Source organism: Epinephelus lanceolatus, chromosome 5 (genome assembly GCF_041903045.1).
Source record: "Epinephelus lanceolatus isolate andai-2023 chromosome 5, ASM4190304v1, whole genome shotgun sequence".
NCBI lineage: Eukaryota > Metazoa > Chordata > Actinopteri > Perciformes > Serranidae > Epinephelus > Epinephelus lanceolatus.
Window position 1 is genome coordinate 13,939,078 of NC_135738.1, and position 242,108 is coordinate 14,181,185.

At 41.1% G+C, this 242,108-nt stretch overlaps 10 protein-coding genes across 16 annotated transcripts; 2 read left to right on the forward strand and 8 right to left on the reverse strand.

The window, feature by feature from the left end:
• Positions 1 to 3,223: 3,223 nt before the first annotated feature.
• acanb (aggrecan b) lies at positions 3,224 to 24,125 on the forward strand. Its single transcript, XM_033634021.2, has 19 exons — positions 3,224 to 3,283; positions 10,248 to 10,332; positions 11,885 to 12,268; positions 12,703 to 12,877; positions 13,859 to 13,986; positions 14,112 to 14,405; positions 14,558 to 14,758; positions 15,390 to 15,564; positions 15,666 to 15,793; positions 15,874 to 16,167; positions 17,113 to 17,223; positions 17,454 to 17,561; positions 17,694 to 18,794; positions 18,904 to 19,008; positions 19,123 to 19,281; positions 19,958 to 20,040; positions 20,120 to 20,264; positions 20,451 to 20,633; positions 21,485 to 24,125. The coding sequence occupies exons 2-19, from the start codon at positions 10,254 to 10,256 to the stop codon at positions 21,574 to 21,576; spliced, it is 3,945 nt and encodes a 1,314-aa protein (XP_033489912.2). The 5' UTR covers positions 3,224 to 3,283; positions 10,248 to 10,253; the 3' UTR covers positions 21,577 to 24,125.
• Positions 24,126 to 28,386: 4,261 nt separating this feature from the next.
• hapln3 (hyaluronan and proteoglycan link protein 3) lies at positions 28,387 to 38,984 on the reverse strand. The gene is made up of 5 exons (XM_033634469.2): positions 38,724 to 38,984; positions 37,751 to 37,894; positions 34,755 to 35,153; positions 31,753 to 32,055; positions 28,387 to 31,649 (listed from the first exon to the last, which is right to left on the reverse strand). Exons 2-5 carry the CDS (start codon positions 37,881 to 37,883, stop codon positions 31,372 to 31,374), a joined length of 1,113 nt encoding a protein of 370 aa, XP_033490360.1. The 5' UTR covers positions 37,884 to 37,894; positions 38,724 to 38,984; the 3' UTR covers positions 28,387 to 31,371.
• Positions 38,985 to 51,412: 12,428 nt separating this feature from the next.
• Positions 51,413 to 85,328, reverse strand: mfge8b (milk fat globule EGF and factor V/VIII domain containing b). Of its 4 annotated transcripts, none has more exons than XM_033635212.2 (11): positions 85,133 to 85,328; positions 74,729 to 74,851; positions 73,393 to 73,524; positions 72,343 to 72,375; positions 63,752 to 63,865; positions 62,127 to 62,308; positions 61,650 to 61,805; positions 61,027 to 61,171; positions 58,245 to 58,429; positions 58,004 to 58,159; positions 51,413 to 55,478 (listed from the first exon to the last, which is right to left on the reverse strand). In XM_033635212.2, the coding sequence occupies exons 1-11, from the start codon at positions 85,200 to 85,202 to the stop codon at positions 55,335 to 55,337; spliced, it is 1,440 nt and encodes a 479-aa protein (XP_033491103.2). In that variant the 5' UTR covers positions 85,203 to 85,328; the 3' UTR covers positions 51,413 to 55,334. The 4 variants fall into 4 exon arrangements, with proteins under 4 accessions (XP_033491103.2, XP_033491102.2, XP_033491105.2 ...); XM_033635211.2 differs by having other exon boundaries at positions 58,245 to 58,447; XM_033635214.2 differs by lacking the exon at positions 72,343 to 72,375.
• Positions 85,329 to 95,328: 10,000 nt separating this feature from the next.
• On the forward strand, positions 95,329 to 109,580 carry LOC117262626 (monoacylglycerol lipase ABHD2). 3 transcript variants are annotated; one of them, XM_033635672.2, is made up of 11 exons: positions 95,329 to 95,479; positions 95,889 to 95,964; positions 97,594 to 97,824; positions 100,198 to 100,373; positions 100,780 to 100,947; positions 101,173 to 101,356; positions 101,476 to 101,568; positions 101,952 to 102,053; positions 102,159 to 102,228; positions 102,806 to 102,890; positions 107,860 to 109,580. In XM_033635672.2, the coding sequence occupies exons 1-11, from the start codon at positions 95,344 to 95,346 to the stop codon at positions 108,087 to 108,089; spliced, it is 1,551 nt and encodes a 516-aa protein (XP_033491563.2). In that variant the 5' UTR covers positions 95,329 to 95,343; the 3' UTR covers positions 108,090 to 109,580. The 3 variants fall into 3 exon arrangements, with proteins under 3 accessions (XP_033491563.2, XP_033491564.2, XP_033491562.2); XM_033635671.2 differs by having other exon boundaries at positions 95,408 to 95,479; positions 95,889 to 95,960; XM_033635673.2 differs by lacking the exon at positions 95,889 to 95,964 and having other exon boundaries at positions 95,397 to 95,479.
• A 5,362-nt stretch (positions 109,581 to 114,942) lies between these two features.
• On the reverse strand, positions 114,943 to 121,974 carry rlbp1b (retinaldehyde binding protein 1b). The gene is made up of 8 exons (XM_033634376.2): positions 121,885 to 121,974; positions 120,597 to 120,634; positions 118,370 to 118,498; positions 117,587 to 117,791; positions 116,761 to 116,939; positions 116,445 to 116,603; positions 115,669 to 115,779; positions 114,943 to 115,077 (listed from the first exon to the last, which is right to left on the reverse strand). Exons 2-8 carry the CDS (start codon positions 120,606 to 120,608, stop codon positions 114,949 to 114,951), a joined length of 924 nt encoding a protein of 307 aa, XP_033490267.2. The 5' UTR covers positions 120,609 to 120,634; positions 121,885 to 121,974; the 3' UTR covers positions 114,943 to 114,948.
• An 8,028-nt stretch (positions 121,975 to 130,002) lies between these two features.
• On the reverse strand, positions 130,003 to 134,797 carry isg20 (interferon stimulated exonuclease gene). The gene is made up of 4 exons (XM_033634057.2): positions 134,711 to 134,797; positions 132,874 to 133,555; positions 131,531 to 131,731; positions 130,003 to 131,006 (listed from the first exon to the last, which is right to left on the reverse strand). The coding sequence occupies exons 2-4, from the start codon at positions 133,522 to 133,524 to the stop codon at positions 130,806 to 130,808; spliced, it is 1,053 nt and encodes a 350-aa protein (XP_033489948.1). The 5' UTR covers positions 133,525 to 133,555; positions 134,711 to 134,797; the 3' UTR covers positions 130,003 to 130,805.
• Positions 134,798 to 136,038: 1,241 nt separating this feature from the next.
• pdia3 (protein disulfide isomerase family A, member 3) lies at positions 136,039 to 146,008 on the reverse strand. Its single transcript, XM_033635927.2, has 13 exons — positions 145,673 to 146,008; positions 144,437 to 144,515; positions 144,204 to 144,321; positions 143,928 to 144,035; positions 143,695 to 143,824; positions 143,414 to 143,530; positions 141,510 to 141,635; positions 141,044 to 141,226; positions 139,477 to 139,585; positions 139,166 to 139,294; positions 138,818 to 138,897; positions 136,753 to 136,810; positions 136,039 to 136,666 (listed from the first exon to the last, which is right to left on the reverse strand). Exons 1-13 carry the CDS (start codon positions 145,804 to 145,806, stop codon positions 136,544 to 136,546), a joined length of 1,494 nt encoding a protein of 497 aa, XP_033491818.1. The 5' UTR covers positions 145,807 to 146,008; the 3' UTR covers positions 136,039 to 136,543.
• A 6,965-nt stretch (positions 146,009 to 152,973) lies between these two features.
• Positions 152,974 to 178,686, reverse strand: LOC117262606 (creatine kinase U-type, mitochondrial-like). Its single transcript, XM_033635630.2, has 9 exons — positions 178,413 to 178,686; positions 171,621 to 171,819; positions 170,016 to 170,111; positions 169,710 to 169,931; positions 168,650 to 168,735; positions 164,695 to 164,818; positions 161,081 to 161,215; positions 158,375 to 158,500; positions 152,974 to 153,862 (listed from the first exon to the last, which is right to left on the reverse strand). The coding sequence occupies exons 1-9, from the start codon at positions 178,556 to 178,558 to the stop codon at positions 153,749 to 153,751; spliced, it is 1,248 nt and encodes a 415-aa protein (XP_033491521.1). The 5' UTR covers positions 178,559 to 178,686; the 3' UTR covers positions 152,974 to 153,748.
• Positions 178,687 to 184,210: 5,524 nt separating this feature from the next.
• Positions 184,211 to 199,317, reverse strand: ticrr (TopBP1-interacting, checkpoint, and replication regulator). Of its 2 annotated transcripts, none has more exons than XM_033635973.2 (21): positions 198,224 to 199,317; positions 197,408 to 197,645; positions 196,640 to 196,872; positions 195,312 to 195,546; positions 195,034 to 195,172; positions 194,736 to 194,863; positions 194,358 to 194,561; positions 194,085 to 194,230; positions 193,486 to 193,586; positions 193,162 to 193,255; positions 192,885 to 192,967; positions 192,341 to 192,571; positions 192,138 to 192,225; positions 191,826 to 191,910; positions 191,281 to 191,412; positions 191,088 to 191,178; positions 190,876 to 190,934; positions 190,416 to 190,687; positions 187,913 to 190,127; positions 187,376 to 187,501; positions 184,211 to 185,676 (listed from the first exon to the last, which is right to left on the reverse strand). In XM_033635973.2, the coding sequence occupies exons 1-21, from the start codon at positions 198,896 to 198,898 to the stop codon at positions 185,558 to 185,560; spliced, it is 5,694 nt and encodes a 1,897-aa protein (XP_033491864.2). In that variant the 5' UTR covers positions 198,899 to 199,317; the 3' UTR covers positions 184,211 to 185,557. The 2 variants fall into 2 exon arrangements, with proteins under 2 accessions (XP_033491864.2, XP_033491862.2); XM_033635971.2 differs by having other exon boundaries at positions 187,376 to 187,504.
• A 14,980-nt stretch (positions 199,318 to 214,297) lies between these two features.
• Positions 214,298 to 215,919, reverse strand: c5h11orf96 (chromosome 5 C11orf96 homolog). The gene has a single exon (XM_033634546.2). The coding sequence runs from the start codon at positions 215,507 to 215,509 to the stop codon at positions 215,129 to 215,131; it is 381 nt and encodes a 126-aa protein (XP_033490437.1). The 5' UTR covers positions 215,510 to 215,919; the 3' UTR covers positions 214,298 to 215,128.
• Between the last annotated feature and the right edge of the window lie 26,189 nt (positions 215,920 to 242,108).

Genomic DNA, 242,108 nt, shown 5'->3' on the forward strand with positions numbered 1-242,108 from the left:
TCACTATGCAAGCTTTTCTCTTTAAAGAAATAGATGTTTGGAGATGGTGTGGTGTAAAAATGATCTGGTGCCCAACTTTGTGTGCTGCTCTTTCAGATATGTTACCATGCAACAGCTGATTGACATGAATGATGGTGAGTAAACCTGATGTTTCTATTTCATCTGTGTCCAGCTGCTGGATAAACATTGAGTCTGCAAATAAGCACAAAATTAGAGCAAATCGGCTGCTAATACTTTTTGCTTTGAAGATGTAGACGGTAAGTGTGCGTCAGTGAGTGCAGGGAGCACACAGCCTGTATTTACACCTCTGAATAGAGTTTGGTGGGAGACGAACAGGAGACACGCCTTCCCTCAACCTCAGGCCAACATTAGCATGTTTAACTTTAAACTGAATGCACACAGACACCAGCAGCAGACACATGTGGCAGTATACAGCATGGGCACGCTGAAACGTGAGAGCACATGCACGTCAACACGTGCTCACACAAGCAGTCACACAAACATACCTCATGATTTTTGCCTCTAATCAGCTACTTTGCAAACACACAAGTACGGAAGGTGAGAACTCCCATCCTTGCATTATATAAATATTAGGGCTGTCAATCGATTAAAATATTTAACTGTGATTAATCACAGGGCCAGTCTTGACTTCCATACGCAATTACTCAAACAACTGCATTAACCTCTTGATATTTTTTTTAGCACAAACACTTAACACATATTTAGCATTCTCTAACATTATTAGACAGATTTGCACTTGTTTTCTTGGTTGTTCATTTTTGTTTGTTTGTTTTTAGTGCACTTGGCATTTAATTGCCTTTCTAGACAGCACCTCATCCCTGATTGGCTGGAATGAGTTTGTTAAAATCATGGATGCACTGTCAGAACTCTTCTTTAACACATCCATGATAACAATACATATCACATAATTTAACATAATTAAAGTCAAGGAGTAACCCCCATTAAAATTCAGGGTACAAGGAATGTAAATTGTAAGTAACCACAGCAATGGTCATCTTCCCTTAGAAGATGGATGTCATGACAGCTCCCCAGAAGTGAAGCCAAAACACCTCAATTGCCCCCTGGTGATTGGCTGCAGTACAAGTCATTATCCCCGCCTCCCTCAGTGGATGGGACATGGGCCGAACTAAAAGATACAAGTTCACATCAAAGACATTTTTCCCAAAGACTCAAGTTTCTGTCATTTTAAGCCCAGTATACACTGTGCGATTTTGGGCTGTCCCAGACGAAAGATGAGCAAAGTAACCAACCAGAGAAACGTGGTTATATCTTTGGTTGTTGGGCTAAAACAGTGGTGCTATAACGCACACTTAGAGAGGTTCAAGGATGGCTGTTGTCACGGTCTTGCGATCAGAGACAGCCTGGGATAAAATTCTGACAGTGTCAGAAATTTGGGATGATCATCTCCCTGTATGACTGCTGTTACAACCTACGTCTACTAACCAACCAATAGAAATGCAGCAAACGGCCGGACGGTGGGAACTCGATATCATGGAGATTGCTACTGTGCAGACTCTGGCTCCAAATCATATCAGCGGAAGGTGGCAGTGGCCGTACTTGAGATATCTTGACTTTATTTTTGTAGAGTGCTAAGAAGTGAAGTGTTGTCCAATTCAGTGGTTCCCAACTGGTGGGACCTGGTCCAAAAGTGGGTCCCAGTCCGTTCTGAACAGACCAGAAGTGTTTTGCAAATGTGTCAAGTTATTTTTAAGTGCAGTAAATTTTCCAGAACAGAGCTTTTATTTTGAAGTGGCGTTTCTTGCTGTAGAGTGAGTAATTAATGGACAGCTACTTGACAGAAACAGCAAACTAGCTTGACTACTTGGCCAAATGCAAGTATGATGCTGAATGTAGTAAACTGTGTGGACCGACTGAACAGTACTGATGACTAAGGAGAAATCTGGACCCAGTGGCTGGACCAGTTGGGAACCACTGATTTAACTGACTACAAACAAACTAAATGGCTGTATTTTTTTCATATATATATATATATATATATGTATATATGACATGACATGACATGAAGCAAAGGGCCACAGGCTGGACTGGAACCTGGGCCGCTGCGGCAGCAGCCTTGTACATGGGGCGCCTGCTCTATCCACTAATCCACCGACACCCCAGTGGCTGAATATTTGAGAATATAGTTATGTTTGTCAGTAGTAAGCGGCCATGGTATAGGATTTATGATTTATTAGTATGGTAGATTTCCATAACCCTTGCATACTGAGACTTATTTATCATACACAGTACAGAGACAAAGCTAGACAATGACAAACAGTGGACCAAGTACTGCAAGTCATGGTCTATTTCATTTACTGTTGTGTTTTCAGGCAGCATTAACTACAGAATCGAATAAGGTACACTTGTATTGATCCCAAGCAAGGAAATTGAAAACTTGCAAACTGACACACTGTCAATCAATGAAAATGCTGTAGCATTAGCCTCTATTAGAATGTGAAGATCTACAACCACCGCCACAGGCTGTTAAGTGCTGAAGTAGCTACAGGCATGCCATAGATAGACAGATTTGGAGGGTATAATAAGCACGTATTATAAAATGCATCTGACCTACTGTTTGCTATTACCAGAACCCATAGAGCCATTCTGCAAATTCACTTCTGGATATCAAAATCAAAAGACCACAAGTTGAGACGTACTGGTTTAGATTACACATGTGCTGTAAGTGCAACAGGTTAGACCATATGTGTGGATGTGTGTTAAAGAGAAATCATGTCACAAGCACCTCTAACATGTAGTTTCCACCCTGATTGTGTAATTTAATTAATGATTTTTTAATACTATATCATAAATAAATATTTTTGTCAACATGCGTATCAACCTATGAAAGTTTTGGAACTATTTTATTGCCTTTACAGGTTATATACAGCTTTGTGTGTGTGTGTGTGTGTGTGTGTGTGTGTGTGTGCAGCAGCATGTACTGTATCTCCATTCAGATCCTATCTGACCAATAACTGCAGAAAGACTGATACAATCTGACATTGCCCAGAAGCAGCAGGAAACCTTTCTTCTGCTTTGACTTTGTCTGATTCTGAGCTTTAGGTTTGATATGCAAGGCTGTTTGTATGACCTCACCAACTGGCAGGAGAGGATCATATCCCTCCCTCTCTCCCTCTCGCCCTCCCTCCTTTCCAACATCTAAATCTGTGGTGGAGTTTGAATAAAGCTTCTTTCTGCTCTCCTACTCAGGCAGGAGTGAGAGGCCCCTGGAGTCGCTGGCACTAGGAGCTTTGGAGCATCAACGGTACGTTTCCGACTCTCAAATGGAGTCCCCAACGAGGAATATTGTGCAGGGGTTTTAGGGGATAATCTGACACTTCTTCATTCTCTGATTGGGGGCACAGATATTGGTTGCGGTATTGTACTCAGATGTCAAAGCAAAGGTAACTGTTTGAAGTTTCTTTTTTGATATCAAGCAGTGATGATCTCTGGGAAGTTACATTAGACATAAGGTGAGTTTTCTTGCTCATGGTGCTGTGGGAGTTGAGATTTATTTGCTGGAAGTCTTGCTGAGTTGACTTTAGTGAGGTGTTAAAGGAGTCAGCTGCTTTTTACAACTAAGTGATTGCTGATGTTTGATTTGCTGGTGCACTTTCTAACTTTGTGCTGCATGTGAGTGTGTACTGTGGCTAAAATAAGAGTTTTAAAAGTAGGAATTTGTTAAAACTTTATGTGAAATATAGAAATTAATTACATTTATTAGTCAGTTTGCATTCTGGATGGCTTTCATGGATGGAGAGTGGCATGTATGAAACTGCATCATGTTACTGAACCATCACAGTGACTCAAGGATTTGTGGTCTAAAACTTAATGGCTGTGACTCCTTAAAATGAAGTGATGTCTACTTGTGACCTCTCGTCACTGGTTGCATATGTTGACTAATTTAACCCACTTGTATCAAAGAGCAATTATTCTTCTCTTTTTCTATTCCTTTTATAATTTTGGGGGCCTGAAAAGGTAAAATTGTCCAATAATTCATGAGCAAAAAGCAAAGATTAGCAGAAAGTCTGCAAAGGAAGTACCTTTTTCTGCTCTTCTATCATGTAATTGCCTTTGCCACCCCTCAGATTTATTTCACGACCCCTAGTGGTGTCCTGACATCCAGACTGGGTACCACTGATGTCGTTATGTGGATTAAGACATTAAAATGTGCAACAGCGCACGCAAATCTTTACAAATATCTACCTGCTGATTGCTGTCACAAATTCATATCATCAGTTTCAAACTGGTAAAAGACCTCAAGTCTTAAATGGAGGGAGAAGAAAAATGTTATTTCTGTCAAATTCAAGCATCTGAGCAGCAGAAAACTGATTATTGGGGAAACAATGTTACTTCTTGCAATATAGGAAAGAGTGATATTGTCAAGAGTGACATCCTGTTACTATGGTAACATGAGGCTGTTTGAGCACACGTTGTGAATTGTAATTTTGGGATGTTGGACATGAAAAAACAATCGATAAAGGGTTCATTGAAAGCTAATATCTTTATACTTCAGCAATTTTTTAAGTTACTAAATTAACATTTGACACCTCAGATAGTGTGTGTGTGCTTGTGTATATGTTTGACATGTTTAACTAATGCTGCTCAAGCACGTCTTTGTATGTAGGCATGTATTAATGCACCTTCAAGCACCTGTGAGTATGAATTTTCCCCCTCCACCCATTTAACTGTACATGAGTCTGTGTGCGTTCTCAAACACAGGTCTTACAGTATGTGTCACTAGCGACATATGTACACACACTCCTGTGCGTTTTCTTTACCAGAGGCATCGGACGTGCCCTCCCTCACATACCCGTGGTAATCTATGAGTGTTGGTCTGTGTTTCTGCGTGTGTATGCGTATCAATGTCAACTCTGTTCTTGTGCTGAGGGACTCTGGAGGGTTGGAGGAGAGTGGGAGGAGGTGAGGCTACCTAGGATGCCCGCCTTTGTTTACCTTGGCAGGGTCGCAACCCCCAAGGCCCTGCGCCTGTATGCTGCTGGAACAGACCAAGGCCTTATTGCCCTCTACCTCAGCTGGGAGCGGAACATACCACAGCGGCCGAACAGGGGAGCAAGCAGCCACCCCACCGACTGAATGGGTACAGTGTGGAGAGAGGGCTGATTGGCTTGACCTGGCCTGGTGTGGCTTGCTTATGAATGCTGGTGCACGTTATGAAGTGGCCACAGTTTAAATGATGCATTTAAAGAGAGCCGAGGGTCTGTTCAATGATTGCATAGTGAGCAATAAGCAGTCGAGGTTTTGGTTGGCTCGCTCTGGGAAATGGGGTGACTTCTGCTGGCTCCCTCTGTGTTAATACATTGTGAGAGTGAGAGTACAGGTTTGACTGTTAACTCGTCATTGCTGTCTTTATTCATTCTTGGGATGCCCACCCCGACTGTGACATATGGTATTGTGATTTAATGTTAAAGAACATATGAGACCAGAAAATAGCACTAATAAATTACTTTTTCATGATATCCTCCATATCTACAACATTATCATGAACTGTCAAGAAAAAATACACAACAAAAGACTTTAACTTTTTTTTTTCTGATTGAATTTCACCACTTAAGTTCAGTTTCATCATCACTAATGGGTGTAAATTGGATGTGGCCAAAGGTGTGCTCTGTTACACCTGTAACTACACCCAATAGCGATGTCACATCGTACTGACACACCCTGGAGCACACTTCTATATCACTGCACCAAGCTGAGAAATTAAGGCACTGGGGTCCACAAAAGCTGCAGTTGGAGGCTTTCACATCGGGGACCCAGGCCCAGATCGGAGAACACTTAACCACAAAGTCCAGTCTGTTTGATTTATGTGAATCTGCGCCATAGTCCACTTGAAAAGGTGATCTCGAGTACAGTTCATGTGTACTTGGGTACACTTTGCATCAGATGTGAAATCCAACGACTAAAAACATGGAAATGGACTGCTATTTAACACAAGTACCAGCTGGCAAGTGGCGTTTCAAAGGCATTCTCAATGACTAGCGGCATTGAGAGATCACTGCCAATCTCATCCTCTTAACCAGAGGTTCCCAACTGGTGGGTCGCGGTCCAAAATTGGGTCGTGGGTCCATTCCGAATGGACTGCAAGTGACTTGAAGTACACTGAATTCACGACACAGAGCTTTTATTTTGAAGTGCTGTTTCCTGCTGTGGAGTCAGTGACTAACGGACAGCTACTTGACAGAACAAGAAACTAACTTGATGACATGTCCAAACACAAGTATGACACTAAATTTATTGAACTGTGTGGAGAAATCTGGACCCCATGGCTGAACCAGTTGGGAACCACTGCTCTTAACTACACAGCCATGCATGATAAAGTAGGAAGGCAGACAAGACAGGCGTTCTTGACATTGTCTCCAAAATATAAACCAGTAGGCATGATGTAAAGGTTGACTCCACTGTATGGGCTCATGATTTTGCAATTCAACCCAATCAACGGAAAAAATGTTGGGACTGTACGTTTCTACAAACCACAGATACGTTATGTTTGTACATTATTCCACCATCCCCCACCCCATCTTATGACAACACAGTTGCCAGGCAGGTCCAGCAGAATATAAAAATTTTCCCTGAATATTTTTCAGTTTAAAAGATCATAGATGGGGTGCTGAGTAACTAACCAGGTAGAGCAGACACCCAACGTACTAAGGCTGTTGTCCTCGCCACAGCAGCCGCACACTCGATTCCAACCTGCGGTCCTTTGCTGCGTGTCATCTCCCCCCTCTCCCCCTCACTATTAAAGCTGTCCTATCAAAGAAAGGCAAAAAAAGACCAAAAAAGTAATGTTAAAAGATTGTTGATTAGCCAATTTTCTTCACTTGAATTTTTGAATGATACCAATTTCTTCCCTTGCAGTAGCGTAAATGGACCACTGGAGGCATGAATTCTCACTTTTACTCTTGCAGCACATTCACTCATTATTAAGCGATGTCTTCATAAAGACAACCCTAAGTCCATGGAAAGTTGTTGTTGGAAAGTAATTTAGAGAAAATAGAAATGTAATAATACTCCAGTTAATTTGGGAAAAGTTAAAATAACATAATAAAAAAGTGGAAAGAATAGAAAAGAAAGTCTGAGAATAAGCCAGAAAATCTGAGGTAAGGAATTACACCCAAAATGTCAGTGTGTCACAATACGTCATCACAAAGAGGTCTCCTGGGGTGGACTGATCTCACAGACTGATAATAGAAGTATAACAGTGTGTGGTTATTCCAGGCTGGATCTGTTCATCTGTCTACATATGTTGTGTGGTATTTTCTGTTTCCTCCCAAACTAGGCAAATATTCACTTTCAGACTGATCTGAGACAGCAGGGCAAATATTAGTCCTACTGTACTGTATGAACTGGATCTGTGGAACTCTGGGAATGTTAGCTGCGCCCACACACACACACATACACACAGACACACAGTCGTGTAGTCTGTAGTACACACACAGACATACAGTATATTCAGTCTGCCAGTGTGTTACAGTGAACATATTGTATATGATTGTGTTTTGTTTATAATGAATCACTTCAAAATCAAATCATTTAACCATTAGGGACTTTAATTTTTTTAAAAACATCGGCGTAAACACAACGCATAACCGACCATATGACAAACATAATTTGACAACATATAGCCTAGTGCAACTTAAAATAGTGTCCACCTTGAACTTACAAGGTCACTGCATTTCTCTTATAGCGTTTCACCAGGCTGCCAACCTGAGGTCAGCCACCGCAAATGCTTGGTGGCCGTGAGCTCCAGGTTTATTGGTTGTAAATGTCTCAGTGTGGCTGTTTGGAATGAAGTGAGTGCATTCTGCAGCCCGTTCTGGGGCTTGTGAACGCAGCACAATGAGGGTTCAGTTGGAACTCTCAACAGTTTGGTACGTGTGGACTGAGCTGCACGTCACAGCAGTGGAAAGCTGAGAGAAAATAAGCACTGTGGTAATCAGGTTTTGACAGATGTGGGTTTGTGATAGCGGAGCTGATGTTTGTGGACTAAAGTTGCCAGTTGCTAATATTTACTGATGTTTGTGGTCACATTTGACTTTAGGGAACAAGAAAATGGTGATAAAAAAAGCAGCATTTAAACCATACAGAGCTATATTATTACTTTTTATGGATCATTGGCCTCTAAATAAAAAAAAGAATACAGAAAAAAAGACTAAGAGTCTACAGCCATGCTGCCTTTGGTGCTTTGAGCTAAATGCCAAAGCCAGCATGCTTACATGCTCACAATGACAAGGCTAACATGCTGATGTTTAGCAAGTATGCTTAAATGACTGCTGTTCATGATTTAGGGGGGTCTCTTGGCAGAAATGGAATATAATATTCATGTTCCCATTCATGTAAAATGACCTGAAACTAAGAATTGTTAGCCTAGAAAGAGCCCTTATCTACATCCCTATCTACATAGGGAGCAGGTCGTCTACCTTGGAGCCCGCCATGTTGCATCAATATGTTGATACAGTAGCCGGACAAACCCAACACTGGCTCTAGAGAGGGCCCTCAACATTTTTATGCTGAAATGGCAGCTTGAATTTGTAGAACAAATGCACCTCCAGGCCACTGTAGGTTCTCCTCAAGCAGCAACCTGCAGTTCTGTGAATGGCCACTTGAGGCTGGCTCTGAAAGCAAGTCAGTCGCCATAGACCCCCATGTTAAAATGTTTGGTTTTGGTCTCTGTAGCTAATTTCCCCTCTCATGACAACTGTATGGGCGGTGAATTTTATGTAACTCACCCATTTACATTTTATTGATGCTTAAAGTTAAGCATAATTAAGGGTGTGGCCATTTAGAGTAATGGGCTGTCTGCGAGGCATCACCAAAGTCTATGATTTAGCTCCACCCTCTTTCACTTCTGATCAATCCAAAATGGTGATGGCCAAAATGCCAAATTTGAGGCTTCAGAAAAGGAGTTCACGAACCGATTCATGACGTTAGGGTGGTTACACCCTCTTCTTTTACACAGTTTATGGGTCTCCTACAAGTTTGGAATGGAGGTGATGAGGGGAGGGATATTCAGTTGGTTGCAATCTGCAATCTCACCACTAGAGGCCACTAAATCCCACACACTGCTCCTTTAAGATGTTTACCATCTTCGGTTAGCATGTTAGCATTCTAGAATTATCTCATTAGCAGTAAACACAAAAAGCACAGCTGAAGAAGGGAAAGAGTTTTGCAGGAATTTGGTCATAAACTGACCAATCAAAATTTTGACCTGATGATGGTGTCAGAGGAAAAGTCAGGAGCTCACCAGAGTCACTGGGATTCATCCTCCGGGCAACATGAATCTTTGTACATGGCGACAATTGAAGTGGTTTTAAAAATGTTTTAGAGTTGTCGTCCCTAGAGCCATGCTCCTATTGTAGCAAAATGAGAACTCCTTGACTAGAAGCACAAATAGATTTAAACTTCATAGCAGTTATCACACAGGAAATTTGGCTTATAGCATGGCATAAACAAACACACACATATACTGGCAAGCAGATGTTCTCTTACTCCAGTTGTTACCAAAGAAACTATACCAATAGTGAGAACAATTTGACAGCAGCAGCATTTTCATACATGCTTAGACTGCTGCTAAACTGCTTAAATAAACTGTATGCAGGAAGACAAAGAAACAGTTAGTAAGGTGGAAAAAAAAGCCTAATTTCAACACTCATTTCTTTATTAGGTTTTAACAAATGGAAAAGCATTTGCGATGAATGAATCATACTTCTCCCTCTAAGCCTGAACTTAATTTTAGCACTAAAGACATTTCCTGTGCCCAGAGACAGAGAGGCTTTCATTCCTTAGCGAGCATGTATGGTATTTCCAAATGATACTAGAGACTCTTGACGTCCGCTTTCCATTTTAGTCAGTCAGGCTGACGTAATAACCAAATGCACCGAGTGTCCAGGATAACATGGAATATGACTGTAAGCATACATGAGCTAGGAAAAAAACACAGTGGCATTCAGGGATAGAGGAAATGATAAAAAAAAACCCACTTATTCACTCTAACACTTACTTCACTGTTCATTCAGGGCAGAATTTCTGGAACAGAAAAGTAGAAAGTCTGCATCACTTCAGATTCCCTCTACATACTCTGTTTACTCTTTGATTATGCTAATTTTAACCAAATTCTTGGCTCGAAAAGGCCAAATATCTTTCCTTTCTGTCATTAATTATCTTGCCCGCACAAATTTAATTTCAGTGTCATCAATTTGGATGTTTTTCAGGTAACGATGACCCCCCTGCTTCTGCTGTGTGTGTCCTTGCCCTTCATCTCGGCAACAGTGTTGTTTGAGCTCGAGAACCATGACGGTGAGTGTGATTTTATTAGATGGATTCTTATCTTCATCATCATCATGTGAAAATTAAAAACCTGTCTCCAGACCCAAACCTGACTATTTGAGGACAATAAGAAATTAATATTAAGCTGTATTATAAAAAGGTAGGCGTCAGTTGTGTTACTATCTTTTGTGATATGTACAATCTGATTAGAACTTAATTAAATATGTTGCTGATGTATTGGCTGAGTCACACTTTTTTTATTTTTTTATTTTGCTTCTTTCGTCACACCTGCAGAACTACTGTCTTTTTGACGTTTTTTCAAATTACTTTCTTAGTAATTTCCAGAGATTAAATATGCCCCCCAAAAATGACAAGCAGTATTAGAATAAAGTATGATTAAGCAATGTGTTTTCAGGTCAGCTCTTGCTCAGTTGGTAGTGTAAGTTGTTCATTCATTTTAGGTAGAGTTAGCGGATCAATCTCTGGCTCCTCGATCTTGTCTGTATTTCAAAGTGTCCTTGAGCAAAAGCCCATAACGGATACTGCCTTATATAGCCGTTTCCTCATGTGAACTTTGGATAATGTCTGCACCTGATTTCCCTGACATTGTCCGATGTTTCCTCTTCGAGTCCGGTCTCAAAATCCAAAGTCTTCAAAATCTGGCAGTTGGGCAGTGACTTGCGGCATCAGAAACCAGTGAAAAAGGGCATCCTTTAACATTGGCATGATACACGGCCGGTTGTCGTTATAGTTTAACAGCGCCTGCAGTGGGACTAGGACGAAAGTTAAGGTGGCGAAAAGTTCGAATGGGGTGGACGGGAGCGGTGGTGAATGGATCCAACAAACATCAACTTTCACCTGAGAGAGTGGTGTTCGTGTCATGTAAGATTCTAAAGCCAAACCCTGTCCTATTTTCCCAAACCTAACCACCTGTTTTTGTTGCCTAAACTCAACAGTGTGTGTTTGTTGTTGAAGAGAAATATATGTTAATTCGTGGTGTTGTACCAGTGTAGTGCATTTATTTCCTGTGAAAACAGAAGTGTATTTTGAGAAAAGACAATGCATGTAACAGGCAGAACTTGACACAGTGTCCCAAGACGTCAACAACCAATGCACCTAGGGTACCTTGCACAGCGTATGTGGATGTGGAAAGTCCATGACCCAAACGTCAATATGTGACGAGGTCGGAGTGAGACTGTGTTGCCCTTTCACATGTAGCAGACTTATCGGCCAAAGTTCATGAATCTTGTCATCTCTCCAGTTAGACATTTTATTGCTCCCTTCGTGTAAATGATCCTTCCTTTTCACCTACGCAACATGCCCACTAGCTCGCGGTGAATTGTGTGGAAAATTACCTGCCCAATTCACACATGTGCTCAATTGGACATTACACAGACTTTGTAACAGACAACTGATTCAGACAGTTGCGTTCTCATGTAAAGTTCCTCTAGGTAATAGCTAGATAATTTTAGGTTTGTAGTGCATGTGTGAAAGGGGCTTAAGATAGTTCTGCTGCCATTAGTGTGTCAAAATGTGTGTATTTGCACAATATAAAACTTAACCTTGACCTTTCTCTACCCAGACCTGGATGGCACGTTGCGTGTCAGCATCCCTATGGAGGTGCCTCTCCGTCCTCTGCTGGGAGGCAAAGTAGTGGTACCCTGTTACTTCCAGGACAACACAGTCAATGACCCCGGAGCTCCCACCGTTGCCCCGCTCACCCATCGCATCAAATGGACCTATGTCACCAAGGAGAAAGTCACCACAATCCTTGTGGCATCCGAGGGTAAAGTTAATGTGGAGACAGAGTATCTGGACAGGGTGACAATGATCAACTACCCATTGGTGCCCACTGATGCCACCATTGAGATAACTGAGCTGAGGTCCAAAGATTCTGGAACCTACCGCTGCGAGGTGATGCACGGCATCGAGGACAACTATGATTCTGTGGACATCCAGGTTCAGGGTACGGAAACATTAACAGTTTCATTTACTCTAGTTCACCATGATATTAAAGTCACTATCTACTCACCACAAGGTTGTCAAACTCCAGCAGTACAAAGATCTTAGCCCCTGTAAGTCTATTACAAAGGTTCTCTCAAGCTAAAAGTTAACAGAATGATCTTTTTACACCCCCAAAAAGGTTCAAAGTTCTGGCAAATATTCGATCATTTAGTTGGCTGCTAATTTCAACATCCTGCCCCTAAAGACATCATCTCTGTTTGGGGTTTGCTCGAGTACAAACCAGAATCCATAGCGTTAATTAATTGGTGTAAGTTAAATAGTCTCATCAAGTCCACTGTCTCATCAAGCTCAGAGACGTCTTGCAAAATTCAAGCACACATTTTGTTATAAAAGAGTTCATCTCATCACAGTACTTCTGTCTTCTGTATCTCACAGGTATTGTGTTCCACTACCGAGCCATCTCCACCCGCTACACCTTGACATTTGAGAAAGCAAAGGCAGCCTGCATCCAGAACAGTGCCACCATCGCCACTCCAGCCCAGCTGCAGGCTGCTTACGATGACGGATACCACCAATGTGATGCTGGATGGCTCTCTGATCAGACCGTCAGGTACTGTCCATCCATCCATCCATCCATCCATCATTTGTAAACTGCTTATAAAGATGCCATCAAACACATTTACAGTCACACCTACAGGTAATGTTAAGTTTCTAATTCACCAAACCGGCATGAGTGTGGAGAGAATAAGATGTGATAGTTGTACAAATATTGATAATGGCACACACTTTAAAACCCTCTCCCCAGTCTCTGCCTTCCACTTTGTTGTAAATGCAATTCCACTGGTATAGCACTTTTGTAGTCTTCCGACTACTCATTCTCATACACTGGGGGCCAAAGTCACCATGCAAGGTGTCACCTGCTACACACTTGGGGTTCTTGCCCAATGATTCTTTGACATGCAGACTGGAGGAGCCAGGGATCAAACCACCAATCTTCCAAATAGCAGAAGATCCGCTCTACCTACTGAGCCATAGCTGCTGTGCATAAAATAAGAAATGAGAGCAGTTCTAAGAATAATCAGAAAAGAGAGCTTGAGAACCTCCACACACCTCATCAAATGCTTTATAAAGTTTGATGGCTTTATTAACTTACACTAGAAAGTTACAAAAAATGTTAGATGCAGGCCCCCCGACATTGACATCCAATGAAAGAAGAGGAGGTAGGGGTTCTTAAGTCTTAATGCTGTCTAGGAATTTAACTTTGGTGATCTGTTTAGACATCCATCCATTCATCCTCTTGTGCTTATCAGGGTTCAGGTTGCAGTAGCAGCTGACTCAGCAATGTATTCTAGATGTCCTTCACCCAAGCAACGTTTTTTTTTTTTTTTTTTTCAGCTTTCCTGAGGGATCCCGAGGTGTTTACACAGTCCAGTCAATATGATGTTTTAGGCTTTGGTGTTTTTTCTAACTCGGACAGTGACAATATAAAACAAATGTCTTTAAAAAGACTTGCAATAAATAACGGTAAAATAAATAAAAAAGATCCAATCTAAGTCAATCTGCTGACTGACATCTTTCTTGACCTCTCAAGGTACCCCATCCATGAGCCAAGGGATCGTTGCTTTGGAGACAAGGAGGACTTCCCCGGTGTGAGAACCTATGGCGTGAGAGATGTCAACGAGACCTATGACGTGTACTGTTTTGCTGAGAAGCTGTCAGGTACAGTTATCTGACAAGTGAAGCAAGAAAAGCTGCCTGACCCACATGAAATCTCTGTACTGTGGTCAGGACTGTAGACTGTCATGTAAATGTGTTTGTCTCTCTTCTCTCCTCTCTCCTCCCAGGTAGGGTCTTCTATTCCATGTCTGTAGATAAGTTTACCTTCTATGAAGCTGGAGATCAGTGTACCAAACTTGGCGCCCGGCTTGCCACCACTGGAGAGCTTTACCTGGCCTGGAAGGCTGGAATGGATGTGTGTAATGCTGGCTGGCTGGCGGACAGAAGTGTACGCTACCCCATCAACATTGCTAGACCTCAATGTGGAGGAGGACTCCTGGGAGTGAGAACCGTCTACCTGTTCCCCAACCAGACAGGATACCCCTACCCAGACTCACGCTATGATGCCGTCTGCTTCCAAGGTAAATCCTTCATGGAGTTCTGGAAATAGTTGATACAGTGCAGTCTTGGAGCTTTTTTGTTGACATAATAACTCCTACCGTTTTTTTCTGGGATCCTTGAGGCTTTAAAACTGTCAGTTTTATTTGTCAATGATCCAACCATGTCTCCTCAGCTGGTGAGGATGCTGGTGCTGTGCCTGTGAGGACCACCCCTTTCCCAGACATCATCCGCATTACACCCGCCCCTGGGATGTACCCAAGCCTAACTCCCTCACCTGGGGGAGAGGAGATCAAGCGTGGAGGAGTCGACACCTTCTCCCCACTGCCCATCCCACCCAGTATGACAGACGTAGATGCTGCCATGGGACCCACAGGTACGTGGTTGTAGATGATAAATAAGAAAATACTTTGGAATATTTATTTAAACTGTGAGAATACATTTCTACAAAAGGTGTAGCCATCTAAAGGTCGAAATCCGAATGAGACAGAGTTTGAGTGTGAGACGTTTTGCTTTCAGGACAATTTAGATAAAAAGCGGCTGCAAATTTTGAATGCATTTAAAAGAGTCTTCAGAGTGGGACAGCTACCCATTCCAATGACCCATTTAGAGATGCCTGTCTCAAAAATTATATTAATGATTGCAATTTACGTAGGTTAATAGCAGGCACTGTTGAAACAAATACACATCTTAGTATTCAAGCAGCAGAATCTGTGTCAGCTCTGTTATGTTTGGTACTTTCCTCACATGTAATTTTACTTAAATACTGCTAAACACACCACTTCCACAAAATCCTCTCATGCATGCCTGTGGCTTGTTTATTGGCCAGAAGTCCCACTGCGTCAATACTGTCAGTGGCTAACTTGACGTTACATGACCACAGGGCCAATAAATGACTTATGTTCAAACTATGGGTAAATGACCACAATCTACATCTGGAAAAAAATGCTAAATGAGAGAATAAAGACAATGGAATAAAGTAGGCTTCCCTCCCTCTTACTTCCCAGGCGTAGTGTTCCACTACCGACCTATCACCGGTCGCTATACTCTTACATTTGTGGAGGCTCAGGAGGCCTGCCAGAGCGTTGGGGCGGTCATTGCCAGCCCCCAGCAGCTGCAGGCAGCCTTTGAGAGAGGCCTGCACCAATGTGATGCTGGATGGCTCCGAGACCAGACTGTCAGGTGAGCTGGAGGCATATGTAGACCAATATCATGATTCTTCAGGGACACTATGACAAAGCAAAGCCTTGATATACTGTAACAACATCCTCTTCCATGCTCAGGTATCCCATCGTGTCACCCAGAGATAACTGTGCTGGTAACCTGCCACACATCCCAGGAGTCAGATCCTACGGCCTAAGACCAGCTAACGAACATTACGATGTGTTTTGTTATGTGGACCGTCTGCGAGGTGAGGAGCAGGCTCACTTTAATATCTAACCTATCTACTTTATCTGAATTCTTCTGAGTGTTTGTGAATGCTCCTTCCAGGTGAGGTCTTCTTCACCAGTGACTATGACAGCTTCTCCTTTGAGGAGGCTGTGCAGCACTGTCAGAAACTCAACACCACCCTGGCCAACCCTGGGCAGCTGTTTGCTGCCTGGAACCAAGGGCTTGACAAGTGCCGTCCTGGCTGGTTAATGGACCGTAGTGTCCGCTACCCCATCACAACCCCCAGGTCCCACTGTGGAGGCGGTCAGGTTGGAGTCCACATCATCTACGCTTACCCCAACCAGACAGGATTCCCTGATGAGCACTCACGCTACGATGCCTATTGCTTTAAAGGTAGGAAAGGGTTAGGTGTAGTTACATTTAGATTTTAGAGGTGAAAGATTTACTTATCTAAATGACAAAGCCTCCTAAACATCACTCCTTTCAGCCAAATTGCATTAGAAGTTATTGCTATTTCTTAAAGGTACACTGCAGTAATTGTCGGAAACTATCTGTAAACACTACATTCAACTTGACCCCTTCTCCCTACACTGCTTGTACATACAATGCAAGTTACTGTACTAAAGCCGATACTTTAGGATGCTAACTAAGCTAACCACTGGCACTTACCTCATCCCCATCCTCTCCTTCAGTGCTGGCCAGCAAAAGTGAAAGTTAAACCTAACCCCGGCTTCACTCTCATTTCAGAACAAGCTTTGTCAGCTTGACATTTTGCCTTGCTATATTTGCATATTTCCAGCTCTGTGTCCACAATTTTTATAGCTTCTTCTTGGATGCGTACTCCTACTATCTGGTTGCTACCATAGACTGTTTAACAAAGATGGACAACATGACAGCTTGCAAAAAATGGAGTCAAAACATCTTGATTGACCCCTGATGGCTTGCTGTAGTATAGGCCATAAAGCCTGCCCCCTCCATGGTAGCTAATAGGAAAGGGGCCAAACTAAAACCACAAAGTACACATCGAAAAAAAATTCCCAAAGATGGTTTCTGTCATTTTAGGTACTGATTTGATTTGATTTCCAATGTTTGCTTTTCTGATAAGTTCCCCTGCACACTGTTATTGGCTGGGGGGTACACAACCAGAGACATCCTGAATATAGCAAGAGAAAATACAGACAGAGAGCAGATTCCCTGCAGATAAACACACCACCACACACCTCTAGTGGGTCATAAGTGATGATTGAGGTCGATTACTTCTGAGTCTTTAAATCACTTTTTCTTGCATAGTATACTGTTTATCTGAGCAGAGCTGTTATCTCATTTTGTCTTTTTCAGCTGAAACTCCTGTCGTTCATGTTGAAAATGAAACTGATCTGGATCTGACAGTGGTGACTGTGGATATTATCAACAAGACAACAATCACAGTTGATCACTTCGCTCCCACAGGTGAGATGGACAGCCCGCCATGTTGTTCAACAGTAGCCCAGAATAGATAAATCAAACACTGGCTCTAGATAGGGCAATTCACATTTTCAAGTTTCAGTTCTGCAACCTCATTGCCATGAGATGCCACTAAATCCAACACACTAGACCTTTGAATTGGCTAAAGTAATTTCTAAATTAATATTATCATTGACATTTCTATGCATCTTCATCATCTCCTGTTTCTTTTTCAGTTGAAACTACTGTACACTACACTGAAACAGAAACCAGTGTAAATATTACAGAAATTGAGGAGTTTATCAACAAGACAACCACCACTACTCAGCTAGTTGCCCCTACTGGTAAGACAACTGAACATAACTGTGTGAATAGCCACAGTTATATAATTTCAATAAAGCTAAACACAATCTTAAGTGTGCAAAAGAAGCTAAAACAAAGTATCTGATGTACTCCAAATTCTGAATTTTTCCCAGTGAGACCCATTCTGACTCCAGTCCATGTTGATGAGTCCGGCTCTGGTGCAATTGATCATTCAGCCGGCTGGGAGATCTCAGCGGAGTCTGGCACCTCCGGTATCAGTGGGGAGGGCTCTGGTTCAGGACAAGACATTATCTTCAGTGGACGAACTGACGTCTTCTCTGGGGAGCCATCTGCCTCTGGAGGTCCACAGGAGGCAGAAGGGGGAGGTGCTGTCATCGTCACATCTGGAGAACATGAGAGTGCATCTGGATCTGGGGAGGGGTTAGATAGAGAACACTCTGGCTTCGGTGTACAGGGATCAGGTTTTCCCAGTGGAAGTGGGGACATTGACATTAGTGGTGGAGACTCAAGGATCATCATGGTGGATGAGAAGATGGAGGAGGTGTCGAAAACTCACCAAAGACCCACTGAGCAGGAGTTAGGTCGGGGAGGGATTGATACCAGTGGGGCTTTCTTGGAATCTGGATCTGGAAGAATGTCCGGGTCAGGCTCCGGTGAATTTTCTGGCATATCATTTGTGGACCACAGTGCCGTTGACCTGACAGTCCAGCAGTCCGGTGAGCAGGAGGTGTCTGGATATCGTCCCTTTGGCTCTGGGTTCCATGGCGGCTCTCCAAGTGGTTTTCCATCTGGTGTTTCAGGCAGCAGCTCTGCTTCTGGGGACTATATCCTGCATCGCGGGGATGTCATCTACCTTACAGACAACGACATGATGGAAGTGACCGTACCGCCACTGGAACGCCACCCTGAGCAGGGCCGAGGGGTGGTGGAGGTCAGCGGGGAAGGAAGTGCATCAGGGATCCATCATGAATTCAGTGGCACTTATGACCAAGGCTTGCATTTCTCAGGAAGTGGAGCCCCTCACAAAAAACTGACCACTGAGAAGCTTTCTATTGCCCTGCCGCCTGGAATGACTCACGCTGAGTACATCGCCAGTCTTGACCAATCGGGACACTGGGAGGAGGGTCAGGAAAGCCGTGCAGGACCTACAGAGTACGTAGTGACTCCAGATGCAGCCTACACCAGCCCAACCACAGCACCATCAATGTCATTAGCAACTCCTGCTGTAGTGGAGCAGCCAGAAGTAGTGGAAGGTTTGTAATCCTGCTGATGTCACATAAGGCCATGTCCATGTTTTATAGTTTGGGAAATACACTTATTTGTCCAAAAAGGTATCTTAGTGATTCTCCTCCTCCTCTGCAGACCCCTGTGAGCCAAACCCCTGCGGTTCAGGAACCTGCTCTGTGCAGGGAGAGCTCGCTGTGTGCCAGTGTCCTCATGGTTTCACTGGCGAAGACTGCTCAACACGTGAGTCACCAAGTTATCATTAACAAACACAAGATCATTGTTCTCAGTGTCATCGTTTATATATTTTCACGCCTTTGTACAAATTTAATTTATGTGTGATGTTTGTGTGTGTAGCTGTGCAGGGCTGTGCAGAGGGCTGGCTGGAGTTCATGGGCAGCTGTTACCTCCACTTTGCGGAGAGAGATACCTGGTCTGAGGCTGAGCAACGTTGTCAGGAGCTCAACGCCCACCTGGTCAGCATCGGCTCGGTGGAGGAGCAGCAGTTTGTCAACTGTGAGTAGCCGTGTGTGTGTGTCACTCTAGTTGGGGAGCGGTCAAAGGCATTTGAGTGTGTGCAAATTCACAATTCACCAATTAATCTAACCCGCATGTCTTAAGACTGGGGAAGGAAGCCGGAGTACCCAGAAACTCTGCACAGAAGGGCTCCCCCACCCTAGTGGTTCAAACCAGGCACCACCATGCAGTAGTAGCCATGATATTGAATATATGTAAAAATATCTAACAAAATGTGTAACCAACAGATGGGACAGTATAAGTCATCTTTAGAACTTTTAAAGGCTATGAATGTTACATCACTGGTCAAGTTTTTATAGATTAAGAGCTGACAGTGTTCTTGGGTGGGTAGCCAGTGGAGGATCATGTCCCTGACACTGTGCTAGTGACTTTTACTGGTTACTTGGGGGGGTGGACAATGTGGACTGGAATCTGGGAAGAATGGGAGGTTTCTTCCTACATATGCTAATCCCTACCCACATGTTGGGTGAGAGGCAGGGTGCACCCTGGACAGCCAAATGGGCTGTTTGGACCTTATTCCACTGAGCCCTGGGCCTCAGGGAGGGACGATGCATCTTATAACTACTACAGCCATTTGAGGGATGCAAGCATACCATGGAGGGAGGATATTTAGAAGTTGTTTTGAAGCTAAAATCTATTTTTCTTTGCAATGCAGCCAATGGTCAGGACTACCAGTGGATTGGACTCAATGACAAAGATGTGCAGAATGAGTTCCGCTGGACAGATGGCAGTCCTCTGGTGAGTTTGGCTGCTTAATGACTATCAGCATCATTTATCTTTTTTATGTATTTATTTACCATCTTTGTAACTTCCTTAGACATTTGAGAACTGGAGGCCCAACCAGCCAGATAACTACTTCAACTCTGAGGAGGACTGTGTGGTGATGATCTGGCACGAGGGCGGACAGTGGAATGATGTGCCCTGCAACTACCACCTTCCCTTCACCTGCAAGACTGGACCTGGTAGGCTTACTAGCTTGGTGTGTCTGGCCAACAAGTGTTTCTGGGAATTCTTTCTAGTTGGAAAATTTGCTTAGGTTGGAACAACTGGATTGTTATGAAGTGCACCAGCTAACTAGACCAAGACAAGCTTTGTGACTTCCAACTGTTACTTGATGTCTGTTTATTGTTGTCTGTCTTCTCTTTCAGTCATGTGCGGCGCTCCCCCTGAGGTGGAACATGGGCGGCCGATGGGCAGTGGCAGAGAGCGTTACCCCGTCAACTCCATAGTCCGCTACCAGTGTGATGCAGGCTACACACAGCGCCATCTGCCTGTGATACGCTGCAAGCCAGATGGACAGTGGGAGGAGCCACAGGTGGAATGTACAGAAGGTGAGCCGATACATGGATCTTCCATTCATACTATAAAAATGGCTCATGAAACAGCTGAATTTAGCCAGAAAAAAATCCAAAAAAAGAAGGACCAAATACGATGTGAAATAATGAAACAATACCATAAACAAATAAAAATATAGATGACAACATTATTAGAGTTAATTGCCATATCAGCGCAGTGCAGAGCATTGGCATATAGCTAGTCAGTGGGATACACACATGGGCACTCACATACACTAACATACATGCACCACTAAACCGTCTATGACAACAATAAACAGAGAAGCTTGGATTACAACTCACAAAGAGGGAGCATGACCTCATTCTCGTCATTACTCCACTATACCTTTACATAGCAAATGGTGGTTTGCTACTATACTAATGCTCTGAATGTCGTATATAGCTCCTTTAAATAATAAGACAAAACAGAAGTGGAACACCAGTTATATCATTATGTGCATAGCGCACTGTCTCTACATCATGAAGTACAGCAAAAGTCCCCGGTTGAACTCAAACCAGGAATGCTGCAGTTCATTGTTGATGTCTTAAACCTCTACGTAACCTGGGCAACCCTAGCACATGTTTTTACTCCACTTCATTAATGAATAAGACATGCAGAACGGATAGAGGACCCAGACTAATGAGAAGAGATTTGAATGAACAAGACATAAAGAGTGTGAAACTTGCCTCCTGCAGAGCTAACGTTTCAACATTACACTAATGAAAAGCCAATGGTCGCTTTTGAAATGGGTCCTTTAACCACACCACTCACTCGAGGCTAATTTATGTGTCTATTGGCAACTCATGTTTACATGATGTCATCAGTATGCGTACCTTTTCTCCCGCAGCCGGCGCCAACAGTAACAGGCTACACAAAAGATCCCTCAGGAGAAGAAGTAAAGGGGTGAGCAGCCAACAGGAACAGAGGAAGCTGCTCTGAGCGGGAATGAAAAGGACATACAACAGAGAGCCACAAAGGACCCCCCCTCTTGTAAAGAAGCATGGACACCAATGCAAATGCCCGACCAAAAAGATAACATTCCCTATCGTGTATATACACACAAACACACACAAACACACACTAAAGCACATTTAGACCGAGATAGTGTGATTGATGTTTTGGATCTTTGAGTGTCACCCTGCACCTTCTGAAGGCAGTTTTTTCTATGTATTTATACTGTCTAATTTATAGCTGTGATCTAGTATTTGGAAGCATTAGCTCAATGCACATGATGACATTTTCTGCAATCAGTTGCCAGCACTGCACACAGAGTCAGGTAGATAAAATAGTGACGTAAGAGGCTTTAGAGTGACACACAAAGTCCAAAAACAGCCCAATAAAATAAAAGTGTTTTCGATTGCAGCTGGATTCTCTGAAGTCAAACACATTGTTTCATAGACTTTTGCTATATTTTTAGGGTATTTTTCTAGATCTGTGTGTCGTAGTAGTTTTTTATTTCTTTTATTCTGTCTCAAAGGACTACAATGGTGTGCTTCAGATTGGTGAAACAATACTGTTTCTTACACTATAGGCGACAACAGTGGTTCTTAGACCTTTTGGTTGTGACCCCTTGAAGGCAGAGTATGTAGGATTTAGTGACATCTAGTGGGGAGTTTGCAGAATGCAACCAACTGAAACTTCACCCATGTGCCAAGCATGTAGGAAAACTGGGGTACTATCAAAAGCTAGTGTTCGGTTTGTCCGTGCTGGGCCACTGTAGATACATGGCACACTCCGTGGAAGGTGACCTGCTCCATATGTAGATAATGGCTCATTCTAAGGTAAAGAAAACACAACAATTCTTAGTTTCAGGTGATTATACACAAATGTAAATATGCATTTCTGTCAATATATCCCTCTAAATCCTACACACTGGACCTTTTAAATACAGCAATGAGCACATGTTACCCTTTTTAACCTACAATATGGAGAATGTAGAAGTTAGGTTTTATTTCATTTGAATATCAGAGGAGGCCTTGAGGCTTACAGAGTTGCATAAAATCCCAAATCTGAATAAAAGCAGGGGAAAATACATGCCAACATCGACAAAACGTATCACCATCTTTTGTCACAACCTCAAGTTTTAGAGCCACTGTGCAACAACACCACCACAGTATCAGACATACTGAAATGATTGTGCTGTTCCAATCGACAATAAATATAGAAATCCAAGTTTATAATGTGATTAAAGTCACTGCTACAGACCTGGATTGAAATAATCAGCACTCATGCACTTTTGTCACTTCTGTGCTAATCATTTGAATCCAGTGCACCTTAAACATTAAAAAAAATCCTTATATAGCCAAGACATTTTAAGAAAACTTTGCTGAATAACAAGTGAGATCTACAGTATGACACTGAATCGACTGGCTTCTCTGCTAGAAGTCATCCACCTTATTGGGTCATCTGTTGCAAAAAGATGCACACCCAGGTGGGGTTTACATTTGTGAGTTCTCAAGAGCAGTTGATTACTTGTGTCAGCACTGTCTGATGTGAGAATCATGCTTTTAAGAGATTCAGTGTTTGCTGAGTGACGTTTCTCACTGTAAATATTCTCTCTACAATTCTCTGAACAGCAGGATCTGTCAATACCATACGCAGAGCAGACAGTTTATCTGTTGATTGATTCATTCATCATTGATCTATTTGTCAATTTGTTAGTTTAATTAGCTGGTAAGTTGCAGTTATGAGTTTCTTATCAAGTGGGCATGACCTTTGATTTTGACAGCCAGCTGAACACAAAGCCTTGGACGTCTTTTGCAGAGGTTTCTGGCTGTGATTCGTACGACAGGGTCTTTAAAGCATAATGTACTTGTTAAAACTTGAGAAATGAAACAATTTTAGAAAAAAGAAGCTGTGAAAACAGTAAAAATTTGTATAGAAATGAGAGAAAGAAGATAGAGGTGGTGATAAAATGTTGACCATGACCTTTAAAAAAGGTCAAGATTTGCTTTTCAGCTCCGAGAGCAGATACTTGTGTCCGTATCTGACTTCTCACACAGCAATTCACAAACACTGAAACAGCAACAACACAGAGGCATACTGGTACTCTCATGGACACACACACACACACACACAACTCAGTAAGCACACTACAGGATATGAAAGTGGGTGAGTGGGTGTGATGACGCCACAAAGTGAAAACACCTAGCCTGTTTTAAGTTTGTACATTTTGTACAAGTAAATAAATGAATGAAGCTGATTGGATGGTGTGTGCTGGAAGTCTTTTACTATTATGTCACAGAGGGCGCTCATATTTCAACATGAAGCTGACATTTGAGTGATTGATATGTAGAAGACAGTTGAAGAAAAACAGTGTATCAGTGTTTTCATTCTATAACAAACTGATTTTGACAAATAAACCAAAATATGTGTAACACTGCACACAGACACATCTGTTGTGACTCTGTTCAGATCCAGACTCCTGATGTGAACATACAGTATGCTGTACTGTGCTGTACCAAATAAAACTTGGAATCATCTGTCCCTGTGGAATTATTGTCCTAGTGAAATCACTTTCTCCCCGGGGGTCACTGATGTTTTAAATTAAGGAAGTGTACCATCTGACTTATGAATAAATCACACACTGAGATTTTCCCTGGAGCTGTGAAATTTGAGGTGAATGCTCTGAGCCAGAGGAACAAACCTGGCATTTAGTTTGTTTTTACCTTCCTGTGGAACCCAACCGTGAAAAAACACACAGTAAATAGCTCCTTCATCGGCCTCTACAGCGACTACCTTCATCACTACACTCACCGCAAACAGATTTGCTCTGTGTGTGCACAGCCTTGTATGTATACAGGTACACGTGTGGCTGCATGTGTGTATGCATCTATGTGGTGTGTCTGCACAGCCACACTGTACATGTGTGTACATTAATCTGATGTGTGTGTATGTGTGTAGGCATGTAATCCCTGTGTATGTGTGTCCACTCATGTTTGGCCAGCAGGTGTAAATAGGACGTTTATAAAAACCTGCTGGCCGTACAATCACTGGGACTTCTGTTCACACCTGAATGTAGGAGGGCGCCACTCATCTAAAAGTGCATCGTGCACCCAGACAGAGTGACGCTGTTTACATACAGTGGCTGTTTTGTTTGGGTCAGTAACCCATCTCACCTCTCTAACCTAGCATTCCTGTTTGGACTGTAAGTGAAACTGTATCACACCTTGAGAGCAACACCAACCGTTGGTGGGGTCTGAAAGTTGCTGAAAACATCAGAGTGTTTCATAGGTATAAATACAGCAGTTATTCATTTAGAAACGATTCATCAGCTTTTAGCCTCGACTGTGGGTCTTTCTGTCAGTCCAACACATATTTCCATTGAAAAATCTCAATTTTTTACAGAAATTTATGGATCCTTGAAGATAATCCTAATTACTTTAGTGAGATCCTGTCTTGTCATGTAGCGCCACCGACGAAGCAACATTTCCACTACATTCCATTACAACACTTGAGTTTTAGTCTGGGTCCAGACCTCCAAATCACAACAAACATCTCTGATTTTTGTTCAGCAATGAGGGCACTTCACGTCATGACAGGGTACCTCAAATCTATGTTGCCTTCTTGTCAGCCTAATGTGTATTTATTAACTAAAGGAAACCTGTAATGCTTTTCCTTATTTTCTGTCATACAATGTTACAGTGTCAGATGTTCATATTAAATGTGGGCAAAATTTAAAAAATGAGATAAACATATGTAAAAGTAATCCCTGCGAGCAAAAACCTCAGGTTGTTCAGAATATTTTGTTTCCAACAGAAGACAAGCTGACGTCAGCTCGTGATGGATTTCTTAATATCGTCATCTGCTCCAGGCAAACTACCACAAGTTTCACATTAAGATCACAGCTACATGTAGCTACAGGCTAACATTAGGAAAACATGGAATCCTCATTGCTGATGTTGTTAATTTCTCCTTGATTTCACATTTTATTCCTGCTGGAACATATCCAGCTGTGAAGCTTTTATTGGTGATGTTTCACAGTAGAAAGTGTCACTATTCTCCATTAGAGTTTTTCACCAGCTGCAATAACGGTGCAGAGACACCGAGTGTGCATTGAGCACAGATTGGACTTTTTCAGGAGGAAGGCTAAGGGGCCATAAACATGTCGCATTTTTTGTGCTCTCAAATGCATTGTTTTTCATGGAGATGCATGGCAGGCACACTCAACGCCATCAAGACACGCACACCTTCCCAAGTGCTTATTTTTCAGGGTGTGACGGCTGCACCCTGAGAAAGACGGAGTTCAACTTTTGGAACGCAGCAGTGCACACCACATCATGTGACAAGGAAGAACCAAATACAGCCAACAGGTATCTTTCCCTTCTTTTGCAAATATCAGTCTGTGATAAAAATGGAAAAAAGTTGATAATTTTAGTGCAAGGCTGCCAGAGCTTTACATCTGTCCATCGGAGAATAGGCCTACACATAAACAGCCTCTGAAAGAAGATCAGCTCTGCACTCAGGATTTCAGGTACACTCGGCACAGAAGCTGGCACAGAAAAGGCACAAGAGTAGCACCCAGCGCCTGACCTTGTGTTCTCCAGGCGGTTAAAGACATGGCATGTGTAGGCCCTGTATGTTTTATTCACATGGAATCAGGATGATGGTAGACGGCAAACTGGATATCATTTTAGTGGGTGAGAGCAGGGCAGCAAAATCAGATAACAGTAACAACGGTAACAGTAGACAGTATTGCCATTCCAGTCAGCCTAAAAGACCAACACAGCGCCACCAAGTGTACACACATGCTAAATACATCGACTGCCAGGTTAGTGAAAGGACATATTTGGCTCTTACAGCCTGATAATGACATTAATGGGTCCCCTTTAATGATTAATGCTAACACCTAGCATAATATCTTAAAGTTAGTATGTTAGCATGTTAAATATCATGTTAAATGTTGTGCTAACTGCTTTGCTGACATGCCAATAAAGCTCAAACAGAGTTGTTTAGAGTGATGAAACTTGAGCTAGACTAGTTTAAAATGTCTTAAAATGGCCACTAATCAAGTTAAGTTCTGCTGTGTTGCAGGCTAGCAGCCTCACAGGAACACTAGCACATCTTTGAAGTTTTAATCTTTAGATTTGAAATATATGTTCCCTGATTTCAGCTACATTTTGGACTCACCTGAAGCTGCAGGACTGGACTCTGTCCCAGAGGCTGGTGGTGATAGTAGTTGTTTGGCTAGCAGGCCACATTTGGTAATTGGTCCTCTCTGTTCAAATTGTTACACAGTCCAAAACAACAGCCAAAAAAATCACCTTTGCAGGATCATCTCCACATGTTAGGCTTCAACTTAACATCTCCTCCTGCTCTCATGGTGTCTCCAGGTGTGTCTCATCAGTGGCTAATGAGGCCTGTGTGACATCACTGCTGACCCTCTTATCTAATCCAGAAGTAGGCAACCTGTAGCTCCAGAGCCATATGTAGCTCTTTAGCTCGTCTCCGGTGGCTCTCTCTCAAAAAAGTTAAATGAAAATGAATATTTGTTTTTAATTCTTACATTCTCCAGTTGTAAAAATGTGTAGCCTATGCACTGAATTAAAGAAAAACTAGTTTTAAAATTTTTGTCAGCTAGTTTGAAGAAAGGTATTCGCACATCCAACTGTCTCAGATACAGGTGTGTGTTGGAAAACATCACTTCAGCCTTCTTGGACCTTCATCAAGAGTGTTCAACTCTTTCAACTGTTCAACTCAAGAGTGTTGGACACCGCTGACGAAGGTCCAGGAGGACGGAAATGTTAGTGTTACTAATAAATTGTGAGGCTAAGCGAGAGCGGTGTGCGGGATTTTCTGTTCAAAGATTAAGATTTCGTCAACTAAAATGTGCTTCATATGTCTATGGCTTGGCATCTTTTTCTCTAAATTTTGCCAAACCTCAGTCTAGTCTTGAGCCTCCCTAGTTAGACTAGCAATGGATTCCAAATCCATAAAAGTAAAAGTCTCCCCAGACATCCCTCTCCCCAGCAAAACCTTCCAGCTCCTCCTGGAGGACCCAAAGGCGTTCCCATGCTAGATGAGATATGCAGTCCTTCCAGTGTGTTCTGGGTCTGCCCCGGGGCCTCCTACCAGTGGGACGTGCCTGTAACACCTCTAACCAGAGGCATCCTGATCAGATGCCCGAACCACCTCAACTAACCCCTTTCCACGCGATGGAGCAGCGGGTCTACGGAGCTCCCTCCCCATGTCCGAGGTCCTTACCCTATCTCTAAGGCTGAGCTCAGCCACCCTTATGAGGAAACTAATTTTGTCTGCTTGTATCCGCAACCTCATTCTTTCAGTCACTACCCAGAGCTCATGACCATAGGCGAGAGTTGGGACGTAGATGGACCGGTAAATCGAAAGCTTTGCCTTCCGGCTCAGCTCCCTATTCACCACTACGGTCTCTGCAGACACCACATCAAACCACAGAACCATCTCACACTCCATTCTACCCTCACTCACGAACAAGACCCTGAGATACTTGAACTCCCTCACTTAAGGCAGTAACTGCCTCCCAACCTGGATGGGTTATGGCTTATGGCAGTGTTATCATAAAGCTCCAATATGTTTAACGGCTCTGGTCTTTTGGTCAAAAATGGCTCTTTTGATAGTTAAGGTTGCTGACACCTGCCCTAATCTATCAAAATAGTTTGTGCTCGACATAGCAGAGTCAGTTTTCTAACTGCATGATTTACAGGAATGTTTAAATTTAGTTTTCCTTAATCACCTAATTTCTTCTAACAAATGTATCTCATATAAAAAAAATCTTTACAGTAGTGTTTTTATTAGTTTGTAGAAAAAGGTACAAATGCGCAGACATATATAATGAAAAACAAGATACATGAAACGAAACACTGTTTTTTGCTTCAACAACAGATGTAAACAAGGCAGTTCAAATATTAAAACAATACACAGATCCTCATTCAGAACTTCTGCTTTCTCCATCAAAGAGTACTACTCTTAATCACCCAGAAAAAATGAAAAAGAGATGCATTATGTTTCAAAAAACAATATACACAGACATTTAAGGAGACAAAGAAAGACTCCATTATATTTCACAGTGTTACACAAACAGAGAGAGTAACCTATAGCCTAGTTAGTGAGTGTACAATCATGGACCAGCTGGAAAGTTCTGACAGGAAAATAATGAGAAACACTCTCCACTCCCTCAACCATCAAGGTGCCCTTTAGCAAGGCACTTAACCCCAAAAGTTTGCGGTTGTAGTATGAGGCTCCCAAGATTGAATGTTTAAATGCTCTGGAGGGCAGTGCTGAAAACCAAAATGTAAATGTTTTGTTGAATAAATACAGGCGAGATTAATGATTGTGGTACGGTTTGAGAGCGGTGATTTAATTTGAATGTGAAATGTTTTTTCTGAGTCGGAACACCTTCCCTGAGTTTAAAATCATCTGTGAGAAAAACTTGCAGCAGACATAACTGCGTTTTTGGACATTAAACACTACATGGCCAATAATATGTGGACACCCCTGACCATATAGTCATAATCTGAGGTTATTTATCATGATCAAGCTTAGCCCCCCTAGGTTCAATTAAAGGGTAACTTGGGTATTCTTCCAACCTGAACCCTATTTTCCCAGGGAACTGCCCATTGGTTCGACATCCCATTGTTCCGACCATATTAAACTCATTGTTCTGAAGTCCGTTCTGAAATCATCATGATGCCCTATGGTTAAGGTCTGGTTAGGTTTAGGCACAAAAACCACTTGGTTAGGGTCAGGAAAAGATCATGGTGTGGGTTAAAATGAAAAAGAAAGTGACAAACATAAGCCGTGAGCCTGCTCCACCTCAAGCCGGTCGCGGCGCGCCATACGCCCGCCGTGAGCCGTTTAGCACCGCGGACAGTCGGACTAATGGGATGTTGAACCAATGACATGGACCCTTTTTCCATGTTTCTGCGTCTAAGTGACTGTTGAGAACAATAGTTTTTGAAATTGGTCAGTATTGAGCGAGACCACTGCAGCCAGCACCAGTGAAACAGGCTGCAATGTACTCATTAGGGGCATGTTCACACCATCAGTGCACGTCCGCTTCAAGTGTTTGTTTTTGCCACTGACAGGTTCAGATTGTTCTTGTAAGTGTCTGAATACATTATGGAAAACATCTCTTCAGAGACGGACCTTTTTGTTAAAGAGTAAGATCCTTTTTCCGACCTCGTCACATATTGACATTTGGTCACGTCCAGATATGACATGAAAGGTACTCTGGGTGCATTGGATGTTGACATTCTGGGACACCGTCTCAAGTTTTGCCTGTTACATGCATTGTCTTCTTTCAAAATACACCTCTGTTTTCACAGGAAATTTACTCTTTACATACAGTCTCTTTCTAAATAAACGCACTGCGTCAGTCCAAAAATGTGAATTGACCTTTTGTTCCTCTAACAACTACTACATGTGGTTGGGGTTAGCAAAAAAAGAACAGGGTTTGGCTTTATAATCTTATGGGACAAAAACACCACTCTCCCAGGTGAAAGTCAGTATTTGTTGGACCCATCCACCAGCAATCCCACCCTCCTTACTTAGACTTTCGCCACCTTGACTTTCGTTCTTGTCCCCTTGGGTTTACCCCTGGCTATTATGGTGACTGGCCGTGTATTATTCCGACGTTCAAGGATGGCTTTTTTCGTCAGTATCTAATGCACGTCATTGCCCAAGCACCGAATTTTGACGACTTCGGAGTGAGACCGGGTTGGAATTAAGGGTTTATTTCAACCAAACCAGAGTCGGTGATTGTAAGAACAGCGGAAAGATAAACAAGAAAGGCTTTTGTGAGTCTGGTGAGTGTGGCAATGGTGATTTTGTGCTGTTTCTTTCTTTTGGCTGAACAAAAAGGATCTTACTCTCTAACAAAAAGGTCTATTTCTGTTGGGGATCATGAGCCTGTCAGTGGCAAAAACAAGCACTTTTAGTGAATGCAAGTTGACTATGCTCAATTGCCAGGAGTGATTACACTGCAGCCTGTTTCGCTGCTGCCATCTGTAACCTTGTCGCTCAATACTGGACCAGTTTGATAAATTGTTATTCCCATTAGTCAATCAGACACAGAAACAAGGATAAATAAGGTCAAGGTTCAAAAATAGCAAACTTAACCTTTAAGGGTGACCTGAATGCTGCAGCAAAAGCTATCTGTTTCTGACAATGCCTTGCTTCCAACTTTTTGGGAAAAGTACTGTATGCCATGACATCTACAGATTCACAGTTTGTCATGGAAGAATTTGACTGGCCTGCACAAAGCTCTGACCTCAACCCCACTCAACATCTTTCTGATGAACTTGCAAAGCTGAAGTAAGCCAGGCCTTATCACCCAACATCCGAACATGCTGAATGAGAGCCTGCCGATGGTTTCTGAAATCTTCTAGCAAGCCTTTCCAGAAGAGGCTGTTATAGCAGCATATTAATGTCCATGGTTTCGGAATGAGGCGTAGATGTGATGTTTGCGTGTCCACATACTTCTGGCCATACAGTGTAGACATTTTGTTTAAGTGGCATCACCTAATGGATGTACATACTTTAATGGCTGCTGACTGGATGTTAGGTTCAATACTGATCAGTTAGAGTCTTAAGGAGGTGGAGAGCGGTTAACCCAAATTGCCTCAAAATAGCTCAGAAATGAACAAACTGGCTAACTGCTAATTTGCTTCCAGGCTACAGCTAATGCTAACCTCTCAAGCAGAGCTTTGAACCAGTGCGCTGTCAGAATGCTTTGTGTCTTGTGTTGAGCCGAAGCGTCTACCGATAACAGTAGACGCCAAATTTCAGGTACTGTGGGGGGAAGCCAAAACTACGCACCCCTGGTTCTGGTGGGCCGCAGTTAGCCCGGGCCTTTGTGATAGGATAACGGACACTCCCATCAGCCAACCAGCCGGCATCACAGCGGTCCAATCCCATCAGCCTCCAGGCAGCGTACATCTGTCCCACTTTGGCAATTCGAGTTCCATCACTGGCACAAGCCTTGACCGCTTCTGTGAAGTTGAGCTTGGTCTTGTGCTTTAAGAAGTACACAGTCCCTAATGCAGGAGAGAATTATAAGTGATGAGACTGTCATGTATATTTAGACTTTAAACATTCACACACACACACACACACACACACACACACACACATACTAACCCTTGATAGAGGCGGAGAAGCAGAAAGCATCATAGTGGTTGAGGAGGCGATGTTGTTGTCCATAGCTGCGCAGACCAGGAGCTAAGTCCAGGCCCCCGCAGCCTTCACGTGGGTCTGTGATTGGATATTGTACTGTGCCATCAGCCAACCAGCCAGCGTTGCACCAGTCCAACCCCTCCTCCCACGCTGTGAAGAGCTGCTCAAAAGTAGCCAGAGTGGCCTCCTGATCCTGGCATGCTTGTTGGGCCCCAAAGAAGTTGAAATGGTAGCGTCCTTTATGAGAGAAGTAGGGGAACACCACGCCTGTAACAGGAGGAGAAGTGTATCGTGATAGTTCGGATTTTATGGTCATACATAGCATTTGCAGGCCAACTGATGGTTAGAGCGACTGCCCCATTACAGAAGGGTCCAATAGGGTATATTTCACAGACATGGGCGTTTGTTTTTCAGGATAATGTGCTGTTGTACAAAAGAGCTTTTGGTCTGCTAGCTCTATTGGCAGCTATTGCTGGTAGTTCTGTGGACAGAGAGGTTTGGAAGCAGCCAGCAGACGGGTAAGGAGTGGTAGGGCCGCAATGTCAAGTGTTTTACAGAGGAATAGTTCCTCCAAACCTTAGGATGTCCAGGGCTTCATTCTTATATCTCTGACAGCACCTCAGAAAACGCTGACGGCATGTAGGTAAGCTGTCCCCCTCAGAAAGTATCCGTCAGTTGGACTCTATTGGCTGGTGGCTACGGTACAGCTACAGCACCCTTCTGTAATTACAACGGAACTCTCCAACACTGTATGGTGAATAATTGTACCTGCGCAGTGATGTATGACTGCAGAAACTACCGGTGTATAAGGAAAAACGGTAACACTTTACAATAAGGTACACAAAATTAGAGTAGTTACTGAGGAACTAATGAGTAGTTACTGAGGAACTAAGGTACCCAAAATTAGAGTAGTTACTGAGGAACTAAGGTACCCAAAATTAGAGTAGTTACTGGGGAACTAATGAGGAACTAATGAGGGATGAATGAGGAACTAATGAGTAGTTACTGAGGAACTAAGGTACCCAAAATTAGAGTAGTTACTGAGGAACTAATGAGGGATAAATGAGGAACTAATGAGGAACTAATGAGTAGTAACTGAGGAACTAAGGTACCCAAAATTAGAGTAGTTACTGAGGAACTAATGAGGAACTAATGAGGGATGAATGAGGAACTAATGAGGAACTAATGAGTAGTTACTGAGGAACTAAGGTACCCAAAATTAGAGTAGTTACTGAGGAACTAATGAGGGATAAATGAGGAACTAATGAGGAACTAATGAGTAGTAACTGAGGAACTAAGGTACCCAAAATTAGAGTAGTTACTGAGGAACTAATGAGGAACTAATGAGGGATGAATGAGGAACTAATGAGGAACTAATGAGTAGTTACTGAGGAACTAAGGTACCCAAAATTAGAGTAGTTACTGGGGAACTAATGAGGAACTAATGAGGGATGAATGAGGAACTAATGAGGAACTAATGAGTAGTTACTGAGGAACTAAGGTACCCAAAATTAGAGTAGTTACTGAGGAACTAATGAGGGATAAATGAGGAACTAATGAGGAACTAATGAGTAGTAACTGAGGAACTAAGGTACCCAAAATTAGAGTAGTTACTGAGGAACTAATGAGGAACTAATGAGGGATGAATGAGGAACTAATGAGGAACTAATGAGTAGTTACTGAGGAACTAAGGTACCCAAAATTAGAGTAGTTACTGGGGAACTAATGAGGAACTAATGAGGGATGAATGAGGAACTAATGAGGAACTAATGAGTAGTTACTGAGGAACTAAGGTACCCAAAATTAGAGTAGTTACTGAGGAACTAATGAGGGATAAATGAGGAACTAATGAGGAACTAATGAGTAGTAACTGAGGAACTAAGGTACCCAAAATTAGAGTAGTTACTGAGGAACTAATGAGGAACTAATGAGGGATGAATGAGGAACTAATGAGGAACTAATGAGTAGTTACTGAGGAACTAAGGTACCCAAAATTAGAGTAGTTACTGAGGAACTAATGAGGGATAAATGAGGAACTAATGAGGAACTAATGAGTAGTAACTAAGGAACTAAGCTACACAAAATTAGAGTACTTACTGAGGAGTGGGGACGCATTGACTGAAGCTGATTGACTGAAGGTTCGGTCAATACGCCCCCACTCGCGTCCACGCATTTGATGATTTTTTATTTTATTGTATTTATCTGCGTTCATATGCAGATATCTGCTTACGGAGATTAGCCAAAATGGAACCCCCAAATATTGCTGGTTACAGTTGTTACTGATCTGAAGACGATAAGCCCCTGGGTTCCAATGTTGGTGTTTCTTTCTCTCAAGCCCCACCAGGCAATTTACATTAAAATGACATTGCACTTATAAAAATAGCTTTTAGGCTAGATTTTCAGTTTTACAAACATAAAACCTTCAAAGTTTAAAAATTCACATTACAAAAAGTAGGCCTAATAGCCGATCTTGTTTGTTTGCCTTTGGAGGTTTTCTGTCAACAGTTTTACAAATGAGTCTTGAAATGAAAATGCTTTTTGGGCCATCCTAGGAGAATCCGGTGCTGTATCAAGTTGTCATTACACATCCATGGGGCTCAGATTATTTTTACTCTTGGGCCTTCCAGTGAATTAATCCAGTCATGTGCACATCAGCTTTATACTGTTTACGCTCCAGGAGAAACCTGCTTCATTAGGTCCCATTTTGAACCGACCTGCTGCACTGTATGTCGACATGAAAGTTCAAGATGGGAGTCAAAAAATATTTTACAGCACCATCACAGGACTGCTGACATCTCACTCATATCCTCAAAAGGATTTGAAATGACAGTAATTTTAAATTTTACTGCACAGAAAGTGACTCATGAGTTCAGTGTCCTAGATTCCTCACACATCATAACATTTCACCCTCATCAATATGCTTCACCCTTCACACACACACACACACACACACACACGCTCCTCACCCCGCAGCTCCAGCTCCACCGTCACACTCTCATCCTCCAGTCCATCAATCACCTCACATCGGTATCTGCCTGTATCGTTGAGTTGCAGCTCATTGATCACCAGAGACATGTCCCCTGGTGCCGAGCGTCGCAGGCGCACGCGGCCCCGGAAGCTGCCGTAGCTGCGGTGACGGTTGCCCATGGCAACCATAACCTCAGTTTCCCTGGCCAAGGCTTCGGGTGAAACAGGTGCATTGATGGTGTTGGCAGGCAACCAGGACCACTTGACCCGGGTCCTGCGTGGTGTGGTCAGCTCAGGCTCGTAGTGGTAGTGACAGGGGAGAGTGACGCTGCTCCCCCTGGCGGCCGACACTGAGTGCTCCGGGGACTCCACGTGGAGGCGAATCCCGTTGAAATAGACTAGAAAAAGACACAAAGCATCAGAAATACAGCATTTTGAGCAGGTGAATCTTTACTTTGTTCTCTGTATTTGACATTAAGGCCATTATTTAAGATAAATCTTTCAGTGACTTTAATCACTTCTGTGTGGAAATGTAGTACTGAACTGGTCAGGTAATGGAGGAGGCTGCTTGCATGAGGTGTCTTGTATTGTAATTGTATGGATGATATCCATTTATTGGTATTTTCATTCTTGCACTTTTATTCATACTTTATATCAGCACTTTTTCTGCCTTGTGCTGCAACTCTTGCACAACAATTTCCCCCAGAATAAATAATGTTGTGTCTTATCTTATCTTATCTTATCTTGTCGTATCTTCTTGTCCTGATCTGATCTGATCGTGTCCTGTCCTGTGGTGTCGTTTCTTGTCTTGTCATGTCTTACCTTACCTTATCGTATCGTATCGTATCGTATCTTAACGTAACGCAGCATAACATATTGCATCGCATCGTATCGTGTCGTATCGTATCTTAACGTAACGCAGCATAACATATTGCATCGCATCGTATCTGGTGTGGTCTGATCTAATCGCGTCGTGTGGTGTGTTGTGGTGTCGTGTCTTATCGTATCGTCTGATCTCGTCTCGTATCTGATCGTGTTGTGTCATATCTGATCTTTTCTTCCTAATGTTTTAAATTTTAAAACAGAGAAAGCATAGTTATAACTAACAGTATTAATGATGACTCTGTTAGCCCAAAATTTGCAAGGTTATCCCTTGAAAATGGACTTAACCCAAGGCTAAAATTTGCCAGTGTGAAACACAAACAGTTGCCGTGTCCTAAGGTTAACCCTGGGTAACCAATGTGTATGTGAAATAGGCAAAGTTAGCCTGGGGCTAAGAGAATGCAGTGCGAAAAGCCTAATGAACATCAGTAACTTTTGAATGCCACTGCCGATTAAACTTCAGTGAGGACGGCAAAGTGCCTTTCAAAATATTTAATATTCTGTTCAGAGTGACCCTGCTGAAGCCTGTGATGGAACACATTGTTCACACCGTTGCACTTGTCAGTCTATAAAGAAGCCTCTCAGTGTGCAGTGATGTTGTCTGTTGTCAGCACCTGCAGGTACTCTGGTGCTGCTGTGCACAAGGCAAACATCTGTTGTTGATCAACATAAATATTTTATTATTTGCTTTTCACGGTGTCCCTGGAGCTGTCTCACTCAGCACTGCAACAATCAGTGTAGCATTTTTCAGCTTTGCACTGAATTGAGGGACAATATTGTCCATTAACAGCACACTCAAAAACTGTGATTCAGAAGTGAATTAAATCTGATTAACTTTGTCACTTTTTTGTCCAAAACCCAGCAACGATATACAGCTCTCCAGACCTCACAGTGAACATTTCAACCTGGCATTTTCAGGTGTAAATTAATATCGACTCACTAGGATGGTTTACTGGCCAGTCAAAATGGAAACTGAGTCATCAGAAATGTTATTATCCACACCCACACTGTCACATAAACAGTCCTAGGAAAGATCTACTCAGTTAAAGAGCACAGTGGCTCCAAATGTCAAATATTTATCCCATTATTTATTTATTATTTATTTATTTATTATTGTGCTGTATATTTCTCACTGACACTGCTACAGCTGGGTGCAGAGAACCACATTATTGTCAGTGAGGAAACTAAACAGTGGACCAAGAGAACAGCTGGCAAACAAAATACTTTATGCTACACATAGGCACTAATATTTAATGTCTAGGGCAACATGGACATGTTCACTTCCTTTAATGCACTCTCACACATGTCTACTGCAACACACACCATCAATCACTAGCAGAGTTTGTTTTTATAACCCGGTCTGGCTCGGCTGCATGGTTGTCTTCTCCCAACACACCCAGGTGTTTTGATGTACACAGATGAAGCATGTAGTTGTGTCTCACACACAGAGGTGGAATAAGTATTTAAAACTTCGACGTCAGTGAAAGTAATAACACTAGAGTGTAAAAATACTCTGTTGCATGCACTGAAAAGCTTACTTAAGAAAAACTACATTAGTATTACCATCAAAATATACTTGTACTTGTTACACAGAAAGGCCAATATTTGAAATATATGTAAAGATACGAATGATATGACGATACATAACAACTAATTTATTTTTAGATATTTTTGCACATCCTGCATCAAACTGTACAGCTCTCTTTCTCTATAACAGCTATAATGTACATATTTGTTATATTGTAGTACTTTTTTAAGTATCTTTGTGGTATTTTGAAATTGTACTTCTCAATTCTATATTTATTTTCTCAAGTGTTACAGCACTTACAGACTTATTCTCAATTCCTCTTAAAGCAAATACCTTCTAAGGGAAAAACCTACTTAGTAAAAAATCTTATTCAGATAAATGTTAATCTAGATCTTATTATAAACTTCTCAAAGAGATGTAGTGGAGTAAAATGTGCAATACTATTTATAAATACCCAAGTGAAGTACTTCAGAAATAAACTTGAGTAGGTGCAGCCTAGACTGTTGGGTTAACTTACTGCTCAAACATGCAGCAGACACACACACACTCACACAAAGCGACAAAAGGGACAAACAGAGGACCTACTCTCTCCGTTTCCGTTTCCGTTGCTGATGTCCTGGTAGTAAAAGCCATTGTTGTATCCGGGGATCAGGCCCTGTCCGCTGGGCAGCAGCAGGTACAGGCAGACAGCCAGCAGGGGGCGCAGCAGACTGAGCATTATGTTGTCTTCTGTTGAGCCAACAATCAGAATAGCTACTGTTCAGCTGACATATATATATACCAGGAGGACGCTGTGAGATCACAGATTGCTGATTGTTTGGATAAAACAATTAAAATAAAGCTCAAAATTATTTGTAGCACTGATAAGAAAGTATTAAAATCAATAGATTACCCTCTAAAAAGTAAAATAACCTCAGTATGGTAAAATGAGACAAGACAAAGAGATTATAATGAAATTACAGAATTTAAAAAAAAGTTTTTATGCTGTTTTATATTCAAAAATGTGGAAAAACTCAGCTTCTATTTTAAGACATTTGTTGTTGTTGTTGTTTTAGCATGTTCATAGTTCACATTCTTTCATGTTGAGTACAAAATATCTTCTCACAACCTAAATCTGAGAAAACGTTTTAAAAAATAAATGCACTGTAATGACTTATGATACAATAGGGGCAACAGTAAATCGATCATGTGCCTTGTAGAGACAGAAAAAACTTTTCAGTCACTAACAAACGTCGCAAATGTTCATTTAATATCTTCATATCTTCTCTTCGCAGTTTCCTCCCATTCTCTGTCCTCCAAGAAGTATTCAACCCCAAATAATTTCAATAAAACTAGGATTAAAACAGTTAACGTGTATATTTATATAGGCTATAAAGTATTTTTAAACGAGGTTTATAAAGTGTAAGAGCAGTATTTTACAGTAGTAATCACACCATCGCTCTAATATTGCACAGCCAGCTGGAAATATAAAGTAAGCGGACAGCCCCGGGTTCACATCCGCCGTGTGAGCGTCTCTCTGTGGGAAACTAAAAGTCTGAGGTCGTAAAAAGTCACTCACAGATAAGCAGTTGTCCGCCCAGCGTGTCTTCAGCTCTTCTCCTCCTCATCCTCTGCTGCGTGTCTGCTCACCCGACCCACACTCAAGAGGAGCGCGCGCCTGACGTCACCGGACGAGGCATCCCCTTTGAAGTGAACGGTGACCTCATCACACACGAGCACACTTTCCACGAGCCCCATACAGCAGATAATACCAGTATAGAATGTAAATAAGTGGGGGCTACATATCTGTATGGACACTTGTACTTTACTTGAGTCTTCAGTAGACTACAGCTGAAACCATTAGGGGAGACCGGGGGTGGTTGTAACATCTCAAGTTGCACCAATCAGAAGAGAGACAGAACAATGAAACTCATTATGCAGGTGGTCTGTGATGATACCTCTCTGCCTGCCAACAATCTATATTCTTGGAAGTTTACTGTGGTCCTTGGTATTTAATTGAAGGTTAGGTGTGCTGTGTGTGTTGCGGTTCTCTTGGTTGTGCTGCTGCACTACTACCGTTACTATTATTAGGGAGCTTTCGCACCTGTCCTGTTTGGTTCAGTTCAGTCAAACAAGTTTGTTTGCCCCCTAAGTGCAGTTCCTTTGGGCAGGTGTGAACACAGCAATCGTACTCAGGTGTGCACCAAAACAACCGGACCAAGACCTTCTTGAAGGGGTGGTCTCGGTCTGGTTACAGCTCATTCTCGGGACCCATCGGCTGTATTCGGCGTCTGACTTCCGGCAGACGGCGATACAGCCTCTGGGGGCAGACCCCCCGATTTTTTGGCATTCCGGTTTGATTTGGGTGGAGGAGGCAAATTTCTGTTTCTGACTTTTGTTTATATATATAAGTGAATATGCTGAACCATTGCGATGGATTCAGAGTTTGCAGTGATGCCAATTATGTTTCGCATCGTTAGTTCACCGCATGGACCGTTTAACCTGTTAACAACTGCAGCTGGCTCAAATGTGATTGGTCAATATCACGCGGACTACAAACAGCCTACAACTGGAAACCAGGGCTCTTCCGCTCTTCTTCCGGAGGCAAGATCTCCGGGGTTTGCCTACAGACTCTACATTCACTGAATGTAGAGTCTGTATATAGAGACTAGTTACAACTGAACTCTGGTGCAGTTCGTTTGTGGTGATAACGTGTTCCAACCTCGATCTGAACCAACTGCGGTCACATGACACATTGTTTGAGTTAAACATGAGCATGTTACAGTCCTGGAGGATTATTAATGTGCGCCTGCGGGAGGAAGGGGCAATTGGAACATTTGAATTCTAGTGTTTCAATCAATATTGTGATACATGTTGCCTACATAAAAATTGTATCCAAATAACTCAAGAGGTTTTTAACTGATGACATCAAAACAAAAAAATGTTACAATTGCCACCGGTCTCCCCTTAACGATTAATCAAGAAGTCAGATGACAGAAAATTAATTGACAACTACTTTTGATTGTTTAAGTTTTAAAAATTCAGAAAAATTAGGATTTGTTGCTTTTGTCTTTTGTTATTGTAATAATTGTAATTTTTTTTAAAACAATTTTGAGGTTTGGACTATTTGTTGGACAAAACAAGCAGTATGAAGGTTACACTTTGGGCTCTGTGATGGCATTTCTCACTATTTTCTAGGGGTATGAATCCATCATGAATCCATTCATGATGATAGGATCCATGATACGATATTATCACCATACTTAAGTCACGATACAATATTATTGCGATTTTAAATATGTTGCAATATGCAGAGAGTATTGCGATAAAATGTATTGTGATAAATTGTGATTTATTACCTTTTTGAAATGAATGAAGTGAATTATGTCCCCAAATGAAGACTTTGCCAATATTTGTTTTGTTTAATATGTTTTCGGTCTGTTCATCTCACCTCAGCCATTTTTTATTTTTTTTGGAGCATATCTATTGGTCTGAAAGAGCACTGATTGTTTTGTTCTAGGTAGGCTACCTAAAGTTTGTGTTTTTTGTTTTTGTAATGTTAAAAAATTACAGAATAAAAAAACTGATACTTGGCACTGTGTGACAGTACAATATATCACGATACTATGCTGTATTGATTTTTTTCCCACCCCTACTACTACTACTTTTTTTTTTTTAACTGACCAAACAATCTGTTGATTAATGGAGAAAATGATCCACATCAACAAATCAAATAGTCTAATTATATAATATATAACAGTATAACAGTCATAGTCTGTATTATTAACTTTCAGTACTTTTACTTACTAACCTTTGTGTTAATATAACAGTGATACTAAAACAAACAGCTGTACAGATGCAGTACACCAACACATCTTGCACACAGACGCCATCTGGATTCTATTAGCGTCATCGTTTAGAATGAATGGGGGTCAGGTCAAAGGGTTGACCCCTTTAATGACCTTGTCTCATCCCACAAAAAATGTGGTCAAACCCAACGTTAATGTACTCGCAACCATTTTTAAACCATTTATGAGTGTGCAACAACAAGATACAAAAATACAGCTTGTTAATCTAAAGTGCAAATATAAAGCTTACACATGTAGATATTACAGTTGTAATGTCACCAGGTTTAAGTCCATTTAACAGCCAAGGAAAACTCTCATTACCAGTTAACGGACCAGGTGTGTTTTACTGCCTTTTCTCTGGATGACACCACCCAGAATGACCTGACTCTGACTCTGGAGTTTTGAAATATAAATGAGGTATATCAGGGGTTTTTTCACTTGTTTATGTCATTTTAAACTCTGGATAGAAACTTAAGATGAATCTTTAAAATGTAAAGTGTCATGCATGTGATGGAGAAACCAGGCCAAGCAGCACATTTTGTTTATTACAACAAGTAACTGAGCTTTGCGGCAGCTTATCCTGCAAAACAAAGTCGAGAGTTAGATATAAAAATTGTTCTTTTACACAGCACTGCCAGTTTCTGTATTCCTGGTATTTGGGGGCTGACAGAGCATATTCCATGCCCCCTGTTTTGCCATGGCTTCAAGTAACACAGCAAATATTGCCACATGAACTCATATTTCAGTCATTAGCTGAAATAATAGCAGCCATGATGGAAAACAAGAGCAATTCCACATCTCCGCTGGGGCCTGAGAGAATGTGCCGCCACTGCGCCGCCCAAATATCTGAGTGAAGGGCTGGTTATCACAGTGCAGATGGAAGCTGCCCTCCTGACACGAGCACACAGTGACTGACACTGTACTAGATATTATTGTCTGCCACCCCCAGAAGAGCCACAACACTCAGCAGCCCCCAGACTAAAAAGTCTTGAGCCTTTCCAAGTCCTGCACGCAATGTTTTTTCTTTGCGGTCAGCCCTCTGCAGCCACACTTGTTTTTCTAGTGACTTGAATGACACCCAGCCGACATAACAAAAACCCAACACCACCACTATTTCAGCAGAGGGAGGGTGGGATGGAGGGTTTGAGGATGTTGAGTTAAAAGATGGCCTAAAGCATCTGGAAGACAACCAGGATGTTGAGGGTTTCATTTTAAATTACTGCTGTGGTCGCTAATCAAGAATACAATTTGTTTATTTACCAGATTCACATATTTCTGCTTTCCGCCCTTCTTAGAAACATGAAGTTACGTTAGACCAAATACTCGAGTGTCACAATACAACAGCTCATTCAAGCTGTGCGACACACTGAGCTACATGCAAACAATAGCTCAGTGGTGTAGGAAGTATTCAGATCTTGTACATGATACTGCTCACAACAAGGTCTGTAGAAAGAGACATTGCTCTTTTGTTGAGTTTTTCAAAGGTATTGTTCAGTCAGGAACACTTTGGTCAAAGAACACTATATTCCCATTTGTAGTATTATATTTGGCAGTATGGCTCTGTTCTGGGGCCTCTCTGCCTTTCCTTGGCCTACGCAGAAAGCCTCTTACATGCGCCTATGTGGAAAGCCTGAAGCCGAGAGAGCCAACCTCCCTGCCCTTCCATGTGCCGACATGGAAAGCCTAACCCCCAAGTTCCACCAGATGCGTGTGGGTTGCATCTGCACTCCGGAACGGTAGCAGAGCTGATATGTTTCAATTCTAGTCAATGTGTGTGTTTCCACCGGCTCCGTCACAGCTGCGGCGCTCTGGAGCCCTCCACAACAGATATGCAGGACTTGTATTTTTGCTGGACGCCAGAGCACAACGCAGCAATTCAGCACAGAGCAGATTGTGCGGGGCAGGAAGTCGTGCAGAGAAACAAATAAAACATCCGGTTAATTTTCAAAAATAAAATACACAGTGTTCACGGCAGATCATATTTCCCTGCACTACACCTTGAAAACGTCATAATGGGTGGAGGCAGGCCTGAAGTCAACAGGTCAGAGGTTTTCAGACATTTAACCCTGTTGACACTATGGACGAGGAGATGTTAATCATGGAGGTGCACCGAGATGTCTTCCTACTACTCCTCTGGTTTTGTGGTTCTGTTTATAGAAACTACATCTTGTTATATCGTGCGATCATGCGTGAATTTGCGAGATCTTGTGGATTCTCGTGACTCCCACTGTCCGGCGCAGCTGCACCGCTCTGCACAGCAAACGCAGCCGGTGGGTGTTGACAGACGGCTGAGCACACAGCGGATAACCAGCGCAGCCGTTCTGCAACAGACACGCATCCAGTGGAATTCCAGCGTAAGGCAGAGAGAGCAAACCTCCCTGCCCTTCCATGTACCTACATGACAAACACCAAACAACAGCAACAATGACAAACAGAAATGACACTGATAAGTCAGACACAACTGTCCCTTTAAAGGTGCTTGAACTTCAGTTTGAGTTTGAGTGACCTTACTTACAGTCTAGCTACATTCAAGTTACAGTCAAAGGCTAAAAAACAATGCTGGCCCAGAATCCAGGATCTGGATCACCACCAACCATCTCATTAGTTGTGGTTTGCCCTAACATGAACTCCACATGCCAGTTAACCTTCAGGATCCATCCTGTTGTGCTCCTCCGCCTCCTCCTTCCTTCATTCTTACTTTTTTCTTTACATGCACAAACCCACAACTACTGTCTGTCTGCAACTCCTCCTGCCACTACAAACAGCGATTTCATTGTGTTCTACCCACAAACGTGGAAATCCAGGCGATGACTTGATAATTCGTGTTGCATTCATTATTGGACAGAGTCACAAAGTGAGAACATTATTTTCACATTTGTCACAAAAGAGGTTAAAGTGACCAAATTTAACTATCTCTGGTAAAGGTTTGGGTCATCACTGACGCAGAATTCCCTGAATTACAGCTTTGATTTGGTAAACTCATCACGCTCACTCCTTCTCTCTCCATTTCTCTGCACTGTCTTCATTACCATCTGAAATATGTACTTTGAAAAAAAAAATCACTTCCTTGTCTGGGATTTCCTTTTTAGCCACAACACTAGCATCTCTCTGGGGACAGCAGAGTTGGTCAGTCAATCCACCACTTTGGTCCAGACTGAAATATTTCTACAACTATGGATTGCCAAGAAACAAAGTACCATGATTTATAGTTCCAGTGGGATGAATCATATGACTTTGGTAATGCCCCAACTTCCCCTTTCAACACTTGGGGTTGACATTTGCCAAAAACTGCAGTTCCTTCAATGGCAAACTGAGGCTGGATCCAGAAACTAATCAATCCCCATAGACCCCCGTGTTAAAATACCAGACTTAGAGCAGAAATAAACATGTTTACAGCCTGGTGCAAAAGACAGATTTTGGTCTCTATAGCCAATTTCCCGGTTTGCGACAACAAAACTATAAAAAAGGAACAGTCATGACAACATTGACAGCATTTGAGGAGCCTGACTTTGGTGTCAGATCTATTGAAGTTAACGGGGTGGGTAGCCTACTGCCAATTACACTATAACCCATCATATCTTTGTTGTTTCAACTTTGACTGACAAATCCTTCCACTAGATTAGAAAATGCACATCTTGTCATGCTTACTGACATTTTTTTACGTACATATGCACATTCCTTTTCCTTGTTATTGGTCTCCAGACAGATCTTGCCTCCGTCCAGCAGCTGCATCTCAGCCTCTGCTGGACCCAGACATGATCTGTTTGGAGACCAGTAACAAGGAAAACAAATGCACACGTTTAGATAAAAAATGGTTCATGACAGCTGAATGGTGGAAGGATTTTTTAGAGCTCACCCTTTTACATTTTATTAAGAAAGTTACACATAATTGATGGTGCGGCCTCTTTGAGTGGCAGGATGTCTGTGGAAAGTGTCGTACACAGCTCCGTCTTCTCATCCAAATACAGTCACTTCTGGCATCAAATAACCAAGATGGCGACTGCTGAAATGCCAAACTTGAGCTTCAAAACAGGCCTCCAGGAACTGCGCTGGACATTGAAGCTAATTTGACATAGTGGCCAAACTATGTAACTACAACTTGCGGATCTGTTACATGACGCCATTAAGCTCAAGTAGGCCTTTTCCCAATAGGCCAACTTTGGGAAAGAGGATTTGGAAGTCATCGAAATCTGGCGCTTGGGCAGTGACTTGCAGCATCAGACACTGACCAAAAAAGCTGTCCTTTAACGTCAGCATGATATGCGGCTGGCAGGGGGAAACATGGCGGGACAAGAACCAAAGATAAGGCAGTGAAAGTCCAGGTAGGGCGGGTGGGAGTGGTGGTGGATGGGTCCAACAAACACCAACCTTCACCTGGGGAAGCAACATTTGCATCCCATAAGATTTTAAAGCCAAACCCTGTTCTTTTTTCCTTAATCCAACCATGTGTGTTAGCTGGGGGGAAAAAAACCCATCAATTTGTGGTGTTTTACCAACGTAGTGCGTTTATTTGGAAAGAGACTGTATGTAAACTGTACATTTTCTGTGAAAACAGAAGTGTATTTTGAAAGAAGACAATGGATGTAACAGGCAAAACTTGACACAGCGTCCCAGAATATCAACATCCAACACACCCAGGGCACCTTGCACATCGAATCTGGACGTGGAAAGTCCATGACCAAACGTCAATATGTGACGTGGTTGGAGTGAGAATGTGTTGAGTTAGCAGAGGGCTAAACTGTAAGTTAGCCACTCAGTCGGTGAAGTGCGCTTGCTCTATCGCCCATCGATGTGTATGATAGAACTTTTTGGCTTCATGGGCCACTGAGCAACTTTTATAGGAATGAAAAGGCCCTGCCTGCTAGCCTGGAAATCCAGACCCAAATCTAGAAAGATTTAGGGCCTGGCTATGAGTAATGCAAATGGCCCAACTTGAGGAGCGGCACCAAGCATGCATTTGAAAATATCACTGCACGCAATTGGATAACACTACGACCAATCAGAATACACGGGGTGACGTATCCAGAGCCAAAGCCGTTTCAAACAACTGGTGTTCATCCGTAGCCATCTTGCAAGGTTTACTGACTGATTCTGGACTTTGTCGTCGCAGCGCTGTCGTCATCTGTTTAGCTCGCCTCTGGCCCACCTATATCAGATACACCAATGTGATTGGTGCAGCTCGGCTCCAACGGCATGGGTAATGAGCATCATTACTGATTGCCAGAGTGACTCGCTGAGCAAATTCAAATTGTGCTCTCGTGAGAACTCTGGATTTCCAGGGTACCTGCCTGCTGCCTCCAACTCTGTATCCAGTTCTCTTTATAGATCCATGCTACAAAAGAGAAGTCCACAAACCAGTGGGTGATGTCATGGTAATTATGTCCATTATTTCCATAGATTAAAAATAATGGACGTAGCTATTATGATGTCACCCATTGGTTTGTGGCATTTCGGGCATCACCTTCTTGCATTTTTGGAGCCAGAAATGACCATATTTCGGACCATATAGGAGCGTCTAGGAGTGAAGACAGCAGATGGTAACCAGCTGAAACTTCTTCCAGTTAAAATTTCTTCAGGTGGTTTTTAGGAGGAGGTTCCCCATTTGACTATGGATTCATCACCCTCCTTAAACATACCATCTTGATGGGGTCTAATCGGCAAAGACACATATTTCATTCTTATGTGTACATGTTAAAAAAATATAAGTCTCTCCTTATTGAAATCTCTCCAATGCTGTTTGGCACACTGCAAACTCGCAGATGGGCCATTAGCACAGCACCTGCTAATGTGTTCTCACCCTTTTCTGATCCAGATGTTTAGGAGGTTGTTAGAAGGAGCCCAATTATCTCCTCCTCTCCCAAACAAACAGACCTGGTGATTTAAACCTGTAAAAACACTGAATAAATGTTACATAAATGTTTTTCCGACACTTCTTGTTGGGGAGGGGCTGCTAACTATAGTGGCCGACGCGAAAACACAAAAGAGCCAGTGCTTGGTTTGTCCTTTTTGGGCTACTGTAGAAACATGGTGGTACTATATGGCTATCTCCCTATGTGGATATAAACAGCTCATTCTAAAGCAATATAAACACAACAATTCCTATTTTCAGGTGATTATACACTGAAGAAAATAAGTTATTATGTTATATTCAATTTCTGCTTATATATACACATATATCCTACACACTGGACCTTAACAGTGTTTTCAAAAACTGCTCACAAGCTGTTCAGTCGTGTGCCAAATGGCCTGAAAACGATGTGCAAATGTATGAGCTCTTACTTGAGGGAGCAGGGCAAAGCTCTGGTGTCAGAGGAGCGAGAGGGCAAGAACTCTGTCAACTACATGCATATGACAGGCAATTAAATCTTGACTCGTGATTTCAGTGAAGCACTGAAGTTGTTTTAGTCTGAAATAAAAATAAACATAATAAAATTTTAAGAGGCAGCAAGGTAAGTCATCAACAGCTCCTAAAACCCTGAAACCTCCCCTCAGTGTTTGTTAACAGCTCCAGCCCCCGCTCTCACCAGTGTGACAGCCGCTTCCCCTCTTTGTGTGTGTGTCTCTAAGCCATTATCTCCCACTGTGTTTGAAGAGACCAGACCGGTGCTCTTCCCAAAGCCCCAGATGAAAGGTTTTGGCCTGGGGCCCCAAATACCAGCAGCCCCTCTGAACTGCCGGGTGACTGCGGTGTTGGCAGGGGTGTAATTTCTGCAAGGCAGCAACGTTCAGACCCAGAAAGGCCGGCGGAGATCGGACCCTGAGCACAGAGAGACCACATGAAAGAGGAAGACATGACTGCGTGTGTTTATGTTTGTGAGCTTTGACTGAAGAGCTGAGCAGGTGATCGTGTCAGTGCGTTCAGTCTCATGCTGTCATTAGACTGTAGTCACAAAAGGTGTATGTTTGTGTGTGTGAGAGAGAGAGTGTGGTGTTAGCGTGATTAGAGAGGAAGGCTTCAATAAAAGGACAACAGGAGAGTGAAGTGTAGGGCTCAGGGTGACAGTTTGCAGCCTGATTAAAAGATAGATGTTAAAATGAGCTGTAATCACAAAGAAACACTATAATTTCTTATCTTTTTGTTAGTCAACTGATGTAAGTTCAGCACCAATAAAGATACAAAATGCCAAATATAGGATGTTGTTATGATAAAAGCTGCTCATTAGCTGTCAAATCAAAAGTTTCCAACATTTATCTGAGCAGAAATAACATAGGATTTCCCCTCTTTTCAGTGATGTCCCTGGAGATGGTGTCTGTGTTGGTACATACCTGATCTAAAATAGGAGTTGTTTTCCATGAGTGGATCCTTCCTTTTTAAAACCCGCTGCTGTGGTGCCTCCAGTTTCCTGCCTCTATTGGCACGACATCTCAGTCCATCCCTGGCCAGCTGTCAATACCTGGAAACCAAACAGGGAGAAGCCCAACACAAAGCTGATGAAGGAGCAGTGAGCTGGATTAAATTCCTCACATAAAACAGCTCTGGGAGATATTACGCAATTTACATAAATAAAAAACGAGTGCTCACTTTATCAGTTTGGTGTTTAATGACCCTGGTAATGGGTTGGTTTGGGTAACATTCACTGATGCTTCAAATGTGGGCAATAAAGATGCTTCTGGAAATGCTTAACATGAGAACCAGACATGCACGTGCGCTATAAACTGAATGCTATAGAGACAAATAGAACATTACGGCCAGTTTCACATTTTTCCGAGGCATCATTTCCTTTTCCTCGCACACTGAATTTAAACATCTTGTAGTTTTTACGCCCCCTGATAATTATAAAAATCTTTACTGTCTACAAATGTGGAAAATTGCCTTCAGCTTAAACCCGTGCCTCACAGATTCTCTCTTTACATACACATCACTCCACCATATCCATCAAGCTCTAACATGTTCTGACTGTGAATATCACTCAGTAATGAACATATTAGGGTGAACTGCAGGACGAGAGCTGGCACCCCTACTACAGACCAAATGTTAGCATTAGATCTTTGAATCATTTGTACGTTTTTTCTTTTTTTCCCCTAATTTTTTTCAATTTTTGTTTGGATTTGTTTTATTTCGGAGGGAGCGTGTTAGCGGTCGCCCATATCACCCATAGAAAGATCTGCCATTGCATCCGTCACCGCTGGATTACAACACATCATAGTAAAATCATGCACAGTTGGTTGGTTAACACAAGCTGAAGAGACTGACACGTTTTATTCTACGACCTAAAATCCGCCTGTAAATCCCACACTTGTGAATTTCTACGCTTATATGTGTCTTAAAAAAGGGCGGGTGCTAACAAATGGCTAAATTAGACTGCAGAACGTCATCACTCTGAACACAGCTGTGTAGTCTTGTTGTGGTGGGGATGTTAATTAAATCATGTTAGCTTTTTACTTCTGATGACTGCATTTATGCTTCATCATACAAGTGGTTTCATTTCTAAATATTATCTTGCTCAAAATATGAGTATCATTCTCACAATCATTCATCACAATTTGCGAGTGCTAATCAATCCACCATTATAAATGTCAGTTATCGTAGCTAAGTTACCCGCAGTCAATTGGCCACACATTCACCCAGCGACCAACAATGGTACTAATGGGCATATTTAACTAACATAAAGGTCTTTAATTATGTTATTTGTCTGATCGCCCACGTGCCCCAGGAATGAGTCCTAAAACCCAGAACTGTGTTAGCATTCTGTGATTAGCACAAGCTTAAGAGACTTCCACATTTCCTTCTGCGACATAAAATAGGCGGTTGCTAACAAGTGGCTAAATAAGACTACAGAACGTCATCATGCCACGCTGCGCCGAACATGGCTTTGCAGTCTTGTTATGGTGGTGACGTGTAGTTCGTTTAACCCAACGTTAGCTTTTTAACTCTGGCGACTGCATTTAGGCTTCAATAATCATGAAAGTGATGTTGACTTGTTAAGATTATTTTGCTGAACAGAGCGTGTAAGAATCATAAGAAAAATATGCTAACTTTCACGCGTGTCTTCTGAAAAGCATCATCTTTGGAGCGCTCCGTTATATCTGGAACTTGATGAGGGATGCATCTTTTTCTCATCATTCATTTTCCATAACCGCTTATCCTTTGGGGGACACGGGGGAGCTGGAGCCTATCCCAGCTGACATTGGGTGAGAGGCAGGGTACACCCTGGACAGGTCGCCAGACTATCACAGGGCTGACACATAGAGACAGACAACCATTCACACCTACGGACAATTTAGAGTCACCAATTAACCTGCATGTCTTTGGACTGTGGGAGGAAGCTGGAGTACCTGGAGAAAACCCACGCTGACACGGGGAGAACATGCAAACTCCGCACAGAAGGGCATTTCTCATCAGGTGTACTAAAAAGCTGCACATTATTTCAAAATGACATAGACAGACACATGTAATTCCAGGGCAAAACAAAGTAGGTTATTCAGGTTATTATATCTATTTTTTGTGTACGTGCTCAAGCTGCCATCAAGAAAAAAAAAAAAAAGATCAAGCTCTCATTTCAGGAAGCAACTGAAGGTAAGTGAGATAGGAAGCAATCCCTATTTATAACCAAACATGGCCTACACACAGGAAGCATGCAGAATTCAAAAAGTCGGCACACGATGGGAATACAGCCATTAAAAATTAACTAGTGTAATTTAAAGGAACGCCGCAAAGAAAAAAGCAATCATCCCTCCACTGAATACCGGACCAGTGAGAATCTGCCTCCTTGGGCTGTGCAGAGAAAAGGACAATAGGAGGAAGGTAAGATGGAGATTTAGAGTTTTATTAAAGAACAAAGAGGACACAGAGAAGAGAGCACTGTCATTAGCTCCTCAGCACTTCAAATGCCAGAAGCTCCAAAAGGGAAAACAGCTGGTGTGTTTGGGAGGACTGCTGGATGAGATCATCACGTAAGACAACTGTTGTCCTCCATGATAATTAGCTGGTATTTACTAATTGAGCACTGAAGTGACGTAATCCGGTGGTGCAAGGGACTTTTTCCTACACTGCTGTGCTGAAACACTGTAGAGACATTAATCCAAACTGAGGTCCCTCCATCGTTTAACCTCCACAGTGTCACAGTACAAATGCTTTTTCTTATGATTCAGCCCTTACAGAGGGATTTCAGCACTTTAGCGTGACCTTCACAGACTGTAATGAGGCTGAGAAGGGGACGTGCCCTCCTCGGGTGAAGATACCTTTGGAAGATTGTGAGGTGGTATAAAGAGAGATTAGGCCCCTGGGGGTGTTTAAATGCTAAACAGGCAAAACGACCCTCAGTGGTTTTCATCTTTTGATCCTCCACCTTTTTAAATGGAAAACAGCTCCAATTAATTCAGCAATATGACTAATAATACAACCTAAATATTCCACCCAGCGATGTACAAAAAGGTACAGACTACTGCTACTGAAGCCATTTAGAGTCGATTAAAAATGTTTGTTTTAAGGTCTTTATTTATTCTTCATTTTAAGATACAAAGGCCAAACATAAAGGAATCCTCTTAGAAACACAATACTGGAATAAAAAAAAAGCTTCAAATCCAGTCAAACTTCTATGAGGTCAACAGTCAGTATAGCAAGAAATCATATAATACCATAAAAACACATCATTTTCTTTTAAAATCAATCATAGAAAACCTGAACAGCGGGGAAACCAGATATCTACAATACTTTGAATGTTGATGAAAAAAATGAAGCTATGTCACCAATAAATCCAAAATGGGTTCAGTTTTAAAGTCACACTAGTCGATAAATCACATGCAGACGTGGATAACAAGGGCGACTGCTCATGGAATCGTCTGCAACAATAATAAATATTGTACAGTGTTTGACACCAACATCCATCCTCGACCTCTCAGTGGCACCGCTATCCCCTCATGCATTTTTTAAGGATCTTGAATTAATATTCATTGTTATCAAAACTAACACAGTATAATATTGCACGAGCCCATAATTCATAATTCATGGGGTGGAAAGGTTTAGAATACTGTGACGGGGGCGGCAGAAGCGGATGATTTGGCGGGTCGTGTCACATGTCCAGTGGAACCGTAAAAATCAGTTTTAATTTGGTTTCTCTCTTGCAGTCTTATCAGCGGGGCCTCAGCTTTCAACTGGAGGCATAATGTTGGACCCCAAATAGATGGTCTGCAGCAAACATTTACATCTACCAATACTGACAGATCGCAGTACAGAAGTACTGTATATACGCATGTCACATATTAACACTAAACAACCAAAGCAGGGGGAGTACCCCCAGACTTTAGGTTGAATCTAACAAAGAAACTACATTGTCTTTTCTTTCTCTTTTATTTCTACATGTCATAATGGATATGTTTACTGTTTGTTCTTCAATGCTTCAACAATGCTGCTTTTTTTGTTGTTTTTCCTTTTTGGTTTTTTTAATATTTCAAATGTCAAACACAAACATCAAAGTGCCTTAAAAAAACTGTGTGAACACAACTTGAAGCACAGCCGTGTGTGTGTGTGTGTGTGTGTGTGTGTGTGTGTGTGTGTGCGTATGTGTAAGAATTAGTAATGTTTCAGTAGCATTTACTGTACATTATGAGCAGATCTGCTTTGACCTGAGGAGATAACATCCATCATAAATTTTAAACTTGCAGCCTCTACACTATTGACAATCTCTAAGTTAACCATGCTGACCAACAGGGCTGGGTATCGTTTAAAAGGTTACGATACCAGTGCCAAAACCAGTACCCTTAACATGATACAGATACCAGAGTACTAGAGCAGTGGTTCCCAACTGGTCTCGCCATGGGGTCCAGACTTCTCCTTAGTAATTAATTCAAGGTCCACAGAGTTTTATATATGTTCAGCATCATACTTGTGTCAAGTAGCTGTCCGTTATTCACTCATTCTACAGCAAGAAACAGAATTTCAAAATAAAAGCTCTCTGCTGTTAATCCACTGTACGTAAAAGTAAAATGTGTTTATTACAATCTTGACACATTAACGAGTCACTTGGAGTCAAGTTAGAATAGACCCGTGACCCAATTTTGGACCAGGACGCACCAGTTGGGAACCACTGTACTAGAATACTTCATTCAATACCTGTAGAATAGCCATAATTTTAAACGTTTTGGTGGTATCTCTGTCTCTATCCACAGACTGTATGGGCTGTAGCTGCTGCTGCAAGCGTGAGCTCGGCATCGGGGACAGTTGCGAGATTCTGCCTGGCTAAACACACAGTGACAGGGCTAACTGTTAGCATCCCATGGCTAACAATATCTAATGGTTATTAATGGGTTTACCAAAAGAGTTGAGCTGTTTTGGTGCAAGTTTGTTGGGATCGTTTAACAGCTCTGTGTTGGATGTTAGCCGCTGCTGCTGTGTTAGCACAGGCTGACCACACAGATGTTGAACTGACTGTTCACCAGGAGGAGAGTGGCAACACAAAGTTTGCTGATCTGATGGGGTGTTGGGACGGTCCTGGATTAGACCCCAGCACAGAGAATCAAATGCAGGTATCGTTTGACTGGAGATGTTTCGTCACTACTTCGTACTGGGTAATTTTGGTTTATACTTTAAAAAGTATCACTTACTGATACCCAGCCCTATTAACAATTGGTAATAAACACAATTCTTGAAGCATCTTGGATTATTTTGGATACAATACTGTCGTTCTAGTCATTCCAAAAATCTGTCAGCAATGACAAAATGGAGATGAAAAATAAGTGTCCCGAGCTGAAATGGTTCTGATGAGAAAAATCTCAACACATGCTGCGTTCTATGATCACTCCACTTCAAACAGCCTGTTAAAGGCAGGACTAACTAACCACAGACTGATCATTAACCTGTCTTTTTTATATTAAATTTGATACACATGCTGTAGCAGCTAACAACATGTGAACACTCCAACAACTGTCAAATGTAAAAAAGAATGTGATCAAGCGAAGAGACTTCCGAAGGTGGAATCGTTTTCCGAACTTATGTAAGACGTTGTACAAGCTCATGACAACAGCATGTTTAAATCTCAGTCAAGGGCTTTTATTCATTTCCTAAAAGAGGATCAGAGTCTCTTCTCTTTCTCTGAACAATGATCTCAAACTCTTTTGTCCTTTGTTTATAATCCTGTCTGTCAATGAGGGTGTCTCCTCCAGCTTTGAGATCACATCTGTTTGGCTGCTCAGCTGTCTAGCTGTGATGGTTCATTGATTATTCCCCACAGTGACATGTAATGTATGGGATTAATCTATCATTCACCATATACTATACACTATATCTTACAATAAACCCACAGGAACAAAAATCTGAGGGTGTGTTGGTACAAGAAGAGTTGATGACTTTACCCTGATTTGGCCTGAAGCCTCAAACAGAAAGAGCCTGTAAAAGTTTGTGTTCGTAGATGTTCAGTAAAAATAAGGGTTTGTGTAAATAGTTGGATGCTCACTCCTCTGACGTTGGCTGCAGAGTGAAGACTATCTTTACATCTTAGACGTTAACCCTCAGAAGCAGTTCAAACAAATGTACTGTGGGAAACACAGACTAAGGATTTCACTGTCAAAGCCACTGCAGAGAATATCAGGAACACTGAAACACACAAAGTGGGACACCTTCAGATTTTAAGTCTCTTATTTTGCTCAACTACTCAATATTACTCACTTGTTTTTCCCACTAAAGATGAACACACGTTTCTTTTAGATTTAAAAGGTCTCTTGATAATAAACCATTCGTATTTTCCGATGTGCAGATTCACTTTTTGGTAAAGAAAATAATCAAGTGTCAATGTATCCTCTGAAGATAGTATATATTCTGTGCTGATGGGAAGTGACGTGTTTGGTTATAGGATGTGTGCAAGCTGTTAAGTGGAGCTTATGTACATCACCAGCCGTGGGTCTTGGAGGTTCAAATGTTCAGAGTCTAGGCAGCACCAACTGATACAGCAGCAGTCCTGTTACCCCTGACCTCAGACACAGGGACGAGGGAGTCACCACCTTTTATTTAGCCTGTAGGTGGGATAAAAATCTGACCCCAGCTCTGCTCAGTGATAAAGAAGATAACATGGTCGCTTCTTGAAGTGATCACAGATTTGGTTCAGGTGGAAAAAAGAAGAGTGATCTATTCAGGAAACGAACAAAGACGGGGACACTGTGAGCTAAACTCAGTCAGGGCCCTGGTAACAGTGGTTAAGGGTAACATCTCCCACCTCCAACCAGCCAGGGTTGGGGTGGTGGTGGTGTGCTACTCTGGTGTTTGCTGCCCCCTAGGGCTGAGAGCAAGGCAGTGCAGGTGTGGCTCAGGAGGGAGAAGGGAAGGAGGGGAAGAGGAGGGAAGGGAGGGGAAGGGGGGAGGAGGTAGAGAAAGGAGGAGGAGAGTGGGGGGAGGCTGAACCAGGGCAACGCTACTCGTCACAGCCCAGAAGCTCCATTCGCAGGGTGATGCGCTCGTGCCACTCCCATGGCAGGATGCGGACGAACCGGCTGTAGAACGGGGGCTCGAAGATGTTCTTTTTGTGAACGTTGTTGTCGCTGTTGCCTGGGAAGATCTGGACAAAGAATAATAACCAATCAAAATGAGTTAGATCAAAGCTGCTGTTAACCTCAGTGATACAGATAACAAAAGATGTTTTTTGGCTGCTTGCGTCCTTTTAAACTGAAGCTAAAGTTCATTTAATCCAATAATTATTCATTTCTTACACTGCACTTTTACTTGGACTTCACACCTGTCTTATTCTATTTTAGCTCGTTATTTTCTATTCTCTTGGCTCCTTAATGATTGTTTTCAGCTGTAATTTAATGTCCTTTCATAATGTGTTTCTTTTGCTTTCTGGGTAGAGCACTTTGAATTGCCTTTTGCCCAACATTGCCAACTCGTAACATAACATTTCAATCGGTCAACTCAAACTTGTTGCAGTGAGCATATTGGTCTGAAGCCAGGGAATGATGACTGACCATAAGCATATGGATATGAAAACAGTCTCTGGCACAATGAAATAGGGATAAAATCCAGTGAAAGCCTCAAACTTCCAGAGGGGAGGCAGAAAATTTAAGTTAAGTGAACACAGACGCCAGAGGAAAATCATATAAAATAACCTCGACAGTAAGTGCAACCTCATAAACAAACTCAAAACATTATCCCGTAAAAGACAGATTCAATCATAAACTCAACTGATAAATGTTTTATCAATTAAGTCAGAGGAAACTGTCAGTGTTTAACATCCTTGATTTAATGACTTCATTTGGCTGTGCCTTAGTGCACATCTGGCAGGTAAAAAGATTTCTGGATGTATTATGAAGACAGAAAACGAATCAAACCCAGCGTCAACATGATTAGTTCCAGGTGTGTAGATGAATGAGTCAGACACAAGCTCAGATATTACTATTTTTTTTTAGTTTCCATTATGACCACACACATAAAACAACCTTCTGCAAAAGCCTTTCTTTAGTCTGTCAATAATTATTGTTTATATTTTAATCAAGTTGTTTATATAATCTTTTGGTGTATTTTCCAGTCAGATCTATTTTTGTTTAATTTTCTAAGTAATGTATTTTAGTTGCCCTCATAATGCTGTGTAAACTTTTTCGTTGCATGCACTGCAGTTATGCTTTTGAATCAATGGATTTTTTTCTCTATTTGAAATTTACAGTGCGTTCCCAATTCCCATACTATCATACTATATAGCATGCCAGAAAAAGATTTTGCATGTTCCAGTACAGAGTATGTCAAATGCAGTATGGCAAAAATACCAGGATGTTCTACTACATCTGGTTTGATTTTGCAGTTTGCAAGCCAGCATGTTTTTCTGGCTATTCTGACCCATAATCCTCTGCACAGCGGACGATACCTCACATCAACTGAGCCGCAAACAGCTGACTGACCGCTATTGGAGGTCGCAATGACGGATGACAGCGCATTCAAGTAACTGACGACCAGTCAAACAGTAATAACAGGAATATCAATTAAGTGAACAAAATAATCATAAATACAACAGGACATAACTATAAAAATAACAATGACAGAACTGCAGATGTAATGTCGCAAATATAATATCTTAGAATCTACAATCTGTGCAGTTGTAACTTTAAAGTTAAACTACACACACTGCAAAGTAACAACAGCAGAGCTCTCCAGGTTGATCTTCGTCTCTGGAAAATTCAGTGAGTGATGTTTGTTTTATCTCCAAGGATATAAAAGCAAGAGGGCTAAAGTTCAGGGCGTAACGTTATGAGACAGTAGTATGTCCTAATTGTGTGCATACTGCAGGCAACAGTACGTACTCTGTAAGGGCAGCTGCAGTACCTACTAAAAGTATAAAGAAAAGTATGTGATTTGGAATGCATCTTTACCACTCTGTTTATTTTATGGGCCCTCCGTCCACCGAGGGTTTTTTCCCAGCTGAAAATGCCAGGCGCTCCTCAGGAAATGCAGCTGTGAGCGCTTCAGAGCTTCAGCTGGGACCTTTGGCTGCGTCTGGTTGCTATGATACAGAATATCCGCGGAAGTAAAAACGTCTGTACAGGGTAGAGTATTTGCTCTCAATAAAGGGAAGGTGGAAGCACGGAGGGAGACAAGTCAGACCCACTGGTCTATGTGAGTCCACAAGAGGAAACATGTATTAATATATATACACAGTAACTTAACATATTTCTCCTCTATTGTTGTTCAGCAACTTTACATGTGAGATGTGACGGCTGGTCTTTGCGGTATTTGTCCCTACATCGCTGTGACTGAACTGCTGGGTAAAAGGTGACGTGACGAGCGCAGCATTTTACCTAAATTAAACATTTTACAACTCTTGGCAGTCAGAAAAAAAAGCCAAACGTGCAGCACTCAGCGCAGAATAAAGGCTCAGTGACTCATCAGGCTGCTGCTGTTGTCATGTAGTGTAACTATGTGGCACTCCCATTGCAAAGAATTGTAAAAAATACACTGGCCTCAGGAAAAAACACTTTGGTGGGCACGGACCCCTATCCTGTAGTTTTGTTTGTTTTATTTCCACAAGGATCGCTTCAGCAAGTAAGTTTTCCTACTCAACATTTGTGGGGGTGTTTCTGGCCGCAGCTGACTAACCTTGTCTTTCTTTGTGGTTTCGTCCTTCATGATGGTCCAGGACTGTCCGTCATCACTGTAAGCCACTTTGAAGGCTGTGACGAACTGGACGGAGCCAAAGTCTTTGGCCCCCTGTGTGATGACTCCTGTGATCTTCTTGGTAGAGCCCAGGTCCACCTGACAGAAAAAAGCTTCACTTTACAAACACAGACAGGCAAATTAAAGAAACAATGTGCAGGGTTGTCCGGTCCTCCTCTCCTACCTGCAGCCACTCTGACTGGTTGTTGGTGGCGGCGGTCCAGGCATTGGTCTTGCCCTGTTTGTCCAGCCGGGCGTAGTGAGGGTGCCAGGTGAAGGCCTCGATGCCCCAGGTGCGGAAGGTGCTGGAGGACGTGATCTGGCGGTCGGACACCAACCTGGACTTCATGCCCATCGGCTCTGAACAACCTGAAGTGTTTGAATACACTGTGGAGGTGAGACCAGGTGGAGAGACAGAGGAAGAGACAGAAAAGAAGAGAAATGGAAAGAGAGAGAAAGTATGATAGACAGGGGACGGACAGGAAGCGGCCCAGGCCAGCCAGTGATGTGAATGAAGCAGCAAACAGACATTCAGAGATGATGATGCAGATGCAGTGGACAGAGAGGTGAACATGAAGCCATAAATGTGCAGCTTTAGGCTTAGCTGAGCTCACATCTGTGAACCGCCATCTGGGGCTCAAGTTGGTCACACCCAGGTTATTTAATTATACAGCGATGATCCTCCACAAGTTTAAAGTATTCTCATGCTTTCTGCATAATTTCACATGTTCAGCATGAGCAGATGGCCAACCCTAAAGTAGAAACAAACTTGTGAAGCTCATTGTGTAATACATAAAGGCTGGAACAGACTTTTTAAATGTATGTGCGTTAGTGAAGCAGCCGCGCATGCAGGTTGGATAAACAAGGGTCAAAGATGCATGAGAATGTTCAACTGTGTTGCCCAGCATCATGTAGCTGCTTACGCAACATCCTCTCATTTCCATATCATAATTTTACACTTCAGTTGATTCTCTCAGTGAGGTGGAATGAACTGAGTTTGACGTACGGACCCATGACCTTCTAGAGAGAAAATTTTCTAATGAGTATTTTGAAATTAAAGCAAGTGCAGTAAAAACATGTTTCTCTGTGTTTAAAAAAGGACCAAACCTCATGCATGCTGGTCGTGATCTCATGTCAGACTAACAGGTGACACCAAAACTAGTCTCACATTGCAAGACTTACCTCGCGCTGGAGAAAGGTCTGGATGAACCCATCATAATTCCACACTAAAAGCACTCTGGGTTGTTTGTATTTGTTTAAACCGGGTTAGTCAATCTCATTTTAGTTGTGGACCAGACCAGTTAAACCACTGCTTAATAACCTAAACATAACCCTTTTCAAAATGTTCCTTTTTTTTTAGTTCAAAGAAGTTCATTCTGAAAACCCTCATCCATTTACAAAACAAATGAGGACCAGCCCGCGATATCCTGAGAAAAATATGTGCAAATTCAACAGTATGTCTCAGTTTTTCCACATTCAGTCAGTCTACTACTCACTTTAATTACATGTGCATTTTTGAAAATAATTTTCCACTCCCACTAAAGTGAAAGCTATTGAAGAAGCAGGTTAAGTCATCCTCTGCCTTACAAACCATTTACAATCTGAAGTTTTGTCCGTGCTTTAGCAGCAGGGTTCCACCCATATTGTTTTAAGACAGAAGTCTGATTCAGATTCTTTTGTACTGTAAGGGTGACAATATTTTGCACAATGTTCAATATCTTTAAATATGACCACAGTAAGTATTAATTGTTATTATGGTCAGGGTAAAAAGCCTCAGAGGCAGCATTTTCCATTAAGTATCTACTCAATTTTTCACGTGCTCCCGAAACCTGGCACCTCTTAGCCTTCACACGTGCATCAATATTAGATGTGCAAAGTCATCTAGTGGCCCGAATTGGACCATTTGGCGGGCCAGTTCTGGCCCCCGGCCCGTATATTTGACACCCCTGGTATAAAACATGCAACTACAGTGCCCTTGCCAAATAGTGTTGAGAGAAAACTTGATATGGTGGGGCATTTGCACATGTGACGCAAGCCCTGAAATTAAATGGCTAAATCCCTGCAAAACAAAATATTAAAAGACGTTTTAGCATGTAGGTTACTGGCTCGGAGGTTGTTGTTGTTTCATGCACAGCAGTAAAACAACAGTGTGGAGATAGGTCTGGCTATGTGAGACTAGTTTCACGTCACGACGGATTTTGAAAACGGTAACATGCTTGCTTCGCTTGCTGCTGATTCTGTGTGTTAACCTTTTTCAAAACTGTCGTCCCCATTTGAAAATAGGCATCCAATGACAGGCTTATACCCACTATACTTTACATCCTGTGAGCCAGACTACCCCAAAAACAAAACAAGCCTCAAATATAGCAATCTGGGAATCATGCACAAAGTGGGAAGCACTGACAGAAGAACAGACACTGATCTGATACATTAGACAGCCATCAAGAGAGACAGATAATCAACAGCGTAATGAGGCCGGCGAGTTCTAAAGAACCACGCTGGCTTTACATAAAAGACAGAAAGATGAACAGAAACTTGTTGCAATACAGGAGAGATAAATGAGTATGACATTTGCTTGCTGAGGTGACAATTTTTAGATGATGAATACGATCAACACGTTCTCCGCAGCACATAAATCTCTGAATCATTAGCATCTAATGTGCGGTACGCCTGCCAGTGTTACTACTTTAGAATATAAACATATGGTTTTGATAAAGCTGCATCTGTGTTCAAAGTTTCTGAGTAGTGCAATCGTCTGAGTAATATCCTGAAACACGATCAATCACTGAACGTACGGCTGAAAATGATTAGTGAGGAAACACAAGAGCTAAATGCTGATTTAACTCTGGATGACACATTTTTCCACCTGGAGTTTGAACGACTTAAGATGTGAAAAGATGGTTTCAGTCACTAACAAACATCAGTGTACTGGATATGTGTGTTGTGTGTTTTCTGTGTGAGTTTACCGTTGAGCTCACAGCCCACCAGCTCCATGCGCATGGTGCACGCCTTGCGACACACCACAGGGATGATGCGGATGTACTGGGCGATGATTGGAGGGTCAAACAGGTTGGTCTTTGTGCCGTCGTTGTCCACGTTTCCGACAAATACCTACAGAGTAAAAAGGAGTTAGTAAACTGTGTCAAGTTTACTGACAGGTTTACTACTATAATGACAATTTCATTTCAGTAGGTTTATGTATACTAAAAAAATCATAATAAAACTAAAACATGATGTGAATCACTCCAAACAGGATCCATCTTTGTTGCATTTGTTTTTCAAGCAAACTTGAACTCTGTTTGTTTAATACACACAAACATGACGTCTCTCTCTGTTTCACAGCTGGTGTTGCTGGCAAAAATGTCACAGTAAAGCTCCAGTAAAATGTACTGTGTACTGTACGTTGTGTTTGTCATTGCTCCCTCTAGTGGTTCATTTATACCATTTAGAAACACAGTGACATGAGCTGTGTATTGAAGATTGATGTATCTTGATGGGCACATTTTTCAGCATGACCAAGGAAAAAATAAATAATTTCAAAACAGATATTAAGCACAGATTTTTGCTGCATTATGTATTGTGTCCTCACATTGTCCTTCCTCTGTCCCTCTGTTCTGTACATGGTGTATGTCCTGCCGTCCAGGCTGGAGGCCACTTTAAAGGCCTTGATGAACTCGGCTGTTCCGATGCGACTGGCGCCCTGCGTCACGATTCCTGTAAAGCGCATTTTTCTTTGCATGTTGATCTGAAATTGAGGACAGAGAGCCGACATTAGTGAATTAAGTTTCCAAAAGTTCAACTAAAATAAATCATTATGACAAAGTAAAGACAGGAAATGTGGAGATGGCAAGTAAATTTCAAAGAAAGCCTGTGTGTGTGTTTTCAATTTATCAATAAATAGAATTAGTTTTTCAAAATATGACTTCTAATTATTTATTTGCAGGGAAAGTATTTGTAGCTTGGCAGATCTGCAAAAAAAAAACGTGTGTGGATTTAAAACACATCTAAACATGTTAATCTATGCATAATAATAACATTCTTTATATCCATGTGTGCCCGGTCTCACCTGTATCCATGGGTTCTTGTCATGTGCTGCGGCACTCCAGGCGTTAACAAGTCCCTTGTTGTTAAGGCGGGCAAGCTCAGGTCCCCAGCGCTGCAGGCCCAGCAGGCTGTAACGGACTGATGAGGCTGAGATCTGGGACTCAGCGATGCCCCCACCCTCCATGCCGAGCAGAGAAATACAGCCTGTAGAGGAGAAGAGTGGGGGGGGGGGGGATTCTGACATCAGTGTGAGATTCCCCACTGTGGCTCTAATGCAGATTTGTCATACTGTAACCTTTCAGAAGCCCGATTAAAGGTTCATGTGGCTCAGTATTCACATTTCCTCAGAAAAAAACCCTCTTTGTTACCTGCAATATTTTTACCGCAACTTAAAATTCATAAGGCCACATAGTCAGAGGTCATTAAAGTCTTACATTCAAACATTATCTCTAACATGCTTAACCTTCCCTCAGCTGTGTAAAGCATTAAGTCATTAATGATGCAGAGCTCTGAATCAGTCTAACTGAATAAAGTATTGATTCTTCATTTGGCAGGCTCTCTATATGCTGCCTACTGATCATCCTAAAATGCAGCAGCTTGGCCGCCTTCCCAATCCCATCATCTTTAATGTCCTCCTTCAATTCTACTTCTTTTAATTAACATATTTTTACAACACCGGCAACAGTGGATCATTTAGGGATGTTCCTCATGACTAATTCACCTGACATTTAGACGAAAGTCTGAACTTTAGGCGACTAGTCAAAGTAAGGGAACACTCAGAAAACTGCCAAATTTGAGCACAATTTAATCTGTTTAAACAGTGTCTGAAAAAATATTACGTATACTATAAATGCCACTTGAAATCATTAATCATATTTTTCACTTTGCACCGTGCATTATGAACACAGTATCCTACAAACACGACAGCAACTACATAAATAAAAGTTACAATAACATTTATTAAAAGCAATATTCTTAAGGAAAATACAACTTTGAAAAGCGCCCTATTATTAGAATGGCATTTTCATTGGGTGATTGCAATCATACAAAATAATAATAAATTGAATAAAAGTTTAACTGACTGGTATGTCACTGGTAACTGGCGAGGGTGGCAACATTTAATTGAATGGTTGACTAATCGGGCATATACCTAACATAATGCAAACATCACATTTGAAGCGAGTGTCTCTTGGGGCTCGCACAATATCAGATTCTCACTTCGTGATCATCCTGATCAAATGACTTTAAGATAACGATATTATCGCAATATCTGTAGGAAATTTGAGGGGATGGAGATAAAGCGAGAATGGAAATAAACGGGAATTATTTATGAGGTGCTGGATTATTTACACAGTATTATCTTACTTGAATTATTGACAAGATATCAACGTTTCATTTTTTAATATGGTCAATATCGGTATATCCCGACATCTGTAGTGTGCCTGTGTGTGTGTGTGTGTGTGTGTGTGTGTGTGTGTGTGTGCGTGTGTGTGTGCATGTGTGTGTGTGGTGAGTAATTGAATTTGTAAAAAACAGACAATTTATACCTGGTAAAATAAAATTGTAATATTGTCAAATGAAGTAATGAGTGATCAACATGACAGTGATCCATCCATCTGTCTAGGACTGTTGACTGGTCACACTTACGCAGGTGGCAGTGTTTGCCCACATAAGGGGACGGGCAGTGGCATTTGAAATCTCCCTCCAGGTCCCTGCAGATGCCTCCGTTCTTGCACGGCTGGCCAGCGCAATCATTCACATCTACAGAGAGACAAATCACATCGTCACGTACTGTACTCAAACATAAACAGCTCACTGGTCAACTGTTATCAGCCTGTCTGAAAGCAGATCACAGTTGGTTAGAGGTGTGAGTGAAGATCACGTCATGCTTAAGAGACGGGGTTGGAGATTTCTTCATCTGCTTCACACTGATGTTAGTTGAAGCCATGCCAACAGGACTGGAGCTGTAGTAGAGAGGAGGTTAGAGAGAGGAGCTCATTTCTTGTCAGACAACAGCCTTGATCAAGAAATCTGTTATCAAAAAAACAGCTGCATCAGGAGATCATGTGGTCAGGATGTGGAGCATTTAGTGAAAGGTGGCAGGAGTAAACATGTTTCACAAAAAATCCCAAACTTCATAAGAAATGCTGCTTTCAAAGAAGAGTCGAGGATCATTTTGGGTCATTTCAGTCTTTAATTTCCTTGTAACTCTTTGTAATGCCTCTTGATGGCGCCTCACCGACACTATCTGTCCAGCTCAAAGTCTATTAGATGAGTCAGAAAGGAGGAAAACGAATCAGTAGAATAAAACGGGAATAAACTCCATCTTTCATCTCTACCCCACAAGAACTGTCAGTGTGACTAAACCAGCTTTGAACACACTCTATATTGACCGCATACGCAAGAACAAGGCACAAATTTAGCTGCCTGTATAGATGACTGCACACCAAAAAGAGGGGGATTTCAGTCAGTCGCTAAAGCTTTAATCCTCAGTGGCTGTTATTATGGAGGAAAATGCACGCAAACAGCCCAGGCACACCGATGTTATGTTTCTATCCAACAAACACACACATGGCAGCATCTCCCTACCCACATGCTCCCTCCATAAATAGCTCCGTGTCCAAGCATTCATTTTCACACTGTCACAGGAGGAATGCAGTCATTTTGAAATGTGCATCCACAAACTCGGGATAACGAGGTCCATAGTCATGACATCTCTGGCTCTGGGAGCTCATACTAAAATCACATAAAACAAACTATTTCTAGAAGCAGCAGCGGGATATTTTAAACATCAAGCTCTCAACGCTGTAAATAAGCTCTTTGATCAATTTACTGTCTTGCAACAACTCAGTAGACCTCTGTATGTATATATGCCAATAAATTCATCATGTTAAGATATCATGGGCTTTTTAAGAATGTTCAAAGTGCTTTTTTAAGGCTACAGGAAATGTAATCTAAGAAGTATTCCAAATAAGGATACTGACTAAAGCCCTGTTTAAATGGGACTAGTACTACTGTACCTGGGGACCTTGTGTGATTTAAAAATTACACCCCCACAACTGTGTTTCATGCAGCGCATTCTCACGGGATAAGTGAAGTCTGTATTCTACTGTAATTTACTGACATTATCCCCGGGATATGATGCGTACAGTCATTTTTAATTCCACTCTACACAACACAGAAACACAACACAGAAACACTTCACAGCTCCACTAGTGGTGATGAACAGCGTTAACCTCCTGTTGTTTCTTTACAAGATGGGTTAAGAAATAGAACCAATTCTGCCACAAATTGTCACTTGTTATCCATCTCATCATCTTTTGAGATTTTGCTCTTCTGATTGATTTGAGCTTGCTTTTTCTGCAAGCAGGTCTCCATACTGTGCTGCAAGATGAGCCTCCTAACTTTAATATGTTAGGTTACTTGCGGTGGAATTTTTACTTGACAAATTACAGAAATGGATGATTCTCATGGGATTAAGATCACAGATGACTACCGAACTTATTAAAATTTTTTAGAGGCCCACGGGTATTACTGTAGTCAAGTTGTGCTGTAAGATCACTGGTGTTACTTTTATGAGGGTCACCTCTAAAGCTCGGCCTATTGTCTCAGACTCTCAACATCCCCTCCATGTTGAATTTCAGATGCTTCCAACAGGGCAGAGGTGTTGCCTTTCTAAATGCAGCACTAAGTGTTACAGATCATCCTTTGTCCCGTCTGCTATCACTCATCTTAATCAACAGTGACCACTAATGTCCATGATTTACCCCCGACAGTGTGTGATGCTGGATACTGTGTGTCATGTATTGTATTGTGTGTTTTGTTGTACTCATGACTTCTGTCTGTATCTCAAATTGCCCCTCTGGGACATTAAAGTTTACCTTACCTTACTATACTAGTCCCTCGCAAATAGGGCTTTAGAGTAACAGGGAGTGAGTTAAAATGATGCTACAAACTATAACAAAGGCAGAATATGCAGAACCCATTTGGTTAGGTCAGTCTTTGGGAAATAACAAGCTGCATGGGGCACAAACAACTCTGCTGTGTAGCATTTGAGCAGGTTTCCAAAACAAACGTCAGACTTAATGATGCTGACTGGACCAAATGTTGACATGCTCCATGATGTTCTCACCTTGTGTCTGAATTTAGCCCCCCTACAACCCAGAGACCTATATCGATAATTGATGACAGACTGACGGAAGGAAACTCCTGACATGCGTCAGCTGGTGGCTCCTTCTCCAGTAAGAGGATTGGGCACCAGGAAGATCATACAGTTTGGTCTGCTCCAGGATCTAATCCATTTATCTGAACCAGAGGGAGGGGGTGTCAGCTGAGGAGGAGCCCTGAGACAGGTAGAGGAACACGTAGATGCACGGCAACTTACGTAATAAACACGTGTTAGCTGAAAAAGAGTATCAGTAGGAAATTACGTTTAATGTTCAACTAGTTCAATAAAATAATGTTGGAAATAATATTCTTTTTATTTAATTCAACAGCAATTTGTTTTTTAGCATTATACTGAAAGCAGGAGAAAGGCACAACTGAGTACACTTAAATGTCTGTATTTATATCATTAATATATGTCAAAACATGGCACATATCTTCCTCATATCATGCAGCCCTAGCTGAAATATATATAACTCATAGTATTCTGATTCACTGTAACCATGAAATGACTTCAGGGTAAAAACCCTCTTACTCTAAAACACCAACCCAGAAAAACAATACTGACATCTAATCAGCTGTTACATATTTAGCAGTATCTGCTATCAGCACGCTGGAGGGCAGAGCACGTGCCAGACGGATCACCACTCCATGGCCTGTATCCAACAAACCCTATAGCTCATAAAGGAAAAACAGCACACTACCACAATATTCACAGCGTCAATATCTGTCTCAGCATGAAGCGAAAACCAATACAAATCTCATGCGGCTTGTTTGAAACCTGACCCTGATCGATGCAAAGCCAAGGTCAGCTGGCAGTGCATGTGGTGATCAGCAAAGTTATCTACGTCCAGGATCTGTGCTACAGCCAGCAGGATTTGGGCCTAAAAAAAGGCCTCAGCCCACGATGTACTCAAACTTCACAGTCTGTGATGTTTATGGTTTGACAACAACTCTTTCCTACGAAGCCCAGGAGCAGTAACTGTAAATCAAACTAGGAAAAGTCAGTAAAGAAACTTCAATATCTAAATACTAAATTTATTGTCAGTATGAACATCAACACAAAATCTGCAATGGGCCTGCTGTGGGAAAGAAAGTTAGTCCATTCTACCTACCAGTGATAACTTGAAATAAGTTAATTACATATTTTTAATCACCACTCTCACCGTTGCCATGGTACAGCAACCAAAGAGGGGGGAACTCTAAAGGCATTATGGCCACCCGATAAAACCACAATGGCATTATTAAATTAAAAAAGGACCAAAGGTTTCCAGATGTGTAATTTGCTGTGCACTGTGTGGACTGGCTGCAGTACCAGGGAGCGCCAGCAGCAACCCAGAATAGCTCTGAACTGGATCTCCGCCAGAGTACCGCTCTGCTGGAGGGATGCGGAGCTCTGAGATGAAACTACTGATGTCATAAAGTATATTTACAGAGCATATTATTTAAAGCTGTGTCTCTGAGAGGTCAGTATGAATAGACTGAGGCATGGTGACATCAGATCCTGTGCACTGGTGAATGATAGCTGTGGTTCTTAGAGCTGCAACGTCCGTCGCATTTTTATCCATATTATTGTATTTTTGCAGTTTGAATTTTAGATTTATTATTATTGTAAGATCAGCTCACCTAACTCAATGTATATTTGCTGCAGTAAGTAAGTTTTGTTAACTTTTTTTAATAACTCTGCAGAGAGAAACTCAAAAACATCTTAGTCAGAGAAATAAAGTGGCATCAAAACTCACGAAGTCATGACTATGCCCTTGTGGTTTAAATAAAAAAGGGAGTCTGGGAAGTTGTAAATGTTGGATTTCCCCCCGCTGGATGTTTAGTTACACAACACTATATTATGGTTACATATTTACACAAACGTGGTTGTAGTTTCTGAAGGATCTCAAGCATGGCGCTCAACCCCTAACTGCTTCGTGGTCAACAGAAGAGGAATTACAGACGTGAATATACATTACTTGCTCAGCTAAACTAATTTTAAGTTTTAAAAAACGTATTTTAGAAATAAGTTTTCATAATGTGCTAGTTTAGCAGAGCTGGATATTCAGGATTCAATACTGGGTATGTCTGGATCTTTGCTTTCTACAGTAAGATTCTTTGTTATTCAAACCAACTTAATGGCAAAGCTCAATAATTTATTCAATAATTTCAACACGTATGATTTCAGTTTCACCGGTTCCACATTCTTACATCAGCTGTATCGACTTAATATTTATGTGGGCACCCTCTGTGGTTAATTGTTGTTACAGCCCCTATAGCTCTGTTGGTGTTTTCATGTTGATGTTTACCTGTCAAGGGTCAGCCTTAACAACCAACAGCTGCTGCTGTTACCTAAGTTCATGCTGTGATTCCAGGTAAGCAGCTTTGGGGATCTGACAGGACAATCTAGTTTGATTAATGCAGACAATAGTAAACAAGAAGCCTGATTCACGACGTGAGTTTACCAAATAACAGGCTTGTTTTGGCTGGTCCGACTCATTTTCAGTTGATACGGTTCCATAGAGCAAATTCAACACAGTTCAAGTTTAGTTACTATGGTGACATATGCTGGGAACTAACCTGGTCTGGGGCAGGCCAACTGTCAGGCTAAGGTTGATTTATGGAGTTCCTGTAACACTGACCCAGCAGGAAAGCAATGATTTTACCACTGACTTTCTGGCAAGCTGTCACATTATTCACTTTAATAACCACTATCAGTTAATAAAATTAAGTTTATAGATAATTAACTTTAATAAGTAACAAATTATACAATGAGAAATTATAAGGTATGAACCTACATACATGTTAATTATAGAGAATTTGAAATCAAAATTACCCCAATAGTATAACAGCTACAAAAATAGATAACAACACAACTGCAAATATGCTGACCAGAAATGTGGTACTTAAATCCATATACCTCTGTCCTTTATATTCTTGATAGGAAACCATGTTTAAAAATGTACTGATTTAATACACTTTAAACAAAGTAAAAAAAAAACAAAACACAGGGCTGCACAGTGCAAAAATCATATTAAGATTATTTTGACAGATATACCTCACAAGCATGTTCCCTTATGCCTGGAATTTGATTTGTAGGCCGATTTGTGGGTAACACTGTAGCACCACGATGCTTTATTTTTAATAGTATGTTGTAAAACATTGTACCTTTATCAAAAAAAATGCAGCTCCTTCAATTTGGATATTGCATTTGGCCATATTTGATTAACTGTACAACCCTAAAAAAAAGTTAACTTAAATGTGTTCAGTGGGTGTATGTAATGAATAAAGATCATGAGATTGGACAGCTGTAGCATCAACTTGATCATGCTTAAGTGCTTAAATAGCCTTTCGGCATGCTTAACATAGTGAACAATACTTTTATATATAGTTTAGTACCTGCAGCCACATTCCCCACTCAGCTGTTGTTGTTTAAAAGTGTTTAATCTATAGGCTATATAATGTAACCTATAGATTAACTGAGTAAACATGTGTACACTCACAGCTTTGAGGTTTAATATGTGTATTCTTGTGTAAGGTATTTTAATAACTTACAGGTTTTCAGTTCTCACAGTTTGAATGTATCAAAATATTTTGTTACAACTGAACTTATTTGCTGCTACTTTAGGACTCAATCAATCAGTTATTTCTTGCCAGCCTCTCTCTGGTTTTGTTTATGGCAGTTGCATCACCTTTTTTTTTTTTGGTTATAAGATGTTTAAAATCTTGATATATTTCTAAAAGTAACATCGCCGCTCTCTTTACCATGGCTGTTTGCCATGGTGTTATCAATTTGATCCCTGTTCGATCTCGCGGGCTGCTTAAGAATAGCACACACAAGCAATTATCGGAACTACTTGAACCCGTGTCGAACCAGTCTGATTGCGTGAACTTCAAGTGACCTTTATGGAACTGCTTCAGCCCCGACTGATTTCTTGGTTCGTTCCAGTCATGTTTTTTTTTGCATGCTTTATGTAACAGGCCTTAAGAAATGCACACGAGACAGCACAAACACACACGCAAACACACACACATATATATTATGTACACACACACACTGTACTACATAGGAGGCATGGAGCCCAGTCTGCCCACACTACCACATCCTGGGAGGAGCTGAAAAGTCTCCCTTAACAAGTGAAAGAGCAGCACACACATACACACCCCCTTCAGCGACTTCCAAGAAGCAAATAACTGCCTTAATCTGTATGAAAATCTGGGATTTAGAGACCATAACTAGAAAAAGACTCCTTTTCCCTCTCTGTTTCCATCCATCTGCTTCGGCCCAAAGTGAAGTGCACAGCGATTGACATCTCTCTCTGCATCTCCATAGTTGAGCCCCCCCATATGCACACACACCGACACACACGCACTCCTTCTCTGCAACCCATAAAGGCTTTTAGGGCAAATTTGAAAGGACAGTCAGAAATGCTGCAGTCAGACCTGAGTAGTGAGTGTGACATTGTCAGGAGGGCAGACTTAATTCACCGTTCCGCCTCCGCGTTCACTTTTCCGCCCGGCAACAGTAGCAGCGCTGACGTTGCGAGCGCTCAGCGTGGACCGCTACTTTCTGTTGGCTAGACTGGCACGAGGGAAGAACTGTGTGTGTATGTGTATGCTAAACAGCCTGTATATGAGATCATGAGCAGTGTGTGGTTGTTCATGTGGGATGTGCAGGGCGCATGTGATTAATCTTTTTCCAGTAGAGATTTTCTTGCTCCCTTGATCCATTTCTCAGAGGAATTTTAGACCTTTAAGGAGAAATGGATTCAGCAAAGAAACATTTGTTTTGTGTTCTTAACTACTTACCATAACTGGCAGCAGGACTTGACGGAGAGGACGTTGCTATTTTCTTCCTTTATCCTATTTCCAACTAGTCACTCTTCCACTTCTGTACTGTTGTGTTTTTCTATTTATAGTTTTGGAGATGCAGTGGTTTGTGTGAGAACAGATTCTTGTACATCTGACTCCAGTTTTTCAACAATTCCTGATCCAGCTCCGCATTTAACTGTTTTTTACTTACAAAAAAACCCAACAAAACAGTTTATTCTCCAATGACAGGTTCCCATACATCCTCACAGTTGACTAGTGAAAGGATTGTAGTTACATTTCTGAACTTTTTTATCAACTTCTAACCCCAAATGTCTGCCTAACTATGCATTTTCATGTGTGAAGTGAGTGTGAGGATGCTAGTTAAATGTTTAACGACACTACGCCTCCCCGGGTTCACCACAGTCACTGGTTTTCTACAGCTTGTGTCCTTCTCTGTTTCACACAAACCATAGGAGCTGGCTGCTATGAGCCTCATTCCTTGGCCACACATGCACACACACACAAATTAGAGAGCACTTAAACTGTCACAACACAGTCATCAGTAGCTGTGAATGGAGGGGTACCTCCCTGACCCAGCAGTCCTCAGGGGGGGTTCTCATAAAGCAACACGGTCAAATAAATTCCCCTCATCATTATCCTTGAGGCATTATCCAATTAGTGTAAATGCCTGTTCTGCAGAGGGCTCTTACTGTGGCAGCTAAGCTAACAGGGCTTGCCAGAAGACTTGTAAATGTATGGATCTGATGAGCTGTGATTTATGGTTCTCAGGGGTAAAAGAAAACACAAACAGATAACTTGGCTGTAGATTTTAAGTCAAATGACAATGTTAGGCGTGTAAGTATGGGCTAGGGGAATTCTAAATTAAAATAGTTGGTAACTTGGAAACAATTAAACTGGCTAAGAAAGGCATAACTATACTTTCACTAATGAGGCATGAGGGAGTTGAATGACATCTTTTTGTGAGACAGGACGTCTTCCTGTCTGGGTGGGTGAGCTAATAAAAAGGCGGTGTATCTGACATGATCTCACTGCCGGTTCTGCTGCTGGCCTTGACTCATAAACAAAGAGAGATAGTGCTGAACTCAGCGGTTTCTCTGCCTGTGAGTGTGTGTGCATGTGCATGTTGTGTGTGTGCCTCCACATGCAGCCAAGAGAACAGAGAGCACCTGGATCCAAGACGGAAAATAGACCACAGCGCAAAACACACACACATACACACACAGCATTCTTTCCTCAAGTCCCATTTCCACTGTTACCTTTTCTCGAACTTATATCTGCCCCTTGGACACCTAGGATAAAAAGGCATACATGATCAAACAAAAAATGCAATTAAGCTTTTCCTAAAAGTCCCACTTGATTCCTGCTAAATTACTTCTTTGTGCACACTTGGCCACTGTTATTCTGCCGCCTCTCCCGCAAACAGTAGCCATCTGTCTGTGTGTGGAGGGCTGCAGGCAGTTGGAGGAGCGCAGCACATGTTCCCACCGTTGCTTCCCTCTCTTGGGCTGACCCTGATTGAACCAACCTGGTGTGAGTGACGTGTGAATGGAGCTCCCATAAGGACGACAGCTGTCTGTCTGGTGGCCACCATTCACAGCAGCTGTCTCCATGTTAGTGTGTCAGGTTAGACAGATTAACAGGGACCTCATTACAAGTGCCAATTCATTATATAGGAATGTACTATATCTACACTCAGTGAAAGAGAGATACCAGCATATGAGCAGCATTGTGACTTTTAGTTTGGTGTGACGCTGTTTGTGAAAGCAGTGAAGATGTGCTGCAGTGAATGATCAAGATTATAATTATGATTAATAATGGCATAAAACTGATCATTTTCAATAGCTCAAAAACAACCCTAATTACACTTTTAATGGATAATAAATTGGCACCAAAAGATGTTTAGTGGGTATGTGATAGCACCTAAGACATGCCCACTGATCTGGCATGTTGCAATGCTGATAAGAGATTCTTCCAAAACTCATTCATAGTCAGTCTTTCAGTGTATTATTACACTACAGGGGTGCCATATGATCTGGGAAAGGGCCTACAAAAATATTAATTAGCTTAAAACTTTTAATCTGGCCACAACAAAAATGCTAACAAATAAAAATACTGAACAACTTTCCATGAATCATGATATAAATATCCGAATATGACAAAGTGGAACTGATCTTGAATTGTGTCAGAATCAGCCTGTTACCCCTAACCTCACATTTATGACACAACTCTCCAGGAAACACTGATAGCTATTAAACAGCCACTGATATAACCCTAATAAAACTTTTAAGGAGGGAGCACAGACTTACTGTTCTGGCAGTGGACTCCTTCGAAGCCTGGCTGGCACTTGCAGACGTACTCGCTAAAGACGTCACCCCGGCGGGAGTGGCCTGTCACCTCGCAGATGGCATCATTCTTGCATGGGTTGGGGTGGCAGGGCCCTTTTGGACAAGGAGAAATTCACAGAAAAGGAAGGAGAGGAGTTTAACAAGTGTAAAAAAGTTACACAAAATACCAGTACCCATACCAGCATCCTTAAAGTGATAATGTTAGCAATAGAATACTTCATTTCATACTGTTTTTTTTTTTTTACTTCAATCGATACCCATCATGTGAATGGAAGCATTCAGTTGCATTAAATGCCACCAGACACCACAGGCATGTAGTATAGCCATACTTTCAAATGTTTTGGTGGCATCTCGGCATGCTGAACTGCTGAACTCTGTTAAATGCACTTTGTTCGACTTCACCAAACCACAGACTGTATGGCTTATAGCTGCTGCGGTAGTGGGCCAATCACATGTTGCGTTAAATCAAAGAACACTCCTGGGGAGTGGCAAAACTAAACACGGTCATCTCTTTCCCGGATCTGGATACAAAAAGGATCGAATGCAGGAATTGTTTCAATACTACTTGGGAATGGGTTATTTCGGTTGATACCTTAAAAAGGTATAAAGTACCAATATTCAGCCATATTGAGCGGTTCTATGTATGTAGGAATTTGGTTCGGTTGAAGATCAGGCTTAATCTATATACATTTTACACTGGGTTCACACGACACGATATCAGCCCAATTATAGCCCGAGGCAGCAACCTACAGTTTCGGATTGGATCGTGAATGACAATGAATGTCGTATGCAACAATCCATCGTTTTTTCTCATGTAGTGTGTCATAGTAGACGACAACCAACGCCATGTCTGGGAAGCCTCACGAAGTCCCTGACAGAAAGTCTAGCATGTTTTGATTGTTTTTTGGTCATTCATGCCTTCTCCCATCACAGCAGTCACTCTGACCAATAGGAACACAGAACGAGTCACAGCACCAAGTCACGGCACAATTTTATGACCCCACAATTGCCTAAACTGGAATAGTGACTGTGGGAACGGACAAAAATGTGAACCCGGCAGTAGAAAATGCAATTAATCTTTAGGTCAGCATTTGTTAAAGTTTTGCCAAACTGCTCACATGTAGAATTACTGACTGTGTAGCTTTAGAGCTGCAACAAGTCACTAATTTTCTAACCAGATCATTCTAAGCACCAAGAAGTGATTTATTTGTCTTCATCGTCACTGTCTTACCAGCAAAATGGGGAAAAAAAAACACTTCTATCTGAGACTCATTTCTGTCTTGGAAGACTGACTTACCAGTCTCAGTCTCATTGCAGGTTTCTCCAGAGAAGCCGTCAGGGCAGATACAGATGAACGGAGATCCTGCCCCGGTCACACAGGTTCCACCATTAGTGCACACATTCACCTCACAGAAATCACCTGGAGAAGAAGAGACAGTGAGGGGGAGCTCGTCAAGTTAAAAGATAGTGATCAATACATAGAACGTCAGGACCCTCACAAACACAGGAAGCAACTTGTTATAGGAATTATTGTGTCTCCACCCATTTTCATATTGTCCCTGCCGCAATCAAAGACAGATGTTTGGTGTTTGACTTTGGCTTTAAGACTCATGACTGATAAGATGTTTGTTAGGTGAGTAATGATTATTTGTAGTCATAAAACAAAACTTTAAAAAGTTGAGTAAACCCAGGCCCATGTTTCATGACAGGGAGAGAACATTCAGATACCGTAGTAGCTGTGACTTGTGAATACTTTTGGCATTATGCATGTTTATACTGCATGTTTTGTTCCGTGTGTAATTTCTAGCATTAAAACAAGTTAATACGCAGCTGTGTTTCAGTTTTCAATAAGAAAGAGTAAAACGTGCTCTGAGAGAGAATCAGCTAGAGTCATGTTTTCTCCCATTATTAAATTCTCCACTCCACTCTCTTGTTGTGCTGCTGAATAAAGAGTAAACAGCCTGCTGCAGGTTGGATGTGATGGTCTGAACAGCTGAGTAAGCCATCACTACACTGTAAACACAACACAAACACTGGATGCTTCCACCAGCATCACTGCTGCCTGGCCTAAATCAGACGATCTGGCAGCTCTCAGGGCACGAGGGAAATCGTGTCAGTGGGTGGGGGAAAAGAGGAATCAGGAGGCGTGTTGTGGTTTTCAAAAGCCTGAAGACCAAATGAGCTATGATTTACAGTCAGAGAGTTGGAGTCCAAAAGGAGATTTCTGCCCTTTGGAAACTATGACAACATTGCTTACAAAATAATGAAAGGCAAAAACTGGAAATGAGTGAGTTAGCCTTGCTCCTGACAAAATTACAGAATTTTAGTATCCGGTATACAACATAGAGAACAATGAACCAGTAATTACATTTTTCTTAATATAGACACAGCACATAGCATTTTAGAAGTAAAAGTTGCAATTAGACCCTGTTCTGACACTTAGAATATGGAGGAAGTGAATAATTTTATAATTTAACACCCGCAAAAGCAGGGAAGGCTTCTCCAAGTTAACACTTATCATTTGGATAATTGTTAAGGAAATTGAGGTTGGACCCCAAGTGTCAAACTGGTGGTTTACATACCACAGTGTCTGCCATAGAGACTAAAAGGGAGCTCTGACCCTGGTTTTTTTTAGTCCATCAGCAGGGTACCTCTTCCCACCTCAAACTAAGTAGACTCGTGGGAGTAGATAAATATTTTTTTAGACTTATAAGTGGCATTTTTAGTCCTGCTCAGGGTGTAATTCACAGAGGCCACAGGGCCAAAATGGCATTTTGAAGAGCCTGCTAACTTCCTGTGCAACCCCAAACTACACATACTTACACACAGGTTTTCCCATTCTTCAAAACACTCAAGGATGAGAGCACCCTGAGTAGTTTGTTCAGTACAAACTCCAGCCAACAGTAAGGCATTGTGGAAAAACTGACTAGCTGGGATTCAGAGACAAAGAAATCAATCATAAATTATATTCAAAATAAAATATTGCACTTATCAGTTCTATTTTAACCTGATGTACAAAATCTGGATCTATTTTCCATTAGCAACTGTGGAGTTGTAGAGTAGATTAGCGTCATATTCACTGAGAGGAAAGAGAGAAGAGAAATGAAAGCGATCCTCTTTGCCAACATCCTGTTTGGCTGTTTATCCACTGATCTGTACTTCCCATGGATGTCCAGTGTTATCAGTGCTGTATCCAGTGTCATGGCCTTCAAGTGCTTTCACATCTTGTGGGACTGTTAGGCAACAAGCTTGGCTGGCACTGCCAACACATTCTTATCCAAAAGTTGCCGCCTGTTTATCTTTGGGAAGGAACACAGCCTCCCTTCCTACACTGGCAGACAGCTCCCTTCAGGAAACCCTCTTAGCGCTGAGAAATAACAACATTCAATTAAATGACCTTCCAAGAATATTTTAATGGTACCATCCGACTGATGACCTTGAAATAAGCTCACGAAATAGGAAATAAACTGTCTCTTTAATCGATGCTTGTGGTCTTAAGGGTAATTCAGCTGGGAGCCAGCCTGGGTTTATTGAGGGAATAAAATTAGTGATGTATTAGTCAAGGTGGTCAGCCAAGAGACAGTGGTTCAACCACCAGAGCCTCCTTGAAAATCCCCGAAGTGATGCCACTGTCTGTAAAAACCACGTCCATAAAACTACATGGGAGTGAAGAGTGTAGCCCACTTGTTTGTTTTCCCCTAGTCACAGTATATTTGAAATACGCTGGGATTTTAACAAGTTTTGCTTTGCACAAAGGACAGGAGACAGACTCAAAACTAAAAACAACTTTGAATTCAACCAATTAGAGATAATATGCAGTTGTGTGGTTTCCACCCCACATCAACTGTAAACTGCTGCAGTTTCAGAGGAAACCAGAGACTTCTTGTTCCTCATTATCTCCAGCTAATAGAAATAAACAGCCTCAGATAAGCAGGAGTTTATATTACAAGGGAAATATGTGGCTGCAGTTTCAGTTATATTTACTGAGAAATCACTGCAGAAATATGGACTAGGTTTTGATTTCAGCTATTTAAAAATGGGCACACCACAGTTGAAATTCGTCGATTCGCTCATATTGCAAAAATCTAAAACTAACCTCTAGTGTTATCTAGCCTAAGGGCCTGTGTCCACATGTTGTTTTTTTCCCCAAGCATCCTTTATCAATTGTTCCCAATAGGGAGAAACTTTTCAGAAAGGTGCTGGTGTCGTCACTGCCACTCCTTTAGCTACTTTCTACAACAAAGACTGTCACAACAAAAACAGAAAAGCCCATTTGTGGGAGTCGATCGACCGGAAACCTTGGTTTTATGTGATCGTGTTATGAGATGTTCCTCTCTGACATTTCTGCCTCCCTCACTACACAATGCAAGCTAATGAAATTTTGTTTGTTGTGCTCATTGCATTGATAAAATTAACTTTCTTTCTCTTTTACTAAGCTTTTATTGATACTACTTTCTACTCAAGATACTGTCTCCTTGAACACTGCTGTTAATAGAAACAGAAAAGTTGCTGGTGAATTTTTAATGACACTTTTAAATGCTATGAGGACCTCTGTTGTGTTTGAGGGCAACAGAAATCTCAGGGATCTGAAAAATTGGACAAAGAAAACCTAAACTATGGGCATGGCTGGATACCACTAGACCAATGGTTCTCAAATGGTGTGCCGTGATGCCTGTCCATGTGTGCTGTGGGATTTATCGATAACCACACATTATTGTTGCAATATTTAACTGGGCCTATACAAACAGTTATGATTGAATTTTTAATTGACTGTATCAGTATTGCCAAATAAACTCTACTTTAATTTCAAAAAGCTTCAAAGGGAACCTATTTGTCACTGTTCACGCCAGAGAATTATAAGTGTGACACATCACATTATCTTACATTATTTCCCATTCAAATGGATGTGTTATTGGTGCTTTGACTAATTTTAAAACATTTAAAATGAATTCTTGAATCATTTTCTTCATAAATATCTCATGAGTAATGGTTGCTTGTCAATACTTATTTAATATAATCAAATAAAAACAAACATTTATGTCATGATAAGAGTGGCTTTGGCACAAAAAGTTTGAAATCTACTGCACTAGATTTAAGTGTGAAATGCTTTTGTGTTGTTTGGGTAAATCAACCCTTTAAGCTGCTGCAGCTTCCTTTATAAGCACAATTCCCAAACAAATCAGTCATCCCAAAATAAATCAAGTGTGGGCACAAAACTTAAAGTACTTCTTGTCCAGGGGTCTCACTGACCTCTATATTAACCCTTGTTAGGCTGCATGTGCCTGAAGAAGGTTGTTGCGCAAGTAGTGAATCTTTTATTACAGGAACCGCAGCAAAAACAAGCTGAAACATGTTAATGATGTCTTGATATTTTACTAAATGTGGGTGTGGACCTGTAAACACATAGGCTGGATTCCAAAAACAATATACGAGTCATTTTCATGTAAACACACTGATATTTTCACTAAGGAAGTGGGATAGCTATGAGTCATCTGAGGATACAGCCACAAACACATCTATTTTGCAGCATTTAATAACACATTTAATACATCTGTCAGAATTAGAGCAGTGCTAACCCAACATGGTGCCCCACTTTGTCCTCACCACAGTGACAGATTAGAAAGGTATGTGGAGTTATGTTTGGCAGGACAAGCCATTTCCAAAGGGCATTGTGCTTATTCTCACTCCTTATGAGTCACGGTCTGTGCCTTTCCCATGATGCCTCAGCCCAAGAATGAGGTTCAAATACCAGGCGAAAAACACACAGAGCAGTTAGAGCCAGAAACACATAATGATTCAGTGCCCAATGAGACTTGTCAGAGAGAAGTTGTATGTGATTCTGCAAAAGCTTGAGCCTCAGATTAAGGACACAGCTGGTGTTGGACATCATCTCAGTGTATTTGACCATTTTTCTTTTAGTGCAAACATATGATAAAATACCAAATAACCTAAAAGAAAGTCAGTTATCACACTGATTTAGGTATGTTAGTATCTATTATTATGGTTTGATGACAACTTTCTGTGCACACAGCCAATAAAACAAGCTTGTATTGGCTTAACTGTTGAACTATTTTGGCCTCTGTACTTCTGCTTTAACACGTGCAACTTGGCTACAAATACTTTAAGAAAAACAGCATCATATTACAGCAACTGGCATTTCGCTTCAGGAGGCTGAGTCTGGCATGAGTGACCATAGCAAGTCTTGTGTTTACCTCTTGAAAACAAATGAGCGGCACAAAGCATGGTGCACGGAGCTTCCAGGAGGAGTTACTACAGGTTAATCTGATGCTACTGAGAGGATCAACCAGCGGTCTCAGTCAACATGTTTGCCCTCTGACCACATTAGAGCCCAGGTGAATAGACGAAAAGGAAACACAACTCCCAGGGCTACACAGACGTCACAGTAAGAGAGGAAAATACCTCAAGACTGTGTGTTAAAACCGTCTCTAGGAAGTCATCTAAGGACTCTGCGCTATGACTGAGGATAAAAACGAGCGAGCCATTTCAGGACATAAGGGTGGGGGCGGACTCTTTGAGGACAGTTACTGCAGCATATATAAAAGCGAAACAGCAACTGATTACGGATATAAAACAGCACTTTAGATAAAAATCGCCTTGAATTAGTGAGCAGTTGATGCGAAACAAAATCATTTCTGGGGGCTGCAGTGTTTCAGAGAGGGTTCACTGACAAAGCACGCTTCTTGCTGCATTAGGAAAGTACACACAGTGTGCGGCCATGGGCTAAAATCTTTCATCTGAATTAATTTTGAGTTATCAAAGATGACAGGGAATAAATCAGCAGTATACAAAGACAGTTCAAGATGACTTTAAAGGGATTAAAGTCAAAAACAAAATGTCTGCTCCATACCTGGTGGCAGTGCAGGGACTGACAAATGCATACATGTGAATGAACATGTGTATGTGTGTGTGTGTGTGGTTACGTCAGTGCTCATATCTGATGTGTCCTGAGGCTTGAAAACAGTAAACGCTCTGCCCTCTGCTCTGTCACGCACACACTGGCATGCTGGAGCGTATAGGCTGGCAGGCGAGTGTGGGAACTCAGTGTTCTAGAAAGAAAAGGAGAGAGGCCTGCGTCTCACACTCTCACATGCACACGCAGCCCTTGTTAAAACTGTTAAGGATGTGCATAATGAAAAGGCTCGAGACCTGTAGAGTGCTCATCTAGTCTAAAGACCTGCCACTACTGAGTGCTACAGACATTAGGAGAGAGGAACCTGGACATGTGTAACAGGAAGTGGATTCATCAAGGGCAGACATACCCGAGTGAGTCCTTAAATAACCTGAGTCTTTTCAGTGTTAGGATCAGCGGGACTCCAGCTGCAGGTGAGCTTTCTGTAATCTGCAAGCGCTACTCCAGAGCAACACAGCCATCTGCTACTGCTCTAAAAAAAATTAAAAAAACAAGGGCCAGCCACTAAAAATACACACAGGCGTCACGCACCATCAACCAAACAGCACGCTTTTATCTCAAGTACTGTAACTGAAATAGAGCCTGGAATAGTGTCACAACAACTAACTGAATGGAGATGCCCCCACTGTACGTATCAACACTGTCACTTCTCTGATCACACGAACACTTGTAAAGGTTCTGTGTAAACATTTCTTGCTCTTGGATTCAACTACCTCCGCCTTTGTCCTTGGCTCGATATTTAAGCTCACATGACAGCGCGTAAAATATTCAGCATGGCAGATTGGAAAGTGGGGCGACAGACACTAATAAAATGGCCCAAATTAGAAGACGCTCCATATTGCAATGAAACATTGATTAAGGAAGCTATTCAAAATTCAAATGGAAGAGAAAGTCCTGGGGGATTTGGTGGGAAAACTAATGATAAAGTCATCAGATCTGAGGAAGACAGCCGCCCGAGGGGAAGACCAAATACGGGCAGATGGTAAGAGCAACACAAACACTCTTATTTCTCTCACACACATTCACAAACTAACTGACACAGGAACACTGGGCTAGGGCTGTCTCTGACCATTATTTTCATTATCAATTAATCTGCTGACTATTTCCTTGATTTAAAGGGTCAGCATGTAGGTTTGAGGAGGTATACTGGCAGAAATGAGTGAGTAAGTAGGGAGTGGGTTCTAATCAGTGGAGATTGCTATGTTGCATCATCATGTTTCTACAGTAGCCCAGAGCAGACAAACAAAACAATGGCTCTAGAGAGGGCAATTTGTGTTTTTGTATCAACCACCGCAGTTTGCAGCTCCTCCACGACAAGATTATCAGAAAAACAATGATTTTATTTAAAACGTGAAACTGCTTTATTCAGTGTCTCTTTACTGGTTTAAATCACCGGGTCTGTTTGATTTGGAGAGGAAGAGACCTCTGTGGATAATTCAGGTCCCGGTAAAATACTCCTTAACGTCGGGATCTTGAGTTATCAGAGAAAAAAGGTGAGAAACTATTAGCAAATGCTGGGCTCACGTCTTGTCTCCAACATGCCAAAAAGCGCTGGAGAAAAACTAATTTGTAAACACTGCTTTATTCAGTGGTTTTACCGGTTTAAATCATCTGATCCATTTGTTTTGGAGAGGAGGAGACCTGGGAAAAATCCAGGATGTAATCAAAAAGTTGAAGAAGCGTACACTTGCAAGATAAATGTGACACTTTCTAATGTCACAATGGAGGGACAACTACGCAGGTTGATTTTAGCACTGCTCATCGTGGACTATATTGCTGTCATTGTTCATTTTAGTCAAACCATACAGTTTGAAAACGAGGCACGGCTCCAACTAGAAAACAATGTTTTGATGCATTGGATGTGCACCCTGACACACTGTTCCTTTAAGTTATTAATTTATTTGTCCATTAATTGTCAGAAAATAGTTAAAAATGCACATGATAATGTTCCAGAGTGACTTTTTCAAATGCCTTACTGTGGCCGAACAAGAATCCAAACCTCAAATATATTGAAATTATTATTACACATGATAAAAAAAGCATTAAAACATCTCATTTAAGAGCCTGAGATAAGCTTTTCTGCTTGAAAATGACTGAAACAATTAATTGATTCTTTAATTTGAATTGCTGACAATTCTGGCAATTGCTCAATCAACTAATTATTTCAGCTCTCACCCACTCCTCCGTTTAGTTGTTTCCAAGTAGACAGTCTTCCAAAACTATATTTAAATCCAGAATAATGAACTGTGTGAGACAGAGTGAGCCACAGCATGTGTTCAGTAATAAGAGAGACCTTATTAGTTAGAAGAAATGCTGTAAGCAAAAGAAAAGGGCAAGAGAAGTTTATAGAAAGTATAATTTCTCCATCACATCAACCCAAATAGAAGTCACTGTATGATTTGACTGTTGCAGTGAAGCTGTGGAGAAGGTACAGCCACCACATCTGCAGGAAATTTACCTCCTGGTTAAGGAAGTCAGTTTACTGCCTGATATATTGGCAATTAGACCCTATCTTACACCCACAAGTTAATTTGCACCAATTCTAGCTGAAAAGTGTTTATATGCACCTGCCTAGATCCACAAATTACACACATACACACACTAAAGGCACGCCATTGGTCCAGCGCCTGGCTATATTTAGCCCTGGTTCACTCAGTTGCCCTAAGTGGTCTTGTTGTGAGAAAAGTCTGCCTCAGCCCTGACACAGAACACCATTTTCCACTTCTCTCCCCTCAGCAGCGAACAGACAGGACAAGTAAACTACAACCTGCTGAAATGAGCGTAATCAGGTAAAATACAGGGGAGGAAAAACCTTCCCTCAGCTCTTATCCTGCCCTGTAAACATTTTGCATGACACAGCAGCAACAAGTCCCGTCCGTCGCCCCCTTCAGCTCCCTGACAGTGTGGAAAGGTCTCAGCGAGTGCTGTTGTGGGTGGAAGTTCACTGGCATGCCTGTGCTGGCGGCTGCATCCGGAAAAGTGACTCAACGTTGTGGTCAGTGCAACCACACCTATTCTCTACGGCCGTTCCGTCCCTGAGCCTCGGGGAACAAACACTTTGGGGGTGTGTGCTTCTCTTTAGGCAGCATACTATTTCAATTCAATGCAAACAAATAGGTAAGCAAAAAGTGCATTAAACATTTATGTGAGTGATGCACTGGGGAAGATTTTGCAGCCTCTCTGTCACGCAAGTCTATATAAGGACGTTGCAATAAAAAGACATGGAAATTTGTCTAAATCTAAGTTAAGCAGAATAGTTTGGGGTATCTGTAAAAATATATTTGGTTTTGTAACCTGGTTCCAAGTTAAGTAGCTGTGTTAATCCCCAAATTGAACAAATCCTCTACTCATCTTCATCCCATAATGAAGTCACATGCTTGCGTCTGCAGCCTGCAGTGAGTTGTCAACACAGTGGATCAATAGGAGCATTTAAACATGCGCACACTACAGTGAAATGTGATAATTATTGTCCTGTCAACCACAGTGTTTTGTTTCAGCCTCTATTGTCTATATTGTCATATGTGGAGTCAGTTTGCTTATATTCTGATCTTTGTCTTTGCCTTTCTTGTTTAATTGACACTGTGTGTGTTTAGTGTTTTTGTGGGAACCCCTGGAAGACGGCGACGACTTTGTGAAAGCTACAGGGGATCTAAAAAAAGAATACAGAACAAAACTAATCATGTAAAAAGGTTTTATAAGTGGATGTAATGCTGCATTCTGATTCAATAAAATGATTCTGAGCCCAAGTTATGAGCTCCATGTGCTATTGAGATGATCAACCTGGTGCTTCAGTTTACTTAATACACTGTCCTGCATATCTCTAATACAGAAAAAGAAAAATGACTGAAAAGGTGGCTGACCTTTGGATATGAGCATTGCTCCATGAGGCATTCCCTACCATGAGTCCTAAGTCCATCAGACACAAAATACACAATCTGTCTTTCACACAGCACCAAACCCAAGTCATGAATTCTTCCCTTCTCAATGCTAAATGGAAAAAGGAACATTTCTACATTTGGAAAATACATCGTCACACCAAGAAAAACACTTGTGTGTGACATGTGATGCCTTCTCCTTGCCTGGTTTGGAGGCAGAAAGTGAAGGCAGGAGAATCAGGCCATTTTTAGTCTTTGTCCATCGGCCTAAATGTGTTTGATGCATGGAAATGCAAACAAAGCCCACTGCCAATGGCACTGGGTTAACACTGGACAAGTATAATAGCCAGCCTGTGTGGTGTGCTCCTTAAAGGGAGCACTCTGCACAACATTTACCCTGAGGTTTCGTTTCTGTAGTCATGCATTCATACATAACAGGAGCATCTGGCCTACAAAACTCCAGATATTATTACAAATGTTTTTTTTTAATTACACAAGGTGACTGAACATTTAACTGACTAATATTTCAGACTCAGAGCCAAACAATGTCTCACTTCTCACATTCCCACACGTCCTGTCCACTCATTCAAAATGAAGGATCCCTTGACATTGTGCACCTGGCTACAAATGCCCACTGCTCCGTTACTTTGGTGATGAATTGACGGCGCCACTTGTGCCAGGCTGACATTTAAATCACCACATACCAAACACACACTCGACGAATTAAAAAAAACATAACAATATGAAGTACATTTCCACTCAGTAGTTTTGAAAACAGAGGGACAGAGAGTTACTTTAACGAGGAAACTCAACTGAAACGTTGAACGCCTCATTAGTAACGGACGTTAACGGGCGGCGGTTTGAACTGTAAACAAACACAAAAGAGGACACTTACCGTTCACCCCAAACACCAGACACGCTGTGAAAAGTTGCAGCCAAAGGAAAAAACTTCTCTGCTCCTTCATGGCTGCTGTTTGTCGCCAGTCGTTGTTCAGCTGCAGTTAATTAGTGAATTAAAGGGACGACTGCAGGAGGACAGCGGCGCTCCGGACGTTGTTGCTTCTGTGTCTCGAGCTTGTTGTGCGGCTCTAAAACTCCCAGGCAGCAGGCGTAGAGCAGGAGCACGTGCGCCTCAGCTCTCAGCCAATCACAGCCTGGTAGTTTAATTGTAACTCCGCCCCCTCCTTCCCGCTGTCCGTGACCAAAAACAGCACACACACACACACACACACACACTCAGTGAGGGCAGTAATCACCCTGGAAACAAAAGAGGCGTTTATGGCTAATGTGCTGCATTTAATTAAATGGCTTGATTAAGATCTTTGATATAAAACCACTGAGAGGAAAATGATTGGCCCCCTAATTTTGGCACAAAGCTGTGACCTAATTTAGTGTTTCCATGGGGCTACTTGAAGCTTACTTTTCTTTAATAAGATATGGAAGAAGAAACCAGTGGAGAAATTAAACACTCAGTGTACTTAAACAAACTGTAGACCTACTGTACAAATCTGAGGTAGGCCACAATACCTTAGTGTTTCATGCCACTTTATATCTTGTACTTAGGCAGCAATACCAAAGTGTAGAAACAGGCTACTCTGTTACAGTGTAAAAGTGTTGCATTTAAATTTTTACTTGATTAAAAGAAGTACAAAAGCATTGGCATCAAATGATATTTAAAGTGCCAAAAGTACTTACTATCTATTCCTTTATTATTATATATATATATTATTATTACAGAACTGTAACTATATATGTGTATGTGTATAATTAAAATCACTCTGTGATGTTGTCAAATAAATCTAGTGGAGTAGAATGTACAATATTTGCCTCTTAGGTGTAGTGGACTGGAAGCAGGGGCATGAATACACTGCTCAAAAAATTAAGGGAGCACTTGAATCACACATCAGATTTTGATGAACGAATTATTCAAGTAGAAAGTCTTTACTGAACAAAATGATGTAACAACGGTCAGTGGAAACCAAATCATCAACCCACTGAGGCTGGATTCAAAACCACACTGTAAATTAAAATGAAAAATGCAATTCAAAGGCTGATCCAACTTCAATGAATGTTATCATGGCAACTCACATTATGACTCAGTAGTGTGTATGGCCCCTGCCTGCCTGTATACAAGGGGGCCAGTCAATGGCATCAATGCCTTTGTCATCCAGGAACTGCCTACACACTTTGGCCACATGAGGCCGGGGAGTGTCCTGCACCAGGAGGGACCCAGGGCCTGCCGCACCAGAGTAACGTCTGACAGTCACTCTGAGGATTTCATCCCAGTACCTAACAGCAGTCAGGGTACCTTTGGCTATGACATGTAGGTCTGTGTGACCCTCCAAGGACATGCCTCCCCAGACCTCACCAGACCACCCACCGCTATAACCGCTCATGCTAGATGATGTTACAGGCAGCATAACGTTCACCACAGCATCTCCAGGCTCTTTCACGCCTGTCTCATGTGCTCAGTGTGAACCTGCTCTCATTTGTGAAGAGAACAAGGTACCAGTGGTGGACCTGCCAATTCTGGTGTTCTCTGGCAAATGCCAATGGAGCTGCACAGTGCTGGGCTGTGAGCCACGAATGATTCAGACTGCCACCTTGGAACTACACCTGTGTTTTCTAAATTAAAATGGTGCTATTTGCTATAAAATGCACCTCTGTCATAAATTTCATTGCATTTCTTTTCTTTTCTTTTCCTCTGGGCCCATGGTAACTACCTTACGCCACTGACAAGAGGTATCAAGTAGCCTATCATGACATGGAAATACTCAACTAGTATAAAGTGACAAGTACCCTAAACAAGGGTGTAGGTTTCGTTTCAGCGGAGGGCAGGGGACAAGTATGGGGGTTAAGTTTGGGTTTGTCTGCCAGAAACTTTTGAGTGCTGATACGCCAATTTGTGCATTTTCTGCATCAATTTATGCTGCACATGTCTTCTGCTACTTTCCTGTTTTTATTTGTGGGGGGAGGATGGCAAATACATATGTGCTAAATATTAAGGGGGATGTGTCCCCTTGATTTTCCCCTGAGGTCTACTCCCATAACCCCGAAATTGTAAGTTCAAGTTCAGTACCACTGCTGCTTTCCACCACTGCTTTGTGGGCCTACTTCTACTCCACTTCAGTGTAGAAGGAAATATTTATTGTAGTTTTTACTCCCAAAACATCTATTTAATAACTCTAAGTAAGATTTTAAATACCAAACATGTTAGGAGCTCATAGAATATTAATATTTATCTTGTGAAATGTTTTCAATGTAAGACCTTTACTTGTAGTTGGGAATTTTTCCAGTGTAAGGCCACCACTAGAAGAGTGACACGTTTGTATCTGAGGTTCATTCTTTCAGGTTTTCATATGTGAAATATTACATATACACCACATGTGCCATATTTACTACATGTGACATAGTGATCACTTCAAGTATGGTTTTATGTCCCTTACAGAGAACAAAACTGAATCTATAGCTTGAAATGTGATGGCTCACACCTTACATGAACTGTCTGAAAACAACACATTCTCACTCCGATCTTGTCACATATTGACGTTTGGTCATGGCCCTTGCGTCCACATTGACATGAAAGGTACCCTGGGTGTGTTGGTTGTTGATGTTCTGGGACATTGTGTCAAGTTCTGCTCGTTACATGCATTGTCTTATTTCAAAATACACTTCCATTTTCACATGAAATTTACCATTTACATACAGTCTCTTTCAAAATAAATGCACTACGTCAGTACAATAATGCAAAATGACTTTTTTTTTCCTCCAACAACTAACGCATATGGTTGGGTTTAGGAAAAAGAACAGGTTTTTGAATCTGAGGCAAACACCACCCTCCCAGATAAAGGTCAGTGCAGATTGAGACCGGGTTGAGACTGGATCACTAACTTGGAGAGATGGGCGACTGTCCTGGGGCTAAACCCCCCCCCCCCCCCCCCCCCGGTGCTAACAGAATCCCAGTTTCATTGTATTTCAGATGGCTTTGTGTAACTTGAGTAATTACACATTTGTTTAGGAATTTGAAGTACTTGCTATGAATACAATGCCACTTAAATATTCTCCAATTCTGTGGCTCTTTCATTTATATGGTCCTGTGTCAAAATTTTAAGACTTTATCTTAGTGTTGATTGTGCTAATGTGGATCATATTCCCAAATGAAGTTTGGTTAAACCCCCCCCCCCCCAACCTGGCCCTGGTATTATAGTTAAATTACAGCTAATGGTAACATAATGTACAGATTAAGTCTGTCACTATCTATACACTGAAATATGTTCTCAGGGTGTGTGAATTTACAGCAAGCACAACCCTTCAGTTTTTTTTGTTCAGCAGCTGATTACAACTGACTTGTGTTGTTGGCCTGTTCTTATAGTTCTGGGAAAATTCCCATGATGGCGTCATGCATGAAATCCTCCTCTGAAATGAAGATTGAGGCCAGTGTTTTATTGTGGAAGGCCTAAGGTTTCATCTGTGGGCGTTTCTCAAGCCGAGATCCAGCAGTGGGTCAGAGTTGATTTCTGTGCTCTCGGATGGAGTGGGCGTGAGGTGAAAAATTGTTTTTAATGGGCGTGAGTTTGAGAGAGATGTCCAGCAGTGTCAGACCCTTTCTCATTCCTCCTGCATGGATGAATATGATTTAGTTGTAACTTTTCATCCTGCACCAAATTTAGGAGAAGCAGACTAAATATAACAACAGTCACGTGTCAACTTTAGATGACACCTGCTTCTTAATAGCCTTGGAAGTATCTTGCTGCTTCTCATCTTTACAACTCTTCCCCTGTGGTTTAAAATGTGGCATCTACAGTAGCAGAAACAATGTTCCCAGATGAACTCTACACACTTTGATTGGCAGGGTGAGATTTACCCTTCTGTAGCCTAGTAACAAGCCGAAGTGAATTAAATGCAGCTTAAAGTGGTCTTACACTCAGCGACTAGCTCACATACAGAAGAAAAGGGCTTCTGTGTTTCTGTGGTCTGTTTTATCACGTCTCCACGCTTCATTCGTCTCTCGGTTTTCACGCACGTTAAGATCAAATGCAGTTGAAAATGATCATTCAGTCTTGAAGCTACACTGTGTTGAACCTATAGCCTTTCCTCTCACAGTCTGGACCAGGAATAAAAAATAGGAAAAGAAAAGTCATTCCCTCGAATGACCTTTTCCCATCAAAGCTAAATCTTAAGCTGTATGGAGCAACACCAAACTCCTCTTATATTCCCACTCATTAGTTTGATGAGCAATAGTTCAGACAGAGGGTGAACATACTGTATGACGGGAGCTAAAGGACTCTGTGACCTCAACTTCTACTTGATGAAAGTAGTAGTAATAACATTAGAAAGAAAGTGCATACAATAGAAAGTCAAATATTTTGTAAAAGTTTTTCTTTCTTACTGTCCTTAGATTCCTTTCAGATGAACAAATGTGGGAGGTTATTTGAGGTATTTCTTATCAAGGCAAACCAAGGACATGGAAACTTACAGCAGCAGTATCAAAAGCTTCTTCTGTTCATTGGTCGCACATATATGTTATGGAAAACCAGCATTTAAGAGCTGGTTAAAATGAATTAGCTCCCCTTATTGAACTAAAGATTGCTAACATAGATAGAACTGGAATGTCTTCTTTGAGTAGGTTTGAAGTAGTCGGGGTTAGGGTCAGCACCTCCAAATCTGAGGCCATGGTGGACTGCCCCTACGGGTTGGGAGAGAGTTACTGCCTCAAGAGAGGGAGCTCAAGTATATTGGGGTCTTGTTCATGAGTGAGAGTAGAATGGAGCATGGGATGGAATGATTTACTGGTCCATCTACGCCCCAACCCTCACCTGTGGTCATGAGGTCTGGGTAGTGACTGAAAGAATGAGGTTGCAGATACAAGCGGCCGAAATGAGTTTCCTCCGTGGGGTGGCTGGGCTCAGCCTTAGAGATAGGGTGAGGAGCCAGGAAATCCAGAGGGAGCTCGGAGTAGAGCCGCTGCTCCTTCGCATCAAAAGGGGTCATTTGATGTGGTCCGGGCATCTGATCAGGATCCTCTTGGGCACCTCCCGTTAGAGGTGTTCCAGACACATCTAACTGGTAGGAGGTCCCGCGACACACCCAGAAGATTCTGGAGGGATTACATATCTCATCTGGCCTGGGAACGCCCCCAGGAGGAGCTGGAAGGCGTTGCTAGGGAGAAGGACGTCTGGGGTGTTTTGCTTGGCCTGCTGCCCCTGTGACCCGGCCCTGGATAAGCGGGGAAAAATTAATGGATGTTTTCAGTATATCAACTATTTTGGCAGTCCTGCAGTGAGGAATGTGATGTATACACCCTTCACTATATGATGTAACTAAATCATATGCATTGTAAAACATCAAAGACAGTTTTCCCATACTGAACACATTTGTATAAGAAAAACAGAATCGGGCAGGGCACACCCTGGACAGGTCACCAGACTATCACAGGGCTGACACATAGAGACAGACAACCATTCACACTCACATTCACACCTATGGACAATTTAGAGTCACCAATTAACCTGCATGTCTTTGGACTGTGGGAGGAAGCTGGAGCACCTGGAGAAAACCCACACTGACATGGGGAGAACATGCAAACTCCGCACAGAAGGGCTCCCCCAACCCCGGGTTCAAACCAGGAACCCTCTTGCTGTGAAGTGACAATACTATCCACTGCACCAACGTGCCACCTGCTGTCGGGAACTACTGGAATATTAAGAGTGAGAAAGTCCATATAAACAGGTGGGTCCAATGAACTCCGAACTTTCACCCCTGGAGTCCGCTGTTCGGTTCCTGTGTGAATTTTAAGCCAAGCCAGGTTTTTTCTAAACCTAACCTCATGCTTTTGTTGCCTGAACCTCAGGACTCAGCCTCAAAACAAGGTATTTACCGTACGTTGTTAGCTTATTTGACAAAGACTTGAATGTAACAATTGTACCAACTGTAGCTTTAATGAAATTACCAAAGAAAAACACTAATATTAGACCAGTGGTTCCCAAGTGGTGGGTCCCAGTCCAAAAGTGGGTTGCAGGGTCCATTCTGAGTGGACCGCAAGTGACTGGAGAATGTATCATGTTTATATACAACACTTGATTTTGAGGTACAGTGAATTTCTAGTACAGGAGATTTATTTTGAAGTGCGATTTCCTGCTGTAGAGGGACTGACTAACAGACAGCTACTTGACAGCAGCAAACAAGCTTGACAACAATGCCAAACATCATTATGACACTGAATATATTAAACTGTGGACCTTGAACTAATGACTAAGGAGAAATCTGGATCCTGTGGCTGCACCAGTTGGGAACCACTGTACTAGATAATACATTCAAAATGTGTGAGGAGAGTGTGTGGGAAAAACAGGCAGGCCCACAGATAACTTTTATCCCAGGTTGCCAGGGTAGATTATGATGGCCTTGTCTCACTTCCCTCATTATCTGTCATGTTTCTACTAACCAAATGAAAACTAAAATGAATTGAAACTAAATAGAACTACATGAAACATACCATAGTGTTGGGTGCAGCGTGCACTCTTTTAAACCATATGCCTGTATATGTATGTAGGATGTCTTCATACATTTCCAGCATTCAAGACAGACACCCATCCTGCCCCTAAGATATTTAACATGACCACATGACCAAACTCAGGCCTGAGAGCACATGAAAACAGCAGGTAGCTAACAACCACCACAAGCCTCAAAATGTCTGATATAGCTTTATAAAATGTGAAGAGTTGATGTGGACAGCAAACTGCAGGGATAAGAGATATTTTCTTCTCTTTAAGTGTCACTGTTTTCATCCCTGAAATGCAAATGCTTCCATCATGTTGACGTGTGCTTCAACAAAGACATTTAAACCCCTCTTGGATTATTTTTTTTCCTCAGAAAAAGAGTGTCAGCAAAATCCCCTAAACTGTAAAACCCAACAGGCAGAAAACGTCTTTATCCGTACAGTCATGAAACCATAAGAACAGTCATGTGCACTGTGGGCTGGCTGACGAGAAGCAGCCGTCAAATGTGGTGAGACTCCACAACGGCAGCGTCCTCTGATGTTCCCCTTCTATCACACAAAGCTTCTTCTCATGACCGACCCGCTCTAAGTCTGAGCCAGAGGATGAGGTTAATGATGGTTAGATGGAGCTTGAGTGTGACAGAAGCCGGTTTGATGCTAATCCTCCATGTGGAGTGCAGCATAATCCTGTACACTCAAACCCTGAGAAAATGTGGTTTACCTAAAGAAGAGTGCGACATGAGAAACGTGTCATATATTTCATAAATCTATAGCTGGGGTGTCAGTAAATTTTCACTTCTGTCTCCCACACCAAAATGAGATCAAGCACTCTTTCACTTCTGTCTTCCATCTGGAAACACCAGCGAGGATTCACACTTATAATCAACATCATGGATAAAGAAGTGAGAATGATCGAGGAGGGGAGAGTACATTCCTGTGGCATCATTTCTCTGGAAGAAGAATAAAAGCTACAGTTCAACTGAAGCCCCATTTTGACGTTTCATAGTTCATACAGCTCTTTTTGCCCAAATCAGTTCTGTGCCTCTCTAGTTTAGAACTAAACAAACAAAGTGTGTGTTTACACTGGATTGATAAGATGCCAAAAATTATGTAATTAGATATAGAAGTGTGGACTTGTGTCGCATGACTTGACTCGAGTCAGACTCAAGTCACAAATTTGATGACATAGTACTCAACTTGCCAAAATCAAAAAAGATTTGCAACTTGATTCAGACTTTAAAATCTCATAGCTACATTGGATTTTTTTTTGGCCTTTTGACTTGAAAATACTAAATAACTTCCCTCAGGCCCAAAGAGTAAGATATTGTTTAATTTATTTAATCTAATATAATTTAATTGAATGTATTTCCTGGATCAACAAACGTTAATGTTATTAATTCCTAACAAGTTGACACTTAATTCTTCAGATCTACATAGTCAAAACCAACCTGACAGCATCCATCCAAGTTTTAGGAGAGACCATGAAGAACTAACATTATGTTATCTTGCTTTGCGATATGACACAACACGACACGTCACGTCACATCAGTCACGTCACGTCACGTCACGTCACGTTACATACAACTCTCTCTCTCCACTTTCAAATCCCGCCTCAAAGCTCGTCTCTTTCAAAAAGCCCATTCAGTTTGACTCCCGTCCGTCTATCCACACATAGCCACTATTTACACTACATTTTATTCACTGTAAACTTGTTTCTTGATTATATATTTGTTGTTATGTTATTATTTTTTTTTTTATTCATTTTTATGTTACTTGATTCCTTCTCTCATTGACTTTATTAATCTGTTGTTATTTTCTCTACCTTTGCCTGTAAGGTGACCTTGATTGTCTTGAAAGGCGCCTATGAATAAAATATATTTTTATCATTATATTACTGAGCACCAGTTAGAAAAAATTATAGCAAGGATAATTTCATTCATGTGCAAAAACTGTAGCCTGGAAATCCAGACCCAAATCTAGAAAGATTTAGGGTTAGGGTTAGACTCACTGAGCAAATTCAAATTGTGCTCTGGCGAGAACTCTGGATTTCCAGGGGACAAAAACTGTGCAGTGGTCATCAAAAAGCAAACTGCAATATCCAAGACGTGCAGGTCAAAGACGAAATGACTTCCAACTTTGTTTGACTTTTGAAGTTGCACAAAGAACAGAAAGTGGAGGCTCATATTAACATAGCTACAAGCTAATGCTTAGTTAGCGTTAGCGTTGAAAAAGCTTTCATGATTTTTGTATATTTAATACTGGCATTATAGTTTTTGAAGAGTGCATTCTGACTTGTTTAGGACTTTAACCTGACTTGGGACTTGCAGTTTTGACTCAGGACTTTAGTGCAGAGACTTGAGACTGACTTGTGACTTCAAAAGACGATGACTTTGTCCCACCACTGAAAAAATAAATCAAATGTTCAGTTGTGCACCTGTTCCTCTTTTTCATTCACCTTATGATGTTTTAAACCAAATAAGCATCAACTTCACTCATGAGTGCTGACTTTCTGTTGCTTCTTACATGTGGCTGTATTTGCGAAATAAAATAAAAAACAAATTAAAAGTATATTTTTATAAAGCCACAGTGACTCAGACCACCCACTTTCCACTATCCTCCATTGTCTACAGTTTTAACTTATATGATATTTAGAATATTATGATAGTAGCTTGGTAACTGCTATTAAATAATGTGATATATGTTCCCTGTCTGTGAAAATATAATGCCATATTTTCACATAATCACCTAATAACTATGTCACAAACAAATTATAATAAACCTATAATCATTTTTTTAACGATCCTATACAATTATCAGTAAAAACTAAATTAAAATCATGATTTAGTCACAATGAATGAATAGTGAGTAGCCTACCTTTCATCACACTGTATGTCTCATTAGTGGATGGCGCCCTCCGGTGGTTAAAATACTCAGTGAAAGAGATTTTGACTTATCACTGCAAACTGCAATGACTCTCTAATTACTGCTCTACTGCAAACAATTTCCGGTTTAAACATGATAACCAAAAAAGGAATCTGTGGTTTGTATTGTCACTTCCCATTTAAATAAAGACATCCTACCTGGGCACTGTTTTTAATCTATTGTATCACAGACACTCTTTACTCTTTGTGTAAGAAATTATAGTAAGTTTATGTGAATTTAATCAGTTATAACACCCAATATGTTGAATACTAGTGTGTGAAATTATGTCAGTATCATCTGTCTGCGTGACACTTATGTGACAGCTGCGTGTCGTTGTAAAATATAAGTCCATAATAGTCTACAACAGGTGAAGTTCCAGTGACACCACATCATGTTGTTACTGTAAATTAGGCCGTTAGTTTTTCCGTAAGTAGGAAGTAAGCTACACCGCTGTTTGCTATGCTACCTTAATGTACTGTAGGATTTTTAACTATTCTTCCAACGAATACGGAAGCGCAAGTAGCTTATAACTCAGGAAGCGGTACTAAACTCATACATGAGCTTTGATAACTGGTTTAATGTGTAGGTGATTACATTCAAAGAGCCAAAGTCACGTAAAGAATAAGATAAATGTGTTATTTTCACTCTTGGTTGTATTATCGACTCGGATACCCCAAAGTCGGAGCTTTATGAGTGTCCCTGAACGCGCCGTGAGTTCCCTGCTGGTTAGTCACTGCTGTGTTGTAAACAGACGGTGTTCACAGACTGACCTCCGCTCCGGGCGGATCCGACCAGAACCGGGACTGACTACCGAAACCCGCGATGGTAAGACCGGAAATATTCTCTGTATCCTTTTTAACACCACATGAAGTACTTTATATAAAGTTTACGTAGTGTTTGTGTTTGTTTAAGCTCCAGTTTCACCTCGACTTTCTTCAGGAACAGTTTTACTTGAGTGACAAAAGGAAAAGAGTCCAAGAAACTTAAACCGAGGACACTTGTTGCACACTTATTAAAGCTATAACCGAAACACAGCTGTCTATTCTATTCTGTTGTACTTTTTGTCGTTCCGGTTTAGTCATTCATGCATTATAAATGTATGGAAATGTCATTTTAAACTAAATAACATGGTGGTTTTCTATTTTTTGGTGCAGTCTTTTGTTTGTATACGTTTTTCTACCTGAGGCACTGAAACCAGCAAGTTTACAAGTATACATAACTGTTTGCTTTTCAGCACTGAGTGAGTATCACCCAGCAAAGAGGAGGGAGCACGACCACTGTATTTTCCTCGAAGTCAGACAACAAGGTGGGTAAAATGTTTAAATCAATATAGAGGGCATCTCTTCAGGTTTATACTATAGAAAACTATACATAGATATTGTCCAGAAGGAATTAATCAAGAGTTTTCAATGGTCAGTATTGGTATCAGTACTTTTGAGTTGAAGCATTGGAAATGGGAAGTAGAAATGTACCTAACAGCCTACATTTATTTAAGTACTGTTCTTAAGTGCAATTTTGAGGTACTTGTACTTTGCATGCTTCAGTATGCTTAAGGGGAAACCACTGTACTTTTAACTCCACAACATTTATTTGATTAATTTAGTCACTTCACAGATTCACATTAGTCATACTAAATGTGATCAGTAAATGTGATCAAAGTGTAGTACAGAATTCAGCTGCAATGAGACATGATCACATCACTCCAGTTTAAGCCTCTTCACACTCGTTCCCAGTATCTTTTAGAATAGATTTTAAGATTTTACTGATTACATTTAAGGCTCTTCATGGTCTCCCTTCTAGCTGTATCTCCGACCTCTTAGTGCTGTACACGCCAGGACGTACTTTGAGCAGAGGTTTTTTGTTTTATCCAGAGGCTTGGCTGAAATTAAAGGTGACAGCGTTTGCTGTCAGGATCCAGAGACTCTGGAACTTGGTCAGCCGAGTCAGTGATCTCTTTTAAATCCCTTCTTAAAACATGCTTTTATCAGAGGGCCTTTCCTGATTTTATTTGAGTTTTTACTTCCTCAGTTTTTATATACTAAAGTCTTTTTATCAGTTCTTTTAAAAGTTGTTGTTTTCAAGTCTTGTCTGTTTTAATTACTGACATGTAAAGCACTTTGTAACTCTGCTTTGAAAAGTGCTTCATAAATAAAGATTATAATCAACAACTAAATTATATGTTTTATTAGAGAGTAAGATAAAACTTTATTCGTCTCCAGGGGGAAATTCATGAGCTACCCAGCAGATGAAGTGTATAAAGCAATAAAATTAGTTCCACCTCCACCAGCTACATCATTTAAGTGATGTATGACATGACATGAATGTATCAGTAATTATAATCCAGTCTTACGATATACATTACACTGAATCAGGCCATTCTGCATAAGGAAAACTTAACATATATTTGGATTAAGTTGAAATTTTCAATGCGTGACTTTTACACATTACAAAGTATTTCTGCACTGTGGTATTTATTTTACTGTAGTACAGGATATGAGCACTTCTTTCACCTCCGCCAATACCTGATATTTTGAGCCAAGAGCCAACGTTTATACATTTTGTTCCATATGTTGTAGTACTGCCGCAGGAAGTCTTCTTGCAGGATCAGACAGATTAAGATCAGCAAATAGACCTCAGGGCAACATGAGAAAGTCAAACTTTCCGTTGACATCAGACCACAGATATTTTTTTCAGGGCGAGCAGCTCTCTAAAAAGAGAAATTACAGCACACATGCTGAGGAAGGCAGAGGTCAAAACCATCACAGGCAAATGGATATACAGCATATATTGGTCCAGTTCTATTTTTATAACTAACTTTTAAATCTCAGCAAGTCAGATAATTCTAACAGAGTCATATTACTGTCTAAATGACAATCCACTGCCTGTAAGCTCTTCATTAGTCATAAAAGTTAAATGCTTTCCCAACATGCTGTGCGTAGGTCCTCTCCTGTGTCCACAATGACCACCCTCGAGGACGGTGACATGAACACCTTCGGCCCAGAGCTGCCGGCCATGTTTGATGGTGTGAAGCTGGCAGCGGTGGCGACTGTGCTCTACATCATCGTCCGCTGTCTGAACTTGAAGAGTACCACAGCAGCACCAGAGATCATCCACCAGGATACACTGCTCAACCGTTACCTGCTTAAATCCTGCCCACTGCTGACCAAGGAGTGAGTGTTTATTAGTATATAGTTTTTAAGACTTACGAGTGATGCACTTTGGACTGGATCATTGGATGACGTCTGCACCTGACATACAGGTGTGAGATTCACTTATATGGCTTTTCAAGACTGCTGTAAAAAGAAGTAATGGAACATCTGACAAAATAATTGACAAAAACAGAACTCTAAACTGAGCTGGTTTGTCAGTTGCAGACTTGATGACTGGGAATTTGACATGACTTTAATGACTAAGACTTGACCTGGAAACTCGGACATGATCTTGGTGACTCTGAGGACTCAACTTGGATTTCATTTCATTGTTATGTCTCCACTTGGTGATAGCCATGGCCTGAAGCAATTTATTTTGGGTTTTCCTTCCACACGTCTATTCATCCTGTCTCATGAATGCAGTATCTCAAGAACGCCTTGAGGGAGTTTCTTCAAATTTGGCACAAACGTCCACTTGCACTCAAGAACGGGTTAGATTTTAGTATTCAAAAGTCACTGCAACCTCATAAAATGCGTTTTGATCATAACTTAAGAATTCTTACTCTAATAATGCTAAAACTTTACACAAATGTCTAACAGGATAAAATGATGAAGTGGTGTCAATTTGGATCTAAAAGGTCAAAGGTCAGCGTCACTGTGACATCGTAATATTCTGCAGAAACACTTTTCTGGCTGTTATTCAGTATTATAACTCAGGAACAGAAGAGGAGACATTTGGTCAGATACTGAATTGGTAGTCTCGCTCACCAGACCTTTCTCAAGAAAAGAAAGGTCTGGCTGCGCCGACTCTCACTTTAAGATTGGAGAAAAAAACACCCCGGCTTTTTTTATTTCTTTCAACCAATCACATTCGTTCTTGGTGGTGCCACATCAACGGTGCACTTGCAAAAATATTGCCGGGGGGAAACAGGTTTTGGTGTAACACGCCCACAAAAGTATCGCCTACAGGATGCGAACCATGGCAGAAAAATGGCTACATCCCTGCAAGATCAAACACCGCAAAAGTTAGTAAAGGACATGTTGAAAACTGCTACACAACCGGAGGTGGTAGGACTTTAGCGGGTGGCTCATTCCTCCCAATGAGAGGCTGATCTATGCAGCGAACTTCCGCCCACTCAGACTACTGAATTGGTGACACTAATCTTGAAAATGTGCTGATTGTATAGATCTTCTGTGCTGACGCGTTGAAGACATGTGTGAAGCATCCATGTGGCTACATGAGTCTGGACAGAGAGGAATGTAAACTGTAACTGCAGCTTGACTGGTTTGTGGAGGTGGAAGTACAGCAAAGTAGTTTACCCACACAGTGAGGAGAAAAAGCAGGTAAACAGCAACTGCAAACAAACAAGGAGCAGTAAAAGTAACGACTCAGACAAAGTCATTCTTCATATAAAAGATTCTAATCAACAACTCATTTAAAAAAAGATAAAACTTAATAAAGAATTATAGAGAGCTATGAGTTCATGAAGTGTCAGACTCACAATGGTCAAGAAAGGATCAAAACAGATTTAGCGGAACCAGACATATTGTCTGTTTTATTACACACATTTTTCTGTCTTACTTTTCAAAACCTGGTGCCTACATTACCCACAATGCAGTGCACGAGCCAACAGTTCAGTGGGAGATTTGGGCATGTTATTATGCTAGTAGCAGCTAATGTAGCCTCGAACCTCAAGCAGATATGAGGTGCAGCCTACAGAGGTCTGGCAGGCTATCCAACTCTACATCTCCAGATATTTTTCATTTTCATACATACATACATGAGGTCTGTAGCTCAAGTTTGCAAAGCTCCCTTTGGATTCACAAAAGTCTTTTATACAACTTGTTTAGTAGTGGTAGTCTCCAATAAATATAAACAAACTTTGATGGAGTTAAGGTTTCTTAGAGAGTCTTTAAGTGTCGTTTTTTTATCTTCTCCGCAATGTGTTCAACATTAATGGTAAAGTTACGCTCTTCATGGCTGCTCGCACATGGATGAGCCGTACATTGACTTGCTCATACAGTACATCCCATGAGCTTGGACCTCAATCACTTAAGACAAGTACGTCATTTTAAAGTTATGCTAAATCTTGTTGGCTTGAGACCCACTTATATCTAACACATTTACAAGTACATGGGAGTAAAGTGTCTAGAATTACATGATTTGTTGGTATTAAAATGTCACCACAAATAAGCAGTCTTCTCCAGCTCAGAGCTCAAATCCAGCTCAGCTGCTCAGTTAAATGACTGATGATGCCTGTGGATCTGTCTGCCACCTCCTATAGTTGGAGTGGTATGTGGCCTGACTGCAGTGTGACAGTCTTCGCTAAGATGCGGCTGAGACATCTTCAGGGTGGAGGTTACAGCTGTGATATGTAATATGCTTTTCTTTAGATACATTCCTCCCCTGTTGTGGGGCAAGAGTGGACATGTCCAGACGGTCCTGTATGGCAAGATGGGGCGTGTCAACACTCCAACGCCCTGCGGGGTCCGCAAGTTTCTCCCCATGCCGGATGGGGCCACGGCGACCTTTGATCTTTTTGAACCTCGTGGAGACCACAGCACAGGAGGTCAGTGGCAACAGCTAGTCTGTCTGGTGAAGCATCAAAGCAACTGGTTTAGGATTTACTGCATGTTTAGGATTTAATCACACAACCACTGATCTTCTGTTATACTTTGAGGGATTATTTTACAGTGATTATTGTTTTGTTTTTTATTTTACTGTTTTTCCTCTTGAGTTTTATCTGCTTGTTTGGGTTGTGGGTACATCACGCTGAAGTAACAAGCAGCTCATACTACAGTTTGCACGAGCAGGAAGACCACTAATGAAATCCCAATAGAGCGAGAATGCCACGCATTTCAGCAGCCAATTAAATCAACATGCAATCACACACACATAATGTGGCATCTACTTTTACGCCTACCCATGACTCCACTTTGAATGTGTCCCCTCTTGTTTGTCTGTGTGTATGTCAGATGACATTACCATGGTAATCTGCCCTGGGATCGGTAACCATAGCGAGAAGAACTACATTCGGACCTTTGTGGATCACTCCCAGAGGCAGGGTTACCGCTGCGCCGTCCTCAACCACCTGGGAGCCCTGCCCAACGTGGAGCTCACCTCGCCGCGCATGTTCACCTACGGTAACAAGGGAAACATCACATGGCAGACTTATAAGTACACAAGTTACAGTACAAACCATAGTGGGGAAGTTCACTTTAAAATTAGAGGAAGAAAAACGAAGCAAAGTGAAACAAAACAGAATGAAGTCAGAGTTGCAACATAAGAACACAATGACAAGTAAAAACAGAGTTTCATAAGTATTTATCACTAGGACACAGTTTTAAAAGTGTCTCTCTTTTATTCAGGCTGTACCTGGGAGTATGCGGCCATGGTGGGCGCCATCAAACGAGCTTTTCCTCAGACACAACTGGTGGTTGTGGGCTTCAGTCTGGGGGGAAACATCGTCTGTAAGTTCCTGGGTGAGAACAGATCCAACCAGGACCGAGTGCTGTGCTGTATCACTGTCTGTCAGGGTTACAGCGCGCTCAGGTTGGTAAAATGAAGAATAAACAGAACCAGGACTAAAAAAATACAAAGATTAGGATACAGGACTGGTGTTTTAAATACCGTGTAAGCATGCATTTATGCATTTGTGTGTGTTTGCGTAGGGCCCAGGAAACATTCCTTCAGTGGGATCAGTGCCGGAGGCTCTACAACTTTGTGCTGGCGGACAACATGAAGAAGCTCATCCTGTCACACAGGTGGAGAAACACAACAAACATTACTGCAGTTACAGATGTGTTAATCCCTTTAACTTTATGACAGTGTATTTTTATCGTTCATAAATTGTAGCATTGCTTTATTCTGGTTGTTGTTTCTCTGCATTAATTGTTGCGGTGGATTTCTGCAGCAACGCACCAAGATAAACATCCATTGAGGGCAATACTTTTTTGGACAAGCATAGACAAGAAATCATTGCTAGATGTCAGCCAAATGCTACAAAATGAGGCTATCAGTGTGAACAAGTTGGAGTTGCTGCCTTAAAAAACATTTCTGACATTGTCTGATAGGTGTTAGGGCTTACCAGCTAAACAAATATTTAACTCCTGATTTGTCTAAAACCCGTCATTGTGTTGTTCAACAGGAGCACTTTGCTCAGCCTGAACTCCAGCCACATCAGTGAAGCAGACGTAAGCAGACTGTACGCAGCCACGTCCCTGACGCAGATCGACGACAGCATCATGAGGTGAAGTTTGGGTGGATTTTATATTTTGTTTCGGCTGCTAATGGCTGCCACAAACTCTACAGCCTCTCATCTGTCACTGATCTTATCACATGATTTGTTCTGCAGAAAATTTCACGGCTACAACTCGTTGAAGGAGTACTACGAGCAGGAGAGCTGTGTGCACTACATCAAGAACGTGAGTGTGTGCAAGTTTGTACAGAGACCCTGATAGATACTCAGTTACTGTACTGTATTTTACATTGTATAATTTAGCCTAGCGACTAGTGGAGATTTCCTCTACTCATATGAAGCCAAGATAAATCACACAAGACTTAACAAATGCTATTTTGTGGAGGCTTTATTGTCTTCGCAATTTATTGTTTCTTATCTGTGAAATTAAAGTAAATAAAAGCTTCCTTTCCACTGAGGGAAAAGGTTTCAGACAGGAGGTCTGCATTACCACGATGTGTAGTTTCATTTCTGGGGAGGTGCACGTCAGGCTACAGTGTAGGGTGTCAATTTGGCGTAGGAGTAAAAATCCCCCTTTAGATTGTGTAATTAACATATTTTTCCTCAAAATAATGTCCCATGATGGACACCAGAAGGAGGGACTTCACCTCTCTATAGTGCTACTGCATTTACAACAACAGTAATACACTGACTAACACACCACTAAACCATCGTCTACAAATACTACTTCTGTAACTACTACCTCTCCTTCCTGAGGCAGTGCTTAACAAACATTCAGACACAAACTGTTGTTTTGTCTCCAGGTCACCGTCCCTCTCCTGCTGGTCAACTCCTCAGACGACCCACTCATTCATCATTCATTGCTGGATATTCCACGCACACTTGCAGGTTTGTGTGAAAAGACAAGATGCATTCATTAACGGTAGATAATTAGGAATATTTGAAGTCGTATTTGATGGTGTTGTTAGCTATAGTAGATTGCTTTGGCCATGATGTGGAATAATTCATCAGTTACAGCAATGTGAAATATTTGATGTGTTTTATGCAAATGCATTTAAAGTAACCCTGACATGGTTTGACATGAAGTATAAAATAATAATAATGATTTGGCCAGTCTTTATGGCTAAGTCACCTTCATTGGCACATAAAAAAAGGTTGTCGTGATAGAAAATCCTTCATCAGAGTCTCATGATTAAGTGATAAAGACTGTTAGGTAAGTTTCAAAACAGCCTCAGTGGACCAAACAGAAAAAAGGTCACACATTAAAGCAATATATGATGATAAAACAATAATGTCCACACCTTCTACAAACAGCCACGTGGAAATATGCAAGTATGATCTCCTCCCTCTGCACTTTGAATCATGCAGCAACATGTGGAGGAGTCACTGAAACTGTTGCTATGACGACTCATATTGTTTTGAATGTTTTGCGTGTTTCCTACAAAACGAACGGGCACAACAGTGAAACATTGTCCTCGCAGTGACACAGATTCAGGCCAGTGTAGAGCAGAATGAACCCGTTGTCCCTCCTCTGCTCTGGAGCCGGACACTAGAGCCGCAGTCTTAAGTGTTGATAAAGTCTTGTCGCAGCTATCTGCTCAACACCGCCCAACCCAGACGGTCTTGTTGAATTTTTCAGGGCCATGTGATACGACTAGGCTGTTGGATCATATATATAGAGCAGTGTGTGTGTGTGTGTATGTGTGTGTGTGTGTGTGTGCATGTGTGTGCCCTGTCTTGCCTCAGTAGGTCACATGCACTGGCCCCTATGTGTGTAAATCAGTGTGAGTAATGACTTAAACCTTGACAAGTGAAATTCTAAACTAGTCCTCAGTGGTGGAAGGTAACTAAGTACATTTATTCAAGTTCAGTACTTCAATACAATTTTGACATACTTTACAGAAATATTTCCATATCGTGCTATTTTATACCTCTACTCAACTACATTTTGGGGGAATAATATTGTACTTTTTATTCCCCTATATTTATTTGAAAGCTTTAGTTACTTTGCATTAAGATTTCTAATACAAAATATAAATTAAACAACATTAAAGTGATGAAAACATTAATGCATCAATAATTATTATCCAGTAAAATAAAATATATGATTCTGGAATGGGCCATTATGCATAAAGAGTAGTTTTATTTTTGGTGCTTTAAGTCTATTTTTGATGCTAATACTTTTTTACCTTTAAGTATGAGTTTGAATACTGTACTTTTACTTGTAACAGAGTATTTTTACACTGAAGTATTGCTGCTTTTACTGAAGGAAAAGCTCTAAATGCTACTTGCACCACTGCACTTATTATTAATTTAAGAACATAGAATTGCAACAAAATAAGTGATATAGTTTTATAGTTTGCCTTCAAATATTCAGTAAAAACTAAACAAAAATGATTTCTCATTTCTTTAGTTTGTGAACAACAACAGTAACTCAGAGTGAGATTCAGATTCTGTATACAATATTAATAGTACCCTGGGATCTATATATATATAAATCAACAGGTGATTTCCTTCTTTTAGCAAAATCCTAAATGATTGAGTTGTTTTTTTTCCACCTGGACCTTTATGCTCTGCCATTTCTCCTGTAATCATCACGCTGTAACTGTGACAGGCTGTTATGATACCACAGCTATCACACATTCACATATACGGAGTTTTTTGTTGAGCTGCGAGCGTCACGTAGGTTTACATTACCAAAGGTTTATGACAAAATCACTTGACGACACCGACTCCCATGTGTACACGGTGAGAGAGGAGAGGGAGAGACGCTGTGCTGCTGCCAGAGGAGCCGCTGAATGAGTTCCCTCTGAGCAGTAAGTCACTAAAAGAGTCTGAGAAGTCTGGAGACGCCACAGTTTATTCCACACTACTGAAGCTGCTCCTCTTTTTGGAACCACTGTGGAGTTTCCAATTTTACACTTACAAACCACTGAATAACTAAATATTGTCACGGGTGTTCGTAGTTCTTAATAATTTTGCTTTTCCAGTTTGGTGATGATATTCTGCACAACCCTGGAGATAAGCATTATAGACACTGGTGCTGGTTTTAATGCCTACCAGATTAACCCTCAATATCTAGCTGAACTTCATTGTGTTAATGTGTGTGCAAAAAAAAATGTTACGGAGGAGAGAGTGTGTCGGTGGTGTAGAGTAACAGAAAGGGAAAGGAGGACTTCTGTGCAGGGGCCGAGCTTCTTGGCCACTGGCCTCACAGTCAGTCACCTACACAAAGCAGTGGAGCTTAATTATTTACCCTCACACTGAGAAGATCAGGGTGCCTTTAATTACCAAATGACTGGAGATGCTTGACCAGGAAAAAAGACTAATTGGCCCAATGAAGTGCAAAAAAAAGTTACGACCTCTTAAACACTTCCGCAAAAATGTTTCCGCTGTGCAGTCTTTACCAAAACTATCTGTTTCTGTGATTGTGCCAAATAGTGTCCATCTAATCCAAACTGAGACTATATAGAAGACATGGTTGTAGGGTCCAGGTCAGCTTCTCAGGTCAAGACTCTGCTGTCCATTTACATCTTAAGGAGAAGGGGCACTCCTTTGAGGACAGCACCCACCTACAATGCATTCTTAAGAACCCTCCCCAGATGGCTTAACACCCATTCACACCCATCTGACTCTAACAACACACATGATGGCTGGGTGGGTTAATGACTTGCACATGACCTTAGCAACTCTGTAAATGGATCACACCCACACAGGGTTTAAAGCCTGTGACTCTGCACCAGTCTGTTAGAACTGCACATTCACAACTGTATCACAGAAATAGAAAACTGGTCAAACGTGGAGAATCACTCAACCCTGCCAAGACACAATGTGTCCTTATCACTAAAAACCCAAACCTGCAGTCAAACAATGTCAACCTTACACTTAATAACCAGAAAATAAACATTAGTAACACAGCAACGTTCCTTGGGCTAACTTTCCAGCAACATGACCTGGACAAAACACATCGATTACCTGGAACAAAAAGCAAACGATAGACTGAACCATCTCAAAGTCCTCTGTGGAAAGCATGGCGCATTATCCTCAACAGTCATCAAAGTCTAACTATCATACATCCGACCACTTCACACTTCACAATACTCTGTATTGGATCTGGATCACCATCTTCGACAACCAACTCCAACGTCTGCAACTGGCACACAGACTCTTAAGCCTGATTTATGGTCCTGCATTGACTCAATGACGTCGCTACGTTGTTGCCGTGACGCCGTCGTGAACCCTTCGAACTTCTCCGTCACTCCGTTTCATCGCGGTGCAATTCACCGCCAGAGCGGTAGGAGGTTGCGTTCCTTTCCTGAGTGGTTGTCGTCATCTCTAGTTGATTCTTTGTTTAGCTTCCGGCTTTTCCGGTCACAGAGAAATGAACGCGGAGCACGGACAGACGGCTCTGGCCGTATCCATATCCGTATTGAACGTTGAGCATAATGGCATATATATAATGAGCCTTAATACTGCAACATCTACATCGCAACAGAAGATGTTTAAAGATGGCGGGGATGGCGCAATCTGGAAATACGGAACCGGAAATGCGTTGCTACCAAGCAAACCAATCACAGTCCTGCTGGTTTGCGCTGGGTCTGCGTCGCCTCGACGTGTAGTTACATTTTTGGGGAGGTGCACATCAGGCTACGCCGGGGGCTACGGCGAGCCTTCTGCGTAGCCCCATACCCTACGACGTAGCGACGTCGTTGATTCAATGCAGGCTCATAAATCAGGCTTTACAGACACCAAACAATAGCACAGAGATATTTGAAGACTGCGTCCAACAATCCTGCCCTCCAGAAAACCTTACAGGAAACAGATGTAACAGCTGCCAACCCCTGTCATTCATTCTACAGCTGGCCAAATCTCTCCAACCACCCAACCCACCATTACCAAGTAATCAACTATACTATTCCACCACTGCTGCCTAAAATCACCTACATGCACACATACACATTAATGTAAATAACACACACCACACACACACAAGCCCCCCCATTCTCTCTTCCTTTCCATCTGTCCTCCTCTTGTTTCGTGCCTTGGTCTACATGTATCCTCAAACCTTTAAAGTTCTTTTGCTTCTTCCACCTCTGCCATCAACCAAGACCACCAACGATGGATAGAAAAGGTTAGAAGCCCTGAGCTATCCCACCAGGCTCATGGTCTACTATTTGTTAGTCCGTGAGAACTGAAGAAGCCTCTTTGATGAGAGGTGAAACGTCTTCAAGAAACTCAAGCAAGTCCAGTTGCTTACAATATACCACTTAGGATTACCATGACCTGAGAATCTTCACCAACCTACCAAAACTACCTTTATTCAGCATAAAGGTATAGCAGTACCTACGCTCCACAACCCCACCCTCTTGTCCAAATATGGTCACTTCTGGCTTCAAAAACCAAGATGGCGACGACCTAAATGCCAAATTCAAGGCTTTAAACAAGTAGTTCACAAACCAGTGAGCGACAGCTTGGTCTATGTCCATTTCTTTGACACAATCTATGCCCAAAATAACCTTTCATCTCCCTGTTGATGTTTTGAAGTGAACAGAGTTTACAGTTGGGTGCAGGGTGAAAATTTATTTACAAGTATATAACAAGTTTATCTTTTTTCCAAATTCCTTAATTGTCACTACTAATATATTTATCAAAGCTGTTGTGTTTTCCTCGGTTGAATATGATTTGGTGGTTCTTTGGCCGACAGATCTAGTTGGTGAGGTTAAACTTTACACAAATTAACCATGTCATGTTGGTGTGATGATTGGTTCAGTAGTTTAAATGGCTGGCACACAGACAACCCAAACAAGCTGAGTAATAGAAAGACATTAAATTATCGTACCTCTCCTTCTGTTTGTAGAAAAGATGCCCAATTTGATATTCGTCTTGACCCAACACGGAGGCCACCTTGGCTTCTTTGAGGGAGCCATGCTGTTCCCTCAGCCCCTCACCTGGATGGACAAGATCATAGTTGAGTACACCGACTCCATCTGCCACTGGGAGAAGAACCGACCGGCCTGCCAGAGGAGCAGCCACCAGGACATGAACTCCTCCTGCCTGCAGAGCACAGGGGCGACAGTCAGTGGGTAACATACTGTACACAGACGTCTGGAGACAAAACAACAGACTAAAACTACAAAGTCTTGTATTAACTCCTGCATTGCTGTGCTAATGGCTTTACGGTTTAGTAAATAATTCTGGGAAAAGTAGGAAATCACTGAATGGATAAGAAGAAGCTGAGTGGAAGTGGGTAACACCAAGCTATACACTGAAACCCACATTAGACACCTGTAACAAGACCCCATGGTGAACTGGTTCTTCCTCTTGTTCCCAGTTAACCTCCAGTGTAACACGAGTTCACCCTCTGCAGGTTTTTGGCAGCTGCTGCTTCTTGAGTCTGGAAAGCAGTGTGATATAATTAGTGGGGGACATACTGATATCAGAGAATGAATGTGACCTTTGACCTGCATGTAGAAAGAAGAGAAATGTTTGTTTTTCTACTTGAATTAAAACTGAAAACTTTCCTACAAAACTTAAATATAAAGTCAGATTTGGCAGCTAAAATAAATTAAATCATTCTCAAAACTGTAAGTTTATCTTAGTGTGAAGGACACAGTCTGAAGCCTTAAACCTTTAACCATAATATACTTTAAAATATACGTGAAAACCCACATCAGTTAAAGTTTGAAGAATTATATTTAGGGTTGGGTCCCATACTCGCAACTTTTAAGGGTGTGGACTTACATAACATTAGTACTACCAAATACTGATCTGCGTCAAATTGACTTGTGCCAAATTTTAGTACCATAAGCCCCGTTTCCACCAGACACTTTCGGTATGGTACCTTTGGAACCAAAAGTCACCCTTCAGACATGGTACCTAGACCCTAGGTCCATTTAGCGTTTCCACTGCAAACAGTACTCTTAAATGTGGGCGGGGTTGTTGTTTATCGTCTACAGAACGAAGCTGCACACCGACATTTTCAAAACAAAATAGAACAGGCTCAGTGAGTCTCTCTCCATGGGATATTTAAAAATAGCGGGTTTGTGCATTTAGTCCTTCTCAGGCAAGCTCAGGGGTTTAGTGTTGCTGGAGCCCACAGGAACGAAGCTCTGTGACGCTTTTTTTCCCCTCAGAGTGAGGATTACAATATATGCAGTTCACATAATCCAGTTGAAATGAATATATATTTTTAAAGGCTTGAAGATCCGAGCGTCTGTCATCCAAGAGTGGAAATAAAAACTAATGCAATGATGAAAATTGTCATATTGAAATTTAGGGTGTGCTGATGGATTCGTCAAATCATCAAGCAAAGTGACCGTCACTATTGACCAATCAACAGACTGCAGTGTTCACAGCTCCACCTTTTAGTACCAGATCTGTGTGCTAGGTGCCCCAACAGAGGGGGGACCAAAAATGGGGACGGTACAGAACGGTTTCATTGGTACCATCCACAACTTTTCACAGAGGAAACGGAAAAAAAGCATTCCAAACTGAACCGTACCGCACTGCTTGTTGGAAATGGGGTTTTTGAGTACATTTAGGTGAAAAAGTAACTTAGAGTATAGAGAAAGAAAGAAAGTGAGAGAGGAAGACTGTGTCACCCCTGCAGCTTGTTGAAGTCACAGTGAGTCAGGGCAACAGCAAACCAAAAGCAGTTACATTTTTACAACTGAAACTACACTTTTGTTTGAGTGTAGAGTACCGAAAAATGGTACCATTAGGTACTGGAGTTGTATTCCGTGTTCTGGTACCGTACCGGTATTGGTTTAAATGTGACCAGTACCCAACCCTAATTAATGATTCCAGATTTAAACTTGTAAAGTTCATGACCAGATTTAAGTGCCTTAATATGAATATGAATCTGCAACATATTTGGTTTTTGGGCTTGTGCTACCTCTGATCAGCAGCAGCATGACACGATTTATGGTTTACAGTAGTGATTTTCAGCTGTTGCTCAACATAACATCTGTCCTGTTGAGTCAAACTGTAAATTAAATTTCCTTGAAGGTATACTATGCAGGAATTGTCCATTAGTGTCTGTAAAAAAATGGCCAGGAAAAAATGATTTACTGTTTGGAACGAGCTTTGTCTGCTTGACGTTGTGCCTCGTTTTTTGTCTTTTCGGCGCTCTGTCTGTGGTTTTCATAGCTTTCTCTTGGATGCATGCTGCTTATTGTCGGACACCAAGTTGCTACATTTTTATAAAGTCCAGACCTCACGTGCGCGCTGTTCCCAGGAACGTGCCGACCTCAGCAAAATAATAAAATACAGGCAGTGTAGTCTCTGCGATTTTATGAGTCTAAACAGTTTTTTAGGAAAATCCTGCATAGTATATCTTTATATTGGTATAAAATGATCTTGTTAGTTTCCATTAAGATAAGTCTTCAGTTTCATTGCTGGAAAAATGGGTTAAATAACACCCAGTTTGGTTTATTTGTATATATTGAGGCATAATTTGACTCCAGTTTTGCACTTTGCATTTCCATTGTATGCAGTGGACCATTAGCCGGCACTGTTGCTGCTGACATTCAAAAAAAGGAATCAGGATGTCAGGTTTTCAAAGAGATTATATAAAGTTATATAGAGTTATAAAAACGCAGACAGACAGTAAGAATGATGTTTAATTTTCTGTGTTGTTGAATAGAAATGCGGTCACTTCAGATGAGCTAGTGTCAATATTGTACTGCTCCAGGTCAGCTTGTCCCATTCCATGAATTGCTGCAATAGCTTGAGGATGGTGGTCAGACGGTACAATTTCCCTGAATGCAGCTGTTAACTCCTAACTGCTTATCACCAACAGAAAAGGTCCTTTCAGAATTTAGGACACAAGATACTTAAAATGTCTGCATGACTGTTGAGGACAGAGCCGGGTCAAATTGTGTTTACAAACACTTTGAACAGAGAGGAGAGGAGAATGCATATGGGACACGAACAGTGAGTGTATTATTTAACAAATCCAATTGTGGACTTTCAGTTTATATACTTACCAAACAAATGGACCAAAGCACTCTTCACTTTTCAACAAAAACTTTTAACTTTGTAATTTTTAGTGATTCTGGAGCATTTTGGCCACATGTAACTCCCCTAAAGACAGGGACATGGCCTCGGCTCAAATACAATGGAGGTCTCATATCAGACATTACTTTCAACAAGGGCTTATTGATACGTTTCATAAGTGACCAAGGTTTTTTGGGGTTTCTTTTAAGCTGCTTATTATTGCTCCATACCAGGTGGGTGGAGTTTGCTATGAAAAACAAATTAATACAGTGAAGAGAAGAGAAAAGACTGAAATCTTTCTTGGATTAAAGGGACAGTTCACCACCAAATCGAACATATTCTTCTGTCACCCGTAGTGCTGTTTATCAGTCTAGATTGTTTTGATGTGAGCTGCAGAGTATTGGAGGCATCAGCCGTAGAGATGTCTGCCTTCTCTCGAATATAATTGAATTTGTTGTCACTCAACTTGTGATGCCCAAAGCACCAAAAAAAAGCCACAGAAACCTTCTGAGAATTGATACAGTTGGTGTCGTTTAGGAAACAGAAAATAGTTCCCAGATTAAACTGCTCACAACAAGGTCTGTGGATTATCTTGAATAACCGGGTCATGGTTTCTGGAAAGAGACATTGCTGTTGAGTTCTTCAAATGTATTTTTGGCACTTTGAGCACCACAAGCCAAGTGCCATCTAGTTCCATTATACTGGAGAGAAGGCAGACATCTCTACAGCCCATATCTCTAGCACCAGGCAACTCACACCAAAACAGTTTAGGTTGATAGAAAGCGCTACAGGTTAGAGGAAAAATACATAGTGTGGATTGTCGTACCTTGGATTCAGGAGGAGCAAAGCAGATTCTGTCCTGGCCGTGGAACAGTGGACCAGCTCTTTACCCTTGCAGGGCTGGTGAAGGGGTCATGGGAGTTTGCCCATCCAGTCCACATGTGCTTTGTGGGCTTGGAGAAGGCTTACGACCGCGTCCCAAGGGTCTTGTGGAGGCTACTCTTGGAATATAGGGTACCAGGGTCGCTGCCATGAGCCATCCAGTCCTTGTATGACTAAAATGAGAGCTGTGTCCACATACTCGGCACAGAGTCAAATACGTTCTCAATGGGTGTTGGCCTCCGCCAGGGTTGTCCCTTGTCTCTGATTCTATTGATGATATTCATGGACAGAATCTCAAGGTGCAGCCGGGGGGAGGAAGGAGTCTGGTTTGGTGACCTCAGAGTTGTATCTCTGCTTTTTGCAGATGATGTGGTTCTGTTGGCTTCACCTTGACCTCCAGCATGCACTCTGGCGGTTTGCAGCCAAGTGTGAAGCGGTCAGGACAAGAGTCAGCACCTCCAAGTCTGAGGCCATGGTTCACTGCTGGAAAATGGTGAATTGCTGCTTCTGGGTTGGGAGTGAGTTACTGCCCCCAGTGAGGGAGTTTAAGTATCTCGGGGTCTTGTCCGGCTGTGCTGGACTGTTGTGGTGAAGAGGTAGCTGAGCCGGAAGGTAAAGCTTTTGATTTACTGGTCTAGAGCCGCTGCTCCTTCACATCAAAAGGGGTTGGTTGAGGTGGTTCAAGCATCTGATCAGGATCCTCCTGGGCACCTTGGAGGTGTTCTGGGCATGTCCACTGGTAGGAGGCCCCGGGGCAGACCCAGAACTTGCTGGAGGGATTACACATCTCGTCTGGTGCTTTGGGGTCCCCCAGGAGGAGGTGGAAAGCATTGCTGGGGAGAGGGACGTCTGAAACACTTCACTCAGCCTGCTGCCCCCCCCCCCCCCCCCCCCCCCACAGCTTTGGATAAGCGGTTGAAAATGGATTGATGGATTTTGGGGTGAACTGTCCCTTTATAAAACAGAAGACATAGGGAAACTACCACACAAACTTGCCTCTGTTATGTCTCATGATACAGTATATTTCCATAAGAAACGTTTTGACAAAGGTCTCAAACACTGAGAAATTCAGAATTTTATGTGCAGAAATATTTTGTTTCCTGTGGTTCATTCTGGGCCTCCAGTCGAATATGAGTCAGTTTCCTGTGAGTAACATCCTGTCAGACGCTGTAAATAAATGCAGAGAACTCCACCCAAGTTCATGCAAGTCTTATTAATCAACATTTAAACCATCATGTTTAATACAACTTTCTGTAATTATAAAGCCTAATATAACCTGCAGCAGCACCACTTCTGTGTCTGTATGTGCAATATGTCCTGACTGTTTGATATATGGGCTGCTTTTCTTGCACTTTACTGTCTTTACAGTTCTTATTGTTCTGTTTGGGAATATAGTGGGTGTAACATTTATAATCTAATCTTAATGTTTTGTTCTGACATGGTGCACAGTCATGACTGATTAGTAATATTTGAACTCACCCATTAATAAATATTTTTCACATAAATTCTTTTTGGTCTGATTATTATAACCTACTCTAGGTTTTTCTTTTATAGTGGTAAAATTAGCGTTTAAAACATCTGTCAATCCATCACTTTGGTTTAGACTGAAATATCTCTACAACTGCCATGAGACTTTGTACAGACATTCATCATCCATGACTCATACTGACTTCGAAATTTCCGTGACTTTTCCTGTAGCACCGCCATCAGTAAATGTAAGCATGCTGGTTGGCATGTTGGCACTCTAAACTAAAATGGTGGGCCTGGTCAACATTACACCAGCTTAATATCAGCATGTGAGCATTGTCATTGTGAGCAGCACAAATTTTTTCCCCAACAGTGAGCGTGCTCCTTTTCTTACAGCCACAGCAATGTGGCCACATGGAGGCATCACTGTAAAATATGGATCTGTCAGAGTGGTTAATAGGGTTATTACCAGCCAATCACAGCACAGTAAAGCAGAACTTGGCAGAACACTCCTGGGGAAAAAAATGAACGCTTGTGAACACGTTAGCGGGCTGCAGCATTTAGCTTAAAGCGCCACAGGGCAGCCCCAGAAAGCCGCCAGCCTTGTTGCTGACCCTGTCTTGTTTAGATTGCAGATAGATGCAAAGACTACACTTCATATTTATATACAGTTTATTGTACATTTATTGACATTCTTATTGGTGCACCAGGGTAAAACTTCATAATATTCATATGAATGAAGAACAATCTAAAAAATACATGAGAGACAGGCACTTGTTGGAATATCAGCCTTGTACTTCAAGGAGGGACGGACAAACAGAGGGTGGAAACTCAGAAAGCTGGAGCCTGCCAGTGTTCAAACAAGCTGTGTGGATGAACTGTGGTCCGAACAAAGCACAATTTAACAGGTGTGAGATGGTTAATCTCAAAGACGGGGTAAGTGCTCTCATTTGGCTTAATGTGGATCAGCCTGTGTGTTTTGACTTAATATTTTAAGAATAAAAAACTTAAATGTATCTGAAGGGTCAAAGAAGTTACATATATTTTACAGTAATGCTGACTTTTTCCCAAAGCATGCCACTTTAGGTTCAGTACTGCCTCCTGGACAGCCACTGGCCTCCATTCATTTGAATATGGTGTGAAATTCAACTTGCAAAGCCTTAATAGTGAACTGGTGTGAAGTGAGGCTAATCTTAAATCATACTATCAATGCTTTAGAAAACAATCTGCAAATTAAGTATGCAGTATGTAGTATGGGACTAGAGGCACTGGCAGATTTACACCATTAAATCTGCCAGTGCCTCCAGTCCCATACTGGGTAGAGATCTGGCTTTGGTCATCAGAGCTAAAAATGAGAAACTGTTAGGTGTTAAAGTGTCGACCAAATGGTTGATAGAGAATAATGTGGTTTACTGTTGGACTGTGTTTTGTGAGGACCTCTGGAAAACAACACCATCTGAGTGTTTCACACACTTTCATTCATATTTTTTTCCTACAACCACACAGCTAGATTTGGGCTTTGAGTCTCCACAGTCTGTGGGGGGGTTTGTTATACATAATGGCTCTTCGCCTGGTTTGGCGCAAAGGGATGGAGGAGGCTTTAGTCGAACAGCTTGGCTGCTGCGCCCTTGCCGTCGTACTTGGCACCTTTTCCATCAAACTCAGAGGGAAGGATGTCGGCATCAAACTCCTTGTAGTAGTTTTCCAGCTCGTCTCCGTGGACGAACACCTAGAGCAGAGACAGCAGCTGTTAGAGACATTTGAGACTGTGGGAATTTTCAGCACCCCACTGTCCAACATGTAAGTAAGTGGGAATTTGAGTGTAATACCCTGCGATGGGAAGTCTTTGTAAGCTTAAAATTCATTTGCCCTGCTTGATCCTGTCCCTTTAAAAACCTTGTCAGCACCCCAGGCAGACTGGGTCCACACATCCCTCATGCTGGGGAGAAAATGTATAATAGCAGAGCGGAAGGTGATCAGCTTACTGCCAGCCAGGGTGTGGTTCTCCCAACTGGGTATTGTGGCTGCACACGAGGGCCTCTCCTTTAGGCTTATTAGTCAGGTGGAGAAATACTAAGCTAAGTGGGCAAATTACATCCTCTTCATTCAAGGTCCCTGATGTAACTGTATAATAACATACTGGCTCTAATCCACCAATATCAGTGTGATCTCACATGCAGTTTCTCAGTAAATTGATCAAAGTCTGAGGTGCTCTCTCAGTTTTGACTGTTTTCTCTAACTTGATTGTATCTCACAGACTGAACTAAGGAGCAGCAGTGTTGCAGTCAGTCATTATCATTGAATCATCTGTCTGACTCACTCTCTCTAGCAGCTTGCTCTTCATGAGTGGTTTGACCACATTGTAGGTGGTGGTGAAGTACCAGGGCTGGTGGATGAAGTGCACAGCTTTGAAACGGGCAGGGAATGAGTCCTGGTGGGAAAAGGAAAAAGTAAGATGATGTGGTGATAGACAGTAACTCTAAATAAAGACCTCACTGAAGAGTCCTGCAGAGAGTAAAGAAGAAGAAGAAGATATACTTTATTCAATTTTTTTCATTCTGTTGTCATATACACACAGGCCTGGAAAAATAACACACATGCACAAACAGGACCTATACATGCTTTAAATTGAGACTTCGGTTCGGTGCCGCCTAGGAGGCAAGCTGGCACCTCTCCAGCTACCAATCCACATATTTGGTCCAGACGGGGACTTAAACTGGCAATCTTTGGTTCCCAACCCAAGTCACTATGGACTGAGCTACTGCCACCTCAAGGTTGACCACTGAGCTCTTAAAGGTTGATCAATGACACCTGGGTGTAAGGACAGGGAAGAGCTTTTTGTAATCTAAACACACCTGATTCTCTAACCTGCAAACTGCAATCAAACATGAGGAATAATCAACACAATCTTCTGTAAATCAAACCTATATATCCACTTAACTCGAGCATCTAGCCGTCAGCATCTACAATCTTGAAAAATGAAGGTATAATACCAACTAAACCTAAAATGTTAAATGGCTTTTTGTCTCTAGAATATCCATCTCTCCCAGCCTTCATTCTGCCTGTAGTAACAGACCAGAGTGTAGATTCTCCCACCTGCAACATGTCCACCATCTTCTTGAGCTCGGTGGGTTTGATTCCTGACGCCTGCTGCATGGTGAAGCCCTTGAAGTTCTCAATGATGCAGAACCCGTTGATCTGAGTCTCCTCGTTCTCCAGCAGCTTCTCCAGGATCACACAGTAAGCACGCAGGATCTGAAAACACACACAGGTTAATTAATTCTGTACTGATCTTAATCTTACTGATACTTGTAATCAAATCAGAACTAATTTAAATGAAAAGTGAGTTTGGTAATATGTATATCTAGGTGCATTGTGGGACATGTAGTCACCCAGAAAAGGGCCTGCTTACCTCATCAAATGTGATCTCCTCATAGTCCCAGTTCTCAATGTTGAAGAGCAGAACCACGCGGCCATATTTGTCTCTGCTTGGCAGGATGCCGGGGTAGCCGGCTTCGATGGTGCTGCGTACGGCCTCCGGGGTCAGATTCTCAAACAGCTCGGGGTAATCCTTCCTGAAACGCACGTAGCCTGGGTGGAAGCACGGGAGCAGATTATACAGTCACACTAGGCTGTAAGTTTGATAGTTCTTCATATTAAGTAGTGACAGGGTTTCATTTTAGTTGCTCAATAACACTTAGAATATTTATTCATAAATTTAAGTGCTTTTTCTATTCATGATAAAACAGGTCAAGTTACACTGTCTCTAAAGTAATGAGTTTCAGTGGAGAGTTTCCCATGATGATATAAATGCTTTTTTAGCATGAAAATGACCAGGTGTACATTTTGGGTCATTATTTTGTCATTGTCAGAATGTATTCATTGGTGTTAGCTTTTTAAAACATATCATTTGAAGCTTGTTTGCGATTTATTTTGTTAGTTATTGTTGAGGGACTATGGAACAGTGTGCCTGTCTGTCCATCGTTTTATTGCACACACCAGATTCCAGATTTTGAATGCAGGACTTTTACTTTTAACAGGGTGTTTTAACGCTGCAGTATTGCTACTTTTACTTTAGTTAAAGATCCAAGTACGTCTTCCACCTCTGCTCATACCGTACAAAGACATTAACATGTTTACTGTAGCTTTCTTTGGTGCTGGATTCATTTGGTAGTGCTGATGGGAAACAGTCCTGTCAGTATGTTCATGTCTGCCGCTTCAAACTGTGTCCAACGTACCCTTCATCAGGTCAAAGGCTCTGGGCACGTCGTACTTCCTGGCGCGGATGAAGCGGACCAGCAAACTGTCTGGTTTCTCCCCAAACGTGTCCTGCACGCCCTTGGCCAGGTCGTCTCCTGCATCTGCCTTCTCCTTTATCATCCCTCGCAGCTCCTTCACCGCCGACACACGCTTCTCATCTGTCTCGTTCAGCTCATCCTTGGCCTGAAGGGGGAGCCACACCAGACAGTTAGCTCACAGTTTTGATAGCTTTACATAGTTCTGTGACATAGCTGCCCTGATATTCCGTCCATTGTCACCTCATGTTAGCCATTCTGTTAGTGAAGAACTCATGTTTGTCCTCACAAATTCACCCGCTCGACTCAGCACTGCTGTGTTATCCTAGACAGCTGATACAATTCATACAATGCTAGCAGGCTAGCCTAGCCACTCTTTTGCCCTCTGAGTCTGCTATTTTGTATTTTTATTGCATTCTTTTGAAGAAAATTAACTTACAGCAAAGTACAACAGGTGGGTTTCGACAGGAGCTACTTAAGGGCAGCAAGAACAGAACAAAAACTGTAAATCTTAAGTGTCAGCGTAGCCAGGATCACTTTAGTTTCTTGCGTCTGCTGACACTGCATGATGAACTCAACTCTCTTAGTTTAATTTCTCAATTTCTAAATTTATCTTATATTTATAACACATTATAATCAGTGATATACTGAACTACAATGATTCAACTCTTGAATGTAACTTTGTTTTGTGCCCTGACTTGGTAATGTCAGAACAGCTGTGGTTACCTTCTGCTTGGTGTGGTCCGGCAGGCTGGCGCAGGGTCCAAACACTGGTCCGTGGTCCTTGACGGTGAGACGTTCCAGCTTGGCCCTGAGAGCCTGCTCCTCTTCCGACACCATACGGTAAGTTCCACTCTGAAAAGAGAGTGTTAATGTAAAAACAGATGACTCGCTAGGATCGACAGTACAGCTTGGTTGTGCACTTACAGGTGTACACAGACACAGAGAGGTACCTTTCATGGCAGTATGACACGCACCAGTGAGCAGCAGCTTGTATATAAAGAGCGAGAAAGACTTTATAGGGTGGGCAGAATCAGAGGTGGATGGGTCATCTAAAATTGCTTTACTGGCGCCTGTTCAGAACCTGACCATTGGTACCAATACTAAAACAAGCCTTTTTTTTTTTAATTTAAAATAAGAAGCCACTTCTTAACTACTGAATGCTGTCCAAACACAAGCAGCCATATAAGAACTTTACATTCAGTAAATATCTGATTAATTAATAGAAAAGACAAATCTGACCAGACACTGACAAAATTTGACATCAAAAAAGTAATGAGGTTTGATACCCAGCCTGACAAGTTGCAAAGAACTAGTGGCTATGAAGGCCAACTGCTGGGTTGCCTCATGTTGACTGTGTCTCGGCCAAAAAGTTGCACCTGAACACACAAAGACTACAGCGAACAGTCAACTAGCATGTACGTTCTGCACTTGCGTGAGAGGAAATAACTCTCCATAGCAGCCCGCAGCAGCAGTCTGTATTCGTCATTTGAAAAGGGAAACCAACAGGACGGATTTGAGATGCTCCTTGACGACCCGACACTGACCAATGGCTGACAGTTGGCTTGGTGTGTCAGGGACCTTCGGGTCCAAAGCTATTTCTGTTTTGTTAAACTAATTGAAGTCAGAGTAAAACAGCCCTGAATCCCACAGGACTCAACACTAACTTTTAAAAGTGGTTGCCAGGCTGGGAACCACAGGTTTTGGTCGCTGAATCTGACCATATCGTTGCCATTTTTAGTCACCTTATATTACAGATTCAAAGATACAAAGCAGTTATACGTCCGCTTATTAATAAAAATGTGACAAAAGAATGTTTAAAAGCTTTATTACAGTAAGCAAACTTTGTAGTTTGTGTTGTATCTTTGTTCAGCTTCATCTGGTTCTTGTCAGCTCAATCAGTGTGCATATTTGTTTGTGAGGTTGAAGGGTTAGTCACACTTACCACCACAGTTAAACAGCTTAATTTGATTCACCATTGTCTCTACAAGAGATGCACACAAACGCATGTGCAGCATTGTCATGTGGAGGGCCCGGTTCCAACTGTTGCAGCAATATTCAAAGATTACTAATGCAACACACACAAACTTATATAATTTTGGGGTGCTCATTTTGCTGTTTGCTGTCTCTGTTTTTTGTATGTTAAGGCCAGGAATTGGTTGTCAATTTCTCAAAATGGTTGCCAATGGCAACCTGGCAACCTGCTGAGCCCTGGAATCAGATATTTATCTATAATAATAACAACTGCCTCTGCTCAGCAGGCTGCTGCATTATTGACCTCACCTGAATAGGTGTATTCTGCAGTGGACAGTTTATCATAGCAGCAACATCACAGGTGTTATTAATAACATTAATAATGGATGCGTCCCATTAAGCTGTGCCAGTTTCAGGGCCCTGGCACTGTGGGTACTCACTCACTGGCAACGGCTTAGTGCATTTGTACTCTTCCCTGCTGACTGCTGGTCAACCCGGAGATCTAAGTTTGTTTCTACACCTGCATGTTGCTTTGGGTAAAATAACTGTTAATATAATTCTCTCAGAGGACTTGTACTGTGTGAGGAGGTTTAAAACATGGCTGTCCACTAAGTATTGCCAGAGCAACAATCAATAGGCCTCAGTGTTTGATTAATCTCCCTCACATGAGTCCAGTAAAGCCTATAAATACACGGTAAGGACCACTAGTAGAGATTAGCAGCTAAGGCTACTGTAGCCGCTGACGGCACCTTAACAATGGGCTTTGGTGTTGAGAAATGTTGAGCTGCAGCTGAGTCCATGTTACAGCATGATGAATAGGTATTTGTCTTGGCCAGTTACCCAATCACACACAAGCATTTCCTCCTTTAATGTTCCCATTACAGCTCAGAAATCCAAGTAAACTATCAGCACTGATACACTCTCTTTGAGCTAAAACAAACTAACAAATATTTAAGTAAATAAAGGTGCAAATACTTACAACCACAGCCATGTCTTCTGCTCTTTCTATCAGCTCGTCTGGAAGAAAAGAAAAAGGCAGGTAAAAACAAACAATTGACATATTGTGATCCACTTTAATCTCCCTTCATCCCACCCTCCCTGCCATCACAGGGTACTTTGATTTAGCTATATTTAGCACTTCAGCCAGTCCTGGATGGTTTATCAGGTGATTTAATGTCGACAGTCTTTATGTTTCATAATGAACAGGCATGCTGTTGTTGTCCAAGTAGTTTTGTACTAAGAAAAGTTGAGAAATTCAGTTTGTATAATTTGTATTCAACAAGTTGAACCTTAATATTGCCTTTAATTTCCCGTGAAGTGGATTTAAAATAGATAAAACTTTTTTTTTTCGAAGCATGTTGTGGCATCTGCAGTATCCTCTTGTTCTTGTACTAGTGGATTGATCATTTCTCAAATGAAAATAAAAGAATACAACCTCATTCTTTAGCTTTTAGACTTGATTTTAGAAATGCTCAAACAAAACAAGCAATTCAGAGATGTTGCTTTAGTCTTTAGGCAAATGTGGTGGACATATCTGAATACTCTTACCTCACTAAACCTGCATTTTATAGACTAAGATTAATAATAGCCAGCAGATTAATCAATAAAACAACTGTTCCCTAACTTTATGTTAAATACATCATGCTTAAACTGAGGGAAAACTCAGCACACATTTGCATTGCTGCACATTAATTAAAATAGAAATTCTTGAATGTCTTGTTCATCATTTTACACACACATCTCCCTTTAATCTTTGGAAACTTTGAGCATTTTCATATGCAGAGGTTTAGAGAGACTAAAACACCTGTCACCTGATGCACTGTTTCTATAGCATATTTCTAAAGACCACATTTACAGATATCTTTGTATTATAACATAACAATATGCCCATCTGTGGACATTTAAATCCAAAGCTGCAGAACCACCAGCATTTTTGGGATTGTTGGTCCCAGTGGGAATGCAGCTCTGACCCTTGCCGGAGTCAGTCCCATGATGCACCTACTGAGCCAACAAAAGTCTTAACTTGTTTAGATTTAGCACTCAAATCCCTCAAATTACCAGAACTGAATTATTTTTGGGAGTCTCAGTATCCAGTCTTTTGATTTTGTGCCACTCTATAGGATAAAATCAGTGTCTCTGGTCCAAGTCACTGCTCCATTAACAGTTAAACTACAGAGGAACCCAGAGGAGCTGCAGAGTTTGAGAGTTGTACAACATCTGAGGAAATAAAGGAGAAGTGAAGCAGCACATCAGTGGAGGAGTCTTACCTGAGGCAGATGTGAAGTCGCTGGCAGGGAGTCGCAGGGAGCCTGTGTGGAGCGAGGTGGATGGGAGCTGTGATTTGTAGCGTTGGGATTAGTGTCGTCACCAGATTACACCCAACTTTTTTTTCTTCTTTTCAATCAGTATAAAGTGGCAGAGGGAGGGAGGAAGTGATGGCGAGGGTCTGTGGCCAATGGTGGAGGTGCTTCCGTGATGAAAGGCAGGGCCAGTGCACATTTTGGATGATGTAATTTTGAGTGCACACTTTAGGTAAGAGGTGGTTTGAAGGGGGTTGGAGGGATTTGATTGCATTCCAGGGAGACTTGAGTGAAAAGTAGAGCCATTGTGACCGCTGAGTTCCAGTTTGATTTCTGCAACGTGATCGCGCTCGGGTGAGAGGAGGCCTGTATTCAGAGGGTCTGTTGCACATGTTTAGAGACATGATGTTGAAGTTGAATAGGAATTACTGTTTTATATTTGGCTTTATTTATTAATTTTTACTCTGCAAACAAATGGCTGAGATTTAGAATACAGCTTTTGTCTCTACAGGTGACTAAAATCAATATTCATTGCTGCTAATCAGCCGCTGATTTGAGACACTGATAGAACACAACACAACACATACAATATCCTCCTGAGACCAGCACTTTTGTTTGGTATGCATTTTTAATTTCTACTAGCTATTTGGGATTAGGAGGACTTATAAGTAGAAAAACTATATATTGTCAAAGTCCCAACATGTTCTAATCACACACAGGGTCCCGTGTCCTCACATTTTGGGTTTACCTGACCTCATACTTCATTCTGCTTAACTTAGACCTGTTGTCCTCATTCATGGACACTTTTTTGTGCCATCTATTGGTAGTAAGAGCACAATACACTAATCCATGTAAAAACAAGATGGCAGCCATCTCTGCCAAGTCAGCCTGCAGCCGATCCCAACACCAACGTAAACTAGGTCAAACATGATCAGATTTTATGGTTGAAACGTGTTTATTTATGATTAATAATGTATGTGGTTTGATATGGCAACACATTTGACCAATTTAAGCAAAAGCAACAAGATAAGATGCTGTTAATTAGGAAGTACTCATTTGAAGACACTGGGACTATATTATCGTCTTGTTTGAGGACATTGGGACTTAATTGTCCTCTACAGTGTTTAGTTTTTTATACTTATCAGGTTCTACTGATCCCAAATAGCTAGGACATAATTAAAAATGTACACCAAACAAAAGTTTGGGTCTCAGGAGGTTAAGCAAAAAAACAAATCAATACAAATTGCATCCGCAAACCTGTCAAGCTGCAGTTACCGTTTACATCTGTATCTGTCCAGACTCATATGTAGCCATGACAGTTGACAATGCTTCATATATGGATGTTGCTGCAAGGGGCTACAAATTCTAAAACATGGATGCGTCATACACATCTTTAACCCCAGCAGCAAAGAATCCAAGTGAATCCAAGTGTGTCAAATTTAAAGAAAGTCCCTCAAGGTGTTCTTGAGATATCACTTTCATGAGAATGAGACACACAAGGTCACAATGACCTTGACCTTTGACAGAAAATTCTACACATCTTTAACCAGGCAGCACAGAGGATCTATACATCAGCACAGTTTCAAGGTGAGTTATGACGTTGAACAATGGGTGATGTCACAGTGAAGCTGATCTTTGACCTTTAGGTTATAAAATATCATCACTTCATCATTTTATCCTATGAGACATTTCTGATTTAGTGTACAAATTTTTGAGTGTGAGTGAGTGTGTTTTGTGAGGTGACGGTAACCTTTGACCAAAAATTCTTATCAGTTTATTCTTGTGTCCAAGAGGATGTTTGTGCCCAATTTGAAGAAAGTGTTGTTGAGATATTGCTTTCACAAGAATGGGACAGATGGATATACCCAAAACTTAGTGCCTCCAGACACAGCTACCACCAGTGCAGAGGCACAAAAACTAGCTTTTGCTTTGTTTTGTATTGTTGTAAATTGAAAATCTTTGGTTTGAACTGTTGGTTGGAAAAAAACAAGACAGTTTGGAAATGTCAAATTTGAAATTGTGATAGTAATTTTTTTCTCTATTTTTTAACGTTTTATAGATGATAAATCAAAGCATAATAGTTAGTCTAATCAAGAATGAAAATAACTGTTAGTTGCAACCTCCACTGCTACAAGGGAAAGATAATTAAACACATTCCGACTGAGGAGGAAAACTTTAAAACCATTGCACACCAGAAATATCCACACACACACACACACACACACACATACACACACACACCCACGTGCACACACACACACCAACACACAGGCACAGGGATTTGGATTTAGACTTAGCTGCATTCATATCAGTAAACATGGACCTTAAATGATCCACAGTTCCCTGCGATCAGATTAGTTCTCACACACACATTATATCAGCATTAGGAGCTGAGAGCAATATAAAGGTTTATATAATGTGATCAGTTCTGTGAGAACTTCATCTAATCGGACACACATGCACTCGGTCGGTGGTTGAGTTAAAAAAAAACCCTGTAGATTAATCTTTAGTAATTGAGCAACAGAGAGGTGTGCATTAAAATAAATGAACAAAGAGCCACTGGACAGTAAATACAACACCATACTGTAACTGTAGTAGTTTTTGGTTTAGTTTAATTTTAGTTGCTATTATTAAGTGAAAATGATGATTTTTCTGTCTTATATTAATATAATGTATTATTTCAAGACTGTGTGACCTTCAATCAGTTGAGAAAAGTCTACAACATTTGGTTTAGACTGTTTCACAGTAGAAACATAATAACTTCAACATCATGTCTCATAATAATTATTTTCTGCTGTTTCAGACATCATTCACAGCTCAAAAACACATTTGTGCATTAATTTACTGAGTGATCCTCAAACACATCCTGAGCTGCAGGAAAAAAATGAGTGGTTACTCTGTTTAATCAAATGGAGATAAAAAAAATTGTTGGGTACTCTTGGAAAACAGGAAAAAATGGGATAAACAGGAAGGCAATCAGGAAGACAAAAATATAAAAGGAACTAGAATTATTGCTTTGCAGTTGTATGCTTCCATGAACCTGTCAAGTTACAGTTACACATGTCTGGAAAAAAAGGACACTTCACACACATCTTCAACCCGAAAACACAGAGGATCTATACAGTCAGCACAGTTTCAATTCAGTATCTGAGCAAATGTCTCCCCTTTTGTTCCTGAGTTAGTGCATTGAATAATTGATAATAAATTGAATAATGGCCAGAACAGGTTTTTGCAGAACGTTATGATGTCACAGTGAGGCTGACCTTTGACCTTTTGGACTGAAAATGTCATCACTTCATCATTTTATCCTCTTTGACATTTCTGTGCAATTTTGTCATAATTAGTGTATGAATTCTTGTGTTTTGGCCCAAAATGTGATTTGTGAGGTCACAGTGGCCTTAACCTTTGACCACCAACTTCTAACCAGTTTATTCCTCAGCCCAAGTTGACGTTAGTGCCAAATTTGAAGAAATTCCCTTAAAGTATTCTTGAGATATTGTGTTCATGAGAATGATGCTGTGTTCGTTTTGTACTTGGAGGTCGGAAATTCCCAGTTCCCAGTCAGAAGTTTAAACTCGAACGCACGAGATCAGATTTCCAACTCAGAAACTCGGAGCAACCGCATCAACCTCGACTTACGAATTCAAGATGGCTGCCGGTCACATACATAGTGAGTAAACACTCTGCTAAAGTACTGTTTATAGCAATTGTATCTTATTTGTTTTACATTAGGTCAGCCTCATCTGCGGTGTTCATCAGTTGGAGTGCATGATGGTTTTGAAGCTGTCTATACTCCGAAAGTACAAGGGCAACAAAGGCTTTCTTGCAGGTGTCCATGTTTTTTTCTTGCTTGTCCACCATCATCAACTAGAATGCAAAAACTGTTGTCAAATCAGAGGTGACGTCATTCCCACGAACGCAGCATTGGTCCTCAGTCCAAGTTGACATTGGTGCCAAATTCGAAGAAATTCCCTTAAGGCATTCTTGAGATATTGCGTTCATGTGAATGAGACACATGAGGTCACAATGACCTTGACCTTTGACCTCTGACAGAAAATTCTGATCAGTTCACCACTGAGTCCAAGATGTTTGTACCTAATGTAAAGAAATTCCCTAAAGGTGTTCTTGAGATATTGCGTATACGAAAATGAAAAGGAAGCAAGGTCAAAGTGGTCTTGACCCTCGTCCACCAAAATGCTATCAATTCATTGTGGAATTAAAGTGGACAGTTCTGCCAGATTAGACAAAATTCCCTCAAGGCTTTCACAAGAATGTGATGGACGTAGAAACCGAAAACATAATGTCTCCAGCCTCGGCTATTGCTGGCACAGAGGCATAAAAATATCAATGAGAATGGACATACTAAAAAACATAAATATATTAAATGATTCAATTTGTTTTTTCCTGTCATGTTATCTGGGTCATGTGATCCCATTGCCTCCCATTGGTTGTTGCTACTATAAGTGAGACCACACCCGTGCTGTTTGTTTAAAGCTCTGATGAAGACCTAGTGTCTAAACATATTGGCTCTTCTAATGATTTAGTCACTACAATAAAGGCGTTATAGATTTCCTTCCTGGTTACATATTTCTTCTTATATTTTGGAATACCTGGATCGTCCATCCTGGGTTGCAGTCATGGTACCACAGATCATATGAACATATTCTCTCCATTAGATCCCATTTAAAGGTATCTCTTGACAAGACAAATACAACAATATTTCATCAAACGTCCTCACAGCTGCTGGACCTGATCTGTGAATGCTACAATCCTTCAGTGAGCATCTAAACATCCAGGTCAGCAGAACGACCATGATTTTAGTAGTTTATTATAAATAAGGAGGCTTAATTTTGATTTAAAAGATCTCATTTCCGCCTCTCTCCTTCTGTACATTGAACAGTTAACGGACACATCGATGCAGCTGGTTGTTCTCTTGTGTGGTTAATGTTTGGGAGTCGTCCATCTTCCTCTCTCTGACCCTGGCAGCTCTGATGTCACCAACACACGTTTTCCTCCTGATGCAACTTTGGAAAAAAACACAGGCAGCCGACTGTTAATCTGCTAAATCAGGCCTGATCTTACTCGATAAAGCGATTTGGGGAACAAAATTAGATGGATTGGACAAAACAATGCTGCTCTGTGTTTGCTCCCTATAGCCTGAGCTGAGGGGCCAAGTTCAGGCTTTAGGTGTGTGCGCGCGTGTGTGTGTGTGTGTGTGTGTGTGTGTGTGTGTGTTCATTGAGTGAGAAAGACAAAAGCACATGGACAAAGCTATTTACAGAGGAGCGTAACAGAATGTACAGCTCCACCTGCAGCTCACTGTGTTTCATATTCAGAGCTGTGCAGCATTTCAGCTCAACAACTCACATGGGTGTGAGTATTTCAGTCACTGGGACTGAACTGGGAACACTGGAAGAGAAGAACAACTGCCATGATTATTGGAAACATGGTGCTTTTGTTTGGCTGCCGTAAGTATTGTAAGCCCAGCTTCTCTGCAGTGGATGTTGTAACCTATTTGGACACGGTGCCATTAGACGATTTCAGATCCTGATCTAGTGTTTGTGACGGACTCTTTCCCAACACTAACAGAGCTGTGGTTTCATGCGTTAATATGCTGCTGCTAACAATGCTGCCGTTAAAGCTGATCTGGCACTGGAACAAGTGGGACGACTGTGACGCCATAGTTTTGGAGTTTTGCCTCTGCAATTAGCGTGACCCGTAACGTAATGAGATACAAGCCAGAAATTATAGTATATATTAGAGGGAACCCTACTGCCCTCAAATATTCAAATATGCTCAAAATATACACCCTAATGTATTGGTCAAAAAAAATCTAAGGAAAAACACTAGAGGACGACAGGCAACCCCACAACAGTCAATTATTACAACAATTATTACTACTGGTTCTAATGTTACGGTGTACTGCAGGTCTGTGTGTTGTTTGTGGAAGTGGTGTTGCCGTACCTGTAGCCCAACAGAAGCTGTTGCTCGACTGCTGTGGGTACAATCAGTATCAAACACTTTACAGTGTCTGTTTTTTAACTTTAAAATGTATTAAAACATGGAAAAACTAGAATGTAATCTGAGTGTTACGCAGGCTGTATCACTGTCAATTATTGTAGTTTTTGTGTTAGAATTTTATGAATAGTGTACGAATTTCAATACACGCAACAAAACGTCATGACTCTACTACTAAGTCCAAGACTTTTCCAGGCCTGGAAAATGCGATTATGAAATTCCATGACTTTCCCAGTTTTCCATGACCTCTAGAATCCTGTCTGTAGAGCTAACAGCAGAGTCAAGTGATAATTCTCTCTGGGGTCATCATGACAAGTAACACATTTTACTTAATTATAAAAATATAGCTGCTTCAAACATTGACTTATTCCATATTTATTGTAGTTAACTCTGCTTTTTGCAGCTAGTGGACCTAAACCAAGAACAGTGGCCTTGCTAGTGTTAATAAATCCCTTGTAATTCACTTATTCTGACTTTTAAAGAAATTATTTAAAGAGAGAGGGGATGACATGCATGCATTTTTGTTTTTCGGGGTATTTTTTCTGTTTTTCTGAGTATTTTTTTTTTGTGAGTTAAGAGAGCAATAGAACAACAGACGCTTTCATTCCTTTCTTGAGAGCTCGATATAACGGAAGCAAATATGACCCACTTGTTTAGTTTAATCCAGTTTTACTTTGTTTTGGGTTTGAGACACTGGGAGATACGCTTGTCTTTAAGTCATATAGATGGGTGTTATCATTAATTTGTCGACTTTACGCAGGCCCCTTCTCTCCCAGTGTCTCAAACCCAAAACAAAGTAAAACTGGATTAAACTAAACAAGTGGGTCATGTTTGCTTCCATTATATCGAGCTCTCAAGAAAGAAATGAAAGCATCTGTTGTTCTATTGCTCTCTTAACTCAGAAAAAAATACTCAGAAAAAAAACAGAAAAAAATACCCTGAAAAACAAAAAAAAGCACAAAACAGAAACAAAATTACCACAAAAAAACAGAAAAAAATTACTCAATAAAACAGATTTTTTTTTATTTGTCAAGTGAATGCAATATGCTTCCATAAAGCACAAAACACTTTTTTTTTTTTTTTTTACTTTTTACATTTACACATAAATGGCACACACATTCATCAAAGAGCAACAGAGGCACAGACAACACTGTGCTGACTGTACTTAACACAGTTAGAAAACATCTTGTGCATCCTAAAGGATGTGCCAGGGTTTTATTTGTGGATTTTACTTCAGCTTTTAACTCAGTGAAGACACATACACTCCTGAAGAGTCTAAATGATCATCACATTAACACAGGATTAGTTCTCTGGATCAGAGACTTTCTTACCTGCCATCCACAGAGAGTCTGTCAGGGGAACATGTCAGATGACACAAGGATGTGTTCTTTATCCTGTGCTATTCCCTATGTTTACTTATGAATCTATGGCAATATTTCAGATTGTTTAAATATGCTGATGACATGGCCTTTGTTGGTCTTTTACAGCAAACGGACCCATCGAGTGAAGCTGCCTACCTGGCCCACACTAAGTCAAACATGGTGTCGCATCAGCAAGTTAGAAATTAATGTGGCCTAGACTGAAGAATTAATTATTTGCCTGAAACTAGATCTGAAGACGGAGCCAGATTCACTCGATGGCCAAATTTTAAATACTTTGGTACGGTTATAAACTCCTGTGTGAGCTTCTCTGGAAACACTGAGTGTATTTTCAAGAGATGCTCACAGCGACTTTCTCTTCTTAGGAAACTCAGTGGCCTTGGTACTAGTCGGCAGATTTCACAAAACTATGGTTCAGAGCATTTTAACTTTTCACTTGGTACGCTCAACCTTACTATACATCTAAGAATAAACTCTTTGGGATTGTAACTATGGCAAGTAAAATAGTTGGCAAGTCACAAAATCCCTTGACCCAACTCTTTACAGAAAGGACGAGGATGAAAGTGATGAGTATCTTAGCAGTTAGCTCCCATCCTCACTTTAGCCAGTATGAGCTAAGTCTTTAAACCAGAGCACATGAACAATAGTGTTAATACGTCCCATTCACTCACTGAAAATAAACAAAGTGTTTCATTTGAACAAGGAGTCACTTTATTAGGACATTTTAAGAGCAGCTTACAGTGAGAGGTAATCAAGTACAATTCACAATATAAAACCTTAAAGGCCACACAAACGTGGAGGTAACTGCAACACTTTAAACACCAAAAATACAGTTTCAACTTGTTTATAAAAATGCTTTTCCCTTTTGAACAGTGAAAAACATTTTTAAAGCTGCAACTTGCTCATAGCAGCCACATTTCCATGTTCTCATGTGAACAGAGACGTTTAAAATCCAAAATAGCTGCGTGTGTGGCCTTGGATCAGACTCATGTCTTAATAATAGTTAAATTTTACCTTTCAAGTAAGAGCAAATACTGTTTGAACTCCAAACTCTTCATACCTTTAGTAACACCCAACTGTAAGAGCACCAACATTTGTCACCCCTTAAACATCAAGTCACAACTAACTCAATAACCAACAACTCCGCAGGTAAATATCTGGTATCACAGCAAAAACTCTGCTGTAAGGAACTCCAACCATGTTTAACATGTTTAAAAGTAATAAGTTAGTGCTTTCATTTAGGCAATAAAGTTATTTTCCCCATAATGAAACAGTACATCTTCTCATAGGACACAATGCAAAATATATTTTCACCTTCTCTCCATAAATGAGCCATTGTTAATTTACTCACATGACTTTTATCCAGACTTGATTTACTGTCGAGATATTTTTATTCACATTATTTATCTGAATCTGCTCCGATGACTGCTCGTCACCATGTAAAGTAATCTGTTGAGGTATTTCCTACCACACATCATTAATACTCTACTCTCATTGGCTGTCAGCTGTGACATCATCAGGCCAGTACTCATCCTGCATGTAGTGGTTTGAGGAGGCGAAGCTCGGCTGGAGCGGAGCATCGTCGTCCCTCAGCTTGTTCTGCAGCTCCTGCTCCCACTCGCCCTCCACCAGCTTGTACAGGTCGAGAGCGGCCAGTGCGTCCTCCACCGAACAGTGACCTCTCCTCCCCACCTGGACAGGTACACACAGACAGAGACAAAAAAATCATGGTGACACTTATGTAATTACATCTCTCGTATATTGTAGTTCTCTTTTTACTTTTGTACTTTAAGGTGGAACATTTACTTGTTGTGCCTTAATGCATGAGCTGACAATGTGAATCTAGGGTCTAGGTACCATGTCTGAAGGGCTACTTTTGCATCAAAAGGTACCGTACTCAAAGTGTTTGGTGGAAATGGGGATAAAGCTTTCTCTGGCCAGGATCCCTGCTGTTTGATTCACCAGTTACTCACACACATTTGTATTACAAGTCTCGCAATAAACTTTAACATATTCAAAGTTCAAATTGGTAAGAAAAAAAAAAATCTTGATGCACATTTTTGTGACACCTTTTAGTAGTTTTCATGAACCCCTTTTGTATCATTAAGTGTGTAACATGAGAGATAAGCTAATTTAACTGGTCAATAATTATCTTTGTCATTTCTAGGAGAAATAAAATCACATATTTACAGTACAAGCAGTGTGACGTGTCTCACCTGTATCCTCCTGTTCAGCAGCCTGCTGGCCAAGATTTTGAGGGAGGAGCAGCGCTCGCGGGGGAAACCGGCCAACCGGCTGAGGTGGCGCGCTGTGCATGTGTCCCTGACCATGTGACCTGGATGGATCATGTCCAACGCCTCAAAGTCGTTGTAGATGGAGTGGCCGATGACCACTTTGCCCTCGAGTATACTGAGAATCTACAGGAGAGAAGCCACGCAAAGGGCAGTAGAGGACAAATGTAAATTTACCTGCCATCACTGATCATGAATCATTTGAAGTTTGACCTCTACATAATGGAGCTTTATGTATGATTTAACATATAGACACAGTACAAAAGGTACTTCTTGAAATATATATTTGGTAATTGTCATGCTTTCTTGATGGTGAGAGATATTTATGACGCAAGATAGAAGGAAGGACCTGCAGCAAAGGACCCTGGGCCGGACCTAAACCCGGGTTGCTGCGGTAAGGACTCAGCCTTAATGATACACTCTGTACCCAGTGAGCTACCAGGGGCCCAAACACACAAGGTATCTCAAATATTCCTCATCCCCCTCCTCAGGTGAGGCTAGATTTCATTTGCAACTCGTTTAACCTGCAGTACAGCTTCATGTTTTACTGGTTACTCAAAACTCCATAAACTCAGTGTGGACCGAAGTGAAGCTCCTGCTTGGGAAAACCAGACAAACATATTTACCTCAAGTTTCTTTATGTTAGCTTCAGTTTTTGAACTTACACTTCAGTGAAGGGCTATATTTGTCACATGACACATTGTTTGGGTTAAACATGAGCATGTTACAGTCCTGGAGGATTAATAATGTGCACCTCCTCCTGTACTGCCTTAATATGCACATTCAGCACATCCAATGCATCAAAACATTGTTTTCTAGTTGGAGCCGCGCCTCGTTTTCAAACTGTATGGTTTGACTAAAATGAACAATGACAGCAATATAGTCCACGATGAGCAGCGCCAAAATCAACCTGCTTAGTTGTCCCTCCATTGTGACATTAGAAAGTGTCACATTTATCTTGCAAGTGTACTCTTCTTCAACGTTTGGTTTACTTCCTGGATTCTTCCCACATGGAAATTCTGACCAATCAAGAGCAGCTTTCTCGCACAAGGCATTTGATCTGATCCGCTTGTAAATGCTGCCGTGAGAACACGAACCAACTCTAGGCAATTATACAACTTTGTAACAAAATTTACATTTAAGGCATTTCCCTCTGAAGCATTTCAGCTGAAGACATTGCACTCGCTGTGTCCATATGTGCGTCTGCTTCTTCATGTGTGAACTAATACACAAGGGAGGTATTTTGAGAATCAAAGTGTGGGCCTCACCTCTTCCCTGGCCTGAGCAAAGGGGATGGCGTTGTGTAAATGATGCCTCTGGATGCCACTCCAGCGAGTCCTGTAGTCTGTGACGGGCTGACACGGTCTGACATATTTATCGTACAATACGTTGCCGTGATAGTCCAGGATGCTGCAACGGGCCAACTCACTACAGCATCCGCCGGGCCCCGTCCCCACCATCTCACAGTCCAATGCCACCACTGTGGTCGGACACGAGCTGAGGCATGGTGAGCTCCGACCACTTGCCGGAGGACTCGCTTCAGAGGAGAAACCACTGTCCACCTCCCATCTGTCTCTGAGGGCTGTGACCAAACTGCAGTGATCAGAAGCATTAACCTCAGAGAGTCCAGGTTTAGATACATCAGTCCTTGTGTTTTCAGAGTTCAGAGTGTTTTGACTTTCCTGGTTTGCATTGCTCAACTTTGTTTTTTTGATCAGTTTATTTGTTTCCAGTAGTTCGTTGTGGTTGTCCATCGTTTTCCTCTTCACATTGGCAATCATCATCTTCTGCTGGTATTTCTTCCTGGCTCCTGCGCTCTCCATGGCGCGAAGCATCATGGATTTTTTGCACAGATACCTATAGTTGCTGAAAAGCCCCCACGAGGCGGCTCTATTCCTTTTCGACATGTCTGCCATCATCAACAAATGAAACTGGCCTTGTTTTCATTTTCTGAGGAAACAAAAAATAAAAACACAAAACACCATGAGGAAATAAATTCAATAGACGAAAAGTAGTATTCAGAATTAAATGATTAAAATCTACACATTTGCTCTGATAAAGGGTAACATTGTACCCTTCTGTCACTGGGGCTGTTGCATAACCTTGGTTCTTATCTCAGTGTGTGTGCACATACAGAGTGAAGGTAACATACAAAAAAGTGTCATGCTTATGAGACCACGTGTGGACAATAATAAAGACAATACATTACAAAGAAATTACTTTATAACGTATAAAATGTTACATGTTGATTGTATGTATGTGTATGCTGACCCCTAGCTTCAAGTCAAATTTCTCTAAGGAGACAATAAACGAACTGGACTGAACTGTACATCACTGTAGCAACAAACTGTGGGACTTGCTCTAACTTGATCGATGAATTTAACAGTCAACTGATCCATTTAAAGGCTACTTCTTATAAATAGTGAAATGTCAAAGGGCCATTATTCAGAGAAATCGCGTTTGACAAGTGACGACAAATGCTGTAATGTCATTGAGACAGTAGCACCAAACTCCGTTCAAATTTCCGTCAATTTAGCGTTAGTTTCCTTGACGGCGAATATACTTTACTCAAGCCTGCCTAAAATGTATCAAGTCATCGCTGGAATTCAGCGGTAAATCCAGCATACTCCAATTACAGTAATGCTAACGTTATAGCTGTATGCACAGTCCACCAAATTCTCGTTCACAGAAAACGTGTCTCGTCGAGAAAGGCCGTGATGGACAGCAGCCATCACTGTGGCCCAACTAACTTTATCGTTATAAACAGCGCACAGTTATTTACAAAGACATGTTTTGTAGGTTTTAATTAAGCCGAATTAAACACTGACCCTAAATACTTAGAAAAAAGCGGAGACTCGTGTTTTCTGTAGTGTTAAACTTTGTCAAAAACTAACACCAACTATTATTGACAGATATTTCTACGGAGTTTGGCCTCCAGCTCTGGACAACCGACCAACGTTTAGTTAGCTAAAGGAAGCCACGTCAAACAAAAGACTAAACATGATTCACCGAAGAAAAACATCACATAACAATAATGCAAATATATAAACGTGTTGACAATAAAACACAAGATACGATACGACATTGAAAAAGTATCTAAATTACCTTCTGAGGTAGCACCGTGGACAGCACGTGTACAGTCTGGACGTGTCTGGACAGCTCTCCTGTACTCTACATCTGATTGGCTCGTTCTCTTCTTCGTTTGTGGTTTTACAGGAAGCGTTCAACTGCCAAATACCTGCGGAGTGGCCACCTATTGGTTGGATGCGTTATTACCCCAATTTCCACAACAGCAACATTTCACCATTTAACATAATAATAATAATAATAATAATAATAATAATAGGGCAGGTATAAATAAAATTGAATTGAATTAAAAAAACATGAAAAAGGAATAAAAAAATAATAAAATAAAATTAATTTACATTAAAAAAAAAAAACTAATAATATGACCACAAATGCAAACAAATTGCAGTAAGTAATATTAGGACATAAATAAATAAAATAAAATTGAATAAAATAAAAATAATGTAATCACGAACAAGTCCCTGGAGTGTGGCGCATTCATTTACACACTTATGTAATTGCGGTGTGCAGCAAAGTGCCATTCACAGAAACTTAGTTGCACCTATCACCTGTTAGAGAATTACTAATTCAAAAATCTCTGTAAGCCACCTCTGCTGATCTACTAGGTCACATACAACAATGCCAATTTAGACAGGTTTCTTAAAATACCCAGATGTTTGACTTAAAAGTACTGACAGTCTTTTATTCTGCCCCAAATTCTAAAAAAGCGGTTGTTTAGCAAGGTGTGCTGGTCTAAATGAATCTGCAATTTATTATGTTGTAGTAAAAGGCCTCACTGTACCTAAATGACAACACATTTAATGCAGTATAAATCAGCTGTTTCAGTTTTCTATTCTGAAGTGATGGGAGTAATTTATCCCACATTGTTTGTGTAATTATTTACAGACTGATCCCAAATTCAGTTGAACATTGTTTTTATATCCATGATCCAATTTATATAGGGGAAGAAAAAAAAAAAAAATCAAACTGATTAGTTTAGTTTCTGTTAATGAAAGTAAGCTTGAATTAATTTGTTAAGGAAAATCAATCTCCTGAGCTTCTAAAATGCCAGGATTTTCTGCTTTTCCGTTTTATATCATTATAAACTGATATAAAACTTGGAGGACTCGCCTCAGAGGTTTTGGACTGTTGCTTGAAAAGAACAACATATTTGAATTTTTATTTTTTTTACCATTCCAACATTAAGACCAAACAATTAATTAATAATAATTTACAGATTAATTTATAAAAACTGATAGTTACAGCTCAACATGTCTCTGAATCACTACATGCACTGACTTAATACGATACCAGAATTCACAAGACGGGTTTCTGTTCCTGTTCATGAATGAAGGTCATACAGCTAGTTTTGGTTTTGTGGGCCTTTTTATTTCACAATCCTTCCAAATGTACAAAAACAAAGACGTGTTACAAAAACAAAAAAAAAAACAAAAAAAAAAAAAAGGAATTCACCATTACCATTATCCCCTGTGACGACGACAACAACAAAAACCAAAGCGACAGATGACTGGAGACTGGTGTCAAACCAAAGTGCATCAGCCTGAGGTGTAGTAGACAGACCAGGGGAAATAAAAATCTCAATTTTCAAAAGCTGTCCCCTCTTCCCTAAAAATTTGTTTTTGTTTTTAGACATCGGGCAGACCCTGGCCACCACCTTCCACAGTTTTCCCAGAGCAGCGGAGGACCTAAAGGGAGGGCCGCGTCTTTTTTCGACTTGGCCTCAGAGCATTCGGTAGTTCACTAAGAGAGTGGAATATAATTTAGTTCTTTCTTTGCATGGATTTCCCCAATCCTCCTCTTCCTCTTCTTCTTCCTGTTGTGGCGGGGATGTTGAGTTCCTGTTTGGAGCTTTTATAGCTCTGTCTTGTCGTCGTCCTTCTTCTTCTTCTTCTTCTTGCTCTCCTCCTGCATCACCAAGGGGTTGGTGGCCTCCCTCTTCAGGTAGTTGATGAAGTCGCTCACCTCGCGACCTCCCTGCAACATGACACAGCAGCATTAGCAGGGTGGACACGAATATGACTTTACTTTGTTTTAATGATTCAGTTGAAGCTGATTCTCACCTCGTATTTCTTTGGGCTCATCTTACGTCCAGCTGGGGCAAAGTACAGTGTGGGGAAACTGGAAACAAAAAGTTGAAGAGATCGATAAGAATTTATGTCATTAACGTCATACTTTTATCAACAGTCAGTGTTGCTCACATTTATTCACGATCTGTAATCACAGGGACCAAGACACCAAAATGATGCCTTCTTAACCAGCATTACTACACCCATGAATCCAAAAATGTACTTTATAACCCGACTGAGACAGGGACCAATATTTGGGAGTTTAAAAACTCCAATAACAATGTAGTAATTTAAAAAAAAACAAAAACATAAACACATAAGCAAAATATCTTGATACATATCCCTTAGATTTGTTTTTTTAAAGGGCAACTTCTGTATTTTTTGATCTGGACCCTATATTCCCATGCTTCTGTATCTAACTGACTAACAGGAGCAGCGCTAAGTGACAGGGCTGCAGCTGGCAGCAGCAACACAGGCTGCAATGTAACTACCGCCTATGGATTTGTTTGCACCATCAATTTATGTCCTCTAGAAGTGTTTGTTTTTGCCACTGACAGGCTCAGATTGTTATTTTAAGTGTCTGACACCATTATGGAAAGGATCCCTACAGAGACAGACCTTTTATTAAGAAGTATGATCCTTTAGTTAAACCAAAAAGCCTGGAAATTGCCTCTGTGAAACCATCAGATCCATTTAAATAAACTGTTGGAGCCACAATAAACACTGTGTGTTTTGTTTGATGACTACATGTATAGTGGATGCAGTTATCAAACTGACCACAGGGTGGAGCATTCATATGAGGGGCATATAGGCAGGCTCCAGGTGATGAGACTCAAGTGTGTGGAATGTGGAGGCAAACAGTTTTTGACCATGTTGTGGAGGCATGCTGAAGAGCTTGAAGTTTGTAGCACCGACTCCAAAGAGACAAAATGCACTGGACGTTGGTTTATTGCAGCTCAGAACAAGTTCACCTATTTGCACCTCAGTGGCTTGTTCAGATTTTTGTTTTTGTTAAAAAGTCATTGCATAAACAGTGTATATAGTCAGCATATTTTCACATCTAACTGGGTGAATTAAGAGGTCATTTCAACCAAACCAGAGTTGGTGTTGGTTTGAAGGTTGAAAAGATGAATCAAGATGGCTTTTGTGAGCTTTATTTATTTATGACGACTTTGAATGTGTTATGTTTTGCAATGATAAAATTACTTTAGATTTAAAGTCTGGTGGGTTTGGCGATGGTGATTTCGGAGCTGTTTCTGGTTTAACAACAAGGACTTAACTCTTTAACAAAAAGTTAATCTCTGTTGGGATCCTTTCCATAATGTGGTCAGACACTTACAATAAACAATCTGAGCCTGTCAGTGGCAAAAACAAACACTTTTTGTAGAAACAAAGTGACAGTGCAAACATGTCCCCAGTGGTTACATCGCAGCCGTTTCATGACTGCGGGGTGCCGCAGTTTCACATTATACTGGACCAATGTCAAAAATTTCGTATCCATTAGTGATTTAAACACAAAAAACAATCCCTGATGTTAGCATGTAGCTACATGTAGCGGTGTATATAATGTCAACACGTGCAGTGACGTGCCTGGAACAGATGACCATATAAAGAAATCTGTCACGAGCTGATGTCAGCTTGTGTCGTACCGTTTAAAGAACTGTGACCAGTAAACACACTGAGCTGCACACTAGAGCTGAAAAACCTTTTCAGCATTCTCTGGTGATGCCATCACTGATTTCTAAATTATCTCACACTCAATCTGCAGTACGCTGATATATTTCTTTCTAGAGCTAAATGAAAAGTAAATGACAATGACATGTACAGGTTTCTTTTGGGTCAAGACTTATTGATAAAGTATATCGAATGATCTTGGTGAGTGAATGACGTATCAAAGTAAATCTGTACCATACAGTTTTTTAAGGAATATAATGAGCAGCACTGTTGAGTCTTGGTGTTACAATTTTTCAATATTATGTTTCTGCAACTCCCAAACCTTCAAGGCTTTCACTGATTTAAGGGAAGCCTGAATAAGACACTTAATTGACTCATGACTCACCCGCTGACTTCATATGGAGAAGGCACATCGTTTGCTGTGGCGTCCATCTTGGCAATGACAATGTTGGGATCACCCGCAAGCTATAAGAGCAGAGGAGAGAAACTGTCAACTGTTTGAAACCTTATTCACAAAATCTACTTCTAAACAGTGAGTTTTGTCTGCACCATAAAAGCCCAACAGCAACCAGTCTAACATCTGAATTACTGCTTATAAAACAGCACTTGCATTAAGTGGTTTCTGTTGTTTTTATTCTTTTACATACAAAAGTACAAAACTAAAAAAACAAAACTAAAAAAGGAGACACTTTACTTCAAGTCATTTGTTGGTTGAGGTCATTAAAAAGCTCACCTTCTCTCCCAGCTCATTGTATTTGGGCTCCAGGCTCTTGCAGTGTCCGCACCATGGAGCGTAGAACTCAATCAGCGCGTCTTTGCTGTCATCGTTGACGATGGAGTCGAAGTTCTCAGCCACGACGACCTGAATACAAATGAAAGACGTTAAGCATTTACTCCTAATGGATTAATGAGGAGTTATTTTCTTACATTAAATTTTATAGAAAAATCAAGAGGTCACACACAGAATAAACTGACAATACAAAACATCTCAACACGGCACATGTTAAGGAAAAATTAAGAATTGCTGTCATAATTTCATCTCACCTTGACAGGTCCGTCGTTGTTCTCTGGGATGGGCTCTGATTTGAGATAACGCTTCAACTTGCCGTCAAAGTAATCCTGCAGGAAACGCTCCAGAGCTTTTCCATCTGCACTGTTAGGAAAACAGAAACACATTGTTTAAGTAATAAGTAGGGAAATTAAATGTTTGGGGGGGGGAGACAAACACAGAATCAATACATTGCTAAGCTGTCTAATACTCCGATGGATTAGATGCGATATCGATTCAATTAGGGATATTTTAGTTACCATAAACAGTTTCTTTTAACTTGTTTGTAACAATCTGTATTGGCTGAGCTAGCGCGTGCTGTGCTAATGAAAAACATCACTTTTCTACATGTTTATGCGTGCTGAACAGGTGTGCTGAAAAAGTGTTGGCTTTTCACTCAGTGGATTTATTGCACTCAGAGTAACGAGCGTAGTTTGCATCAACTGCAGTAATCTTCACTCCACTGTCTCCAACACAGCCTCTCTGATCTTGGCTGTTTTCCAGAGAACGGTTCGGTGAAAACTCAGCCTTGGTTAACCCTGAGATGAGGGAAACTCTGGGGTTTCTGTTCTAGAAAAAGCAGTAACGTACACTCTGCGAGTCAGTTATTGTGGTTACTGACTCTGAACCTCACCTGCTCGCTGGCAGTTTTTTTTTAAACAAACCCTGAGTCTTGATCTGCTTCGATATTCTGTCTCTGTGGTGGTGAGCAATAAGAAAATGCAGAAGTAAAGCCTGTAGCTCGAGCAACAGCCCGAGAGAGCCAATAGAACTCCAGCTGATGACCCGTTTTGCGTCATTTGGCTGAGTTTCGTTGAGAGGAGTGCAGGGATATCTAGGCACTTGTTAGACGGAGGGAAGTTTGCCACAGTTCACATACACATACTACAGACGTGGTTTTGATACAAAGCTGGTTAAAAATCAGCGAAGAATCCCTTAAACTCAGAGTTAACATACTTAAGAGTTGGTTGAGGCTTCAGCATGATAATAAATTCCACCAAAACATAAATAGTATAGATAAAAAAACTGTTAACGTTGGATCTTAGTAAGACTACTGTCTTTAATAATTTAGTTCCAGGCCCATTTAATACCAGCGAGATTAAAGAAGTTAAAATTTTGTACATCTGCAGGAAAAGGCATGTTTTAAAGATCAATCTCAGATTCAATGAATCGGATGAATCGCTTATTATTTTTTCTCTCTTTCGCCTTTATTTGATAGAACAGCTCAGGAGTGAAGGAGAGACAGGGGGGGTGACATGCAGGTTGGAACTGAGCCCAGGCCATGTGGCAAGGACACATTGTGTGTTATATGGGACGCCTGCTCTACCAGGTGACCTAATGTACGCCCAATGAATTGATCATTTTAACCCAGCCCCGTCTGATACATTAGACATGCACCTCCTCACTGTGTTACATGTGCATTTAGTGAGTTACACAGTGACACTTTCTGTAGAAACATAGTTAGTTCAACATTCTTTCAAAGTCTATCCAAAGGGAGGGTGCATGTGTATAATTAAATCATTATACATGGAAACAAAAAAAGTAACATGCGACTTGACTTACGAGAACTCCTCGGTCATGACGTATTTGTCTCCCTTGCTGGTGCGGATGGCCACCAGAGGCAGGTCTGATGACCTGTCATCCAGGCCGAACTCTGACACATCGGACCTGAACTCGCCCTTGCTGGCCACGGCGAAGTTCAGCTTCTTGCCCTGATCCAGGAAACTCTTGGCCACCTTCATCACTCTGTAAAATGTTAAAGTTTGGTTCATTTTAAAATTCACGCTTTTGAAAATGAAGATTTACGTGGCATCTCAAATTCAAGGCTGTATTTAGTTGGTGAAACTTTAGCTTAATCCAACTATGAGGTGGACAAATGAGTTCAGCTCCACATTCTCAGGGGTTCAGTTAGTTAAAAAAAATTGTGAAAGATGGAGAGAAAACAAAACTTATTTTATTTCAATTTTGTTTAGGCCACTGCTCTGTGCTCAGGAAAGAACAACCCTGGGGTGAGTTCAGAGACACCTACCTATTCCTCCAGTAGTTTGAGCCCTTGGGGTTTCTGTGATAATCAACTTCATAATATGCCACCAGCAAGTCCTTCCCCCTCAGCTGATCCTGGTTGTCTTGCGTCATGTGGGGGCAGATTCCAAAGCTGCGTTGAAAAGAGAAAGTAAGAATGAGTTCACAAAGGAATTTAAACAAACAACCTGTACTCCTTTCATCGCTACTGAGCAACCAAATTATCAAGTTTGGTTTGTTAGTTTGTTTAAAAGGTTCAGATGTGATCGCACTGTTCACATCTTTCATAAAGTCTCCAGATTATTTTGAATATGCCAAATAGGCTTCTGTTCTGCAGACTTCAATGTCACACAGTTAGTGTTTAGACAACAGCCAGAGCTGCCGCAAAGTGAAAGTAAAAGTACAGTTAACAGAGATATCTTGTGTGACGCAGGAAAAAAAATACAGGTGATAGCTGTATTTAATTAATAAAATGTGAGAGCAAAAAGGCACATATCACATATACTGGGCAAAAATACAGAAAGAACTGCAAAGTAGATTCATTTTATGCCAATGACTTCAAAAATAAACTAAAATGCACCGTTATTTGTATTAACTGCATTAGTTGTATTAGTGTAAATCTGATTCCATGTGCAAGATCAATGTTTTTTGTGCATGGTCCATGTCAAATAAATGGAATAAACTAAAACTAATATGGAAACACATATAATCACCACATCACTTTTTCGGTGCAGTCTGACGGGGCCCTTACGCACATCACGAATGCAAGCGAAGAAAGGAAATAGCGAGCTGGTGGTTTCACACTTAAGCTCCTACATTAAACCATGTTTTTATGCACGTTAGCAAACAACATCTTTTAAAAAAAAGGCCTATCTAACAGTCTGCGTGCGTAAACTCACAGATGATAAGCCACCTAAAATGACCAGGCATAACTGGGTAAGATAAACAGGCTAGCTAGTTGTCCTCACAAGTGTCCACATGTCCTCAATCGTGATCATTTTTTTCCATTATACTAAAACCCTTTTTACACAGAGATCGTGCTAATAGATCTGCTACAGAGTCCCTTCTTTATGTCGCCTTTGCATTCTTTAACAGAATCAAACAACAGCAGCATCATAGTGCTCTAGTGTGCCAGTATTGTGGAAGCAAAAGAAGCGTGACAGGCGTGACATGTAATGCAACAGCATCGGCCTCTAGTGTGACATATAACAGACGTTTTGACAAAGTTTTATAAACAATTACAGTCATTTAGCATCACTGTTATATGGCGTCCTCTGCTCAGAGGCTGAGGAGCTCTCAGAACTCATCGTTTCCCCATATTTGTGGAAATTTTCGGGCGCTGTTATTCTTTTAAGTTAGCTGCTAACTGCTTTTTCAATCCCCCTGCGGTGGGTCACACTCAAATCACCTGATTTGAAGAGGCAGTGTAAAAGGGGTGTACGTTTCAAGATAATGATTACGCTTCAGTGATCGAAATGCATCAAACAAACTAAGGCCTCACTGTGATTCTGTTGTTTTGTCTGTATTGTTTAGGTCCGCTCCTTAGATAATGGTTCAGTCATGATGACTGACAAAGGCTGCAAACAGGATCTGGTTGTTATTTTTCTATTCCAAAAGAGTCACTCCCTTATCTTTATTTAACCTCTGATGTCATGACGTCAGATTAAAAAGTCCAGTATTTGTCCTAACAATTACCAAACACTGTTCGATACAGCCTAAATTTACGCAATGTTGAGCAAGCACTGACTGTGTTTGCACAGCAGACACCTCACCTACTACACCAGGTCCTGTTGGCACGGGGCCACAAATGTAAATATGCGTTGTTACTATGCAAAACGACTGTGTGTTTCACAGAGTGTGTTCAATGATAGACTGAGATAACTGTCCCTACTTAAGCAAATAAACACTCACATGTTGTCCTGGATGAACTTCTTGATTTTGTTGCTTGTGTATTTGTCCTCGCTGTATTTCACGGTGCTGTCTTCGAACTTGTTGTTGAGTCTTGGTGGGCGGAACAGGACGATTCCCCTGTAGACAAAAACAAAACACAGTAAGTGTCACTGTAATCTGCACCAACAGCAGCTACACTGGTGATATCAAATGTGTAAGGATGCAACTTTTTGTGCAAATATCTGCTTCCAAGGACACATTGCAAGTATGATGACTGGGCCAAGGCAGAAAGAGCTGCTTACTCTCCGTCAATGCCGTGGCTCTGGAGGAGAGCCTCGGAGTTGGTGTGGGCAAAGCGGTAGTTGTCCCTCAAGGCGCTGGCTGCCTTCAGGAACTCTGCCTGTGCTGTGCTCTTATCATCAGCAAAGAACCCTGGGAAGGAAAGGTGAATTGTTTTCAGACCAGGATGCAATAACCATGGTGCCATTGTTTACAAATTTTGCCAACAGTTACTGAAATTCAAACAGCAACTCACCCACAACACTTGCATCTTGATCTGATGTGTATGCTGCCAAGTCTGCGTCTGCCTTGAGCTCCACAGAAGCCGGTCCAGCCTGCTTCTTAAGGAAACTGACAATCCCATCTACAGAAAGCGAGAGGAAAGCAGATGCACGACACAGACAGAAGAAAAGATGAAGAGGCAAAAAATAAATAATGACCAAGAGCTGACAGAAATAAGCAGATATAAGGAGACTTTGTTCAAGTGTGAGACATTTTTAAACACAAAATAAATCACATCAGCGGCAAATACCTGCAGTTCTGGGACCATCATAGGGACCACTTTCCTCTCCATCCCTGAAGATTTTCAGGGTTGGGTAGCCATTGACACCATATTTGCTGCAGATGTTGCTGTTGGATGTGCAGTCAACCTAAGAGGAAAAGAAAATCATTCACCTTCTGGAGAGACACGGGGTATACCAGAGTACAGAGTGCAGAAAGCCACACTAAAGTGGACAAAGTTGAGAGGACTGCATTATGTAATACCTTGACCAGAGGGACGGTGCCTTTCAGACGTGTGGCGGCTAACTCGTACTCAGGTGCTAGCCGTTTACAGTGGCCACACCTAGGAGACAGAGGACACGGATCAGTAAAGCAAGAGTTCCACTAAAGCTGTATTCAAGTTTCAGCGTGGCAAAGATCCTGGGGGAGATCTCGTGATTTCACAGTGTGGAATTTGATACCTCTGAGGTAATACAACAGGATTTGTGAAACATAAAAAGTTTGTTAAATGTAGAGGAAAAAACTGATTCACAAAACTGAACATGCTTTACTTTAATTTATTAGTATAAACAGTATTAGGGGTGAAACTAACTATCAATTTGAATGATTAGTCCTCTGATCATTTGATTCGTCCATAAAATATCAGCAAATACTACAAAAGTTATAATTAAAATTTTCAAAAGCCTGATTTGGCATATTTTGTCTGTACAGTAGTACAAAAATCAAAAGATTAGATAATAAATATGATAAGAAAATTAGCAGATATTCACATTAAATCAACTGGAACCAATGCATGTTTGAGAATGTTGCTTGAAAAATAATGTTTCCGCTCTTGATAGAAATAAATCTTCATTAAAGTGTTTAATTTCAGCGTTTTAATACATATTATTCTGTTCAACTTCTATTTTGTTCAAGTTTGGCAGAAGCGAACACGTCACAGTTATCCTGGACCAATCAGACGTGGACACCAAAACTTCCCTGGCCAATCAGAACGTTACAACAGTAAAATGACACACCCCTAACTTCCTCATAGCCTCATTAGCACGCAGTTTCCATTGAAAATAACTGAGAGCTGTTAGAAATACGAGTCAGTGCTAAATGTCTTTAATCTTTACAGATTAATGTTTAATGTTCTGACAAACTGAGGAAGTGTTTGACTCAATGGCGCACTTAATAAAAACGTATGAATACAGCTAGTTAGCTACACCTTTCCGCTTCTAGCTAACATGCTAACGTTTGGTCACAAGCCAATAAACCGAAGACAATTTGACGTTACAGACTCTAGTTATGTTAAAGGGGAACATGTATGGTTGCAGTTTACACAACAAATAAAATGCTTTTCAGTGAGGTGCATTCACGGTGTTCTAAAGTCTGCAAGTGAACGTCAGTTAGCCGAACTGTTATCCACGGAACATTAAGCTAGCGTTGACTAGCTTAAATTCACGCTTGAAACCTGTTTGAATTGCTCAGATACGCTTTAGAAAACGAGAAAAGACTCACCAAGGGGCAAAAAATTCCACCAGGGCGAGCCCATGGTCTCCAATCTTGCTTTCGAAATCATCGTCCGTGTATTCAAGCACATCACTGGCCCAGGTGAAGCCGGTGAGAGCGGCCAAAAAGATTAGCCTCAACATCGCACACCGCGCTGACTTTAAAGTCTATTTCACTTTTTGTTTTGAGAAAGAAAAGTTCGCCCCCTCTGAAGCTCTTCAGCGACGTGGATGCCAAAGCTGCGAGCTCCTCGGACAGGCCAAATGCAGACTAGTCGATAGAGAAAGAGAAAGGGATAGAGGCGGTGAAGATGTGCAGGCAAACAGCGGGACCTCTCCTAACCACAGTGTGGCAGCCTCCCATTGGTCCATCCGAGCTGTCACTCAGCCTCGATCAGCCAATGAGAAGCGGGGAAACGGGATGTCGTCAGTTTAAAACCAATGACATCTCAACAAAATCAAAACTGCTCTATCACAGTATCCTACATATCTGTATCACCGCATATTTATAGGTAGTATATTTACTATTTTTTAAGTTAAACTGACAAAATATAAATTTAAAATACAGCAACCAGTCCTTAGCCAAAAAAACTGAACAAAACAAGAAAAGTATAATACATTAAAGAACACAAAATACACACCATAAAAATATAAAAAGCCATTTTAGTAATTTTGTGCATCACACAGGACACAAATAAAGTGGGGTATAATCATATGAGCTTACACGTAAGATAATCAATCCAGTGAATGAGAAGGAGCCAGTGTGAGTCAATTAAGAACACTTAAGAAAGCCCTTAACAAGTCTAAGGAATGGGGCTCACTGCTTATTGAACTTATGTTTTAATCCCCTGGCTGTATTTCTGATCTTCTTAAATTGGATGTGGTTAGAACACGAACAATGCAAAGGTTGTGAGAAGGTTTCCGTTTCAGCAGGATTAGGGACTGTTCTCTATTTGTCAAAGGAGGGGAGTGGCGAGGGTGTGACTTGAACCTCCCTGAAGCTACAAATATTTTACCTTGAGCCTCCCTGAGTGACTGGAGGAAAATGCATGACCCTCGCTCCACCATGAATTAGTTGTAGATGTTTGAAAGTTGAAAGTTAAAAGTTAAAGACGAAATCCTGGAGTTGAAAGAAGCCTTGGTTTATCACTCTTGTCCTGATGTTGTTGTTTTTTTGGCTAAATTTTAAATGAGACGTAGAATAAAGTGATTTTGATTAAACATCTCTATTTTAAGATCAGATCTGGTTTTGTTTTTTTATCTATCTGATGAAATGTTGTAACTGCAATTTAGCTGGTTAAAAAGAGGGGGGAAAGAGGTCTTAGATGTTGAGACTGGATATCAACCAGTTTTCAATCAGAAATACACATTGAGTAATATACTAAATACAAAACTTGAGAATATTTGGCACTTTAGCTTGGTTAATTACTTAAACATTATGTTGATTATCAGGATATTTCCTGTTAATTTCCTGTCGAGCAATTAAGCAGCTAATCCTTGCAGCTCTAGTCACTACCACCAGTTCCTGGCTCAGACATCAGAGGAAAGATCAAACACACTGATAACACTGTTGACCTGCAGGTGTCTTCAGTCTCTGTGCCATGTGTATGTGTTGTGGAAAAACTAAGCCACCAGGATTTAGTGTGCTGGATGGAGCCAGTACTGATGTAATAATCACTTAAACATTATTACTCAAAGTTGGTTGCATGTTCTCTACATGTCACCGTGGGTTTTCTCCAGGTACTCCAGCTTCCTCCCACAGTCCAAAGACATGCAGGTTAATTGTTGACTCTAAATTGTCCGTAGGTGTGAATGTGAGTGTGAATGGTTGTCTGTCTCTACCTGTGATAGTCTGGTGACCTGTCCAGGGTGTACCCCACCTCTCGCCCAGTGTCAGCTGGGATAGGCTCCAGCCCCCCAATGCATGAATGAAAAAAAATATGCTCACGTTGCATATTCCTGAATAAAGTTATGACTAATCAGAATTACTACAAATTAACTGTTACACAGAAGAAGAGGTCAGGTGTGCTGAACCTGGAGGCAACATAGTGCCCACTTAATACACTGAATGTGCGAGGACAGAGGGAAAACAGCAGAGGTCCAACAGCAAGTTTTTGCCCTGAGGTTGTGACAGTGAGACAGTTATATAGGCAGCCAGCTTTCTTTAATTCCTTGGAGACAATTTAAAACTAATGCAATAAATTAATAGTGTTGGTCATCCAAGAGCATCTAATGTTTTTGTGACTCTTGTACCAGTTTATATTAATCAGTTGTTGATTGTGGTTGTCTGGCCTTATGTGTGTTGTTATATCGTTATCTCAATTAGATGACAAGGTTAGATTCTTATTTCTTATTATTGAGGACTACAGCCAACAACAGGGTTCATATTCATTAATGTGGGTCTTCTTTATGAAGCTGCAGTTATATTACTATTCCAGCAGAGGGAGCTCTCTGACAGCACAGAATGCTCCTCTGTCACTGGTGTACAACACTGTCCACAGTCAGGTAGGTTATATCACTGCTATTCGAGTCATACGTCGACTGAGGCGTAGAGGCCCTTTAAGGTTTACTTTAAAGGGACAGTTCACCTCAAAAATACATATTTTATCTGTTACCAGTAGTGTTATTCATGAGTCAAGATTGTTTTGGTGTGAGTTGCCAAATGTTGGATTTACTGGTCTTAAAGATGTCTGCCTTCTTTTTAAGATATTTTTTTGGGGCTTTTTAGCCTTTAATGTATAGGACAGACAAGCGTGAGGGGGGGGGGGGGGGGGCATGCAGCGGGGGGCCACAGGCTGGAGTCCCCATCTGCCTTCTCTTTAATATAATGACACTAGATGGCACTCAGCTTGTCGTCCTCAAATTGCCAACAAAAAAAAATACATTTGAAACACTCAACAGCAACGTCTCTTTCCGAACCACACCTGCCAATCGTAGTATGAATCTACTGCTTACTCACCTAGCACCACTCAGCTAGCTAATGTTATGTTACAGCTCAATCGAGGAGGACAACATTAATGTTTACATCTCACGCTGTCACAAGCACAAGCCTCTCGTCCGTGAGTGGATGCACGCTTCCTTCTGCATGGTTTATCATGTGACCTGTGTCACATGACCCTCACGTGAGCGCTACAACACTTCATGAATAACTTATCTTTACAAGGACCTAGTCTTAACTTTAAGGGGAAATTCTAAGAGAATGTCACAACTCTAGGAATTTTCTTAGAATTTCTTCACTAGGAGCAACTCTTTGTAGCAGGAAGCTTTGTGAATAGGGCCCCTTTATTACAACTAACTACACAGAGCCTTAACCCAGTGCAGCACTCCCTATTTTTTCCTCATTACACAGATAATTGTATCTAGAATACATTTGAGACATCAGTAATAAACACTGCTGTTAGCTCACACAAATGAGAGGGAAAGAGTTCAAAACTTTTTATCTGGTTGTGCAGGAAATGGTGCACATTAAAAGTAATATATTTGCCCATATAGTAGTTCGGAGTCTTTATTATACTTAATGTATTCAGTATGTATTAGTTGCATACTTTGACGCATTCTGCAGGCCCAGTGTTTACATCCAAGTTAAAATTATTATCTATGCACTGAAAGTATTTTTTTCTCCATTATTACAAACCTTGCTTCCTAAATGGACCAGTTTCTTTCAGCGACACCTCAGAAAGTCTCCTCATCTCTGTACTGACTGCCAATCTGCACTAATCCTTCAAAACGGAGCCGTCTTTCTTCCAGATCAGCCGCCGTTTACTGTAAATTCACAGCTGAGATGGGAACGGCAGAATTAGATGGAAATAATTCAGGGACCAAATGAGGTTAGAGGATCCGCTCAAGTTTTTTTTCCATCTGGAGATGATGGGCTATTCATGTCAGTGGAGATGTGAACAGTGCTGCACGACAGTGTTTTGGAAAATATGTGTACAGTTGAAGGTCACTGATTGGACACCATTGGCATCTTTGCATATTCTCTTTACATATTACACTAAAGCATTTTATCATCAATGCATCAACGATTTATCCCACGGTCTGTTACAGCATCGTCATCACTATTCAACCATTTTATCCTAAGAATTTGTGTTTTGTGCAGCTGTGCGCTCTGCAGCACTGTAGAGATTTGTTCTCCGCTTTTCCCCACAAAGCCCCTTCCCTCAAAAATCCGAGCCCCCATTGCCTCTGTGAAGTGGTTGCCATGGCAACCCGCTTGCTCCTCAGCCATATCTGGAACAAGTAGGAGGAGAGAAGAGGTCTGCAGCATTATGCTGGTGACATGCTCCGAGTACTGTGTACTGAGATACAGAGAGGAGGGAGAGAGGGAGGAGGGAGGGAGGGAGGAGGAGGATGTATTCAGGACATCAGAACCGTCCTCCAAATCGGTGAAGAGAGAGAAACAGATTCCTCACAACAGCCAACACTTGACGTCTCAGCTGCGTCTCGTCAGAACACTGAACGCCTTGTTGTCCATGTCAGCGTCCAGACCACAACACTGGAAAAACTGTTGCCTGTTTCATCACTGGAGACAATAAAAATCTATTCATCCACAATGGGACAAAGCACTTGTTACAGACTCCCTGCATTGCAGAGCAAACACTGCCATCTTTGCACATACACTTTTAAACAAGACAGACACATATTTAGGTTCATATTCACCCCAGCGTGCAAATGAGATGGCACACAATTCATTTAGCATATTTCCTTCTGTGTTTGTGTACTGGGTGTTTGCAATACCGCTGTCATGATGCTGGACTTTTTATTTTTGATACAGCATCTTAAGATATCGATATTCTTTACCATTTTTGATACCATGGGGAAAACTGACACTGAATACACACAATTAATTTTGCATTTTTCCTTCTGTGGTTGTGCACTGGGTGTTTGCACTAGTGTTGAAATGATACTTGACTTTTTATATTTGATACAATACCTTGAAAAAAATCAGTATTTAATATAATTTTCAAAACCTTTAACATGACAACAACAACTGTACTTTTCTTGGTTAGTAGCAGAAAACAACAGAATGATTAGTAAACATTAACACTAACAGAGAGCAAGGGTGCAGCAGGCCAAGCAAAGCACGCCAGACGTCCCTCTCCCCAGCAATGCTTTCCAGCTCCTCCTGGGGGACCCCAAGGTGTTCCCAGGCCAGGTGAGATATGTGGTCATTCCAGTGTGTTCTGGGTCTGCCCCAGGGCCTCCTACCAGTGGGATGCACCCTGGAGGCATCCTGATCAGATGCCCGGGATGCCTCCTGGGCGCCTCCCATATCTACTACTACTACATATCTCATCTGGCATGGGAATGCCTTGGGGTTCCCCAGGAGGAGCTGGAAAGGGTTGCTGGGGAGAGGGATGTCTGGGGCGCCTTGCTTAGCCTGCTGCCACCGTGACCCAGCCCCGGATATGCAGATGAAACCGTTTGAAATATTCAGAAACAATACATATTGCTTAATCAATATCTTTGACAGCACTTGTTTGCATCATACTTAGTGTTCACGGTCAGATTTAATAGTAGTTCATCATGAAGCTTTAAAGGATGAGTGTGTTATTTCAGTACTTTCCAGCAAAGTGAAAGTTTGCCCTCGCTATATTTGTATTTTTTTCAGTGCTGTGTCTCTTGGATGCCAGCCGCTTACGGTCATGCACCTGGTTGCTTCCTTTGTATAGAGACCTGACCTCACCTGAGCGCTGTGGGATTACATGCTCATAAACATCCCAACACAGAAAATAAGAAAAGAATAGAAAAAACAGGCAGAGGGCAGAGTTCCTGCAGAAAAATACACTGCCAAGCACCTTCAGTGGGTCAGAAGTGATGAGTGAGGCCTTGTTGATGTCTTTAAGTTGCTTTTTCGTCTGACGATCTAAAACCTTTAGATATTCATTTTAGTGTCAAACTGTCACGTTTGAGACTAGAGCCAGAACATTTTTACATTTTTGCTTGAGAAATGGCTCAAATAAGCAGATGTGTGGCCAAGTCCTGTTTTGCACGTTACAAGTAAGTCTCATGTCTTTGCACTTAAGTCCCAAATCAACACAGGCAAGTCCTGAATACAACTGCAAGTCAAGACATGCAAGTCCCCAGTCAAGTCCCAACACTGAACTTTAAGTTTCAAGTCCTTAACAAGTCATAATGTGCTCTTCACCAATTGTAATGCATTTTAACAACACAGTAATCATTTATTTAATTTAGTAAAACCATGAATGCTTTGTAAAACTTGTAGTTCGTTAAAAGTTGTTGTGTCGACTCACATTTTTCATACTGCAATTTCTTTTTCGCTGACTACTGAGTCATTTTTGTACGTGAACAAAATTACAATTGGTATAACTTTTTCCAACTGGCGCTCAGTAACGTAACGTTAGCTCTTCACAGTTCTCTCCTGCAACATGACTGGATGCTGTCACGTTGGTTCAAACTAAGTGGATCTGGGGAAGTGTCGACTTGCTTGGAATGAACAGCGTTAACGTTTGTTGATTCAGCAGTGAAGGGAAATTAATTAAATCATGACACACTTTTTAAATAACGTACCTTTCAGTTTTGGGCTTTAGGGGAAGTCATCGAGTATTTTCAAGTCAAAGAGCTCAAGTCCAAGCAAAGTCACGAGTCATTCATTAGTGGCCAAGTCCAAGTCAAGTTGCATGTTTTTTGATTTTGTCAAGTTGAGTGTGAAGTCATCAAATTCGTGAATCGATTCTGATCACAGTCCAAGTCAAGTGACTCAAGTTCCTGCATCTAGAAATGAGTAATCAATTATCAAAATTGTTTTTATTAATCTTCCATCGATCAGCTACTCGACAAACGCTCTGTGGCAGGGAGGAATAAGATATATCAGGCTTTGGAGATGCAGACAAACCCTGTAAGTGAGGACAAATTCATTTTAAATTATGGTCTTCTCATGGGATTGTTGACAAGAAAAACATAGAATACCACCTGCCTTATCCTTTAACTGATGCTTTTAAAAGTCTGCCTTTGCAGTATAAACGAGGGTCCTAACATTTGTAATGAAGTCAAGACAATCAGACATCTTCCAGATTAAACGTCCTTGGCTCTGGGTGAAAACAAGGACCCTGAGTAACAGCCTTTCAAGCATAACACAGTTTTGTTATGCCTCTGACTGAACGTTGTCACGTGACACTATGCAACCAAGCTGATCGCAATCATGCTCCTTGAGCTTGGTCACCATGGTTACCTAAAGCTTGGGCTTCAGGCTTTGGCAAAATCCTCCTGGATACCAAAGAAAGACGTCTGGTTCATGCAGAAACTAAAAAAAGCAATGCTCCATCAAGAAATGAGAGACAGGCAGAGGAGTTACTGTTAAATAGATGACTTCTTTAATAAAAGAAATTACACTGTGACATTCATGAGGCGCTGGAATGATATTGCTTCAGTAGCTTACAGTACAGAACCCAGCCCAGTGTTATAACATCACATTTTGACACCGGTGTGTCGTCAAACGTACAAATCCTCTGGAGAAGACGAGTCTCTTCAGTCTTACTCTGTTAATCTACATTCAAATCCACTCAAAAATGGTGAAAAGAAACTGTGTACACACAATCCACGATGGAAAATAAAGCACAAATGGATGGACTATACAAGCACCAGGTAATAGGGATGAGCAAACGAACACGTGGGAATGAGGGGAAGAGACAGGCTGAGTATAGGACATGCGGCAGGAAGGGACTGAGGCGAGGTAAAGCCAGGTTTAGTGGGCCGAGGAGTGCTTTGGGAGCAGAGCCATAGATACTGTTTGGCCATGCACAGACGGGCAAACTGGCGGCCATCTTCACTCCATTACATCAGCCTACAGTTTGTGCATCTTTCATTAATGTTTGCTGCCATTTTAGAGCAACATTTGAATTTGAGTTTAATATAAAACCCTTCAAAATAATTTGAAACACAGAAGAGCCCATTTCTGGGACCTGGTTTGGTTTAGTCAGATAGCTGCGTATAATATATATATATATAGAGAGAGATTATATTATATTATATTATAATATCTATGGGCACAGAGCGGGAGGGGGGTTTGTGCATGTGTGTGTGCCCAGAGGTTTGTGGGGTGGGGTCAGGGGTCAGGGATCAGTGTCTACTTGAAATACTTGACAGGTGGGGGCACCTTGATGTCCTGGCCTTTCTCCAGTCTCTTCTCACACTCGATCAGGTAGTTGACACCATCGACCACTGTCTGCACCAGCTGGACCTGAGGGACGGACACATCATATTTTAGTGCATTTATCCATTTTAGCAAAAGAAAAATGATCAGACACAAATTATTACTCAAAACAGAGTCTTATATGTCTTAAACATGTCTGGAATCTGTTACTTTTTTAGTTTCCAAAACACTCTTTTGGCCCTAATTAAAGGGGTAGTTTGGATCTTTCAAAGTGGGGTTATATGAGGTACTTATCCACAGTAGGTGTATTACATACAGCAGATGTCTGCTGGCGTGCCCCCTGACTGGAGAAGCAGGGAGGAGTATCTACACAGCAGTAGCAAAATGTATTTTAGCCATCCAAAAAAAATCAATAACAGTTTAACTGTACACTATATTTAGAATATTCTCGCTGCATTATCTTGCTGCAGACAGTCCTTTTCGATGGAGAAGCCGTTAACGGCCCCATCTATCCTTTAAAGCTACTAGGTGAGTAATGTTAGCTTGCAGAACACAGAACTACTGGTTCACCGCTGCCTCGCCTGGCATAGTTTGTTTGGGTTATTGTGTGACCAACCCTCTAAAATACAGAAGTCACACAATGAAAGAAACAAACTACGTGATCAAGGCAGCGGCAGACCAGCAGTGTTCAGGGATGTTAAATCACAGTTTTTCTCAGTGGAGTCTGGCTTTGATATTGACAATATTCTAAATATTGTATATCACTGCTAGAGAGAATGTCTTTTCATAAAACTGGGCTATCTACTTTTGAGATTGGTGCAACATGACCAGAGAAAACAGAGGAAAAGGGGCTGTGGAATTTGCTTTTGCTCAAGAGGCTGAAAAACTCACAACTACCAGAATGAATTTTGCCACAAAGGACCAATAAATACTGCTCTTGGTAGGTGATGTAATGCAAGCTTGGCTATTTTGATACAGAAACAATATGGCCTCTGGCTCATCACAAATGATCTCAAATTACAGATAAATGGTACACTAAAATACTGTATGTTTCTGAAAACGTTTGAGGCAAGAGATAGGCAATGCATTACCAGAGTCTTGGTTTATATTTGTTAAGCACTGCTTAGTATTACGGTTTGATCTCAGTATTTTCAGCCTCTAATTTTACAATACAGGGAACAGTATGGGGCTCACTTCCAGTTCAGAGACTCTCGTATTACAGCCAAGAAGTGCACTAAAATATGTTTAGGAAGACATTTTAGGCGAAAAATAAGCAATACAGTAGAGCAACCTTGGTTTATATTTAATGGTAAATGGACCTGCACTTGTATAGTGCCTTTTCTAGTCATCTGACCACTCAAAGTGCTTTTTACTTTGCTTTTTACACTACGAGTCACATTCACCTATTCACACACTGGTTGCCGAGGCTACTGTACAAAGGTACCACCTGCTACCCAGTTTTTAAGACACTTACAACTGATGGAACAGCCACCTGGAGCAATTTGTGGTTCAGTATCTTGCTCAAGGATACTTCGACATGCAGACTGGAGAAGCTGGGGATCAAACCGCTGATCATCTGATGAGTGGACGACCTGCTCTACCTCTGAGCCACAGTCGCCTGGAATCAGTGCTACTTAGTTTTGTGGGCATACAAAAATGTAGAAGTACAATCTGTAGTCAAGCAACAGCCCTAGAGCCAGAGAATATTTGAGCTGAGAGATGAATAGGGAGTTCAGGGCACTGGTAAGATGGAGGGAAGTCTACCGCAGTTCATTTAGCGTCAGTGTTGGTACTCCTGCTTCTTCAAACAGGGGGAAAGACAACAGAGACCGACTGTATGTTATACACTGATTATGGATAAGTACCTCATACAACCTCACTTAAAAAGATCCAAACTACCCCTTTAAGATTACAGGTGACACAGCTTTCTCCAAATACAGCGACTATCAGTTACTACAGACACAAAATCTACAGCCCCGACATCTGCAAACCTCTCTCTACCAAAGTATGGACATTACAGACACATGTAAACACAGGCAGTCTGCATTCTAAACCGAGCAGAGCCATCAACTCAAGGCTGATAACCTTATCCAGGAACGCCTCCACTAAACTATGGTCAAAAGTACAGCCCACCTCCAAAGCAGACACTTATCTGCTGCTCTCATTTACAGCAACATCTGTAAGATAGTTTATAAACTGTAGCTGCACAGTTTGAATACAGGAGGCTCAGCACAGGATGTTTTGTACTTTCTGAAAGATGGCAGAATATCAATCTATGGTCATCAACTTGCAATTTTTTCCACATCCTAACTTAGATACTAATCAGATAATGTTACTGTGTGTGATAAAAACATTACTATGTCTTATTAACATGTGGCCTGAGTAAAACCATCATGAAAAGTCATCAGGACTTAAGAGCCCTTTTCCTAAGCTTTGCCAGGAATCAAGATTTTATTTTGCACACACAGGATACTGTCTCTGCTCTGGAATCTTCTTCTCCTTAATGTCCTCTGGCGCTTTGCTCCAGCTGTCCCTACTTCGCCTATCCCTCCATCTATTAACTTGTTGACTCCACCCTCAGAGTGCTCCTGTCCTGAGTGGTCATCAGTCTGGATGATGGAGGACCAAGCAGCAGTGAGCACCCCACGCTCTTAAAATACAGGAGTGGACACTGGAGTCAGGCGGGTGCAACGCTGCACTTAAACCTCTCTGTGTCAAAGTCCTGGATTTATTTTTGCACAGAGGCAAAGAACAGTCTGTGTTCAGTCAATTACAAAAAGTCACATCTTAAATTAAGAAAATTAGATGAGTGATTCTCACTACGCCCAGAAACAGTAAAGAGCCATCTCCACTCTGCATGTAATCAGAATAAAATAAGTGACCACAGGCTTAAGACAATAGAGAACAGCTCCATTGTACTGTACGACTCTGTCAGGCATGACAGCATGAGACAAGGACATAACAAAGACAAACTACATGTACAGTCTGGACAAGGACACTTCTCCTCCCCTCTCCTTTTCTGTCCTTTCCTCTCCTCTCCTCTCTTTTCCTTTCCTTCCCTCTCATCTCTTTTCCCTTTCCTTTCCTGTCCTCTCCTCTCTTTTGTTTTCCTTCCCTCTCATCTCCTTTCCTGTCCTTTTCTTTCCTCTCATTTTCTGCTCTTTCCTCTCCTCTCTTTTCCTCTTCATTCTTTTCCTCTCCTCCCATTTTCTGTCCTCTCCTCTCTTTTCCTTTCCTCTCATTAACTTTTCTTCTCCTTTCCTTTCCTCTCCCTTTTCTCCTCTCCTCTCTTGTTTTCCTTTCCTCTTGTCTCCTTTCCTTTTCCTTTCGTCTTTTCCTTTCCCTTCCTCTTCACTCCCTTTCTTTCCTCTTCATCCCGTTCCTTTCCTGTCCTCTCATCTCCTTTCTTTTCCTTTCTTCTCTTCTCCTCTTTTCCTTTCCTTTCCTATCCTCTCCTCCTCTCTCCCTTTCCTTTCTCCTCTCCTCTCCTTACCTCTCGCTCCTTTTTTGTGCCATATTTAAGTTGCTATTTGTGCTCCAAAAAATCCAACTCATAGACACAAAACATTCCCTTCAAAATGGTCCAGTTGCTGTCCGACACATTACTAATGTCTCCGTGGTAACATGGTACACTCCATCAATAAACAAACATTCATTCATTATTATATAAATAACTAATCCAGACATCTGTCGGGGGGTCCAGGGATCCTTTTTGGCATTTTTTCATTGATAGACAAGCTCTGTTTTGATGCTTTTATGCACTGTGTCACCTTATTTACATCCCAGTACAAAGAAAATTCCCAGTGTGAGGAAATTCATTCTAATTGTGAATTACAGCATGATCAGTGGGCCACCCAGCACCCTATCACAGGCTGGATAGCATGTATCATGGGGCTCTGAGATTCATTACAAACTTACTCATCATTGTGTACTACACTCAAAAGTGAATTGGCCTGCTTTGTGTATACTCTGCCTCAGTCACTGCTGTGTTTTTATTTACAGAGCTATTGCTGGCAACCTACTTATCTTCTCTTTTGAATATGAAATATGAAAATTACAATCTCCGTTTGCAGGACTTTTTGCGTCTTGTTGTTCCCAAAATCAGAACTGAACTGGGTAAAAAAGCCTCAGATGTTCTCTGCACCTACAACATGGAGCAATCTGCAGAACGATCTTAAGCTTCAAGGCATGGTGACCTTGAATGAGTGTAAAACCATGAGTCCAGGTTGTCTGTGTGTTTTGTCTAATCATTTTATGTTACTCTAATCCATGTGCTTTTATGTAAAGTTTATTTGTTGTTGAAACTGTGTTGCTGCTATTCTTGGCCAGGTCTGCCTTGTAAAAGGGATCTTTGATCTCAGTGGGACAACCCTGGTTAAATAAAGGCTAAATAAAAATAAAATCCATCTGGTAGTAAGTTGAGTATAACTGTGCTACACTGACAGCGCTGTGATGCAATAAAGGAGCAGGAGCAACTCCACTGAGTGGCAGGTGAATGCTTTGCTCTGGGGATGAAAGGTAGAGAATCACTCACATCCTTAGTTTTTTTTTGTTTTTGTTTCTTACCATCTCTGTGCATTACCACAGAGGTTTGCCTACCTCAGACAGTCCCAGGCGGTCCAGGTTGGAGATGTCGAAGGTACCACCCACGGCAGCGGTGTCCACGCCGCCAGTTCCTCGCTTCTGCAGGCGTAGGTTGTCCAGGATCTTACTGAAGCGGGGATCCTTAGGGTTAGGGAAGAGGAGTTATTCTACACAGTCTCAAAGCACTGTAATCACCATAATACTCAGTACACAATTAAAATTTATTTTCTTTAAGGTTTCTGCAGGTACCATTCAGACATTTTGAGTTTGCAACCACCAACATTTCATGAAGAAAGATCTTATGAACAGCTCATTTCTAGGTGAACATGACCAACAAAAGTTCTGATAATGCAATTTGGCAGTAACTGTTGCAAATCACATCATCAACATTATTTTCAAAGTTAAGTGAAACAGATGCAATTGAGAAAATAATTTATTTGGCATTTAGCAGTACAAATCTTGTAGGTGACATGCATGTTGATACAAAATGTGGAAAAAGAGAGAAAACCAAACTAACTCTGCTGCTTGTCCCATTCTCATCTTTTAATTTAATACTCTGATTTTTTTTAAGGCCATGCAGACGCTCTATTTTTCATTGTGTGACACAAATAAAGTGGTAACACAATTGATCCCCCATTATCTACCGCTCCTTTTGATGCTATCAGCCCATTAAATGGCCGTTATCAGTTGTTATCACTACCATTATAATGCTTCAGATGGGCAACTTCCCAGAAGGCCAAAAGGTGCTATCTAACACGTCCTCATACATAGTTAACATTGTGAAACGACTGCAATTTGATAAGGTTTAGGAAAAGATCAGGATTAGGGTTCAAATAAAGCAGCGACCTATATCTAAAAGTTAGATGCTTCTTGTCTCAGTCAGACTCTGAAAAGCTGGTGCAAAAGCAGCCAGAGTTTTAACAAAACCAAAAGGTCTGACCACATAACTCCTATTATATCTTCTCTTCACTGGCTCCCAGTAAAACAGATGATTGATTTTAAAATACTTATTATTTACTTATTGTTTTTAAATGTTCAAATTGTTGAGCTCCTTCCGATGTTGCTGACATGCTCATAAAGAACACACCAGAGATCCCCCAGATCATCAAATACAGGTCTACTCATTGTACCTAAAATCAACTCTCAATCAGCTCATGGTGCTTTTAGTCATTATGGTCCTACTCTCTGGAATTCTCTTCCACATGAACTATGATCTGCTACAACAGTGTTCTCTTTTAAAAGCAAACTAAAAACGTATGTTTTTTAGCAAGCTTTAGTTAGGTTTTAAGTGTATTTTTATTTGCTTTAGGAATTAGTATTACTATAGTTATCTCCCCTTCTTTAAGAAAAATGATAATAACAGTACCCTCTTATTTTGTTTGTTTTTATCATGTCCTGCTTGTTTTTATATATGTAATACTTTATTATCTTATATATTTTATGTTTGTCATGTATACTGTATCTTAAGCACATTGAGTTTATGCTTGTCATATGAAATGTGCTATATAAATAAAATTGACTTGACTTGACTTGTGGACACAGTAATTATGATGGTGGCAAAGGAGAGAGTCAGGAGACGTAGAATAAAGACCGAGAAAGTCTGTATGGGGAAGAGGTCAGGGTGGATGGATGGGTCAAACAAACACTGGATTTTCTCCCAGGAGACCCCTGTTTGTGTCCCGAGTGAAGCCATTTTATCTTACATCACTATGTTAGGTATGTTTCACACGTGACGTAAGCTAAGTATGTTACGCAAGTTAACTTGTGTACATAAGTTAAAATAAATAAATGGTAACTTTTGGTTTCACATAGGACACAATCAGTGGTCTCCTGGGTGAAAGTCCTGTGTTCTTTATGCAGGGTAACCTAACTCTCTCCTTTGCATTGGTCATAATTACTATGGCCACTAGAGGTCACAACCTAACAATAAATTTAGGAGGTAGAGTTGTGCCAATCTACCTTAAATCTACGCTCCTGATGGCAACTGATAACAGTAATTTAATGGGCTGATAACATTCAAAGCTGACATCACTGCTGCTGATTGGCTGAGCTTGAGGGCTTGGCTTTCTTAACATCCAGGTCAGCAGTGATGACGCCTGCTACTAGCTGGTCACTTTCTAGCTGGTCACTTTCCTCCTTGACCTTCCACTCGTTGAAATGCTGTGTTCTGTGTTTGTGCTCATTACAGTGAGCCGTTTCATTATTGTTAACCAATTTGTTTGATGACGGGTGGGCCGCAGTTAGCCTCTGGTCGCTAACTGCACTTATATATACATCGTAAGTAGCTTGCACTTTAGATTATGTAGCACGAAGAGGTAGGGGTGAACTGCCATTTTTGTTATAACATTTTTTCCTCCTGTTTTTATTTAGTTTAGGGAGTCAGGCCCATTCTTTTGTTTGCAGGGCCTAGGCAGCACTTTGGGGGAAGATAGGTTTTGTTTTGTTTGTTATTTTGGCCATGATTCACCCCCAAGTCCTTGCCTCCTACTGTGCACTAATTTCTTGTATCACTTGTGTTTAACAGAAAACTATTTTTAGCTGTAAAAAAAAAAACCTCTTAGATGAATTGTATTAGCCATAAATTGCTCACTGTTGTTCACACATATATACTCACCGTGTCACTTTTTTATGTCACTCTCCAACACCCCTAGACTGCGGCGTAACATATCTACTTAAGAAAAATATCAAATTATTTTCTTTCTGTTACATCTATAGTGTTACCTTGCTCAGCAGGGGCAGCTTGACGTGAACCCCGGCCCTGAGCCCTGTGCCCAGGTTGGAGGGGCAGGTGAGGATGTAACCGAGCCTCTCGTTCCACATGAACTCCCAGCCTCTCTCCTGGATCAAACGCTCCACCTTAGAGAGACAGAGGGGGAAACAAGCGCAATATAATGACTGTGTGTTTCATCATACTATCTCTGACCTTTGGTATGTTGGCTAGATGTGTACATACTGTTCACACACATTGCAAATTGTTGTAGTAGCTGTGGATTTTTTTAAACTGAGAAGTAAAGAGTGGAAAGTTGCTGTCTTGGAGCAATACTGAATGAACTCTTGTAGGAGTGGGCTGATACAAACACTGGCATAGTGTTAGTGCATACAGTTTAACTGATGCTAATGTAGCACTGAGGTATTCTGTCACCCAACAGTGCAGTGCCAGATGTTGCATTGCTTGTCCTTTGCTCTATCTCTAATGGGGAACTTGGAACACTTAAATAATTTATGTTTGAACAACCATGTTCGGTCTAAAGGCTTTATTTTCGTGGCAGGACAAAGACTAGTATAAGCAGTTTTTTTTTTGCTTTTGCAAGCGTACACTAGATGCTTTTACACTGTATTAATGCACTCCCTTTTTGGCTGATTAAATCTTTACAGCCATCTGATGACAGCAAAGTCTGTTCCAGCTGCTAACTTCAAGATGCTGTGCCCAAGTGCACAATGGCCCACTATGGTCCAGCAGCTTGGTTAAGTCATGCACAGCTGACACTAGACTGCTGTAAAGTAACCACACCAGCGTCTCTGATTCACAATCTAGTTAAAATCTGAACAATAAAAGGACCACAAATGACTTTCTTCATTTATTAAACACATTTTTCTCCTCACAATCTGTTACGTCACTCATCAACTTTAATGAATACAGTTAAATTCAGAGAGTCTGTCTGTCAGCAAGAAACACTTTTACATCAGCGATCATCATTTCCATTCAGCCACACTGAGACTGATCATTCCTGAGCAACAAGGTGATGAGTTACAGAATTTTAATTTCCCCTGAAACATTTGGCCTTATAAACCATTTCCAGTGTTCAAAGACACCATAATCATGTTCTGGATTAATAAATAATGAACTCACACTCAGAATACAGGGTTTGACGCTAACTTTTTTCCCAAGGAGCACATGTGCTCCTAAGTTGAAAAAGTAAGGAGCGCACAAAGAACTTTAGGGGCACAATGTAAATTGATCAAATAATGTGTTTTCCGTAATAAACGTGATGCAAATAGACATTTACAAGCAAAATTATTTAATGAATTTGTATACAAAATGTACAGAAAGGTAAAATCATCAAGCTTTGAAAAAGTATTGCAATTTAATTTTGTCTTTAATGTTATTATCTTATATATATTATCTTTGCAACATGATTATCTTATATAATGTTATTACTATCCTAAAACATTCTCCAGGTCCTCTGAAACTCTGCAGGACTTAAGCCTCTTTCACACAGAGCTTTCGCAGCGCCCACCGTGGGGTAGGGCACAGAGGACAGGATTTGGGGGAGTACAGGCTCGTTCAGGAGCTACAGCTCCATGGTGACCGCTTCTGGGTCTACTTCAGGCTCTTCTCTGCTATTGGACGCACGGTGCCGAGGTGTCGTCACAGCGCGTTGCTGTGAAATTAAAAAAAAATTCAATTCGAGCGCAGGCTGGCAGCGCGCAGGCTGGCAGCGCGCAGGCTGGCGGCACGCAGACGCCCCAACATGCGCCCCCCTCACGCGCCGCTCAGCTCAGCGGCAGAGTGGTGCACTCTTGCGCCGCGGTAGCACGTACACAATGAATGGGTTCGTCGGCAGAAGTCTGCGCTTTGCACGCTCTGTGTGAAAAGGGCTTTATTTCCACCCTGCCCAGCAGCGATACCGTGGCGAACGGTCCCTAAAGGCCTCTACACATGATCAGCTGTAAAACCGCTTTGCGCTGGCTGTCCCATTGTTTGTCTATGGAGAGGGCAGCAACACCTGACAAAGCGGCACTGCTACCCTTGGCGTCACGCACCGCTCTGATTTTCCGCCCGAGCGCTGCGCTCAGAGTTGAAATTATTTGAACTACGGGGAGAACGGAGCAGGCTTCCCCGGAGATCCACCCGGTCCATCTCCTCCACACTTTGACTTAGGCTATTTCCACACTGCCAACAGTGGGACTTATATTCATTGTGCCGACAGTGGCTTGGAAAACCGCCCATAACTGTGTCACACGGGGAAGAGGGAAGGCGGCTGGAGTTCCTCCAACATTTGCGGTTAGATTATTATATTTTTTTATTGACAAAAATATAGGCTGCTTCGGCTGATTTTTTCATGCGCACATGTGCCCCTAAATATTTTTTACAGTTCGCACACACCTATTTTTAGTCGCAAATGCGAGTGAAACGCTTGCACTGTCGAGCCCTGGAATATCAATATATATAGATGCAAATAATTAATAAATGACAAACGCATTCTGTGACTGCACAGGACACAGTAAAATATAGAACGCAGGTTGTTCTTCATGTGCAGGTGTTAACAGAGACAAAACACTGCTGCTCTGCCATTGATAACTGGATCTATTGGGGTTCGAATCCTGGTCAGGGCAGGTAACAGTTATCCAGTCTGGACCCTTAGGCAAGGTTCTTAATGCTGCTAGCCTACCTCAGGATGAGTGAAACTGCAAAAACATACCAGCTCGGACATCGCCCGGGTCAACACCACCTCAGGTGCTAGGGAGCCGGGGCAACCTGATGAGAAATTGGCTACTGGAACAAAACATAGATGAACTAGACCAGAGAATATGGAACTGTTGGAATGCTACTATTCAAATAACCCCAGCAAGAGGGGCTACAAGCAGAGGATGTGGGATATATGGATGCTTCGAAACCCAACATCTACACTGGCAAAGAAACAACTCCTAGCCCAGTGTTCTAACACCCACAAACGGCAACTGCTACCACAACTAGAGATTGATGAGGTGCAACAAACATGCTTCGGCAAGGAGGAGACAGAACAACATCATTATTCCCACACTCCAAGATTGGCTACCAAGCCCAGCAAAGGCGAATGACCTGAGATTGAGATTAATGAATGAACCGGAATTAAGAGGAGGACGAACCATCATGGAAGGACAAGCCCCTGCACGGCATGTACCACCAATAGATTTTATGAGTGGCCGACATCAAGAAATCCTACCAGTGGCTGGAAAAGGCTGGACCGCAAGACACCACCAATCATGGCAGCATAGGTCTCTGTCGAGAAGAGTGCTGTCCTAGGAAAAGCTAAGATACTGTGCAGAACCTTCAAACTCCCAGGCCTCTGGTAGAGGACCCGAGCTTGAGGAAGACACACCACCACCTCCAATGGGTGTTGCCTCACGTGATGTTTCAGAGGAAAAGATGTCTTATTTCTCTAAAGGCATGTTTTCTTGTTTCTTCCCTACTCGCATGTCTCCCTCGTGTCTTACGAGGACGAGGCTAAGACATGAGGAAGAAACACAAGTGAGAGAAATGTAGATGCAAGACCAGGTATTGGGATGAACCCATAGTCTCGCTCTGTCTCATCTCAGCATCTTTAACAGTCCACACACAAACACTGCCTTACCTCCTTGAGGCCTCTGCAGAACCTCTCAAAGACTCTTTTCATGTTCCCTCCCTTCTCCATGGAGATGACCCTGGTGTGATCCTCCTCATTGATCCAAATCAGGAATGTCTTCTCGTTGTTGTGCCTGCACACAGAGAAGTTATACTCAGTATTGATCCCCGTAGGTTTGGGCTATTTGTCCTCTGTGTTTGCACCATTGTAGCTATCAGTGAGCAGTGGAGAGACACAGTGCAGCACCCAGGGTGGGGTAATTTATTCTGATGCAGTAACCTCTAAACTTGAACCTAGAGCTGATATTCCTTTCTTATTCACAAGCAGAACATAAATTAATATTTAAATATTTTTTCCCCCAGACTGAATCAATGCTTAAGTTATTTTTTGGAAGACAGTGTACAGGATAAGTTAATTAGCAGAGATTGGTGATGGGTTTTCTTGACTAAGAGAGTCATATCATATTGTCGAGTAGAGGGGAAGCCATTCACCATCAATCACTATATCACAATCACAATAATGCTCGTTTTTGCCTCAGGTCATTGACTGATCTTAAAGGCTGCACTGTGCTCACACGGCCTTGTGGTATTGATTTGTGACATACTCAAAAGAAACTTGACATCTGATAAACGATAACTTAAAGTAAAATCTGTTGGATGGAAACCTCACAACTCAGGGATATCAGTTTGTCAGCAATTGGGACAAGCTTACAAGAAAGGCTCTTCTCTGTTCTCTTTTTCTAAAAATAGTTTAAACAAGTCGATATATGAGCAAGTGTGCAGACAGTGTTGTACTGACATTCCTATCTTTAGCCGTGCCAGTGGTAGGGTGATATGGATGGTGGTGTCAGTGTTGGTTTGTCTATTCATTGGTCTTACATAAGTGTACAGATAGACAAATGTCAGCAACTATTGTATGGGTTAAATGGCACAGACATTCAGGGTCTTCAGAGTAGAAATCTTAATGACAAAATCCCTGAGCTTTTAATCTCGTGTCCTTGGCAAGTACAGCAATTCACTTGTCGCACACATACAAAACTCAAATAACCTTTGTTTCCAGTGCCATGGGGAATTAAGATTTCATTCTCAAGGGAGATCAAGATAGAGAAACAAGATATTGCAAAAACGAAGATCCAAATTGCTGTGAATTGTGCTGTAAATATTCCTGGCAGTATATTAATCATCAAGATCTTGGCCACCCTCCAACCTCCCCTCAAGTGCCACAGTAACATTTCCAATTGCAAAGATAACAATAAAAAAATTGAAAAAGCAAAGTACAGCGACATTTGTTGAACACATTCATGTTTCCCAGAGGAAGCAGTCATTGAATCTTGATGACCCATTGATCCCTCCTACCACCAATCTCAGGGCGAACTCTCCACTTTGATACATGACATTCCAAATTTTAAAGTGCACAAAGCTACTGTCAGCCGCTACAAAGACTTTTTGTCCACACTGACCTCCTTAATATTGTTAGAGATTTAATAAGGTAATGGATAGGCTATGGAGACAGCAGGTTAGGGAGAGGAAGAGAAAGAGAGAAGGGAATACAGTAGTGCAGTATAAAAAAGAACATGAGTAAGGAGTGAAACAACAAAGGAATATTAGAAGGACAGGGGGTTGTTAAGAATAAATGCGAGAAAGTAGAGCATGACATATGGGAAGTGAAAAAATGAAAGGAGAGCGGGGGAGAATGAGCCAGAGAGGGAAAGAAAAAGCTGCCAGTGGACCTGAAAGAAGAGATGATGGAGGGATGGAGTGAAGGTGAATTATTAAGGAGAGGAGAGGCTGATACGGCTGGCAGACAGAGAGAGGGGGGAGGCTGGTGATTGATTTTGGCTGGCTGATGCCCTGCATTTGGCTATTCCTGGGTAAAGCTAAAACTAAAGGCTGAGGGAGCACTGTCTGCTTTGCTAATACACCTCCACCACAGCTCAGCAACGGGGAAATGACATTACTGGTGCAATCATGCGAGCTTGGAAAGTCACTGGAAAGTTCATAAATGTCAATAAGATTAAAGATTATGGGGTATTTTTTTCACATTTTATTTGTGTTCTGTTCAATATGAAAACTAATAAACTAAGCATTGAAAGATTGACCTATTTTGGGACACAGGGAAGTTTACAGTTGCAGATTTTGTTTGTGTGTGTTCAAATCCTGATGCATCTGAATGATGCTAGAATTATCCACAAAAAAGAAAAAGTAACTATCCCAAAAATCTATTAAAAGCTGGCAGCAAATGCCCTCTGTTTCAGATTACTGACCATGTCGCTCCAGTTAAAACATAACAGTTACATGGACGACCAACAGCACTTAAAGAAATGGTGTAGGAAGTGAGGATGCCGAAGAGAATCTGATGGAGGACTGAACATAAATGGTGCAAAACCAACCTACATGTTCACTAAACGCTATAATTATAACTATTATAATGCTATAATTGTAAGTCAGCAGACATTCAGCAAGTTACAAACTGCTCAAATCCATCATATCAATTCAATTTTGTAATGTTACATTATTTTACAAGAGTACCTCAGGTCTGTCCTCAACTTCACATCAATGCACCGCAAGAGTTAACTGCAATGTCTCATCTATTACAGGAAGTCTGCAGGAATCAGACACTTCAATTCAATGATTTTTAAGACCTTTTCAAGATTTTTGACCAAATTTAAGGCTGATTTATGGACATATCATTATTTGTTACTCAAGCATTGCAGGTAAGTATGTCTATGATCCCGAGCATAGGTTGGTTTTATGTAGGAAAACGTGATTATTAGCGTGAGTTAGGGTTAATCTACATTTTGCTGACAGATATGTGCAAGTATTAAGTAAAAAGACAGGATGATATTCGGAGGTAGGTTTAAAGATTTGTAACATTAGAAAAAACTTTCATGTGAAAGACCTTCACTCATTTTAACAAAAAGGAATTAAAAGATAGATAAATGTAATTAGATAAAACGTTTGTGGCAATTAAGACTTCATAATTCAAATTTGAGACCATTTAATGACCTTTAAGGCCTGATATTTATACAATTGAATTTAAGACATTTTATGACTTTTTAAGGACCTACAGACCCCCTATATTAAATTAAATAATACAGCAGATAAAGAGCTCCTCTTGCTCTGTATAGTCCACTAAAATTATTAATTCTTTCCTTCCTAACTTATTGATGTCTCTTAAAAACTGACAACCCCAAAAGACCATACTAAATGGTCACTTGTTAAGGAGGCATGTCATTTCACTGATACTCTTAATACATACCCTTGTCTCACCTTTTCTAAATAAATAAATAACCCACAGTAGAGCCAGGTATTCTGTAATTCAAAGACTTCCAGATTCAGTTGGTCTGTCTGCTCCGTTCTTCCCTGTTTTCCTTTCAGGATAGGAGCTCCTATGTTTCAATTCAAAGTTTTACATCTGTTGAAACAAAACTTTTCTGAGGAGTTCCACAAGGGTCAATACTGGGACCTTCACTTTTTAATTTGTTAATGCTCCCGCTTGGCAGCACCATAAAAAAATTCAACGTATATCTTGCTTTTCATATACTAATGGTACACATACTGTGTCTCCCTTTTCTGTGATGACCCAAATAAATAAACAACCCAGTAATATAGACAATTAATTTATTTACACTTGAAGTCACCGTCTCTTAAATACAGTGAACAAGACAGAGCCTCACTAGTAATCTGGATGCTGATATAAATGTTGGAGAAAAAAGCAAATAACGTACATGAGCTGCTATTAAATTGACATTCGAAGTTACAGATTTCACAACTGATTCTGACAAACTGGTTCACGCAGCCATCACGGAAGAGTCAAACATGACTCACTGCTGTATGGCTTAAGCCTTTTGTGCTTACATGTAATGCAATGCACGACTGCAAAGATAATATTGCCCTGTCTTGCCTTGAATAAAGAAGTTTGCCCAACAAGCAGGAAGATTGTATTCAAAGGAAGAATGACTTACCAGATACCACGGGCATCTGGCCAATCACGAGCCATTCCTGCACAGGTCAGGAGGGGTGACACAGGCTTGTCAAAGAGGAAGTGGTCCTGTTGTAAATACAGAGAACAGACATTTTTTTTTACTCAGAGTGCCAACAGTGGTCAGCTTGCACTGGACAGTATTGTCAAAGTGAGACAGAAACAAGAGTGTGAGACTTGAGAATTCAATAATCAGGTCAATCTGTCTGATTGTGGGCAGGAGGAAAATGCCATGGCAGGCTCGACCCACACCATTTCTGATTACATGTGATAAAATTGTCTGCTCCTTGTTTGTTTTCCTCAGCTAGAAGTTGTATTGAGTTCCACATCCACAGTGGCTCAACATCTTTACCATGAGAGCATGGTATTTACTTAAGTAACCTTACAGGAAATAAGATCAGTATACTCAGCACTTTGCATATTGATGCTGTGTACTGTCAGATCCAAAACTGTTCTAGCAGGACAGATCATATATAACCACTGCTGCTACTCTGTTAAAATGACTGATTTTAAGACTGATTTTTGCAATTTAGTCAACTGTTGTGCAACACTGTTTGATGATGTGACATAGTGAACTGTTCTGGTGCTATATTTAATAAGAGTTTTAATGCGATTAAACTACTTTAAGGTAATCGGCTCATGTGAAAACATTCTGTTTATTCAAAAACAAAAATCTAGCTCTCGGTCATGCATGGTAAAAAAAAGCCTAGGTTTGGAAAACTACCTAGCATAGCCATTAGCCTAGATTCTTTTCTTACATTCACACTGTAATTAATGTAGGCATTTTTAGAGCCCCTTTTAAAAACATAACCTCTGTCATTCCTTTATAAAATTGCAAAAAAAACATTCTTGTAAAATCTAAAAACTGGAATTATTAAATGTCATTTGACATATGGAAGTGTCAAATAACACTGCTAACCCCTCCTTCCCCCCCCCCCCCCCCGAAACTATTTCCCTGCAAAAATGGTGCATTAACACTTCAAGTCAAAAGTGGTATGTACAACATCGTCATATTCATACAGCAGCATCCCTGCATCACTCACATCGATCAACTGTTGCTGCTCTTGGTCTGTCATCTGGGTGAGACTGTAGTACGTCCCAGTCAGGTCATCCTTCAGGCCGGCGAGGGCATCCACCACCACCCTCTCCACCTCCCTGCGCTCCGCCCGGGTGCAGGCGGGGGGCAGGCTCAGCCCTCGGATACTGCGGCCCGTTCTCACCCTGGACGACAGCACGTAACGCGGGTCAAAGTTGCCCGACTGGATCTGAAACAAAGGCAGGTAGGGAAATAGTTCAACATTTGACTTATCTTAAAAGAAGACGCTCTGTGTTGTCAGTGAGAGTGTTACCTTGCTGGCATCCAGGTCGGTGGGGTGCTTCATGGTACGGGGGTCATAGCCATTGTGCCTCTCTTTGATGATGGGATCCAGCAGATCTGCAAATACCTGAAAAACACCCAAGACATTTTATGCATTACTAATTTGTGTGCTATGATATGGACTAAATATGTGGCATCTGACATTATCCATATCCACACAGGTACCATTTATGATATGGTATGGCTGGCATTCATTCTGCCATAGCTATTAAATATATTTATACTCTAGTTATCTCTTTGGCACTCCCTTGGTTATCTCCCTTGGCACTTTTTGATAAACAAGCTCTATTTTGATGTGTTTTTATGCACTATGACACCTTATTTAAACTAAAAGTACAAAAAAATCCCAACATGAATCAATTTATTTTCATTGTGATTTAGAAAAAGCTCAGCGGGCCACCAGGAATCCTATCTGGCCTGCAGGCTGCAACTTGAGTATCACTGCTGCACACCTATCCCAAACTACCTCAAACAACAGTGACTTCTATCTCAGTTCAAATAGATGCTCTACTGTTTTTGGGTTTTTTTTTTTGAGATATGCTAATGATCAGGGAGAGTCAATCTCTTTTTACTTCTTAACATTGTGCTTTATAATAGCTTTTATACAGACTCAATCTCATATACAGTATAATAAAGAAAAAAATAGGAATCTGTTTCTCTTTATCTACATCATGTTGATTGGACAGATAGTCTTTCTATGTTACTGTATAGTCCAGGCTATAACTCCATACATTTCCCAACAACATTATCACAACTCTTTCATTTGTAGGTGAGCACTCTCTGCACTTTTGTACACTTACCAGCAGCAGTAATACCACACCCACATCACTGAAACCAAAAGAACCACCCATGTGGAACGCAGGGAGTATTAATGAATCATAAATTGCATAACATTGTAGGGATACTGTATGATAAACATTAGCTAGAATACAAAAATGAGATTTCAGCCAACCAACAAAAAAGGAAAATTTAAGGAAGTCATAACATGGTCAGAGACTTAAATTTGATCAAAAATGTTCAACAATCAATCAACAGTTAATATCAGATTAAAAAAAACATACTGACAACTGGAAGAAGTCCTGGATTTTTCTGTGGCCTCTAAAGGCAGCATGAGATTAAAATGGAAATACAGTTAGACCCTCACTATAGATAGAAACTGAGATATCCCAAAAGGGGTGTCCTAGCCTAAAACTTTACTCTCCTGTTCTATAATACTCCCTCCTTTAAAACAGGATAGGGAGGATGGGTGGTTGTATTTTTTGGTAGTTGTAGTCAGACAAATTTCCAGATCATTTCTGATGAGTCACCTACTGTATGTTGAAACTGTCTTGACAGTTTAAAGGATGTTGGAATGGGACCGGAATGCAAATACAAATACCCCTTTTCAGTACTTTTATTTACAGTGTCACACTCTGCATATTGGACTTTAGTAATGTTGTCCTTGTCACTCCAGCTGGTGGCTTTGGGAGGCTGTGTTCACCGTCATAACTATTGTACAATACAAATGGAGATGTGCCCTTCTTATCAACAGTGAGGAGCTTGCGTGTGTTTTTGAAAAAGTACTGTGATATCTGACCTCGTAGGACTCCTCGTCTCCTGCCACCATGCCAACAGTCTTGATGAAGGGGTGCCCAGGGTTGTCCACACCCGTCTGGATGGCCTGGTCAAGCGTGTACCCGTTGGGAGTGGCCTTGTCACACAGCTTGGCGTAGATGGCAGGTGTTAGGTTACTGGCCATGCAGTTGTTGTGTTTGCGCAAGTCAGGGTACTCCGCACTGCACAAATACAATGTCAAGATAACATATTGCTGCATTGATCTTTGAAAGAGAAACAAAACAGCAGCAGTATGGGCACAGCTTAACTGTGGAGCTGTGCCCTTGGAGCAGGTATGGAGCGAGTGACTTACTCAAGGACACTTCCAAATGGCACGTACGCAGGTAACTGGGGTTTGTGTAAACCTGTGACCTTATGGCTATGGGACTCCCTGCTGCAAAATATGTCTGATAGTTATACTGCAGATGTGGGTAGTAGTGTCTGATACACTGGGACATGGGGAATAATGATACAATTTTAATTATTTAACTTGAAGACAACTGAATCTTACGGCTCAGGTGCAACAGGCATAACAGCAACTACTGTTTGACATTAAGTGTTAAAAGTGCCATTAATTTAGTACTGATGGAGAAAAAGACTTTGGATTTATGTTGTTTTAGTAAAATAATGCTGCTGATTTAACAAAAAACAGATAACTAAATCATCTAGCTTTAAATTAATTAATCACCCTAATCACCTCCTGCCAAAGACTGGTTTTTATCCACACAAAACTTTTCTAAGGCCAGTGATGGAATGAAACTGGGTTTGGCATGAGAGAAGGTACTACTGCAGACGCAGCACAGACTAAGTAGCTTATAGGTTCCTGTTTCCTGCTATCTGACAAAAGAAAAGAAAGGCTAAGATATTCCAATACAAAATTATACAAAAACTGCATTTTACAATTGCTCCCATAACAATCACCAGGCTGGGTGATGTGGTGAAATCCAAATATCACGATATTTTTGATCAAATGCCTTGATAATACTTCTGACTTCTGATAATACTCAAATGGTGACAGAAGTACTTGGCTCAATTGTGTTGTAAGTACTGACAGTAAGATAGATTGAATACTTGGTCGATAGTAGTTAGAAGCTATGCTGTGATAAAACTGGATCTGGTGACTGCAGAGTGTTCCAGGAAGTAGCCATCTTTTTTATCTAGCTATTTTGTCTATTACCTTACATTTTATCTACTGCCTTTGTTTGTTTTTAATATTATTCTACGACCCTTTAACTGAGTGCACTAGAAATTTCAATGACAATAAAGGAACCTTGAACCTTGAAAAACTGTTCCTTGAATAGCCACTTAAGGCTGGCTTAATTTCCAAAGACCATCCTGTTTTAGCCAATTTCCCGCTCCATGACAGCTGTACAGTGCAAGTGGCAACCTCCGAGGCTGAAAAATGAAGCCAGTGCGGAAGTGACAAAATCTGCATTTCACCGAATGGCCACTAGAGGCTGGCTCCAAAAGAGGGTCAATCCCCATAGGCCCCCCATGTTAAAATGCCCAACTTTACTGCACAAATACCATGTTCACAGCCTGATACGAAAAACAGTTTTGGTCTCTATAGCTAATGTCAACATTTATGACAACTGTGCTGAGGGCGATTTTTGCATAATTAAGTCTGTGAGTCAAATCCATCCCTTACTGCTCCAGAGCTCCAACCTCTCATCCAAATATGGTCAAGTCTGGCTTCTAAAATCCAAGATGGCAACAGCCAAAAAGCTAAACTCCACAAGCCAATGGGTGGCGTCATGGTAGCTATGACCATTATTTATACAGTCTATGGTACAAAAGGTGATTTTTTTATACAACTCGCCTTTTTAAATTTTATGCATAATTAAGAGCAAGGCCTCTTTGAGTGACAGACTGTTTGCGGATAGTGTCCTTGGCTTCTCAGTCAAATCCACCCCTCACTCCTCCACAGCTCCAGCCTCTCATTCACATATGGTCACTTGTGGCTCCAATAAAAAAAAAAAAAAAAAAAAAATACTAAGATGGCTACGGCCAAAATGCCAAACTCAAGGCTTCAAAATGGGAGTCCACAAACCAGTGGGTGACACCACGGTAGCTATGCCCATCATTTTATCCAGCCCATAATAACAATTCATGCTTTCACAAATTATTTACACAATGAGATTTTTGATAAATAATAATCAGTGGGTAAAAACAGATACCAGAACAGCTAAAGCAGCCTCGTAGTTCAGAAAAATATATCACTTTACTGTAATGTAGACTTTAAAACCAGGAAAAGACAACACTTACAACATACGATATCCAAAATTAGATGATCCCTAGTCTCATGTCAAGATATTAATATATTGCCAAGCCATTCTGACGAGGACATGGACATACAGTCAGGTCCATAATTATTTGGACAATGATACAGTTGTCATCATTTTGGCTCTGTACACCACCACAATGGGTTTTAAATGAAACAATGAATACCTGCTTAAAGTGCAGACTCTCAGCTTTCATTTAAGGCTTTTTTTCAAAAATGTAGTATGAACCGTGTAGGAATTACAACCATTTCTTCACACAGTCCCCCAACTTTAAGGGCTCATAAGTATTTGGACAAACTAACATAATCATCAATTAAACAGTCAGTTTTAATACTGACAGTGGAACTGGTTCTCTTGTATTTATTGATGATGTGACTGCTGACAAGAGCATCAGGATGAAAGCTGAAGTGTTTGGGGCACCATTATCTGCTCAGATTCAACTAAATGCTTCAAAACTCATTGGACGATGCTTCACAGTGCAGTTGGACAATGACCTGAAGCATATTGCAAAAGCAACCAAAGTCATTTTTAAGGCAAAGAAGTGGAATGTTCTGCAATGGCCAAGTCATATCATCTGACCTGAATCCAATTGAGCATGTGTTTCTCTTGCTGAAGCCAAAACTGAGGGCAAAACACCCAAAACACAAGCAGGAAGTGCAGACGGCTGCAGTAAAGGGCTGGCAGAGCATCACCAGGGAAGAAACCCAGCATCTGATGATGCCTATGTGTCCAACACTTCAGGCAGTCATTGACTGTAAAGGATTTGCAACCAAGTATTAAAACTGACTGTTTAATTGATGATTATGTTAGTTTGTCCAAATACTTATGAGCCCTTAAAGTTGGGGGACTGTGTGAAGAAATGGTTGTCATTCCTACACGGTTCATACTACATTTTTGAAAAAAAAAAAGCCTTAAATGAAAGCTGAGAGTCTGCACTTTAAGCAGGTATTCATTGTTTCATTTAAAACCCATTGTTGTGGTGTACAGAGCCAAAATGACGACAACTGTATCATTGTCCAAATAATTATGGACCTGACTGTACATAAAGATTTTGTCAGGGATAAACATGGCTACTCAGCTTATTCATCCTTCTCCTGGTCCACTACACAAAGGCAGAAGTTCCCCTCTCTACCACAACAATGAGTTGAAAAGATGGTTAACATTATCTGTACTAGCACATGATCTGCTGCACTGATTTTTTTAAAGTATTATTATCATTTTTCAGGGCCGTTGATGCCTTTCTTAGATAACACCAGTAGATGGATGACAGGAAATGAAGGAGAGAACTGCATCTAAGGTTGCAGCCTATGGCCGGCGTCCCATCCCTTAAGAAACACAGGCGCCGCATAACAATGTTTTCAGAGCCAGGAAAACACAGGTGGTCACAGACACAATATGTGGGCCAAGGTTCAGATAAGTATCATCACACTCAATGTGCTCCAATATCATGTGCATATTGTAAAATGTGCATTTGTGTCTGTTTTTATCGCAGGATTTAATAATGCCAATGAACTGCCTGGTCAGCGTCTTAGAGCCCATATGTCCGAAAGGAACGATGGATGTATCGCTGGTCACTGTTAAACAGTCATGCTGGGCAATGCAGTCAACAGGACGTGCAGACACTATGGAGTTCATTGCCAAAGGATTATTTTAACCAACTTTGCTGCAGTTATCAATCAAAAATAAAATATTCTGATTCACCAACATAACCACAAAGTCCCTAAGGTTACACTAGTTTTAATGATTAATAACACAGAGTTGGGCATATCCAGTTGGCAGGATTCAGGGTATGATGTCAGCTTAATGATTATGCCTGTTAATTATATCAATAACGCTTGATAAGAAAAAGCCATTGAAGGCTGTTTGGTTACTCTGGGAACTGAAACACACCTGAGGTAACCTCAGACAGCTGACACCCACAGACTGATCTCCAAACTGATAACAACACCTTTATAGTCAGTGAATGTTACTGAGTTAATTCACTTAAGTGCAAATTTAAGGTACTTGTACTTTACTTGAGCATGTCCATTTAATGCTACTTTATACTTCTACTTCACCACATTTCAGAGGGAAATATTTTGGTCTACTTTTCATTCTACTACATTGGACAGCTTTAGTGACTTCTCAGATCAAGATTTTAAACGTCAAACTTTTAATCAGTTTATAATGGGGTGAGGGGAAAAATCAATACAGCTAAGTATCACGATATTTTTGTGTGGCGATATTGTATCATCACACAGTGACAAGTATATATTTTTTTATTATATAAATATCAATATTACAAATACAAATTCAACTTTAAGTAGCCCACTAGCGTTATGAAAACTTTACCTTTAACTTTATTTTATTTGATAAAACAAACGTTGACAAAGTTTTCCTTCAAGGACATAATTTACAGTTAAGAAAAGGCAATAAATCACAATATATTGCAATACTCAGCATATCGCAACACGTTTAAAATCGCAATAATATTGTCACGATACAATATTAAGTATCGTGATAATACTGTATCGTGGAGCCTCTGGTGATTCCCATCCCTAGTTTATAATATGCATTGTTGTAGATTAAACTATCCAAAGGAATATAAAGTTGTGAAAATTATTTTTTAACATTCAGATGGAGCATAGACGGTAATGAATCAGGAATAAAAAAATCCTTTATTAACATATAACACACAGTGCTGGGAAGGTTACGTTTGAAATGTAATAGGTTACAGATTAATAGTTATCCTAGAACAAATTTAAGTTAAGTATTTTAATTACTTCTTCAAAGTAATGTAACTTATTACATTTGATTACTTTTTGATAACTTTTCTGACAAATGTTTTAAACTCGGTAATGAAGCTGAAAAATGTATAGGCTGTGCCAAAAGAAGGAATTTCTGTGCGGCAATGTAATCAACATTTTGATAAGTAACTGTAATTTAATTACATACCGTAAAACTTCAATTAATAGCCCGGGCTATTATTTGCTTAAATCACTGAACTCAACGGGCCTATATTTGGGACAGGCCTTTAATTCCTTTCATGAAAAACTGTTGCTCAACAAAGATCGGGAAACACAGTCTAATTATTTATTTGAACCAGTATGGATGTTACTTATTTAAAAAAAGGCTTCAGATAATATATTAATTATGGATCATTAATTTGATCTAGCTCCGACAGACAGCGCACTAGAGTGTGTGAGTTGTGGCACTTGAGGATTACGACACCCGGCGTACCGTCACAACACAACTATTAAAACAATACTCACAACTTGGATTAATTTCTATGAAAAACCCTTTTGATTCTTTGATCTGAGGATGCTTATGGACTAAAAGAATATGAATAACTTACAGGGTAATCGAGGAATGGACACATCATTTGAGGTAGCTAACAACCTGAAGAATTTCTATTAAAAAAAAGAACTGCTTGGTAACCACACCAGGCTTCTAATAGAGACAGGTCTTTATTTATCAAAATGTGTGGCCACACTGGACTAGTAAAAGAAACTAGGTGTTTAATTGAAGTTTTACAGTATTTTTTCTCAGTAAATGTAACTGATTACAACTACATTTATTTTGTGATTTAATTACTCCCCAACAGTGATCATAAGACTGAAAAATATGATATTTTGCAGGATGATTTTTACTTTTGATACCTTGCAATACATTTCAAATGCAGTACTTTCCATTCTAATTGTCTTTTAGTGTGGTATTGGTCCTTTTACATAAGTAAAAGAATTGTATACTTCTCCTACAACTCTTTACAGTAACATATTAGTAACATTTGGCCAGTAATAGATTGCGTTTAGACTCAGTGCACTGTAGGTGCTCTTTAGGTGTGTGACAGTTATGTAACACTCTGGGTAGGGTTTTATATCAGGCAGCAGATAAGATTTTGTTAATCTTTATAGATACACTGCTTTATAATGCAGCGTGTAGCAGGTCACGTACGCGTCACCTCCCCAGCCTCTCAGTATGTCATCCATACAGCACAAGCTATAAGGAAACCAACTGTTTTTCCTTTTCCTAATAATAATGTGTCTAATATGTGGCAGAATTAACGTGTAGGCACTTCACCTTTTCTCATGAATGTTTTGTTACATCTGTATTTTAGGAGTAAAGGTGTGTTTACGGTGCCTCTGAAAAAAGAGACTATGTCAAAAACGGTGCGTTTAATAAAGTGACTGTTAACAGCTTTGGTTAGTATCTCATGACATCCAATAATATTCCAACTGTCACTATGTAATTAGCTGCTGTATGATAGTGTAAAACGATTTTTTACAGGTCAAGGTTATTGAGGCTGTTATGGTGGTTAAATTTCACGGTACTTTGATGTTTCACACCCCGCCTTTTTTTACACATTAAATTGTCCCCGTAAAACACAATTAACCTGCGTTTAATTCGCGTGTCATGACATTATGAATAACCAAGACATGTTCATTAATGAATGTAAAGATATACAATTTGTTACAGAGCCATGTAACGGACACAGAGCGGTGGGGTAACGGTACCTGGCGGGGTACTGCCTGCGTACAGGCACTCCGGCGCTGACATGTTCCCGGTGGAGCAGGAATCCAGCCGTTACTGAGCCCCCCACCAACGACAGGAGCCCGATTTTTCTTTTGGAGGAGAGGATTCTTGAGAAGCTGCTCGCCATTTTTGTTTTTTTGTTTTCTGTGTAGGTGTTAAAAAGGTAATATTTCCACGGTCGCAGGAAGGAGGGACAGGTGGATGGTAAAGAGCGTCGGTGATGAACAGCCTCTGGTGGAATGGTAACGGCGGGGAAGGCTTTAACCCGAGCGACGTCAAGATGGACGGAGACACACAGGACGACACCGGAAGTTCAGCTGTGGCTTCAAAATAAAAGCGTAAAAGACCAAGAACACTATGATTTCTTTACATAAATTTAATTTTGTTCAGAAATATATATCGAATGAATAAAAAGCCTTAGAACTTTAACTTAAACCTGTTAAAAAAGGAAGCAAAAACAAAAGTGTTGCATTTTAATTTTGTTCTGTGTATTTTTTTAGTAATATAACACTGGCATTGTTATATATCTTTCCAATCACCATAAAAAGTGATGGAAATGATGAAAAAAAAATCTCATAATATGTCAGCTTGCTAGTGTCCTTTTTATGGTATTAAATATCTTCCTTGGACCCTGTGTCCTCATATGAGGACATCACATTTTAGGTTTACTGGACCGTATAATTCATTCTGCTTAACTTAGACCTGTTGTCCTCACTCTTGGACACCTCTTTGTGCCATCTAGTGGTAGTAAGAGCACAGTCCACCAATCCATGTAAAAACAAGATGGCAGCCATCTCTGCCAGGTCAGTTTGCAGCTGACCCTGACACAAAAGTGGACAAGATACAGAACCTGATCACATTTATGGTTGAAACTTGTTTATTTATGAATAATAAATGTTGTAATTTGATATACCATACAAACTTTACCAATTTTAGCAATGGTAACAAGCTAAGACACTGCTATTAGAAAGATATTGTTTTATCAACAGCTCACCGAAGGACATTGGGACTATATTATCGTCTTGTTTGAGGACACTGGGACTTTATTATCGTCTCGTTTAAAGACATTGTCACTTTACTATCATTGACAATGTTTAGTTTTTTATACTTACCTCGTCCTACTAATCCAAAATAGCAAGGACAAATTAAAAATGCATACCCAACAAAAGTTCAGGTCTCAGGAGGATATACAGAGGATACAATATATAATGTTGTTTTTCTTATTATTTGTACATTAAAGAGGAAATATGAGCTGTCTGGAAATGACAGTCAATAAACAAACTCCTGATTTAACAAAAATTGACCTTGGTTTTTTCTTATTTCAGTTCCCTCCATCGGGTTAACTGTCCTCCAGCCCGAATATTACTGTGGTCATTCATTTAAAAACTCTAAAAAAATAAATAAATAAATAAAAACCCTCCCTGAATTTACATTTTTTACATGGTAGAAATGACAGTAACCCCAAAGGGGCAGGTGTTCTTTTAATGAAAAAATACATAATACAGTAATATATCTTACAACACATGCCATATTTCCTAAAAATGGGTATAATGTGTCATTTGTATTTGAAGTTAAATAAGATCACTGTTAAAGTCAGAATTAAGCAGGGTAAAACGTCCAAAGTCTGTCTCAGAGACAAAGGAAATAAAGCTGAAACCATAGCTGTTTTATATAACAAAAATTTATATAGATCTTTGTTCTATGTTCCTTTTGGTGTCAAGTAAATATGACAAACATAAAAAATAAGAAGTGTGTTTTTGTTTCTTTAAATAGTGACAGGGCCACAAAAATCACGATACTTAGAATTACCCATGTAAGTAGAAACATACTCATACATCTCACGTGTATGTTCTATTTAACACCTGCATCCAAAACCTGGAACGGCATTCAAATCAGCAGCAGCAGGTTAAAGGTAAAGACAGATCTCAGTTTAACTGACTGGCATGAAAATCACTGCAGGTTAGGGCACGTCCTCAGTGATTTCTCTAAATTTAAATAATGGTTGAATGAATGAAAAAACTCCTCTTAAACTGACAGGTGAAGAAAGCATGAGATCACAAGTTGCTTTTAATCTGATTTCCCATTAAAGCAGTTCGAGAATTTATCAGCTGTTATACATTTTTTAAAGTACTTTGCTCTTCTATCCATTGCACAGGAAAAACAAAACTAAAAAAAAAAAGAATTGCAGATGCAAACCAACACCAACTTTCAGCCTTGTTTTACAAATGTTGGAATTAATGGCAACTGGTTTGACATATAACTACATGACAGTGATAAAAAAAAATCTGTATCTAGACGAATCAATCACATCTAAAATGTCAGTGGTTCAGATGACATTTAAATGACATTCTTTTATATAATACTGTAACTGAAAAAAGGTGATCACTAAGGATTTTATTGTGAAATTTGCTTAGTACAGGAAGTCACATATCTTACTTTGTCTACCTTGACAGTGGTGGAGAGGTGCGTGGTGTGACTACTGAAGGGCATCAGTGAATAGGGCTGCAGCACTGAAAGGTTTCCCATCACGCTGGGATACCCCAAAGCCTTAAAACACACAATGCAGTCACTCAGTCTTTCCTTTATCACAAGAGTGAATAAGAGTTGCATTATGCTTCTGCGTAAAAGCTCATCCCAAGGTTGATCCAGTCTGTCCAGTGATTCATACTATAAAACACTGCTGCAATTTCCTCATAACCGACGTGTCACTGGTTAATGCGACTTCACACAAGGGAGGCACTCAGGTTTCTACGTCATGATGATACAATGATAAGTGCATATCAGATAACACTGTATTTTAACTATGACCTCAAAGCAACCTTAAGCATTAACAGTATCAATATTCTCAGGAAAAATCTATTGCCTTCATCTCACCTTTTTCCTAGTATGATTTTAATATTAAGATACACTGAAGCAAAAGGCTAACTAAAGAAAACTAAACACCTTGTAATCAAAGTCACTGACATCATATCAGTTTTCCCACTCCTAGTCTGTGACCTCATCTGACTTATTCAGACTTTTTATTCTTTTTTTATTTATTGATTTTATTTCATATCTATTTTATTATTATTTTTTTAATTATTTTTATAATTTATTTATTTTTATTCATTTTTTTTCCATTCACACAAGCTTAATGCATGTACATAACTACGTGCACCTTCCCAGCCACATGCTGATATTAAGATTTAACATGCCTACTTCTTTCAAAATGGCCTTTTATTCTAATTATTTTGGCAAAAGCAGGTAATAAGATCTGTGCCCTGTGCAGTTACAGACCCGTCCACTTCCAGTCTGCAGTCTCCAGACAGAGGCCATACTGTTTCATATTCAGGGCCTGAGCTTCTTATGGAGGATCATGCTGTAATCTGTGGATTAAAGAGGAAACAGTGGGCATACAGTGATCAGATCAAAGTTCTCATTGCATTTCTGCAGAACAAGGAATCAGTTTACAACATAGCAGGATGTATTTGAGGAAATAATGTAGTTGTACTGTGCTGAACTTCAACCACCTGCACGATAAAAGAGAAAAGACGTAGTAAGTGTTAGTGGGAAATGGTTATCAGTTTACATGAACTTGTTTTATTGTTTTACAACACTGAAACACAGTGGATAGAATCAAACATTGCTACACATTTACTCAACTTGGATACAAATATAAAACTAATTTATTGGTAGCCAAATCATGTACACCCTTTACTACTTAACTATTAGCCATACTGTATTTGTAAGGCCAATTGTGACAAGATAACTTGGATTAAAGGTCAAATACACACATATCTTGAAGCTAATCTACCAAATATTCCTCACAAGTAGGGCTGCAACTAATATATTTTCTTTAAAATATCTATTAAATCTGCCAATTTTCTCTCAATCAATTGTTTTTTTTAATAAAATGTCAGAAAAAGTGAAAAAAGTCCTATGTAATCTCCCAAAGCCCAAGGTGATGTCTACAAATGATAAGTTTTATCCGGCCAGTGATGTGAAATTCCAAATCTATTCAGATTATTATCATGTATGACAAAGAAAGTATCAGTTTTAGATATAGGAAGCATGAAAACTGCAAATGTTTGACTTTTTTGCTTACAAAAAAATGTTGATCAGCTAATAGTTGTACAGTAAGGTCCAAGTTACCGGAATGGGAACAGCTGTGGCTTGTGAGGGAAACCACCCACAGACCTGTGGCACCAACACACACACACCACACACCTGGTGTTAGCAGCTTCATGCTGTGGGAGAAGGTCCTGAGAGGCTTCTGGAAGTACAGTACACTCAAGCTGTGGGGAAGTCAAGTCAGAGTACAGACCATAATACAATCCGTCATTTGTTGCAGGACTTAAAAGCTGCTGTTCAGTCACTGCCCCTCATGCAACATCACTGGAGCTTGAGCAGTAAGAGGGGTGGAATTTAAAGAGACCAAGAGACTTAAAGGGATAGTGCACCCAAAAATGAAAATTCAGCCATTATCTACTCACCCATATGCCGAGGGAGGCTCAGGTGAAGTTTTAGAGTCCTCGCATCTCATGCGGAGATCCAAGGGGAGAGGGGGTAGCAACACAACTCCACCTAATGGAGGCTGACAGCGCCCCAGATTAAAACATTGAAAAAAAAACCCACATAATTGAAACCACAAAATATCTCCATACAATGAGGCTAAAAACAGAGTTCAAACAACGTTTTTCCAAACAACTTTTTATGTCGGGGCTTCAGGACAGTTGGATCACTACGGACGAGCAGTATGGAGATATTTTGTGGTTTCAATTATGTGTTTTTTTGGACGTTTGAATCTGGGGCACCGTCAGCCTGCATCAGGTGGACTTGTGTTGCTACCCCCTCTCCCCTGGGATCTCCGCAAGGGATGTGAGGACTCTAAAACTTCACCTGAGCCTCCTTCGGCATATGGGTGAGTAGATAATGGGTGAATTTAATTTTTGGGTGCACTCTCCCTTTAAGGCACAACAAAGGATGCTGATTTCAACAGTGAATACTTTTGTTCCATGCGTGTAATTATTTTTAGTTCTATCTGCAAAAATCTTTTGTCACCCCATTTTGTCAGCGTCAAAAAAGCCTAATTATACACTAACTGTGATTCAACAGGCTTTTTCACAGCTCATTTTTAATACTTATTGGATAAAAAGCACAGGTGTTACTAACAGCATTAACAATGGCTCTGTTGTATTCTACAGTAAGTCAATACAGTTACAGTGAGCCAGCATTCACATTATCAGGACCCTGAAACTGATCCAGCTGAACAGAATTCTGCCAAAATTACTTTTGTATTTTTATTCTTACTGCTGTATCACATCTTGGATTTCAGTGGCACTGTTAACACCAACATGAGCCGGTACACAAACACAGCACAGTGAAGAGGTGCGTCACCTTATCTCACTTTACAGCACACTGGTGCTCGATGCCAAGCTAATCTTGTGATGATTAACAATGACATTATAGGGTCTCATGCCCTAAACAACCTGCAGTTCTGATGAAACAAATAGATAATATTCATGATTCTAAAATTTGGGGCGTATTATCAGGAACTATTAAAATGTAATTTCCTGTGAGCAAAACCTCCCACTGAAATCACATGGAGTGTTATACTTGTAGAGAACTGACCTTTGAACAGATGGGTGATTACTGGACGAAGGTATCAGGTTTCCTTTTGTTTGCTGGTAGCTGATAAACTTGAATTAGAAAAGTCACACTCAGTGAAAACAAAGTCTGTACAGTAAAGTGAACTGTACAGGTGCTCTAAAGTTAAAAAAAACAAAACATTTTCAATAACTTAATTAAGAAAACAGATATTTATTTACATTAGACTTTGGTAACAAGATATTTACAATGTGAATCACTCATTAGTCCTTCCCTTTGACTTAAAAGTTAAGTTTATGACAAAAACAAACTAATAAATAAACATGAATAGTATTCATAGAAACAAATTTAGACTTTAAACTTGATTGTAAAATTGCTTGGTAAAATTTTAAGAAAAACAACGATGACTTCATGTCACCATCTTCCAACGATTAGCTTCAGAGAGACCTACACAGAAAACATGACATGCTTTAATGATAAAATCACTAACAGGAACAGTTTTAAACACTCGGTTTAAAAGCTGCACAGCTTTTAAACCAAGTGTTTAACCTACCGATGATCTCAAACAAACAGTTCAGATTTTTTAAGATTGGCTATACGAGGCTCTTACCATATAAAGTGTATTACAAACAGTAAATGAAAGTCAGCATGTCCCCAGTTTGGAGAAGCAGACAGGAGTACCGCCACAGAAGATAGGCAATGTACTGCCGTGGACAGGGGCAGCAGCAAAATGTTTTTAGCGACCTAAAAAAAACATCATTCTCAGTTAAAGTGTACACTATATTTAGAATATTTTCACGGCTTCAACTTGTCACAGACCGCAACTTCGGACGGGGGAACTGAAACCATGTATGCTCTCTTCAAAACCGCCTGACTCCTTTGACAAAGACTGAAATTTTACCTCACAGCAGGTATACCGTTCCTCGATAGCTTAGTTTGTGTTGCTGTGTGACTTTGGTGAACCTAAATCAACCATTTTAAATGCCAAAGTTACACAAGAATACAAACTAACAGAGGCAGCAGTAGACCAGCAGTTCCTTTTGTTCAGCAAGGTAAAATTACTGTTTTTGTCCAGGGAGTTTCAGTTTCCTGTCAGAAAGAGCTGTTTGACGGTAAAGGTAAAGCAGTGAAAATATTCTCAATATAGCATGCACTTAAACTAATATTGATTTTTTTTAAGTGGCTAAAATACATTTCGCTGCTGCCCCTGTCCATAGAGGTAAATTGCTCAGTTTCTGTGGCATGCCAACTACCATCTCTTGTATATACCACACAGATTACGGCCAAGTACCTCATACAACCCCACTTCTAAATATCCGAACTATCCCTTTAAAATGTTGTGATTAAAACAAAAGCCACTGGTTGGAGCAGAAAATGTAAGGGTCAGAATCTGTAAAGCCTTTCAAGTGGTGTTTGAAAGACATCTTTCAGATCTGCCATCAAAAGCACTCCTGACAAAACACGACTGAGAAAGGCTCAAAACTTCACAGTAAAACACAGAATGGATCTTTTCGCTTTGCTTGCCAGACGGTATTGTGGTTCAGTGGAGCAGTCTCTTCCTGCTGTAGGTCCTCCCTGTGTTTGAGCGTTTGATCGGCTGGCTGAAGGGAGAGAGGTCCACCCCATCGACTTCCACCCTTCTCCTTGAGGCAGCCTCACCTACAAAGTTTAGGAAATAATGAGGATTGTTCGCTTGTGACTTACTGTAAGGTGAAAGTTTAGTTCATCATATGTATCATACATATTTTTGCAGTTGGTAACTTTTATAAAAAATAACTTTTTGTCAGATCTCCTGAAACTGACACTATATTCACGACACAAAAATGAGACAAAGCATCTGTGAAACAAAGTCATAATCCTCGGCCTACTCTGTTGCCTTGTTGCACTTCTATTGACAGGAATTCATGTGAGTGAAAACAACCAGAGCTGAGGAATCTCTGAGGAACACAGCTTTCAATCATGTCAATTGCTGCAGGAAATGGGGTCTAACTATCAACTTCGGCAGCGCTGATCAAATACGATTCAGGATTCTATCACTGCATTGCCTATTTCTCATCTGAAATGTTGTCAGAAACATATTTTAGTGTACTGATGAGCTGTAAAATGAGAGAGCTGGTCTACTAGGTGGGGGCTGTTTGGTAATTTGGTTAAATGTTGCCAACACGGCGGCCAGGTCACAAACCTTCTTGTTTTACAGCTAAACAGTGGGACACATCAGGACCCATTAGCGTATTCGCTACAAAAGATATATGGTCAAACGCTTCCCAGACAACCTTGGTAAGTAGTTTGAATGATCGGATCACACTGTGCCCTTGTGGTTGTTTACACCTGTCTTTAGCACAGTCTACATCTGATGCAAATGCCCAAGATGCATTTTAACACCAGAGTCAGTAAACACAGTAATAAGCCCTATTTCCACCAAATACTTTCGGTATGGTACCTGTGGAACCAAAAGTAACCCTTCAGACATGGTACCTAGACCCTAGGTTTGTTTAGCGTTGCCATCACAAACAGTATCCCTAAATATAGGCAGAGTGGTTGTCACTCACTGCTCCGTCGAGCACTCACTGTATTTTTCTCATTACTGGTGAGACAGATGAAGTCTGCACCTCATCTTTCATCCACAGAACTGGTTTGTACACCATCATTTGACAGTGAGAGTCTCTGTCTCTGTGAGATATTTAGAAATAGTGGGTTTGTGCGTTTAGTCCTTCTCAGGCAAGCACAGGGGTGTAGTGTTGCTGTAGCACACAGGAACCTAATTATTTTCTCCAGTCAAGGATAAGAATATATGCCATAAACATAGTCTTGTCGAAATTAAAATATATTTTTAAATGCTTGAAGATCCACTCATTACTAAAGGTGTATGTCATACAAGAGAGAGAATAAAAACTAAAGTAATGGTCAAAGCTGTGACATTGAAATTTAAGGTGCGCTGATGGATTCACGTCTTCAACTCATGTTCCTCCTTAAAAGCTGCTGGTAGTCGGCCCAGTGAATTAAGCCATTTTTTTGTCCGACTCCCGCTGTGAGAGCCAGCTAAACATCATTTCATTTTATAGCGACAATTTACTTAAAAACGCAAAACTCTCCACCTTTTAGTACCAGATCTGTGTGCTAGGTACCCCAACAGAGGGGGGACCAAAAATGGAGACGATACAGAACGGTTCCATTGGTACAATCCACAACTTTTCACAGTGGAAACTTAAACTCAAAAAAAAAAAAAAAAAGCGTACCAAACTGAACTGTACTGTACCATACCGCACTGCTTGGTGAAAACAGGGCTATAGATAGCACCTTTAATTAACTGGCAAAAAACCCCAAACAAACTGTGAAACAAAAACACTATAAATCTTACCTTTAAAAGTTGGTGTTCTCTTACTGGCAGAGCTGGCTTTGCCCTTGAACAACAATGGAGAGTGAGTGAGGGCCAAAATCCCACTCGCTGTCACTGGCTTCCTCGCCTTTGAGCTGGGAGGAGTCGCTGCTGTTAAAATGTAGAAAAAAAGCAGTGATATAATCAAATTCTATTCAGTAACTTCACGTCATTTCAGATGACAAGTTCAACTTTTAACTTATCATTAAGTACCTTAAAAGCCATTGTTTTAAAATGCCAAGACATGGTATCCATTTTTGTATGGTGGCTTTAACTCTACAGCAGCTCTAAAAAGTGAATCCTACATTTGAAAAGTTTAAAGATAAATTATTCAAAACACATTAAGAACAAGCAAAACTACAGAAGATGTACTTGTTACAGCTTTACATCTGCGAATGCTGTCTTGCTTTCTTCTTATATCACTGTACAACTGTTTCAAAACTGTTTCATTCAGAATCAATATGTATTGATAAATCAGTATTTTTGACAACAAGCTGTAATGTGTAAACCACAGCTTACCTGACTTAACGTCTCCATTTCCAGTGGCCCAAAAGATGTCTTCTTCACCTCTCTGAGGATCAGCACAGTCAGGCTGCTGAGCCAGCTTCTCCATCCAGTACAAGTCTTCCAGTGGAGAAAGAGGAGAAGCATCTGCTCCAACTGGGGGTGACTGTTTGGAAGTCAAAGTGGATATTGCAGCTTTGCTATTTGAGGGCTCGTCTGTGTCCTCAACGTCCTGCAATCTGCTGACTCCAAGCTCAGCTTCCTCCAGCAACTCCACCAGCAAAGGCTCCACCTTCAGGCCACGATCCTTGCCTCCAACCACTCCAATCTGAGCTCTCTTCCTGCGAGGCCAGCTGTTGAGATTGTCTGGGGTCACCTTACCTACACTTTGAGGGGAGGGAGTCAGTGGAACCACGTCTGCAGGTGCCACTGGAGACATTGTTCCCGCAGGATGGCGTGTAGGTGTGTAGGACTGACAAATGTAAGTTTGGACGCTTCCACCTTTGCCAGGCGTGCTCTTGGCTGGGGTGACGTGAGCGCAGATAGATGGTGAGACACATCCAGGATCTCTTTGCTTTGATCTCAAAGCCAAGGGGCTCTCCAGCAGAGAAGGTTTCCAACCAACTAAAGGGCTTTGACCTCCTGATAGAGGACCTCCATCTGAGGCCAAATCGCCTGCATTCATAGAATCTGTGCGCTTGAATTTGAGCTTGGGAAGTCCTGATGTTTGCATTTCCATTTCCACTTGGTAAGTCAGAGGGTTCGGAGTACCCTTGCTCTTTTGTCGACTAAGCCTTGCTGGGCCTCGAGGGGTTGAAAATCGAGGGGGTTCATTTCCGTACCCCAAACGAGCAGCAGCTTCTCTCTGTTGACGATCAGGGGTCTGCCGGAAGCCGTAGCTCCGGCCAGGTGTGCCTTGGGGTGACACACGTGATTTAGGAGAGACTGTGTTCGACAGAAAGTCTTCACTGGACTTTGAAGGCTTCCGTGAAAAACTAATGTTCATCTTGATACCGCCACTAAACTGGGTCTTTACAATCGCAGCATCTACAATGTCCATACTTTCATCTTCTGTGGAGGCAAACTGTGAGGAGTCAAACTGCTGGGAGTCTGTATGGGAACTAGAGTCTGTTTCAGAGATTTGGGAAGAGTCAGCTTGTACCTGATCTTTTGTGTGTGACTGCATGTTGTTTTCCACTGGGTCACAGTTCTCAGCAGAATCTGTGTTCAGTTTGGAGGAAACATTCTCACCAGAACGGGATCTTAAGTTATGTCTGGTGGCTCCAGCACCTTGAATGGACCTTGTTCTTGTCAGGGACTTTGCTGGAGACTTTCCTGAACTATTTGATCCTTCTGAAATGGTGGTAGCTCCTACTGGTGTAAATTCTGGCTTACATGGGGATACAATGTTTGAACTTTTGCCTGGAGTTCGTCCAGAACGAGTAGTCATTGTATGAGTAGGACTAGGGGTCTTGGATTGAGTTCTAGTGTTTGGTTTAGGTGAAAGGTGGTGGTCTAGAGGTGGTGTCAATTGAGGAGGAGGCATTTCTAGTGGAAAAACAGTTTCATCTTTCTCAGGTGTTTTTATCCTGTCGTGAAGTTTTTCAGAGGCCCTTTGATTTTTTTCCTGTGTTAAATTAACGCTACCTGCAGTCTTTTCTGGGGACTTGAAAATGTCTTTTTTAGTGTTTGTGCTTTTGATAGGACTGCTAAACTTGTTGGGTGTTTTCACCAGTCTTGGAGAAGAGCGGGTTGCAATACGAGGCGACTCTGGCACCTTGAAAACGCTGCTCTCTGCAACCCTACATTTTCGAGGGGATGGAGACCATGTGACGCTCTTCTTGGGAGTCCTGGAAACTGGGCTATTGAGAAGATGTGATCCAGAAGAGGGATGGCATTCAACCAAGGCCTTAACCGGAGTCCTGAGAATACCCTTCAGTGAGCTCCTCACAGGGCTCTCCTTAGTAGGTGTCTCTACCACAAGAGTCTGTCTGGCTGGAGATCTGAAAGGACTGCCTCTCAGAGTCATTACCAGCTCACAAGATCTTCCTGCTACAGGGCTCTCTGTAGCAGAGAAAACACGCATCCTGGATGGAGGCGGGGTTTTGGGGGATCCTGGGGTTCGAGGGGTTCTGGGTGTCCTGGGTGTCCTGGGTGTCCTGGGTGTCGTGATTCCATGCATGGCTCTCCCACGCTTGCTGGGGGACTTTGTTGGTGTTTTATTTGGACTCTGAAACAAACACACAAACAAAAGTCATCAAACCCGCAAAACAGATTTTTGGCCACTTATGCAGGACAGCTAAACGATGGGTTAAAACTCACAACAAACCTCACTAAAGAAGAGCAGAGCTACAGATAGGGATGAAGATTATCTGTAGGTTCAGTACTATGAGTGACCCCTTTCACACTGTCACTAGTTCCACAGTCATTTGATCCATTATTATAAAAGACAGTACACTAAGTACACTAATGCATGTGATGAGTTTTGGTGAACCATATTATTACAAAAAGATCTTACCTCAAAGACACTGGAGTCTGTAGACAGCCGTGACCTGGTGGCCCTGGCTGACGGCTCAGATGGACGACTTGGGGAATTGGCAGCCCCAAAAAGAAGTCGCATGGGAGACCGAACTGTTTTAATATTAATCCCGCTGATTTTGCCATCGCTGAGAGTGAGCTGGGATGCAGAGAGAGCCCTGTCCAGGTTGCGGGAGCGAGGCTGAGAACTTGAGTAGAAGACATTCGAGTGTCTTCGAGCGAACTTCTTTATCCTTGGGCTTCTTCTTAGGTCTGACACAAAACCAAAGCACAAAGAGACAAAGTTATGGATAGTGCTCCAAGGAAACAAAATAATAAATAAAATCAATTCTAACTACAATAAACCAGTGTCAAACTCAAGAGGTTTTAAAAGCCCCCAAAATTCATTCAATTCAATTCATTCATGTCAAAAAAAAACAAACTGGTAATACTACAAATACCTTCTGCGGGTTTTACTGGTGACTCTTCAACAATGCACTCCTCAGTTGGGACAGATCTCCTGGAAAAAAAAAAAAAGAACAATCAACATTAGTTAACAATAATTAGCAGCTGCAGATGATTTCTGGGTCTAACAGTACATATAATTACTGAGGAATTGGCAAAAAATTCTCAATAAATCTTACAACGGCAGCTGTTGATTAAGAAAACATACCTTCCCATTTTCTGCCGGTACAGAAGGCGACTGGACACTTGCTTGTGGAGCGGTGTCTCACACACTTTCTTTGTTAGAAGTTTGTGCCCTTCTGGAACGGAAGAATTTTCTTTGAGATAAACTGCTTCAAATTAAAATGGATGTGTGGTGGCATAAACTCCTTTGGTTGATTCCCAATACTGAATCTATTTACCTTCAGCTTCACTAGATCGCTTGCGTTTCAATCCTTCCACAGCAGACAGAGACTGGCTCCTCGACATCTTGGCTTTCTTTGTGGGGGAGACAATCTCCTGGTTGAAGAGATTTCTTCTCACCTTCGTCACCTCTGTGGACAATCAGAACATGGTCTGTAATTAGGACTTTCATCTCAACATGGTGATGGTCAAAAGTGATACTGCTCCAAAATCTGTCTTTACAGTATAAAGCAATCTCCCTCTGTCAGCTTGAAAAGAGGATTTCAAGTGTCTAGTTCTTTGTGGGGGAAAAAACACAGAGGCTCAGTTCATCTTGAATTCAGTCAGTTTCAGGGCCGTGTCCTCTTCATTGGTCTGTCAGAAGTGGCATATTTTGCTTCAGCTATGAATGATTACAACATGCTGAACAGATGAGTTTTTGTAATTCAAGCTGTTCATTATTCAGAACTCCAGAGGTTCACTTTTATATTTAAAATATGCGATTTATGGTTTAATAGGCAAGTGGTAGCAGATGTAATTAGGTTAGATGTAAAACAGAACATACCCTGGGTTTCTTGTTTCTGAGGTTGAGGTTGAGGTTGTGGTTCTGCGACAGGTTTATCCAAAGCAACACAGACCTTTGATTTGGACTAATGAAAACACAATTAAACAAGTCAAAAAAATATGGATTAGACAGATAAAGTAACCATAAAACACATATTGTACAAACATTCTCTCAGGTCTCTTAGTTGCCATTATATGCCATTTGATAACTCAACACAGGTAAGAACCCATCAAAGAGACATGGAAATACTAGTTAGTTGCATAATAACCAACAGACAAATCAGCAGTGATAAATTATCTGTGGTCATCTTACAGCTCTTGCAGTCTTTTTGGGGATCTCTATTTGGCGAAGACTCTGTGATGATTCAGTCATACTGCGATGACGAGTCAGCATCCCACTCCTACAAAAAGACCAAAAAAAATCTGGGCATATAACTCTCAAAATATGTATCTTCATAGCTCTGACTTTTGACAAACAAAAGGTTTTGTTCCAGCAAACACACAGCCTCTCCTCACCTCCTCTTGCTGGCGGAGCGATTTCGCAGGTCCTGCAGGCGATCTCTGCCATCTGAAAGCCCGCTCTGTGTGGAGAGGGGAGGTGAGGAGGCTGAAGGAGAAACGCTGTCCTTGGTAACTGAGTCGTCACTGAAGAAGTCAGTGGGCAGGACAGCCACCAAAGCCTGAGGCAGCTGAGTTCCCAGACTGTGGTAGATGTCTGCAAGCACTCTGGGAATAGTGGTCAGGAACCTGCCATGACACAGAAACACCATTGACTATATAACAGCTATGGAAGAGGAATATCTGGCTCATTTAAAATCACTGTTTCCCATTACAGTTCAATGTGGATACTGTTTACTAAGTTGGTGTTCAATCTTGCCATTGAAAATCAGTTCTGTAGTTAAAAACTAAAGATTTAGCGCAATCAAGAAGCAAGAGTATGTAAAAAAAAAAATCTAAACCATGATTTTGTAACTATGTGTAAGGCAATTCCCACAAATGTCTTCACTAGCTACTGCTTCTATGTTGTCTTTCCCAGCCCTTCACCCTCTCACACACTTACCCTGGGAGGACTTCATCTTCAAGGAACCTTGCTAAGCAAACTGGGTCTTTTGTTAGGGAGATAATCCTCAGCATTTCAGCCACCTGAGGAAAATAAGAGGTTAGAATTTACTTGTTTTACGTTTGCTTTATTGTGCTGTGTGAGTCGGACAAGCAAAATACTGACGGAGAAGAAACCGTTTCTGATTTCAAGACTGACAGTGTTTAACTACACAGTCTATTGCTCCATAAAAGAGAAGAGTCAACTGCATCATTGATTAAATTGACTCAGGTCTTACCTCCTCTGCCATCTGATCAACATCCAGTGAGTCAGACTGCTCCGCAGAGAAAAGTCTGCACAACTCCAGTCTCAGCAGCGCCTGAAGCTTGCACCTAAAGGAGAAAACCAGTGTTACGGCTGACACCTAGATATAATTGATTTGACTTCAGAAAAGAATTGCTTTTTTAACCTTTATTTATCGAGGAGGATGGGAACACAAGTTTATCAACTAACAACAGTCCAAAAACAGAGCAACAAGTATGTAACCCTATCCTTGACCAGAGTTTCACCTGCTTTACTGGCTCTAAAAGCAAGATAACACATTAAGGTAAAAGGAACTCACTCTCTGACTTTGCTTTCAGCATCAGCAGCCGTGCCATAGAGCTGCCTGATTGATTTGCTGGTCTTGATGAAGTGTTGCTGGACAAACAGGGAAGTCTTTACCTGTAAAGAAAATTTCAGATATGCAAATTAATCACAGTTCTGCCCAACTGGCCTTTAATGTACTAAATGTGATGCAACTAATGCTTTCATTATCTCGACAACAAAAGTTTCTGCATCTTATATCAACATCTTGTTAGTATTCATACAGTAGGCATGTAAAAAAAAAACAATCTGGCAATATCCCAAATTTAGAACAAAAGAATACTTCACACATCTATTCCCAACCACTCAAAAACTGCCGGATGAAGGTCTAGTTACCGAAACGTTGCATTACAAGCATTATTTTTACAAGTGGAGAAAATGTACAGGAGTTTATCTACAATATAGAGAATTTACCAATTTGAAAAACTGACAACTGAGAAAATGTCCGATTGTCTGTAAATGTGCAGCACAACTACCTACCAATTTTTCCAACAAATAATAACCAGTCTGCAGTAAAGTTGAAAAGTGGGTCAGGTCAGAATCTTGAGGTACATTTAAAGCTGCCACGTGTCTCACCTCCAGGTCTGTCTCTGTCCTGTGGAAGGTTTTCACAGCCAACAGGAGCTGCTGGACACCAGTGACGAGAGACGGGTCTCTCTCTGCCACAGTCTTGTCATAACTGGACTTCAGATGGGAGAGCAGCTCTGCCTCATTAGTGAAACCTGGGCACAGGGACAAGAGACATTATTTGATTTGTTACTATATCAAAGGCAGAGAATGACATTTTGGGAAGTATGCTTAAATGCTTTAGCAGAATGAGTGCTGTAAATTTTTAACAGCGACACTCACTGATGGTGTTTGCTCCTCCAGATTTGTTCCTGTCACTTGACCGTCTCTTCCCCTGTCTGTCTGGCCCCCTGCTGTCGGCCCCCGGCTGCTCAGACTCGGACTGATTCTTTTGGGCTTTGACATTCAGTCTCGCCACATTCAGCATCTGCAGGGAGCGGCTCATGGTCTTCATCTTCTGTTTCACCGGTGTGCGCTGGGCGCCACCTGTAGATCAAACATGGGAAATGATAAGACAACTATTTTGTATTATTTTCCCTCAGATCAAAATCTTGCTTATATTGGAAACTGAACATTTTTTTAAATATGACTTCTGTACTTTCACAAAATTCAAGAACCTTCATAGGAATATGCATAAAAACTGAGATAAGGCTTTCTCACGTTTCTTGCCCCTCTTGGCATCTGCACCCCGGGATGTTTGATACAATTCAGCCAGACCACCGATCAGCTCCTGCTGTAGGACAGATAACTCCTCTTCTTCTCTCTGCTCTGGCACTGCATGCAGCAACCTATTCAACAAGGTAAGTGAAACATTAGGACCACTTGCCACTTTTTGTGCCAAGAATGACTTTGTTTTTGATTGCGTTTGATTATTTTTGTGTTTAAATCTTTATATAATTCTTGCTAGGAAGTGCAAAAAAAAATTTACACAAAAAAACTTGAATGATGATCTCCTTACCTCATCGACTCCATTAAATGGGAACTAACTCCTGACTGGTCTGACTGAGGGAACCAACTCTCCAAAATGCTTGTTGTCAGCGGGGAACGACTAACTTCCTGCTGAGCCCACTCAGGAACCTGATAATCCTTTGGCTGGTCTGAGGAATAAAAAATAGTCAGCAATAAACAGGTATATATTTGAAGTTTCATTAAACATATACATAAATTAGAAATATAAAACCCCCCAAAAAAGTGATCTGATGTTTTGAACTCTGAAAATTACTATTCAGTCCTCACCGTCGTCACCGTTACCATCCTCCTCCATTATGTCATACACTACTCCCAGAACACTGCTCACAACATCTGGCAGTTCAACTGAAGCTTCTGCTGAGGCAGGGGCAATGATCTCAGTGGTCAGGATCTGGTCGTGCTGAGGGACTCCAGGCTGGAGGATGGTGAGCAGAGCTGTAGTGTGTGACAAAGGGGAGAGGACAGCCGAGCACACCAGGCCGCTGTCATTCACCTCAGAGAGCTGGGAGAAGCAAAAGATGAGGAACGTGGGAGAAGTTCATCAGTGAATGCACACAGAAAAGAGGGAGACTTCAAAACAGGATATTTTTATATATAATGCAGCTGCATGTTCCAACTGGACCCTTACTCCACTGGGCTATTTGCTGGAAACTTTTAGCTGTATGCTGTTAACAACATATGCTGAGGTTAGAACAACAGGTGGACTGGTGTGTGAGTTAGTCAGACTATGGCGAGCGGGAAGTCGTGCCTGCAGGTTCACAATCAGCTACAACAGCAACAGAGAGAGGGTTGTGTTTAAGACAAGGATGGTGTATCTGTGTTGCTCCACCGCTCCAATCAAAACCCGAATCCTTATCCTCGCTGCTTTCATGCAGACTTAAGATGCAAAAACAGATTGGGATAAAAGGAGTACTGATGCAATTGGCATTTACGTTGGCATAGGTGGAATGAATTAAAACACTCCTCCTTATGCAGGAGTTTTACTATTCTTTTTATTTTGTATTTTTAATTCCATAGCATAAGAGATACTTTTTAGTTTTATAGGCGTTCGAAATGTTCCTTATTTCCATAATGAATATTGTTTACCAAAGTTGCCAGTGGGCAAAATGCTACCTCAGACTCCACTAAGAGGATTTTTCTGTCTTTGACAATTCTTTCTACTGTCTGCTAAAAATAACAGCAAAGAAATGTATCCTTATGTGTTTGTTTTTTCCCCTCTGTTCTTAATTCACACCAAACTGTGACTCCTAAACCAGGGTATGAACCAAGCCGTAAACTCTGTGTACCGTCACACCCCTATTGATTATGGCAACTGGAAAACTCTACATTATCAAAGTCCATTGTAGCATTGAATTGGAAAGCGCATCTCAACAATCAGTTTATTATGGTGAATTAATGCAAAGCTAAGGAGTGCCATCATGAGACCAAAATATATAAAATAGAAATTTCCCTCAACACAGGACTATTTATTTACACAGCAGATATGTATGCTGCAACAGTAGCCCTTAACTGGGTCAGCTGTACTATATAACTGACACGCAATTTGCACATGAGCCCCTTATGAAAAACAGCTCTGTTGTATTTGGATGTCTCACCATATGCAGGCCACGAACAGACAGCTCCAACAGGAGATGCTGGAAGGCATCAGCCCCCTGGTCACTGCTGCTGGAGCACTGGAGCACCCATGACTCTGTAGGGGTCTGTGTCAGTGAAGAGGGATCCCAGTCCTGCAGCACTCCCTTCAGACACACTTCCACCAACTCTGGGAGAAGCCTCTGTCTGCAAGACACTGGCTCAACCATGACACCGCAGCTCTGTGTCACATCACCTGGTTGGGAGAAGAATAACACAACACATGAATAAAAGCAGTTCATTCTCAACATTTTTTTCAAGTTCAGTGTGCTTTATTTCCCTTGCCCGTCCTTGTGCATCTCATTTCATTTCTGCTGGTGAAAATGGTTAATGGTCAGATTTAGTTGTCTTTATGTTGTTGATTTGCTCCTTTTGACACAAGGCATTGTTATAAGGCCCCTTATCCCTGTTTTGTCTTCATCTGCATGTGTATTAAATCCCAAGAAACTGAGGATGTACATTATAATGTCTCACTCTAATATAGACCGTTTCAAACTGGACAACATAAACATTCTAAATGGGTCCCTTTATATTTCCTGATTGAATGTATGTTAATGCAGACGCTGACAGGAAGAAAACAGGGACCAAAGTTGTTGCCCTAGCAACAGAAAAGCAATGAAACGGTCCATAGCATCTGTAGAGATCGTAACCACAGTTTCAACAGCTGCACTATCTCAGGCATGTTTGAGCCATAACAGATGATGCCAACAGGTAATTTCCATGTCACCAACCTTGCTGCCACCGCAAAACACCGCCTATGACAGGAAAAGCCAGACGATGCAGCCTTTCAGAAGACAGCATGTATCCAATACTGGACTTGAACACAAAGGTCTCTGTCCTGAAGTCTGAGTCTGGCTTTTGAGTGGAGCACAGGTCCAGCAGGGCAACCACAGGGATCACTCTGCCGCCCAGCTGAGCTAGGACCTCAGACAGCTTGTCAAAGCTGAGGTGATCCTCACACTTCAGGACCTGCAAGGAGACAAAAGACCAACTGACATCAGAAGAAAAAAGAATTTATTTTAACAGCCACACAGGCCAGTTAGACAGATAGCTATCTGTAGCTAATGATTGGATGTTTATAGCTATTCTGAATTTCACACTGACTGGTCAGTTTGGTTTAATGCCTTTATTTTAAAACATCTACAAAGTTTTTTAACCCGAAAATGCTGGGTCCTATTTCTGCAACATTAAAGGTAAACTTATATTTTAGAGGATTTGAAAACAGTAACAGCTGGGTTGTCGGTGAGTGAGAAATTAAGGGAAAAGACGAGATAAAGTGTCTTGGTTCAGTGTCGGGCAAACACCTGCCACCTTATGGGCTGCTTTATAGTTAAGTGATATGAGCTTTTGTGACTGCATTAGCTTCCTAAAGACAGTGAGACACTTACCTGCTTAACTCTTGCAGTCACAACACTGATTTTGTTCTCACATACTATATCTACATCCAAATTATTTTTATGGACTGTTTCAAACGGTGATTTTTTATTTTGTCAAAGTTGTCCAGCTCTTTTTGGTACCTAGTAGTATATTCTCCGTGCTGTACTCACCTGAACATGTGATCTACTGTCAACCCAGTGCAGCACCACCTGTCGCTGAACCAGCATATCGTGAAGGCCCCTGGGTATTATGTGCTCCGTCACATCTGTTGGCAGGTCACGGTCTCCCAAAGAAAGATAGTCCACAAGTTGTGACCTGGAACGTGGACACTCCGAGACAATAAACACCACATTCCTCCCGTTGCTTGAAATCTCATCCTCCTGTGAAACACTGGGCTTCCCAGCTCGGCTCGACTTCCGCGGCCTCAAGGACAGTTTGGTGGGCGAGGTGATGTCTGGTCTGTCCCACTGGAAGTCCAGCAGGGTTTCTTTGAGTGCATTTTGAACTGAGGCAGAATGATTGGATTGCTGCCTCTGCTGAGAAGGGCACGGTTTATCCTTCAGATCAAATTTGGCTTCAAACTCTATTTCAAAGTCCTCAAAAGTTTTGTGGCGCAGCTCCTTGAAGTCTGACCCCCTTGATAGGAGGCTTGCATTGCGGCCAGTCTTGGACTGGAAAAATTTATAACCCCAGCGCACTTTGTCAAATCCGTATTTGTAGCCGAAGTGCAGCAGGGTTAGTAATATTCCCCGTTTTACGAGATGATTCCTGACATCCAGTTGATCTCCTGAATCGTGATCTCCATAATCCACATCGATAACAAAAACCAAGTTGTGTAAAGCCATAACGTCAACTCCACTGTCCCCGAGTGGCTTCAGAGCCGTTAACTCAACAATAAGCCATGAAAACAGGCCAGCCTCGCTCAAACGTATTCAGGTCCGGTGTCATTTCATTGTATGTGGGCGCAGGGACGCCATTTACAGCTGCAACTAAGGACACTTCATTTTTCTAGCTATCTTGCTAACTAGCCATCGTAGCTAATGTTACACAAGTTAACGCAGTTAAAAAATAGCTTCGGCTACCGTGACATGAGTTTAGCGCCCGCCGTTGTTTGAAATAACTTGACACGCAAGGTAAAAGGGAAATACCCCGATCTTATTTAGTTATCAACCTACAGAAAGTTTCCGTATAACGTTAGTCCTGTAACTAAACATCTTCGCCATTTTCTCATAGTACTCTGCCCTCAACCGTTCGCGCTCCTTGAACTGGAGCCCACCCCTTTGCTGCGATTGGTTGCATTCTGTAACAACAACATCCTAATTGGCTCAAAACAAGGTGTAAGCTAGCCGGTGATTCGCTACAAGTCTCATCTCAACATTTTATTGGGCAGATCGACTGTCAATCAAATCTGGACTGACTTGTGCTAAATGTCACATGAAACAAGAACAGGCAAACTTGCATTTAACTTTTAAAAGCTACAGACTGGTGAAGAATTCCATACGTCAAGATTTAACGGGTGACTTAAAGATCAAATTATACGTTGGTCTGCGTCTCTGAATTCTAAAATATGTATATAGCCTAGTGTAATTTAGAAGTGAAAGCTAACTACTCTGGAAAGCTAACTACTGTACAGCATAGTGCCAGTGCCGGACCTAGCACATTCGGTGCCCAAACCAAGTTCCCCCCACCCCTAGCAAAAAAAGTATAATTATCTTTTATATTTATTATTATTATTATTATTATTATTATTATAATTATTATTATTATTTATTTTCATCACACTTATTCCATTTCTGGAGTGAAACAAAGAAACCAAAATGCCCTTCTTTTGTTGAAGTATGTTTATTCAAGTCTTTAAATGCAACCCCCATCCCAAACTACAAACAATTAAAAATGTGTTAAAGCTTTTAAAATCTAAAACGAACAGCAGCGCATACTGATAACACCAGAGTACATTGCTATGATCGTCTTTGTTTTAAAATATAATTTTTTATTAAAATGTTGGCCCTTTAAAGATGTGTCAGATTTTTGTCCTCTTCGTCAGGATTTGTATAAAAACATCAGTTAAGCGGTCATAAAAAGGGGTTAGCAATATCGGTCATTTCACTTATTTCTGTGAGATCAGGTTGGCAATATCACAAGGACACCTGTCTCATTACCTGGTTTCCAAAAAAGTGGGAATTCTGGTCAAGTACTTTTGAGCTTTTTATTTTTTGATAAATTCATTAAATAACATTACTATCCAAGGTATCTCAACCATTACATGTCAACCCAGTAGCCCTTCTAAAGCAAGACTAAATAAGAATTATGATTTAAAAATGATTCAATGATGATTAAAAATTCATAAATATATAACTTTTAGTCAACTCTATAGGCCATCAGCTCCATCAGATCTTACCTATGACATCTATTATGTGTGCTATTCAAGAAAAAATTAAATCACCAGGTTTGCCCATTACAAGTTTTAATAGTCAAGACATAACTGAAGAGTAAAAATCAACAAAAAAACCCAAATTCTTATTCTCAAGAATAAGTGAGCCAACAAATAGTAATAATACATAATCAATTTTTTCCTGCTGCGCTCCAGATGACCTCTGCCTTTTCACTTTCTCTTGCTCTAGTGCCCTCCACATATACTTCACTCCACTACACCTAACCATGCTCTCACATGTTCTGACTGTGATGCTCACTTACTGATGAAAATATTCAGGTGAACTTCAGGACAAGAGGGGGTACCCCTACTACAGACCGACCATTAGCATTAGATTTTTGGCTAATTTGTCCCTAATGCTTGATTTAAAAAATAAATAAATATTTTCCCCAGACATAGCCTAACAAGTGAACTGAAAATCAAAGAAAGGGACACCCATAAGTTGTAGAAATATATTATAGTTAAGCCTTGATTTGAAAGTTGAATTGAAGATTACAAGATATTTTTGGACTAGTAAAATCAAGGCAAATTAAGTTTAAGGTGAGACACACCCTACATGTCAAAGGACAATAAGAAAGGACTTTATTCATCACAAGGATTTGTTATGCAGCAGTTACACTAAATATAAAAGAATCCATACATAAAAAGTGCAAAAAAATTACATTATCAATAAAGAGCCTGTGTTTGTTTATAGGAAAGAGACTAAATAAAAAATGGGCAAAGGACTGAGACTGTTTTTTTTTTTTTTTTATCGTGTGGGTTCACAGACGACTATTCACTTGTTCTGCGATGCCAAGTAAAGCAGTGAGACTGAGAGCTTGGCATCCTCAACTATTCTGTCTCTCACTGCCTAAAATGGAAAAACTCTCATTCAGAGCAACATTTGGCTTTGATCTGGAGGTCTGGGTCTTCTCACTGGTTTTTCAACATTCCCTCAAGGTTTAAGCAAAGTAGAATTCTTTGAGTGTGTTTGCAGACCAGAGAAAAATATTCTATGTGTGGCTGATCCATATCAATTCAAAAGCTACACATATGTAAGTACAAATTAGATAGGGTGACCATTCGAGGATATATGCATGATAAAAAAAAACATAACAGAATAGCTTTGACCAAAATCATTAATATGGCAATATCATCTTTAAGAACAAGGACCCAGCTTCTCTTTTTTTTCAGACAATTTGCAGACTATGTAAGTGTAGCATCTTCCTCCTATACTCCCCAGGTCTGGAGGGCAAACCTGAAAAAGAAAGATTTAAGGAAATAGAACACTGGTAGAGGAGGTATGTGGGTCACCTTCTGTTTTTCATCTGTAATCACCTCTTTTCTACAGCACCAGGGGGAGATGAAGAGCTTAGTAAAGCTTTGAAATAGAGAGAGATGAAAGGAACATGCTGAATGTTCTAGACTCTGCTCTCTGTGTCCCACCAGACACCCCCTAAGTCATGAGACCAGGATGTAGGTCAGGGATGCTTTTAAAGAGAATGCTGCTGTTTAGACACAGACGTATGCACGAATACTGTGTGCATAAATGTCCATACATACAAGGAAGTGTGATGCATGCATTCCTACCACTGTTGATTACCTTCAGGTCACTCAGAAATGATAAATCTTTGTCAGGGGTCAAAGTTCATGTGTAACATAAGAGATGACCATAATTAATATTGCCTGGGGAGTAAAACTAAAACAAGGGAAATAACATTTTATGGTTTCTCTCATGTTCTTATATGGTTATCATACAATAACTACAACAAGGTGGCCCAGAGAGAAATGTCTCAACAGCGTAAGCCTGTTTAAACCTGGTATTAACATGCATCTTGAGTGACCTGATCACAAGTGGACAGCGCTAAATACAAGTGTATACAATCACCAAGGCACATTGTGGTCCGATCACTAGCTAGTCTGGGATGCATTTGACCACATATCTTTTATAGTGTAGATGCTAATGTGTCCTGATGTGTCCCCAATGAGGACTACGTCATCAGTTCTGGTGACAAGGGGCTGATGCTCTACAACTTACCCATTTTATGATGAGCGGGATAAAGTGTTGCGTGACCGTCCACTATTTTGCCCTATGGAACGAAACATGTTGATTTCTACTGAAAGCAATAACTTGAGTCGTGTTGACACAACTGCCAATGTGACTAGGGAGCATGCTGGTGAGAATGTAGACATAATAACAGTGCGCACGGCCCTTTGACCTTCTAAGAGAAGTAACATAGGTAGTAACAAATTCTGAACACAAGTGGTCAGCTGGAGACACACGATAGACACAGGTGTGAACAGTGATGTGTCTCGGCTGTCCACTTGTGTTTGCATCACTAAAATGCATGTCAATATCATATCTAAACAAGCTCCTCTTGGATAGACTGGCATTAAATTAGTAATACTAATAGTAGTAATGGTAATAATAGTTAATAGTTCTTTCTTGATCTCCAGAGGATGAATCCTGATGACCATGGCAAAGTCCAATGCAACTGTAAGGTTTACAAGTTAAGTTTATTCATGTGTTTTAGTAATTTGCTAAAACGCCATTTACAGTGTTTGTACAGTTAAGTATTTACTCATTTATGTTCACAATTATTATTAACATATTTACATGTTAGAATATTCGCAGCAGCATTGTTAAAAACAGTTGAATAATTTGCTGGATCTGCATCAGTAATTCTCACACACATTTACCTCAGTCTAAGTCCTTCTAGCCTCTCACTGGTTAATTAAGAGACATGTGACCCATAACAAGGAAGTGTAACCAGGAAACGTTGTGAGGCTGCTAATGTGTGGAGAATAGTAAAGTGCTGCTTAAGAGAATATCTGTCTCCATCCTGCTATGTACTTTCAGCAAGTGATCCAACCACCACACACTGAACCCTCATGTTACACTACTGATAGTAGATAGGCCTGACTGTCTACTCAGTGGGTAAATTACAGGATATTAGAAACACTGGCAGGTGACATCTTTAGTTGGGATCATTACCACTGTCCATCCTGCATGACATCAGAAGCCAAGAAAGTACAGCTTAGAGTGATCAAACTTAAGTTAAGGCTGACAATGTAGAGCTGTGCCAGACAAGCTGAGTCTGACGTGTCCTAAAATAGCCACTCTACAGATAATAAGCATTTTTTCCAAAGCTTTCTTCAGTTAAAGGTCCAATGTGTAAGATTTAGTGGGATTTAGTGACATCTAGTGGTAAGGATTGCAGATTGCAACCAGCCTAAACTTCTCATAGTGCAGGAGGTTTTTACCGGGAACCAAATTATCCACAGAAATGTCTTCCTCTCCAAAACAAACAGTCCAGGTGATTAAAACCGGTAAAAACACTTAATGAAACAATTTCACGTCACAAATCTGTGTTTCCCCGTTGCTGTTCGGCACATTGCAGATAGGCTGTCAGCCCAGTGCTTGCTAATCTGTCCTCACCTTTTTTCCCTGATAACTTAAGGTCTAGACATTTAGGAGGTTTTTACTGAAGGCCGTATTATCCGCAGAGGTCCCTTCCTCTCCAAAACATCAGACCTGGTGATTTCAACCAGTAAAAACACGGAATAAAGCAGTTTCATGTTATAAATCAGTGTTTCTCCAACACTATTCAGCTTGTCAGAGATGACCCACTAACCTAACACCTCTTAATGTTCACTCACCTTTTTTCTCTGATGACTTAAGATCCAGACATTGAGGAGGTTTTCACTTGGAGCCAATTTTTCCGCAGAGGTCTCTTCTTCTTCAAAACAAACGGACCCGTTGATTTAAATCACTAAAAACACTGAATAATAAAACCGATTGATTTTAAAAAATTTAAGGATTGTTTTAAAGCACATTTGGGGTTGGCCCCTGATTATCACTAGCCTACCATGAGCCTGAAGGCAGCCTGAGATCCTCCTGCAGAGGTGTGTTAGCAATTCCTAGGTGAAGACAAAAAAACAGAGACTGAGCCTTTGGAGTCACGGCCCCACAACTCTGGAACAACCTGGCGGAGGAGATCAGGCGGGCAGGCTTTGTTTCATCTATGAATTCTGTGCATTTTTCTTCAGAACTGCTTTCTCTTGAATCTGTTATTCTGCCATTTTATGTCTCTTGTTTCACTGTTTTTTAGTAAGTCATACCCCACTTGTAGGCCTGATAATTGTTGTATTAGTTTTACTTTATATCTGATACTTTAGTTTCTCCTGTTTTATGTCTTGGCAAAGCACTTTGTAAGTTGTTTTTTAAGAGTGCTCTATCAATCAAGTTATTATTATCACTTTTATTTTGTTTTACATGACCTTGTGGTAATAATTAGCAAGGTTGTCTCTTGCTTTTTTTATCTATTATTCTGTTTTCCATCAGACTTTTAGCTTTGTTTGATTTTTAAAATATTAAAGTGTTCAACATATTCAGAAGGTTATTTCTGGACTTCACTGCATACCTTAATTGACACTAAACAGGCAAGTGGCCGTCATACATCCGCTGCTATAAATGTCAATAGATTCATCAAAGTGCAATTAGGGCAAGTGTGCTGATGTGAGTTCTGTGACCGAAACAGTACAAACACACAATAGAACCAGCAGGCTGTTTAGCATAATGTTCTCCAGGCTGTGGGTGGAATCACTGAGCAGATGCTCTCAGCTTGGCAGAAATGACTCCTGTTCCACAGCAAATATGGTACCAGACATTATTCATACTGACCTGTATACCAGTGCACATCACTACAAGAGCCTTGCTAACATGTAAATGAAGTCTTCTTTACATCAATGAAGTGGGACAGTCTTCATTCAGAGCCACGCTGAAAGGCTTTTCTGATCCTACTGACCCTAAAAATAAATCTTTCTGTCCCTGCAGGCCGGCCTCCTGGCTTGTGTTTGTATTACAAATAAGGCAGAGCGCTGGCTTGTTTTGGGGACATTTCCTCCTTGGTTTTGGGACATTTTGTAAGTATGTGGCACATAGAGTACTTTCCAAATTAATTGAGTTTATTTCTTCATACAAAGCCAGAGTAATGAGAGCGGAGACTGACTAATATGATTATAACGAAATAAAATAAGCAAGTTCCTTTTTGTTCATTGACAGATTTAAAATAAATTTCTTTTGCAAGACCAGAATCCTTTTCACACAAAAGCAAGCAAAGCATGCAGTGTGTGTTTTATGCTATGGTGACCTTCCTTATACATGCATCAGCTGTCTTTATCCTGAAGCCCAGTTTATCAGAGTGGTCTGTGATTCATAAGAAAAACACAATTCCACACACTGTTGAATCTTAAACAAAGTGCGTGATGGTAATCCGTCCGGGTGAGGGACTCTGATGACTATGCTGTTATGTCACAAAGTTGTAACTTCCTCTTTCACCTGTGACACATCAGCGTAACTGCCTGACTCATTCTCAGGAGATACGATAAATCAGATTTAGTAAAGTTAGATTTGCACTATTACATTTTGAGTGATTCTCTTGCTCTCATGAAGCTTAAGTGTTCCGACTGTAATCCCCTTAAATACTTTCTACTTCAAACTTTATTGTCTCTGCACACTTTTAGACCACAGCACACAGCAACATGCAGCGACAGACAGCAGTACACACTGAGGCCTGTTGTTTAAAGCAACTATGGCTGCAGGAATCAGGCTCTTCCTAAAATGAGCCCTTCTGCACCTGTGCCCAGAGGGAAGTGGGGTAATGCGTTGATTGAGCGGGTCTGTCATGTCCTGTTCTATTGACATAGCAATGGGTGCAATGGCCCTAATGTTTAACTCTGTGAGGTCTGGTGTGGGCAGAACGATTATCCTGGCAGTGGTGTTGGTTATGCATGTGAGTATGGCCCAATCAGTAACCAATAACATGTCAAAGAGGCAGGTGGAACAGAACAGTTTTGGCTGAATAATGCACTGGTGCAACAATAGGAGGACATGGGGGGCAACATAAGCTTGTGAATGGCTGATAGTCATTGGTGGCTCCTTTTTATGATGTCATTAGTGAGCTGGTCGAAGCTGAGTCTATTGCCCTGTGCCACTCAGAGTTTCTTTGTTGAAGTTGTTTCCACTTTCTATTGTATGTCCCTGTATTGTCTGTCCTGTGTGTCCATGCTAAAACATTTTACACCGTCTTTTTTGTTTACTGATTATGAGCAGCTCATGTTAAATTGGCAATCCCTGTATTCAGTAAATGATGATGTAGAACCAAACAAAAAGAAAATGATTAAAAGCAGAAATCAGACACACATTATGCAAATTGTACTTTTTTGGAAAAAGGAAGCAGGCAGGTATTTCACTCAGCCTAATCGCCAGGAGAAAATGTTGGCATTGTATGCTTCTGCAAACCATGGATATATTACATTTGCATGTTTCATACACATTATATCAATGTTTCTAAAGTGACTTTGTCATCAAGAGGTAGAGGGGTCAGTGGATGGTGTGACACCAAGGCAAGACACCTGCTAAGCTGCAGATCACTGCAGACCACTGTTTGAGACCAACAAACAACAAAACCAGTTGTGATTTAGTGAGTCATCACTGTTTTTCCAGCGGCTTTTTAGGCACCATATGTGGGCATACTGCCACAAAAAGCGGTTATTTTTACTGAGACATTGCTGCATTTCTGCAGGGACAGTGGAACGAAAAGCAGTTGTTTTTTACCGAGACATCATTGCGTTTCCTGCCAGGATAGTGGCGTAAAAAGCAGTTATTCTTTACAGAGACATCACTGCAATGCCCATCAGAATAATGACATGAAATGCAGTTGTTCTTTACTGGGACATCACTGCATTTCCTGCCATAATAGTGGCATGAAAAGCGATTGTTTTTTAATGAGGCATTGCTGCATTTGCTGCCAGGATAGTGGCACGAAAAGTAATTGTTCTTCATCGAGACAGTGCTCCATTTCCTGTTGGAATAGTGGCATGAAATGCAGTTGTTCTTGACCGAGATATCATTGCATTCCCTGCTGGGATAGTGGTGCGAGAAGTGGTTGTTTTTTACTGGGACATCATTGCATTTTCAAACGGGGTTGTGCCCCCAAAACTGGGGTATTTTAAGCCAAAACATGATCTTCTCCAAACCAAAATCACATGGTTTTTGTGCCTAAATCTAACCAAACATTAACCACAGCCTTGTTGAAACATAATGAAAAAAAGTTCTAATGTATCCTCAATTTACAGAAATGTACAATGCCAACATTTTGTTCCAGAAATTGGGTTGATTTTACATAAATAAAGGAACAAGGGAACATTAAAAGTAAGGCATTAAATGCCTATAATTTCTCCTACTTTAGCATGTAGTTGTTAATTCTTGTGGACTAGCACAGAATGCTTTCTACAGATCTTTATGTAAGTGACAGCTGTTACATGATCCCATGTATAAGATAAGAAGAAATGTATGCACTTCCACTTGGATGAATCAAAATGTGAGAAAACCTGAAGAGCCGGAGATTGTGCATTTGTGTTATGTTTGCTCTCAGCTCTGTCTCATCTCGTCTGTCTGGTCAGACTCCAGCTAACACACTGTCATTACAGTAGTGCACTTAAAGCAGTGATGTTGCCTTTCAAACATCTTGGCATCCCACCTACAGCACAGGGAAAAAACAGGCACTTTAACAAGGTTACGTACTTTCAGCCTTCATGTCCTACATTCTAAAGCTTTGAGGTTATGTTGCCTGTTAGCTGGCCAAACACGGTGTCTGTACAGTTTGTTCCATGTGCTACAGGTTCTATTTAACAGATGATTGTCCTGTTATGCAGTTCTGTCTTCTGCCAGGTTGTTAACAAAGACACCATGCGCGCCACAGGGTCGCATGACCCCTCCTTGAACTCCTCTCCTGTTGATTTTAAGATTTAACTGATCGCTTTTAGGGCCCAGCTCAGGTCTGGTTCATACCTCTGATCTTGTAAAGGGTGAGCTTAGAAAGAAACAAAGGTGACAAAGCCTTTGGTGTCCAGGCACCAGGCATTAAAAGTTTCATCTTGAGGCAAGAAGTGCACAGTTCACGCTCTTCACACATCATTCTGGCCAAATTTAGGTTATAATTTGTCTTTATACATGTATTTCAAACTTTAGGACACCAAGCATCTGTCATGCAGTCAGAATCAGACAGTGAAACTGATTAAGAGGTAAATATTCTCATACATAAGATTTGCTGGGGACAAAGTAATGTTTGATTCATCACCGTGATGCTTTTGCACACTCCCTAATCTCCTCTGCAACATAAAAACTAGGTTGCTGGAGAAAGTAGGCGGAAAGTAGAGACATGATGAACTGGATCAATCTGTCACCCCGGCACGTGATAACAAATATGTTCCTCTTATGTCCGGCTCTCTCTCTTTCTAGAAACTGCCCCCCTCTTCAGTGGGAACTTCAGAAAATTCAGTGACGCAAATGTTTCGAGAGTTGCGTTGTCACACATGAAGACAAGCAGTAATTCTGCTGTGGATGTGGTTAAGTACGACAGCTCTACAAGCACTAGACAAACAATGACTAATGTGTGTTTTTGTGTGAAAGATGTATGGAGACCTGTCATGTGCTACCAGCTGGTCTTTGTCCATCCTCCCTGTTGGTTGGGAGACAGGAGGTAGCTGTTGTTAATAGAAGGGGCAGCTGTTGTGATGTTGATTTGCTTTGCTCGCTGTGTGCGCACATTAATATGCAAGATGGTTGAAAGAAAGCCCGTGAAAAGACACCAAACTACATTGATTATGTTTACATGCACATGTAGGGTGAAATTTATTTTCATTAGGACGTATCCTGTATATTGTGTTGTTTTTCTCATTATTTTGCATCTACAAAATTTAACATTGACTACATACATATGTTGTTTACATATTTTATTTTGCTCTTTACATTAAATTTGGAACTATCTAATATTGCGCACCTTACGTGCAGGTAATGAAAGTTATGATTAAGTTTGGCGGAGTGATATACAAGATGTGAGATGCCACTATTGTTGTCGATGTTCAGTTATCCTACATTCTTTTTCGGCAATTAAAGTGGATCGAGTTACACAGAGAAGCTGTCCCTGTGCTTTTTACTTCACCCACAGCCCTTTGATAGTTTATTCAGAAACTAGTTAGTTAATAGGTAAGACAGGAGAGAAAAACCTGCCTTACATACACTAATATCCCACTACTAATTCAAACATGACAATATCCTGAATTTGATACAGAATATTCCATTTGGATATGGATTCTAGCATTTTCCAATTAAGATGTTTGAAAGCTTTCTCTGACATGTATACAGCACATCTGAAAATGTGTCTCAGTTGGGGTTTTTACTGCAGTTTGTGACCTACAGCCCCTGGCTTGTTTATAGTCAGTTCTGTGAGTTGTACACAAGCCAGCTGACAAAAAGGTCGAAAGGTGGGGGTAGAGATGCATGCCTAAAGGAAAAGCCCACATTTCTGGTCAGAAGGAGAACACACCTACTTTTAAACATTATGAAAGACTTGGCTATCAACAGGTTTTTGGTAACGTGCAAATATTCTAACGCCAAACTTTCCAAGAAGGTGACTGAAGAAATGAAAGACTATACGGTCGATCAAGTCTGCCACTGGTGGAAAACTCTAAAAAACACAACAACGTATTTTGACACATATAGCAAAATGGCACAAGCTGTTCCACTTTGCTATATCATGACATGCCATGGGGGCATTTTATGTTATTAGGAGTATCCACAAGGGGTGGGCAATATAGCCTTAAAATAATATTATAACATTTGAGGGGATTTTTGCAGTAACAATATTCTTGATGATATGACAAATTAGTAAAACAAAAAGTATTATTAATTTAAGAAAATAGAACTGCAACAAAATAAGTGATATAGTTTTACAGTTTGCCTTCAGATATTCAGAAAAAAATAAAGAAAAATGATCTCTCATTTCTTTAGTTTTCTGAACAACAGTAACTCAGAGTGAGATTCAGATTCTGTTACAATATTAATAGTTCAACAAAATAAAATATAAAAAATGTCCCCAGGGATCTAAATCAACAGGTGATTTCCTTCTTTTAGTAAAATCCTAAATGATTGAGTTGTTGTTTTCCACCTGGACTTTTATGCTCTGCCATTTCTCCTCTCATCATCATGCTGTAACCTGTGACAGGTTGTTATGATACCATAACTATTACATGTTCACATATATTTTTTTGTCGAGCCGTGAGCGTCACGTATTAACATTACTAAAGGTTTACGTTTATGACAACACCGACCCTCGTGTGCACACGGCGAGAGAGGAGAGGGAGAGACTCTGTGCTGCTGCCAGAGGAGCCGCTGAATGAGTTCCCTCTGGGCGGTAAGTCAGTTTACAGTGATTAACAATAGTCCCCAACAAATGCACTATTAACTCTTGTTTGATTAACATCTGCTAAAAACTAGCTGTTTCAATAATGTTCTAAGCTGTCCTTAACCTTTTAAAACAGTGTGTATTTATGAGTCATTTTTGAAAAGACTTACACGACCTTAGCTGGAACGAATGGGTGTGAAATTTCATGCCATAGACGGGGTAGGGAATTTGGAAACTGTTCTGGACTAGCCTATTGTTGGTTTTAGTCTTTTCATGGGATTTGTTGAAAATAAGTAACACAGTGCTCCCCCTTTCTGTCTCACAAACCCTGATCTCCAATCTGTGTCCCTGTGTGATTACATCTCCTTGTGGCACAGGCATCACAGTCCAAGCTATCATACGTCCGGAGAGAATGTCTCTCATCTTGCAGATTTACTTAATTAGAGTCTATTTTTAGTCAAGCCACAAGCAACCCAAGCAGGTTCTCAACTAAAGCCCCTGCAGCATTGTCTCCGTCTGCAACAAGCTGCTGACTCGCACTCGGATGGAAGTCATGCATCACGTTTGGCTTGTCACCGAGTGGATTAGGAGAGTAGGGTTATTAGCAACAGGAGGGACGGCTGCAGAAGGCACTTCTCTCAGCAGGCTGGTGGTTGTTGTGGCTGAGTACGCTGATGACAACCTGACATTACTGAAAGTGCGTCACCAGCCCAGCAAGCGTGCAGTGGACGCAGAGCAAGTACTGAGTGTTTATATACAGGTCAGACGTCAGTTTATCTTAACAATAACACTGGAAATGGACAGTCAGTATAATAGGGATTCTCTAATTGCTCTGCCCGGGGGACACATTTGCAAATGGCAAGAGGCCAGGGCCAGTTCATAAACAAGTATCAAAAAAGAATATATATATATATATATATATATATGTATATGTATAGTGAACCATGGCACCTCCACATTAAAATTAAAAAATCCAAGTATGTATCAATTTATTTTCATTGTGAATTAGAAAATGATATATTATTAATAATAATCACTTCACTTTTAGGTTTAGAGTTTACAAAGTGCTTTAACAAACAAGGTAAAAGCAAAAACAGCATACTCAGAATGATAAAGAAAGTTAGAAAGTTAAAACAAGAAAACAAAAAATGCAAGACACAAGATGTTAATATAAAAATATACAAATAAAAAGAATAAAAGCAATAAAAAGAAGACATAAAACTAAATAAAAAGATAGCATCATGTAAATGCAAGTCGATCAAGATGGGTTTTAAGAAGTTACTGACAGACTGACAGGTCATAACAAAGTCGAGGGGCCCTGATGACAAAGGCGGGATCACCTTAAAATTTAAGCTGCGACTTTGAAACAGTCAGAATGGCCCCACCTGAGGTTCTAAGGCTGCAAACTGGCTCGTATGATGTCAACATTTCTGCTATGTAGCTCGGGCCAGACCCCAGTGATCTTTTAAAATGATCAGTAAAATCTTAAAGGGCCAGTGTGTAATATTTGGCATTTGGCATCATATCTGAATCTGAATATTCTACCCATTAATATGTTTATATAAGTGTATAATCGCTATAAAATAAAATTCGTTTGGTTTTCGTAGCCTTATAATTATGCTTTATATTTATATATAGCAAGGGCCTTGCTTTAGAGAGGTCGCCATCTTGCGCTGCCATGTATGAACGGCAGACCGAGCGGACAATCCAGCCAGCCAGAGAACGCATTTCGCGTCTATATATAAACCAACGAAGACAGCGGAAGGAAGGAAGGAGGAGGAGGAAACAGCAGAGAGTGTTAGTAGTTCGTCGACAGAGAGTAGTGAAAAGTTGTTTTGGTTATAAAGTTTGCGAATGGACCACACTTACCACACAACAGGAGAGAATGAACCCGAACCGTCATCTGCGAGGAAAAGAAGACGCAACTTCACTCCTTGTGATGCACTCTCTGCGGCGCTTTTCCTCCTGATGATATATCTCCCCAACGATGGTAGCACCGAATCCCATTCTGTGCAGCAAAATGGGAGCGGAGGATTCAGCCTCTCGTCTCGCCCGCTCAGCATCCAAGTTCCTCATCTGTATGCTCCGGCTCAAACAGGCATGGCTCTGGGTCTGTGTCCGCTACAAGAAACTCTTCAAAATCGCGTTCAAAGTCGTCCATTGCAGCTACTATAGTCCGGAGATATTGCTAGGCTAAATAAACAGCTGAGCTCTGTTTACAGGCTACGCTGTCAGTCAGTGTGCGGGCTGGAGATTGGTGGAGCAGAGAGGGGAGGGGGTGCCCACTTGGTATTGTAAACGAGTATGTGTGTATGGAGTGTGTGTGTTACGCTAGAAGAGTCAGAGTTTGGGACGGAGTCTTTTACCCCCTGGAGTGTTACCGGAGTTTTTGGAGTGCTCAAATAAACGGGCCTTTTCCCCGAAAGCTACTCTGGTCTCCTGTGCGTGAGGGATTCATTACAATATCGTAACATGGTTTAGATTACTAAATAAACATTTACCTTGTCACTAGATAGACCTACTCCTGAAAAACTCGTGTCTGCGCAAGGCTTTTTGTCCCTACGAGGCCACCGTCATTTACCTGACGGGAGGGGTGAGCGAGTGAGCCCTGCAATCTAGAATTTGACCACTGATGTCACTGTTTTCAATGGTTTTCAACCCATTTTACACAGTGGCCCTTTAAAATCAATTCTAAAATGAAAATGGTTGGCGGGCCACGCAGTGCCCTAGCCTGCTGTAACTGTGCATTCTAATCTCCATACTACCATACAATATAGTATGCCAAAAAAGCTTCAGTATGTTCCAATACATAGTATGTGACAAATGCAGTATGCCAAAAATACCAGGATGTTCTACTACATCCAGTCTGATTTTTTGGTCTAGACAGCGGACGATATGTCACATCGACTGAGCTGCAAACAGACGACAGCTCATTGACAGCTGTCAGAAGTTGCAATGATGACTGACAGCGAATTCATGCACTCATGGCCAGTCGAACAGTGATAATAGGAATATTGATTGTTTAAGTTAAAAAAGAATCATAAATATTACAAACAACAACAGGACATAAATATAAAAATATCACTGACTACGAAATGCAGACGTAATTTAACTTTCGCAAATATAATGCTAGCAACAACAGCATGAACATACAGTACGTACTTTTTAATGGCAGTTGCAGTACATACGAAAAGTAAAAAGAAAAACTATGTGATTTAGAGCGCACCCTAAGTTGAGTATCACTGCAGTAAAGGCTACATGACACCTAACTTCCTCCTTTATGTCATAAACTTTTGTGATGGGACTGTATCTCTTCATCCATCTCTTCAACCTTGCAGGGTTGCTATTGTTCTCTCAGATCCATTGTCTTGGTGCTGGGACTTGTTGACCTTTGCATGTCCTCTTATTGTTCATTTGTAGTAGTTTCTATCATTGACTGAGTGTAAATCAGGTTGGATTACAGTTTCAGTACAGTTAATGTCAAAAATATCTGAATAACTCATGCCAACTTCGGTATTTTGTTCCAACAATTGCACCTCCAAGTAGGAAATGTAAAAGAAATGGCAACAGAAAATGACTCAAAATACTTGAAAATATTTATTAAAGTACATATAACAAACATCGTAACATATATGTATAAAGTAAAACAAATATAAAGTATAAAGGTTATGATTTTCTTTGAAAGTCAAGGTGACTTTAGAAGTCAGAAAGAGCAATAAAATATCACATCTACAACTCCACTTGGTTATGAACAAAATATAGAATAAATAAGGACATTTAGAAAGGCATTTTCTTTCGCTCAGGAATTGAAGCAACAGCAGAGATTTCATTCACTGTGAAGCTGGAAAACAAGATCTCAAGTCCTGACAAAGCTTTGTAATGGTACTCCGCCGCTGCAGTGACGGCCGGGTCACTGCCGGCACTCCGTACATTGCTTAGTCAAAGTATTTACAGTGTGGTAAATCACAATTCTAACTTAACAGTCCTTTGTATGGTGACTGGTGAAGTAGAAAAATCTGGATTGAAACAAAAATACCTATACAACTTTAAAATGGAAAAATATCAACCAACTTTCATCATTCAAGTTTTCCTCATAGACATCTACAGTAGAAAAGGAATACATTTGAAGAGTGGTGTGTTCAACACAGCATCATCTGCTACTCTCACACTCGTCATATCTATACAGCAGTATAACCAGCCTGTGGCACTGGTGGAGATCTTTACAGATGTGCATCTTCAAGCTATACACTGTATGTTGATATGTTAGTATAGATTAAATGCAGGCAGCAGCAGCTTACACACACAGGCAGGCTGGCAGACAGGCCAGTTTGGTTCAGTTCAGTTGGCCTCCATTTGAAGCGGCGTCAAGGCGAAGCGAGGAACATGGTTGCCAGGAGATGGGCACGTCCCACCTCTCACTGAGTGGAGTCGGAGTCACTTGAGTCCAGGCTGGCCTGTGTGGGTGTGGGGGTGCAGCTGTGATGGGCAGCCGGTGGACAGTGGAGGGTCTGTGTGCTCCTCCGCAGGTTCTCCAGGGACTGCAGGAAGGAGCGGCGTGCCCTCTCCTCCTCCAGTGGCGAGGAACCCTCCTCTTCTACTTCTGCGATCTCAGCAAATGTGACAGGCTGTGTTTTGAAGCGAGCCTCACGAGGTCGGCGGGAGCGGCTCTTGCCTCTTGCTGGGCACTTGGGGACAGGCAGCTGCTGGGGGAACTCCTCCATGGCTGAGGCCATAAGGTGGGCTGGCAGGACGTGGAAGCCAGAGGCCTCCATAACCATCTGACGCACAGCAGCCATTGGTAGACCAGAAGCCCAAATTAGTATAAAAATAAATGTAGTTCAAATCAAATGCAACACCAAGTGTGGACGCAGCTGGAAGATGACAGCTGATTGCCTGTGAACGTCTCAAACTTGTCTGTCCTTGCTGTTTTTGGTGCTTTGTCCTGTTTGAAGAGAAGTCTCTGTCTCAGGAGCAACAAAAAAAGAGTTCATCCAAAGTCAAACAAACACTCCTCAAACCTCCAGGTCCAGGCACAACAACAATTACCAATCTCAAAGAAATAACTGCTCTCGATCAGCTCTAATCAGCCTGTGTTCTTCACTCCTCGATGTGAGTGCTTCTGTCTCAACTCTGCTGTCTCTTTTCTCTCTGGCTGTTTCTCGTTTTGTGTGTGAGTCTCAGTCTGCTGAGGTTAATGCCACCAGCAGCTCCAGCACTCGCCTTTATAGCAGCACACTACCCACTCACTGTCTCTCTCTCTCTCCCTCCCCACTCCCTGTGTTTGCCAGGTCCCTCCCTCTCCCCTCCTTCCCTCTCCGTCACGGTTCCGGCCTTCGCAGCAGTCAGCCAGTCAGAGTCACCCCACCAAAATAAACATATGAGGAGAGAATATCTGTGTGTTTGCTTGGGTGAGGGGGCTTTGGCGGATTTGTAGGGGTGAGAGAGCTTTCGAGACAGAAGGGCAGAAAGACAGTGGGGGGAGAAATGAAGGCGTAAAATGCAGTGAGTCTTTCGGGATTCAGAATTAGAGCAGAGAGAGAAGTGGTCCAAACCAAAGTCAAGGTTGAGAGACTTAAATTCATGTTTCAATGGCATAATACAGGACAGTGTGTCCTTGGGACAGACATGGGTTGGACACAGCTCTGCAAGAAATAACTACCTTTGTAAAGAGTCAGTTACAGAGGTGTTGCTTCAACTGTGGGGCAATTTTGGTGTCTGTGAGTTGTGGTGTCTTTGTATTGCATTGCTTTATATTGGGAGATGGTTTTTTTTATTGTGCAACGTATGCATTGCCACATGTATTAATCGTGATTCAAGAACAGTTTGCCTGAAATTTGAGGGTCTGGGTGATAAACAACAACCAGCCAAATTGACCTTTTGCTAAGCCCCGCCCTTTTGTGATGGTCCAACAAGCTGTCGGAGTAAGCATGGAGCCCACACTGTAACTAACTTTCACTCCCTGAAGAAATATTATCATAGTTTTGGAAAAATGAAACAGTGATTCCAGAGAGAAGCAGACAGAGGGGTCTACGGGATGCAAACACTGCTCTCCTGGTTGAAAGTCGGTGTTTTGGTGGACCCATCCACCACCTCTCACACCCGCCCTACCCAAACTTTCGTTGCCTTAATTTTCGTTTATGTCCCGCTGTGTTTCCAATGACACCACTGAGTGCCATTAAACTATAAATGGCAACCAGCCGCATATGATGCCGACGTTTAAGGAGTGTCTGACGCCGCAAATCATTGCCTAAGTGTTCACTTCGTGAGAACGGCTTGTTCTGTAATACTGTGAAAATACGATATTTTCTGAGACCATTATTGCACCATGATAATCTCATACCGTTGCAACCGTAAGCACTATACATTCATTGTCTGCCATTTATTTCCTGCATAGCATGCAGACCACTTTTAGAGACCAAAAAAAAAGCAGAGCCCGCTGTTTCTTAGCAAGTCACTGCTGTGTGTCCAGTGGCTTTTCAGTAATCCGTCAATGTTTTTCCAGCAAGGATAGTGCCACAAGAAGTGGTTGATTTTCACCGACACATCGCTGAGTTTCAAGCTGAGATAGTGCCACGAGAAGCAGTTGTTGTTTACAGAGACGTTGCTGCATTTCCAGGCAGGATTATGCCCCCAAAGGTGAGTGTTTTCAGCCAAAACATTGCCAAAAGGTTATTACAGTCTCTGTAAGGGGAACAGCCACCTTATCCCTTACCTTGTGTGTGTACAGTGAGGCAGTCTCACATACGTACCTGCACACACAGACCAACAATAAGATGAATGTACAATAACAAGTAGACATCTGCTTTGGACTGTGGGAAGAGGAAACCCAGAGAGAAGATGTAACAAAGGTCCAGGTAAAAAGCAGGAAATTCTTGCTTGATATCAATTAATTATTATTTCATAATCATGCATTTAGGTCAGCTGTAGCAGAAAATCTGGATTTCTTTACGGCAAAAATAAAAAGAGGGTAAAGTTCTTCCAGTGTAACTAAAGCATTCAGGGCATTCTGGCAGCACTGATGGTGTTCAGCAGCATTCTCATGAGACATTTGGCATCTCTCATATTCACGGACAACCACAAACTACCATGACTACATTGTTGTGGAGGTATATCCATATCCCAAACAAAGTCTATGAATTTTTTAATGTCTGCTTGCACTTATTTGATGGGTTGGGTTGTAATATTTTCTCACACTTAAGTCCTAATGAATACAAATTTAGAAAAAAATAATCAGTGACAATGACCAAAGACGAGCACGTGAGCAGCGCCACGGAGGGAGAGGAAAGGTGATGAATCATTTTCACTATGGCCTGTTTGTTTGTGGTGGTCAAGACATCCAAATTAACTTTAGAATCACAAATTGATGCCATATCATAGCGTCTTAACTAATTATATTAAATGTTACAGAAACTAAATTAGGCCAAAATATTTACAGTTACAGATCCATCCTCAAACCAGAACAAAATAAATGTTGAGGATGCCTAATTTTCACTCCCACAACTGTTTTAAAGTCACAGTATACAGGGTAGGGGAGTTTAGTGTAAACAGACTTACTAATCTTGAAACCTATTTTTGTCAGACTATGCTCAAGTACAGCTCTCAGAAGGAATGTTTTGCCGACAAACCTGCTACATTTGAATCCATCCCATAATAATCTGGGCTGTTCAAATTACAAATCAAGTATCCTTTAAGCCCCATTCAGAACAAAGATTTGCTACGAGACGAAAACGTTTAAAAACGTTGCAGAGAAAGGTTGCAGCGGTATGTGAACTGAGCTCGACTCAAGCTGGATGATGGTATCACCTGCAACTCCGCTGGTCAAATTGCCGGTGGCTGGTTTTAGAATGTAAAGCACATCACCTGTTACAACAGCCAGTCGGCTTTTAGTGAAGTCCACTGGTCAAGTCAAAATGACCGCAGACAGCGTGTTTGCTTGCTGTGGCAGGTGCTCCATCCCTGCCAGGCCCTGTTTGCTCTCTCTGCCTTAAGGTTTTCAATGTTAGCGCATGGAAGGGTGGAGAGGTGTTGTCTCTCTGCCTTAAGGATTTCCACATAAGCGCATGGAAGGGCTTTGCTTTCTCTACCTCAGGCTTTCCTCATTTGCACGTGGAAGGGCAGAGAGGTGTTCTTTCTTCGTCTTCTCCTCTCCACGTAGGCTCTTGGAAGAGGCTTTCTGTGTAGGCCTAGGAAACGCAGAGGTCCCAGAACAGAGCCATACCACCAAATATATTACTGCAATGGAAATTAAGTTTTCTTTGACAAGTTGTTCTGACTGAACTAACAAAATAGCATTAGCATTAAAGCCATACTTTGAGGATGAGTTTGTGAAGGTATGCACGCTGAAAAAACAGACATAATTGTGCAAATTGCACTAATATTTTTTATGACATCTCAGGCTGTTCGCCATCTGTTTTGGAATAGAGGAGCATTTTTAGAATGTACTTCTTAACAGTAAAAGAAAGAGGGAACTTTGGAGGTTTTGTTACTTATAGGTTATCATGCAATTGTTCTACCGGTCCGGCCCACTTAAAATCAATTTGGGCTGTATGTGGTGCATAAAAAAGAGTTTGACCCCCCTGAATAAGAGCAAAAACAAAGGGAAGTTACTTAATGTATGTGCCTGATCCTGATTTATACATCCATTATCTGAAAAATATAACCAGCTATTCGAGATTATATACTTTAAAATCAACATTTTAAACACAGTTGTCATGACTGCTAACATATGTACTTGGTAACCTTTGTCTCTCATATACATCATGTAAAAAACCTTGTGGAGCTATTTAAATGTTTGTGGATCAGACAAATAGGTCACAGACAGTCACACAGGATGCTCGGTCTTATCAGTCACAGAAGGCAGGGAAACAGACACACAAACACCCGAGACTCATCAGCAGTTCCAGCATCACCCAACATGTCACGTCATCTTAACTGTAATCGGAATTACTATATTTATCAGTGTGACATGTCAGGGCTGGTGTAGATGGGTTAGTTGCAGCCGAGTGACCCACTGCAGATTTCCTCACTCCCATGTGACACAGGTTTTCTGATCAGAGCAACATAAATCTGTGTTGAGTCACATTTTCTCAATTCTCATCTCTGACATTGATTTTTGATACAAAATCACTTCCACTTGTGACATTAATCTGAACGCTCCAGACAGAGATCTTTACTGCTGCTCAGAAAAAAAGCAACTCTTGATTCTGCATCTCAACTCAGTCAAAATCTTGAAGAAAATATATCCTTCCAACATGTGAGGGAAAAATGAGACAAGTGTCACAACTAAGCAGAAGTGGTATTATTATTATTAAGTTTAATTTATGCTCAGTCACTCTGCAATCTACCTACGGAGATGGTTGTTTTGGGTCCCAACTATCACCGTCACATACAGTAATGTCATGGGGGCATCAAGGACTGACGTACAGCATGGGTGTGACAGGACAGTTCACTCACCGCTTCCACAAACAAGTCTGGTAAATAAACTAAGAACATAGTGTTACTTCCAGCAAATGAACCAGGCTTCAGTCAAAGAGAAATATTAGTTTATTTCTATCTACTTCCCTGATTATAAGTTTAATTGCCGTGGTTAAATATTGTGCTGTCTACTTACTGTCACCAAAGTATGAATTCAGGATGTTGTGAGCAACAGGGTTTTATGAGATGGTCAAGTGTTAAAGCATAAATTAACTTCCCAGAGCAGTAAAATCCTGTCTGATAGCATTATGAGCCTTTATGCTGCATTTTGGTGTCTGATAAGGCCTCAAACACACAGATCTATTACCCAAACCGGCCGTCATCGTCTCACCAATGTCAGTATCAAACAACACACCCCCACCAATGAATGCAGGGCTTTTTATGGTCTGGATTTCCAGTTACTTTGCAACTGTTTTATTTTCCTGTTTGTAATTTCATCCTGGTACCAGAGAGGGGTCATGCCCTGAAACAGACCGGCAGTGTGAACGCTCCCTTTGAGACCTGAAAGCAAAAGTTTAGCTCGGAAGATGAATTCAATATAGGAAATGGACAAAGTTATAATTAAAGTTAAAGGGACAAATCAAAAATACATATTTTTCCTTTTACCTGTAGTGCTATTAATCAGTCTAGATTTTTTTGGTGTGAGTTGCCGAATGTTGGAGATATCAGCCGCAGAGATGTCTGCCTTCTCTAAAATAATGGAACTAAATAGCGGTCGTCTTGTGGTGCTCAAAGCGCCAAAAAAATACACCTGAAAAACTCGATAGCAGTGTCTCTTTCCAATTATCATGATCAGGTTACTCAAGATAATCGGCAGACCTTGTTGTGAGCAGTTTCATATAGAGACTAGGTCTGTCAGGCAATACAGGTACAGGTAGTACAGCTGCTGGATTTTGGACACAATTGTCCCCCCTGTCCTCTACCACCAAAACTGGTCTGCAGTCCATTGCAATCCATTTTGTTAGGGAGTAAGTTAGTCGGTCACAAGTAGACCTACTCAGTTTGAACGCCTGGTCCAGTGTGGCTTGACGAGGCTGGCGGCTAGTGCTAGCATCAGAGGCTGTGCTAGCTTGGACGTCCGGGTTCGCAGCTAAATGCTTTGCGCTGAGGTAAATATTCCAGGCTTTAAGTACTCAGATAGTATGAAAATTCCTTACGGCAGAAATTGCAGTGAACAGTGCTCCTATTAACAGTTTCATCTGGGCATATTCTAAATGTAAATGTTTCATTCACAGGGTGAAGCAGCATCGTCTCGGCTGCCTCCATCATATCACGAAGCCACTGTGAAAATCAGTGTTCATTTTTTTAACGTGTTTTTTTTTTTTTCCTGTGATTAATTGAAATCAAAGCATTATTTTGACAGCCCTAATAAACACTATTTTCTTTCTACCAAACTACACCCACCAGCTGTATCACTGCGCAGAAGAAAGCGTGCATGTACTCATGAATGAAAGGTTCATGCTCGTAACAGTTTAGGATGTAAGCATTAACAGCATTACAGCTGAGCTCTAACATTCACTTGCTCAGTCAGCTAGCAGTAGATGCATGCATTCTTCTGCACATGGATAAGGCTGGCAGGTGTAGTTCTGTAGAAAGAAAATAGTCCCCCCGTGAAACTGCTCACAACAAGGTCTGTGGATTATCTTGAAAAGCCAGGTCATGATTTCTGGAAAGAGACATTGCTGTTGAGTCTTTCAAATGTATTTTTTTGGCACTTTGAGCACCACAAGTGCCATTTAGTTCCATTATATCAGAGAGAAGGCAGACATCTCTTCGGCCGATATCTCCAACACTCAGCAACTCACACCAAGACTAAGACTGATAAACAGCACTACAGGTAAGAGGAAAAATATATATTTTTGATTTGGAGGTGCACTGTCCCTTTAACGTTAAAACTAAGGAGGATCTGTATGTCAGGTTGTGTTATCTCGTTATACATAGAGTTCATGCAATGAACTTTTCAAATGCACATATATGAAAGCAGGGTGACGGATAAGTCAGTGACACACACACCTCCAAACTGTATCATAATCCATAATCACAGCCAGTGTCACAGTGGGCAAGGCAACATGTACACAAACAGCAGAAACTCAGGGGGCAAACCCCGAGTGTCATCCACAGTTACTATCCACAGTTACTAATATTAACTTGTAGTATTACCAACAGTGGCATGTACATCATGAAATGTATGATCAGTCGTACCGAGGTGACAGCTTTTCAAGGGCTGACCACACGGGCTTTCCTTCGCCGTGTTTGTAGAGGTCTCAGGAGTTACGTTATGGCTGAAAACGACTCCCCCATTTCGTCATGCATTCCTGAGATGACACCTCAGGAGGGTGAAACGGAGAGCAGGTCATCCTGTTTCTTGTCTCACACACACACACACACACACACACACACACAGGTTGTCAGTCACGGAAGTGAACTTGCAAATACCTCCTTGCTCTATTTTAAGTAGATCTAAGGTCACTCATGATCAAGTCAGCAGCTGCTGGTCAAGTGACATCACATGATATTTGTAATTCCTGTTTAACCATGTGTGTGTGTGTACATGCATACATGTATGTGCATGCTTCATTTCTTGATTTCATATCATCACCCACTTGATTTAGCGTACGTGTTTTGTAACATGTCTTTTTGGGAATGAGACATGTTTTGAGCAGGAACTGTGTGTGCCCTTGGGGATGTCTTGTTTTCCTAAAAGCGCCTGCCAAGGCTGCATGTGTTGTACACAAGGACAAATCGTCTCGCAAAAACAATGCCCAGAAAAACATTTACACTGTACTCGTCTTTCAATCACGTTATTAAAGGCTTCTTTAAAAATGAAAAGGTGAAAGAGGACGACTGTCCTAAAAATATCACAGTCCGTGTCAGTGTACTGTCTCATTTTCCACATTCTTCCACTGAAAATAAAAGCAGTTATGTGTAGATTTTTTTACTCTATTATTTCAGTATTCATGTTGTTTTCTATTATTCCAAAATCTTTAAATGATTTGATTGGCATAAGTTTTTGTTTGTAAAAAATACGGTGAAAATCCGAGTGTCCATTTTGGGTCAGAAATGCTTAAATCATTCACACGGGCTTTGACAGCAAAAGAGTCAAACAAAATTTTAAGGTAAAAAAACTCAACAAAAATACCATTATTTTGGCCCAGATGTCTGTTTGTACTTGTTGAATGTAAATCTCATTTTTGGCACTTAACATATTTGAACGTTGGAGTTGTTCAGTGCATCGTTATTGCATATTACTCTCCCTACGTCCAAACGGTATATTGAAGCATAAGGAGTGGAAGTAAGACAAAAATATCATCTTAAAAAAAACTAATGTGCTCAAAAGAGGGATATTCCTCTGTTTATCACAGTTTCTTTATTTATATCAAACATATATTTAGCAGGCATCACCCTGGGTGCTGTGTTGCTCCATCCCATCCTGTATCCTGTATTCAACAGCTGATGGCATTTCGAGGAGAATACCTCCAGCAGGGAGCATGGGCAGAGGCAGCTGAGAAATAATCCCCTCCAATCCTGTCCTTGATCACCTACACCACCGTTGTCCCACCCTAAACACACACAAATGTGCACACACACACCTATTAAAGGTGGTTTGAAATCAACCTGCCAAAACCAAGCAGGTTTAATTTAGCTCGCAAGAAGTTCAACAGAAGATGTATCCTCATTTTGAGAACCACTAAAACTAGGCTACTAGGTCACTGATATAAATCTTCATCCACACTTATACATTTTCATTTTAAAACTCATAACTATTGCAACATTTACGCTTAGAGTCTACACTACTCCAGCATTTTGGAACAGGAGGTCTTTGAAAATACTGCTGACCCCATTTTAGTTTGAAATCCAAGCTTACTTTTCCCTATCTCTGCAGTATTTTCTGTAACTAAGCAACCAAACGCAGAGTAGACAATCTGCTTTCTGTTTACACTGGTATGTGAATGCCCAGTCTACGTAAATAGTTATGTGCTATGCTTTTTCAGGCATGTTAGTGTGTACAGAGATTATTTCTGATATGTAGCAAAAATGCTTGTGTGTACAGAGATTGAACCTGTTTTCATTTTAAAGCACCGATTTGAGATAAAAACAGATGAGTGTGGACGTGGCCGAAGATAAAGTAATAATCCCAAAGATTTTTTAATTTAAATAAATGTCTGCTCAGTCACTATCTACGCCTGAATGAGGTAATATAGTGGTGATTGAGCTGATGGCCCACTGATTAAAGTGTTGCAATATGTATTGTTTATATTTGCAGTCTTATAAACTGGACGTTGAGTGCTGACATTTGCAGATAAAATGTCGTATTACATCACTGCTAATAAGAACTGAACAATCCCTAATGCTGCAGCTTCACATTAAAATAATTTATCTGGTGAAACATGAGTTGACATTTATTCTGAAGTAGTCACAGGAAATGCAATGTGTCACATTATGTCAGTTCTGCATTTTTTGACAGTGGATCAGTTTGAAATATTGCAGGGATCAATGAACAGTCGGGAGCAGCCACAGTGAGCTGTTAGATGAAGAGCTGCAGGCGACAGGCTGCACACCTCCAACTTAGCAAGGTAACTAACACCTTTCACGACACATTCTCACTCCGACCTAGTGACGTTTGGTCATGACTTTCCACGTCCAGATACGATATGAAAGGTACCCTGGGTGCATTGAATGTTGACGTTCTGAGACGCCGTGTCAAGTTCTGCCAGTTACATGCATTGTCTTCTTTCAAAACATACTTCTGTTTTCACAGGGAATTTACCCTTTACATACAGTCTCTTTCAAAATAAACGCACTACGTCAGTACAACACCAAGAAGTGAATTTTTTTTCCTTCAACAACTAATGCACGTGGTTGGGTGTAGGAAAAAAGAACAGGGTTTGGCTTTATAATTTTATGGGACGTGAACACCGCTCTCCCAGGTGAAAGTCTGTTTGTTGGACCCCTCCCACCTGCCCTACTTGGCTGTGTATCATGCCAATGTTAAAGGTAGGCTTTTTTTGTCAGTGTCTGATGCTGCAGGTCATTGCTTAAGCACCGAATTTTGACAACTTCAGAGTCAGACTGGATTGCCTTTCACTGTGTCCTGCTGTCTGCAGACTCCAGACACATGCAGTGTAAAATCAGATCACAGCTGCTCATAGAATGATGGAAAAAGGCTAATTATTACCTGACTTCTTTATTAAAAAAATAGTTGTTGTTGGCTGCAGAAATCTGTGACTTGTGGTATTAAACTGCATCTGCTGTTACCACTAGTAACTACAGATGTCACCACATCAACTAGGACTGCAAAAACTTAGAGACTGATGCTTTAGGTCCTTTGAAACATGTTCACAAAAAGAGCTATAAAAATAGATACATAGTTTTACAAAAGTGTTATAATTAAATTCATTATTATATACTGCTACACCTCTAGTAAAGGGCCTTTAAAGGTGCTTGCAGCAGCATGTTCCTAATGAGATCTTCACTGGAATATGAGCCAGTATCAGTGACATAATATGCATATAAATACTACAGTCCTGGTTATGAAACAAGGGCATATGCTGGAAAAAGAAATGAGATGGAGTCACTGTAATTAACAAGAGGGCTCGACTTTCATTACGTTCCAATGCATTGGTGTGTAAAGTGTGTGTGCGTGTACAGTATGGATGTATATACTGTATGTGCAGGTAGAGTTACACGGCTCAGTGTAAAGGATTAGTTCAGGGGCTGAAGTATAATTGGCACAGACGACACCAGCAGAGATATACATCATGATAAGGATTTCCCATTATAGACTGTCTTAATATAGAACAGATTTCGATTGTCATAACTTATGCAAGTTGTTATACGTTAATTAGTGCAGCTTACTCAGGCATCATACAATCAGTGGATAGTATGTGCTCAAACAAATGCATAGCGAAACAGACAACCCAGCAGATGTGGCACTAAACAGCTCACACCGAAGCCACAGGAGGTAGACAGACCAGCGCTGTGTGTTTACCAGCTGACACTGTTGTGGTCTTTGGCAACACAACGATTATCTGAACTTGTGTAATCAAAATCAAACAGGACTCAATCAGCTGAGTGCCTTTTAACACACACATCTAATTAGGCACACAAATGCACACAAAGTAAGAGTAAACACGTGAACTCTTTCGTTGTTAGTTGTTGTTGGCTGCTTGACAAAATTTAAAAGCTTTAACATTAAAAGAGACATTCTCACAGACTTATCTGCTACATAAAGTATTTTCAAAATATAATATATATATATAATAGTGTGCAGTATTTACTATACACAGTCTGTTTTAAGCGTGAGCACCCAAACTGAAGCCATTTGAAAAAGACCAGTGTTGTGCTACTTTGTAAAAAAACAAAAACAGAAAATAACATGTATATATTGACATAAAATGTCCAAAAGAATTACTTCCACTTAATGTGTGTGGAAAAAGAGAATTAAAAAAAAAGAAAACAAGAAAGAGAGAGTGAATCAAAGCCATTATCCAGGTCCACGGGTCAATAGGTGAGGTACACGCCACAGGCTACATTCCCGGCCTGGCAAATCACCCTGTACCCTACCACAATGGGACGCCCCATGTTACCATGGCAACCGAAAATGTCAGGGGACAACAGAGAGGAGGGGGAACCAAAGTCGGTAAGTTTCACACACACACACCATGCCAATTAAAATGAAAAGTTTTGAGGCCAAATAACTGTTATTATTGTTACTGCATTAAGTTATATTATAAGGTGGATCTTATGTTTTTGTTTGTGTAACACTTCTGAAAAATGTGTTGACAAAAATATGATATTTTATGCTTAATCAAGGGTTTACATGTCATACACTTTCTTTGGATTGCTTTATATTGAAAATGCATCTTTTTTTCTCATATTATGTCCACGCAAATTTATTTGTAACTGAAACTGTAACACTTAACTGCAAATATCAGTGTTAGAAAGGCCACATTTGATCAGTTTCTGATTGATGTGCGACATATTAATATTCTTGGATGAGACACTGCATTGAGGAAATACTTTGAGGAAACTTTAATCACTTTATTTAAGCAGTATAATATCAGTCCCTCTTGGATTTCGCAGCCTGTTTTTGGGATTGGTGCAACTCAAAATATCTGATTTCACGGCAGCTTTTCTACAAAATTGCGATGCATGTGGCAATGTTTATTGGCATATTTTGCAATAAAATTTCAAAAGAAAAACTGTGATGCTGTCTCTGACATACAGACACACAGGTGGGGGCCAGCTGCCGATCAACTGTTGCCGTTCAATGCAGAGCTGAAGCATGGCCTCCGTGAGCTCCTGCTCTCTCTGCACGGTTAGCACGAACTAACACAAGGCAAAGTAATCTCATTCCTTCTTGTCATATTTCACCTCTTTGGCCAAAGCCTGGCAGCAGCGGTTAACACCTGAAACCGAGCTGTTAATTTCAAACCAACACCGAAACTGCTAGACTCTGTTGTTAAACCTATTAATAACCATAGGGTAACATTAGCTGTGTAAAGCTAACTGTTAGCCCTTTTAAATTGATACACAGAGAAAGATTAGCTTGCTGGCTAAAGATGTGCAAATTTGCAGTTGCTGCGACCATGTATGCACATGCATTCATGCATTGCCTCTTTTTGCCAATTGGCAAGAGCATGTCATCAGCTATCCTTTGACTCATGACTAATCTTTTCATAAAACCTTGGGAAAGTCTGTGAATCCATCTGGAGGTTGGGAAGAATAGGCCACTCTCACTGCCACATCCCCTTTTAGCCAAGTGACAAGAACATAAACACACTCACACACACTCTTGACCTCAACGCCAATAGGGAAATGTTTGTGGATCAACTGACCAACAAACAGAGTGACCTATAGAGCTGCCAGCAACTGGTTGCAGCTGAAAAACAAAAATGACCACAGTAGTTACAGTTACAGCTGTTCACATTTATGCAGCATGTTCAGTGCAGTAAACGGGATACTGATGACTAACATCACTCGTACTCGCTGGTGTAGTTTACAAAGAGAGGTGGCTTAAACGCCGTTTGAAAGTACACAAGATGGTAACAGAGGCGATATTGGTGTAAATCAATAAGCATGTCATCCTCTCTGGGTTGGCGTGATTCCCCTTCCCTCCCTCTCCAGAGACTGAGTCAGTAAGACACCATAGGGACAACATGGTTATTTATAGACTGAGACTTGGAGACTGGGAAGGGTTCCCATACGGGAACACTGTGTCTGTTTACACTGCACAGCCACATGCATTCACAGATAAATGTTGTTTTAGTGTCACAGAAGGAACATTAAAAGATATATGTTGCTTTTTGTTTGTTTTAAATGTTTTCCTACATTTATGCACAAAACTTTAAGACACACTGACAATGTATTAAGCTTCTGTTAAATATGGTGTTCTTATTAATACTGATTTGAAGTGCAGTTTGTTTGAGCTTGGGGTTGCACTATCCATCCTATTCCACTCAGTACACATGAACTGATAGACATACTGCCATCCAGACTGACCTGAATCTAGAATCCAGGTCAGAGCAGCTTTGTGGGGGGCACATGGGTGGTGAAGGGGCAAAGTTTCCATCCACCACTGCAAAGACCCTGGCTTTGATTCCCGGTAGCTGTACCTCCATCTTTGCCAGGCCTTCCAACAAAAACAGCTTCCCTTGTTCACAGGTGCTGGATGGATTTCCTGTCCTTGTCTCTGCAGTACAGATTCCTAAAACTGTTTGTAAGAGAAACGTGAGTCTTAAATAAATGAATATGATTCTACGTGTCTTCATAAGACAGACTTATTTGCATTGTAACTGTGGCCGATGATCCATTGATAAAAAGCTGCTGTTAATGGACCCACAGCTGTGACCTCCTGGTTTCAGAATCGTCTCTTCAAATACTGTTCCTGTATATAGCATTTGGCGCACATGTAAAATGCATTCCTCTAAATCAGTTTGTGAAGTGTTACCACACTGGCGGTGCATTACAATCAGCTGTCATGTCCTCAAGATGCCACTAATGATGTGTCTGTTCATGTGAGATCAGTGCCAACTGCTGTAACTCACACAGGAAAGACGTGACTTCACAGGGCAGGGAGTGGGCATCAAAGACGCATTGAGACCAGCTGAGGTCATGTTTTCCACTTAATCCAAAATTAGAACAAGGCATTCAATTGAAAATATGCTGCAGGGCAAGCTACTGCTTTTTACCAAAAAGAGGAAAGGGCTTTTACTTTTGAAGATTATTATCAGGATTATTTGTTTTGATGAATTCCTCAAGTAACAACAACAAGATAATCATAAGACATATGTTCCAAATAGAGATTATTTAAGTAATCATCTTCACATTGCAAGAACAGCACTGTACACTTTGGACCGTATTTAAACAACCTACAGCGCATAGTATTAAGTGCATGGCGCAAGTGCATTAGGGCATGTCCAACTTCAATTTTGCTAGTTCAGTCAGGATCACTTTAGTCAAAGAAAACTTTATTTCCATTTGCAGTATGATATTTGGCAGTATGGCTCTGTTCTGGGGCCTCTGCCTTTTCTAGGCCTACTCAGAAAGCCTCTTCCACGTGTGCAAACGAGGAAAGCCAGAGGCAGAGAGAGCAAACCTCCCTGTCCTTCCATGTGCCTACATGGAAAGCCTAACTGTGCATTCACACCAAAAGCGTCATGAGCGTCATAAGCGGCCGGCAGCCATTCATTTTCAATGTACGCTTGCTACGAAGGGCGTCTGAAGCATCGGCAGCAGCGAGCAGCGCGATGCCAGCGACTGGATCGTCACTGTGAAGTTGAGAGAAGTTCAACTTTATGCAAATGAGCAGTGACGCCACTGAAGCAGCAGCGAGCAGCAGCCAATTGCAGACCGTGAATATTCTCAAGGCAGGACAGAGAAAGAAAGAAAGAAAGAAAGAAAGAAAGAAAGAAAGAGATCTTCTGCAGCGCAACTTGAAAGCCCCGCCCCTTGGCAGCCTTCTGCAAGCCCTGCCAGAGCTGCCAGGCAGCACGATGCCAGCGACCTGAGCGACCGCTGACGCTCATGACGCTTTTGGTGTGAATGCACAGTAAGGCAGGGAGAGCAGCAGCAAAGACCCCTGGGAACCGAACAGAGCAGCATCAATGACAAACAGAAATTAAATTGATAAGTCAGACAAAGCATGAAAAGGAGGAGCTGGGGTGGAGGTGGGTTGCAAAGCGGCTTGTAGAGGAAGCAGCAACAGTAGGCAGGCCAGAGCAGTTTAAATAGGGTGCCCTGAATGAGATTTGACTATTGGTTGATTGGGCTGTTTGAGATCAGCTGATGTAGCTGGGATGTGAGCTGAGCTTCACATTGTGTCCTGCCTAAACTAATGCTATGCTCAGTATAAACATTGCATAATGTGGGTACAATGTAAGGTGCAAGGGGCAAAGGGGTTTTATTTAGTCCCTTAATTAATCATAGGTGTGTTTTGGGTGTCATGCAAATTAACCACTCAGAGTGTCATCTCATATTTTTTTAAAAGCAAGATGCAACTACAACTGGTAGACTGGTATATACATGGATTCACCATATTAAAGAAGCAAGGGGTTCTCTGCTAAGAGTAATGCATTGCCTTCTGGGCAGAGTTTTGTAGAGGCAAAAATCGGTGCCCGGAATTGGGCCTGTAGGCTCCCGAACTTGTCCTCCACTTGACTTCTCAGTTGCCCTTTGATGTCGATCTGGTACCTTGGATTCAGCTAAGTAATACTCAAAGAAACACTGGAGACAGGCAGAGTCCGATGCAATCGAGTTTAATGTGTTCACAAGCTTCAACACATACAACTCATCGAGTCAAGCTCCGGAGCAGGACTGAAGTTTCACTTTCTGAGCTCTCCCTTTCATGCTGGTGAAGATTCAAGAGAATCTCCACCTTCTTTCTTTAGCCCTTCCCACCTGAGCCCAAACCTATTGGTGGCCGGCCTTTTCGCCTTTGTCCAGACATGCCTGAACATGCCCAGGCATGTCTTAATGGTGTATCTTTTTTCCCCCGGCCTGTAAATCCCCAAACTCTCCCACCATTAGGTTGGAACTCAGGTTTACACTATTTTTAAAAAACATATGGAACTTGGGGACTATTTCTATAAGGTCCCTTATGCCTTCATGCAATATAATCCTTTAATGTGCATCAGGTAATACAATCATTTAAGTATATGTGTGTTATCATTATACAGAGCACGATAGGTTATCTTTGAATGTGTGTGTTCTTTAGCGTATGGATACAATGTGAACTCATATTATGAATACTTTGTTATGTATGACAGTGTTTTAACACATATAGATGCATCTCACTCAGTTTTATAAGAACTTATGCATAAAATATGGTTATATGATGGTTATATGGCTTTGTTTCTTGATCAATTTATGCAGTATATCACTTTTACTGGATTAGGGATTAATTCTTACACTACAGTTTGCATATTCTCTCTGTGTCAGTGTGCGTTTTCCCTGGGTACTCCAGCTTCCTCCCACAGTCCAAAGACATGCAGGTTAACTGGTGACTCGAAATTCTCCGTAAGTGTGAATTTGAGTGTAAATGGTTGTCTGTCTCTATGTGTCAGCCCTGTGATAATCTGGCGACCTGTCCAGGGTATACCCCGCCTCTCGCCTATTGTCAGCTGGGATAGGCTCCAGCCCCCCTGCTACTGCTAACAGGATATGCGGTTATAATGATGAGATCTCAGATGGGTGTTTTGACAAGGTAACATTAGCCTGTACACTAACGAGGTATACTGCTGAAGACAGTTAATGCCAGCAAGCGTTTTTATTGCAGACAGAGATATTTTGTAAACAAAGGTCATGTGAACAGTTTTATCTTTTTAAATGGAGGGGAGAGATGTCCATTTTCAAAAGTATCTGTATATGCAGACAAGGCCTAAAATATGTAGTTGTAAATCTCACAGAGGAAATAGAACTAAACTTTTCGCTTCTGAAATGTTTGATGAAACTACACTGTTCTTCGTGTAAATGCATACAAAATCTCTCTTCTTGTGGATTCCTACATGCCCATGGGTGCACAGATGGGCGCAAGTACATTTGCTACTTACACAATGTGGGCGCTGGCCATAAAAAAAGGCCAACTATGTCGGTCTGACACTAGCAAAGACAGTTGTGCTGCGCTGTCTGCCGTGTATAAGATATAGGGCCCTTGATATTATGTAGAAAAGCACACCTAATGTACAAAATAGGTTTCAATGGTTCGTTACCATTGTGCAACATTTGATTAAAACACGTTTACTTCAAACTTGTACAAAGACAAACAGAAAAAGACTGTGATGAAGGAGGAGTGAAGGATGAAAGAGAGGAGGGAGATGTACTTGTGACTCCCTGTAAGTCCTAACAAGCATTATAGTAAGTATCAGGGAAAGACTGTGATGTATCTTAAGTGCAGCAGCTGATCTCAAGTAAACACATTTAGGGAGAGGGACACAAACATATTTATCTCTCTCACAGAGGTCGAACAAAGAGAGGCAGCTGCAATATGACCTGACTGATGGGACAACTTGACCAAACTGGATAAAAGAGAGTGGGAAAGGTGACAGAAGACAGGGATGGAGAGGTGAAGATGAAGAGGCTAATAGGTGAAGAAAGAGGAGGAGGAGGAGTGGAGGAGGCGGACATGCATTAAAGGAGTGAGCTGAAGGCATGAAGCCCAGCCGAGGGGAGGGGGGTGAAGTGAATCGGTCAACTTGTTCCCAGAGCAGCTTCCCAGCAAATCACAGCATGACTTCAGACAGCACTTGTGGCTATATTAAACATGAACACACGCACATGCACACACACACACGTTGAAAAAAACAAAAACGTGTATATTCTTACAGTATACAGTGATGTGTGTGCATTTGGACATACGGACAAAAACAAAAACTTGCTGCCTCACTCTTTCATAACACTCGATGGAAAGCACGGAACACTTAAGTTTCCCAGAATGCAACAATAGTGACACAGTCTCCAGTGCTGAGATTTACTGACCTGCAAACATCCTGCCTGCACGCTCAGAGGCTTTTGGGCTGGTCTTTTCGAAATGGACACTCTGCCATTTAACTTGTTGACAATGTGTTTAACTTCAGGGTTTACCTCCACCGAGAAACGACATTATACAACCACGATTTATTACTGTTCAAACACCTGCAGCTTTCCCATAATACAAACATGGCAGCCTGGTCAAACTGGCCCTTACAATACAGTTATGGACTTGTGGGGAAAAATTTAACTGTCAAACTGTGGTATGTGGAAAAACAAACTGAGGCAAACTATTTAAAGTGCTACTTGGGGTAACAAATGAGAGACAATGAGGCTTCAGATCAAAACTGTGATATTTGATATTATATCATTTCTGCTTTTCCCTGCAGTATTTTCGGTAACACTTTACTTGAAGGTATCTACATAAGAGTGACATGACACTGTCATAACTATGACATGGTCATGAACCTGTAATGAACATTATGTACATGTCATAAACGTTTATGCTGTCATTAAATGTCTTTCGGTTTTTGTAATGACAAGTTGACATTGTCTGGATTGTCTTGATTATGACAACTTGACATTAATCAAAGTGACATTATCAGAAGTTGTCTTTGTCATGACAAGCTGACATTAAATTTGTTTGGGATGTCCTTATAATGACAACTTGACGTTAACCAGGATGACATTACCAGAAGATGTCTTTGTCATGACAAGTTGACATTAAATTTGTTTGGGATGTCCTTATAATGACAACTTGACATTAATCAAAGTGACATTACCAGAAGATGTCTTTGTCATAACAACTTGACATTAACAAGAAATGCACCTCTTTTTGTGTTTATGACAATTTGACATAATGATTGATACAAAGACATCTTCTGGTAATGTCATCCTGGTTCATGTCAAGTTGTCATAATAAGGACATCCCAAACAAATTTAATGTCAACTTGTCATGACAAAGACAACTTCTGGTAATGTCACTTGAATTAATGTCAAGTTGTCATAATCAAGACAACCCAAACAATGTCAACTTGTCATTACAAAAACCGAATGACACTTTTATGACATGTACATAATGTTTATGACAAGTTCATGACAGTGTCATGTCATAGTTATGACAGTAACAGTGTACCTTCAAGTAAAATGTTACCATATTTTCTTATCCCTTTGCACTGTAACAGGCTATAACCAAGAAAAAGATAAAAATTAAGTCTATGGCTGCATTCACACTGTAAGCTTTATTGCTCAATTCAGATTTATTGCTAGGATAGTTTTTTCTTTGTTTGGCTGTTCACATGATTTTTAAGTGGCCATTATCAGATTCTTTTGTGAACTGGTTAGGCCCTGAAATTTGACTCTGTATAATTGCCTATTCAGATCTGTGTGTGTGTGTGTGTGTGTGTGTGTGTGTGTGTATTTATACACACTGTATATTCAATATATAGTGCCACATTCAAAAGTAGGCTTAACATGCTCATACAGATGGCACATTAACTAAGATTAATTTCACAAGTCAGCTTGTTACTTAATTATAATATTATGTAACAATGTTACATCTGTACTTCATATACTTGGCATATACATTTCCCACTGGATTAATTTCTATATCCATGTGGATCAGGACTTCATTATGCCATGCAACCTAAAGCTCTGTAATCAAGCATGGTCCAGCAGTTTACAGTTCACTGTCTGCTAATCTGAGACCACAGAGGCTGGTGGCAGGAGATCAGGTGGCCACAGTGTGGACAGAAACATTGCTGGACTGAGGCCTAATTAGGTGTGATCCTTACAGTGGCCCCAGCGGCCACAGAGAGAGCTATAAAGGAGTTAGCAGCAACCGCAGCTCTGATAGAGCTCCCGTAAACCCAAATGTTTCCAGCTCTGCACAACAGGTGTCGGGATCTGGAACAAGCAAACAGTGGCTAACACAGGAATGCCGGGCAGCTTGTTAGTGAGCTATGGTGTTGCATGCCAAGTTCCTTTCCAGGCAGAGTGGAAAACGTCCACAACAACAAGACAGAGCTGGGAAAGCCCTGCAGATACAGGAAGACAATGGCTAATTCTGAATATGAAGTGGGAATTAAGATGGCCACATGCATTACAGAAATTATTTTTCTCCGACAATAAAGTCCCCTCAGTGCGACTGATCGTACATTGCATGATGTACATGCCACTGTTGGTAATACTAAGTTAATATTAGTAACTGTGGATAGTAACTGTGGATGACACTCCGGGTTTGCCCCGAGTTTCTGCTGTTTGTGTACATGTTGCCTTGCCCACTGTGACACTGACTGCGATTATGGATTATGATACATTATGGAGGTGTGTGTCACTGACTTATCCGTCACCCTGCTTCATATATGTGCATTTAAAAAGTTCATTGAATGAACTGTATGTATGAGATAACACAGTGTTTATTGTCCTGACCTATTGTCCTCCAGGACTGTAACATGCTCATGTTTAACCCAAACAATGTGTCATGTGACTGCAGTTGGTTCAGATCCAGGTCGGAACACATTCTCACCGCAAACGAACCACACCAGAGTTCGTTTGTAACCGGACTGAGACCACTTCTTCAAGAAGGTCTCGGTCCGGTTGTTTTGGTGCACACCTGAGATTGCTGTGTTCACACCTGCCCAAACGAACCGCACTTAGGGGGCAAACGAACTTGAATTCGATTGAACTGAATCAAACAGGGCAGGTGTGACACCCCTTTAGAGATTTAGACAACCACTGTCTACTTGATGAGACCCAAGAGACTGAACCAAAATGTTGCAGGCTGTAAAACTAAAGCATTCTGCCTGAAAATATCAAAACGCTCCCTAAAGCTGAGGGACTTAGCAGAGTCAATAATTTTATAACGAGTGTTTCATATTAGACAGAGTATCTAATCCTTTGTTGATATAAAAATATTGATTTGTGCAGCTTTAAAGATACATTTTTAAAATAAACAACACACTATAATAAAAGGTAACTGCAAATCACTGAGGAACAATGACGGCCGCAGATGCACCGTTGACAATTTAACAACCTTATTTCATAAAATTTGAAGGACCTGTAGTTCCTATTTTGACTATAATTATTCTGATTATGAATCTCAACATCTACCAGAACAACCTGTAATCAGTGAGCAGGTGCAACACTTGGTACAGAGCACTTCCAAAAAACAAACACACCAGCCCAGATGTCTTGAACATAAGGCACTGTCCCCAAAACTAAATTAAAATGTTCAGCCCAGACCGGTTTCACGTTCAGTGGTGTGACGTTCTCTTCTGGAACAAAATGTCCCAGTCTGTGCCTCTGGAGGCCCGGTACCAGGAAAGCCAGTAAAGTCGGGCACAGCATGGCAAATCCTCACCTGCACTGCACCAACAAAGGCCTAGGACCTATTAAACAACCTGCTGCACTCACTGTGGGACTTCCTCATTAACTCATTACCATCTCACACACACACACACACACACACACACACACACACACACACATAGAAGTTCTTACAAGGAGAGAGGGTGTCTGTTGTTGACCCTATTACACAGTACAAGTCCCCAAATGCCTCTTTATATTCTGAAAGACACATGCAGTCTACTGTTCTATCATGTGTTATCAAAGTGTGTGTGCGTGTGTGCGTGTCGGGTTTATGACACGCAGTTTGGGGAAAGATAAGATAATGACTGGTATGTAAGACTTAAACACATCAGCAGACCAATGTTAGGCAAGAGTCAGATGGGGCAACCGAACACGTTGTCATGGTTACAGTGAGTGCTGTACTGATTGAGAGGAACTTGGAAATTGAGGCTGCATGAGTTTACAGTGTCTTGTCAGTGTCAAGTAGTGTTTAGTTTGAACAGTAAGTAACTGAATACTTATTAAGTCATCTGCCGAAGCCTTGTTAAGCTAAGCTAAGCTAAGTTAGGAAATACAGGTCTCAACCATCAATGAAGGTGGAGACTGAAGTCAATGTCACTGCTTTGGGTCATGCAAAGCAAAGCAGACAGTTTGCAAGTAACCATGAGCCTGTTTACAAATGGTATTAAAATGTGTTCTGGTTATACAAACACTAGGGGTGTGCCATATCATGATAGTATCTGTTTAATTTTTACTATGATAAGAAAAAGTCATAGTGATATTCGCAATATTTTGACTTGTTGACATATTGACGTCATACTGTTACCCACGGCAACAACAAGCATGGCTGAAAGTGAAATTATTATCGACTTGAGGTGGTTCTGGAAAAAAAGGAGCAGCTTCAGTATTGTGGAATAAACTGTGGCATCCTGAAACTTTTGGTAATGGAAACCTACGTCACATTGTCAAGAAGAATATCATTACCACAAAAATACCCTGAAATATCATGATATTATTTGAGGGTCATATTGCATGGAATATGCATCCCAGACCACCTCAGCAAGTACTTTGAGTGATCAGATGACAGTGCATCTTGGTGGTTGTTTACACTTGTATTTGGCACTCTCCACTTGTTATCAGATCACCCAGGATGCATGTTAATACCAGGTATAAATGGTCTACTGTTCTATGAATTTGTGGGAACGGGCATTAGTGAGTGTGTGGGTCTGAATGCACCATCTAATTTGTGAATGGGTCTATTACACATGATTGCAAAGACCAGCTAAAATACACCCTGACATTGGCATATAGATCACTGTGCACAAAACTCCTGCAACAGTGCTTTGGAATGGCAGAGAGGAACCAATGAGTGCAACTTTAGGTTTTTCTGCACATATAAGGAGCTGCATACATATTTTTTGCTTAATGTACACACAGAAACATGCTAGAAGTAGGCCAAGAATTGCTTTATAAACAACAGAATGCCAATGAAAAAGTCGAAATTTTAAAGCGAGCCACCCAACCCGAGCATACAAGATACTTATCTGCTTTTTTTGGCTCTTGTGAAGCTTTTTGTGCCAGTCTTGGCTGTTTAAACAACCATTTACAACTTCTGTATTAGAAGTGCAGGACAGTTTGTTCTACTAGACTCAACTTTTACATGATCTACATATTAACCATGGGATTGTTTTCCTACAAAGACCCTCTGCTTGGAGCAATCCATACAACACAAACAACTATTAATAAACTGCACAGAGGGTGATATGTATGATCGGACTTGTACCACCAAGTTCATGTTACATGGCCAGTGAGCTAACTCCTATATATAAAGACATATAACATATTCAATTCAATTCAATTCAATTTTATTTATAAAGCCCAATATCACAAATCACAATTTGCCTCACAGGGCTTTACAGCATATGACATCCCTCTGTCCTTAAGACCTTCACAGCGGATAAGGAAAAACTCCCCAAAAAAACCCTTTAACGGGGAAAAAAACGGTAGAAACCTCAGGAAGAGCAACTGAGGAGGGATCCCTCTTCCAGGACGGACAGACGTGCAATAGATGTCGTACAGAACAGATCAGCATAATAAATTAACAGTAATCCATATGACACAATGAGACAGAGAGAGAGAGAGAGAGAGAGAGAGAGAGAGAGAGAGAGAGAGAAAGAGAGAGAGATGCAGGTAATGACAGTAGCTTACAACAACATTAATGAAAGTAATAATATTATAGTTATAGTTCTGGCTACTGTGGTACAATATGTTGAAAGTATATATTAATATCTGACAGTATACTTGTGTGACAATAGTCATATGTGTATAATAACAGTAGAAGTATGACTAATGACTAATGATGGCAGCAGCAGCAGGAGGCATCTGGCAGGACCACGGCAGCAGCACAACCACACACGTCACGCTGTCCAGGCACCGCTGCGATATGAGTTAATCTGAGAGACAGTGGAGCACAAAGGCTCCGGAGAAGAAGCCGAGTTAGTGACATCCAGAATGGCCGAGTTAGCAAGATGCAGTAATAGAATACGAGAGAGAGAGAGAGAGAGAGAGAGAGAGGGAGCCCGGTGTATTATAGGGGGTCCTCCGGCAGACTAGGCCTAAGTCAGCCTAACTAGGGGCTGGTACAGGGCAAGCCTGAGCCAGCCCTAACTATAAGCTTTATCAAAGAGGAAAGTCTTAAGTCTAGTCTTAAATGTGGAGACGGTGTCTGCCTCCCGGACCGTAACAGGAAGATGATTCCACAGGAGAGGAGCCTGATAGCTGAAGGCTCTGGCTCCTGATCTAATTTTGGAGACTTTAGGGACCACGAGTAACCCTGCGTTCTCAGAGCGCAGTGTTCTGGTGGGATAATATGGCACTATGAGCTCACTAAGATATGACGGAGCCTGACCATTTAGAGCTTTATAAGTTAACAGTAGGATTTTAAATTCAATTCTGGATTTTACAGGGAGCCAGTGCAGAGAAGCTAAAACAGGAGAAATATGATCTCGTTTCTTAGTTCCTGTTAGTACACGTGCTGCTGCATTCTGAATTAGCTGGAGAGTTTTTAAGGACTTACTAGAGCTACCTGATAATAGAGAGTTACAGTAATCCAGCCTTGAGGTAACAAAAGCGTGGACCAATTTTTCTGCATCTTTTCGGGTCAGGATAGGCCTAATTTTCGCAATATTACGCAGATGAAAAAATGCAGTCCGTGAGGTTTGCTTTAAATGAGAATTAAAAGACAAATCTTGATCAAATATTACTCCGAGGTTTCTTACGGTAGTGCTAGAGGCCAGAGCAATGCCATCTAGAGAAACTATGTCATCAGATAAAGAGTCTCTGAGTTGTTTGGGGCCAAGAACAATAACTTCAGTTTTGTCTGAATTTAACATCAGGAAATTGGTGCTCATCCAATTTTTTATGTCTTTAAGGCAGTTATGGAGTTTAGTTAATTGATTACTTTCTTCTGGCTTCATCGATAAATACAACTGTGTATCATCCGCATAACAATGGAAATTTATAGAGTGATTTCTAATGATGTTACCTAAAGGAAGCATATATAGAGTAAATAGGATTGGTCCGAGCACAGAACCTTGCGGAACTCCAAAACAAACTTTGGTACGTAAGGATGATTCATTACGAACGTCAACAAATTGAAAACGATCAGATAAATAAGATTTAAACCAGCTTAGTGCTGAACCTTTTAGGCCAATTAAGTGATCCAGTCTCTGCAGTAGAATTTGATGGTCAATTGTGTCAAACGCCGCACTAAGATCTAATAAAACAAGAACAGAGACGAGTCCTTTGTCTGAAGCAATCAGAAGGTCATTTGTAATTTTAACTAGAGCTGTCTCAGTGCTATGATGCACTCTAAATCCTGACTGAAATTCCTCAAATAAATTATTATCCTGGAGAAAATCACACAGCTGGTCTGCGACTACTTTCTCAAGGATCTTTGACATAAAGGGAAGATTAGATATTGGTCTATAGTTGGCTAACACCTCTGGATCCAGGGTGGGCTTTTTTAGGAGAGGTTTAATTACAGCTACCTTAAAAGACTGCGGTACATAGCCTGTTAATAGGGATATATTGATCATATCTAATATATGAGTGTTAACTAAAGGAAAGACCTCCTTAAGTAGCCTAGTTGGGATGGGGTCTAAGAGACACGTTGATGATTTAGATGAAGAAATCACTGCGGTCAATTCTTGAAGAGAAATTGGGGAGAAGCAATCTAAATATATATTAGATTCTACAGCTGTGTTTGAGGTTAGATAGGTAGGCCTACCATCTGAGGGCAGGAGGTCATGAATTTTGCCTCTAATAGTTAGAATTTTGTCATTAAAAAAGCTCATAAAATCATTACTGCTAAGGGCTAAAGGAATACAAGGCTCAATAGAGCTTTGACTCTCAGTCAGCCTGGCTACAGTGCTATACAGTACAGTACATATCACCAGGAATCACCCAGGGGAGTGACCTCAGTGTTGTGACACTTGACTGAATGTGTGATCCTCCATTTACACAACAGCACTGGATAAATTATCCAGAAATGCAAAGAGTGGAGACACATTAGGAGAGTTCAGGTGAAAAAAGATGCTCATCCACACTGAGCTGTTGTTGCAGTCATATTTACTGGGACTGGTCACGGAAAGCTACAGCAGGATACTTTCTCACAATGCTTAATAGCTTCACTGAGTGCCAACCAACATTACAAATGAGCCATGACTGTTTTGACATCATGCATGGGTCTTTAAAGAGTGTGTAAAAACTTCCCAACTATGCCAGTAGAGTGATAACTCTATACTCTGAAACAATGATTTTTAAAACAAGGCCATGTATCTAAGGGTGAGGTGCTGACTCAACCTTCTGTGTCCCACAGACACCAGTAGACATTTGGTAACTTCCCTGGTGATGCTGTGTTCGGTCTGTCTATTTGATCTTCTCTTTTTTTTTCATTTTTTACCTTCAGCTCGGTATTAAGCATGTAAAACATATAATCAGTTGAACTGAGGTAGTTACTGAGTTGGCCAATCCAGAACATCCTGAACAACTGTATTTTGTTCTATTGCCTTTCTTTGTTAAAAAATTGGAGACTATTTACAAAAGGGACAGCAGAAAGTAGAACAGACTTATTCTTTGGTGATCCAACATAGATGTGAAAACACTTTTATACCCCCTCTCCACCAAAATGAGCCTGTGTACGCAGGTTTTTAAAACAGGTAAAAATAGGCTATAGACTCCTTTCCAACTGACCCTTTGCTAAGTCCCACCCCAAGATGCAGACTGGCCAATGATAACATAGCATCGAGCCTGCTCAGACCAGGGTCTGACACCAACACAGCTGTGCTCCATTGACTCTAATGCAGTCATTTCAGATTTCCTTCATTTTCAGGCTGGTTTTGTGGATTTGGAGCTAAATGTTGTGCCTGGGGCACGTCGCGTATTAATGATACTCGTTACCTGGAGAGGTTGGAAAAAGATATACGTTTCTTCCCTGTTCCAAAACCAAAATCAAACCCTGAAAAGTGTAGGGTTAGCTAGCTAGCTACTGAAGATATAGCCTACTAAATGTATACACATGCTGCTTTTGCTTTTTAATGATTATAA

Bases quoted from the DNA above. Each gene is read 5' to 3' on its own strand.
- hapln3 (XM_033634469.2), bottom strand. From the start codon at position 37,883: ATGCTCAGTCTGCTGCGCCCCCTGCTGGCTGTCTGCCTGTACCTGCTG. The intron at 35,154-37,750 runs GTAGGTCCTCTG...GTCTTTTTCTAG, and splicing joins CGGAAACGGAAACGGAGAGA to TCTATTTCAACGGGATTCGC. The intron at 32,056-34,754 runs GTGAGGAGCGTG...CTCCTGTTACAG, and splicing joins GGTGGAGCTGGAGCTGCGGG to GCGTGGTGTTCCCCTACTTC.
- isg20 (XM_033634057.2), bottom strand. From the start codon at position 133,524: ATGATGGCAGACATGTCGAAAAGGAATAGAGCCGCCTCGTGGGGGCTT. The intron at 131,732-132,873 runs GTGAGGCCCACA...TCTCTCCTGTAG, and splicing joins TTGCTCAGGCCAGGGAAGAG to ATTCTCAGTATACTCGAGGG. The intron at 131,007-131,530 runs GTGAGACACGTC...GTACCTGTCCAG, and splicing joins TGCTGAACAGGAGGATACAG to GTGGGGAGGAGAGGTCACTG.
- LOC117262606 (XM_033635630.2), bottom strand. From the start codon at position 178,558: ATGGCGAGCAGCTTCTCAAGAATCCTCTCCTCCAAAAGAAAAATCGGG. The intron at 168,736-169,709 runs GTGAGTGATGCA...TATTTACAACAG, and splicing joins AGCAGCAACAGTTGATCGAT to GACCACTTCCTCTTTGACAA. The intron at 161,216-164,694 runs GTAAGGCAGTGT...TGTCTCTCTAAG, and splicing joins TCTGCAGAGGCCTCAAGGAG to GTGGAGCGTTTGATCCAGGA.
- LOC117262626 (XM_033635672.2), top strand. From the start codon at position 95,344: ATGAGTGTCCCTGAACGCGCCGTGAGTTCCCTGCTGGTTAGTCACTGC. The intron at 95,480-95,888 runs GTAAGACCGGAA...TTTGCTTTTCAG, and splicing joins GACTACCGAAACCCGCGATG to CACTGAGTGAGTATCACCCA. The intron at 100,374-100,779 runs GTCAGTGGCAAC...TGTGTATGTCAG, and splicing joins TGGAGACCACAGCACAGGAG to ATGACATTACCATGGTAATC.
- c5h11orf96 (XM_033634546.2), bottom strand. From the start codon at position 215,509: ATGGCTGCTGTGCGTCAGATGGTTATGGAGGCCTCTGGCTTCCACGTC.
- rlbp1b (XM_033634376.2), bottom strand. The intron at 116,604-116,760 runs GTAAGCAGGCCC...GTGTGTTTTCAG, and splicing joins AGGAGATCACATTTGATGAG to ATCCTGCGTGCTTACTGTGT. The intron at 115,078-115,668 runs GTGAGTCAGACA...TCTCTGCTCTAG, and splicing joins AGAGCAAGCTGCTAGAGAGA to GTGTTCGTCCACGGAGACGA.
- ticrr (XM_033635971.2), bottom strand. From the start codon at position 198,898: ATGGCTTTACACAACTTGGTTTTTGTTATCGATGTGGATTATGGAGAT. The intron at 197,646-198,223 runs GTGAGTACAGCA...GTCTCCTTGCAG, and splicing joins ACAGTAGATCACATGTTCAG to GTCCTGAAGTGTGAGGATCA. The intron at 193,256-193,485 runs GTGAGTTCCTTT...TTTCTCCTTTAG, and splicing joins GCTGAAAGCAAAGTCAGAGA to GTGCAAGCTTCAGGCGCTGC.
- mfge8b (XM_033635211.2), bottom strand. From the start codon at position 85,202: ATGAAGGAGCAGAGAAGTTTTTTCCTTTGGCTGCAACTTTTCACAGCG. The intron at 73,525-74,728 runs GTAAGTCAGTCT...CTTGTCCAAAAG, and splicing joins CTGCAATGAGACTGAGACTG to GGCCCTGCCACCCCAACCCA. The intron at 61,806-62,126 runs GTGAGACCGGGC...CCTCAATTTCAG, and splicing joins ACAAGAACCCATGGATACAG to ATCAACATGCAAAGAAAAAT.
- pdia3 (XM_033635927.2), bottom strand. From the start codon at position 145,806: ATGTTGAGGCTAATCTTTTTGGCCGCTCTCACCGGCTTCACCTGGGCC. The intron at 139,586-141,043 runs GTAAGTCAAGTC...TTTTCCTAACAG, and splicing joins GTCATGACCGAGGAGTTCTC to TGCAGATGGAAAAGCTCTGG. The intron at 138,898-139,165 runs GTGAGCTTTTTA...CTGCTCTTATAG, and splicing joins ACAATGAGCTGGGAGAGAAG to CTTGCGGGTGATCCCAACAT.
- acanb (XM_033634021.2), top strand. From the start codon at position 10,254: ATGACCCCCCTGCTTCTGCTGTGTGTGTCCTTGCCCTTCATCTCGGCA. The intron at 12,878-13,858 runs GTACTGTCCATC...TGACCTCTCAAG, and splicing joins CTCTCTGATCAGACCGTCAG to GTACCCCATCCATGAGCCAA. The intron at 13,987-14,111 runs GTACAGTTATCT...CTCTCCTCCCAG, and splicing joins TTTTGCTGAGAAGCTGTCAG to GTAGGGTCTTCTATTCCATG.